The 280,706-nt window shown below is 55.1% G+C and overlaps 5 protein-coding genes, 1 non-coding gene and 1 pseudogene across 21 annotated transcripts in view; 3 read left to right on the top strand and 4 right to left on the bottom strand.

The window, feature by feature from the left end:
- The window catches only part of SLC29A4 (solute carrier family 29 member 4), a 21,112-nt gene extending 347 nt beyond the window's left edge, over positions 1–20,765 (top strand). Inside the window, exons 1-11 of one of the 5 annotated variants that reach the window (XM_034963588.3) lie at positions 184–2,653; positions 4,504–4,678; positions 7,427–7,558; positions 7,819–7,932; positions 8,388–8,516; positions 11,543–11,617; positions 13,599–13,861; positions 15,711–15,849; positions 15,965–16,152; positions 17,142–17,382; positions 19,502–20,765. In XM_034963588.3, coding sequence (XP_034819479.1) covers positions 4,510–4,678; positions 7,427–7,558; positions 7,819–7,932; positions 8,388–8,516; positions 11,543–11,617; positions 13,599–13,861; positions 15,711–15,849; positions 15,965–16,152; positions 17,142–17,382; positions 19,502–19,644 — 1,593 coding nt within the window. In that variant the 5' untranslated portion in view covers positions 184–2,653; positions 4,504–4,509 and the 3' untranslated portion in view covers positions 19,645–20,765. Of the gene's footprint in view, positions 1–183; positions 2,654–4,498; positions 4,679–7,426; positions 7,559–7,818; positions 7,933–8,387; positions 8,517–11,542; positions 11,618–13,598; positions 13,862–15,710; positions 15,850–15,964; positions 16,153–17,141; positions 17,383–19,501 lie in introns of those variants that run through there. The other 4 variants (XM_034963586.3, XM_063605610.1, XM_063605609.1 and 1 more) reach the window with 4 other exon arrangements.
- A 2,722-nt stretch (positions 20,766–23,487) lies between these two features.
- On the bottom strand, positions 23,488–141,473 carry TNRC18 (trinucleotide repeat containing 18). 9 transcript variants are annotated; one of them, XM_034963591.4, is made up of 31 exons: positions 139,146–139,899; positions 136,756–137,185; positions 110,010–110,165; positions 106,059–106,202; positions 103,237–104,892; positions 93,976–94,078; positions 93,425–93,630; positions 92,901–93,047; positions 92,087–92,277; positions 90,110–90,536; positions 86,416–87,405; positions 78,728–78,903; positions 77,977–78,113; positions 77,674–77,802; positions 75,494–75,665; positions 73,019–73,379; positions 67,924–68,199; positions 61,641–61,889; positions 48,674–49,101; positions 45,992–46,024; positions 41,195–41,347; positions 40,322–40,463; positions 37,811–37,928; positions 37,256–37,331; positions 37,041–37,149; positions 32,643–32,759; positions 31,675–31,839; positions 29,226–30,577; positions 25,876–26,112; positions 25,604–25,678; positions 23,488–25,048 (listed from the first exon to the last, which is right to left on the bottom strand). In XM_034963591.4, the coding sequence occupies exons 2-31, from the start codon at positions 136,940–136,942 to the stop codon at positions 24,842–24,844; spliced, it is 8,919 nt and encodes a 2,972-aa protein (XP_034819482.2). In that variant the 5' UTR covers positions 136,943–137,185; positions 139,146–139,899; the 3' UTR covers positions 23,488–24,841. The 9 variants fall into 9 exon arrangements, with proteins under 9 accessions (XP_034819482.2, XP_034819481.2, XP_054970863.1 ...); XM_034963590.4 differs by having other exon boundaries at positions 90,110–90,539; XM_055114888.3 differs by lacking the exons at positions 136,756–137,185; positions 139,146–139,899 and adding an exon at positions 140,997–141,473 and having other exon boundaries at positions 90,110–90,539.
- Positions 141,474–141,982: 509 nt separating this feature from the next.
- LOC130541645 (uncharacterized) lies at positions 141,983–162,851 on the bottom strand. Its single transcript, XM_063605611.1, has one exon. It carries the CDS (start codon positions 143,944–143,946, stop codon positions 143,281–143,283), a length of 666 nt encoding a protein of 221 aa, XP_063461681.1. The 5' UTR covers positions 143,947–162,851; the 3' UTR covers positions 141,983–143,280.
- Positions 162,852–195,955: 33,104 nt separating this feature from the next.
- On the bottom strand, positions 195,956–233,271 carry FBXL18 (F-box and leucine rich repeat protein 18). 4 transcript variants are annotated; one of them, XM_008973176.4, is made up of 5 exons: positions 232,232–233,203; positions 219,845–220,063; positions 214,936–216,479; positions 205,922–206,140; positions 195,956–197,333 (listed from the first exon to the last, which is right to left on the bottom strand). In XM_008973176.4, exons 1-5 carry the CDS (start codon positions 232,607–232,609, stop codon positions 197,177–197,179), a joined length of 2,517 nt encoding a protein of 838 aa, XP_008971424.2. In that variant the 5' UTR covers positions 232,610–233,203; the 3' UTR covers positions 195,956–197,176. The 4 variants fall into 4 exon arrangements, with proteins under 4 accessions (XP_008971424.2, XP_054970865.1, XP_014201030.2 ...); XM_055114890.3 differs by lacking the exon at positions 195,956–197,333 and adding an exon at positions 203,795–204,633 and having other exon boundaries at positions 232,232–233,271; XM_014345544.5 differs by lacking the exon at positions 195,956–197,333 and adding an exon at positions 203,795–204,905 and having other exon boundaries at positions 232,232–233,269.
- Positions 200,082–200,188, top strand: LOC112440616 (small nucleolar RNA U13). Its single transcript, XR_003028637.1, has one exon. It is a non-coding gene; the product is annotated as a small nucleolar RNA U13 (small nucleolar RNA).
- Positions 233,272–245,678: 12,407 nt separating the features above from the next.
- On the bottom strand, positions 245,679–249,213 carry ACTB (actin beta). Its single transcript, XM_055114891.2, has 6 exons — positions 249,056–249,213; positions 248,070–248,198; positions 247,696–247,935; positions 246,812–247,250; positions 246,535–246,716; positions 245,679–246,422 (listed from the first exon to the last, which is right to left on the bottom strand). The coding sequence occupies exons 2-6, from the start codon at positions 248,190–248,192 to the stop codon at positions 246,279–246,281; spliced, it is 1,128 nt and encodes a 375-aa protein (XP_054970866.1). The 5' UTR covers positions 248,193–248,198; positions 249,056–249,213; the 3' UTR covers positions 245,679–246,278.
- Positions 248,951–279,414, top strand: LOC100969650 (protein S100-A11-like; annotated as a pseudogene).
- Positions 279,415–280,706: the final 1,292 nt, after the last annotated feature.

Here is a 280,706-nt window from a genome sequence, read left to right on the forward strand (position 1 = left end):
CGGACCCCTGGGCCCTCGCCATGGAGGGGGTCGGCGCCATCGCCTCCCTGAGCACCGCGCGGGGGTCCTCCCGCACGAAGTTCCTCCCCGGACCCCCCCGCGCCACCCCATCGCTCCCCTGCCCCCGCCGGCCCCTTTCTCGTTCTCGGAAAAAGCGGCTGGGAGAGGCGGGGCCTGGGATCCGGGGTCACCTCGGGGCGGCCCAGGGGGTCTGTCCTTTGCCTCGGGACGCAGGTCCGCGAGCCAACTTTGCGGCTGATGAGGCCGGACAGGCGGCAGAAAGGCGCGGCGACCCGGGCCGGGGAGGGCGGTGGGCCCGGGGGCCAGCCTGTGGCTCCTGCATGCATCGGTCCCCGGGGGGCTGCAGAAAGGGGGTGGCCGGAGGGGCTTGAAACCCACCCCCACAGGAGTTGGAGCAGCTTAGACCGCTGGGCTGCGGAAAGGGCAGCAGAGACATCGTTAGTCCCGGTTAACGGGGACCAGGGGTGTACCAGGCATCAACTAACCAGGGCTGGTGACTGAGCCAGGAGTGCGAGCCCAGGCCCGCTTCCCAAGTGGAATTCGGTTCCCCTGGTCCTTCCTGGCTGGCCGGAGGAGCGCGGCCCCCGAGTGAGGCCAGACTGGCTTTGGGGTCCCGACGCCCAGCGCTTCCAGCTGCCCTGGGTCACTGTGCACTTCCGGCCCCGTGGAAATGGGAGGAGCCGGAGGGGATCACTGGGCCAGGCTCCAGTCTGAGCTGCACGACCCCCCCCCCAACCCCCGACTTGGCCTCTCTGTGCCTCAGTCGCCCTCCCTGCAAAGTGGTGAGGGGCCTTGGCCAGAAGCAGTGGCTCACTCCTGTAATCTTGGTTCTGGGAGGCCGGGGCTGAGGGATCACCTGAGGCCAGGAGTTCAAGGCCAGCTTGGGTAACAGAGCAAGACCCCACCTCTACAAAAATAGAAATTAAAAAAATTAATAAATGGGGGAGAGGGGTGGGAGCCCTGCCTTGCCCGTAGCAGTGTTAAGTGGCAGCTTGTGCAACTGTTGAATGCCTACTGTGTGCAGCTGAGCCTACCCCACAAGCCACCCACCCAGTCCCTGTTTGTGACGTACTCTCACCCTCTTCTTCCTCTACTGAGTTGTGAGGTGGGGAAACTGAGGCCTGAGGGGTGGCCTCAAGGCCAAAGAAATGACCTGTGTCTTCTCAAGGGCCTCCTGGGTCAGGCATCAAGGGTTCACGGCAGCGCAGAGTGGAGGAGCAGGGCCAAGCCCTATAAACACTGGAGTTATTAAGCCAATGTGCATGTCGTTAAATTTTAACTAAGGGGGGACAGGGCAGGAGGCCCTGGGTTGCCTTCCCTGGGGCGCAGTAGGCTTGGATGTGGGGGGCTGGGAAGGACAGAGTTGGAGGCCTGTGGCCCAGGAAAGATGGGGGAGAGCAGCTGCAGCAGGGTCCCCACCCCCTCTGCCATGGGGACAGTGGCTGGCCAAGCCAGGCAGTGTGGGTGGCAGCTGCCCACTTTGCCGACTAAGCCAGAGGGGACAGTAGCCACCTCCTGGCTGGATACCAAGCACATCCGCCTTCCTGGGTGGCGTGGCCTCCGGGCAAGGCAGAAACCTCGGCTTTCTGGCCAGGAGTGTTTGGGGCACTGCACGTCCAGGGGAGCATCTCGGGGGCTCTTGCTGAACACAGACCAGGCCTTTCTGGGTTCAGATGTCCTCCTGGGCTGGGCTGGCATCCTGAGCAGGTGGCAGGAGGAGCATTTGATTGTTGTAGACTGTCACCCTGACACCATCCCCTTTCCTGGCTCTGCAGGCTGAAGAAGGGCCCCGGGGTCTCTAAGCCTTTGCTGACTCTCTGGCGCCTCCCAACGACTCTTGAACTCAGGCTCCTGTGTCCACTTCACAGGGGAGACAGGTGTGCGGAGCCCGCCCAGAGCCACCCTCGTTCAAGCCCAGCCCAGCTCTGCTCTAAGCCCTGCTCGGCCCCCACCCCACCCCCAACCCCCCAGCTCCAGATGTGGCAGGACGGCCAGGGCTGACGAGGGGCAGTCAGGAGAGCCTTGAGCCTAGAAGGGGAGATACGCCGGGCTTCTCAGCCCCCAGAAGTCCGGGACCGCCTCTCCCCTGGTAGTGGGTACCAATTACCTGGGTTGGCCCCCAGCTGTCAGGGGCTGAATCTCCCCAGCCCCCAAGACCTGGAAATGGGAAGGCTCTGGCTTCAAAGCCCCAGTGAGGCCCCAGGCCCCCTTTTAGGCCCCAGTTAAAATTCTGTAGTGAGCTAGAAGAGGGGGACATGGGGTCACAGGGAGGTGCTTGGTAACTGATCATCAAAACCTGCCTAGAGGCTGGGAAGGGAGTAAACTGAAGCAGGGGAGCTGGAGGAAATGAGACCCAGGAGATGGGACAAGAGCAGGCAGAGGTGACATGGGTCAGCCCCAGAGAAAATCAGGATGGGCTGAGCGCAGTGGCTCATGCCTATAATCCCAGCACTTTGGGAGGCCAAGGCGAGAAGATCACTTGAGCCCAGGAGTTCAAGACCACTATGGGCAACACAGACCACATCTCTACAAAAAAGAAAAAAATTAGCCGGGCCTGGTGGCACACACCTGTTCCAGCTACTTAAGAGGCTGAGGTGGGAGGATCACTTCAGCCTGAGAGGCAGAGGCTCCGGTGAGTTGTGATCGCGCCACTGCACTCCAGCCTTGGCAACAAAGCGAGACTCTGTCTCAAAAAAAAAAAAAACACAAAATCAAGGTTCCTCTGGGCCTGTGGGACCCCATGGGGTGGGCTTCTTCCAGCCTTTACCACGGCTCTCCCACATACTGGGGAAACTGAGGCACTACATTCAGCGCTCAGTGCTGTGCTGTCCTCTCTGTTAGCCTCAAACTCCCTACGGCGAGCACAGATCCTTTCTGCATTCAGATAAATGAATACACTTTATTAGAAAAAAATCACAGGCTGGATGTGGTGACTCAGGCCTGTAATCCTAGCACTTTGGGAGGCCTAGGCGGGCAGATCACAAGGTCAAGAGATCGAGACCATCCTGGCCAACATGGTGAAACCCCATCTCTACTAAAAATACAAAAATTAGCCGGGTGTGGTGGTGGGCACCTGTAGTCCCAGCTACTCGGGAGGCTGAGGCAGGAGAATCGCTGGAACCCAGGAGACGGAGGTTGCAGCGAGCCAAGATTGTGCCACTGCACTCCAGCCTGGGCGACAGAGCAAGACTCCATCTCAAAAAAAAAAAAAGAAAAGAAAAGAAAAATCATTTTAGGGGAAAAAGCTAGCCTGCCCCAGGCACACACAGGGCTGCCCACACAGTGCAAGCGTCTCCATCACAGATGACTTAGCTCTTTCCTTTCCTTCCGAAGGTCAGGGCTGGCAAGTCCAAATTGAAGCAAGAAGCACTGAGGCAAGACCACAGGAAGAACTTCCCGCCATAAGGGTGGTTGGCCCCAGGACCAAGGGCCGTCGTGGCTCAGAGTGCCACACAGACCTGGGTTGAGGTCTGGGTTCTCCCACTTTCTGCCTGTGAGACCAAGGGGGTTCTCACTTTCCTCAGCTGAAAAATGAGTGATAAAGGCAGCTTCCTCCCAGAGGACACTGCAGCGCGGTGCAGGCACGCATGAAGCTCACTCATGTCACCTGTTATTTCCAACTGCTCCCCAAGTCCTGGCATCGCACCGCCAAAGTATTCCTCCACTCCATCTATTTCTCACCGTGCCCTCTGCCACCATGCAGGCCACCTTGGTTGCTCCCTGGGACAGCAGTCTCTGAGCCATTCTCCTCCCCTCTGACCCCTTCTCCCTAGATAGCAATGAGGATGAGCACCTTGAGACACACCAGGTGAGGGCTGGGCGCAGTGGCTCAGTGGCTTACGCCTGTAACCCCCGCACTTTGGGAGGCCGAGGCAGGAATTGGAGTTGGAGACCAGCCTGGGCAATGTAGTGAGACCCCCAACTCTACAAAAGAAATTTTTTAAAAATTAGTCAGGCATGGTGGTTCGAACCTGTGGTCCCAGCTACTTGGGAGGCTGAATCAGGAGGATCCCTTGAGCCCAGGAGGTCGTGGCTGAAATGAGTGATGGTTGCACCACCATACTCCAACCTGGGTGACAGAGTGAGACCCTGTCTGAAAAAGAAAAAAAAAAAAAGACATAGCAGGTGACATTGCTTATCTGCTTAAATTAATGTCCTCTGGATGGATAGAAAGGACGGTCCCCCCAGGGGATACAGTCCCGGCCGCATGGCATCAATGTGGTGAAACTGAGGCTCAGAGAGGTTTAGGCCCTTGCCTAAGGTCACACAGCTGGGCTGAAAACCCAGGTCTTTGAACCTCACATCCAGTCCTGTTCAGGCACTTTCCTGGCTCCCTTGCAGTGAGGCATAGCTTGCTTTGGCCAATGAGTGTGACCAAAGTGATGTGTCACTCCAGGTAGCAGCTTTATGGGTCAGTGCATGAGCCATGGATCCCTCACCCTTCTTCCATCACCTGCTCTCTCTGCTTTCTCCAAAGCACAGGCTGCCATGGGCTCTGTCGGGAGCCAGCGCCTTGAGGAGCCCAGCGTGGCAGGCACACCAGACCCGGGCGTAGTGATGAGCTTCACCTTCGACAGTCACCAGCTGGAGGAGGCGGCGGAGGCGGCTCAGGGCCAGGGCCTTAGGGCCAGGGGCGTCTCAGCTTTCACGGATACCAGTAAGTAGGCGTGCGGGCAAGGTGCGGGTCTTGCCCCAAAGCAGGCTGGGCTGTGTGACCCCTGGTGAAGCCTTGCGGTATCGGGGAGCCATGGGTGGTCATGGAGGACTGGAGGCAGTGCCTGTCAGTGTGGATTAGATCTGCTGCATAACAAACACGCCCACCGTCTCAATGTCTCCGCCCTGATGCTGCATGTCCCTGCTGGGGGCCCTGCCAACGGCCCCAGGCGGAGGCTCTGTCTTAACATGGGCTTTTGTGCTCACTGGGTGGGTGAAGGAAACATGGCTCATGCGCTGACCCATACAGCTGCTTCTTTTTTTTTTTTTTTTTTTTTTGAGACGGAGTCTCGCTCTGTCACCCGGCTGGAGTGCAGTGGTGCAATCTCGGCTCACTGCAAACTCCGCCTCCTGGGTTCACGCCATTCTCCTGCCTCAGCCTCCCGAGTAGCTAGGACGACAGGTGCCCGCCACCGCGCCCAGCTAATTCTTTGTATTTTTAGTAGAGACGGGGTTTCACCGTGGTCTCGATCTCCTGACCTCGTGATCCGCCCGCCTCGGCCTCCCAAAGTGCTAGGATTACAGGCTTGAGCCACTGCGCCCGGCCACTGACCCATAAAGCTTCTATCTGGAGTGACACATGTCACTTTGGTCACACTCGTTGGCCAAAGCAAGCTATGCCTCACTGCAAAGGAGCCAGGAAAGTGCCTCAACAGGACTGGATGTGAGGTTCAAAGACCTGGGTTTTCAGCCCAGCTGTGTGGCCTTAGGCAAGGGCCTAAACCTCTCTGAGCCTTAGTTTCACCACATTGAGGAATTGGGCCAACTGACTTTGAGATCAGACATGCAGAGTGGACAGCCCACAGGCTTGGAGTCTGACAGGCTCGGGTTCAAGCCTACCTCCCATCCTTTACCCACCAGGAGCCCCGGTCAAGTCAGTGTTCTTCTGTGACCCTCGGTATCTTCTTCTGGAAAAGGGAGATGATACTGTGTCAATGTGGTTGCATCAGAATCCACAGAATGTTGCTTGGGCCTGTCCCTGGCACTCAGGAGGCACCCTGTAAGCTATAGTTCTTTTCTGGAGAGCTGCTGTTTATGCTAGTACTTTAGGCTCAGAAACCTGGGCTAAGGCCCGGCACGGTGGCTCATGCCTATAATCCCAGCACTTTGGGAGGCTGAGGCCGGAGGATCACTTGAGCCCAGGAGTTTGAGGCCAGCCTGAACAACCTGGCAAAATCTCGTCTCTACAAAAAATACAAAAATTAGCTGGGTGTGGTGGCACACACCTGTAATCCCAGCTACTTCAGAGGCTGAGGCAGGAGAATCACTTGAGCCCAGGAGGGGGTGGTTGTAGTGAGCCAAGGTCATGCCACTGCACTCCAGCCTGGGCAACAGCGAGACTCTGAAAAAAAAAAAAGAAAAAAGCAATTGGCTAACTAAAGTGGGAGCTAGTTAAGCCAGGCAGGCAGTCAGGAAGGTCATGGACAGTCTGGAACCCACAGGCAGGAGCTTCTTGGAGTCTCTGAGCTCCAGCAAGTCCCCAAGCTCTCACCTGATTAGGTCAGACCCACCCAGGGTCATTTCCCTTTTGATGAACTTAAAGTTAATGGAGAAGGGACTTTAATCGCAAAACACCTTCACAGCAGCACCAGGGCTAGGGTTGGAACTGGGGACTGTACTTCAGCTTGTCAAGGTGACCATAAACAGACCATCACGGTCCCCTCCTTGCCGGTGTGGCTCCCATAGACAGCTCCCTAAACCATGCCTCCTCTCCAGATAAAGGCAGTGACAAGGTCATACGGCCACCGAGCATGATACAAGAACCCGGTACAACCCCAGACATGCTGACCCCTTCCCCAGAAGGACAGGCAAAGGGTGTTCACTCTTCTCCTTCCATATCCTATAATTTTATTTTTTATTTTTTTGAAAACAGAGTCTCGTGCTCTTGCCCAGGCTGGAGTGCAGTGGCGCAACCTTGGCTCACTGCAACCTCCACCTCCTGGGGTCAAATGATTCTCCTGCCTCAGCCTCCTGAGTAGCTGGGAATATAGGCGTGCACCACCATGCCCAGCTAATTTTTTTTTTTTTTTTTTTTGAGACGGAGTCTCGCTCTGTCGCCCAGGTTGGAGTGCAGTGGTGCGATCTCGGCTCACTGCAAGCTCCGCTTCCTGGGTTCACGCCATTCTCCTGCCTCAGCCTCCCGAGTAGCTGGGACTACAGGCGCCCACTACCACGCCTGGCTAATTTTTTGTTTTTTTGTATTTTTAGTAGAGATGGGGTTTCACCGTGTTAGCCAGGATAGTCTCGATCTCCTGACCTCGTGATCCGCCCGTCTTGGCCTCCCAAAGTGCTGGGATTACAGGTGTGAGCCACGGCGCCTGGCCATTTTTTGTATTTTAGTAGAGATGGGGTTTCACCATGTTGGCCAGGCTGGTCTCGAACTCCTGAGTTCAGGTGATCTGCCCGCCTTGGCCTCCCAGAGTGCTGGGATTACAGACGTGAGCTGGTTTCCTGTCCATCAAGCTGGCAGCTTCAGTGGCTGTGAGGGCGTAGGTGTGGTGGCCGTAGCCACAGTATTTGGTGGCTTTTGATAATGGCCAGATGACAGAGGTATCTGGAACAGAGGGGAGCAGGGGTCACGGCGATGGACAGTGGCTATGTGATGGCGGCCGGGGTGGTGGCCATCGCCCTGTGCGGTGACCGTAGCCATGCGTGGAGCGTGCCCCGTCTCACCTGGCGTCTCTGGCTTTAGCATTGGACGAGCCGGTGCCCGATGACCGTTATCACGCCATCTACTTTGCGATGCTGCTGGCTGGCGTGGGCTTCCTGCTGCCATACAACAGCTTCATCACGGACGTGGACTACCTGCATCACAAGTACCCAGGTGGGTCCCTCTACGGTCACGCCCAGCCACTCAGCATCCTCCATCATGGCCTGGGGCCTCCCAGAAACCCCCAGCGGGGAGGGTCCTACACAGGGACCTGTTTTATTCAGATCTCGGCTCCACTGTGAGCTGCTGAGTGACCTCAGGGCAGCCACTCACCCTCTGTGGGCAGCGAGCCCCTTCTGGGAGGTCGCACCCGGCAGGAGTCAGTGCAGAGGGTGGGGCCTCCCTGAGCACCTGCTGTCTCTGGCCCTCTGCAGGGACCTCCATCGTGTTTGACATGAGCCTCACCTACATCTTGGTGGCGCTGGCAGCCGTGCTCCTGAACAACGTCCTGGTGGAGAGACTGACCCTGCACACCAGGATCACCGCAGGTGCGCTGGGCCCCGCCACGGGACACCTGCCTGTCATGGCTTCCACCTGCCTGGCCGGTCACCCACTCACCCAGTTTCCCTGAGCTTCACTCCCCTTGTCTGTAAAATGGGCACACTTCCTAGGGCTGCCCTGAGGTCTAGTGTAAGACACCGTGGTGGGGCCTCTGTACCCCAAGTCATGTCCCTGGGCCTTGCCCAAGCTCTTCCCCACGCCCAGTGTGTTCTTCCTTTCCCATTCCTCTGCACGGCAACATCCAGCTTCAAGGCCCGGCTCAAATGGTGCCTCCTATAGGAAGCCCTCCAGGTGCCGCTGTTAGACTCATAAAGCATCCCTGGTCCTCCTTAAAGGGGAAGGGCAGAGAAAGCCTCAGACCGACTCTGCAGGAGGGGCGAGGAGGAGGGGGACCCCACCCAGTTGGCTCCACCACTCCCCTCACTGGCCTCTCCCCCAACAGGCTACCTCTTAGCCTTGGGCCCTCTCCTTTTTATCAGCATCTGCGACGTGTGGCTGCAGCTCTTCTCTCGGGACCAGGCCTACGCCATCAACCTGGCCGCTGTGGGCACCGTGGCCTTCGGCTGCACAGGTAGGAACCGGGGCCCAAGGGGGAGGCCCTGAGTGCCCACTTCCGACCCCATCCCACCCCAGCCCTGGTCTCCTGCTGGTGGCATGTGACATGATGGGAACCGGGCTGGCTGGGTGCCAGGTGTGTGTCCACCTGCATGCCAGCGTGCACACCGGTTCACACCCACACGAGCCTGTGTACTGTGTATGCAGTGTGTGCACAGTGTGTAGCCACAGAGACTCTGAGGCAGCCCCTGGTTTCCCTGGTATAAATAGGGCTTCAAAGACTGTTCTGTCTTTGTCACCATGTCACTGTTTATCTTGGGCAATGGCTTTCATCTGACTTTGTCAGCCAGGCTAGAGTGCAGTGGTATGATCATAGCTCACTGCAGCCTCAACCTCCTGGACTCAAGCCATCCTCCCACCTCAGCCTCCTGAGTAGCTAGGACCTCAGGCACATGCCACCAAGCCTGGCTAATTTTTAAAAATTGTTTGTAGAGACGGGGATCTCTCTATATTGCCCAGGCTAGTCTTGAACTCTTAGCCCCAAGCAGTCCTCCCACCTCGGTCTTCCAAAGTGCTGGTATTACAGGCATGAGCCATCGTGCCTGGCCTTTCAAACTTTTTTTGAAAACTACTTTTTATTTTGCAAAAATTTCAAACCTACAGAAAGCTTGCAAGAATGGTACAGTGAAGTCCTACACAAGCACTCTCTCCCCCTCTCCCTCCACCCCGTCTCTCTGTACTTAAATTTCTCCCTAAGTATATATAAATATAAAATACATATTTTCCCTTGCACCGTTTGAGAGTTAGTTGTAGATGTCATCACCTTTCTTGCCTAATTACTAATACTTCAGAGTGTATTTTCTACCAGCCAAGACATTTCTTTCCTTTTTTTTTTAAATTTTTTGAGACAGTCTCACTCTGTTGCCCAGGCTGGAGTGCAGTGGCGCCATCTCAACTCACTGCAACCTCCGCCTCCCGGGTTCAAGCGATTCTCCTGTCTCAGCCTCCCAAGTAACTGGGATTACAGGTGCCCGCCACCATGCCAGGCTAATTTTTGTATTTTTATTAGAGACGGGGTTTCACCATGTTCCTCAGGCTGATTACGAACTCCTGACCTCAGGTGATCCGCCCGCCTCAGCCTCCCAAAGTGCTGGGATTACAGGCGTGAGCCACCACGCCCCGACCCAATAATGTTCTTTATAGCATTTTTTTTTTCCTGACCCAACATCCTCTCTAGATTCATACCTTTCCTTTAATCCAGGACGGTCCTTCACCCACCCCTGTGTTTCATGGTAGTGACATTTTGCAAGGGTCCAGGCCAGGCTTTGTAGACTTTCTTTTTTTTTGTCTTTTTTTTTTTTTTTTTTTTGAGATGGCGTCTTTCTCTGTCACCAAGGCTGGAGTGCAGTGGCACGATCTCGGCTCACTGCAACCTCCGTCTCCCAGGTTCAAGGGATTCTCCTGCCTCAGCCTCCCGAGTAGCTGGGACTACAGGCGCCCGCCACCACACCTGGCTAATTTGTGTATTTTTAGTAGAGATGGGGTTTCACCATATTGGCCAGGCTGGTCTCGAACTCCTTACCTTGTGATTTGCCTGCCTCAGCCTCCCAAAGTGCTAGGATTACAGGCGTGAGCCACTATGCCTAGCCAGCTTGGTAGACTTTCAAACTCTTTTTGACCATGACTTCCAGGAAGAAAGCAATACATTTTATATTACTGCCCTGTAAACACGTGTGTGTATTTATAAATGACGTCAAGCCTTCGTGAACTAATACTCCCAATACTACTGTTCTGTTTTGTTAAAAAACAAAAAAAATGTTGTGACTAGATTTTATTTTTTTAGAGGCAGGGTCTCACTCTGTCGCCCAGGCTGGAGTGCAGTGGTGGGATCATGGTTCACTGCATCCTCAACCTCATGGGCTCAAGGGAGAGGCCAGGCCCCCCACGTAGCTGGGATTACAGGCACAGGCCACTGCACCCAGCTAATTTTTAAAAAATTTTTGTCTCCATGCATGGTGGCTCATGCTTGTAATCCCAGCATTTTGGGAGGCTGAGGCAGACAGATCACGAGGTCAGGAGTTCGAGACCAGTCTGGCCAACATAGTGAAACCCCGTCTCTACTAAAAATACAAAAAATTAGCCGGGTGTGGTGGTGTGTGCCTGTAATCCCAGTTACCCGGGAGGCTGAGGCAGGAGAATCACGTGAACCCAGGAGGCAGAGGTTGCAGTGAGCTGAGATCGCACCACTGCACTCCAGCCCAGACGACAGTGCGAGGCTCTATCTGGAAAAAAAAAAAAAAAATTGTAAAGACAAGATCTCACTTTGTAGTCCAGGATGGTCTTGAACTGCTAGACTCAAGTGATCCTCCCTTCTTAGCCTCCCAAAGCACTGGGATTACAGGTGTGAGCCACCATGCCCAGCCTTGACCAGAAGATTTTAGTTAGACAAAGACTGCCCCTGAGGCTACTTCAGGGCTGGATTTGCTAGACTCCAAGGTAGGGGCCTGTGCAGTTCTATTTTCCCTAGATCCTGATGGATTTCTGGCTGTATTAGTTAGGATGAGAGGGGTTATTGCTGTATAACAAATTAGCCCAGAAATCTCAGTGGTTCCATAGAACAAGCCTGACTTCTCGCTTTTGCTGCCTGTCTTCTCTGGAGGGTGAAGGGTGTTATGCTCCATACGGTCTCTCAGGGCCTCAGGCAGACAGTCCTCTCCCCACTCCATAACACATGGCCTCTCCTGTCCCTGCCCATGGGAAAAAGAAAGGTTGAAAGTCCATGCAGACTTTTCACTGCCTTGCCCAGAAGTGACGTGTCATTTCTGCAGACGTTTCATCTGCCAGAGCTTGTCAATGACCCTGGCTGACCCCAAGGGTACACTGGCTGGTGTTCCTACTGCTGCGTGTCAAATCTCTCTGCCATTAGTGGTGTTAACGGCTGTTTACGCACCCTCGTCCACCAACACAGTTCTCTAGTGCATTTCTCCCAAGTTGACAGGTGATAATGGTGCCTCTGGGTTTTTCCTCTCTCTCTCTCTTAAGTGCAGCAATCCAGCTTCTACGGGTACACGGGGATGCTGCCCAAGCGGTACACACAGGGGGTGATGACCGGGGAGAGTGAGTATCTGCAGACCCCCCGGGGAGGGGGTGCTGGGCTGCCCTGGGCTCTGGAAGCTTCTTCCCAGGGACTCCCCATGATGCTCCCCGGTCTGGGAGGGAGGCTCACAATCCCTGGGCAGACTGAGCTAGGGACAGTGATCACCATCTTTCCTGGCCTGGCTGGGGGTAGAAAAGGGGTGCACTCCCACATGGGAGGGACATGTGGGCCCACACATGTGTGTGCTGTGTTTCTGGGGTGTGTGATCCTTTGTGATCGGGGAAGCTTATGTCTCTGAGCATGTGGCTGGGTGTGCGTTTGGTAAGTCTGCGTGTGCGCGTGTGTTAGGTGGGCCCCATCCATGGCCGTGATGTCATGCTCATCACACCATGCCTACAGCACCACGCTCTCCTTGCAGCCACGGACACACAAGCCACCCCCTGGTCAGCACCCCATGTGGGTGTCTCACGGGCTTCTCAAACTCACGTCTCCTCCACCCACCCTGCCACTCACACCCACCCCTTCTCAGCAAATGGCACCCCTTTGCTCACGCCTGAACCTTACATGACATCCGGCCCTTCTCCAAGTCCTAGGTCTGTCCCCTGGCCTCCAGCCCCTGCAGAGGGGCAGCACTGGCCCCGGGTACCGGCACTGTGTGCGTGGAAGCCCCTCCCTCTCAGGGTTCCCAATCTTCCTTCTGTGCCTGGACCGGCCCGGGGTCAGTGCTGCCCAGGCAGGAAGCGGAAGCCCAGGTCAAGACCCACGTGGGCCTGGCTCCTTTCTCCCCCTGGGGGCGTTCTGCAACCCTCTGCCTGGTGCTGAGGTCGACCAGATGCCCCGGAGCTTCCAGACTCCCACATGGGAGGTCCTGGTTCCTGTTGCTGGCAGGTAGATTTTGTGGTGTAGCTGAGCGAGAGTGGGTGCAGAATTGTGCTGGCACACTGATGTCGCGTGGTTTATGGAGTCAAGGGCCCCGCAGAAAAGACATGCTCAGAGCCCTGTCCACCGTCACGGGGTGGCCCACCATGGCCCTGACCCACCCTGCCTCACACTGGGCCGTGGCGCATGGCCACACGAAGAAAAAACCCACAGCCTGCCCACCCCAAGGCCCTCCCTCCCGGCCTCGTGACCCTAATCGCGGCTTCCAGCGCCTCAAACATGAGCACTGAGCTCACAGCAGCCCCTGGCCAGGAACACCCGTCCCCAGGCTGCACTCCTGGCCCTGTCCTGCAGACCTCCGCGTCAAAGGTCCCCATCGGGACAGGGGTCCTCTGACTGCCCCCCACCTCTGCGCGCCCTCTGTTCCATTGCTTTCTGCCCCCTGCCTGAATCACGCACAATCTTGTTGCATCCATCCTCTTCCCACCCTGCGCCCGTGTGTCATCGTGGCCCTACTGCGTCCTCAGAGCAGGAGGGTGCAGCGACACGGCAGGCACTGGGTAAATGCCCCATGGTGGGGGTGTGTGAGCGGCGTCGGGGTGGGGCTGCTGTGAGGGGCAGCTCCTGTGGGCAGCTCCTCTTGTGGCTGGGGCGGAGCTGGGGGCGCCCGGAGTTGGGGCGGGAGAGACGGGACTCAGGACTTAGAGGGAGCGGCAGGGGGTGGGGCTGGGAAGGGAGGTGGGGTGAGGAGCTGGGGGAGCGGGTGGGACGGGGCTGTGTGGGGCCAAGCTGAGTCGGGGAGGGGGGTGGTATGCAGCTGGGCGTGGCTGAGTGGGGGCGGAGCTGAGTGGGGGCGGGATGCAGCTGGGCCACTCATTGTAGGAATTGCTGGAAGGGGCTGGTGGAGCAACTCTGGTTGCGGGAGTGGGGTGGTGGCAGTGGGCGGGGCCGGCGGTGATGGGCGGGGCCTGTGGGTGGGGGCAGGGCCTGTGGTGGAGGGCGGGGCCGGTGGGGAGGGGTCTGTGTGTGGACGGGGCTGGGGCGGGACGGGGCGGTGCAGGGAGCTGGGCGGTGCAGGGAGCTGGGCGGATCAGGCCCCGGCCCACTGTGCACGCCCCCCAGGCACGGCGGGCGTGATGATCTCTCTGAGCCGCATTCTCACGAAGCTGCTGCTACCCGACGAGCGCGCCAGCACGCTCATCTTCTTCCTGGTGTCGGTGGCGCTGGAGCTGCTGTGTTTCCTGCTGCACCTGTTAGTGCGGCGCAGCCGCTTCGTGCTCTTCTATACCACACGGCCGCGTGACAGCCACCGGGGCAGGCCAGGCCTGGGCAGGGGCTATGGCTACCGCGTGCACCACGACGTTGTCGCCGGGGACGTCCACTTCGTAAGTGCGCACCGCCCACCTCTGTTCCCTTCTCTGTCCCCATCTCTGTTCCCTTCTCTGTCCCCACCTCTGTTCCCTTCTCTGTCCCCACCTCTGTCCCCACCTCTGTCCCCACCGCTTCGTCGGGAAGTACCTGGGGCCCAGCCTCTCACCTGCATCCCAGACTGTGGCCTCCTCCTGTGGTGGAGACTCCTTCCTGCCAGCCTCCTTTATTCTGTGTACTCTTACTGATGTGGCTTCTTACTGGCACCCCACGTCTCGTGGCCTAAGGCCCCACTCCCCCCGCATCTGTGATCCGGGGATCTGCCCAGCTGCTGTGCCCCACGGCGTGGGGCGTGCATGGCCCCTGTCCGCAGTGACACTCCACATGATGTACACTAAAGTTTCCATCCCTGGGACAGCCCACGTTCGTTCTGAGGGTCTCAGCCCTCCTGGCTGCGCCAACCCACGTTGGAGAGTCCTCCTGCAGGTTCAGCCTGGCAGCAAACTCTCTAGGAAGCTCACACCCTTCCTCCCTAGAGACGGGACGCCAGGAGGGAAGTCAGGGCTCAGGGATAACCCTGGTTTCCCTGAGGGAATGTGGCGGGGCCCCCAGAATTTCCCACAGAAGTCGCCAGCCAGGAAAGGGAGTGGTCTCCCAGGTGGGGATAGGCGGAGAGGGAGGGCCAGGGGCTTGGTTCTGTGGCCCCTGGCTCAGCTGGGCTTCCCTGTCACAGCACAGAGGCACTGCCCCTACGGGGTCCCCAGCACAGACAGCCCCTGCCAGGAGGTGCCCTATCCCACCATCCCTGGGCAGGCAGCCGTCCTTGGGGGGCTGGGGTGCCTTCTGGTGGCAGCAGCCCTGCACAGCCCCCCAGGCTCAGGGCCGGCAGCTGTACAGGCTTGGGGACACCTGCAGGGTGAGGTCAGGAGTGCCAGGCTATGCAGAGGCGGGGCGAGGGAGCCATTGGTCCTCGTTCCTGAGGGTCTGGAACCAGAATGGTCATGCAGGCTTTGATCCAGTGAGTCACCTGGGCTCTTGGCTGGGGACGCTGAAGTGAGCCAGAAACACCATCCCCAGGGGAGTCCCCAGACCCAGAGAGGGGCCCAGGATGGAAGGGGACAAGCCAGGGCAGGGGTGCGTCCCTCTCATGGTCAGGGAAGTTCCCTGAGGGGCTTTTGGGCTAAGACCTGACCCACAGGAAGGGTGTTGGGGCAGAGGGAAAAGCGTGTGCGGTGGGTCAGAGGCTGGGAGGAGCTCCGTGTGTTTGGAGGAGGGGAAAAGCAGAGAGGTCATAGGGGACCAGATGCTCTGGTTGGTTTGGTCAGAGGCTGGTAGAGGGTTCACGGGAATGATGAGATGGAATTTGCTGCATCAGAAGTGTGAGAGAGAGCCAGGCGCAGTGGCTCACACCTGCAATCCCAACTATACAGGAGGCCAAGGTGGGAGGATCGCTTGAGCCGAAGAGTTTGAGATCAGCCTGGGCAACATAGCAAGACCCTGTGTCTACAAAAAAGAAAACGGCAAAAAAGATTGGCCTGGGTGATGGCACATGGCTGTAGTCCCTGTTACTTGGGAGGCTGAGGTGGGAGGATTGCCTGAGCCCAGGAAGTTGAGGCTGCAGTGAGCTGTGACTGCACCACTGCACTCCAGCCTCAGCAACAGAGCAAGACCTTCTCTCTAAAACAAAAAAGAAATGTGAAGTGAGAGACCTTGATAAAGTGGGGGAGGGGTGTCTGCACACAGTAGGTACCACCTGAATGTCAGCGCCAGCCCCAGTGCGGCTCTTCTGATTGGGCCTGGATTCCTGGCCCGTGTCTCCTGTCCTCCCCTCCGCTCCAACCCCATCCCACTCCGTCCTCCCTCCAGGAGCACCCAGCCCCGGCCCTGGCCCCCAACGAGTCCCCAAAGGACAGCCCAGCCCACGAGGTGACCGGCAGCGGCGGGGCCTACATGCGCTTTGACGTGCCGCGGCCAAGGGTCCAGCGCAGCTGGCCCACCTTCAGAGGTGAGTGCGGGGGGGGTCCTCTGCTGCCCTGGCTCTGGCACCCAGGCAGGGGGTGGGGGAGGCAGGCAGGGGTCCCCGTGGGCGCTGCCTCTGACCCCCGCCCGCCACCCTCCAGCCCTGTTACTGCACCGCTACGTGGTGGCGCGGGTGATCTGGGCCGACATGCTCTCCATCGCCGTGACCTACTTCATCACGCTGTGCCTGTTCCCCGGCCTCGAGTCTGAGATCCGCCACTGCATCCTGGGCGAGTGGCTGCCCATCCTCATCATGGCTGTGTTCAACCTGTCAGACTTCGTGGGCAAGGTGGGCTGCCTGCCCTGCCCGGTGTCGGGGGACGCCATGGGGTGGGGGTGACAGGGAGGCCCTGGCCTATCCGGGAAGGGTTCTGAGTGAAGGATGCATGTGGCTCCCAGGTGGAAAGGGCAAGAGCCGTGCAGTGGCGCCATCCCGGACAGTGTCCTCTGGAGGGCGGCCCTGGCCTGATCCCACTGGGGCGCTCCGGAGTGTCAGCTGCATCTGGGAGGACAGGCGTGGCCCTCACCCTCTTGCCTCACGGTCACGGGTCCCTCGGGGATGAGCACAGGAGGATGCCCCAGAGGGGACTCAGAGAGGGCAGGGACACTCAGAAACGGCTCCAAGAAATGGCCAGGTGCAGTGGCTTATGCCTGTAATCCTAGCACTTCGGGAGGCCAGAGATGGGTAGATCACTTGAGGCCAGGAGTTCTAGACCAACCTTGCCAACATGGTGAAACCCCGTGTCTACTGAAAATACAAAAATTAAATGGACGTGGTGGAGCGTGCCTATAATCTCAGCTACTTGGGAAGCTGAGGCAGGAGAATCGCTTGAACCCAGGAGGTGGAGGGTGCAGTGAGCCGAGATCGTGCCACTGCACTCCAGCCTGGGTGACAGCACGAGACTCTGTCTCAAAAAAACAAGCAAACAAAAAAATCACTCAGCCAGCCGTGGTGGTGCATGCCTATGGTCCCAGCTAGTCGGGAGGCTGAGGTGGGAGGATGGCTTGAGCCCGGGAGTTTGAGGCTGCAGTGAGCCACCATCGTGTCACTGCACTCCAGCTTGGGGGATAGACCGATACACTGACTCTAAGGGAAAAAAATGTAAGTGGAATTTAGGGGGGTTTTAGAGGGGTGATCCGGAGAAGGGCAGGGGTGCAGACTGAGCTGGACGGGCCCAGGAGTGTTTAGGGATGGGGATGTGGCTGGAGGCTGTCGGGGGTGTGAGGGGAGTGGGGCTGTGGCCGGGACAGGGCGCCCACTTGCCTGGCTCTTTGCAGATCCTGGCAGCCCTGCCTGTGGACTGGCGGGGCACCCACCTGCTGGCCTGCTCCTGCCTGCGTGTGGTCTTCATCCCCCTCTTCATCCTGTGCGTCTACCCCAGCGGCATGCCCGCCCTCCGTCACCCCGCCTGGCCCTGCATCTTCTCACTGCTCATGGGCATCAGCAACGGCTACTTCGGCAGCGTGCCCATGATCCTGGCGGCAGGCAAAGTGAGCCCCAAGCAGCGGGAGCTGGCAGGTGAGGCCCGCGGGACGTGGGGGTGGGGGCATCCTCCCAGCAGCGCAACGCCCCCCTCGCGAGGAAACCCAGGCCAGACCGCAGGAAGGTGCATTTGGGTTCCAGGGGTTCAGAACAGTCAATGTCTGGGAGGCCATAGGTGTGGGGACATTTTCAGCCACTTCATTCACTCATTTATTCATTCGTTCATCCCACCACTACTTGGTGAGTCCCTCCTGTGGACCAAGTGTTTTTCAAGGCACTGGGGACACAGTGGCGACAAAACGGCGCTCCCCGTGCTGTGGGACTGACTGTCCAGATGTGGAGGCAGCCCAGGCCGGGCACAGTGGCTCGTACCTGCAATCCCAGCACTTTGGAAGGGCAAAGCGGGCGGATCACTTGAGCCCAGGAGTTAAAGACCAGCCTGGGCAACACAGTGAGAGCCTCTCCTCTCTACAAAAATGTTTTAAAAATTAGCGGGGTATGGTAGTGTGTGCCTATGGTCCCAGCTACTCGGGAGGCTGAGATGGGAGGATCACTTGAGCCCAGGAGTTGGAGGTTACAGCTGTGATCACGCCACTGCACTCCAGCCTGGGTGACAGAGCAAGATCCTGTCTGGGAAAAAAAAAAAAAAAAATCCCAGATCGGCGTGACTGGTTGAATGGCAGTAAGTCCTATGGGGAACAATAAAGCAGAGAAACAGGAGTGATGGGATGGGAGAGTCAGGCTTGGGAGCCAGCAGTGTAAATGGAGCAATCTGGGAAGACCTCACTGAGGAGGTGACTTTTGAGCAAAGACCTGGAGGAGGTAGCAAGGGAGATAGCCATGTGAGGATGCAAGGGAAAGGCATCCAGGAAGAGGGAACAGCATGTGCAAAGATCCTGCGGCACTGAGGCCAGGGGATGGAGCAGAAGAGGAACGGGGTTTGATGGTTGATAAAGCATCCCTCCAGCTGCTGTGGGCATGGAGGTGAGTGAGGAGCTACTTCACCAGTCCAGGCCCTTGAGAATGGGGCTCAGACCTGGAGGAGGTCAACGTGGCACTGGGAGGTGCCGGATTCCAGGTCTTGTTTGGACGGCAGCCCACAGGACTGGCTGATGTGTTGAGAGGTAGGGTGTGGGAGAGAAGGGGGCTCCAGGTTTGGGGTCCACTGCTCAAGGCAAGAAGGCTGGCACTGGCACAGACTGAGATGGGAAGAGGCCTCGTGGGGAGGGGTTGGGGTTGGGTTTGGGACTTGGTACGTTCCAGGTGCCCATGGGACATCCCAAATTGTCCCTGATAGGGAGGAAGCTGTAGGTCGGAGAGTGGAGATTTTTTTTTTCTTTTTAGATGGAGTCTTGCTCTGTTCCCCAGGCTGGAGTGCAGTGGCACGATCTCAGCTCGCTGCAACCTCTGCCTCGCAGGTTCAAGCAATTCTCATGCCTCAGCCTCCTGAGTAGCTGGGATTATGGATGCCCCCCACCATACCTGGCGAATGTTTGTATTTTTAGTAGAGGTGAGATTTCACCATCTTGGCCAGGCTGGTCTCGAACTCCTAACCTCAGGTGATCTGCCTGCCTCAGCCTCCCAAAGTGCTGGGATTATAGGTGTCAGCCACCATACCTGGCTGAGACTGGAGATGAAAACGGGGAGGGTTAGGGCCAGGCGCACTGGCTCAGGACGGTGTTTTGGGAGGCCAAGGTAGGACTATCGCTTGGGACCAGCCTGGGCAGTATAGCAAGACGGAGTCTCTACAAAAATTTTTTTTACGTTAGCCAGGCATGGTGGTGCATGCCTGTGGTCCCAGGTACTCGGGAGGCTGAAGTGGGAGGATCGCGTGAGCCCAGGAGGTCAAGGCTGCAGGAAGCTATGGTTGTACTACTGCACTCCAGTCTGGGCAACAGAGCAAGACCTTGTCTTTAAATTTTAAAAATGGGGGCTTGGGGGACTCAGAGAAGGCAGGCAAGGCCTGGAGTGCATAGCAGATGGCCGCGGGAAGAAGGAACGAGGAAGGACAGGATCCGGAGAGGGTGCTCCCAGGAGAAGCGTCCTGGAGGGGCGGCACGGTTCATGCGGGTGTCACCGCACCTCACACCCGAGCAGCCGTGGCCACCAGGTGGCTGCCCTGGCCCTGCTCCCCTCAGGCCAGTGTTGTCCACAGGGAACACCATGACCGTGTCCTACATGTCAGGGCTGACGCTGGGGTCCGCCGTGGCCTACTGCACCTACAGCCTCACCCGCGACGCTCACGGCAGCTGCGTGCACGCCTCCACCGCCAATGGTTCCATCCTCGCAGGCCTCTGAGCCAGCCCCGCCCACTGCCAGGGACGCCGAGGGCCTGACCAGGGGCCCCGAGGCCTGAGGGCCCCTCCCCTGTCCCCACCTCAGTGCCTGCGGGGCCCTGAGCCTCCCCCTGTGCCAGCAGCCCCACTCCCTCAGGGTCCAGCCATACCCCACCCTGGAGTGAAGTTCTGGAAAGTCCTTCGAGGACCGGAACACGTTTCTGCGACCCGGGGCTCTGGCCAGCACTGTGTTCTGCGTTTGGTCTCATACCGGCGTCTACCTTCCATCTGTGTCCAGCGGCCCCGGCTCCAGCCCAGCCAGCACTCTGCAGGGTCACACGCACCGTGTCCCCACCCAGGACAGCAGACACCCGCCAGAGTGTGCGCGCCCAGTGACTGCACCCCGGCCCTCATCACCCACCGGCACTGATCGGGGCACCGCCTGGCCCAGCCTCCACCAGGGACCCCTCCTCATGAACTCTGGAGCCCTGAGAGGAGAGGGGCAGCCCCCTACCTTGTCACCCTCAGGGCTTCCCCTTCTGTCCTCATTCTTAGAGACTGCCTCTCCCAAACATAACGCGTTAGCCATGAAGGAGTCGGAGCCCTGGGTCCGAATGGACCCGCCTGCGGTCTGCGTCAGCCTCTGGGAAACCACAGCGGTGATGCCAGCTGGGCACGTCAGGACCTCCCCACACACCCACACGATGCCACAGGTCAGGGGGCTGTGCCTGACTAGGGAGCCCTCCCATTGCCTTCCTGGCCCAGGATAGAAGAGGGGAGGTAAGTCTGGGGGCTACGAAGCCGGGCCCCCACACCCTGGCTGAAGTCAGCTTGACCTAGGTCTTGACCCTCATCCAGCAAGGGACTCGACAGACCCAAGGGTCCCTAGAACGTAGGAAGGGGCTGGGGGTCACTCCAGCTCGGGCCTCCCAGAACACCAGGCCCGTGTGGGTGGCACCCTGAGGTCAGGGGATCCTAAGGGTGTCCTTCCAGAGACGGTGTTTCCAGGGGGAGGACCGCCCCCCCTTCCAGATCCCCGGCCCCGGCTGTGACTGCCCTGTTTCACCCCTGCTGTGTCCCGTCACCCGTCTGTCCACTAACTGTACCGCACTGGCCATTAAAAGATGAAGGCAGACCGCTGCACCGCCGCCTGCAAGCAGAGTTTGTGCATGGACGGGAGCTGGGACTGCCATCTCGGGATACCGGTGGAACTCGGGCTGCCCCGAATAAGCCGGTCCTCAGCCTTCCCATCTGTGAGGTGGGCCGGGTGGATCAGGGAGCAGGAGGGTGTCCTCACACTGGGTAGGCTTGGTTTGTGGGCAGGGCTGGGTGGTGGGGTGAGAGCTGGGAGCACTTGGGGTTTGTCGCTCACCTTGACCGCCCGCCCCCCCCACCCCTTTGTGAGGATCAAGGAGGATGGCCACATGCAGCCCATTTGAAGGGGAAACGAAGTGGGCGGGGCTTGGCCCCTGCCCCTCGGGGACTGCAGTGCATCCTAGGAGTCAGAGCCTCCTGGCCTCGAGCCTCATCCCTTTTGCTGATTTGTGCAATTTGGACAAAATCCTGCACTGTTCTGTGCCTCATTTCTTTCTTTTTTTGTTTTTTTTTTTTGAGACTGAGTCTTGCTCTTGTCACCCAGGCTGGAGTGCAGTGGCACGATCTTGGCTCACTGCAACCTCTGCCTCCCAGGTTCAAGTGATTCTCCTGCCTCAGCCTCTCAAGTAGCTGGGATTACAGGTATGCACCACCACACCTGGCTAATTTTTCTTGTAGAGACTGGGTTTCACCATGTTGGCCATGCTGGTCTCGAACTCCTGATCTCAAGTGATCCATCTGTCTCATCCTCCCAAAGTGCTGGGATTACAGGTGTGAGCCACTGCACCCATCCTGTGCCTCATTTTTGTTTTTTCTTTCTTTACGAGACAGGCTCTCGCTCTGTCACTGAGGCTGGAGTGCAGTGGTGCCATCATAGCTCACTGCAGCCTCCACCTCCTGGGCTCCAGTGATCCTCCCACCTCAGCCTCCCAAATAGCTGTGTATACAGGCGCGTGTCACCACGTCTGGCCAGATTCTTTTATTTTGTGTAGAGATGGGGTCTTGCTGTTGCCCAGACTGGTCTCAAAGTCTGGGCCTCAAGTGTTCCCCCTGCCTTGGCCTCCCAAAGTGCCAGGATTACAGGTATGAGTCACTGCGCCCGGCCTGTTCTGTCCTTAGCTTCCCCAAGGAATGGGGCTGGTCCACGTATTGATGTGGGTCCCGTAAAGGAGGGCACGAGGGCCACCGATGCTCTGGCAGGCATCCTCCCTGGGGCCCAGGTGGGCGGCCACTTGGGCCAAGACTGCGCCAGGTGACACCAGAGTGTTTCCCAGAGCCCACGCCGGGCCCTTCCCTTGCCCGAGGCCGGCTGGCTGCCCTCCATGGGTTACCCTCTTTGCAAAGCCCCGAATGTCCTCTGCAGGCCACCCACACTAACCAGGTCAGTCACTGGGCAGCCAGACCCCCACCTATAGCTTCCCTAGGCCCCATTGCAGAGATGCCGTCCACCCCCACCTAGGTGAGGGCTTGGGGCCACTCTTAGCGTTAGTATCATTTTCTTCTAGTATCATTTTGTGGTAGGCATGGCTGGAAATGTGCAGCTTTGCTTTTTTTTTTTTTTTTTTTTTTTTTTGGAGGAGTTTCGCTTCTGTTGCCCAGGCTGGAGTGCAATGGCTCGATTTCAGCTCACTGCAACCTCTGCCTGCCGGGTTCAAGCGATTCTCCTGCCTCAGCCTCCCGAGTAGCTGGGATTACAGGCATGTGCCACCATGCCCGGCTAATTTTGTGCTTTTAGTAGAGACGAGGTTTCTCCATGTTGGTCAGGCTGGTCTTGAACTCCCGACCTCAGGTGATCCACCTGCCTCAGCCTCCCAAAGTGCTGGGGTTACAGGCATGAGCCACCATGCCTGGCACTGGTTTTTGGAGATGGAATCTCATTATGTCACCCCAGCTGGAGGGCAGTGGCACAATCTCAGCTCACTGTAACCTTTGCCGTGGGTTCAAGCGATTCTCCTGCCTCAGCCTCCCGAGTAGCTGGGATTACAGGCATGCTCCACCACACCCGGCTAATTTTTTTGTATTTTTAGTAGAGATGGGGTTTCACCATATTGGCCAGGCTGGTCTTGAACTCCTGACCTCAAGTGATCCGCCTGCCTTGGCCTCCCAAAGTGCTGGGATTACAGGCATGAGCCACCATGCCCAGCCAACTTAACTTTTAATTTTTTCTCATGTAAATTTGTTCAATTTTTTTTTTTTTTGAGACAATCTCTGTCACCCCCAGGCCAGAGTGCAGTGGTGCAATCTCAACTCACTGCAACCTCCACCTGCCGGGTCCCTGTGATTTTCCCACCTCAGCCTCCCGAGTAGCTGGGATTACAGGTGTGGGCCACCACACCCGGCTAATTTTTGTATTTTTAGTAGAGACGGGGTTTCACCACATTGCTCAGGCTGGTCTCAAATTCCTGGCCTGAAGTGATCCTCCCGCCTCGGCCTCCTAAAGTGCTGGGATTACAGGCACGCTCCACCACACCTGGCTAATTTTTTTGTATTTTTAGTAGAGATGGGGTTTCACCATATTGGCCAGGCTGGTCTCGAACTCCTGACCTCAAGTGATCCGCCTGCCTTGGCCTCCCAAAGTGCTGGCATTACAGGCGTGAGCCACTGTGCCCAGCCGATGAGCTCATTTAGATGGCTGCATGTGGTCACTGCCCCTGCACGCGTGGCACCCAACTTCTTCCAGTCGAATCCTGCTTCTTGGTGCCCTGATATGGCAGAATGCCCCCCAGACACCACCCCTACTCCAGCCCCTGAAATAAACCACTCCAGACAATTTTATTTTTCCAATTAAATCTTTTCTTTTTTTTTATGAAAAAAGATCACACAGAATTTGCCAACAAACAAAATTCCAAAAGAAACATAAAAAAAAAAAACCAATAATTCCCCCAAAAAACAAACCCAAAGTCTGGCTTTTCCTTCCCTCAAGATTGTCTGGTTGAGGCCTTGGTTTCCCTTGAAGGCTTGGGGCCTGGTTAAGTGCTTTCTGGGGCCCAAGCAGGGACCCTGGGCTTGGGCCGGCTCCTGCCTCTCCCTCTTCTCTCCCTAACACTTCTCTATCCTGGGGGGTGAGTACAGTACACTTGGCGGGGTGGGCGGGGGGGTGTGCTGGGGACTGGGAGGCCGGTGAAGCCGGTGCTAGACACTATAATCTAACAGGAAATAAAAAATAATATTCTGCACGTCAGAATGTTTTTTTTTTATAATTTCATAGCTATTTTTCACAGTTTTAAAAAGTTTATATATATATTTATATATATTTATCTTTATATATATAATTAAAAAGTTGACTCCATTTAAAGGCTTATGATACAGGGGCAGGACGAGTCTCTTGGTACAATAAAACTGTACAGGTTAAGAAGTGCCACCTCCCTCCTGGGTGGGGAGGGGCCAGGCGTGGCCGGGCGAGGGTTTCAGCACCATTGGGGTTTTCTGTAGTGTGAGGGTTTGGACCAGGGTGGGCCTGTGCCGGGCCCTCTCCACCTGGTGCCTTTGACAGACACTCCGGGCTGCAACCCCACCCGGCTCTGTTCCCCAAGTCTAGGCCATCCTGAGAGGGTGGGGGCAGGGCCCCTGGCACAGTCAGGTAGGCCAGCTGGCATCGGGCCGCCCTCTCCCATGCACGGTGGGAGGCCTTGGGGTGGGCTCCGTGCTAAGGGTGCTCGGGAAGCCCAGAGTGAACGTCAGTTTGGTTCCTTAGAAGCGCCCCTCCCCACCGAATCCCCAGTCTGCATGGACCTGGGGGCACCCGGGCCCCCACGCAGCAGCAGCCTGGAGGGCCGGCCTGGCCAAGTGCTTGCAACGTGCTGGGCAGGAAGGGCCGGTCCCGGCCGAGGCTGCCCTGAGGGGGACGGCAGGGCCATACCCTGATAGCTAAGAGGGGCCCCTGTCCTGGGGGCACTGAGGGGTTGGAAGGTGGGGCTGGAGGCATGTGCACATGCATGCACACACGTGCATGCACACACACACTCACCCGGGCATCCACGTGCACACCTGGCCCCATGCACACGCCTGCAGGAGCGCTCGCATGCACACAACGCACGTGGTCTCCGCGCCATGGCAGTGATGGAGAGGGGTCCCTGGCCGCCCTCGGGGCACAGGTGGCCGGTGGCCCGCAGGGCCCGGCGGGCTCAGCAGAGCACGGGCACGCCGTCCGTGGAGAAGATCATGCCCGTGGTGGGCTCGTAGGTGCCCGCGAGGTAGTACAGGCCCTCGCTGTCCTGGTACTTCTTGGTCTTCAGCATCTGCTCATACTGCTCCAGGCCCACCACCAGGCACTTGTGCGACACCGTCTGCACGTCATTTTCGTCCACATGCGAGGACTGGTATAGCGCGCGCTGCGGGCACGCGGGGATATCAGGATGGCAGGTGGGGGGCACAGAGGCCAAGGGAGCCCCAGGGAGCCACAGGGACAGAGACAGAAGCAGAGGGAGCCCCAGGGACTGAGACAGAGACCAAGTCAGAGACAGAGGCTGAGGAAGAGACAGAGAGACAGAGACCGAGAGATGGAGAGCAAATGAGAGACAAGGATAGACAGACCAAGAGATCCAAAGACGCAGAGAGACAGAGACCGAGATCGAGAGAGACCCAGAGAGACACAGAGACTGAAAGATAGAGGTTGGGAGAGACCCAGAGAGAGTCAGAGGGCAAGAATGGCCGGAGACTCAGAGACAGACACTGGGAGAGCAGAGAAGACCCAGAGACAGACGCACAGACCAGGAGAGACAGAGAACAGGAGCCAGGCACTGAGAGTGGCAGGGGGGACAGGAGGTCAGAGGCTGAGGGAGACCATGGGGGACAGAGCAGCAGATGCTGAGCCGGGCCCTGTCTGAGCTGCCCGGAAGGAGGCAGCCATCCCCAACCCGCCCACCACCACCACCACCACCACCTACCTCCATGAAGTCCTTCCTCTGGCTGGAGACCCGCAGGGCCGCCGGGAGGCTGCGGCTGGACTTCTGGTCCCAGTGCTGTGTGGGGGAGAGAGGAGGGGCTTGGGTGAGCCCCGGGGCTGCTGCACCCGACCCCAGGCCCCAGGACAGGGCTGACCCACTGGGCAGGGCTGCTGATGCTCCAGCACCCAGAACGCCTCGCCCTCAGGTCTGCCCTACACCGCCTAGGACTGGGGGCCCCAGCCGGGGGGGCCGCAGCCGGGCCGCAGGCTCACCTGGCCCTGGTGGAACTGCTTGCCCGGGCTGGTCTCCTCGGGGTGGTAGAACCACTTGACGCGGACCACCATGTTGTTGCCCCACGACTCCCACATGCTCTGGATGCGGCCGATGTAGGGCAGGTTGGGGCGGCCGGCAGAGAGGAACACGGCACAGTCCCCGATACGGATCATCTCCTTGCCGCGCACGATGGCCTTGTAGAAGAGCTTGCGGGCCTTGCCCTTCATGCCACGCCGCTGCAAGGACACGTGTGTCACGGCACAGGCCCTGGCGCAGCCCCGAGGAGCCCACCGCCTGTCAGGCTCTGCCGCTTGGGACTCTGGGCCCTCGGCCTCTAAGTCAACCCCTGTCCAACTGTGGGGAGAGGAGGAAGCGCCTTGTCTCGCTTCAAGTGGGGAAGCCCCTCTTCCATCTCTTTGACATGCTGGGTCTCCAAGAGGCGCTTCCCTTGATCTAAGCATTCTGCTGCTACGAGACTTTTTATTTTTGAGACAGGGTCTCCCTCTGTTGCCCAGGCTGGAGCGCAGTGGCGCCATCATGACTCACTGCAGCCACGAACTCCTAGACTCAAGAAATCCTCTCCCACCTCAGCCTCTGAGGAGCTGAGAATACAGGCGCACACCACGCCCGGCTAATTTTGATTATTTTTGTAGAGAACAAGATCTCACTATGTTGCCCAGGATGGTCTCAGACTTTTGGCCTCAAACCACCCTCCCACCTTTGCCTCCCAAAGCACTAGGATTGCAGTGTCAGCCACTGCACCTGGCCTTATTTTTCTTTTGAAAATTACTTTTTTCAGAGAAAGGGTCTTGCTGTGTCACCCAGGCAGGACTGCAGTGGTAATATCATAGCTCACTGCAGCCTCAATCTCCTGGGCTCAAGCCATCCTCCTCCCTCGGCCGCCTGAGTTGATGGGATTACAGGAATGCACGGCTAATATTTTTATTTTTGTAGAGATGGGGGTCTCACTATGTTGCCCAAGATGGTCTTGAACTTTTGGCCTCAAGTGATCCTCCCACATAAGCCACCCAAAGAGCTGGGATTACAGGCGTGAGCTACCACACCTGGCCTTTTTTATCTTTTAAAAATTGTTATTATTATTATTATTCTTTTTGAGATGAAGTCTCACTCTATCGCCCAGGCTGGAGTGCGGTGGCACGATCTTGGCTCACTGTAGCCTCTGCCTCCCAGGTTCAAGCAGTTCTCCTGCCTCAGCCTCCCAAGTAGATGGGATTACAGGCGTGCACCACCACGCCCGGCTAATTTTTGTGTGTGTAGAGACGGGGTTTGACCATGCTGTCAGGCTGGTCTCGAACTCCTGACCTCAAGTGATCCTCCTGCCTGGGCCTCCCAGAGTGCTGGGATTACAGGTGTGAGCCACTGCGCCCGGCTAAAACTATTATTTTTTTCAAGACAAGGTCTCACACTATTGCCCAGGTTGGAGTGTAGTGGCACAATCATAGCTCACTGCAGCCTTGACCTCCCAAGCTTAAGTGATCCTCCCGCCTGGGCCTCCCAAAGTGCTGGGATTACAGACTTAAGCCACTGCACCTGGGCAAGAGAGACTTGAAACTCCATTCTAGAGCAGCTTTGGAAATGCTGCCTGAGACACCATTGACCCCTTCTGGAACATGCAGGTGCTCCTGCCCCACACCTATAGCACGTTGGGGGCTCCCTGCCAGCCTGTCTGAACCACCACTTCTCACACTGGGTCCTGCCATGTATATGTGCCTGTGTGTGCACATGTTCATCTGTGCATTTGTGCACGTGTTCATGTGTGTGCACGTGTGTTCGTGTGTGTGCATGTGTGTTCGTGTGCACATGTACTCGTGTGCGTGCACATGTGCATGGATGCATGTGCACGCATGTATGTGCCTACATTTGTGTACGTGTGCAAGTGTGCATTTGCGTGGGTGTAGTGTATTTGTGTGCGTGTGTGCATGTTCATGTTTACATGGTTCATGTACGTGCCTGCATTCACATGTACATCTGCGTGTGTGTGTACTTGCTTTTGTGTGTGGCTGTATGTGCATTCGTGTATATGTGCACACATATGTGTGCGTGTGTGCGTGTGTGTGTGCATGTGCCTGTGCTTTTGAGTGCACTGTGTGCAAGTGTGTGTGCGTGTGTGTAGACAGCCACAGGCAGGCTGGAAGGGCTCCTTCTGAACAGCTAACCCACTGCTGCAGGCAGGGCACACGGGACCCCGACCTGGCCAGCCAGGACTTTGTCTTCCAGGCCATATTGATTCACTCGGGGTGGGCACATGATCCTGGCCAGGCCAAGGAGATTCAATCTGGACTTTTGCTAGCAAACCCGGGAAGGAGGTACCTTCTGCTGGGACTGCCACACTACTGGCCAGAAGCCCGGGGTGTGGCTGGGAACACTCAAATGCCACACACAACAGGCTGTCAGGCCCCGCACCTGGAATTCCAGCACTCTGGGAGGCCGAGGCGGGAGGATCACTTGAGCCCAGGGGTTCAAGAGCAGCCCAAGCAACACAGTGAGACCCTGTCTCTACAAAAATATTTAAAAATCAGCTGGGTAGCATGGTGGCACATGTCTGTAGTCCCAGCTACTCAGGAGGCTGAGGCGGGAAAACTGCTTGGGCCCAGAAGTTCAAAGCTGCAGTGAGCCACGATGGCACCGCTGCACTCCAGCCTGGGTGACGGAGCAAGATCCTCTCTCTTAAAAAAAAAGAAAGAAAGAAAGAAAAGAAAAAGCCAGGCGTGGTGGCTCACACCTATAATCCCAGCACTTTGGGAGTCCGAGGCAGGCAGATCACTTGAGGCCAGGAGAGTTTGAGATCATCCTGACCCACATGGGGAAACCCCCATCTCTACTAAAAATACAAAAATTAGCCAGGCGTGGTGGCGTGCGCCTGTAATCCCAGCTAATTGGGAGGCTGACGCAGGAGAATTGCTTGAACCCGGGAGGCAGAGGGTGCCCTCCAGCCTGGGCAACAGAGAGAGACTCAGTCTCAAAAAAAGAAAAAGAAAAAAATCCCAGAGGCCTGGAAAGCCCCTTCCACGTGGCGCTGACGCCTGTGGGTCTGTGCTGATCTTTGCACGTTTCCTTCCTCTGGGCTCCACGAGGGTGGCTCTGCGTCCCGGGACCAGAGGGCAGGACCGCTCTGCTCTGAAGGACTCAGGCATCGGAGTCCGACAGACCCAGGTGCCTGAGGACACTCTGAGACTCAGTGTACCCATCCATAAAGTGGGACGCCAGCCCTCCACCCTGGGGTTCTGGGAGGTTACCACACACGGAGACACAGCATGAAGCCGTGGGCCCAGCAGAGAGACACAAGGCCCCCGGCCCTTCAGCCGTGCCCGGGCGCGAGCTTGCTCACCTGGGTGGGCTTGCCGAACCACTTCCAGAGCTGCCGGGCTGGCAGGAAGGCGGCGATCTTGGGCCGGTTCTCCACGGACGGCAGGCGCTGCCGCTTGGCCAGCTCCTTGGTGGTGGGGAGGTGGACGCCCTCTCTCTTCTTGGGTCGGCTCTTGGCCCCGGCCTGAGCCTTGGGCTGCAGAGGCTGTGTGGGCTGCGGAGGAGGCGCCTGGGGCTGGGGCGCGGGCGTCTTCTTGCCTGGGGAGTGGGCCGAGGGCCGCGCCTTGCCGGCCTGCTTGGTGGCCTTGGTGGAGAGCGCCGCCTGCGCGGAAGGGCCAGCCGTGGGGGCGGGGGCTGCCTCATCGTCCGAGCTGCAGGAAGAGTCCTCGTCTGTGGTGGAGGAAGAAGAGGAGGAAGAGGAGGAGGAGGAGGAGGAGGACGAGGAAGAGGAGGAGGAAGAGGAGGAAGACGAAGAGGAAGAGGAGGAGGAGGAGGAGGAAGAGGAGGAAGAGGAGGAGGAGGATGAGGAGGAGGAGGAGGAGGATGAGGAGGAGGAGGAGGAGGCCGGTGAGGCGGCCCTGGAGCTGGCAGCGCTGCAGTTACGGCCCCCGGTGCCGCAGCCCCCGTCCCCGTTCTTGTCGCCTTCCTCCTCCCCTTCTGTCTCCGAGCCGCTGCTGCTGCTGCTGCTGCTGCTGCTACTGCTGCCACTACTGCTGCTGCTGCTGCTCTCGGACTCTTCGGCCCCGTCCTGCTCAGCCTGGGCCTTTTCTGGGCTCTTGGGGTTCCCAGAGTCCTCGAACGTGAGCCCCGGCCCGGGCTCCTGGGCGAGGTCCCCGTCGGTGGCCTTGGGCCAGGGTGCCTTGGGCTCGCTGCTGCCGGCTGCGGGGGGATAGCTGCCCAGGCTCAGGAGGCTCTTGGGCTCCTGCCAGCCCCCCGCCCCCGGATCCTCCCGGAGCAGCAGGGCCTCTTTAGCCTTCTTGCTTTTGGGTGACGTGACACCCTCGTGGTCCAGTTTGACAAGCAGCTCGGCCTCCTCCCCCGGCCTCCGAGGGCCCTTGGCACCCGACTCCTCGGCTGCCCGCGCCTTCTTGGGCTTGGGGCGTGTGGCAGGCATGGTGATGAGGGGTGCTGGGGCCAGGGTGGTGGCAGGAGCTGGCAGCTCTGCAAATGGCTCGGGTGCTGGGCAGCTGGTGAAGGCGGGTGGTGCGGGACTGGGCTGCGGCAGTGCCGGGCGCGCCTTGGGGGCCTTGGCTCGCTTGTCCACAGGCTCTGGGGGGCTCTTCTTGGAACCTGGGGTGCTGCTCGGCTCCAGGGCTAAGGGGGTACTGGGGACCTCATCTGTTGGGTTCCCCTCCTCCAGGGTAGCGGCTCTGTCTGCAAAACAAAACAGATGAGAAGCTGGGGCGGGGGCTTCCTGGCAGAGATGAGCTGTGGCTTTTATCAGAAAGGCCTGCTTCTGTGAGTTTTGTTTTTGTTTTTGTTTTGAGATGGGGTCTCAGTCACCCAAGCTGGAATGCAGTGGCGTAATCAGGGCTCATTGCAGCCCTAACCTGCCTGGGCTCATGTGAGCCTCCAGCCTCAGTCTCCCAAGTAACCTGAGGCCACAAGCATGCGCCACTATGCCTGGGGAATTTTTTGTATTATTATTTTTTTTTTTGTAGAGATACAGTTTTGCTCTGTTGCCCAGGCTGGTCTTAAACTCCTGGGCTCAAGCGATCCCTGTGCCTGGGCCTCCTAGAGTGCTGAGAATAGGCGTGGACCACTGCGCCCAGCAGAAAGGCCTGGTTTCAATCCTGGCCCTGCTATTTCTTGAGCGGAACCTGGCTGCAGCCTTCTTAGGCCTCCTTCGGCGGTTCCCCTATAACAACCTTAAGTTGTGTTGGCCCCAAAGCGGGTCCTCCTCTGCTTTCAGCCTGCACGAAGTATTTTCTCTGGATTCTGGAAAGAAACACAGGCCAGCTGCAGCTCAGCTGTGCCTCTGACAAACCAACCTGCCTCCCTCAGCCTCAGTTTCCTCATCTGTCACCTGGTCAGAACAGCCCTGCAGTGCAGGTGCAGAGTTCTCTTCTTTTTTTTTGAGATGGAATTTCGCTCTTGTCGCCCAGGCTGGAGTGTAATGGTGCGATCTTGGCTCACTGCAACCTTCAGCTCCCAGGTTGAAGTGATTCTCCTGCCTCAGCCTCCCACATAGTTGGGATTACAGGCACTCACCACCATGCCCAGCTAATTTTTGTATTTTTAGTAGAGACGGGGTTTCACCATGTTGGCCAGACTGGTCTTGAACTCCTGACATCAGGCGATCTGCTCGCCTTGGCCTCCCAAAGCGCTGGGATTACAGGTGTGAGGCACTGCACCCGGCTCAGAGTTCTTACAGACAGCAGGCAGGCACTTCGGCAGGTTCCCAAGCCCTGAGTTTGAATGCACGAAGGAGATCCGCCCACCACCCTGCCCTGGGGACCGGGCCAACCTACCACCCTTGGCCTTGGCGCTGGGTTTCCGCCCACGCCCACGGGCCTTGGCTCCTGGCTCCTCCGACCCAGCCGTGCCACCGTCTTTGCCCTCCCCAGTGTCTTTGCTGGTCTTCCGGCTCCGGCGCTTGGCACTTGGCACCAGGAGGGCCGGGGACGGCTCAGCACCTGTGGGGCAGAGGACAGAGTGGCTCATCAGGCCTGGGGTCCCCAGCTTGGAGCTTCCAAGACCCTGGTCTGTCCCGGGGATCAGGGATGGGGGCGGAAGCAACCGACACCAGGTGGCTGACCCCGGGTGGGCTCCCATGACAGGCTGTGAGGTCCAGCAGGAGAAACCCCTGGTCTGCAGGGAGCAGCCAGAGGCTCCCGAATAATGAAGTAAAACAAAGCACTTTGTGGAACCGGGACAGGTGGATAAAGATGCTGACTTTTGTTGGGTTTTTTTTTTTTTTTTTTTTGAGACAGAGTCTCGCTCTGTCGCCAGGATGGAGTGCAGTGGCAGGATCTCAGCTCACTGCAACCTCTGCCTCTCAGGTTCAAGGGATTCTCCTGCCTCAGCCTCCCGAGTAGCTGGGACTACAGGCGCATGTCACCACGCCCGGCTAATTTTTGTATTTTTAATAGAGACAGGGTTTCACCATATTGGCTGGGATGGTCTCGATCTCTTGACCTCGTGATCCGCCCATCTTGGCCTCCCAAAGTGCTAGGATTACAGGCGTGAGCCACCGCACCCAGCCATTAACAATTTTTGATCAGCTTCCCATGGCCTGGGCCACTGGGCTTGTGCTGTCCTCATGGACCCAGGACCTAGGAGCCCTGAGATCTCACGGGAGCCCACCCATGGATTCTGCTGCTTCCATCACCTGTGGCTCCAAATGAGTTCAGACAGAGCCCAGAGCCGGGCTTGGAGGGCGAGAGCCTGGGTGGGCGGCCCCTGGCAGGAGACCGGGTGTCATGAGCTTGTCACTTACACTGTATCTTATAGTCAGGGGGCAGGAGGCGGATATGTGAGAGGGGGATCCTGCCCGTGTCTCCGTCGTCAAACTCCACGGTGATCAAGTCCCCATCGTCCTCCAGGTCCAGTAACCCTGTGGGAAGAGGGCAGGCTCAGGGGAGGCCCTCGGACCTCCAGCTCCCTAGTGAGGCACAGGGGTCAGGACGGCAGAAACCGGCCCCTGTGCAGCCCTGGTCTCTATGGTACAGCAGTGGGGACATGGGTGGAGGGTATACAGTGGCTCAGAATGTGGGTGTTAGAGCCAGGCCACCCGGGCAGGAGAAATGGGTCTTTTTTTTTTTTTTTTTTTTTTTGAGACAGAGTTTCGCTGTCGATGCCCAGGCTGGAGTGCAATGGCGTGATCTTGGCTCGCCGCAACCTCCGCCTCCCGGGTTCAAGTGATTCTCCTGCCTCGGCCTCCCAAGTAGCTGGGATTACAGACATGCGCCACCATGCCCGGCTAATTCTGTATTTTCAGTAGAGATGGGGTTTCTCCATGTTGGTCAGGCTGGTCTCGAACTCCCGACCTCAGATGATCCGCCCACCTCAGCCTCCCAAAGTGCTGGGATTACAGGCGTGAGCCACTGTCTCTGGCCTGGGTCTCCCATTTCTAGCTGACTTTGGGTGACACAAGACATCTGAGCACATGCACCTGCGCCCGCTCATGCACAAGACCCTCCTGCAACCACAGCAAAGGAGGGATGCAGGTGTCAACCCTGAAGGACACAAAGAATGGGAAAGGGGAGGGCGGCAGTGGGAGACCGTGGCATTTCCAGAGAGATGCTGGGATGAACGTGCAGGAACGGGCTTTGATCTCCTAGGAGGAGGTGATACCCACGAGGAGGAGGTGGTTTTCCCAAGAGAATCCTGCCAAGGCTCGTGCTGGAGAGGCCCCAAGCACCTCCGGAGGCAGGACTGAGGGAGACCTCAACACTGAACAGGCTGAGGGTGGCCCAGCTGGCAGGAGCTGGGAGGTTCACCCTAGAGAGAGGCTCCAGACTGAAGGACACTGAGCGCAGGGAGGAGGCTGGACAGGCCCCCCAAAGGGTGATAGCCCAGCCCTCTTCCCAAACGCCAGATGCTGGTACTACATCCCCAAGGATGTGAGTCTTGCAGAATCTGGGCAGCCCCCTAACAAAACCTTCCTGCCCACCCACTATGACAAACACTCATGAGTGCACAGAGCTCCCATCGGCTTGATAAGGTTCCCTTCATTCAGGGTCCCCAGACGCCTAAGGAGTTCTAACCAGAGGAAGGGCACAGCACCAGCAAGCAGAAGGAGGGGGGACCGAGAAGAGAGAGGGAGCTGCAGAAAGCTAAAATGAGGCCAGGCGCAGTGGCTCACGCCTGTAATCCCAGCACTTTGGGAGGCTGAGAGAAGCAGATCACCTGAGGTCACGAGTTCGAGGCCAGTCAGGCCAACATGGTGAAATCCTGTCTCTACTAAAAATACAAAAAATTAGCTGGGCATGGTGGTGCATGCTTGTAATCCCAGCTACTCCAGAAGCTGAGGCAGGAGAATCACTTGAACCTGGGAGGTGGAGGCTGCAGTCAGCTGAAATCACTGCACCGCACTCTGGCCTGGGTGACAGAGCAAGACTCTGTCTCAAAAAAAATACAGAAAGTTAAAATGAAAAACAATCCTCTGAGAAAGTTTAAAAAGAAATGTGTTGATAAAACAAAAAAAAAAAATTTAAGGAATATTCAGAGAATAAGAAAGAACTCTTAAGGTTTTTTTTTTTTTTTTGAGATGGTGTCATTCTGTCACCCAGGCTGGAATGCAATGGCGCAATCATAGCTCACTGCAGCCTCGACCACCCAGGCTCAGGTGATCCTCCCACTTCGGTCTCCCAAGTAGCTAGGACAACAGGTGCACACCACCAAGCCTGGATAATAATTTTTTTTTTTTTTTGAGACAGAGTCTCACTATGTTACCCAGGCTAGAGTGCAGCGGTGTGATCTCGGCTCACTGCAACCTCTACTTCCCGGGTTCAGGTGATTCCTTCCTGCCTCAGCCTCCCGAGTAGCTGGGATTACAGGCACCCACCACCACGCCCAGCTTATTTTTGTATTTTTAATAGAGACGGGGTTTCACCATGCTGCCCAGGCTGGTCTCAAACTCCTGACCTCAGGTGATCTGCCCACCTTGGCCTCCCAAAGTGTTGAGATTACAGGTGTGAGCCACCATGCCTGGCCCAAGCCTGGCTAATTTTTGTATCTTTTTGTAGAGACAGGGTCTTGCTATGTTGCCCAGGCTGGTTTTGAACTCCTGGGTTCAAGTGATCTACCCGCATCAGGCTCCCAAATTGCTGGGACTACAGACGTGAGCCACCGCAGCTGGTGGAGAATTTTTTTAAATGACAGCAGAAAATTTTAAAATTCAAGAAAACAGAAGGGGTTAGAAGATAAAAGTAGAGAAAATCTCTCCGTAAGTTGAACAAAATAAGCAAATATTAACAGAAAAAAAGACACACACACCAGGGGCCATGGGACTAGCCCAAGTTCCAGGGAAAACATGAAATTCACAAGAGAAGTTATCCAAGTTGTGCTACAAGTAGAGCTTCCAAGAATGAAGGAAATTTGCTTCAAAATCAAAGCCTCCCTCTGCAGATACCCAGCATGATGAGAACACACACACACACACACACACACACACACACACACACACACACACACACACAGAATTCCAGATCTAGGGATAATGAGAAGATCCTAAAAGTTTCCAGAGATAAAAAAGCAGGTCTCCTACAATGATTTTGGAATCACAATTTTGAATGTCTTCAACATGGGAAGCAAGATAAAAATAGAAAAATGTCTTTGAAATGGTGAGGGGAACTATTTCCAGTCGCGAATTTATACCCAGCTCAACTATCTCTAAAGAATAAGGGTACCCAGCTCAGCTATCTCTAAAAAATCAGGGTAGAATGAAGCGATTACAAACATACAAGGATGTGAGAAATTTAACTCCCACAGACTCTTCCTCAGAAAGCTACTGAAAGATCCACTGCTTAAAACAAGGAACTGAACCAAAAAAGAGAAAAACATGCAACGCAACAAAAGCGGTTCCCAGGATGAGGGACAGGGAAGGCCCAAGAATCCAGAATGATACCCATGAGACAGGCCTAGAACACAGCCAGCACCTCCCAGTACAGGGGGACAGCATGTGCCAGGAAATCCGAATCTAAAGCCAACTTCTGCCTTATTAACAGCACTTTCAGAATTTGGATGATAAATGAGTGACTAATATGATGGAAAAAACTAAGTCTTCCTGGCCTGAGATCCTCTACTCAGGCTGGACCACTCATCTGTTGTTTTGCTGAGCTGGCACTGGCTTCCATCTTCTGGGTATGAATGGATGGTAGGCCAAGCAGTGGACTGTATTTGGCATATGAGTGGGCTTTTTTTTTGCACGGGCGGGGTATGTCTAATCCACATCCATACCCCCTCTCTAGGATACATTGCTTTTGCAAAAGCTAAGGGTTGGACCATTTGACTGTCTTTCTTGCCTGTCTGATATCCACACCTACATTTCCTAGGGTACCTGTTGCTTTTCTCCATCCAGCCTCCATTCTTTTTTCTTTTTTTGAGACGCAGTCTCACTCTGTCACCCAGGCTAGAGTGCAGTGGTGCAATCCTGGCTCACTGCAACCTCCACTTCCCAGGTTTGAGTGATTCTCCTGCCTCAGCCTCCCAAGTAGCTGGGATTACAGGCACCTGCCACCACGCCCAGCTAATTTTTGTATTTTTAGTAGAGACGGGGTTTTACCACGTTGCCCAATCTGGTCTTGAACTCCTGACCTCAAGTGATCCACCCACCTCGGCCTCCCAAAGTGCTGGGATTACAGGCGTGAGCCACCACATCCAGCCTCATTCTCTCTTATTCTAACAACATGTCCACTCTGCAGGGGAAGCCACCCTCCCATCTTTCTCAGCCCACGAATAAAAGGGAGGTGACCTCACTCCTTAGCCCCAGGGATGAGAATCTGACCCAGGCCCGGTCAATCAGACTCACAGCGGTAGGATCAATGAAAACCATGTGGCCCAAGTCAGTTCACAGTAGAACTTGTGTGGGAAAACCGAGACTGAGAAATCCTCCAATGATAAGATTTCTTAAGATGGTAAAATACAGTCTCCAAGGAGCTAGTGTGAAGCCAGCACAGATGACAGCACTGCTGACAGATACTCAGAGCTGGAGTCCTGATGACATCGTTTAAATGGTGCCTGGATCCAATCATGCCTGAAGGCCATACAGTTTTCAGTTATGTGAGCCCACAAGTCTTTATTCTTAAGCCAGTTAGAGTTGAGTTTTAGTAGCCAAACAAGTCCATACTGAGATGTTAGGCGGCAGGGGAGAGCTGGGGAGGAGGCATCTCACCTCGGACCACAGTGCCTGGGTAGAGACAGCGGTACTGCTGGCTCCAGTAGGCTGCAATCCTGGTCCCTTGTGGCAAGAAGCGAGTGGAGGCTGGCCTCACATCAATGATCTAGAAGGGCATGGGATGAGTGCAAGGTGTGGACACAGTTATGGCCATGGCCTTGGACACCCAGCCCACCCCGAGCCTCCCGAGGCCCCGCCCCTCCCCCTCTCACCGCCTCCTGCAGCAACTGCTCCAGACAGTAGATGTGGGGCCGGTTGCCCCGCTCACCCTCCACCACCACGCGGTATCTGTAGGAGCAAACGAGGCGTGAGGTGGCAGAGGCCGAGACCTCCCCAGAGGGCCTCAATCCCACCAGCACCAGCACTGCCTCCTAGACCACTGGGAGGTGACACCAGGACTTAGAGGTTTGCTGACTTGCTGAATTTGGGAATTCTCCCCCTTTTCTGGGTTCATTTTCCTCATCTGTAGGACTAGGGGTTGCAGAGCACGCAAGGCTGGCGCAGTCCAGATCCTGAGAGAGGCCAGCACGCTCTCTCACCCCTTCCCGCTGCGGAGCAGCCGCGCCCAGCCCCTGGGAGGGTTCACCCAGTACTCCCTCAAAGTGCCCAGGGCCTCCACGTCAGCTCTGAGCCCACTCATGCCCCTGCCCTGTGCCATCGGGGGAAACCACAGCCCAGAAAGGAGAAGCAGCCAGGCACAGAGGCGGCCGGGACACGGGGCGGGTATGGGACATGGGGCTCTGTGCCGGACCTCCCACCCCACTCACATGTCTGGCGAGTGCACGGTCTGCACGTGCCCGGCGTACAGCAGCTTGTCGTCCATGGGGATGAGCACACGCAGGCCGTCCTTCAGCTCATCCTTGTCGATGATGCAGGAGCGAGGGGCTGCAGGGGTTGGATCGTGAGGCGAGGCTGGAGCCAGGGGCGTCTGCGACACCTCTCCCTCCTCCCGTTACCCCCAAGTCATCCCCTTGGAATGGAGGCCCTGGTGCCGGGTGGGCCTGTGGGGCTGAGACGTGTGCACTTCTTCGTCTGCCTGTGTGTGTACCCGTGCAGACCTGCGTGTACCAGTGGGCATGTACAGGGTGCCGTGGCCAGCCCCTCTCCTCCCAGCCCCCTCCCCTGCCTGGCCCCAGATGTCTGCAAAGACCCCAGGTGGGTGTGAACCCAGAGATGAAAGCCTGCACCTGCTGCCTCTTCCCACCTCAAGACCAGCAGCCTCTGGGCCTGGCATGAAGCTCTGGGTGCCAGCCATCACCGGACACTCACAGCGACGATCCTCCATCATGATGTCTGCCCCCTCTTACTGCTGCCCACAGCCAAACTTCTAGGACTTTATTTATTTATTTATTTATTTATTTTTGAGATGGAGTTTCAATCTTGTTGCCCAGGCTGGAGTGCAATGGCATGATCTCGGCTCACTGCAACCTCTGCCTCCCAGTTTCAAGCGATTCTCCTGCCTCAGCCTCCCAAGCAGCTGGAATTACAGGCGCCTGCCACCACGCCTGGCTACTTTTTGTATTTTTAGTAGAGACGGGGTTCCACCATGTTGGCCAGGCTGATCCCGAGCCCCTGACCTCCGGTGATCCACCCGCCTCAGCCTCCCAAGTACTGGGATTACCGGTGTGAGCCACCGTGCCCGGCCTCTTTCTTTTTTTTAATAATTTTTTCAAGCCAGGCGCGGTGGCTCACGCCTGTAATCCCAGCACTTTGGGAGGTCACCTCTCATTGCCCCAACCCTCTGCTCCCTCCCTCTCCCTGCCCCTGCCAAGACACTTGCGCCTGCCCTTCCTCCTCAGTGGGACCTTTCACCTGGTCTGTCCCCGACATTCTCATTACCCAGATGGCTCGCTGGGAGAGGGATGGTTGGGACGGCCGTATCCCTGCTGTGCCTGCCTGTGGCCTTGTCACTGGCAGAGTCGACTTCCCACACCTTGACGCTGGGCTTGGCCATGTGGCTCTCAGAAGTGGCCGGGGCCCAATGCTGAGCCTAGGCCTCGAGAGAGCTCTTAAGCCCAACTTTTCCTCTTAAGCCACGGGTCTGGCAGGATAAACAACACACGCAGAGAGGACCACAGACCTGGAGCAGCTGACCCCTGGCCAGCCCATCACCGTAGGAGCAAGGCCACTGGGGGTCTGCATGGCCACCCAGCAGCCCTACATGCCCCTGAGACGCACACAGGCGGCGGCTGGTTGTCACATAGCGGCAGGTGACCAATGCAGCCTTGGGGCGGCCGACTCCTTCTCACTCGCTCCCCCATCCATACCCACGATTTCGCCTCTGGGCTACAGACCCCTGGGTCCCAGCCTGGGCGTGACTTCCCAATTGAGTCATCAAAGCCCAGCATATGACGCTCCCTGACCCGGGTCTCAGGGACAGGGCCTCCCCCCACCCCCACACCTGTCCTCACCCTTCCCTTCCCCTCTCCTCTGCCTGCACCCCCGACCCCACCTCCCATCCACACTCCCTCCTAATGTGTGCACCCTGCCCCGCCTTCTTCCCTGCTGCCCCCATGGCAGCCCCAGGCTACAACCCACTCTCGCCTGGACAGCACAGCCTCCTAACTGGACTCCCTGCCTTCCCTGGGGCCCCCACTCGTTCTCTGTGCAGCACCAGACAGCTTTTTTTTTTTTTTTTTTTTTTTTTTTTTGAGACACAGTTTTGCTTTTTGCCCAGGCTGGAGTGCAATGGCATGATCTTGGCTCACCGCAACCTCCGCCTCCTGGTTTCAAGTGATTCTCCTGCCCCAGCCTCCCGGGTAGCTGGGATTACAGGCGCCCGCCACCACACCCAGCTAATTTTTGTATTTTCAGTAGAATCAGGGTTTCACCATGTTGGCCAGGCTGGTCTGGAACTCCTGACCTCAGGTGATCTGCCCAACTCGGTCTCCTAAAGTGCTGGGATTACAGGCATGGGCCACCACGCTCGGCCCAGACAGCTCATTTTAAAGCCAATCTGACCATATCACATCCCCACATCTAACCTCAGAGAGCTTCGCATTTTCCTTAGGGCCAACACGGAACTCCTTCCCAAGCCCCGCAGGACCTGCCTCCTCCCTGGTCCCAAGGCCGCTCTCTTGCCTCATCTGCAGTTGACTAAGCTGCAGCCAGTCCAGCCTTCTCATCGACCCGGATAACTCAGCCTCAGGATTTCTGCTCCTGTGGTTCCCTGCCCCCAGCTAGCCCAGCCCTTCCGTCTCAAGCCTTGCTCAGATCTGCCTCCCCCAAGGGAGGCTCCAGCAGCCCCGCCCGGCACATGTGGCATCATGGCCACTCACCCGGGGTCAGCGGCCGCTCCACAGCCCCGCCACGCGGCAGGTGCTCGTCCTCAGAGAAGCTCGAGTCTTGGTTGGGTTCAAAGTCCTCCTCGGCTGCCATGCTCTCCATCAGCTTGCTCACGGCACCCCCCTTGCCGCGGTTCTGGGGACAGAACATGGCCGACAAATGACTTAGGACCTGAACAGGGGTCCTGCCGGGTTGGGGACCCTCTCTGGAAACCTGGAGCCACAGTCAGGCCGCAGGGGGAATCTGTCATGTGCATGGCAGGGATCCCAGTTAGGGACACCCCAGAGGCCAGGGGGAAGGTGAAATGGGCCCAAAACCCAGCTGGCCCATGCTCAGTACTCAGTGCTCAATACTCAGTACTCTGTGCTCAGTATCAGCACTCAGCACTCAGTACTCACTACCATACCTCTGTCCATCACTATGGCAGGTGCCTCCGTTCCCTTCTTAGAGAAACTTCAGCAGCATCTCCACCCAATGGGCTTGAGGAAAAACCACTCAGGCAGGGGCTAGCAGGTGTGGGGAGTGGACATGCCATCATCTGCCACTCGGGCAGATTCACCCAAGCCTGAGGGCCCTGTGAGGACCTGGTGCTGGGCTGGGGGCCTGTCACCCAGGTCTCCTCGTGTCTGTTCCAGTGTCCCTCGCCCCCGCTAGAGCAGACATTTCCTGAGGACAGGAGCAGAGTCCCCAGTATCTCCTTATCCCTGGAGTGTGGGGACGGCCACATCACCCTCGTCACCCGCAACCTCTCTGAGCCACAGCTATAGGGAGGGTGAATACAGAGCAGCAGGTGGAGCCCCCTGCCCTGACCACAGGAGCATGGCTGAGCCCCCCACAGCCCCCAACCAGGGCACGGTGAGCCTCACCTCCTTCTTCACCTCCTTCCCTTTGGCCTTGGCTTTGCTCCTTTTGGCAGCGGTCAGGGAGCTGGCGTGAGGAGCCCTGGCCTCAGAGGGCAAGGCAGGAGCTCGGGGCGGCGGCAGCCCAGCTCCTGGCCCAGACTCTTTCCCTTTCTTCTTCTGGAGGAGGAAGCAGCAGAGAGGAGCCATCAAACGGCAGGGAAAGCGCAGGCAGCACCCCTGTCCCCCTCACTCACTCACCCCCAAGTTCTGTGCCACCCCAAGTGTGCCCTCCCGGGAGGAACAAAACACCCCTTCTCTCTCTCCCTGCAAGCGTTTTTGGTTTCGGTTTTTTTTTTTTGAGACGGAGTCTCGCTCTGTCACCGAGGCTGGAGTGCAGTGGCGCGATCTTGGCTCACTGCAAGCTCTGCCTCCCGGGTTCACGCCATTCTCCTGCCTCAGCCTCCCGAGTAGCTGGGACTACAGGCACCCGCCACCACACCCAGCTAATGTTTTTGTATTTTCAGTAGAGACGGGGTTTTACCGTGTTTGCGAGGATGGTCGCGATCTCCTGACCTTGTGATCTGCCCGCCTCGGCCTCCCAAAGTGCTGGGATTACAGGCGTGAGCAACCGCGCCCTGCAATTTTTTTTTTTTTTTTTTTTTTTTTTTTTAGAGACAAGGTCTCTCTCTGTTGCCCAGGCCAGAGGACTGTGGCACCATCACCACTAAATGCAGCCTCGACCTCCTGGGCTCACGTTATCCTCCTACCTCAGCCTCCTGAGTAGCTGGACTACAGGTGCACACCACCACACCCAGCTAAGTTTTTATTTTTTATTTTTTTAGAGACAGGGTCTTGCTATGTTGCCCAGGCTGGTCTCAAACTCCAGGTCTCAAGCAATCCTCCCGGCTTGGCCTTCCAAAGTGCTGGGATTACAAGCTGTTTTTAACGTGTATTATCTTATTACTAGTATATATTACTTGTTGCCCCGTCTGCCCAAAAAAGACACCACTGAAGTGTATATATGTTGCAAGTTCCTCTCCAGTGACCCTCCTACCAACTCCACAGAGTCAGCTACTAGTAACAGCATGGTGTATCCTTCTAGAACTTTCCACAAGCACACACAACCCTGTAAATATGAAGGCTACGCAGACACAACCATGCACACACAGTATTTAAAAAAAAAAAAAAAGTGGGAATTTACCAATAGTCCTGCTTTGCAACGTTTCCCCTCAACATGACTGATACATATGAAAGGAGCTTCACTTTAACAGCAGCCTATTGAGCCAAGGTATGGAGAAACCGTAATGCACTTACTTTAACCACCCCCGTGATGAGAAGGGCCTGTAGGCTGCCTCCGTTTTTTCACTCTCTGTTTTGTTGTTGTTTTTGAGACAGGGTCTCACTGTGTTGCCCAGGCTGGAGTGCCATGGCACAATGACAGCTGACTGATAGCCTCAACCTCCTGGGCTCAAGCAATCCTCCTGCCTCAGCCTCCCAAGTAGCTTGGACTACAGACATGTACCGCCATGCCCAGCTAAAAAATCTACACTTTCTAAAAGGGACACATCTAAAACAAACGGCCATTAGCTGGGCATGGTGGCAGGTGCCTGTAATCTCAGCTACTCGGGTGGCTGAGGCAGAAGCATCACTTGCACCCAGTAGGCGGAGGTTGCAGTGAGCCGAGATCGCGCCACTGCACTCCAGCCTGGGCAAAAAAGAGCAAAACTCCGTCTCAAAAATAAAATAAAATTAAGGAAAAAAAAAAAAAAAAAGGCCAGGTGCAGTGGCTCCTGCCTGTAATCCCAGCACTTTGGGAGGCCGAGGCGGGCGGATCACGAGGTCAGGAGATCGAGACCATCCTGGCTAACACGGTGAAACCCCATCTCTACTAAAAATATAAAAAAGTAGCTGGGCATGGTGGCACACGCCTGTAGTCCCAGCTACTCGGGAGGCTGAGGCAGGAGAATCGCTTGAACCAGGAGACGGACGTTACAGTGAGCCGAGATCGTGCCACTGCACTCCAGCCTGGGCGACAGAGTGACACTCTGTGTCAAAAAACAAACAAACAACAACAACAACCAAAACAAATGGCCAAGGCCAGGAGAGGTAGAAAAGTAATAAATAAAGATAACAATGGTCAAATGTTACCAAGACAACAACAGAAGTCACAGCGTCCATATCCAAAATGAAAGTCAAAGCAGAGAGCACTAAAAGAAACAAAAAATGGTATGTTCTAGGGAAAAAGAATATACAGTTTAATCCCCATTTTGGGGGGGAAAAATATATGTGTGTGTGTGTGTGTGTGTGTGTGTGTTTTATTTTCTTGTTGCTGCTGAACTCTTTAATGCAAGTCATCCTTCTGGAATCAGAGGCATCTTAGGCGCTGAAAGAATGTTAGTGGCGCTGTCCCCTTATCTCTGGGATCCGTCATTAAGCAGATAGCTGCAGCTCCTGGTACATGTCCCTGCAGCTGTACCCACGGGGGAACAAAAGGAAATGACAGCAGAAAAAAAAGGCCTGAATGGATTTTTCTTTTCTTTATCTTCCAAATTACTGTTATAATCAGATAAAGCCAGTAACTGTTTCTTTCCCTTTGATCAGAAAACCCACGGCTGGGAGCCTTCCCCTACTTTTTTGTAAAAAAAAAAAAGTAAATAAGAAAATAACTTCCGACGTGATAGAAGTTCTGTACGCAAAACAGAGACGCTGCCTGCTTTGGTAATTACGACAGCAAAACACCATCACCAACCAAACCACCAACCGCCAGCAGGGTCAGTGGCAGGAGACAGGCAGGCAGTGGGATGGCATTCAACCATTTACAAATACTGACACAGCCAGGCACGGTGGCTCACGCCTGTAATCCCAGCACTTCGGGAAGCCAAGGCAGGCGGATCACTTGAGGCCAGGAGTTCGAGACCAGCCCAGCCAACATGGTGAAACCCCGTCTCTACTAAAAATACAAAAATTAGGCGTGAGGGCACGAGCCTGTAATCCCAGCTACTCGGGAGGCTGAGACAAGAGAATCACTTGAAGCCGGGAGGCAGAGGTTGCAGTGAGCTGAGGTTGCACCACTGTACTCCAGCCTGGGCCACAAGAGTGAGACTCTGTCGCAAAAAACAAAAAAAATACTGATGTCCAGGTGTGGTGGCTCACGCCTGTAATCCCAACGCTTCGGGAGGCCAAGGCAGGAGGACTGCTTGAGCCCAGGAGTTCAAGACCATCCTGGGCAACATAAGGAGACCCCACCCCATCTGCACGAAAATAATTTTTTTTTCAATTAGTCAGACGTGGTGGTATACACCTGTAATCCCAGCACTTTGGGAGGTCGAGGCAGGAGGATCACTTGAGCCCAAAAGTTTGAAACCAGCCTGGGCAACACAGTGAGACCACCTTCCCCGCCGCCGCCTTTTTTTTTTTTTTGAAACGGAGTCTCGCTCTGCCACCCAGGCTGGAGTGCAGTGGCACAATCTCGGCTCACTGCAACCTCCGCCTCCTGGGTTCGAGCAATTCTTCTGCCTCGGCCTCCCGAGTAGCTAGGACTACAGGCGACCGCCACCACACCCGGCTACTTTTTTGTATTTTTTTAGTAGAGGCGGGGTTTCACCATATTGGCTAGGCTGGTCTCGAACTCCTGACCTCGTGATCCACCCGCCTCGGCCTCCCAAAGTGCTGGGATTACAGGTATGAGCCATTGCGCCCGGCTGAGACCACCGTCTCTTATTAAAAGAAAAATTAGCAAGGTGTGTTGGTGTGCCCCTGTGGTCCCACCTACACAGAGGAGACTGAGGCAGGAAAACTGCTCGAACTTGGAAATTTGAGGCTGCAGTCAGCTACAATCACCACTGCACTCCAGACTGGGAAACAGAGCAAGACTCTGTCTCTTATAAATAAATACAATAAAAATATTGATAGAAGGCCAGGCGCGGTGGCTCATGCCTATAATCGCAACACATTGGGAGGCTGAGGTGGGCCGATCACCTGAGGTCAGGAGTTCGAGATGAGACTGGCCAACATGGCGAAACCTTGTCTCTACTAAAAACACAAAAATGAGCCGAGCATGGTGGTGAGCGCCTGTGATCCCAGCTACTCGGGAGGCTGAGGCAAGAGAATCGCTTGAATCTGGGAGGCAGAGGTTTCAGCGAGCCAAGATCTCACCACTGTACTCCAGTCTGGGCAGTAGGACAGATTCTGTCTTTAAAAAAAAAAAAAAGATAGAAAATAAAAGTAAAAGCCCATCCCATGTGGCAGTGCACATGATATAACACAGACTGAACTAAGTCTGAAAAGCAGAATACAGCCAGGCGCGGTGGCCCACAACTGTAATCCCAGCACTTTGGGAGGCTGAGGCGGGCAGATCATTTGAGGTCACGAGTTCAAGATCAGCCTGACCAACATGGTGAAACCATGTTTCTACTAAAATACAAAAATTAGCTGGGCATGGTGGTGGGCACCTGTAATCTCAGCTACTCGGGAGGCTGAGGCAGGAGAACTGCTTGAACCTGGGAGGCGGAGGTTGCAGTGAGCCGAGTTTGTGCCACTGCACTTCAGCCTGGGCGACACAGTGAGACTCCGTCTCAAAAAAAAAAAAAAAAAAAAAAGGATAGCTATCTGTCCAAGGTTACAGCAGTGAATGATCAATAGAGTTGGGTTTTGAACACTGGGGACGTAGCTTCAGTTCTGGCTCCTTAACCACTGGGCTACATTGCCTCTTTGGGCCTTTCCCAAGAGTTCCTTCTGTTGGAGGCCCAGGGTTTCCAATTCCTGGCATCTGAACAGCTGAATACCCAGCTATTATATCCAGCTATAATACCAGAGGCTCACCCAGTGTCTGCCTTTTGATACTGTAGCAGGAACCTGGAACAGAACAGATTCATTGTTGACAAACGGAGGCTCAGACACCCAAGGAAAATCACCCCACATCTCAGCATCCCAAGAACAGACACTGTTAATGTGTGGTAGGTGCCCCCCAACACACCCAGCTAATTTTTTTATTTTTAGTAGAAACGGAGTTTCACCATGTTGACCAGGCTGGTCTTGAACTCCTGACCTCAGGTGATCTGCCCACCTCGGCCTCCCGAAGTGCTAGGATTACAGGAATGAGCCACTGCAAACAGCCTTTTTCTTTATTTTGAGACAGAGTTGTGGGTTCTGTTGCCTAGGCTGGAGTGAGGCAGTATGATCATAGCTCACTGCAGCCTTCACCTCCTGGGCTCAAGCAATCCCCCTGCCCCAGCTTCCAGAGTAGGTGGGACTATAGGCACTGATCACCACCACTCCCAGCTAATTGTTTTTTTGGTTTTTTTTTTTTTGGTAGAGGCAGGGTCTTGCTATGTTGCCCAGGCCAGTCTCAAAACTCCTGGCCTCAAGGGATCCTCCCAACTCAAAGTGCTGGGATTGCAGGCGTGAGCCACCGCAGCCAGTCTGGTGCCTGTCCATATGTGAGCCACCTATAGAGAGCGGTTCATAGGAGAAACCCACTTCACACAGTCCTGCATGGTAAGTGTGTGAGGTGAAGGGGTTAGAACATGTCTGGGCCTACTATGTGCTACCTGGTAGCATTATTATTTTATTTTTGGAGACAGAGTCTCACTCTGTCGCCCAGGCTGGAGTGCAGTGGCACAATCTCAGCTCACTGCAACCTCCGCCTTCCGGGCTCAAGAGATTCTCCTGCCTCAGCCTCCTGAGTAGCTGGGATTACAGGCACCCGCCACCAAGCCTGGCTAATTTTTGTATTTTTTAGTAGAGACAGGATTTCGTCATGTTGGCCAGACTGGTCTCAAACTCCTGACCTCAAGTGATCCACCCACCTTGGCCTCCCAAAGTGCTGGGATTACAGGTGTGTGCCACCGTGCCCGGCTGAATCATTATTATTATTGTGACTAATTGTGACACCTGTCCTGCAAGGCCTTCAAAAACCTGAGATGGCCTCTGCCACCAGGAGACAAGAGCACAAATCCAAGGTGCCTATGGATGGTGCTTACACTGGCCCCTTCCTCACTACTACCCCTTTGTCAGGAAATCAGTGTGACTCTCACCTTTTTTGTGATCCTCTCTAGAATGTCACCGTTATTTGAGGGTTCCTCCTATATCAAGGGCTCAGGGTGGAGAGGTATTTTGACAGAATACCGTCAAAACCTAGCTGTTAAGTCTGAACGCATCCAAATAGGAGGAAGAAGCAACTGGCCATCAGCTTCCTAGTGGCCAGTGCAAAAAGGGTAACAGGCCCGATTATAAAGTTGTCTAAAAGCAAGTTTTCTTAATCTGGGGTGTTCATAGAGAGAATTTAGGAAATCTGTAAATGGGTAGGAAAGAAAATCCCACCTGCATTTTCACATTTTAACCTCTAAAAAAAAAAATGGGGTTTTCCTTCAGGTGAGAGTGGAGGCCACAAACCACAAAAGTACCAGCAGCGCCGGTGAAACCACAGAGTCTTGCAGCAACGGAAACCACAGAGACTTGCAGCACACAATAGTTACTCCAGGGACCTTAAAACATCCTTTACACTGCTTCAGAAGTACAGCACTAGCCGGGTGCAGTGGCTCACGCCTGGAATCTCAACACTTTGAGAGGCTAAGGCAGGAGAATAGAGTTTGAGACCAGCCTGGGCAATGCAGCAAGACCTTGTCTATACTTAAAATTTAAAAATTAGCTGGGCACAGTGGTATGCACCTGTAGTCCCAGCTACTCAGGAGGCTGAGGTGGGAGGGCTGCTTGAGCCCAAGAGTTCAAGGTTGCAGTGAGCCATGATCACAGCACTGCACTCCAGCCTGGGTGACAGAGTGAGACTCTGTCTCTAAAATATAAAATAATAAAATTTTAAGTACGGTATTTACTAGACCCATTGGCAGATGTGTTTATTAATTAAATACATCCCTAAAGGAACGTATAGGTACCATATCACAGAAGGGTCTTTTCAATATTTTGATAACTATGATCACTATCACTGTCTTCCTTTGGGGTCCCAGGTATCTTATTCACTTTTTAAAGTCGTCTTCTGAGACAGGAGAAAAGAGAGTAAGGACCTCTGTAAGATACGGGTGGTCAAGCATGGTGGCTCATGCCTGTAATCTCAGCATTTTGGGAGGTTGGGGCAGAAGAATCACTAAAGGTCAGGAGTTCAAGATCAGCCTGGGCAACATAGCGAGATCCCGTCTCTACAAACAATAAATTAGCCAGGTGCAGTGACATGTGTCTGAAGATCCAGCTATTTGGGAGGCTGAGGCAGGAGGACTGCTAGAGGCCAGGAGGTAAAGGCTGCAGTGAGCCATGATCAGGCCACTGCCCTCCAGCCTGGTGACAGAGCAAGACTTGACTCTTAAGAAACAAAGGAACAGGTGCCCAGCTCCTGCTGGGGCTAAGTCCTAGCAGGGGCTCCGGGCGGGCCTGGAGCCGAGTACATGGTTAACAGTGAAGCCGCTTCCCTAGGCTGGGAGTGGAGAGGGCCCCTCCCTCACGGAACCCCAGGGACCCTTCTGCGGCCCCCCCTCCCAGCGCGGCCCCTACCTTCCTGGGGTCCTTCCTGTCCTTTGCACGCCCGGCGTCCTTGCGCGGGCTCAGGGGGCCGCCCTTGGCGCAGCGGCTGGTCTTGGTGGCGGGCGCGGTGCTGACGGGCGCAGGTGCAGCAGCCGAGGCGTCGTGCAGGAAGATGCGCTCGCTGCGGCGCCGCGTCCACAGGTCGTCGTCGCTGGCCTCGGGCCCCGCCTCGAAGCCAGGCTCCTTGGGGCCCCGCAGCTTCCGGGCCTTGCGCCCCTTCTCCACCGCCAGCTTGGCCTTGTCTGGGCTGCTGGGGCCGGGACCGCGGGCGCCAGGCGTGGGTGCGGCCAGGGAGGGTCCCGGCTCCCCCAGCCCCTTCTTGGGCCGCAGCAGCCCCGCAGGCGACCGCTTGCGCACCTTGACCTCGCTCTCTGAGTCGGTGTACTCGAACTCTGTGCCTGAACGCGGGAGGAGGGCGCGCTGGTCACAGCCTCGTGGGGACCCCGTCCCTCCCACCCAGCCACATGGACACCATTCCTCCCCCGCGGGACCTCCCTGCCAATGGCAGCGCTTCTGCCCGTTTCCAGGAGAGGAAACTGAGGCCCAGAGGAGAAAGACTCACCGGGACCACGCCTGTCCCTACGCCTGTCCCTACGCCGCCTCGGCTGCCCGGACGCTGCTCCCAGCCCCTTGCCCCATGGGAAGATCCTGGGCCCCTTGAGCTCCTCCAAAACCCCATGTGACTTGTGGAAATCCCAGAAGCCAGGGCAGCTGGGCAGGACGGGCCCCACACCTGCAGGGCAGCAGCCCTCTAAGGCAGGCAGGCGGGGAAACCCGCAGAGAATCCCCAAGCCCCGCTCGCCTTCTCTCCCCCGTTCTTGGTGCTGCCTGTCGGAACTGGGTGGTCCCAGGAATCGTCCACTCCCACTGCCCTCTCTACACGACATGGCCATCCCCAGCAGCCCTCCTCCCACCCCAGGCCCCACCCATTGCACAGCCAAGGCCCTGCTTCCCTCTGTCCTGGATCCTGGGTCCCAGCTCCCGGGCTGCTTGAATGCACAGCCTCTGAGCACAGCCACCCAGCAGTCACCCAGCACCCACCATCCCCACTCATTCCCAGCTGCAAGCTTTGCTCTCTGCCATCCCCTCTGCACAAAGCACCAGCTCCCCCGACCTCTCCTTGGAACGGCGCTAAGTCCTTCAGAAGGAGACCCACCCCACAACCCGGGAAGTCCTCTCTGGCCGCACCTCTGTTGTCACAGGCAATGCCACACCTTCGCATTTCTGTCCATGCCCAGGTCCCAGCTTATCCCAGCCTGCCCTGACCCTGGGAAGCAGATCCGAGTTCTCTGGGATCTCCAGCTCAAGCCCCAGGTCAGAGCTGGTGTCCAGGAAAAGAGTGTGAGTGAGGCGTAGATGGCACTGCTCCCCAGGACAGGGGCTCCAAGGTGCCTTCACTCAGGGATGCAATCTATGACAGTCCCTTGCGTTAACGACCTCAGGGAGAGCCAGTGATCTGCCTTAAATCCTCCAGCACATGAGCCGAAAAGCCAAGGCCCAATCCCAGGCCTACTGATACCTGGGGGGCAGCCGTGAGAGGCTTGCCCTGCACTGCCCCGGTAGATGAAGCCACAGCAACAGGGGCTGGCGGGGGCTGCCCAGTGGGAAAAAGTCACCAGCAAAGTGTAATAATCCTATTAATTAACTTTTTTTTTTTTTCTTGAGACGGAGTCTCGCTTTGTCGCCCAGGCTGGAGTGCAGTGGCGTGATCTCGGCTCACTGCAAGCTCCGCTTCCCGGGTTCATGCCATTCTCCTGCCTCAGCCTCCTGAGTAGCTGGGACTACAGGTGCCCGCCACCACGCCTGGCATTTTTTTTTTTTTTTTTTAGTAGAGACGGGGTTTCACCGTGTTAGGCAGGCTGGTCTTGAACTCCTGACCTTGTGATCTGCCTGCCTCGGCCTCCCAAAGTGCTGGGATTACAGGTGTGATCATTAATCTTTTGCTAACAAGACTTTCCAACTTTCCACTGTGCAAGGAGGCAGCAAGGGGCTTTTGAGGCTGATGTGGGTGCAGGCCACAGGCATGAGCACTCTGCTCTGGGTATGACAGAATGAGGTACCACCCCGTAACAGTCCCCCCAGAGATCCATTGGAACACCTGGCGTACGTAATCCTTCACAGGCCCATTGTGTATGGTGCAGGGAGGGACAGTAGACAGAGAGGAGGCTCACGTGGAGGGCAGAGAGTGAAGTCACAGGAGGCAGATCTCCCTGCACCCTCTACCCTGGCACTAGACACGGTCTTCTTGGCACACACAGCAGGGAAGGTGGGGCCCACATAGAAAAGAAATAGAGTCCCGCTGACCTCAGCACCAGGAAAGAGAAGTCTAGAAACTGGCAACACAGAAGAGAATAGAAAGCGAGCCAGTGGCCAGGCACAGTGGCTCACACCTGTAATCCCAGCCCTTTGGGAGGTCAAGGCGGGCGGATCACCTGAGGTCAGGAGTTCAAGACCATCCTGGCTAACATGGTGAGAAACCTGTCTCTGCTAAAAATACAAAAATTAGCCGGGCATGGTGGCGGGTGCCTATAGTCCCAGCTACTCGGGAGGCTTAGGCAGGACAATCACTTGGACCCGGAGGTGGAGGTTGCAGTGAGCAGATATTGCACCACTGCACTACAGCCTGGGCCACAGAGTGAGAATCTGTCTCAAAAAAAAAAAAAAAAAAAAAAAATTTGGCCAGGCACAGTGGCTCACACCTGTAATCTCAGCACTTTGGGAGGCCAATTTGGGCAGATCACAAGGTCAGGAGTTCAAGACCAGCCTGGCCAACATGGTGAAACCCCATCTCTGATAAAAATACAAAAATTAGCCAGGCATGGTGGTGGGCACTGTAGTCCCAGCTACTCAAGAGGCTGAGGCAGGAAATTGCCTGAACCAGGAGGCAGAGGTTGCAGTGAGCCGAGATCGCGCCACTGCACTCCAGTCTGGGTGACAGAGTGAGACTCCGTCTAGAAAAAAAAAAAAAAATTAGAAAGGGAGCCAGAGAGAGGTCCCCATGCTCTCTCTCTCCCCAGTGTCTCTAAATGGCCCTGAAACTACCTATACACAGAATAGACTCCAAGCAGCCCAGGGCTCAGCAAAAAGTGATCTGAACAGAGGCCAGAGATACCACCTAAGAAATTGGACTTCAAGTCCCACCAAGGAAATATCTGCTAAAACAAAGGAGATCATATTCACTGGAAAAAAAAAAAAAAAAAAAAAAAAAAAAAGGCATTCTGACTCTCCACAACCTCAGCCCCACAATGTCCAAGATACAGTCCGAAATTACTAGACAAGGCCAGTCACAGTGGCTCACACCTATAATCCCAGCACTTTGGGAGGCCAAGGCGGGCAGATCACTTGAGGTGAGGAGTTTGAGACCAGCCTGGCCAACATGGCAAAACCCCATTTCTACAAAAAATACAAAAATTATCTGGGCATGGTGGCATGCATCTGTAATTCCAGCTACTTGGGATACTGAGGCACAAGAATTACTTGAGCCCAGGAGGCGGAGGTTGCCATGAGCAGAGATCACACCACTGCACTCCAGCCTGGGCAACAGAGCGAGACTCTGTCTCAAAAAAAAAAAAAAAAAAATTACTAGACAAATGAAGAACCAAGAAAATGCATCACATTCCAGAGAGGAAAGAAAACCAACTAAACCTGACCCTGAGATGAACCACATGTTGGAACGAACAGCCAACGATTCTGAAATCCTCAAAGAGGTGAAATAAAACTTGTTTTCAATGCAACTTGTTTTCAATGCATGAAAATTTCACCAGAGAAATAGGAAGGACAAAAAGAAACAACAGAAAAGAACCAAATGAAACAATTGTAAGTATAGAACTGGCTAGGCACAGTGGCTCACACCTGTAATCCCGGAATTTGGGAGGCTGAGGCAGGAGGATCCCTGAGGTCAGGAGTTCAAGACCAGCCTGGGCAACATAGCAAGACTCTGTCTCTACAAAAAATACAATAATTAGCCAGTCATGGTGGCATGCACCTGTGGTCCCAGCTACTCAGGAGGCAGAGGTGGGAGGATCACCTGAGCCCAGGAGGTTGAGGCTTCAGTGAGCCATGATTGTGCTACTGCATTCCAGCCTGGGTGACAGAGCAAGACCCTGTCTCAAACAACACAAAGAAATTATAAAACTGAGATGTACAATTTCAGAAATAAAAAATCCATGGAGGGGATCTAAGAGCTGAATGGATATGATTAAGAGAAAAGTAAGCGAGTGAGTTTATGAGTTTGGGTGTGGGGGAACCAGCCTCAGAGACCTGTCAGATAACAAATGGTCAAATGTATGTTAAACAGGAAAAGAAAGAACAAGAAAAAATGCTTGAATATTTGCTTTTCCTCAATAGCTGAAATCTTCCCAAATTTGATGACAAACAGAAACTTGCAGATGTTGGGTGTCAGATAAACACCAAGCAAAATAAACATTAACAAATCCGCCACGAGGCATGCCACAGTCAAACGGCTGACAAAGATAAACACGAACCCCCAGGAACAACAAGAAAAATGTAACCTATCACTTCCAAAACAATCGTCTGATTAATGGCGAACTTCTCATCAGAAACCAGAGGCCAGAAGAGAGCAGGACATCTTCTAAGGACTCAAAGAAAAAAAAAAAAATAACTGTCAACCCAAAATTCTATATCCAGTAAAAACATCACTGAAGAATGAAGGTGAAATAGAAACATTTTCAGGTAAGAGAACACTAAGAGGCCGGGCATGATGGCTCACACCTGTAATCCCAACTACTCGGGAGGTTGAGGCAGCAGAATCACTTGAACCCAGAAGGTGGAGGTTGCAGTAAGTCAAGATCGCGCCATTGCACTCCAGCCTGGGTGACAGAGTGAGACTGTTTCAAAAAAAAAAAAAGGAACACCAAGAAAATTCCTCACCAGCAGCTCTACAAGGCAAAACTGCTAAATGAAGTTCTTTGGGCTGAAACTGCAGGAAAACTGGAATCCTCAGACAAGAATGAAAAGCAACAGAAATAATAAATATCTGAATAAATACAAAAGACTTTGTTCACTTTTCCTCTTAATTTCCTTATAAGCCATTTAAATGATTAAAACTAAGTTTGTGGTCGGGTCCGGGGGCTCATGCCTGTAATCCCAGCACTTTAGGAGGCTGAGGCGGGTGGATCATGAGCTCAGGAGTTCAAGACCAGCCTGGCCAAGATGGTGAAACCCCATCTCTACTAAAAATACAAAAATTAGCCAGGCGAGGTGGGAGGTGCCTGTAATCCTAGCTACTTGGGAGACTGAGGCAGGAGAATCGCTTGAACCCTGGAGACGGAGATTGCAGTGAGCCAAGATCACGCCACTGCACTCCAGCCTGGGCGACAGAGTGAGACTCCATCTCAAAAAACAAAACAAAACAAAACAAACAAAACAAAAAAAACTAAGTTTGTAACATTGTCTTTAGGGGTTGATACCATGTGAAAAAGTATTACATATAATATAAAATATGAGGTATGATATGGACTTACAAAGTTGCAAGATTTCTGTATTTTATGTGAAAAAAACATGGTAAGTGGATGTAAAAAGGAATGTATATTGTTATCTCTATTTTCTATTTTTAAAAATGACAAAATGATACTGAGAAAGCTAACAGGAAAATTAAAATGGAATTCTTAAACATATTCAAATAAATTTGTTTAAAAGGCAAGGAGAACCAAAAATTAGACAAAAAACTAAAGACTAAGACACTAATAAACTGAAAGGCAAAGCATGAAAAAGGTATACCACGCCAACTGTAACCAAGAGAGCTGGCGTGGCTATACTAATAACAAACAAAATAGACTTTTTAAGACAAAAATTGTTACTAGCAACAAAGAAGAACATTCTAAAATGATAAAAGGGGCCGGGCGTGGTGGCTCAGGCCTGTAATCCCAGCACTTTGGGAGGCCAAAGTGGGCAGATCATCTGAGGTCAGGACCAGTCTGGGCAACAGGCAGAGGTTGCAGTGAGCTTAGATTGTGTCACTGCACTCCAGCCTGGGCAACGCTGCACATATAAAAAAAAAAAAAAAAAAAAAGAGCTCGGCACAGTGGCTCACGCCTGTAATCCCAGCATTTTGGGAGGCCAAGGCAGGCAGATCACGTGAGGACGGGAGTTTGAGACCAGCCTGACCAACATGGAGAAACCCTGTCTATACTAAAAATACAAAATTAGCCAGGCATGGTGGCGCATGCCTGCAATCCCAGCTACTTGGGAGGCTGAGGCAGAAGAATCACTTGAACCCGGGAGGCGGAGGTTGTGGTGAGCCGAGATCATGCCGTTGCACTCCAGCCTGGGCAACGAGAGTGAAACTCCATCTCAAAAGGAAAAAAAAAAAAAAAAGGCATTCTGGCTCTCCACAACCTCAGCCCCACAACGTCCAAGACACACAATCCAAAATTACTAGACAAGGCCAGGCACAATGGCTCACACCTGTAGTCCCAGCACTTTGGGAGGCCAGTGAGGGCAGATCATTTGAGATCAGGAGTTCGAGACCAGCCTGGGCAACAGAGCGAGGCCTCTTCTCTACAAAAAATTGCAATTGTTTTGGGGCTCCGTGAACAGTGCCCATATGAGATGGGAAACTTCACCAACACATGTGTTTTTTTGTTTCTTTTTTTTTCTTTTTTTTTGTGTGTGTTTTCTTGTTTTTTGAGATGGAGTCTCACTCTATTGCCCAGGCTGAAGTACGGTGGTGCAGTCTCGGCTCACTGCAATCTCCGCCTCCCAGGCTCAAGCGATTCTCATGCCACAACCTCCCAAGTAGCTGGGATTACGGGTGCCCACAACCACACCTGGCTAGTTTTTATCTTTTTAGTACAGATGGGCTTTCACCATGTTGGCCAGGCTGGTCTCAAACTCCTGACCTCTGATGGTCCATCTGCCTTGGCCTCCCAAAGTGCTGGGATTACAGGCGCGAGCTATCGTGCCTGGCCAGTGTGTGTGTGTGTGTGTGTTTTTTTTTTTTTTTTTTTGACAGAGTGTCACTCTTGTCACCCAGGATGGAGTGCAGTGCAATGGCCCGATCTCTGCTCACTGCAAACTCTGCCTCCCAGGTTCAAGCGATTCTCCTGTCTCAGCCTCCAGAGTAGTTGGGATTACAGGCACCCGCCACCACATCTGGATAATTTTTGTATTTTTAGTAGAGATGGGGTTTCATCGTGTTGGTCAGGCTGGTCTCGAACTCCTGACCTCAAGTGATCCACCCACCTCGGCCTCCCAAAGTGCTGGGATTACAGGCATGAGCCACCACACCCGGCTGTATGTTCTTTATATAGCAAGGAAGAAAAAAAAAAAAGTGTGTGTTGACTGCTCCGCCAACCGGCCGTCCTCATCTCTCTCCCTCTCCTTGGGCCTCCCTATTCCCTAAAGCACAACAATACTGAAATTAGGCCAATTAATAATCCTACAATGGCCTCTAAATGTTCAAGTGAATTGAAGAGTCATATGTCTCTCACTTTAAATCGAAAGCTAGAAATGATGAAACTTAGTGAGGAAGGCTTAAGCCAGTCAAAAGCCAAGATAGCCTAGAAGCAAGGCCTCTTGTGCCAAACTGCCAGGCTGTGAATGCAAAGAAAAAGTTCTTGAAGGAAATTTAAAGAGCTCTGGTGAACACACAAATAAGAAAGTGAAAAAGGTTCATTGCTGACATAGAGAAAGTTTGAGTGATCTGGAGAGAAGATCAAACCACCCTCAATATTCCTTGAAGCCAAGCCAAATCCTCATCCACAGCAAGGCCCCAACTCTCTTCAGTTCTGTGAAGGTTGAGAGAAGTGAGGAAGCTGCAAAAGAAAAGTTTGAAGCCAGCAGAGATTGTCTCATGAGGTGTAAGGAAAGAAGCTATCAGTTGGGCACGGTGGCTCACGCCTGTCATCCCAGCACTTTGGGAGGCCGAGGCGAGAGGATCATTTGAAGTCAGGAGTTCGAGACCAGCCTGGCCAACATGGTGAAATCCCATCTCTACTAAAAAAAACACCAAAATTAGCCAGGCGTGGTGGCGGGTGCCTGTAATCCCAGCTACTTGGGAGGCTGAGGCAGGAGAATCACTTGAACCCGGGAGGCAGAGGTTGCAGTGAGCTGAGATTGCACCACTACATTCCAGCCTAGGCAACAGAGTGAGACTCCATCTCAGAGAAAAAAAAAAAAAAGAAAAGGAAAGAAGCCGTCTCCATAACATAAAAATGCAAGGATAAGGAGCCAGTGTTGATGGAGAAGCTGCAGCGAGTTCTCCAGAAGATCCAGCTAGGGTCACTGATTAAAGTGGCTACACCAACCAATGGATTTGCAATGTGGACAAAACAGCCTTCTAAGAAGATGCCATCTAAGGCTATCATAGCTAGAGAGGAGAAGTCAGTGCCTGGTTTCAAAGCTTCAAAGGACAGCCCGACTCTTGCTGGGGGCTAATGCAGCTGGGGACTTTTAAGTTGAAGCCAATGCTCATTTACCATTCTGAAAACCCAGGGGTCCTTAAGAATGATGCTAAATCTCCTCTGCCAGGGGTCTACCAGTGGAACAACAGGCCGGGTGCAGTGGCTCACACCTGTAATCCCAGCACTTTGGGAGGCTGAGGCAGGCGGATCACGAGGTCAGGAGATGGAGACCATCCTGGCTAACACAGTGAAACCCTGTCTCTACTAAAAAAAAAGCACAACAAAATTAGCCGGGCATGGTGGCGGGCGCCTGTAGTCCCAGCTACTCGGGAGGCTGAGGCAGGAGAATGGCATGAACCCAGGAGGCAGAGCTTGCAGTGAGCAGAGATCACGCCACTGCACTCCAGCCTGGGTGACAAAGCGAGACTCTATCTCAAAAAAAAAAAAAAAAAAATGATGCTGAATCACCTCTGCCACTACTCTATCAATGGAACAGCAGACCAGGTGTGGTGGCTCACACCTGTAATCCCAGCACTTTGGGAGGCCAAGGCAGGAGGATCATTTGAGGTCAGGAGTTCAAGACCAGTTGGGCCAACATGGGGAAACACCATTTCTACTAAAAATACAAAAATCAGCCACATGTGGTGGTGCACGCCTGTAATCCCAGCTACTCGGGAGGCTGAGGCAGAAAAATCGCTTGAACCTGGGAGGCGGAGGTTGCAGTGAGCCAAGATCGCACCACCACACTCCAGCCTGGCAACAGAGTGAGACTCCATCTCAAAAAAAAAAAAAAAAAAAAAAAAAAGGGAATAACAAAGCCTTGGTAACAGCATCTCAGTTCACAGCATGATTTACTGAATATTTTAAGCCTGCTGTTGAGACCTATTGTTCACGAAAAAAAATTCCTTTCAAAATACTACTGCTCATTGACAATGTACCTTGTCACCCAAGAGCTCTGAGGCAGACGTACAAGGAGATGAATGTTGGTTCCATGCCTGCTAGCACGGCACCCATTCTGCAGCCCATAGATCAAGGAGTAATTTTGAATTTCAAGTCCCGTTATTTAAGGAATATAATTTGTAAGGCTACAGCTGCCACGGATGATGATTCCTCTGATGGATCTGGGCAAAGTAAATGGAAAACCTTCTGGAAAAAATTCACTATTCTAGGCTGGGTGCAGTGGCTCACACCTGTAACCCCAGCACTTTAGGAGGCCGAGGCAAGTGGATCATTTGAGGCCAGGAGTTCCAGACCAGTCTGGTCGACATGGCGAAACCCTGTCTCTACTAAAAATACAAAAATTAGCCAGGTGTGGTGGTGGGCGCTTGTAATTCCAGCTACTCGGGAGGCTAAGGCACAAGAACCGCTTGAACTGGGGAGGCGGAGGTTGCAGTGAGCCGAGATCGCACCGCTGCATTCCAGCCTGGGCGACACAGCGAGACTCAGTCTCAAAAAAAAAAAAAAAAAAAAAAGAAGTTGATTCCAACCCTCGCGGACAACTATGAAAGGCTCAAGACTTCACTGGAGGAAGTTACTGCAGACATGGTGGAAACAGCAATAGAACTCAAGTTAGAGTGGAGCCTGGAGATGGGACTGAATTGTTGCAATGTCATGAGACATTTGAAAAGATGAGGAGCTGCTTTTTATGGAGGAGCAAAGAAAGTGGTTTCTTGAGATGGCATCTACTCCTGGTGAAGATGCTGTGAACACTGTTGAAATGACAAAGGATTTAGAATATTGCATAAGCTTAGCCGATAAAGCAGCAGCAGGGTTTGAGAGGACTGCTTCCAATGTTGAAAGAAGTTCCATAGGTAAAACGCTATCACAGTATTGCATGTTACAGAGAAATCTTTCTTGAAAGAGTCAATCGATGCGGCAAACTTCACTGTTGTCTTATTTTAAGAAATTGCCACAGCCACCCCAACTGTCAGCAACCACCACCCTAATCAGTCAGCAGCCATCAACATCGAGGCAAGACCCACCATCAGCAAAAAGATTACAACTCACTAAAGGTTCAGATGATCGTTAGCGTTTTTGGCAATACACTATTTTTAAGATATGTACAATGTTTTCTTAGACATAATGCTATTACGGCCAGGCGCAGTGGCTCACACCTGGAATCCCAGCACTTTGGGAGGCCGAGGCGGACAGATCACCTGAGGTCAGGAGTTCGAGACCAGCCTGGCCAAGATGGGGAAACCCTGTCTCTATTAAAAATACAAAAATTAGCCAGGCGTGGTGGTGTGTGCTTGTAATCCCAGCTACTCGGGAGGCTGAGGCAGGAGAATCACTTGAATCCAGGAGGTGGAGATTGCAGTGAGCAGAGATCACGCCACTACACTTCAGCCTGGGTGACAAAGCGAGACCGTATCTCAAAAAAAAAAAAGACATAATACTATTGCACACTTAAGAGACTACAGGATAGTGTAAACATATGCTTTTGGTTTGGTCTTTTATTTTTGAGACAGGGTCTCATTCTCTTGCCTGGGCTTCAGTGCAGTGGCGCATTCTCGGCTCACTGCAGCCTCGACCTCCCGAGCTCCAGTGATCCTATTACATCAGCCTCCCAAGTAGCTGGGACCAGAGGCGCGTGCTACCGTGCCTGGCTAATTTTTCTGTTTATTTTTTGTAGAGATGGGGTCTCGCTCTGTTGCCCAGGCCGGTCTTGAACTACTGAGCTCAACCAATCCTCCTGCCTTGGCCTCCCAAAGTGCCGGGATTGTAGGTGTGAGCCACCATGCATGGCCAATAATCTATTTTTTAATTAAGGTATGTACATTGTTTTCTCAGACATAATGCTACTGCACACTTAATAGGCAACAGTATAGTTTAAACGTAATTTTATATGCACTGGGAAACCAAAACATTCATGTGACTTGCTTTACTGTGATATTCGCTTTATGGTTTGGAAGCAATCCTGCAGTATCTCCAAGACATGCTTGTGTACCCAAAGGAATGAGAAGGAAGAAAATAACAAAGAGTAGAAACCAATGAAACTAATCACGTCTAGCCAGACTGGCCAAGAAACAGAGTAAGAACAAACAATCTGTATCAGCAATGAAAAAGGAGACATCACTACAGACCCTTCAGACAGTCAACGCAGAATAAAGGAATAATTTGGACCATATGCCAATACCTTGGGCGGTCTGGGTGAAATGGATGTTTGGGGCTGTATGAATAGCAAGTGTAAATGTCTGAGGGTACTAGCCTGGCTGGTGCATTTAGGGGCTGTGGACAGGATAATGTTGTCCAAGCAGTCAGAGTCTGATGGTGGTGGGTCAGACAGGTAGCACTGATCAGCGGGCAGCAGGAAGCCATTTGGAGGTTCTGGGCAGAAGAGTGGCCTGGCCAAGTGTGCACTCTGAAGACACCCTCCAGCTACTTCTGTATGAAGAATACCTAAGCATAGGTAGCCTTGTAGGGGGCCCTGGTGCCTCTTTCCAGGACTGCCAGGCCTGGAGCCCAGCAAACAATGGCAGGGCATGAGAGGGAGGAGGGAGAAGGCAGTGTCTGGAGTCTGGCGTGGGTGCCACAAATGGGGTTCCAAGACACTGGAGGTCAGGGGTGGGGCTTTGCTCCACGAACCTGCAGAGGGCATGAAGCCAGGGGCAGCTGGGGGGCCTTCAGGGGCAGCGATACCTGTTTTCCTGTCCTAGCCCCTGCCAGGAGAGCCTCATACCTACCCCTACTGTGGCTCAGAAAAGGATGCCGGTGGGGTCAGAAGGACCCTCCCCTGCTGGGGCCAGGGGAACTCAGAGCCTGAACACATGCATGACCATCTCCATCTCCGGCAATGACCCCAGCTGCAGGTGAGCTGCGTCCGTGTGAGGGCACTCAGCCCGGTGAGAACAGGGAGGGCCCATGAGAGGGTCCCAAGAAGGCAGGGCCCTGATGCAGGGAAACAGTCAGAGATGGAGAGACAGGAAAGACATGGACCGGGGTAAGCGCCAGCTGCCTGCCCAAGTGTGAGTGCCTGCTGCCTTGGTTTACCTATCTGGATTGTGGGCAAGTCAAAGAGAGCTTGGTGCCTGCCCACCCCACCTGACTCCTCCAGGCTCAAGCCCAGGCCACATGAGGCCTGTCCCACCCGTTCCATGGCACAGACCGCACCCCCACCATCCCACAAAGTCTGAATGAGATGCGCTCTCTCTTCTTTCTACTGTGACGTGGCTGTTCCTTCCCCTGCACCTGTGTCTCAGCTAGCCCCACGTCTCTCTCACAGGCCAGACTGGGTGTCACCAACCTGGAGTGGCCCCCGCAAACCCCAGGCTGGGTCAGGGACCTCCATGGAGCTCCCGCAGCCCCTCAAGTGCCCAAAACAGGGCTGTGTTTGCTGGCAGTGTGAGACTGAAGGAGGTCGCCCTTTGCAAGGCAAAGAATCCCCTTCTTGGAGATGGCAGGCCAGGGCCCCTGTCGCCAGCATCCCTGATCAGCACGGGGCTGGCCCACGAGGCTGGGGTTCTGCCCATTCCCAGCTCTGCATCTCTGAGCCTCAGTTTCCTCACCTGTGGGATGGGGCAATGGCGTCCGCCCCTCCCACCCACCCCCACCGCAGCCCGCCTGCTGCCACTTACCCAGCAGGCTCTGCCGCTCCTCTTTCTTCCGGGCCTTCTGCTTGGCCTCCAGCTGTACCACAGACAGGGATGGACCCACCGTGGGGCTGGGGAGGGCGCTGGCGGCGAAGCGTGCCAGCAGGCCCAGCCCACTCTCCTCCAGGCCCGGCGACAGGGCCCGCTCCCGGGTACCCAGCCTGTAGCCGCCACCGCTGGCCTCGTCCTCCTCCTCAAGCTCCTCCTCCTCGTCCTCCTCCTCCGAGCTCTCATCTGGCGTGCAGAAAACAGGGACCGAGTCAGAGCCTTGGCCTTGGCGAGGGCCACCCCCCACCGCCCCCTGGCCCAGAGTGGCCTCTGGGCTCCAGCCTAGTCCCTCAGTCCTCAGCAGGGGGCCGCTGGGGGTGGATGCAGACCCCGCCCACGGGCTCCCCCCATCCGATGGCCCAATGCCCCCGGCCAGCTGAGCCCAACGCGGGCATCCCAGAAAGCCCGGAGGTGGGCAGCGGCCTTGTGTGTCAGGGTGGGCTTCTGTGAGGGGCACCAACATGCACCTGTGCTGTGGCAGGGGCCAGACACACGGACAAGGACTGGAGACAGCGTTCTCCACGGTCACACGCGCACACGCCCCAACACACAACACAGAGGCAGGAGGAGAAGGAAAGAGGAAGCGGAGGGAGGTGAGCAGGGAAGAGGGCCCTGGGGACTCAGGCTAGGGGTTCTGGGCACAGGTGCCCACGGCAGCTTCGCCAGCTGAGTCCTGGGGGCTGGCGGCAGGAGAAGGTGGAGTTTGGACTCTTCCTGGGGGCCAGGGGACCCCCATGGTTTCAGCCCCGAGAAGGGATCTGGAGTCTAGAGTTGACTCCTGGTATCGCTTGAGCCCGGGAGGCAGAGGTTGCAGTGAGCTGAGATCGCATCACTGCACTCCAGCCTGGGTGACAAGAGTGAGACTCAGTCTCAAAAAAATAAAATAAAATAAAGTTGACCCCGGCCGAGCACAGTGGCTCACGCCTGTAATCCCAACACTTTGGGAGGCCGAGGCAGGAGGATCACTTGAGCCCAGGAGTTCCAGACCAGCCTGGGCAACGCAGAGTCCCCGCGACTAATTTTTTAGAAAAATTAATTTAAAAAAATTAAGTTGACTCCTAGCAACTCCCCCATTCTGGGGAGGCTGGGCAAGTCCTCGGCCCTCTCTGAGCCTCTATTTTCTCACCTGCAGCAAGGGGTGACCCTCCCAGCCCACTGGCTCAGCCAAGGCCGGGGTCCAGAGAGAATCATTTGCATGGAGGAGAAAGCGATTTGCAAGCTTAAAGACAATCAAACAGAAACAGGGCCACCCCCGTGACTTGCAGGCAGGAACTGTGCTGTCCCCATGCCCAGGGAGCTAAAGTCAGCTGTGACTCTTCACTCATGGGATGCCCAGGAAGGGCAGGGGTAGACTGAGGCCCAATGGGGTTAAGCACTCGGGCAGTAGAAGAGCAGGCTCGAACCCAGAGCTGGCAGACTGTCTAAAGAAGCCCCAGGGCCGGGCAAGGTGGCTCACTCCTGTAATCCCAGCCCTCTGAGAGGCTGAGGCGGGAAGATCTCTTAAGGCTAGGAGTTCAAGACCAGCCTGGGCGACAGAGCAAACCTTGTCTCTACAAAAAAAAAATTTTTTTTTTTTTTTTTTTTGAGATAGAGTCTCACTCTGTCACCCAGGCTGGAGTGCAGTGGCACGATTTCGGCGCACTGCAAGCTCCACCTCCTGGGTTCACGCCATTCTCCTGCCTCAGCCTCTTGAGTAGTGGGACTACAGGCGCCCACCACCACACCAGGCTAATTTTTTTTTTTTTTTTTTGTATTTTTAGTAGAGACAGGGTTTCACCGTGTTAGCCAGGATGGTCTCCATCTCCTGACCTCATGATCTGCCCGCCTCAGCCTCCCAAAGTGCTGGGATTACAGGCATGAGCCACCACACCCGGCCCCCCCGCAAAAATTTTAAAATTAGCCAGGCGTGGTGGCTTACACCTGCAGTCCTGGCAACTCCGGAGGCAGAAGCGGGAGGATCGCTTGAGCTCAGGAATCCAAGGCTGCAGTGAGTTATGGTGGCACCACTGCAGTCCAGCCTGGGTGACAGAGCGAGACCCTGTCTCAAAAATAAATAGGCCAGTGCAGTGGCTCACGCCTGTAATCCCAGCACTTTGGGAGGCCGAGGCATGTGGATCATGATGTCAGGAGTTCGAGACCAGCCTGACCAACCTGGTGAAACCCCATCTCTACTAAAAATACAAAAATTAACCGGGTGCAGTGGCGGGCACCTGTAATCCCGGCTACTCAGGAGGCTGAGGCAGAAGAATCACTTGAACCCCGGAGGCGGAGGTTACAGTGAGCCGCGATCGCACCACTGCACTCCAGCCTCGGTGACAGAGCGAGACTCCGTCTCAGAAAATAATAATAAGTAATAAAAACTTTAAAAACATAAAGAAGCCCCAGCCTGCCTCTCTGGTCGGTGACTTAAGATGAGCTTCATCCAGTAACCTTCCCTGCCTGCCTGAGAGTCTGCAGTCCCCGGAGCCCAGCCCAGGCTCTCAGGACAAAGGCAGCTGGCAGACAGGAGGCTCCCTGCACACAAACCAAAACCCCCCACCAAAAAGAGAGACCGTCTTGAGGCAGACACTTGCTTCCAAGGACGGGCAGGCGGAAGGCCTGAGAGAGCAAACTCTGCCCTGAGATGCAACATCCAAAGTGCCACCCATGAGCAGGTGACAGGGGTGCCCATCTGCCTCACGGACCAGAGTGCTGGGAGCGGGAAAGTGACTCTAGGGGCCGCAGGGCTGGAAGGTGGCCCCTTCCAGCAAGAAGAGGTGGACATATGACCCTTTCTCTCCAGGGCGGGGAGCAGTCTAGGCTCGGATAGACAGACGGGGAAGACGGACAGCCAACTCCACAGTCTCCTGCCAACGCCCCAAGCCGCCTGCTTGCTTAAGCAACTTGTGGCCAAAAGTGGTGGCCCCAGAGGTGCCAATGAGGGCAGAGGTTCTGTCTACTCATGTATTGGAGAGAGCCCGGATTTCTGCTGGGCCACCTCAGAGAGGAAGGCGGTGAAGGTGATGAGTCTGAGGAGTCCGCAGAGGAATAGAGGGAGGGAGGGAGGGAGGGAGGGAGGGAGGCAGGAGCCAGAGGGAGAGGGAGGAGGTTTGTTAAGGGGGTGAGAGGGGAGACTGGCCCCCGGAGCAATGGATGAAGCAGGCTGGAGAGGCCAGCCAGGCAGGCGGGGGCAGGCAGGCAGGCAGTGCACACTTGCGATCATTCACATTGCAGGCGTCACATGGCTCTGTCTCCGCCCCAGTGGGCCACAGCGGCAAAGCAGGCTAAGTGTAGGCAGACTTTTCAACAGCGCCTGGGTCCCCCACATCAGGTCTCCCTGGGGTGGGCCAATTTGAGCAGGGTGGTGGGCAGGGGGCTGGTTGTGGGGTGGGGGCAGGGGGTTGGACGTGAGGCCAGGGATCTTCCCTTCTAGCCACTCAGGTGCGCAGACTCCAGAAATCTTTCCCATCCAGAGGAATTCTCAAGCAGCTGGGGCTGCGGGGGGAGGGCGAGCTCTGGGTTTCTGGATGCCCGCAACGTCCACGCCAGAGCCCAGAAAGCCGAGAGCAGCCCAATGCCAGCACCTCGGCATGGGAGACCCTCCCGCCTCCCTGCGTGCTTGACAAGGCCACACCCGCTGCTCCTGCGGGGTCTGGTGCACACTCCGCTAGCGTCCGCAGCAGGCTGGGGAGCAGAGGGGCTCTGAGGACCAAGAAAACCTTTCTGGAGTTGTCCACACCTGAGGCAATGCAGCTTGCCGAGGGCTGGGGACAGGGAGGGGGAAAAAAAGTCCCATCAAAGTAACCCAAGGAAATGCAGAAAAACTTTTATTATTATTATTTAAAGAAAAAAACAACAACAAAAAAAAGATCTTGGCTCAGGACATGGGGTTGGCGGTGACAGGTTGGTGGTAAATGTCAGAGCGATCTGCTGCTGCCAGACCCGGTGGGGGCGAACCCCGAGGAGGGAGGTGCACGGAGGACAGAAACAAAAGCGTTTTGCCTACCTACGGAGCAACGAGCCAGGCTCGCACCCAAGCTCAGTGACCCGCTGCGCCGTCTGCCCTACTCCCAGCCTTCGCTTTGCGTCCAGAGTGCAGCGTGAGAGCAAATGCAAGAGACCAAAACAGACATTCAAAGCATCATGGGGAGGGGTCAAGGGTGGAGGGATGGTCGGGCTGCTGGAAGAAGCAGACATACTAGAAAAGCCAAGCCAGTTACGGAGTTTAGTACCAGGTCAGCGAGGCCCTATTACCCAAATATCCCTTTCAAGACCTGCTCAGTGGTGGACTGGCGGGGGTGGAGGGGGGCACTGAGGAGCCTGGGCCTCCCCCGCCTCCCCTCACACCCCGCACTGCCCTATCTGGGTCCTGTCCACTTGGCACTGCAGCGTCCAGCCCGGAGCCCCTTCCTAAGAGGCCTAGGGGGCTGCCTGCTTCTCTGTGGGGTCTCAGCTGGGGCAGGAGGGCTCAAAAACTTGGAAGCAGAAACCGTGGCTTTAAGGGGGCATGGGGTGGGGGCGTGGGGTCCAGCCCATGGGGGAGATGGGGGAAAGGGAGGAGGCCGGGGAGGGAGAAGGGGATCGTAAACTAACCCAGCTCATCCACGGACAGCCCGGGCAGGGGGAGGCCTCGGAAAACGAGGCTGGCCAGTGGGTCGGGGGCCTCTCTTCTTGGTCCGGGGTGGTGTTCGCTCAGAGGGGTAGTAGCAGCCCAGGGGAACATGGGCCCCGGGGCATCGTACTCCTCGCCATACCACCTCCTGGTCACCCAAATGGATCTCTGCCAATTTGGAGGGGAGGTCTGGGAGGGGAGGCAGTAGACCAGGAATTCAAGAGCAGGGCTGGAAAAACAGGGCGGGCGGGGGGCGGGGGCAGCATTCAGGTCCCGGGGTGCCCGAGCCAGGTCAGACCCAGGGACACGATGACACCTCCAGACCTTCCTCAGGGAGTAGCTGACATCCAGGTGTGGCTACCCAGGGCCTGGGGGATCCCCTCGGCTGGCCCTAGGGGGAGTTCGCCCTGAAGCAAATCCTAAAACCAGGGCTAGGAAAAAATGTCAGAGATTCACTTGCTTCCCTTTCTTGGGGCATTTCTGGTTGAAGGGCCCGAAAGGCTCACACACATCTAACCCCAGAAGCACAATTCTGACACTGGAAAGGGCAAGGCCAGTGGGTTCTCAGGGGCCTGGCAGCTCTCTCTTGAGAACCGAGGTGGCTGAGGACCCCAGGCTGGGACCAGGCCAGCCTCTCTCCAAACAGAGCACGATGCTCCGTCCCTTGATGCGACAATGGAGCCGCTTTCGTATTGAATGACAGAGACCAGGGGTGTCAAAGGCTCTGGGCCCTGCGCTGCCTACGCACCCTTCAAAACAGAAATACACGTGAGAAGACAAGTGTTTATAAATAATAGTTTTTAACCACTGGCAAGTAAGAATAGAGCTTTAAGAAAATAAAAGACAAAACAAGCAACTAAAAAAACATGATGATGCTGGAGGTGAAGGCGCTTGATTTTAAACCTGAAAAATGAAATGAATGCCAATCGCTACCAGGGATATTTGAATAACACAGGCAAGCGGCAGGCGGCACGGTCCCGTCCCTACTCCTTCTGGGTGGGGAGGAGGGAGGGGAGGAGGTGGGGGAGAAACAAAATGAGAGGGAAGCGTCAACCTAATGTCTAGTAAGGACACAGCAAGAGAGACAAGGCACACAGGTTTAGTTAAAAATGAACTCGATATGTTTAATAAAGCTTGGTATTACCAAAATCGCGGTACAAACATCAAGTCACACGCCCACACGACAGAATTCCATTTACAAAATGTTCCTCGGGAAGCCTCCACCGAACCCGCGCCCAAAGAGAGCCCGAACCAAGCCTGGGGTCTCTGGGTGGGCAGAAAACGTGAGTGCGGCGGTGGGGGGAACTCGGGGGAGGGGGAGGAGGGCAGGGAGGAGGGAAAGTGGAGAAAAACGCAGACTCAAAAGCAGTCCATATAACAGCTCAAAAAGAGCCAGCCGGTGATATTATCACAATGATACAGTACAAATCAAAGCAAAAATCAAAATCATTCGGCTGATAACAGCAGGCTACGCTGCCAAGAACCCAGATGGCAGCCTTCTTGCGGCCATCCGCACGGGCCTCCTCACCCACCATCTCTCCCGTGCGCCCACTCGCTTCCCTCTCGCTCACTCGCACGCACTCTCTCGCTAGGAAACACGGAAGGTATTTTGTGTTTGGAGCTAGTAACCTTGGTCAAACGATTCCTCCGAAGAGTCGCTGAAGGAGGAACGCGCCTCCGCCTCTCGAAGCAGCAAACAAAACGGCTGCTTCCTGCTGGTGGCCGGCTTGGGTTTCAGAGTCCGGGGGGCCGCCAGGCCCCTCTTGGTCAGCTTGGGGCCACCAGCTGCCTTGCTGTTCTTTGCCACCATGCTACACAGGAGGGAAGGCGTCAGTTTGGAGCTGGAGGGGCCTTGGGCGGGCCACTCGTCCTTCAGGAATTCTTCGTCTTCCTCTGAGTCCGTATCTGCAGTCAAAGTAGTTTTTAATAGAGATAAGTCACAGGGCAGCAGGAGCTGGTGTCATTTTATTGGTTTTAATGGTTCTGAGAACGTACTGGAAGGTGCCAGAACAAACAGGGCCGAATACCTAGTAGGCGGCCGTGCAAAGGCCTTGCCCCATGTCACCAGCTCCCCTCCCAGTCCAGGCTTCTCCCTTGCCCCGGGTGCCTCGGTCATTGCACAGCATCTTCCGAGTGCTGGACCCAGGCCCTTCCTAGACTGGATGCTGCCAGCCTCACCCACCAGTCACTCCAGCCTTTCCGGGCACCGGAGGATGAGAGAAGCCCTATGCTCAGGAAGGACTGTCCCCCGGTCACGGTAGTCACTGCCTGTCCTATGGGATTACGATGGCCCAAGGGCGACAACCGCAGAGGACCTGACTCAGGAGGGAAAGGGCTCATGACAGCCAATCATGCATTCTCTTCCCAGTGCCCCTCCCAGCAGCCTCCCAGTGGCAGCACGAAACAGGCCACAGTAAGGGTGTTTACACCATGGGAATGGGCAAACGCTGTTACCGCTAGCAGATCCCTTGCCCTTCTTTCTACGAGCCGGTGCGCCGGCCCACCACTGCGCCGGCCCACCACTGCTGGCTTCCCCAAAGTCTCCAGCCTAACTATACAACAGAGGACAAGAGTCTTCAAATCTTCCGGGGAGACAACCAGCCAGCTTTGGGAGGGGAGCCTGCCAGGCAGGCAACGCTCCGGCCCCCGCCATGCTCACGCCATTTTGATCTGCTTTTCTTACTGGGCAAGATGGGAAGACAGGGGTTCCAGAGACAGAGAATAATCCCCTGATCTGCTGAAATCCACTCCAGACGGGGGGAACGTGAACCAATACAGCTACAGCTCTGGCAGCACCTGCCACCTCCGAGTCCAAGAGAAACCACATGCACGCATCCATGGCGGGCATTCCTCTGACTGCTCCCACCAACACCTAAGCTTTCACTCCAGCAAGACCCCAACCTCAGGATGGTCCGGCAACTCTCGGGTGGGACAAGGGTCCAGCCCCGCCAGGCTACCAGCCCCTGCCCATCTAACCAGTCAAAGTGCGCTCTCTCTTGTATGCTCCAATCTGTCCCTCCCAAGGCTGTGTCCCAGGCTGGAGAGGCTAAGTGGGTGACAACCAACTTGGCCTCCTACAAGAACCCACAGGGAGGTCGGGTGCAATGGCTTGCATCTGTAATCCTACCACTTTGGCAGGCTAAGGTGGGCAGCTCACGTGAGGCCAGGAGTTCGAGACCAGCCTGGCCAACATGGCGAAACCCCGTCTGTATTTTTTAAAAATACACAAACTGTTGTATTTTCTATTTGTATTGTATTGTGGTGGACAGGGCCTGTTATCCCAGCTACTCCGGAGGCTGAGGTGGGAGGATCACTTGAACCCAGGAGGTGGAGGTTGCAGTGCGGCCGAGATCACACCACTGCACTCCAGCCTGGGCAACAGAGCAAGACATCATCTAAAGAAAAAAAAAAAAAAAAACCCACAAGGCGTGCCAGCGACCCCTACAATCGAAACTGAAAAAGCAAGAGGACACCGTTCTCGCTTCGACCTCCGTCCAGCTCAGCAACTCCCTGCTGGACACACCCCTACCTCCTTGTGAACCCTGCACTCTCTCTGACCCAGAATTGCAGAAAAGCAGATTATAAAAAATAAACAGAGGAGCGCTCTGCAGAGCCAGGTGAATCCCACAGCCACCGTCCTGCTGGAGCCAGGCCCACTGAATTCCTCACTGCTCCCTGAGTCCGTTTCTCTCATCCAGGACAGTGGAGTTTTCGACACAGGCACGATGGAGTGAGGTTGCCCATTTGACCATTCCCAGACCAGGCACGGCGGCTCATGCCTCTAATCCCAGCACTTTGGGAGGCCGAGGCAGGCGGATCACCTGAGGTCAGGAGCTCAAGACCAGCCTGGCCAATGTGGTGAAACCCCGTCTCTACTAAAAATAACAGCATTAGCTGGGCGTGGTGGTGCGTGCCTGTAACCCCAGCTACTCAGGAGGCTGAGGCAGGACAATCACTTGAACCCGGGAGGCGGAGGTCACAGTGAGCCAAGATCATGCCACTGTACTCCAGCCTGGGCAAAAAGAGCAAAACTCCATCTCGAAATAATAATAGTAGTAGTAATAATAAATAAATAAAACGGACATTCCCTCACACGTGCCAAGAGTGAACACACCAGCTCGGAGCACCCCAGAGACATCAGAGACAGAGCACATCTCTGACCTCCAGCTCCACCCCATCCACGTCCACCTGAAAGTGGGGAATTCTTTCAGCTACCACCCAAACTGCATCCACAGACCCCAATCCCTCAGAAGATCAAAAGAACAGCAATCTCCCCCGACTTCCCTGAACCCCCTTCACTTTTCCAAAATGAGCAGAGATTGAGAGAGCAAAAGAAAGCCCCTCCCTTCCCCCTCAGAGTGATGAGTCTCTGGCACTGTCTCTTCCTGCTTGTGCCCACACACTGGCCAAGAGCCTGGGCTACACTGCTCTGATCACACCCGTCCCAATCAAAGAAGCACGGAAACCATGACACTCTCATATGTCCTCAGCACAGAAGGCATGAGCCAGCTGCTTAACTTACACCCATAAGGAGCATCAGTCCTGGTGACCTGCTAGCCTAGGACAGACAAAACACATGCACCCTGAAAAAACTAGCAGCTTAATTCCGTGCCAGGTGCCACGTTCAGCTCTCTGCCCACGTAAGCTCACTTAAGGCCCCCAACGACCCCGTAAAGCAGGTGACGATATCTTAACTCTGAGTCCATAAACACTTTTTATTTTCTTAAGAAAACATGCTTTACGGTATCAATAAACATGTCGACTTTTTGCCCTTGACATTCAAACTCCCCCTTCTCCGCCCATGAACCGGCCAGAGCCAATCAAAAGCCCCAGACACACAGAACCAGGCAGCTGCCAATGCAAAAGCTCTCCACCCGCCCCAGGGCCTGGGGATTCCCAGAACAAACACCACTGACACTGACATGGGCCAGAACCCAGGAAGCTCCCTCCTTCTGGCCTCCCTGCAGCTAGCCACAAACTTAGCACCTGTCCACCCTGGGCATGAGGTGCTCTGTCCACAAATACTGAGCAAGCACCCACTACCTGCCAGGCAGCAGGTTCTGGGCCACAAGAGGCCATAACTATGAGGACGCTCCAATCTGACAGTCTCTTGTTAAATGAGATAAAACTCCATTCTTCAGTCCCATCAGGACTGCTCCATTTCAAGAGCTCAATAGCAGCTAGGCAAGGCAGCTCACGCCTGTAATCCCAGCACTTTGGGAGGCGGAGGCAGGAGGATCTCTTGATCCCAGGAGTTTAAGACCAGCATGGGCAACACAGCAACACTCAGCCTCTATAAAAATAAAAATAGTAGTAGTGTGCGCCTATGGTCCCAGCTATTCGGGAGGCTAAAGTGGGATGCTTGCTTAAGGCCAGGAGTTCCAGACTAGCCTGGAAAACAGGGAGACCCCATCTCTACGAAAATAAAAATAAATTAGCTGCACGTGGTGGTACACAGCTGTAGTCCCAGATACTCAGGAGGTTCAGAGGGGAGGATTGCTTGAGCCCAGGCACCAGCCTGGGAAACACTTCAAGACCCTGTCTCTACAAAAAATTTTAAAAATTAGCCGGGTGTGGTGGTGCTCACCTAGTCCCAGCTACTCGGGGGGCTAAGGCAGGAAGATCACTTGAGCCCAGGAGCTCGAGGCTGCAGTGAGTTATGATGGCCCCACTGCACTCCAGCCTAAGCAATAAGAAGAGACCCTGTCTCAAAAAACGCAAGGCACAGTAGCTCACGCCCATAATCCCAGCACTTTGCAGGCCGAGGCAGGTGGATCACCTGAGGTCAGGAGTTCAGGACCAGCCTGGCCAACATGGCAAAACCCCGTCTCTACTAAAAATACAAAATTAGCTGGGTGTGGTGGCACAAGCCTGTAGTCCCAGTTACTCGGGAGGGAGAGCCAAGGGAATCGCTTGAACCCAGGAGCTAGAAGTTGCAGTGAGCCAAGATCGCACCACTGCACTCCAGCCTGGACGACAGAGTGAGACTCCGTCTCAAATTAAAAAAAAAAAAAAAATAGTGGGACACAGCCATGATGGCAGCAGGTTCCAGTGGGTAGGTGGGTCGGGCCGAACCAGGTTTAACCCCGAGTCGCCTCTCCGCACCCGAGCGCACACACTCCCCTCTGGCTCTCGGGCCACATCATCCCCAGTAACAACATGGGGGTACCACTGTCAGAGCTGCCACAGACACAGTAACGCCAATGAACCCCTGCATCCATAGCCGAGCACGGTGGGCGCTCCATAAACACTGCTTCCGCCAACACTTCGCGACAAAGCCGTGGTCCGCAACAGACGGCATGCTTCCTGTGGGTAGGGGAGTCCGGTCACCTCTAGGACCCTCAAGAGCAGTCGCGCTCCAGGCCTCTCTAGGCCAAACAGCCGCAAACTCTATGACGCGCAAGGCCTCCTCGCCTATGACATCCGGTAGGCAAGCGGGGGCGGGCAAGACAAGGCCGAGGGAGGTCGGCTCCCAACCGCCAATCACGGGCGCCCACCAATCACAGGCACCTGCCTGGCATCACACCCGCCAGTCACAGGCATATCCGCTTCAGGCGGCCTCCCCCCCACTTCCGGCTTGGAGGCCATGCCAAGCTCAGGCACTGTAGTGCGCCCCAGAGAGAGAGCGAGAGCGAGGTGGGGGGGGGGAGGAGGACGGTGGAGAGAAGAGGGGAGAAAAGGAGAGAAGCAGCGGACCAGAGGTGGCGCGGCATACGCTACTTACTGTAAGAGTAGCTGCTCACTTCCGAGGCAAACGGGGAATGGGCCGACTTGGGCTGGCCTCTGGCCTTGAACCCCACCTCCATCTTCCTGGTTTTGGCTGCCCTTTTGTGTTTACCTTCTCTGGAGGATTTCAGAGACAGGCCGAGGCCCTTGGCCAGCGCCTTCCTGTCCTTCCCCAGCAGGCTGTCGTAAGGAGTCAAGTACCTGCCGCAGCCCCCGCTAGTTTTCGATTTCCCCCCAGCACTGTCCGAAAACTTGAAGGGCGACTTCAACTTGTCCTGCTTGGTGAGGGAGAGGGCCTTGTCGAGCTTGCTTGCCAACTGCTCCTGGTCGCTGGCCATCTTCTTCTTCTTAATCTTTAGCTGGAGAGGGAAGGTGGGTCATGGGTTAAAAGATTTGACAAAACAGTTTAGTGGGTTTCAGTGCACATGCTCTGCCCAGCCTGGGCTCCAATCCTTCCCCTGCCTCTGATTTAACTCCTCTTAGCATGCATATATATTTATTATTTTTTTTTAGAGACGGAGTCTCGCTCTGTCGCCCAGCCTGGGGTTCAGTGGCGCGATCTCGGCTCACTGCAACCTCCACCTCCCAGGTCCAAGCATTTCTCCTGCCTCAGGCTCCCGACTAGCTGGCAGTCGCAAGTCACTGCAGCCTCGACCTCTGGGCTCTGTGACCCTCCCGCCTCAGCTTTTCTGGTAGCTGGGAATACAGGCGTGCGCCACCACTCCTGGCTAATTTTTATTATTTTTATTTTTGTAGAGCTGGGGTTTCATCATGTTGCCCAGGCTGGTCTCAAACTTTGAGGCTCAAGCCATTCTCCCACCTCAGCCTCCCAAACTGTTGGGATTCCAGGCTGACCACGACTGGCCAGCTTCAATGTGTAACTCTGTAAAATGGGGGTACTTGTGTCTGGGTATCGCAAGGTGCCTTTGAAGATGAACTCAGATAAGGTATGCAGTGACCACAACGTCTGGTACAAGGTAACCACTTATTAAATAGCTGGTGCTGTGGTTACACTGATCGCTGGCCCTGGCTTTCCGTGGCACTGCTTGGTGCCTCCTAAGGAAGTACTTCTACCAAGTGCTGCTGCCCATGGCCTGGAGAAGGCAGCCGGATTAAGGGAGGAGGAAAGGAATCAAGATCAAAAACCCAGATTGAAGCGCAGCTGATATGCCTATCTCAGCCACCTACAGCAGCTGACAAAGTACTAGTGCACACTCCAAACCAGTTCATCCAACTAAAGGGGCCGAAGCTGCCAAAAAAAATGCCTCAAGTGTTCCTTGGATGCCTGAAGCAGAAAGAACGATTAGAGATTTCACAGATTAAATTCCTGCCTGCATGTCTATCGTCAGCTGTAGTCATTTGTTGAAGCGAAACACGCAGTTTCAAAGCCATTAATGCCCCAGGTTTGAACATTTTATCTCGATTTTCTTTAATCAGGTGACATTTCTTAAGGAAGAAAAAAGCTGGGATGGTGTCAATTAAAACAAAAGCATCCCTCACCACAATCTGAAAGTCACAACGATCTGGTGTAACGCCGGCAATCTTTCTTCTCTTAGACCCCGTCTCCCTCCATGAGCCTGCCCCTCTCAGCCCAGTCAACCAAAATACCCCTCAGCTGGGTGCAGTGGCTCACACCTGCAATTCCAGCACTTTGGGAGGCTGAGGTAGGCAGATCACCTGAGGTCAGAAGTTCGAGGCCAGCCTGGCCAAGATGGTGAAACCCCATCTCTACTAAAAATACAAAAATTAGCTGGACATAGTGGTGGGCACCTGTAATCCCAGCTACTTGGGAGGCTGAGGCAGGAGAATCGCTTGAACCTGGGAGGCGGATGTTGCAGTGAGCCGAGATCGTGCCACGGCACTCCAACCTGGGTGACTGAGTGACTCTGTCTCAAAAAAACAAAACAAAAAAAACTACCCCTTTGCACTGGACTTTATGGGGAGGGATGGCAAGGTACATTAGTATTTACAAAAAGGCACCTTAAGTGGATGATTTCAATGTTCTGAAGAAATAAGAAGAATCAAGGAGTTGGCTCTCAGCCCATTACCCCTGGAGAGTTCAGAGAGGAAATTACCATGGCACCAAGCCCTTGTTTCTTAGAACTACGGAATGGCAAAGCTGCTCATTAAACAATTACACCATTAAACAACAGAGCAATTGTATTACTTGGTTAAGAACTCGTGTCTCTCCTTGGCTTTAGCAAAGGGTCATGCAGCACACAGAGGGAGATAGCTTTTAGGCCTCCTGTCTCTGAGGCTGTGTTACGTCGGTAGGTCTCTGACCTCCTCTGGGCCTTAATCTCCCCCTCTGTACAATAAGGAAGATTGGAGAAGAGTCATTCCGGCATTAAAGACAACCACTTCTAAGGTTTCTGTACAGGAACAAGGGGCCTGCGAAGGGAGCGTGAACTCTTAACACACCCTCGACACCTCCCTGAAAGATCTCACACACCTGGAAGACTGGGTTACTCACCTGACTGATGAAGTCGGACGAGGCCTCATGTTCATCCCAAGTCTGGTTCCTCCCCCTGGCTTTCCCCATTCCGATGAGGGCATCGTGTTCCTCCTCAGACCCCTTGTGTCTCTTTCTTATCCCTGCTCCGAGCTCGTAATCATCTGATGTCAGTAGAGACTTGCTGCTTAGCCTGAAACGCAGACACACTGCCGGTCAGCACCCTGGCCAGACAAGACTCGCAGGCTGAGGTCCACCCTCATGGCCCTGAAGGGTTGGGCTCTGGACCCTGAGCGTGGACAGTGATGGCAGAGTGATGGGCGCGGGGAGATGGATCTTGTAAAACAACAGTGCTGGAATTCTGGGATATTTGTGAATGAGGCAGAATGAGAGTTTAAGGTGAAAGAAGGAAAAAAGCATTTTCTTTCTTGTGCGCTTTTACGCGTACACTCACACACACACACATCTCTGTGCGGTCAGATACCTATTTACCAAATCGTGCCAAGAACAAAGATCAGAAACGCCAAGGAAATCCACCAGGATGGCAGGGGGAGTTTAGAACACAAGTTTACACGAAGGAGGATTCCAGTCTCTCTTTTCCAGTAAGGGAAAAAAAAAAACGAAGAAGGAGCCACTTGCTGGTCTCTGGAATCCCGTGCGCAGTGGGGACACAGACATGGCTTAGAAGCCCCACTTGCTTGCTTTAAGCTGAAACTTCACAGGTGATCGAAACAGCCGATCTGTACTTGGCACTCACTCACTGTGTGTCTTGCACTGTGTTAGTGGCTTTATATTTTGGCCACAAACGTTTGCTGCTGCTGTATTTTATTTATTTATTTATTTATTTATTTATTTTTAGATGGAGTCTCACTCTGTTGCCAGGATGCAGTGCAATGGCTCGATTTCAGCTCACTGCAACCTCTGCCTCCCAGGTTCAAGCAATTCTCCCACCTCAGCCTCCCGAATAGCTGGGATTACAGGCACACACCACCACACCTGGCTAATTTTTGTATTTTTAGTAAAGAAGGGGTTTCTCCATGTTGCCCAGGCTGGTCTCAAACTCCTGGCCTCAAGTGATCCGCCTGCCTTGGCCTCCTAAAGTGCTGGGATTACAGGCGTGAGCCACCGTGGCCAACCTGTGTACTTATTTTTTTATAGATGAGAAAACAGGCTCGGAAAAGCTAACACCTGGCCCGAGATCGGTCACACTAAGGGGTGGTGCTGGGACTCAATAACAGGAAATTTAACCAGTGCAGGCCACACCCCTGACCACCACGCTGCTGGTGGCCACAGCCTCCTGCCCTCTTCTCCGGGAAACTCTCCCTGTCCCTGCTGCGGCTGGTGAGGGAGATTTCTACCTCTCTCCATCCTCTCTTCGGTCAGAAACATCCAAGAATGTTAAATGCAAGACATGGGGGCCTTGGGACTGTTTTATCCTGAGAAGAACTGTGGCCTTCCCACTGCCTCTCCTGTGCCCTCCGAAGGTCCCCCCACGCTCCTTCTGCTTCCTCAGGGCAGGTCTTGAGCCGCCTAGCGTCTACCCGACCCTCCTGCCCCAGGCTCCGAACACTCCGACCCCTTTCCTTGACGGGCCCCTTTCCGATCGTGCTACAGACACCGAGGGAAGGACGAAGCATCTTTTCTGTGCACGCCTAGCCCTGCGGGAAAAGCTCTCATTCCAGCTGGCGTTCAGAAAGACCCACACAGGCGCCCCACAAGGCTGCGACCGCCGCCCGAGGAGGAGAAGCTTGTCCCCAAGTGCCAGAAGGGGCCAGCCCTGGTCTCGGGGCAAGCCAGCAGGTCCGGCACGGCGGAGACCGAGCGACAGCCGGGTCATAGCCCGTCCCAACAAGCAAGGCTGGCAGCCCAGCGGGTCCTTCCGCAGGGAGGAGGCGCATGGAGAAGAGGAGGAATTAGGCCCTAGGCGTGAGGAGGCAGGCGTGGCAGGAAGACAGGTGAAGCGCTGGGTTAGGACACGGGAAAAATCTGTCGCAGGAGCCATCCTCCCGGCTCAGCACCGGCCTCGCTCCCTCCTGGCCCGGGCAGCACAGGCCGTGCTCCCCGAGGGCCACTGCTGCGGGTAGGTCAGAGCCCGAGGGACGCGAGGTCCCCCAGCACCCCGAGGCAGGCCCTGCGTGGGGCCCGGGCTCCTCCCCTCAAGCTGTGTGCCAGTCCCCGACCCACCGAGGGGCCAGCCTTACTTTCCGCTACTGTGGCCGCTCTTCCCTCTCTTGCGGGGGGGCGACAGGGCGCTCGGGGCGTGGGTCCGTTTCCGCGGCCTGCCAGGGCCTCTGCGTGCCAAGCTTCTATGGGGTTCCTCGCGCCTGTCCCTTAAAAAGAATCACACGCTTGGCTGTGACGCTGGGGGGCGGGCGGGGCGCGGAGAACGGGCACACGATGCACACACGGCGCCGGGTCCACGCACACCTCGACGGCTGCTGCGCGCCTGGGGGCCTGGTGGGCCGGGGCAGGGGCCCCACGGGGCGGGCGGGGGACACACTCACTCGGAGTCCCGGCGGCGCTGCAGCTTCACCAGCTCCCGCTGCTTCTCCTTGTACTGGCGCTGCACCTCGGCCAACCGCATCCGGAAGTCCAGCTCCAGGGCATCCATGTCCTCCAGGGAGGACTTCATGGCGTACATCTGGGGGAAGAACCGGGAGAGGAGGAGGGGGTGAGGATGCCACTGCCTAACGACGCCCACCGCCCACCCAGATGCCCCTGAGGAAGGGGAGACTGCACTGGGAGCTGGGGCTCGAGTCCCACCGCTGCCACCTCCTGACTGTGGCCATGGCCTCATCGTATGCAAGGGACCCTGTGCTGGCTCTGCGGGGCTGTGGCAGTGCTCAATTAGATGTCATGCCTGAAGCACAGTGCTTGCGTGTGACACCTGCTCCATCAGTGAGGGCCACTGTGTCGTTTATAAACGGAAGGCTCAGCAAGGGGATGCTGCAGCCCCAGTCCCCGCGGGCACCTAAGGCCAGAGCTACATGTGACCCTGGGCTACTCTGTTTCCAGTGGATCACACCGCGACCTGTGTGATGAGCCTGACATGCTAGCAGACAGGTAAACTGAGTCCCCGAGAAGGGCAACCACTTGACTGGGACCACACAGCACATCAGCACAAGGAGCTGAATGTAGCTCAGGCCTCTCTGGCGCCAAAGCCAGCCACGCCCCAGGCAGTAGGGCACCTCCACAGAGGGGCCTCCCACCCAGCCTCCCCCTCGGACCCCAGGGAGGAAGCAGCCAGCCGCTCACCCGCTCCTCCTTCTTCCGCATCCAGCTGTACTTCTTGTTGGGCTTCAGCTCCCGCGGGAGCCGCAGGTTCTTGAGTGGGTCCACCACGGGCCCATCCAGCACCTCCCTCAGCATGTGGCTGCCAGCTGCCAGCAGACTCTCCAGGGAGGGCCGCGCCACCAGGGCCCGCTCCACACCTGTGGACAGGAGGTAGGTAACAGGGCGCTGCCGCCACCCCTTCCCCAACCCCAAACGGGGATGCCGAGGCCCAAAGTAAGCGCAGGCCCCAGGCCACACGTGCCCATCCCCCAAGGTGCTGAGTAGACAGAGGCCTTTGTGACATGCCGGAAGTCCTGAGCATCTCTAAACAAGAACGGGGAGAAGGCCAGGCATGGTGGCTCATGCCTGTAATCCCAGCACTTTGGGTGGCTGAGGCGGGCAGATCACCTTAGGTCGGGAGTTCAAGACCAGCCTGGCCAACATGGTGAAACAGTGAAACCCCACCTCTACTAAAAATAACAAAAACTAGCCGGGTGTAGTGGCACACGCCTGGAATCCCAGCTACTCGGGAGACTAAGGCGGGAGAACCACTTGAACCCGGGAGGCAGAGGTTGCAGTGAGCTGAGTTTGCACCACCGCATGCCAGCCTGAGCAACAGAGCAAGACTCCATCTCAAAAAAAATAAATAAATAGGCCAGGCACGGTGGCTCACGCCTGTAATCCCAGCACTTTGGGAGGCCGAGGCGGGCGGATCATGAGGTCAGGAGATGGAGACCATCCTGGCTAACATGGTGAAATCCCATCTCTACTAAAAAATATAAAAAATTAGCCGGGTGTGGTGGCAGGCGCCTGTAGCCCCAGCTACTCGGGAGGCTGAAGCAGGAGAATGGCGAGAACCTGGGAGGCGGAGCTTGCAGTAAGCCGAGATGGCGCCACTGCACTCCAGCCTGGGCGACAGAGGGAGACTCCATCTCAATCAATCAATCAATCAATCAATCGAACAGGAGAGAAGGAAGCACGCCTGGCACAGGGTCCTGTGCTCTATTCACAGAGTACAGGCTAGGCACAGCATAAGCCTCCAGAGGGAGGGCCTCCAAAGACCGAAGGGTTCTTTCCAGCAGTACGGCTCTCCTTCCACTTATTTGTACGTGCATTTTTCCATAGTGAATATGCATGGCTCTTATAATCAGAAAAAAGCCCAGGATGAAAAACACAAACCAAGCAGAAAGGTGTAAAAAAAAAGACAGCCTGCTTCCTTCCTCCTCCAACACACAGGTCCCTCCCTCGGGAGGCTACTGTGGGTGCAGTTTCCAGTAGACAGTTCCAGAAATGATTATGCATATTCAAATGCACACGACATCCACGGGCATCCTTTAAAATGTAAAAATAAGCCGGGTGCAGTGGCTCACGCCTGTAATCCCAACACTTTGGGTTGCCAAGGCAGGTGGATAATTTGAGGTGAGCAGTTTTGAGACCAGTCTGGCCAACATGGTGAAACCCTGTCTCTACTAAAAATTCAAAAATTAGCTGGGCATGGTGACAAGCACCTGTAGTCCCAGCTATTCAGGGGTTGAGGCATAAGAACTGCTTAAACTCAGGAGGCAGAAGTTGCAGTGAGCTGAGATTGAGCCACTCCAACCTGGGCAACACAGCGAGACTCCAGCTCAAAAACAAAATTAAATAAAATATAAATGTAAACTGGGTGCCTGTAGTCCCAGCTACTCGGGAGGCTGAGGCAAGAAGATCACTTGAACCCAGGAAGTTGAGACTGCATGATCACACCACTGCACTCCAGCCTGGGCAACAGAGCGAGCCTGTCTCAAAGAAAACACACACACACACACACACACACACACACGATCTCAGGCTGGGCACGGTGGCTCATGCCTGTAATCCCAGCACTTTGGGAGGCCGAGGCGGGTGGATGGCTTGAGGCCAGGAGTTTGAAACCAGCCTAGCCAACATGGTAAAACCCCCTCTCTACTAAAAATACAAAAATTAGCTGGGCATGGTGGTGACCACCTGTAATCCCAGCTACTTGGGAGGCTGAGGCACCAGAATCGCTTGAACCCAGGAGGCAGAGGTTGCGGGGAGGCATGATAGCCCCACTGCACCCCAGCCTGGGCAACAGAGGGAGGCTGTCTCAGGAAAAAAAAAAAAAAAAAAAAGATCTCAATCAATACATACTGTATCACATTTTGCTTTTTTTCTGCTTAATGCCTTTTCTCATATTAGCACAAAGCAAACATCTACCTCCTCATTATCAGCTTGGACCTTATAAAAACTGCCATCTCTAAAGGTCAAAAACACTAGAATGCCAGCAATTTTAAATGGCCAAACGTGCAAAGGAGCCTACGCAGAATCATGCGGGGGGGCGGGGCGGAAGGGCAGCCTAGAACACTCTTGAATTGATGAGTTTTGAGTCATCTAAGTCATCTCCCATTGATGGCATTTAGATTGTTTCCTATCTTTTCAAGATAGGGTCTCACTCTGTCCCCCACCCAGGCTGGAGTTCACCATCACACGTCACCACAGCCTTAAGCTGCCAGGCTCAAGCAATCACCCTGCCTCAGCCTCCTGAGTAGCTGGGACCACAGGCATATGCCGTCACACCCGGCTAGTTTTTGTATTTTTTTGTAGAGATGGGGTCTTGCTATGTTTCCCAGGCTGGTCTTGAACTCCTGGGCTCAAGTGATCCTCCCGCCTCAGCCTCCCGAAGTGCTGAGATTACAGGCGTGAGCCACCGTGTCCGGCCTCCTATCTTTTTGTAATAGGAGCACATGGGCACATAGCTGGGACACGTGTGACAGGAAGAACCTCACCAGTGTGATGAATATGACCAGGTGTGTGCAGTTCTCTCTCTGATAAATACTCCCCCTACCCTCCAGGAAGGGTGCTCCAACCACAGAGATCTTGCTTTAGTCTCTACCAAATTTAAATGAGTTCTATTATAATTTTTCAATTGACATTTCATTTTTTTAATGCACACGGGGTCTCGCCATGTTGCCCGGGCGGGTCTTAAACTCCTGGGCACAAGCAGTCCTTCTGCCGCGGCCTCCCAAAGTACTGGGATTGCAGACGTGAGCCACCATGCCCGGCTGACATTTTCTTTGTGATCTAAAATACCAATTTTTGGCTGGGTGTGGTGGCTCACGTCTGTAATCCCAGCATTTTGGGAGGCCGAGGCGGGCGGATCATCTGAGGTCAGGAGTTCGAGACCAGCCTGACCAACATGGAGAAACCCTATATCTCTACTAAAAATACAAAAAACTAGCTGGGCCTGGTGGCGCATGCCTATAATGCCAGCTACTCAGAAGGCTGAGGCAGGAGAGTCGCTTGAACCTGGGAGGCGGAGACTGCGGTGAGCCGAAAACCATATTCTCTATTGGCAGTGTGCAAAGTTCCAGAGACAGACATGACTAATGATGCTGCTGAGGGGGAGCTTCTCTTCCTTGGCACTATTCACATTTCACTATTCATTCGCATCTCTGCTGGGGGCTTGTCCTCTGCCTTCACTGTAGGGTGTCTTGCTGAGTCCCTGCCTTTACCCACTAGATGGCAGTAGTGCTCCCCCCAAGCTGTGACAACCAAAAATGTGGTTGCCAATGTCCCCTGGAGGAACAAAATCATCCCTAGTTGAGAATGCTTGTTTTGCTCTTCTTATATCTTTTTTTTTTTTTTTTGTGAGACAGAATCTCACTCTGTCGCCCAGGCTGGAGTGCAGTGACCAATCTTGGCTCATGCAACCTTCGCCTCCTGGATTCAAGCAATTCTGCCTCAGTCTCCGGAGTAGCTGGGACTACAGGTATGTGTCACCACACCCAGCTAATTTTTTTATTTTTAGTAGAGATGGGGTTTCCCCATGTTGGCCAGGCTGGTCTCAAATTCCTGACCTCAAGTGATCCGCCTGCCTTGGCCTCCCAAAGTGCTGGGATTGCAGGCGTGAGCCACCGCGGCTGGCCGCTCTTCTTATATCTTTAGGGAAACTGAGGCCACAAAGCCGCAAACCTGATCAGCTCCCAAAAGTTGATGTTAGATTGAAACCATCTCACCCACCCCATACCCCCGCCTCGAGGTCCTGCGGGACATAAGAGTCTACAATGTCAGGTAAGGATGGAGGGCTGTTCTGTTCTCCAAGAGGGGACCAAGGTACAACTCTGTCACCTCCTTCACCCTCCCACAAACCTATTATCCCTAAGCTCTTAACTGATCAGGCAAGGGACGCCCAAGTGACCTCTAGGCCAGTGGTGATGGGTTCAGTCGTGTCCCCACTAATTTAATATGCAAGAGTCCTAACCCCTAGTAACCTCATTAGGTAACCTCTGTGGGAGACAGGGCGTTTGCAGAGGTGGTCAAGTTCAAGTCATGACAGTGGGCCTTCATTCCGTAAGGCTGGTGTCCTAATAGGGTGGAGAATTCTGGGCTGGGTGCAGTGACTTACACTTGTAATCCCAGCACTTTGGGAGGCTGAGGCGGGCGGATCACTTGAGGCCAGGAGTTCAAGACCAGCATGGCCAACATGGGGAAACCCCGTCTCTACTAAAAATACAAAAATTAGCTGGATGTGGTAGCATGTGCCTGTAATCCCAGCTACTTGGGAAGCTGAGGCAGAAGAATCACCTGAACCCAGGAGGCAGAGCTTGCAGTGAGCGGAGATCACACCACTGCACTCCAGCCTGGGCAACAGAGGGAGATTCTGTCCCAAAAATAATTAAAAACAAAAACAAAAACCAGTACCAGGTGGGAAGACCAAGGGAATGTTTTTTGTTTTTTGTTTTTTTTTTGAGATGGAGTTCCACTCTTGTTGCCCAGGCTGGACGGCAGTGGTACCATCTCGGCTCACTGCAACCTCCGCCTCTTGGGTTCAAGTGATTTTCCTGCCTCAGCCTCCCGAGTAGCTGGGATTACAGGTGCCCGCCACCACGCCCAGCTAACTTTTGTATTTTTAGTAGAGATGGGGTTTCACCATCTTGGCCAGGCTGGTCTCGAACTCCTGACCTCAGATGATCTGCCCGCCTCGGCCTCCCAAAATGCTGGGATTACAGGCGTGTGCCACCGTGCCTGGCCAACCAAGGGAATTTTGATTTTCTTCTGCCCAAAAAGAAAAAAAAAGTTTCTATTGAACTATTTTCGTGAGAGAAAAGCAGCAATGAACTTTAGGACAAGCGCCTCCCAGTGGGGAGGGGGGCGTTGCTCACACAGGCCAATGGCAGCGTGGCTTCTCCAGGCTTCCTTGAGGGCCATCTGACCATGACAGTCACAAAGCCTTGAAAAATGTGGCCTTGTTTGGACCCAACAGTTCTACGTCTGGGCATACAATCCCAGGCAAATCAGAGATATGGACAAAGTTTTTTTTTCTTCAAGGATAACCATCATGTTATTTGCAACGGAGGGAAAAAAAAAACAACTTTGTTTTAAAGCAGACGAAAATGCCTGACCATCTAAGACTGGGTCATCAAGGGCCAGGGCCAACCACCAGGCAGAAAGTTGGGCAGTCCCTAAAACAATGATTTTTTAAAAACCACAGCTTTAAGCCGGGTGCTCACGCTTGTAATCCCAGCAATTTGGGAGTCCAAGGTGGGAAAATCACTTGAGTTCAAGAGTTCGCGACCAGCCTGGCCAACATGGCGAAACCCCATCTCTACTTTTTGTAAAAAAAAATAAAAAAAAAAAAATTAAAAAACCCACAGCTTTGAAAAATGTTTAATAAAGAACATTTTAAGTAAAATGTCCGGGCGCAGTGGCTCACGCCTGTAATCCCAGCACTTTGGGTGGCCAAGGCGGGTGGATCACTTGAGGTCAGGAGTACGAGACCAGCCTGGCCAACATGGTGAAACCCCATCTCCACTAAAAATACAAAAAGACAGCCAGGCATGGTGGTGCGTGCCTGTAATCCCAGGTACTCAGGAGGCAGAGGCAGGAAAAATCGCTTGAACCTGGGAGGCGGAAGTTGCAGTGAGCCGAGATGGCACCACTGCACTCCAGCCTGGGTGACAGAGTGAGACTGTATCTCAAAAAAAAAAAAAAAAAAAATTTAAGTGAAAAGGGCAGGGCAGGTTACAGAACACTATTTACAAAAAGATCTTAATTTGAGAAGTAAATATGTGTATGTGTGTTCTAGAGGAAATATACTAGAACACTGGCAGGGATATCATCTCTTCAACGGGTGTTGCCCCGGCCCTTCCTCCAAACCAGTTCTAGGCCCAGTTTTCCATGCTGAACATCAGTCATTCTGTGTCTGGCCCAGCATTCAGTGCCCTTTCTGCTGAAGGCATCCCATTCTCTTTGAGAACTACCCTCCCTTCCCTACACCCCAGAGGCAACACATCCCAGATCAAAGGACAGGTAATGATCAGCGCAGCCCATGTCCCAGAACTCAGTTTGATGCCCGCAAAAAGCATGAACCGAGGCTGGGAGCGGTGGCTCACACCTGTAATCCCAGCACTTTGGGAGGCCAAGGCAGGCGGGTCACTTGAGGTCAGGAGTTCGAGACCAGCCTGGCCAACATGGCAAAACCCCATCTCTACTAAAAATACAACAATTAGCCAGGCATGGTGGCACATGCCTGTAATCCCAGCTACCTGGGAGGCTGAAGTAGGAGAATCACTTGAACCCGGGAGGGCGGAGGCTGCAGCGAGCCGAGATGACGCCACTGCACACCAGCCTGGGTGATAGAGGGAGACTATGGCTCAAAAAAAAAAAAAACAACAACAACAAAGCATGAACCGCAGTCAGCCCTTGAGAATGAATCTCAGTGTTTTTGCCAAAGCTAGCAAGAAAGAGGTGGCCTCTTTCGGAAGGCTGCTGAGCAGGCCCAGGGACCTGGGAGGAACTGACAGACCACCCCCCACCCCAGTGAGGACAGTAAGTCGGCCTTGAATGAGGCCAACAGAGAGAAAAGTCGAACAGCAAGAGGGAAGGAAGGAAGGAGACAGGGACACAGAGAGAGAGAGACTAGGGAAGGGCCTGTGTAGGAAAAGAAAAACTTGGTTTCTTGGCTTGAACACCTAGATCCAGCCATACCTGAAATTACCTAATTACTGCCGGACTTCAGTTCCAAGAGCCAATTAATTCTCTCCTGCCTAAACCAATTTAAATGAGAGTTTCTGTTCCTTGCAACCCAAGAAATCCTGCTAAAACACACCATCAATAGAATGAGAAATTTCACCACCAGGAAACCCACAGACTGGCTGCACAGTGCAAACACACTTAACATGCCACTCACTCAACAGGACGCTTAAAAATGCTCGAGATGGAACATTTTGTTATGTGTATCTTACCACAATTTTTAAAAAAATTAATATGAATAAACCATATTCCGGGTTTTTCATAATTTAAAAATCTTATTAAAAAATGTTTAAGAGGCCGGGCACAGCGAGCGACTCACACCTATAATCCCAGCACTTTGGGAGGTCGAGGTGGGCAAAATCACTTGAGTCCAGGAGTTTGAGACCAGACTGGGCAACAGAGCAAGACCCCATCTCTAAAAAAAAGAACTTTTTAAAAAGTTAGTTGGGCATGGTGGTGGACGCCTGTAGCCCAAGCTACTGGGGAGGCTGGGGAGGGAAGATCACTTGAGCCCAGGAGTTTGAGGCTGCAGTGAGCTAAGATTGTGCCACTGCACTCCAGCCTGGGCAACATAGCAAGACCCCATCACCACAAAACTAAAATTCACGAATCTGCAGAACTCAGAGGTCGCGCACTCTCACCTCCCATCTCTTGGCTCCTCCTCTCCAGCTCCAGCTCTGCGATCTCACTTAGCAGGGTGATGCCATGCAGGAAGCTCTGCTCCAAGACAAGGCTCTCGGCTGCTTCCAGCTTCTCCAAGGCCTGGGCTCCAGCAGCACCCGGGGAGGGCAGAGGCCTGGCCTGGGGCAGCTCCGCAGCTGCCGCCAGGGCATTCATGCCAGCCAGTGGGTCCTCCAGACTGGGCAGGAACTGGTCAGAGCTTGCCTCTTCCAGGAAGCAGGTGCTGCCGGGTACAGGCACGGCCTCTTGGGGCTCCAGGCTCGGGCACTGTCCCTCCCCGGCGGGCACGTCACAGTCTGACATTTCTAGGGTGGGCTGGGACTCGCTCGGTGCCACCTGCGCCAGGCCTTCCTCGGGCACTGCCTCCACCACGGGCACCGCCACAGGCACCTCCACCGGCTCCTCCTTGGCCTCCACCAGCGTCTCGGTTGTCAGCTGCACCCCCAGGTCCAGGGCGGCGGTGCAGGGTTCTGTCCGGCCCGGGGAATCCACCCGTGGTTCAGGCCCCTCCACAAAGTCTGGACACTCAGAGGGCTCTGCGCAGCTCTGCCCGGTGGCACTCAGCGCCTGGGCCTCCAACAGGCCACCTCCACAACCCCCTGCAGGGCTGGGGGTAGCCATGGCTTCCGCGGCGGGCAGTGGCAGCGGCGACTCCAGAGGCGGCAGCTCTGTGGGGCCCTCATCCATGTCCTCCACCTCTGCCTTCACCTCCCGCTCAGCCAGCGGTTCTTCCTCCGGGCCCTCCCGCAGCGGCTCTGTAATCTTGGAGGGGGACAAGCGGATGGGCTTGTCTTCGGGTGAGAGTGCCAGGCGCTCGGGCCCATCAGCCGGGAGCGGCACATCAGGGGCCAAGCCGTCCGCGTCGGCGGCCGCCGTGGGCTGCAGCAGGAAAGGGTAGGGCCTCCCGTAGTGCGGTGGCAGGGCTTGGAACGGGTACCTGGGCGGGATATCTGCCAAGGACACAGGGGTCAGCATGGGAGCCCTAGGATCTGATATCCCATGTCCCCATTGACACCCGCCCACCACCCCAGACAGAGACCCAGGACACAGCCACCCTCTGCTCACCCAGCTACAGGGTGGGAGCTGTTCTAGGTGGGATCTCAGAAACCCCAGGGCCATGCAGTGGCCCCACAGTGAAAAACCAGCCACCTTCTTGTCCCCAAGGTCTTGTGGTCTTGAAGGCAAAGAACCACAGTTGTCTCTCTTGTTCCTTTCCCACTCAGCACCCAGCACAAGGCTAGACCAGAAGCAAACACTTCATGAGGTCTGCAAAGGCCTACAGCTGCCTTTACCCACCTTGTGTGGTCTGGCCTCCACTCCCCAGGAACCTACCGCTCCACCCCATTAAAGCAGTTGTTCAAAATCTAACAGCAGAGCCAGGCGTGGTGGGCCACGCCTGTAATCCCAGCACTTTAGGAGGCCAAAGGGGGACGATCACTTAAATTCAGAAGTTCAAGACCAGCCTGAGCAACAGAGTGAGACCCCATTTCCTTTTTTTTTTTTTTTTTTTTGAGACGGAACTTCACTCTTGTTGCCCAGGCTGGAACGCAACGGCGCCATCTCAGCTCACTGCAACCTGCGCCTCTTGGATTCCAACGAATCTCCTGCCTCAGCCTCGCGAGCAGCTGGGACAAGAAGCATAAGCATGACCCACCGCGCCTGGCTAATTTTTTTTTTTTTGAGACGCAGTCTCGCTCTGTCACCCAGACTGGAGTGCAGTGGCGCAATCGCGGCTCACTGCAAGCTCCACCTCCTGGGTTCACGCCCTTCTCCTACCTCACCCTCCCAAGTAGCTGGGACGACAGGCGCCCGCCACCATGCCTGGCTAATTTTTTTTTTTTTTTTTTTTTTGTATTTTTAGTAGAGATGGGGTTTCACCATGTTAGCCAGGATGGTCTCGATCTCCTGACCTCGTGATCCGCCCGCCTCAGCCTCCCAAAGTGCTGGGATTATAGGCGTGAGCCACTGTGCCCGGCCGTGCCCGGTTAATTTTTTATATTTTTAGTAGAGACGGGGATTCACCATGTTTGTCAGGCCAGTCTCAAACTCCTAACCTCAGATGATCCACCCGCCTCAGCCTCCCAAAGTGCTGGGATTACAGGCGTGAGCCACTGTGCCTGACCTGGAAGACTCCATCTCTACTAAAAAAAAAAAAGAAAAAAAAATTAGCTGGTCATGGTGGCGCACCCCTGTAATCCGAGCTACTTCACAGGCAAAGGTGGAAAGATCACTTGAACCTGGGAGATCAAGGCTGCAGTGAGCTATGATGGCACCACTGCACGGCAGCCTGGGTGACAGAGTGAGACTCTATCTCAAAGCAAAACAAAATGTAACAGCAGGGCTAGCTGCAGTGGTCTCAAGCCTACAATCCCAGCACTTCCGGAGGCCAGGGTGGGAGGACTGCTTGAGCCCAGGAGATCAAGACCAGCCTTGGCAACAAAGCAAGACACATCTGTACGAATATAAAAAATAAATTGGCCAGACATGGTGGCTCACGCCTGTAATCCCAGCACTCTGGGAGGCCGAGGTGGGCAGATCACCTGAGGTTGGGCGTTCGAGACCGGCCTGACCAACATGGAGAAACCCCGTCTCTACTAAAAATTCAAAATTAGCCGGGCATGGTGGCACATGCCTGTAATCCCAGCTACTAGGGAGACTGAGGCAGGAGAATCGTTTGAACCTGGGAATCGGAGGTTGCAGTGAGCCAAGATTGCCCCACTGCACTCCAGCCTGGGCAACAAGAGCAAAACTCCGTCTCAAAAATAAATAAATAAATAGCCAAGTCCAGTGATGCGTGCCTATGGTCCCAGCTGCTTGAGAGGCTGAAGCAGGAGGATCGCTCGAGTCCAGGTGTTCAAGGCTGCAGTGAGCTGTGACTGTACCACTGCAGTACAAGCTTGGGCAACAGAGTGAGGATCCCATCTCAAAAAAAAGAAAAGGAATAGCAACCCAGTTCTGTCCCCCAAGTATAATCTCCCTGAGAGCAGGGCTGTGTGCCCCTGATTCTCTGCACCACTCCCAGCCCAGCAGCTGGAGGCACACAAAAGGAAACTGACAAAGGAGAGACAGGCGCCGGGCCAAGCTCAGTGATCGCCACCACTGGCCCAAGCTCACCCAGCCTTGGTGCCAGAATCTGAAGTTGAACCAAAGTCCTCCCAAGCACATGCTCACACGCCTGATACCCCCCAGGGAGGAAGAACACAGTCCCAGCCCCCAAAGCCACCTGCTGCAGGTCCCCTCTGATGCAGAAGACGGCAAGAGCGGGTGTGTGCATGGGACCCATGGAACGGGGGGAAAGCTGCCCAGAATGGGCGTCCCTGGACCATCATCACCAAGGCAGAACTTAGCGCCGACTGCATGCTGAGCGTGTGACAGGTCTGGCTCGGTGGAAAACTCAGAACAACTCATCCTGAAGCAGTTTCTAATATTACACCCATTTCCCTGACACTGCCGCTGAGGAGGGGCCGGGGAGAGGCTGGATTTGACTGTGAGCTCCTGTGTTTGCCTCAGTGTCTGGCAGCAGGCCTGGGACGCAGGAGGTGCTCCGTGGAGTTGGAATGAACGAACGATCGAACGGGTCAATGAAAAGATGGATGAGCAGTTTTACCGCTCCAGGGGCAGAGTGAGACCCTGAGGGTCTCAGCTGCATCCTACCTGAGAACAGGGCCTGGAAGGGGCTGGGGGCTTCCTTCTCCAACTCCAAGTCTTTCTTCTCGACCACATTCTCGGGAGCCTCCTCCTTGCGGGTGATTCCCGGGGTGGGCGGTGGGGAGGCGGGCGGCGGGCTGGTGGGGTGGGAGCTGGGGGTGGCGGGGTAGGCGTAGGCGGGTGGCTTGGACACGTCCTCCAGCTTCTGGATGACCTTGGCCTTCAGGGCAGCCACAGGGGATGCGCGGGGTGACGGTGGCGGGCTCACAGCCTTGCCATAGGTGCCCGCGGGGCCGGCGGCGAGGCCAGGGGGCTTCCGCGGCAGCAGCCCGGGGCCGGTGGTGGCCAGGCCAGCCTTGCCCGCAGCCTCCAGGCCCCGCTTGCTCCCCTTCTCTTCCATCTCCGCCCGGTGCTCCTGCGCCTTCAACCGCTCCTGCTGGGAAGGGGCCGGCAGGCAGGGTCAGCACAGCACGAGCTCCCCCCTCCCCGACGCCCGCACCTGCCCTGTCCCCCCAAGGGTCCCCGAGTCCGAGGAGAACCTCATGCAGGGTCTGGGGTCCAGGCTGCCCACCCCCTCCCAGGCCAGAGACAGACATTCCATCCCAGCCCATGTGTCATAAGCACAGCGTTCCACGCAGAACCCCAAAAGGCAGCGCTGGGGGTGAGGAGCTCTGGTGAGCCCCTTCGAACCAGGGCTGATGGGGGACCTCCACCAGGACCCCGGCCCTGCACGGACCCTCACAGTCAGGACAAGGGGGGCCAGATGGGGGGCACAAGGCCCCACACCTCGATGGCATTGGGCGCACTCACTACCTGCTAAACCTTCCTGCTTCACTGCGTCATCATTTTAGGGTCTCAAAATGCCCCAAAGAGGGCAGGAGGAAGCCAGGCATGTCTTTTATGAGGAAATGGGAGGGAGTCGGCTCGGCGACCACCAATGCCTACCTGGGCCGGTCAGTCAATACACAAAACACACTAGGGGCCGGGCGCAGTGCTCCCGCCTGGAATCCCAGCACTTTGGGAGGCCAAGGCGGGTGGATCACCTGAGGCCAGGAAGACCAGCCTGGCCAACATGGCGAAACCCCATCTCTACTAAAAATAGAGAAAAAAATTAGCCGTGCATGACAGCATGTGCCTGTAATTCCAGCTACTCGGGAGGCTGAGGCAGGAGAATCGTTTGAACCCAGGAGGCGGAGGTTGCAGTGACCCGAGATAGTACCATTGCACTCCAGCCTGGGCGACAGAGCAAGACTCCACCTCAAAAAAACAACAAAAACAAACAAACAAACAAAAAAACACCAGAACAAAGCGCTCCAAGGACAGGCCGCTCTCCCGATTACTAAACAGTCACATTTAGCAACCCAAGGACTAGGCAACGCTAGCATCTGTTTCTGGGAGAGGAAACTTGAAGCCCAGAGAAGTAAAGGCACTTGCCCATGAGCACACAGCCAGGCCTGGCAGAGCTAAGATTCAGACCCAGGGCTCAGGCTCTGAGAGCCTCTGCACCACCTGGGCCGACTCCTCCAGAGCAGACCCTTTGTGTCCCCTATCTTATGGGACCATGCCGTCAGGAGGCAGCTGGCCAGGCCTCCTTGTGCCTCTCCGAGAGGCCACCTGGAGAGAAGAGGCCAGGCTGGGCTCAGGCAACAGCGGGAGCCCACTGGACTCCTTCAGTGTCCAATCACCCTTCCCCAGTCCCCAAGGCCACCTCTCTGCCTTGGTTTCCTCCTCGTTCCTGCACCCTGCCCTGCCAATCTCCATCTACCTCTGCTCACAGCTCCCTCTGCCTGGAGAACTCTTCCACAGATGGCTCCAGGTCTCGGTTCCAGTGCTGCCTCCTCCAGAAGCCCTCCCTGACCACCTGCCCCCCTCTGCTGTTTTCTCCCTCCCTGTAACTGTCTGGAGATTCTGCTGGCTGACTCGTCTGCCTCGTCACCCATGGGGGCCCCCAGAGGGAGCTGCACCTCATCCTCCCCGACTTACCACGAGCTGGGCGCTCCTCTGCAGTTCCAAGGCCTGGGCCGCCTGCTGCTGCAGGTACAGGAACTCCTGCTGCCGCAGGAAGTGCTGCTGTGAGAAGAGCTGCAGCTGCTGGGCGTGGTGCAGGGGGCTGCGGCCCGGCGGGTACAGGGCGGGCCAGAGGGGCGGTACGGTGGCCCGCTCCATCAGCTCCGCTGCAGGGACAGAGACAGTGCGCTGCACCTGCGGCCTGATGCTACACCACCATGCCCATTACAAGGGGAAGCTGAAGCCAGAGAGGGGCCACACCCACACAGCGGGGAGCTGGGCTCTCTGCGGGCCCCCGGCTGCTCCCCAGGGGCCAGGAAGTTTGTCCTGTCCTCCATGGGCCACGTGTGCACCCCAGGCCCGGGGGACACAGCCCTGTCCACACCCGGGGTGGGATGTCCCCACAGCCTCGCAACCAGAGCAGGTCAGCACGCAGACACGTACGAGGACCACTGTGAGGACCTAGGGAACGCCTTCTCCCACCCCTCCCAGTGGTCTACAAGGTGGATTCCTGGGGAGGCGGTGGCGCCAGGTAAGGGGAATCCCAGCCCCCACCCAGGGCTGCCTGTCTCGCTTCTCTTTATGGAGTTTTTGGGCAGGAGCTCATTGCAACAAGGACCCCAAGGCTTTACAACACTGGCAACAGATGTTCTCTCTGAACCCCGGTCCGCCTCCCCAGCCCCCAGATCTGCCGGCCGCCACCCCTCAGCAGGAAGCCCTTGGCATCAGAGACCATCTCGCTGGGCATGGCCAGTCTGGCCCATGGTGGCCACATAGAAGGTCCACTTACCAAAGTGAGGAAGGTGATCACTGGGAATGACCACCAGCTGGCCCGATTGGGGGTCCCTGACAAACTGGTAGGCTGACGGGAGGGAGCCCCCCAGGCCAGGTGGGAATGCAGGGGCCATGCCCTGGTGCAGAGATGGGGGACCCAAGCCTAGGAGGAGAAGCCCAGGCCGGAGTCAGTGCTGGGAGCCCCCAAGCGGTTTGTCCTCGGGCAGCCCCAGCCCAGCACCACCTCCCAAGTCCTGAACCTCCTGGGGCCTCCAGTGGGGAAGCCAAGGGACAGGGGTGCTGGCTGGCTGCAAAGAGCACCCCAGAGCCACCCGCATTGGGCATCTGCCCCAAACAGGCATGGCAGAGGGGCCCCAGGAGGCAGAGGCCATTATCATTCTTTCTTCGGACGAATGCGGGAGGCAGGCCCAGGCCCCCCAAGAAACGGCAGGCAGGAGCCAGCCCTGAGCTCTTGTCCTGCACCCGCCCCCTCCCACCCCTCCCTCAGAGAAGGGGAGAGACCCTGTGCCCCACACTCACCGTAGGGGTGTCCAGCGAGCCACATGGATGCGTTGCCCGAGCGGGGCAACCAGGGGTGTGTGGCCAGATGGGCTGCGGGGTCGGCAGACCAGCGACCTGAGCCCGCCAGCGCCGGGCCCCCCGTCACCATGAGGTTGGGGTTCAGGCCGTTAGGAGCACAGCTGGTAGGGTGCAGGCGGGCCAGGTCAGCCAGCTCCTTACTCTCTCTGGAAGGAGGATCATAGGTGTCAGCGACAGCTCGGACAGCCCAGGGGACGAGAGGGAGAAGCAGGGTTGCCCCAAGGAACTGTTTGCCACCAGGCCATGAGTCAGGACAACCACCGCTCGGAACTGAAGGGCCTCCCGGGGCCTTCCACACTCACTGTAGGGGCAGTGGGGCCACCTGGCCTGGGCAGGGCTGGCCCGATGCTGAGGACCAGGGCGACTCCCGCTCTCAGTACCATAGCATCCATGGTCAAGGGGCCAAGCCCACCTGGGGTCATCCAGCTGCCCCTCACCCCCAGGGGCTCCCAGATACCCCCTAGACCCTCAGGATCCCCCGACACCCTCACCTGAGCAGCTTCTCCTGATCCCGGTCCAGCCGTGCCCCGAGCAGCCGTTCCTCCCGGTGTCTCGCCCGGTCGTCCACACAGTCCTCATCTGCTCGGCCGTGCCCTGCAGAGGGCCAGGTGGAAGTGAGCCCCCAGCCAGCACCGAGCCCACCCCAGACCCATTGGCCCCACTGCTCTCACCCCTCCCTGGGCCCCCCAGAGCCCCGACGGTCCTGCACAGCCATCCGTGTAGTGCCTTCACCCAACACCTTTCCTTATGACGCATCAAGCTCCCCCAAACCCCAACTGGGGTTCCTCAGGGCCAGAAATCATCCATCCGCTCTGTCATCCCCCATCCAAAAGGCCTGTCTATGTCCCCTAGACAGACAACCGTGGCGATAATTAGACCAACAGCCATGGATATTGTAAGAAAATGTCATAAAACCTGTCACGTAACAAGGAAACGTGAGGCCGGGTGCGCTTACTAATGCTATTTTTATTTTATTTTATTTTTATTTATTTATTTATTTGTTTTTTTTTTGAGATGGAGTCTCGCTCTGTCGCCCAGGCTGGAGTGCAGTGCCACGATCTCGGCTCACTGCAAGCTCTGCCTCCCAGGTTCCCGCCATTCTCCTGCCTCCGCCTCCCAAGTAGCTGGGACTACAGGTGCCCACCACCACGCCCGGCTAGTTTTTTGTATTTTTAGTAGAGACAGGGCTTCACCATGTTAGCCAGGATGGTCTCAATCTCCTGACCCCGTGATCCACCCACCTCAGCCTCCCAGAGTGCTGGGATTACAGGCGTGAGTCACCGAGCCCCGCCACTAATGCTATTTTAATGACGGGAAGGCAGATTCTGAGCTGGGGATTTGGTGAGGACAGGGCAGAGTCCAAATGGAGAAAAAAAACACAACCCAAAAACTAGCCGGACCTGAGCCACATGAAGCCAGACTGTGGTCCCAACCACGCAGGCCTGTGTGTCCCAAGACAGTTTAAATACACATGGCTAGCCAGGCGAGGTGGCTCACACCTGTAATCCCAGCACTTTGGGAGGCCGGGGAGGGGGGGGCGGGGCGGATCACCTGAGGTCAGGAGTTCGAGACCAGCCTGGCCAACGTGGCAAAACACCGTCTCTACTAAAAAAAATACAAAAATCAGCCAGGCCTGGTGGTGCGCACCTGTGATACCAGCTACTCAGGAGGCTGAGGCAGGAGAATCATTTGAACCCAGGAGGCAGAGGTTGCAGTGAGCCGAGATTGCACCACTGCACTCCAGCCTGGACAACAGACAGAATAAGACTCCGTCAAAAAAAAAACCAAAAAAACAAAAAAAACACACACACAAAAATTAGGCGGGCATGGTGGCATGCACCGGTAGTCCCAGCTACTCGTGAGGCTGAGGTGAGAGGATCTCTTGTGCCGGGGAGGTCGAGGCTGCAGTGATTCCCTATTATGATTGCACTATTGCACTCCAGCCTGGGTGACAGAGTGAGACCCAGACTCTAAAGAAAAAAAAAAAATCAAGATAGAAAAGTAAACCCAAAGAACATTATCCACTTGGGTGGAGGGGGTGGCCTTGGCCCCCTGAGTGGGAGATGCTACCGGGCTCACCCATCCCTGTCCCTCCCTATAGCCAGCCCCTGAGTCCCAGGCCTGGCACATGGATGGTCACCAGAGGAGAGGGGACAGGGAACGGTGGAGTGGCAGGAGCCCCGTCTGGCCCTCCCGGTCCCTCCTTGTCCCTGCCACCCTGCCCTGGCCCCTCTTTGAGTGTTCAACACCATGAGCCAGAGATGGGACACACTGGACAGGTGAAGGCCCGGGAATGGGAGGAAGCTGAGCCCCACGGCAGAGGCTACCAGGTGTGCAGCTTGAAAACCTGCCCGTCGGCTCCCAGGTGCCATTCGCACAGGCTGAGGCACGGCTGATACTCCCCTTGGGGCCGGCCTTCCCAGGGCTTCCAGGAAGAGGGGTGGGCTGGGAGCTAGGTCCTCCTACGCAGCGCTACTGTGGGCAGACCCCGGCCATCAGCCAGCCCCAAGGGCCCGGTCCAGCACCGCCAGCTGCAATGTCAGGGGATCAGCCGCCAGCACAGAGAAACTATCCTTCTGCTGGAGACAAGGTCCCCACCCAGCTGCCCTAACTGGGGTCTACAGCGGCCCCACAGCCATGACCCTAATGGGTGAGGAACCTTGGAATCAAGCTTCTCCTCTCATCTCTCCCTTCCCACACCCCCAAATACCAGGAGCTCCTAATGAGCAGCACCCCAGACCCGACAGAATGGCTCACGCCTGTAATCCCAGCACTCTGGGTGGCCAAGGTGGGAGGATCACTGGAGCCCAGGAGTTTGAGACCAATCTGGGCAACACAGTGAGTCCCCATCTCTACAAAAACATAAAAAATTAGCCAGGCATGGTGTCATGCCCCTGTGGTCCCAGCTACTTAGGAGGCTGAGGCAGGAGGATGGCTTGAGCCCAGGAGGTGGAGACTGCAGTGAGCTGTGATTACACCACCATACTCCAGCCTAGGCCACAGAGCATCTCCCTTTCCCTGCAGGAAGGTGGGAACCCACCAGTCCCAGAAGCAGAAGAGAGGAACCCAGAGAGGGGCACAGCCATGCCGGCCCAGACGCCTGCAGGACCGAGTGTACGGAGGGACAGCCGGGCAGCCCGGCACGGGGAGAGGCGTGTTGACGAGGGCGCCTGGACACGGGCCTCCAGGGCTACCTGGACCTCCAACATCAACGTAGCTCCTGTATCAAAGCAGAAGCTGAGCCCACCACGCACCCCTCAGTCAGGACTGCAAGGGGCCCTGCCTGTGGACCTCACGGGGAAACTGAGGCCCAGAAGGGCAGTGACAGGTCTCAGGCAGGACTGGGGCAACGGAGGGCCACTCCAGAGTCCCACAGCTGTGCTGAGAAATCGAGTCATGAGCTCAAGCTTCCTTCTCCCAGGGGAGACAGCCGTCCCAGCTTACAGAATCCCAGAGGCTCAGCCACCTGAGGGGGCCACCCTCACGCCCCCTGGGTCCTCCTGGAGTCTGGGACAAGCTGTGAGCACAGGGCTCTCCCCGTGCCCCCAGAAGAGGCAGGCACTTAGAGTGCAGCCTGAGCTCGACCCCAAGCCCTCTGTCCCCCCGACTGTCCCGGCTGTCACTGTGAATGGTCTCAGGGGCTTCCCATCCCAAGCGCCACCTGCCACAGAAGCCAGTCTGCTGGCCAGCCCCATATCAGAGCACCTGCCACCCTCAGGGCCTCAAGGGCCACAGCCCCAGGTTGCTCCCTGCAAATGTGGTTGGCCTCTGAAGAGAGATAGTGAGCCCTCTGTCCCCTACCCCTGCGCTTGGCCGGGCCCCTCCTCTACCCTCCTCACTCTGTGGCCCTCCATCCGCTCTAATCCTGGTCCTATCTGTCACCCCACAGGCCCAAGTGGGGACCTGGCCGGCCTCTCAAGGATGCCCCACCCTCTCTGCACACGTCACACTTGTCCCCTTCCCCACCTCTGGGCCACACACACACCATTCCCACCACCTGGACCTCCACCATCAGAGCTCAGCTTCAAGTGCCACTTCCTCCAGGAAGCCCTCCCTGACCACCTCTGCTCCATCACGTTCTCTTGACTATACACAGCTATTCTGCTTATTGATCATTCACTGTCTGTGTCCTCGAGGCTGCAGTGAGCCATGACTGCACCACTGAACTCCAACCTGGGCAACGGAGTGAGACCCTGTTTCCAAAAAAAAAAGAAAAAGAAAGAAAGGAAAGAAGGAAAGACTGAAAGAAAGAAAAGTAAACTCAGGTCGGGTGCAGTGACTCACGCCTGTAATCCCAGCACTTTGGGAGGCCAAGGTGGGCAGACCACCCAAGGTCAGGAGTTCAAGACCAGCGTGGCTAACATGGTGAAACCTCGGCTCTACTAAAAATACAAAAATTAGCTGGGCATGGTGGCAGGTGCCTGTAATCCCAGCAACTCAGGAAGCTGAGGCAGGAGAATCACTTGAACCCGGGAGGCGGAGGTTGCAGTGAGCCAAGATCACAGCACTGCACTCCAGCCTGGGCGACAGAGTGAGACTCCATCTCATAAATAAATAAATTAATTAAATAATAAAAATAAAAAATAAAATAAAGTGGATAAATAAACAAAGGCTGTCCCTGTGCCCAGCAGGGCCCCAGGCCACTTTGCAAACATGAACTCATTCAATCACCATCAACCCAGGAGGCAGATCCCAGCCCTCATCCCTATCTTCCAGATGAGGAAACTGAGGCACAGGGAGATAAAGAAACATGCCCAAGTCACAAGACTAACATGGAGGCGTCATGGCTGTGATCAGCGTCCAAGTCGGCCCTGCTGACCACCAACATACACGGCCCCACACAGGGAGTGCCACAGGGCCCTCTCCAGCCACGTCACTGCCGCCCCCTATCTGCAGGCCGCCCAGAGGCCCAGCCCCAGCCCAGGGCCCATGGTGGGGTGAGGGTGTCCTGCAGCAAAAGCCCCCGAGTCTGCAGCGCTAACGACTCCACTCACAGGTCACACGCCCCACATCGCAGCCATTAGGAACCCAAGGCTCACGCAGAGGCCCCGTTCCCATGGCAACCCCTTCCTGGCCTCTCTCTGAGCAGTTCCAGATAGGGTTGCTCTCCAGGGGTCCGGGGAAGCGGATGGGGGGGAGTGACTGGATAGAGGCCCCAGCAGGCTTGTCACCAACACCATGGCGTACACCCGGCTCTGCACCCCCAGCCGCCCCCTGTGATGCTGGAGGTGGGGACATCCCCACAGCCCCTCCCTCCCAAACCTGGCCCCACCCTAGAGGTGATGGGCCAGTGAAGAGGTAGGAAAGACAAAACTCAGCTCAGGGCTCCCCGCTCAGCCTTGCCTCATCCCTGCAGGCCTGTCTCCCCATCTGAATGGGGAGAGTAACAGCCCCTCCTCTGCACAGGTCCACGCCCTCACAGGAGACCTCATGGATCTGTCTGTTCATACGGGCTGCTGGCTCAATGGCAACGATTGCTTTCTATTTTTTTTGGGGGGGGGCAGGATCTTACTCTGCCACCCAGGTTGGGGCGCAGTGGTGCGATCTCACTGCAGCCTCGACCTGCTGGGCTCAAGTGATCCTTCCCTGCTTCAGCCTCCCAGTAAGTAGCTGGGACCATAGATGCCACACCACTATGCTCGGATGATTTATTTTTATTTTTTTTTGTAGAGTCGGGGTTTCACAATGTTGCCTAGGCTAGTCTCCCAACTCCTGAGCTCAAGCGATCTGCCCACCTTGGCCTCCCAAAGAGCTGGGATTACAGGCATGAGCCGCCGCATCTGGCAAGGATGCCCCTTATCGTTCTTAGCTTCTTGGGCATGGGGGCTCTGACTGCGTGGGGCTCACAAATGTAGGTAATGCCTGTCCTTCATCCATCTCAAGGTCTGAGGCCCCCTGAGGCCAGACCTAGCTCCTATGTGAGGACAGGAAGACCCAGGGCTCCCCTGCACAGGCAGGTGCATTCTAAGACCCTAATGCCTGAATATGAGCAGATGAGAGACAGGCGTTTATAACGCACCCACTATGTGCCCGCCAGCCCACCCAGCATCCAGCAGATGAGCCGCCCCCAGAGGCCAGAGGGCTCGAGGCTCTTGTTCAAGGTTACGTAGCTACAAAGGGCAGAGCTTGGACTTAAACCCATTGACAAAGGCAGAGGGCTCGCTCCAAAAAGCAAGAGACTGGGGCGAGACCCCAGGAGACCAGTGTGACAACCCGACTGTCCTCAGCTGGGGGAACTGCCCAGACACAGGCGTCCCAGGGCGTCTCTCTCCTCCCTCCTTTCAAAGTGGCTCAGCACTCAGGCTGGACTGCCCAGAGAGAAATGACCACTTCTTACGGGATTTTTTTTTTAAGGAAAGAAAGAATCCAGCCCCCTACTTTTTTGTTCTTTTAGAGACCGGGTCTCACTCTGTTGCCCAGACTGGAGCGCAGTGGTGCAATCATAGTTCAATGCAGCCTTGACCTCCTGGGCTCAAACTATCCTCCCACTTTAGCCTCCTAAGTAGCTGGGACCACAGGCACACCAGCATACACGGATGATTTTTTTTTTTTTTTTTTTTTTTTGAGATAGAGTTTCACTCTGTTGCCCAGGCTGGAGTGCAATGGCACGATCTCAGCTCACTGCAACCTCCTCCTCCTAGGTTCAAGCCATTCTCCTGCCTCAGCCTCTCAAGTAGCTGGGATTACAGGTATGTGCCACCACGGTTGGCTAATGTTGTATTTTTAGTTAGTAGAGACGGGGTTTTACCACATTAGCCAGTCTGATCTCAAACTCCTGACCTCGGGTGATCCACCCGCCTCGGTCTCCCAAAGTGCTGGGATTACAGGCGTGAGCCACCACGCCCAACCTATTTTTATTTTTTGTAGAGACAAGGTCTTGCTAGGTCGCCCAGGCTGGCCTCAACCTCCTAAGCTCAAGTGATCCTCCTACGTTGGCCTTCCGAAGTGCTGGGATTACAGGCCTAAGCCACCATACCCGGCCCCCAACCAGTCACCTACTTTTCAAACATCAGCACCAACAGAGAAGAGCAGCTTCAGATAAATCCCCAAACATCTCATCCCAAACCTCTGGCACACCCTCCCTCCCTCCCTCACATTCGCATGTCCCCCTCCCCCACACAAACACACTCACAGCCTCTTGAGCACAGACAGGTACTCTGGGATCTCAGATGGAATCCAGTGACCGTGAGCCCCCAACAAAGGTGCCACCCCATGTGACAGGAGGATCCTTCCAGAGAAAGGCTCAAAGAGATCTCCTGCCTCCCAGGGGGGCCCACAGCCCCAAACCTCTGAGCAGGAGACCTTTTTCCATCACCAAGCTGGCCACCTCCAATCCAAGGTCTGTTGGCCCCTCCCTCCTTCTGTCCCAGAATAAGGCAGGTTCTCATGCAAAGCCCCAGGGTAAGAGTGTAGCGGGGCTTGCCTGGCTCCAGGAGCTCCAGACAGAGCAGTGTGTTCATTCAGTCAGTCAACAAACACTCACTGAGCATCGCTCACCATGAGCCAGCCCTGCTGGATGAAGAGAATTCCAAGACAAGCCTGACAGAGCCCCACCTCCCAACTCAAAATCCAAAGACTTCAGGGCCGTCCCCGGAAGGCAGGAGCATCTGGAGCTCGGCCAGAGACAGGCCCGGTCCAAGGTGGCTCCACGGGGAGGTGAAGGCACAGAGGATGGGGAGACATGGCCGTGCAGGAAGTGGGAAGGGCGCTGCAGGCGGGAGGTCCAGCACCAGATACCCAGGACCGGCTGGGGCAGGCATCAGGGTGGCGGGAAAGTGACACAGCTGGCTGGGCGCGGTGGCTCACGCCTGTAATCCCAGGACTTCAGGAGGCCAAGGTGGGCAGATCACTTGAGGTCAGGAGTTCGAGACCAACCTGACCAACATGGTGAAACCCCATCTCTACTAAAAAAAATACAAAATTAGCCGGGCATGGTGGCGGGTGCCTGTGACCCCAGCTCCTCGGCTGAGGCCAGAAAATCACTTGAACCCAGGAGGCGGAGGTTGCAGTGAGCCAAGATCATGCCATTGCACTCCAGCCTGGGCAACAGAGCAAAAGTCTGTCTCAAAAAAAAAAAAAAAAAAAAACAGATGCGGTGGCTCATGCCTGTAATCCCAGCACTTTGGGAGGCCGAGGCGGGTGGATCACTTGAGGTCAGGAGTTTGAGATGAGCCTGGCCAATATGGTGAAACCCTGTCTCTACTAAAAAATAACAAAAGTTAGCCAGGCGTGATGGCGCGCACCTGTAGTCCCAGCTACTCGGGAGGCTGAGGCAGGAGAATCGCTTGAACCCAGGAGGCAGAGGTTGCAGTGAGCAGAGATTGTGCCACTGCACTCCAGCCTGGGTGACAGAGCGAGACTCCATCTCAAAAAACAACAAAAAAAAAAGTGACACAGGTAGGAGATTCAGTACTTTCAGAGGCCAAGGCAGGCGGATCATCTGAGGTCAGAAGTTTGAGACCAGCCTGGCCAACATGGCAAAACCCCATCTCTACTAAAAATACAAAAATTAGCCAGGCATGGTGATGCATACCTCTAATCCCAGCTACTGGGGAGACTGAGGCACAATCGCTTGAACCCAGGAGGCAGAGGTTGCAGTGAGCCAAGATGGCACCACTGTACTCCAGTCTGGGCAACAATGCAAGACTCTGTCTCCAAAAAAAAAAAAGAAAAAGAAAAAATTAGTCGGGCGTGGTGGCGCATACCTGCGGTCCCAGCTACTTGGGAGGCTAAGGTTGGAGGATCGCTTGAGCCCAGGAGGTCAAGGCTACGGTAAGCTATGATCGCACCACTGCACTCCACCCTGGGTGACAGAGCACGACTCAGATCTAAAACAAAATAATAATTTATAAACTAAAAATAAATAAAACAGGCTAGGGGCAGTGACTCACGCCTGTAATGCCCAGCACTTTGGAAGGCTGAGATGGGCGGATCACCTGAGGTCAGGAGTTCAAGACCAGCCTGACCAACTTGGAGAAACCCTGTCTCTACTAAAAACACAAAATTAGCCAAGCATGGTGGCGCATGTCTGTAATCCCAGCTACTCTGGAGGCTGAGCCAGGAGAATCACTTGAACTTGGGAGGCGGAGGTTGCGGTGAGTTGAGATCGTGCCATTGGACTCCAGCCTGGGCAACAAGAGTGAAACTCCGTTTCAAAAATAAATAAATAAATAAAACAATTCTAAAGAATCCAAAATATAACAAGATACTCATAAACCACTTACAGGCACGTAAACTCTCTACCTACCTAAAAAGTCACTCAAGTACTGAGTATCAAGACCGTGAGGATGTTGGAACCCCAGTTTCTGTCTGTTCCTCACTCATTCACTCATCCATCAAACACCTACTACGTGCCAGAGCCCAGGCTGGCTAGGTACCGGGGACACTGGAATCGGTAAGGCACAGTTAGGTCCCTCGATGACTTCAAATTGAAGGTTTGATATTTGTCTATTCCCAAGACCATCTATTCTCAGGAAATGACTAAAAGTATCACGAAGATGCAATGCACACAAAGACTGAAAGCAACGTTCCGAACACAAAACATCGGAGAAGGAACAAACGAAAATGCCCACCAAGGGAGTGGAAAACTGAACCATGGTACATGCTCGCAACAGAACATTCAAGACCATTTAAAAAAATGATACTTATAAAGACTTAGCAATAGCAAAGGGAAAGGGCCCACACTGTAATGTACGGGAAACGGCAGAGAGACCCAAGATCCTACCCGCACCTGGGCTCTGCCCAGAACCTACCTTTGACGTTACTCAGCGACAGAGAGCGCTCCTGGTCTACCAGCCCAGGCCCCAGCCGGCCACTGCCGCCACTGTCCTTCTGCCGGGCCACAGCCACTGCAATGCCCACAGGCGGGTGTCGCACTTCTGCCTCACCCTGGGCACCAGAGCCCTCGCGCCCGAAAGCTTTGGCGCTCTCGGGCCTCTCGGGGTCCCGCTTCAGCTGCCGGCCGCCGCCCGCTGCAGGGCCTCCGGAGTGTGGGAGACGGGCCTGGGCTCGGGAGGCACCCGCAGAGGTGGGCGCAGGCTCGGGTTTCATGGTGCCCAAACCTCCAAAGGGGCTCTTCTTGCCACAGCCACCAGGGCGCACGGCCACGGCCTCCCGGGCAAAGCTGCCACTGTACTTTATAAGGCTCTGCATGGCCGAGGCCTCTCCAGGCCCGTGGGCCGCAGAGTGCATGTCAGCGACCGGCCGGCCACAGGTGGCCGCCGAGCGGGGCAGCACAGCCCCAGGGTCCAGGTAGGCTTTCTTGGAGGAGGAGGCAGCAACCACGGCGGCCTCCTCTTCGGCGCGGCTGTGGTGGTGCTGCGCGGCCAGCACGGCCATCTGCGTGGTGGCGAAGTTGCCCAGCTCGAAGGGTTTCCATTTATGCTCAGGGCCGGTGGGCGGGGGGCGCCCGGGTTCCAGGCCGAAGAGCTTGGCGGCCTGTTGGGCTGCAGGACCGGCTGGGCCGCGGGGGGCACGTTCGCAGGGCCTCGGGTCCGCCTCGGGCTTGAGCAGCTCCTTGGCAGGCAGGTAGGCGCGGGGGTCCGGGGAGGCGCGTGCGGCCCGCACCGTGGGGGCATCCGCGGGGGGCGGCCGCTTGAGCGAGCGGATGACCGAGTTCTTCTCGCGCAGGCCCTCGGGCCGGTCCAGAGGCCGCGGGGAGCCAGGGGGCGCCTGCAGGACCCCTGGCCTGCCAGCCTCGCGCTCGCGGGCCCGGGCATCGCGCGCCTGGGATGCGATCTGGATGGGCCCCGGGCGCTCGTCGAAGGCCTCCACGGAAGGCACGAAGGTGGGCGCCACCACGCGGTGCTCGCGGCCCTGCTCGCGGAAGACGGTGTAGACGCCGGCGGGGGTGGCCGCGGGGGGTGCAGGAGGCCCTTTGGGGGGCGCGGGCAGCGGTGAGGGGCAGGGGCGCGGCCCAGGGAGCAGGGTCTCCGTGCGCCGCAGCAGCCGCGCGCCCTCGTCCTGCCGGGCAGCCTCCTTGGCACCCCCGCGCCCCGCTTCGGCCACCAGCGCGGGCAGCCCCACGTCCCCGGCGCCGCCGTTGCACATGGTCAGTACCGACGGCTGCAGCGCCGCATTCTTGGTCTTGGACTCAGCCAGGAAGGGCGACAGGCGCTCAGCCAGGCGCGGGGGCCCCCGGTCCTGCCGGCCCTCGGCGCGCGCCTCCTGGGTCAGGTCCACCACGCCCCGTGGCCCCGAGGCCTCCTCGCCCCGGGCGCGCGGGTCCTTCTTGCCGAAAAGCGGAGGCGGCTCCCCGCCGCGGCCCGCCCGCTCCTTGGCTGTACCGTCCCGCGACGACGAGCCTTTGGCCGGGGCGCCCGAGGAGTGGCCGCCGCCAGGGGTCCGGACCGAGGGCGCGTGAGAGTGCAGGGAGCCCGGAGCCCCCGCGGTGGGCAGGTAGAAACCGTCTGCGGAGAAGGGAACAGCAGGCAGTGAGCGAGCGCCACCTCCCCTCCCACCCCTGCCTGGGCGGAGGCGGACCCCTGAGAGGGGGATGGACCAACCCATGCCTCCCCCAGTGTTTTGGTTTTGGTTTTTTTTTTTTTTTTTTTTTTTTTGAGAAAGAGTCTCGCTCTCCTCACCCAGGCTGGAGTACAGTGGCGCAATCTTGGCTCACTGCAACCTCCACCTCCTGGGTTCAAGCGATTCTCCTGCCTCAGCCTCCCGAGTAGCTGGGATTACAGGCGCACCCCACCACGCACGGCCAATTATTGTATTTTTAATACAGGTGGGGTTTCACCATGTTCGTCAGGCTGGTCTTGAACTCTTGACCTCAGGTGATCCACCCGTCTTGGCCACCCAAAGTGCTGGGATTACAGGCTTGAGCCGCACTCAACCCAGTGTTTTTTCTTGGAAATTAAACGGTTTTGGTGCAGGGAGCCCCGAGGTTTCACACCAAGGCAAGGCACCCCCCAGGGCAAGAAGAAATGGGCGTCCCAGCCCTAGAGAGCGCAGGCTCTGGAAATACCTAGAACCAAGTTTAAATCTACCCTTCCCAAGCCTCAGTTTCCTCATCTGTAAAAGGAGAGACCAGGGGTTGTTTTCGAAGTTGCCCGGAAGGCCTAGCAGGGCCCCTAAGAGGACAGTGTGACCAGAAGGCACCCAGGGCTGTGGGTGGGCCCAAGGAGCCTGTGGGGGGTCTTAGGGACTCAGGTCTCAAAAAAGCATCTTAGGCCACAATGGCTCACATCTGTAATCCCAGCACTTTGGGAAGCCGAGGTAGGAGGATTGCTTGAGGCCAGGAGTTTGAAACCATCCTGGGCAACACAGCAAGACTCCACCTCTACAGGGAAGTTAAAAAGTCAGCTGGCTGTGGTGGGGGGTGTCTGCAGTCCCAGCTACTTGGGGGGCTGAGTCAGGTGCATCATGTGGGAGTTTGAGGCAGCAGTGACCTGATCGCACCACTGCACTCCAGCCTGGGCAACAGAGTGAGACCCTGTCTCAAAAAAAAAAAAAAAAAAAAAAAAGCCAGCATCCTGGACAGAGCTGGGGGCTACCTGGATGCTGCCAAAGGCCCCAGAAGCCTCTCAGAAGGCCCCTGTGCCACCCCCAACCCCGGACTCCACAGTCTTACCTCCTCCTGGCCCCTGACCTTTCTGGGTATCGAAAATGCTGGGCTGACCCAGCTGGCTGAGGAGGGGGCTCCCACTGCTGGGGGGCTCCAGGTGGTTCAGGTGGAGGTAGGATGGGTACAGCCCACTGGGCAGGTGGGAGAAGCCTGTAACAGAAAAGAGAAAAGCTGGGCTGGGCCAATTTGTGCTGCTCACCAGGAGCTTCCTTCCAGCTCCTGGAAATTAACTATTTTGGCAGCCGACCGCTGGTGCAGGGCGCCTCGAGGTTTAACAGCAGCTCCTCAGGGCAATGCATTCTCCTGCTCCCCAACCCTGGGTCTCTCTCCAGGCCCAGGCAGCCCTCACGGGGGATTGGGGTCTCCAGTCCCCCCCAGAAAGAGGATCAGAATGGATCCAACTAGCAGGGCCCGATAACAGCCTACCAAACATGACCAAGAGCTTTGCCACTGTCATCCTCATTTAAACCTCAAAAACAACCTATAAGGAAGAGACTTAATGTCCTCACTTTAAAGACGAGAAAACTCAGAGCAGGCCACTTGCCCAAGACGATACATCAGAGCTGCCTGGCTTTGGATCGAGGCCATCGAACTCTGCAGCCAGGACTCTTAACCTCAGCCTAACACAGGCCCTTTCTCTGCTGTGTGACCCCAAGCTGGTCACCTGCCTTCTCTGAACCTCAGCGGACCCAGCATCTTCAGCTGCTGGGTCTCCCAGGCAGGAGCTGCCAGGAAGGAATTCCTCCCACCAAGGATCCTGCCCGCCTCCCCAAAGGCCACCCCCTCACCAGCAATGCCCAGCACCAGCATCAGGACGTGCTGACTTCAACTATTCAGATTTTTTTTTTTTTTTTTTTTGAGACAGAGTCTTACTCTGTGGCCCAGGCTGGAGTGCAGTGGCAGGATCTCGGTTCACTGCAACCTCCACCTCCTGAGTTCAAGAGATTCTCCTGCCACAGCCTCCTGAGGAGCTGGGACTACAGGCGCCTGCTACCACACCCGGCTAATTTTGTATTTTTAGTAGAGATGGGGTTTCACCATGTTGATCAGGCTGGTCTCGAACTCCCGGCTTCAAGTGATCCACCCACCTCAGCCTCCCAAAGTGCTGGGATTACAGGTGTGAGCCACCACATCCGGCTCAGAATTTTTTAAAAATAAAAATAAACAGAATTGGGACCTTGCAGGACAAAGAAGGAAGGGGTAGCCATGGAGAGAGGAGAAGTCACCTAAGAGAGCACACAGAGGCCAGGCATGGTGGCTCACACCTTTAATCCCAGCACTCTGGGAGGCCGATGGGGGAGGATTGCTTGAGCCCAGGAGTTTGAGACCAGCCTGGGAAACATAGTGAGACCCCATCTCTATTTTTAAAAAAAAAAAAAAAAAAAAATTTAAATAGTTTTTTTTTTTTAAAGGGCACACAGAATGACAGCCCTAAGAGGCAGGCAGGTGCTAGGGTGCTGGGTAAGGGTCCTGATTCTCTGCCTGAGCCCAGAGTCCTATGGGATCCCAGGCCAATTAGAGATCTCTCAGGGACTCAGGTACCCCATACCCAGCTGCCCCTGCTAAGGCCAGGGATGCAGGACCTGTCCCTGGCCCACTGGGCCGATGTCTTCTCTCCAGCACCGCCTTGTCAATCATGCCATTGACAACACCCACAAACAAAAGGGCTACCCGATACCTGTTCTCTCATCCAGTCATTCAAACAGCACTCCCAGCCGGAGCAGTGGCTCATGCCTGTAATCCCAGCATTTTGGGAGGCCGAGTTGGGTGGATCACGAGGTCAGGAGTTCGAGACCAGCCTGATCAACATGGTGAAACCCCATCTCTACTAAAAATACAAAAAATTAGCCGGGTGTGGTAGCAGGCGCCTGTAGTCCCAGCTCCTCAGGAGGCTGTGGCAGGAGAATCTCTTGAACTCAGGAGGCGGAGGTTGCAGTGAACCGAGATCAGCCTGACCAACATGGTAAAGCCCTGTCTGTACTAAAAATACAAAAATTAGCCAGGCGTGGTGGCGCACGCCTGTAATCCCAGCTACTCAGGAGGCTGAGGCAGGAGAATTGCTTGAACCCGGGAGGTAGAGGTTGCAGTGAGCCAAGATTGTGCCACTATATACTCCAGCCTGGGCGACAGAGCAAGACTCCATTTCAAAAAATAAATAAATAAATAAAATACAACCAACAATAAAAAAACAGCACTCCCACACAGGCATCAGGTCTCTGCTCTCCCGTCTGTAAAATGGACCTAATGGGCTTAATAGGCCGGGCACAGTGGCTCATGCCTGTAATCCCAGCACTTTGGGAGGTCAAGGTGGGACGATCGCTTGAGCCTAGCAGTTCAAGACCAGCCTGGGACACATGGTGAAACCCCGACTCCACCAAAAACGAATACAGTAGTTAACCGGGCGTGATGGTGTGCACCTGTAGTCGCAGCTACTCAGGAGGCTGAGGTGGGAGAATGGCTTGAGCCTGGGAGGCGGAGGTTGCAGTGACCTGAGATTGCACCACTGCACTCCAGCCTGGGCGACAGAGCAAGACCCTGTCTCAAAAAAAAAAGGGCCTAACAGTCCCTTCCCCAGGCAGGGCTGGCTCTGAGGCTGAAGTGAGCTGAGTGTGCACTGGGCTGTGGTAAGCACCCTGTGTGTTTGTGGTCATCACTAGGATTTGTTGGCCAAAGAGAAAAGTCTCAGGGACAGAGAGGTAGTGAGCTGGTGGCAGACAGTCCCGAGAGGCAGGCTCTCCTCATCCAGACCCTCTGGCATCTGCCTTGGCTGGTTAAAGTGGGAGGCTCAGGTGCGACCCCAGCCTAGAAGGCCCACTCTGTGCAGGCTGGGCACCCTCGTGCCTGGATTCAGATGCCTTTCCCAGAGTGTCCAGGAAGAGCAGACTCGCTGACCTCATCTGTACAATGGGCAAAGTACTGTAAGGACTGGATGGTGTCCTGTGACTAGAGACGCCTCTGGCTGAACCTGTCTCCTCCTGGGCTGAACACAGCAGCCGCAGGATTCGGGATGACGGTCAGACCTGGCCCCGCAGGAGGAAGTGGAGGGAGAGTGGCTGGGGAGGGCCGGAAGAGCCCTAAGCCTGCAGCAGGAGCTCCAGGGCTGCAACCTTCCAGGAACTACGAGCACCTACAGGACACCTGGGAGGAGGAAGGAGGAAGGAGGGAGGAGGGAGAAGGAAGTACCTAGCGCCCAACATCCACAACCTGTCAAAGCCAGAGAAGACAGAGGAGCTTGGAGGTCTGCAGGCAGAAAATGAAAGTGAGGCTCTAGAGAAATCCAGAATCTGCTCACGACCCCGGGGAAGCCAGGCCTGCAGAGCCCCTACATTGAGGGGCATGGCTGCAGAAATGCAGAAGAAAAGGCCCCAACAGCCCCAGGTCCCCCCGCTCTGGGAAATTTTTTTTTGTGGAGATGGGGTCTTGCTATGTTGCCCAGGCTGGTCTCGAACTCCTGCCCTCAGGTGATCTTCCCACCTCAACCTCCCAAACTGTTGGGATTACAGCTGTGAGCCACCATGCCCGGCCTGCTCCTGTAATTATTAATGAGCCTACTGTGTACCAGGGATACAGTGCTGAGTAGATCACACTAGGCACTGAACTCAGGGCTCACTCCGGTGGGAAAGCAGGTAGTTCATGAATGATGAGATAATCTGTCGTCACAAGCAAGTGATGGAAGTGGGTGGGGAAGAGGGGGTCTCTGAGCTGAGCCGGAGGAGGACTGGAAGGTGGTCTGTGGCATGGGGTGTCAGGCTGAAAGGAGAGGAAACAGCTCATACAAATGCCCTGTGACAGTGACAAGAAGAAGCCCTGAGCGTTTGAGAAACAACAGGGAAGCCAGGTGACCTGGGACCCACCAGCCCCAGCTCAGCGATGACAACAGAGGGGCACATGAAGTGGCCAGAGTGGCTGGGACGTCAGCCCAGCAGCCCTCAGCCCCGACCCCGGCATGTTCCTTACCTTCATGGGCGTGGGCAGCCCACAGCTGCACCATGGGCAGGTTGCTAGGGGTTGGGGAGCGGAAGGAGAGGTCAGAGGGCAGTGGCACCGGGCTCCCATGGGACGAGGCCGAGGGCCCCATCCCGCTGGCCACAAAGCTGCCCAAGAAGGCCTCGCCTGCAGAGAGAAGTTGGGAGGACCGTCAGGCAGACAACCAGGGGGGCGCCGCCGCCCCGGCCCACCGCCCCGACCCACCGCCCCGAGACCGCCGCCTCTCCCCAGCTGTGTGGAACTGATGCTGGCCAGGAGACCAAAGAGGGTTCCCCTGCTCCGGCCCCACCCCTGGGCTGCAAGATGGTCCTGGATCAACCCAACCAGACCCAGGGTTTGAGAAAGCACAATACGGCAGGAAGCCCCCCACAGCAGACCCTCAGCCCTGGGCACCCCGCACCCTCGGAGGAGGGCCTTCCACCCCTGCCGCCCAACCAGCCCAGATCCGGCCCGGCACCATTCTCCCCATCTGCAGGTGGAATCCTGAAGTCGGTGGTGCACTGGGACTTCCAGAGGCCACAGGGCAAGGCGGTGGGGGACTTACAGGCGGGGGGCTCATATGCTGAGCTCTGCAGGCCCAGAGATGACACCCACTCTCCAGCCAGAGAATCACCTCCCACAGCAGCCCTAGCCAGCCCCGTGTGCCCATTTCACAGAAAAAGAAGGTGAGGCTCAGAGATGGGAAGTGCCAGGTCACACAGCCAGAAAGCAGGGACTCAGAATGCAGCCCTGCAGGGTGTCCCCCAGCCCATGGCTGGCACCACCGAGCCACAGTGGCTTAGGGAATGAATCCGTGATGAATGGAGCGGCAGGCATGGGGGCCGCTAAGGGAGCCCCGTGGAGGGCAACCCCTCCAGACAGCAGGCCCCACCCCGGGGTCACTGCCAATAGGGGCCACGGGGCCGACTGCTGCTCAGAAAGATGATGGAAATCAGCAGGGCCTGGGTGGAAGCCACAGCCAGCCCCGCCATGCCCCACGTGGCCAGGCCCACATCGGACAGGGTGCCTCCCAGCTGCCACCCAGAGGCTCTGTCCCACAAGCCCCAAACGCCATCCCCTCTAAGGGAAGACCCTGGCAGGCCTCTGGGTCACAGGTCAGAGAGAAGCATGCAGGCCCTGGCGCACGGGGCTTCCCTTACCAGGTCTCGGTTTGCACATCAACAAAATGGAGATAAACATGCCTCCCTTCGGGAACGATAGGGAAGGAAGCATGTGTTTAACCACAAAAACAATATAATGAGGCCGAGCACGGTGGCTCAAGCCTATAATCCCAGCACTCTGGGAGGCCAAGGCAGGCGAATCACAAGGTCAGGAGTTAGAGACCAGCCTCACCAACATGGTGAAACCCCGCCCCTACTAAAAAGACAAATACAAAAAATTAGCTGGATGTGGTGGCGGGCACCTGTAGTCCCAGCTACACGGGACGCTGAGGCAGGAGAATCGCTTGAAGCTGGGAGGCGGAGGTTGCAGTGAGCTGAGATCGCTCCACTGCACTCCAGCCTGGGCAACAGAGAGAGACTCCATCTCAAACAAAAAAAAACAAAAAACAAAAAGAAATGCTAAAAATTAGCTGGGTGTGGTGGCGGGCACCTGTAATTTTAGCTACTCGGGAGGCTGAGGCAGGAGAATCACTTGAAGCCCGGAGGCGGAGGTTGCAGTGAGCTGAGATCGCTCCACTGCACTCCAGCCTGGGCGACAGAGAGAGACTCTGTCTCGAAAAAAAAAAAAAAAAATGCAAAAAATTAGCTGGGCGTGGTGGCAGGCACCTGTAATTTTAGCTACTCGGGAGGCTGAGGCAGGAGAATCGCTTGAACCCAGGAGGTGGAGGTTGCAGTGAGCTGAGATCGTGCCACTGCACTCCCGCCTGGGCAACAGAGTGAGACTCCGTCTCAAAAAAAAACAATATAATGATAAATAATGACAACAGGCCGGGCAAGGTGGCTCTCGCCTATAGTCTCTGGAGGCTGAGGCGAGAGGATGGGTTGAGCCCAAGAGCTAGGAGACTGCAGTGAGCTGTGACTGCAATTACAACACTGCACTCCAATCCAGGCGACAGAACAAGACCTGGACTCAAAATATAAATAATAACAATAACCAGCCATGGCACCCATTCACTAAAAGCTGGCATGCACCAGGCACCGTGCAGCTGATTTCAAATCCTCCCAGCAACACCCTCAGGAGGTGGCAGCAAAGCACCTCCAGCTGGGTGCTACCACTGGCCAGCCCCCAGCGGAGAGATTCCGTGTGTACCCTAGAGCCACCTCCTTTAAGGCCCTGTGTTGTGAGCACTGTTTACAGGGGGCATGGATAAGTTATGTGGCTTTGCAGGAGATGTGGGCTCCTAGATGGCCCCGGTCCAGCCTGTGGGAGCTCACAGATCCCAGTCCAGCCTCTGAGTCCCCAGTGCCCCCCTTCTCCCCAATAAAGGGCCTGTATACAAGTGCTCACTGACCGCCTCCCAGGGGCACAGGATCCCAGAATATCCAACCCATCTTCTTTGGGGTACATGTGGGGAAACTGAGGCAAAGAAGGGCAGGGCCTCCACCTTGGGCCCCAAAAACAGGAGTGGGCAGAGCAGCAAGGGGTGCCCTCTGGCCACACGCCATCACCACCGCCCCGTGTCCGGCCCCCAACACTCCAGTCCAGCCAGGCCCAGCCCCCTCACCGGACTCCAGCGCCAAGCCCTCGGGCCCCGGGGCCTCGGTGGCCAGTCAGTCCATCCATGCGGCCCAAGCCGGGGCAGCAGGGCCTCCAAGCCCTGCTGAGCCCCGGGCTTCCGCCTTGCTGTGGCAGGCGGGTGGGTAGAAGGCTCCGGAAGCCAGCAGCCAGGGTTTGCGCAAGAGCTTACATCAGCCGCCAGCTCTTCCTGCCCCAGGCTGCACGGAAGCCTAGTGGCCCAGGCCGGCCCCTGCCCGGGCTTGTGAAACCCGCCCAGCAGCACCCAGGCCCGGATGCCAGCCAACGGCTCCTGCCCACCACAGGGCTCAACGGCACCCAAAGCCCCTCCTCCCAGGCTGGGCGGAGCAGCCGGGAACCCCCAGCATCCCCAGCAAGGCAGTGCCGTTCTCAGTGCCTCAGTCTGCAACTCTGTAAAATGGACACACAATGCCTACTCAGCTACGGCGATGAGGCCAGTGTGCCACCCCCCCTCACCTCACTCTCCAGAACAAACAAACTTCTCCCTGGTCACGTCACGAGCCTGCCCCTTTCCCACCTGGCCCCTCAGGCACGAACTCCCAGGCCTCCTAGAATGCTCCTCCTTCACTCCCACCTCGGGTCTCCCTGGGCCCCAGAGAAGCCTCCAACAGCCACACGACCCAAGCAGGCCCCAAGTGACCTGTGACCACCCACAACCCCTCGGAAACAGAACTGCCAGCCTCCTTGTGGATTTCACGCCTCTGTCTTCCCCGAGAGACAGTTCCCTCCTTGAGGGCGGGGACTATCTTCCTTACTTCCTGCCATATCACAGTGGCTGGAACCTGCCACCTGTGACCTGCCACCCAGGACATACTTCTATTTGGGATTACCCGATTGCACAAGTGTTGTTTCTTTTTTTAGAGACAGGGTCTCACTCTGTTCAATTCACCCAGGCTGCGGTGCAGTGGCTGGATCATAGCTCGCTGCAGCCTCCAACTCCTGAGCTCAATCAATCCTCCAGCCTCAGCCTCTTGGGTAGCTGGGACCACAGGCACACATCATCAGGCCCAGCAAAATTTTTTTTTTTTTTTTTTTTTTGAGATGGGAGTTTCACTCTTGTTGCCCAGGGTGGAGTGCAATGGCGCGATCTCGGCTCACCGCACCCTCCGCCACCCGGGTTCAAGCGTTTCTCCTGCCTCAGCCTCCCAAGTAGCTGGGATTACAGGTATACCCCACGACGCCTGGCTAATTTTGTATTTTTAGTAAAGATGAGGTTTCTCAATGTTGGTCAGGCTGGTCTCGAACTCCCAACCTCAGGTGATCCACCCGCCTCATCCTCCCAAAGTGCTGGGATTACAGGCGTGAGCCACCGTGCCTGGCCACCCAGCTAATTTTTTTCTTTTTCTTTTTTGCAGAGATGAGGTCTTGCGATGTTGCCCAGGCTGGTCTCAAACTGCAGGCCTCAAGCAATCCTCCTGCCTTGGCCTCCCAAAGTGCTGGGATTACAGGCATGAGCCACCGTGCCCGGCCTCTTTTCTTTTTTTTAAAGACAGGGTCTCTCTCTGTTCACCCAGGCTGTAGTGCAGTGGCTCAATCATAGCTCACTACAGCCTCCAACTCCTGAGCTCAATCAATCCTCCAGCCTCAGCCTCCTGGGTAGCAGGGACCACAGGCACACACCATCACGCCCCACTAATTTTTTTCTTTTTCTTTTTTGTAGAGATGGGGCCTTACTATGTTGCCCAGGCTGGTCTCAAACTCCTGGCCTCATGCGATCCTCCTGCCTTGGCCTCCCAAAGTGCTGGGATTACAGGCATGAGCCACCCTGTCCAGCCATAAATGTGATTTCCAATGTTCCCAGGGCCAAAGCAAAGAGATACACATTAGGGTGAGGAGAGGATCAAGGCATCCCGCAACTCACAAAAGAGGCTCTAAAATAAACCCCGAGGAAGCACAGCCCATGCCAGGCCATCCTGCCTGGTCTCCTTCCATCTCTAGACTATACTCCAAGCCCCCACAGTGCCCCCCTGCCCCACCCACTGCTCACACCCACACCCAAGGACCGAGCAGTTGCCATCCCCCCGTTTCACCAAGAAGGATGCAGGCCTCAGGGTGCCAGGGGGCACTCAGAGTTAGGCCCAGAGCTCACTGGCCTCTCCAAAGACTTGACTGGAATCCCTCATACCAACCTGCGGTATGGGGGTCTCCCTGCCTCTCGCCCTAGGCTGAGCTCAAGACCTGGCTCCCCAAATCAAGTAACTGGCTGCCGCCTACTCACCCCAGTTATTATCTCACCCGACACCTTAGAAGCTAAGACCAATGACCATCAAAACCTAAAACACACACCTGGGCACAGTGGCTCACACCTATAATCCCAGCACTTTGGGAGGCAGAGGCGGGCAGATCACTTGAGGCCAGGAGTTCAGCCTGGCAGACATGGTAAAACCCCATCTCTACTAATAATACAAAATTAGCCGGGCGTGGTGGCACACACCTGTAATCCCAGCTACTCAGGAGGCTGAGGCAGGGGAATTGCTTGAACCCAGGAGGCAGAGGCTGCAGTGAGCCAAGATCGCGCCACTGCACTCCAGCCTGGGCAACAGTGCGACACTGTGTCTCAAAAACAAAAACAAAAAAACCTAAAACACACAGCCGGCACGATGGCTCACACCTATAATACCAGCACTTTGGGAGGCCGAGGCGGGTGGATCGTGGATCACTTGAGGTCAGGAGTTCGAGACCAGCCTGGCCAACATGGCGAAACCCCCCCCCCCACCCCCCGCCCCGTCTCTACTATAAATACAAAAATTAGCTGGGCGTGGTGGTAGGCGCCTATAGTCCCAGCTACCTGGGGAGCTGAGGTGGTGCGATCATGACTCACTGCAGCCTCAACCTCCCGGGCTCAAGCAATCGCCCCACCTTTGCCTGCTGAGTAGCTGGGACTGCAGGTGTGCACCACCATGTACAGCTAATTTTTATTTTTTCTTTTTTGTAGAGTCAGGATCTCACTACGTTGCGAAGTCTGGGGTCTAGAACTCCTGGGCTCAAGCGATCCTCCCACCTCAGCCTCCCAAAGTGCTGGGATGACAGACCTGAGCCATTGAGCCTGGTCTATGATTATTGTTATTATTTATGGTTACAAACCCTGGAGCTCAGAGAAGCTAAAAGCACCTACTACAAGGTCAGAGTCCATGTCTGCTTCTAGCCAAATGCCATTTGTCCTTGCTTAAAACAAAAATTCAGGGCTGGGAGTGGCGGCTCATGCCTGTAATCACAGCACTTTGGGAGGCAGAGGCGGGCGGATCACCTGAGGTCAGGAGTTATAGACCAGCCTGACCAACATGGTGAAACTCCGTCTCTATTTAAAATACAAAAATTAGCCGGGCATGGTGGCGTGTCCCTATAGTCCCAGCTACTCGGGAGGTTTTTAGGAAGGAGAATCACTTGAACCTAGGAGGTGGAAGGTGCAGTGAGCCGAGATCACGCCACTGCACTCCAGCCTGGGTGACAGAGTGAGACTCTCTCTCAAATAAATAAATATTCAATTTTGAAACCATGGATAGCTGGTGATTACACAGGATGAATACACCAAATACCACTAAAGTATACACATTTCAAATGGTTAATTGTATGCCACATGAATTTCACCTCCATGAAAAAAATGCAAGCTGTAGCCTGGCGTGGTGGCTCACACCTTTAATCTCAGCACTACCAGAGGTCAAGGTGGGCAGCAGATCACTTCAGCCCAGGAGTTCAAGACCAGCCTGGGCTGATAGAGACTCTTATCTCTACAAAAAAATACAAAAAAATTAACCGGGTGTGGTGGTGCACGCCTGTAACCCAGCTACCCTGGAAGCTGAGGTGGGAGGATCGCTCGAGCACAGGAGGCTGAGGCTGCAGTGAGCTGAGATTTCGTGCAGCCTGGGAGACAGAGCAAGACCCTGTCTCAAAAAAAATTTATTAAAAATTAAAACTAAGGCCAGGTGCGGTGGCTCACGCCTGTAATCCCAATGCTTTGGGAGGCCGAGTGACTCACCCACCATGTCTGGCCCACCAATGCAATCTTCCCTCTGCAACAGTAGTTGCTGGGGACCCTTCTAGAAACTGTATGGTGGGCACCTGAAGTCCTCCCTGGTTCGAGTCGGGGGGGGGGGGCGGGGGGGCTGCATGTGATCATGATAGGGATATAAGTTCCTTAAACAGCAAAGAACCAGAAGGCTTTGTCACTGCCAATGGGCTAGTCCAGAGTAGCTCCAGCCCACCTCTGCCCCTGGCCCTGAATCAGGCCCTCCCTCCAGATATACAGGGAAGACCCTGCACACTCCCGCCTGTCTATACCCTAACTCCTTCACTCCCTTCTCTTACAGCTCAGCCTTCCCTAACTGTCCTTTTTAACATTGCAACTTACCCTGCCACGCCCTTTCCTGAAATGTTTTTCTCCACTGCTTATCACCTGTTATCACAGGTGTTAGTTCCTTATTGTCTCTGCCCACTGAAGACAGCAAGCTTTTCTTTGAAAGGGCGTCTGCTGCCTGTTGCCAGGAAAGCACCCAGACAGTAAACGATTGGGCGTTGCTCTGTACCAATAAAACTTTATTTACAAAAACAAGACGTGGGCCACATTCGGCCAGACTGCTCACGCCAGCATTACTAGGTATGCTACAAGTTATTTTTTATTCCTAGTCCTATGCTGCACATAGGAGGTACTCAAGTAGTATTTACGGTAGGAACTGGGCACAGTGGCTCATGCCTGTAATCTCAACACTTTGGAAGGCCAAAGTGGGAGGACCGCCGGGAGCTTAAGAACGGCCTGGTTGGCCAGGCGCGGTGGCTCACACCTGTAATCCCAGCACTTTGGGAGGCCGAGGCGGGCAGATCACAAGGTCAGCAGATCGAGACCATCCTGGCTAACACGGTCAAACCCCATCTCTACTAAAAACAAAAAGAAAAAATTAGCCGGGCGTGGTGGCGGGCCCCTGTAGTCCCAGCTACTCGGGAGGCTGAGGCAGGAAAACGGCATGAACCCGGGAGGCGGAGCGTGCCGTGAGCTGAGATCGTGCCACTGTACTCCAGCCTGGGCAACACAGCGAGACTCTGTCTCAAAAAAAAAAAAAAAAGAACAGCCTGGGCAACACAGCAAGACCCCATCCCAAAAAAAATTTTTTTAGGCCAGGCACAGTGACTCATGCCTGTAATCCCAGCACTTTGGGAGGCCAAGGCAGGCAGATCACTTGAGGTCAGGAGTTTGAGACCAGCCTGGGCAACACGGTGAAACTCCATCTCTACAAAAATTAAAAACAATTAGCCATGCATGGCGGTGTGGGCCTGTAATCCCAGCTACTCAGGAGGCTGAGGTGGGAGGATGACTTGAGCCCAGGAGGCGGAGGTCGCAGTGAGCCGAGATCGCGCCGCCACACTCCAGCCTGTGACAGAGCGAGACCCTGTCTCAAAAAGATTTAAAAAAAATTAGAAAATAATATTTAAGCGGCTGGGCGCAGTGGCTCACGCCTGTAATCCCAGCACTTTGGGAGGCCGAGGCAGGCAGATCACCTGAGGTCAAGAGTTCAAGACCAGCCTGGTCAACATGGTGAAACTGCATCTCTACTAAAAATATAAAAACTAGCCGGGCGTGGTGGTGGACGCCTATAATCCCAACTACTCGGGAGGCTGAGGCAGGAGAACTGCTTGAACCCAGGAGACAGAAGTTGCAGTGAGGCGACACAGTGCCACTGCACTCGAGCCTCGGCGACAGAGTGAGACTCTGTCTCAAAAAAAAAAAAAAAATTTATGGTGTGGAATGGGGGGGCAAGGTCCTGATTAGCTGGAGGAAGGGTGCCCAGGCCTTCCCTGCAGCATTCTCTGGGACCTGCTTCTCTACCCTGTGCTCCCCACTCCTGTCAATGGGGAGAGGGATTGGTGTCCCTTTTACAGATAAAGAGACTGAGGCTCTCACTCCCAAACCTACACTTCCCCACTCAGCCGCACCACCCAGACAAAGCAGAAGCGTCTGTTAGACAGAGGTTGCACATTTTCAATCCCAGACAGCCCTTCATAACCAAACACATTACATTTTATCTTCACTTTTTTTTTTTGAGACAGAGTTTCACTTGTTGCCCAGGCTGGAGTGCAATGGCGTGATCTCAGCTCACCGCAACCTCTACCTCCCGGGTTCAAGCAATTCTCCTGCCTCAGCCTCCCGAGTAGCTGGGATTACAGGCATGCACCACCACGCCCAGCTAAATTTGTATTTTTAGTAGAGACGAGGTTTCTCCATGTTGGTCAGGCTGGTCTCGAACTCTCAACCTCAGGTGATCCGCCCGCCTCGGTCTCCCAAAGTGTTGGGATTACAGGCGTGAGCCACCATGCCCGGTTTATCTTCACGTTTTAAAACATCTTGACCTCTCACAACAACTGCATCCCAGACTGCGGTGTGGTGGCTCACACCTGTCAATCGTAGGACTTTGGGAGGCTGAGGCAGGAGTCGTTTGAGGCCAGGAGTTCAACACCAGCCTGGGCAACCTAGCAAGACCCCATCTATACAAAAAAATTTAAAAATTAGCCAGGCTTAGTGGTGTACACCTGTAGTCCCAGCTACGTGGGAGGTTGAAGGCGCAAGGATCATTTGAGCCCAGGAATTAGAGGCATTGAGCTATGGTAGCACCAATGCACACCAGCCTGGGCAACAGAGTGAGACCCTGTCTGTTTAAAAAAAAAAAAAAAACTGCATCCCTTAAAATGTCAACAGACTATCAGAGCATCTCATAGACTCAGTCAAACCAGAATTGTCACCCAGGAAAGGCATTATTCTGGCCCTAAACACTGATAGGTAACATAGGTGTTTCCGAGATAGCAGCTAAAAATCCTGCAAGGACCCTCTGGATAGAATGACCTTCAAACTCCCATAGATCACAAGATCCAGAGAGTTCTGTAATATCTAAGCCAAAGAACGGGTTAACACTCTGGTTATATAAAGATTCTCAGAATGCCATAAGAATCCCAGGCAGGGCCAGGAGCGGTGGACCATGCCTGTAATCCCAGCACTTTGGGAGGCCAAGGCGGTTCGATCACAAGGTCAAGAGTTCAAGGCCAGCCTGGCCAATGTGGCGAGACCCCGTCTCTACTAAGAATACAAAACTTAGGTGGGTGTGGTGGCACATGCCTGTAATCCCAGCTACTCAGGAGGCTGAGGCCGGAGAACTGCTTGAACCTGGGAGGCGGAGGTTGCAGTGAGCCGAGATCACGCCACTGCACTCCAGCCTGGGCGACAGAGCAAGACTCCGTCTTGAGAAAAAAAAAGAATCCCAGGCAATTTGAAAAAGAGAACCTGTAAATGGCTAAACTCCATTGAAATTTCAAGGCCATTAGCATTACAAAGAAGTATTGAAACAGTGATGTCATTTTCATTCCATCAAATCAGCAAATTTTTGCTTCTAGTTGTGGAGGGCGCTGGGTGGTTAGCTGCCCGGGAAGGATGAGAACTGAGCCAATTATCTCCAGCTTTTGGAAAACAAATCCGCAAGGCTTACCGAGGACTGCAGGCGCCCAGACCCACTTCTGGGGATCCCTCCCAAGGAAACAGGCAGACCTAGTTACTGGGATGCCCGCTGCAGCCAAAATGATCTGCAGATTCCATATGCAATCCCCATCAAAACCCCAGCAGCGCAGGCACACTTTCAGTGTGTGTGTGTGTGTGTGTGTGTGTGTGTGTGTGTGTGTGTATAAAATGAAAAGGTGTCTCTAAAAAGTATACAGAAATGGCGGAGCACGGTAGCTCATGCCTGTAATCCTGGCACTTTGGGAGGCCGAGGCGGGCAGATTGCCTGAGCTCAGGAGTTCACGACCAGCCTGGACAACACGGTGAAACCCAGTCTCTACTAAAATACAAAAAACAAAAAACAAAAAAATTAGCTGGGTGTGGCTACATGCGCCTGTAGTCCCAGCTATTGGGAGGCTGAGGCAGGAGAACTGCTTGAACCTGGGAGACAGAGGTTGCACTGAGCCGAGATTCTGCCACTGCACTCCAGCCTGGGCAACAGAGTGAGACTTCGTCTCAAAAAAAAAAAAAAAAAGTATACAGAAATTAGGCTGGGCACAGTGGCTCACACCCATAATCCCAGAACTTTGGGAAGGTGAGGCAGGAGGATCACTTGGGCTCAGGATTTCAAGACCAGACTGGCCAACAAGGCAAAACCCTGTGTCTACTAAAAATACAAAAGTTAGCCAAGGCTAGGCACTGCGGCTCACACATGTAATACCAACACTTTGGGAGGCTGAGGCGAGTGGATCACTTGAGGTCAGGAGTTTGAGACAAGCCTGGCCAACATGGTAAAACCCTGTCTCTACTAAACATACAAAAATTAGCCAAGTGTGGTGGTGCGCGCCTGTAATCCCAGCTATTAAGGAGGCTAAGGCAGGAGAATCCCTTGAACCCGGGAGGCGGAGGTTGCAGTGAGCCGACATTGTGCCACGGCACTCCAGCCTGGGTGACAGAGCGAGACTCCGTCTCAAAAAAACAAAACAAAACAAAAAGCCAGACATGGTAGCTTGTGCCTGTAGTCCCAGCTACGCGGGAGGTTGAGACGGGAGAATCACGTGAACCCAGGAGGGGGAGGTTGCAATGAGCCGAGATCATACCACTGCACTCCAGCCTGGGCAACAGAGCAAGACTCTGTCTCAAAAACAAAAAATAAAAATAAAAAGTATACAGAAATTAGCCCAGGCACAGTGGCTCATGCCCATAATCCCAACATTTTGAGAAGCCAAGGCAGGAGGATCACTTGAGCTCAGGAGTTTGAGACCAGTCTCGGCAACATCAAGAGACCCGTTTCTATTTTAAAAAATAAAAATAGAAAAGTATGCAGACATTGAAATCCAGAACTCGAACACATATTGGCACACTCATGTTCATAGCAGCACTATTCACAACAGTCAAAGGGTAGAAAGAACCCAGCTGTCCATCTACAAATCGATAAACAAAATGGGGTCCATCCAGCCAGTGGAATATTATTCAGCCCTGAAAAGGAAGGACAATCCGATACATTCCACAACAACGTGGACGTACCTTGAGGACATGAAGCTGAGTGAAATAAGCCAGACATAAACAACAAATACTAGGGCCAGGTGCAGTGGCTCACGCCTGTAATCCCAGCACTTTGGGAGGCCGACGGGCAAATCATTCGAAGTCAGGAGTTGGAGACCAGCCTGACCAACATGGTGAAATCCCATCTCTACAAAAAATACAAAAAATAGCCCATTGTGGTGGCGGCACCTGTAATCCCAGCTACTCGGGAGGCTGAGGTGGGAGGACTGCTTGAACCCAAAAGGCAGAGGTTGCAGTGAGCCGAGATTGCACCACTGCACTGCAGCCTGGGTAATAGAGCGAGACTCTGTCTCAAAAAAAATTTTTTTTAATGTTTTTAAAGACAAATACTGTGTGTGATTCCACTTTTGAGGTACCTACAGTACTCACATTCACAGAGACAGAAAGCAGTAAGTAGAGGCCGGGCCCAGTGGCTCAAGCCTGTAATCCCAGCACTTTGGAAGGCAGAAGCGGGCGGATCACCTGAAGTCAGGAGTTCGAGACCAGCCTGGCCAACAGGGTGAAACCCCGTCTCTACTAAAAATACAAAAATTAGCTGGGCATGGTGGCAGATGCCTGTAATTGAAGCTACTCAGGAGACTGAGGCAGGAGAGTCACTTGAACCCAGGAGGCAGAGGTTGCAGTGAGCCGAGATTGTACACTGCACTCCAGCCTGGGCGACAGAGCGAGACTCTGTCTCAAAAAAAAAAAAGAAAGAAAAGAAAAAAGAAAAGAAAAGAAGAGCCAAGAAGTGAAAAAGGAAAACAGACAAATTCCTATCAACACCCCCACCTCCCTGCCAGCCCCCAGCGTTCCTGCAGGGAGCTAGGGCCTTGAACCCCTCACCTCCCGCTGTGGGACCTGGGGGTGGGCGTCTCACACTCTCTGAGCCTAAAATGGCAAGATTCTGTGCCCCGGCCTCGCAGGGACGTCTGGGGCACCCCCACACTCCGGTGATAGAGCTCGACGCTAGGGTGGTGGGACAGGGGGCTCACCCTGCACGTCCTTGGCACTGCGGCTGGGCTATCAGACCTGTGGCCACCACCGCCGTTCTGGAACTCCCATTGGCGCAGAAAAGAGGCAGGTGAGAGTCCGAGGCTGCAGTCTCCTCCAAGCTATGCTGGGACCAGAACCAGGACCAAGACTGCAGTAGCCACCAGCCCAGATCAACCCGCTTCAGCCCTGCCCCACCTGGGGCAGGAGAGCCTGGGGGCTGGCCCCAGGGAGGAGGGAGGCCCACCCCAACCTCTTCACCCCATCCTGCCCCTCCTACACCTCCAGCCTCCACTCCAGCGGAAAGCCATCCCTGACTTCCCCACCAGGTGAGCAGAGTCCCAAAGATCCATCAAGCTGGGCTCCCAGTTACTCCCCACCTGGGATCACAGCACCAGCCGGCAATTCTGGCTTAATTCCAGTCCCTCTCCCATCCTCAAATATGGGCAGGGACTTTGTCTTGCTCCAATCAGGTACCCAGCCCACAAAGTAAGTGTTCGAATTTAAATAAAGGGAATCCCAAAGGCGGCCAAGGAGAGGTCAAGGCCTCAGGCCAGCCAATGATATGCAAATACGTCCATCTCAGCCTTGCCCCTAGGGCTCCAGACTTTGTCAATTCTCATGCAATCACAAAGGATTTCCCCAGTGACTGGTTTCCCCCCTATGGAGACTCCACCTCCCAGGGTGGAAAAAGAGGTAGGGGTGGAGGGCCTTCTAGGAACTGCTCCAGAAAAAGCTAGAAGACATCAGATGCCTCTTAGCAGAGACAAAAGAACCAGATCTCCCAGGCAAAGTAGCAAGAGAAGGAGTGTGAGCCTACAAGAGACTGCACAGTATTTGATCTTTACAAATCCTTTCCCAAACACCAGAACCTCACAAAAATGACAGTAATACAAAAAGGAACAAAAGTGGCCGGGCGCAGTAGGGGTGGATCACGAGGTTAGGAGATCGAGACCATCCTGGCCAACATGGTGAAACGCCGTCTCTGCTAAAATACAAAAATTAGCTGGGCGTGGTGGCGCGCGCCTCTAGTCCCCACTACTCAGGAGGCTGAGGCAGGGGAATCTCTTGAACCCGGGAGGCGGAGGTTGCAGTGAGCTGAGATCGTGCCTGCACTCCAGCCTGGCGACAGAACAAGACTTCCGTGTCAAAAAAAAAAAAAAAAAAAAAAATGGAACGAAAGCAAAATAGGAGAGAAGTGGAAAGGAGGAAACATCCCCCTGGCCAGGCGCATAGCTCACGCCTGTAATCCCAGCACTTACGGAGCCCACGGCGGGTAGATCACCTGAGGTCAGGAGTTTGAGACCAGCCTGGCCAACATGATGAAACCCTGTCTCTACTAAAAACATAAAAATTAGCCGGGTGTGGCAGCGCGTGCAGCTACTCGGGAGGCTGAGGCAGGAGAATCGCTTGAACCTAGGAGGTGGAGGTTGCAGTGAGCCAAGATCACGCCACTGCACTCCAGCCTGAGTGACAGAATGAGACTCCGTCTCAAAAAACAGAAAGAAAAAAAAACCATTTGGAAGCAAGAAAGCAGACAGACAAGAGATGTGCAGCCTGGCACAGTGGAGAGTGGGGAAAAGAAACACTTAAGCTTGGAGCAGACAATGAGGAAACCAGCAATTCTGGAGACTGAATCCAGAGACCCTAGTACCTGTAAAGCCAGGGATCACGGAAAAGCTGACGACAAGAGAGTTGGTTTCACCACAGAAGCACTGACCCCTCTGTTTACTAGGGAAAGATGGAACCACTGAGGGTATGCATTCTCAGGACTAGGGTGTGGACCAAAGGGAAAACAGGAATCAGAGTGCGAATCATCAACCTTAACATGCACACTCAGCTCTTGGGACAGGAACAGCCTGGCTTCAACGTCAACAGACAAGAAACCGCTGAATTCTTGCCTGTGAGATATACAAGGTCAACAAGGAAAGATCTTTTTACAGAGGACATTCAAGAAGCTCCTCAATGGCCCCACCCTTACATCTGAATCCCATCTGCTTTTTCTTAAAGAAGGGGCACCTGAGAATGATTATCAGCAGGTGCCCACGGGAAGTCTCCAAGGTGAAAGAGAAAAGAGAAAAAAGACTCAGAGAAAACAAAGACAATGCGTGAAAGAAGAAAACGCCAGGGGGAAAAAAATACAATTAATATCCTAGTAATGGGAATTAATGTATGCATGAAACAAGAACAGGATGCTATTAAAAAAAAAAGCAAACTCAGGTTATAAGAGCTCTTGGGACATAAAAATATGATAGCTCAAATTTAAAAATTAAATTCGACAAAAACTAGCCAGGCATGGTGGCGCACCCCAGAAGTCCGAGGAGGCTGAGGCAGGAGGATCGTTTGAGCCCCAGTCGTTTGAGTTCAAGGTTGCAGTGAGCAGTGATTGTACCACTGAACTCCAGCCCCGGTAACACAGGGAGACCCTGTCTCAAAAAAATAATAATAATTAAATCGAAAGGTTAGAAGATACCATTAAGAAAATATTAAGAAAATCTCCTAGAAAGAAGAAACTGCAAGATATAGAAAATACAAAAGAAGGCCAGGCACAGTGGCTCACGCTTGTAATCCCAGACTTTGGGAGGCCGAGGCGGGTGGATCACGAGGTCAGGAGATCGAGACCATCGTGGCTAACATGGTGAAACCCCGTCTCTACTAAAAAAAAAAAAAAAAAAAAAATACAAAAAATTAGCTAGGCGTGGTGGCCGGTGCCTGTAGTCCCAGCTACTCGGGAGGCTGAGGCAGGAGAATGACATGAACCCGGGAGGTGGAGCTTGCAGTGAGCCGAGATCGCACCACTGCACTCCAGGCTGGGTGAAAGAGCAAGACTACGTCTCAAAAAAAAAAAAAAAATTTTTTTTTAATTCAATGATCAGATCAGACGCAGTGGCTCACACCTGTAATCCCAGCATTTTGGAAGGCTGAAGCGGGCGGATCACTTGAGGCTAGGAGTTTGAGACCAGCCTGGCCACCCTGGTGAAACCCCATCTCTACTAAAAATACAAAAATTAGCCAGGCATGGTGGCACACGCCTGAAATCCCAGCTACTCGGGAGGCTGAGGAATGAGAATCATTTGAACCCAAGAGGCAGAGGTTGCAATGAGCCAAGATCATGCCACTGCCCTCCACCCTGGGCAACAGAGCAAGACTCTGTCTCAAAAAAAAAAAAAAAAAAAGAAAAGAAAAAATTCAATGATTAGCCCAGGAGACCCAGGATATCTAACTAATAGGAATACTAGAGAGAATAGCAAAAATACTGGGAAGGAAATTAAAAAATAAAAATAATACAAAAAATTTCAGAATGAAAGACTTGAGTTTCCAGTTTGCTATAGTCTATGCAGCACCCAAGACAGTAAATGCAAAAAGACCCCATAACAAAACATATCAACATGAAATTTCAGAACAGTGATGAAGAATAACAATAACCGTGGCCAGGCGGAGTGGCTCACGCCTGTAATCTCAGCACTCTGGGAGACCGAGGTGGGGCAATCACCTGAGGCCAGAAGTTCGAAACCAGCCTGGCCAACATGGTAAAACCCCATCTCTACTAAAAATACAAAAATTAGTCGGGTGTGGTGGCATAAGCCTATAATCCCAGCTACTTGGAAGGCTGAGGCTTCAGCGCTTTGAACCCGTGGTGGAGGTTGCAGTGAACTGAGATCTCGCCACTGCAATCCAGTCTGGACAACAGAGTGAGACTCCATCTCAAAAAAAAAAAAAAAGGGAAGAGAAAAGAGAAGAGGAGAGAAAAGAAAGGAGAAGGCTGGGCGTGGTGGCTCACACCTGTAATCCCAGCACTTTGGGAGGCCGAGGCAGGTGGATCACTTGAGGTCAGGAGTTTGAGACCAGCCTGGCCAACATGGTGAAACTCCGTCTCCATTTTAAAAAATACAGAATTACCCGGGCGTGGTGGCACATGCCTGTTAATCCCAGCTACTTGCTACTTGGGAGGCTGAGGCAGAAGAATCGCTTGAACCCAGGAGGTGGAGGTTGCAATGAGCTGAGATGGTGCCACTGCACTCCCGCTTGGGCTACAGAGTGAGACTCCATCTCAAAAAAAAAAAAAAGAAAAAAGAAAAGGAAGGGGGAGGTGGGGAAAGGTTCATACACAAAGATCAGGAATCAAAAATGGCATCATATTCCTGAAAAGTAGCAGTCGAATATGGAAGGTAATGTTGCAATTCTTTCAAAATCCTAGAGGGAAGGCCGTGTGTGGTGACTCACACCTGTAATCCCAGCTACTCAGGAGGCTGAGGCAGGAGAATCACTTGAACCCGGGAGGCAGAGGTTGCAGTGAGCCAAGATGACACCATCACACTCCAGCCTGGGTGACAGAGAAAGACTCTGTCAAAAAAAAAAAAAAAAAAATTCCTAGAGGGAAAGTATTTCCCAAATAGCACTCAAGTGTGAAGGTAGAACAAAAGCATTTTCCAGGCATACTAGGCCCCAAAAACGTTGCCTTCCTCTCACCCTTTCACAGAAAGCCACCGCAGGATGTGCTCTACAGAAAGAAGGGAGTAAAACAGGAAACGGGAAGGCAAGGGAATCAGACACACAGGAGAGAGGCAAAGGGAGTCTGAAGAACAATGGCTCTCTAGCACACCCAAGAACCGGGCCAACCAGACTAGAGAAGGAAGATGGAAAATTCCAGGAAGGAAATCTCCAAAAAAACAAAGCAGCTCATCCAATAGATATGACAAATGAAAAAAATGCATGAAGGGACCAGAAGGCTGGCTGGGCATGGTAACTCACACCTATAATCTCAGCACTTAGGGAAGTCCAGGCAAGAGGATTATTTGAGCTCAGGAGTTCAAGACCAGCCTGGGCAACATAGCGAGAGACCCCATGTCTAAAAAAAATTTAACAGTTAGCCAGGTGTGGTGGAACGCACCTGTAGTCCTAGCTACTTAGGAGGCACTGAAGTGGGAGGCTCATTTGAGCCCAGGAGGTTGAGGCTGTAGTGAGCCACGAGAATGCCACCACACTCCAGCCTGGGTAACAGAGCGAGACCCAGCGTCTTAATAAAAAAGAGAGAGAGAAACTGGAAGCCAGATATTCTAAGAAATTCCAAATGAAAAAAAAAAAAAAAAGACATTAATTCCAGAAAATGAATTTTCGGCTGGGCATGGTGGCTTACGCCTGTAATCCCAGCACTTTGGGAGGCCGAGGTGGGTGGATCACCTGAAGTCATGAGTTTGAGACCAGTCTGGCCAACGTGGTTAAACCCCATCTCTACTAAAAATACAAAATTTAGCCGGGAGTGGTGGCAGGCGTGTGTAATCTCAGCTACTTGGGAGGCTGAGGCAGGAGAATCGCTTGAACCCGGGAGGTGGAGGTTGCAGTGGGCTGAGATCGCGCCACTGCACCCCAGCCTGGGAGACAGAGCGAGACACTGTCTCAAAAAAATAAAATAAAATAAAAATAAAAAAATAAAAACAAACCTCACAACCACCAAATGAACTCATTCACTCTAATGAACCCATTTTATAGATGAAAAAATTGAGGTTTAGAAAGTCATCACATGCCCTTTAACTGGAGAAACAACATCCACACCTCAGCTTGGAGGCCATCCTGCCTCTAGATGGAGCAGTGTTTTATCTGGGGATTACAAGGAGCTTCCAGGGACCCCCAAAATGCTCAGAAATGTGTCAAATGGTTGGTGAAGATGTGGGAAGTCAGGGTTTCCCCCCAGGCTGAGGGTCCACCATTTTGCTTATCCCCTGAAAAAAACCTCACATGCAATGCTGAGTACACTGGTGGCCTAGGAGAGGTGACACTTGAGTGGCTCCCACCTAGTGGCCTAGACTTCCTCCCAAGTCACATGCCAGGCCTCTGTGGGCAGCAGATGTGGTAAGGACCCTGGCCCTGACTGACCACTAACCAGGGCTCCCAGCAGGCCCTGGGGAGGCCCGAGACCTGTGCTGAGAACAGCTCCAGCCCATCCCCTAAAAAGCTGAGCTGGGATGCCTGAAAAGCCGGGGCAAGGGTCTGGCTGGAGGACAAGGCTACAGTACATGAGAGGGTGGGAGGAGTTGGGCCAGACCACAGACTGGTTCATGCCGGGGAGCCAAGAGCAGCCCCCGCCAGCCACATCCAAAACAAGAATGCCCAGTCCCCAGCCTCTCCTCAAACCTGCCCCTCCCCATACCTCCACAAGTGGCTCGGACCCGAGCCATTGAGTTCTCCTCCCTCCTTCCCTCCTCTCCCCATCCGTCTTACCTGCCCAACCTCCAAAGGACACATAACCCTGGACACCTCCAGCCTCCCTCCCTGGTAACCAACACCTCCTAATTACCTCCTGCTTCTCTACTCGTCTACCAGACTGTCTCTGGCTAGCAACCCAGCCTCGTTTATGTTTTGAGACAGGGTCTCACTCTGTTGCCCAGACCACTGCGAGTGCAGTGGTGCAACCACAACTCACTGCAGCCTGGATCTCTGGGGCTCAAGCAATCCTCCCATCTCAGACTCCCAAGTAGCTGGGACTTACAGGCATTCGCCACCATGCCTAACTAGTTTTTTAAACATTTTGTAAAGACAAGGTCTTGCTATGTTGCCCAGACTTCTCTCCTAACTCCTGGCCTCAAGCGATCCACCCGCCTAGGCCTCCCAAAGTGGTGGGATTACAGGCATGAGCCACCATGCCCAGCCCCTAGTTTTTCTTTAAATGCTTATTTTGAAATCATTTCCAATTCAGAGAAAAGTTTGAAATAGTACAATGAATTGTCCTATGACCTTCGCCAGATCCAACAACTGTGAACTGCTCTCACTGTCTTATTTATTTTTTTTGAGATGGAGTCTCATTCTGTCTCCCAGGCTGGAGTACAGTGGCACGATCTCGGCTCACTGCAACCTCCCAGGTTCAAGCGATTCTCCTGCCTCAGCCTCCCAAGTAGCTGGGATTACAGGTGCCCTCCACCACACCCAGCTAATTTCTGTATTTTTAGTAGAGATGGGATTTCACCATGTTGGCCAGGCTGGTCTCGAACTCCTGACCTCAGGTGATCCGCCCACCTCAGACTCCCAAAGTGCCGGGATTACAGGCATGAACCCCGTGCCCAGCCTCACTGTCTTTTTTGATGTAATACTTGATGTACCATCGTCTCCCATAAATATATATATTTATATATATTTTATATATATATTTATTTATATATATATTTATATATATTTTATATATATTTATATATATTTTATATATTATATATTTATATATATTATATATATTATATATTATATATTTATATATATTATATATTATATATATTATATATATATTTATATATATACTTTATATATATAAAATAGATATTTTTTCTTTTCCTGAACCATTCCGAGGACAAGTTGTAGACTCTATGTCCCTTGCCCGTAAACATGTCAGTATTCTTTTTTTTGTTTTTTTTTTTTGAGACGGAGTCTCACTCTGTTGCCCAGGCTGGAGTGCAACGGCGCGATCTCAGCTCACTGCAAACTCCGCCTCCCAGGTTCACGCCATTCTCCTGCCTCAGCCTCCCGAGTAGCCGGGACTGCAGGCGCCAGCCACCACGCCCGGCTATTATTTTGTATTTTTAGTAGAGACGGGGCTTCACCATGTTATCCAGGATGGTCTCGATCTCCTGACCTCGTGATCCACCCGCCTCAGCCTCCCAAAGTACTGGGATTACAGGCGTGAGCCACTGCGCCCGGCCCACATTTCAGTATTCTTATTTCCTAAGAACAAGGACATTCTCTTACAGAACCACACACAGTTATCCACTTCATAAAACCTAACAGTGATCTGATACTATCAACTAATCTACAGTCCATATTCCAGTTTTGTCAATTGTCCCAATGATGTTCTTTGTAGCAATTTCTTCCCTGATCCCAAGATCCAATAGAGAGCCATACACTGCCTTTAGCAGTTGCATTTTTCCAGTGTCTTTTAATCAGGAAGAGTTCTCCGCCTTCCTCTGCCTTGCATGCCATTGACATTTTTTTAAGAGTCCAGACCAGTTCTGTGAAATGTCCCTCAATTTCAATTACTCCTTCCACTTAAAACCCTCCACTGCCTCCTCATTCCTCAGTTTAAAATTCCAAGACCTCATGACTGGCTTTCAGGGATCTGAAGGATCCCACCTCCCCCACATCCCCTCCCACCAGCTCCAGCCATTCTGCCAGCTCAGATACGCCAGGCTCTGACTTTTGTGTTCCATCCACCTTCACCACACTTTTCTGCCCTTTGCATGCAGGAAAAAGGTCACCCCTCCAGATCAGTCGGGTGGGGGTGGGCTGTGCTGATACAGCCCCTCACCTCTCAGACCAGACCAGACCTTTACCATTTTGTTTACTGCGTGGTCTGTGTCTTTTTTTTTTTTTTTTTTTGAGATGGAGTCTGTCTCTGTCGCCCAGGCTGGAGTGCAGTGGCATGATCTTGGCTCACTGCAACCTCCGCCTCCCGTGTTCAAGTGATTCTCCTGCTTCAGCCTCCCCGAGTAGCTGGGATTACAGGCACCCGCCACCACACCACACCCAGCCAATTTTTTTTATATTTTCAGTAGAGATGCTGTTTCGCCATGTTGGCCAGGCTGGTCTCGAACTCCTGACCTCAGGTGATCAGCCTGCCTAGGCCTCCCAAAGTGCTAGGATCACAGAAGTGAGCCACCGTGCCCAGCCTGCATAAGACTCCACGGTGTAGTGTTACATTTTTAAACATCAGATTACAAAACAATATGAGAAGCCTATCTCCAGGTGGCTGTCCAGGGAAAGTTGGCAACTTTCACTGTTGGGAAATTTTCACTTAAAAATAGGTCGAAGTTAAGCTGGGAGTGGTGGCTCACGCCTGTAATCCCAGCACTTTGGGAGGCCTAGGTGGGTGGATCACCTGAGGCCAGGAGTTCGAGACCAGCCTGGCCAACATGGCGAAACCCCATCTCTATTAAAAATACAAAAAAAAATTTGGCTGGGCATGGTGGCAGGCGCCTGTAATCCCAGCTACTCGGGGAGGCTGAAGCAGGAGAATTGCTTGAACCCAGGAGGTGGAGGTTGTGGTGAGCCTAGATCGTGCCACTGCACTCCAGCCTGGGCGACAGAGTGAGACTCCCTCGCAAAAAAAAAAAAAAAATCGGCCAAGCGCGGTGGCTCAAGCCTGTAATCTCAGCACTTTGGGAGGCCGAGGCGGGTGGATCAAGAGGTCAGGAGATCGAGATCATCCCGGCTAACACGGTGAAACCCCGTCTGTACTAAAAGTACAAAAAAATTAGCCGGACATGGGGGCGGGCACCTGTAGTCCCAGCTACTCAGGAGGCTGAGGCAGGAGAATGGTGTGAACCCGGGAGGCAGAGCTTGCAGTGAGCCCAGATGGAGCCACTGCACTCCAGCATGGGCGACAGAGCGAGACTCTGTCTCAAAAAAAGAAAAAAAATTTGCTTAACCAAGCACAGTGGTGCTGGACTGTAGTCCTCGCTACTCGGGAGGCTGAGGCAGGATGATCTCTTGAGCCCAGGAGTTTGAGACCAGCTGGACAACATAGGGAGACCCTGTCTCTACAGAAAATTTTAAAATTAGGCCAGGCATGGTGGCTCATGCCTGTAATCCCAGGACTTTGGGAGGCCAAGGCAGGCGGATCACTTGAGGACAGGAGTTTAAGACCAGCCTGGCCAACATGGTAAAACTCCGTCTCTACTAAAAATAAAAAAATTAGCTGGGTGTCACGGCACACACCTGTAATCCCAGCTACTCAGGAGGCTGAGGCAGGAGGATCTCTTGAGCCCAGGAGTTCGAGACCAGCTGGACAACATAGCAAGACCCCGTCTCTACAGAAAAATTTAAAATTAGCCAGGCATGGTGGTACATACCTGTAGTCCTAGCTACTCAAGATGCCAAGGCAGGAGGAGCCCAGGAGTTTGAGGCTGCAATGAGCTATAAACGCAACACTGCACTCATCCTGGTTGACAGAGTAAAACCCTCTTTAAAAAAAATGTTTTTTAAGTAACAAAATCAGCTGGGTGCAGTGGTGCACACCTGAAATCCCAGCACTTTGGGAGGCCAAGGCAGGAGGAGGCCAGGAGTTTGAGGCTGCAATGAGCTATAATTGCACCACTGCACTCCAGCCTGGGTGACAGAGTAAAACCCTGTCTCTAAAAAAAAAAAAATTTTAAGTAACAAAATCAGCTGGGCGCAGTGGTACACACCTGAAATCCCAGCACTTTGGGAGGCCAAGGCAGGAGGATTACTTGAGCCCAGGAGTTCAACACCAGCCGGGGCAACATAGCAAGACCCTACCTCTACTAAAAAATACAAAAACTTAGCAGGGCATGGTGACACATGCCTGTAGCTCTAGCTACTCGGGAGGCTGAGGTAGGAGGATGGACTCAGCCTGGGAGGTGGAGGTTGCAATGGGCTGAGATCACGCTATTGCATTCCAGCCTGGGTGACAGAGTAAAACCCTATCTCAAAAACAAAACAAACAAACAAACAAAAAAATTTCCTTCTCGGATTTGTGTGTTCACTCCCTGAATCCCCGGAAGAACATGAGCTCCAATGAGGGCAGAGACTTCTGTCTGTTGGGTTCACTGCCGCATTCCTGGGACCCGAGCGGTGCCTGGCACGCAGGAAGCACTTGGAAATTATTTGCTTAGTAAATGAGCAAGTGAGGAAAGAAGGAAAGCGCTGGGGTTAGGAGCTGAAGAACCAAGAGAGACAGCCCCCTCCCCACCAAGTGGCCCTTCCAGATTCCAGAACCCTCCCAGGGCCTCCCTTGTCGCCTCTAACCAGAGAAAGAAGCCCCTTGCAAATCGTCGTTATCTCTCCATCACTCTGCCAGCGGTCTTCACTGATTAATCTTTCTAAATCAATCCCAGTAGGCTGACAGACTGGATTCCAGAGATGGATCTGATCAGACCCTGGAGAAGGCCCGAGGCCCCCTGTTGCCGGTTAGCCAAGCCAGAGTGCAGGGCCTCCCCACCCAGAACCCTGGGTCCCACCTCTATTCATGTACCCCTCCAGGGCCAGCCTAGGGTGTGGGGGCAGGGAGAATAAACATCCAAGTACAAAATCCTACTAATAGCTCTTTAATTGCAGCCTGTGAGGACAACTGAGTCCAGGCCTCCCAAGCCCAGAGCACAGAGCCAAGCCCCAGGTGCTTGTCAGTTACATGCCCATCTCCCAGATCAGGCTGTGAATATTTTGTTCACAATGTAGCAAGGCTCAAGGTAATAGGAAACTTAAAAACCACCCTTTCCTGATCCCAAACCCCATTCATTCTTAAATTCACCTCCTCTTCTGCAGAGAAAGAGGCCAAACCCCTCCATCTTGACCCACAAGGCAGAAACCAGCTCTTCCAGAGGACCTTCCACAGCAGATGGCTGTCAATACTAGCTTGGATGGGATTCCTCCCCGGGGATCTTTCTCCGAGGGCCCCTCCAGCTCTGAGCTCTCTCCAGGGAACCTCCCTCGGCCTAGGAGGGGCTTTATAAGCCCCGACAGCGCTCATCCACGTCCGCAGAGCCCAACCTTAATGTGCCTCTCCCTAGCTGGGTGACCCCAAGCAAGTGGCTCAACCGCTCAGGACTTCCCGGTACAAAAATAAACAAATAAAGATGGGACTGATAACGCTGGCAAGACCTAAGGCGCCGACAGCCAAGGAAGAGAGGGAGGTGCGTCAGAAGGGAAAATTTAGCACCTGCACCCCACAAAGAAAACGCGGGAGGAGGAGGGTGTGCTGGGTTGAGGAATGTGTAATCCGGCCCAGCCCCAAGCAGAGAGTGAATGGGAGCTGCTCCCACCTCGTGGCTAATGGGATTAGCACGGGCTTGGCTCTGGGCGTTGGCCTGGGGTCCGAGGTCTCCTTGCGGCCACTCAAAGTGGGGGAGGGGGACAGCCAGAACCAGCACCGGCCCCCACCTTTCCCTCCCGGGTGAGCATGGGGTTCAGGGGGCGACAGCTGTCCTCCTGCTGTTTCCTCCCCGACCTCAGCCTCGGCGTGCAGAAGTCAGGCAGCTCCCAGCGAGCGCAGAAGGTGCGCAGAGGCAGGGCTCCGAGGCTACCTCCCGCTGGGCTTCCGAGGCTACCTCCCGCTGGGCTTCCGAGGCTGGTGGCTTGGCCTTCCCTCCACCTCAGCCTCACCATCCAGCAAATGGGCATTAGGCCGTCTGACTGCTGCGTCAGATTAGGCGCGGCCCTGGCACTGTGCACGCATGCATGAGTAGTAGCTGTTTTCACCGCTTCGCATTAGGGCACTTTGCCTTGCCAGGCCGGAGCCAGATCGCAGGCGGGGAGTGCGCGACGCCCCTTCCCAGCCTCGAAAAAGCCAAGCGCAGGCCCAGCCAGCCAGAGAGACCCGGATACCGATTCCCCGGCTTGGGGGGGGGCCCCCTGCCACCACTCCAGGCCGGACCAAATGACCCAAAAGACACACGCATGCACACACACACACATCACGGTGGACTTGTGGGGAGCGCAAAAGGGGACAGCTCAGATGGTCTCTGTACCCCAGGGCCGCCCCCCAAGTTCTTCCTCGGGGGTCCCCCGCGCCCCTCCCTCGCCACAATACGCCACTAGAGAACAAACCCTTGCCCCGGTCACAGACCCCGGGCGGAATACGCCCCCAGCTTCGGAGGGACACAAGCAGGTCCGGGGGCCAAGACCTGGTTCTTGCGCCCCAGCTGGCGGGGATCTCCGAGCTCCCGGCCCCCGGGCGCGCGCCCCTCCCCCGCCCGGCGCCTCACAAAGGCCCTTTGTCCCGCCGAGCCCCCGGGACTCCAGTTCCTGAAAAGTTCCAGGAGAAAAATCAAAGAGAGAGCAAAATCGGCGAGCTCCGCCGAGCGGGCGGGGCAAGGCCGAGGTGGCAGCTCCTGCGAGACCCCAAGGAAGAGGGGAGCATCGGGGGCTACTCTGGAAATTGCAAAAATCCGAAACTGCAATTCGAACAGGAAGTGGATTTTTTTTTTTTTTAAGTCGAGACTTGGGACGCCAAGCACAAAACCCAGGGACAGCCCGGGAAGGAGGGACCAGGTGTCCTGGGGCGGCCGCCGGGCACGTCTGGAGGTCCCCGAGTCTCCTTCCCACCCCTCTGGCTGCAGCGGCCACGGACTGACTGGAGGGAGAGTTTCCCGCCCCGGCGCAGCGCCCGCCCGGGTACCATCCCCACCGCGCCTGGGCAGCCCCTCTCGGGAAATGGTGGAGTCCGCGGGACCTTCTCGGCCACCTCCTCCAGCAGCTCGATGTGAGACCCAGGGTTTTCTCCTCCGCCGCCTGGGCCCTGCCCGACCCGCTCTCTTCTTTCCCCCTAGGTTCGGGACCGCGATGGCCCGGTTTCGGTGTCCCTGCCGCACCTCCGCACCCTCTTTCGCGCTGGAAAACAAGGGGTCCCCGAGGGCCGGGGTCGCCGCCCTCCTACCGGGGTGCAGGTTCCCAGGGCCGCCGTTCTCCCGGGGAAGAAAGGGGCATCCCGCCCGCCCCGAGGCCAGGGTCCCAAGGCTGGGGTCACCGTACTCCCGCATCCCCCGGCGCACTCCCGCATCCCCCGGCGCTCGGTAACTGCCAGGGACCCGGCTCGGCGCAGGTGGTGGAGCTGGGAACAGAACCCAGGAGGGCCCACGAGCGCCAAAAAGAGCGTTTGCCAAGAAAAAGATTCGAGCTCGGGGAGCGGGTGTCTCGCGGGGTGCGGGGGCCGGTTTGTTCTTTTCTCGCCCAGATTTTGAAAACTCCAGCCCAGGCTCGTGCCGCCGGGGCCCCGGGGATTGGAATCGCCCCCGGTGGCTCGAGCTACGACACCCGCTTTCGGCTCACGAGGGCCAAGCACGCTACGGAAAAGGTAGCCGAGCCGCGCGACACTCTCCACCGCCGGGGCCGCCGGACTGGCCTTGGCTCCGGGGCCAGGAGTTTCCCAGCCCTGGGAGCCGAATCTGCCCGCACCCCCGTGGCCGACCGAAGGAGAGTCGCCGAGCCCCGGCCGCGAGTGCACAGGAGGACCCGGCCGAGTGGATCTCCCTGGGAAGACAGGAGGGGACGGGCACGGCGCGGGGCACTTACCCGGGTGCGGATGGAGATTCAGGCCAGCCATGTACTTCCCGGGCGGCAGCGGGCCGGGCAAGCCCGAGGCGGGCAAGCGTCCGGCAGTGGCCGCGCCCACGCGGTGGCTGTCCATGGCCAGGCCGGACAGCAGCGGCGGCGGGGGACCGTGCACGGACCGCTGGGGCCCGAAGTCTCGGCCATCCATCCTCCGCGGGAGTGCCGCGATCAGCCCCCCACCCGGCCCGCAGGCCTAGCTCAGTGGGACCTAAAAGTTCGGCCTCGGCGTAGTCCCAGAGTCCTCGGGCGGCGGGGGCTCCGCGGCGTGCATGGCGGCGGCCAGCGGGGCTTGCGCTCGGCGGCGGGCCCGCGGCCCGGGGCGCACAGGCGGCCGGCGGTGGGGCCCCTCTGGGCGGCCGGGCGGAGCTGCGCGAGGCGGCGCACACGGCGTCTTGGCGGGGAGGAGACAGGCCGCGGAAGAAATAGAAAGGGGGAAAGAAAAAAAGGAAAAAAAAATAAAGTAACAAGTTTCAGAAAGTCGCCTCGCCCTTCAGGATCGGGGGGTGCCGACCTAGTGGCCAGAAATGAAATCGGGAGTAGCCCCTTTCCACTGAAAAATGAAATCCAAACTCCTTCCGCCGGCGGCTTCAGGCTCCCGGGACCTGGCTCGGAAAAGTGACCGGCGGCGGTGGCGCGCTGCGCCCCAGCCCGGACTCTGCCTCGGCGGCTGCCGGGTCCTCCCGAAACCGGGGAGGGCTCCTCGGCTGCGCCCAGACAGCGTAAATACAAACCTCCTAAGTGTATTTTATTCCTAGGCGTCAAATGCTCCGGGGTTTAAAACCGTGAAGCCTTGCCACAAACGGTCCGAAGTGTCTCCCAAAACACTCTGGCAATATCTGATCCGCAAAGTTTAATATTTAACCTTTTGGAGACCTCGCCTCCCTTTTCCGAGTTTGGTTTTTCCTGAGCTCGCCTTGAACCGCCGACGGAATGGTGTTTTTCTGGGGGTGGGAGGAGGGAGGGTCCAAAGCGGGTTTATTATTTTTAAAGAGGCTCGTGGTCCCCCCCCTTTCTCCCCCCGGGGGGCACTGTGAATCCCAGAGCTCGAGTCCGAGGACCCGAGACGTGGCATTCTCGCCTAAGGACTGGAAAGAATCCTACAAAACAAGCTTTGGTTTCATTTTCCAACGCCCTGGCCTGAGCTCCTGCAGCCCGAGGACGTGGCCTGGCGTGGGGGATTTGGGGAATGTCAAGAGGGGGAAGGAAAGGGATCAAGGGTCTCGCTCCTACTCTAGCTTCCCCCCCCCCCACAACCACCCCCCAAAATAACCTACAAAGAAAGCCTTTGCAACGCGGGCCGGCCAAGGGGCGCCTCCCCCACCTTTGGGTAAATCCCCCTGTAGTTCCAGTTTAAAGCTGTTTGTTTAAAAGATTTGTCCTTTGCCGATTCTCGTGAGGATGGGAGGGGGTCTTGGAGCCCACCCTTCCCTCGATCTCTGTCTGCAGCAGCTCACATTCCTGATTCCGGGAGGCCTGGGCGCTCTTAAGAGAAGCCGATCATGCCAAAGCCACCGGCTCCCGGGTGCCCGCCCGGCGCCCTGCACTCCGCGCCCAGCCCCCCGAGCAGGAGACCCCCTCGGCTGCAAAACCCCTAGCCAAACCCGCCGGCCTTCTTCTCCAGCCTCCCTCCCCAACTTTGCTAAGGGTGCCTATTTTAACCCGGTTTTGGTTACAAACACCCCCTCCCTCCCTCTCTCCCATCAGGCTCTGGTTACCAGATCCGCGTTTACTTTGGAAAAATCTAAGATCGCCACATCCGAGGATACATGTCTTAAGGAGGCGATGAGCTTCCCGTGATTTTTTTTTGTAAGAGATTCTTTGGGTAGCTTTCTTTAAAAGCCAGCGCCTCGTAGTATGCCCAGGCGCCCCAGTTTGGGGAAGTCGGGGTGAAGCCCCCTGGAACACCCTCACACTGGCAAAGAAGCTGCCTCGGCTATCTGCGGGCTCCGCTGCGTTCTCCTTACTTTTCTCCCCCTCTTAAATGGAGTTAAAATGGCTGAATTCCGGCTTTTAATTAAAAACAGCCCATAATCGAAAACGTCTCGGCGTCCCGGGCTCCCCCGCCGCCTGCTGGGAACCGAGAGAGGAACCGCCGCCCCTCGGCCGGGCCAGGAGGGCCGGAGCGGGGCTGGGGGCTCGCGTGGGTGCCCGGGGCCCAGCAGCCCACCCCCACCCCTCCCGGGGCGCCCCCTCCCCGCCGGCCCTGGTCCCCGATTCTGCAATCCGGAGCCAGACAGTAGCGGGGATCCCCCCCGCGCACCCCGAGGGGCAGGCGTGGTTGGGGGGCGAGCTGGAGAAGTTTGGAGACCATCGCGCCCGGCCGGGGGCCGGCAGGCTGACCGGCGGCGTACCTGGCGCGGCTGGGTTCACGGCTCCAGGCTCCGGCGACAACGACTCCGGCGGCGGCCCCGGCTCCCGGCGCAGCTAGGCGCCCCTGCTGCCCGCCATCCCGCGGCCGCCGCTCCCCTCCGCCACCCGCAGCCGCCTCACACTTTTTGCCCGCCTTTCCTTTTTTTGGTAGAAAACCGCTCCCCGGGCCGAGCGCTCGGCGCGCCAACTCCTCCGCCCTCCCGCGGCCCGGCTCCCGCAGCCCCCGGAAAAGCCAGCTTTCCTCCCGCCGAGCTCCCCGCTTTTTAATAAAATCCAGGTAGCGCCGGTTTAAAGAATCCCAAATCTCCATATACAGCCCGGGATTGGAAAAGGTACATTACACAACCCCCCTTTCAAGTTCCTCTCGCAGGATCTAAAAAAAAAAAAAAGGCAGCGGGGGGGGGGTGGTTGGAGGGGGTTGGGGGAGGGGGAGCCCTCTCCGGCAAAGAAACACGCATTGTTCCCGGGTGCCCGCCCCCACCCCAGCCCGGCCCCCGGCCGCCGCGCATTGGCCGCGCGCGCCGCCAATCACGCGCATGTAAACACCTTGGCCCACAGCCATTCCTATAAAACCAATTACGGACCTAGGGGCTCCAGCAGTTTCCAGGCTCCCCTCGGCGGGGCTGAATGATCAAAACTAGTGGTGAGAATTTTTCCGGGCCGTTTCTAGGCAGCCCTCCCCCTCCACCAGCTCGGACCCCCCCTCCCTCCTTTCTCCTTCTCCTCCCTTTTCCTTCTCCCCTCCCCCAGCGTCTGGGCTGAGTGATCAAAATAGAGGAAGATGGTTGTCGCCGCAATCCAGGGCTTTGCAAGGCGCGGTTTAATGGGCCGCCTGTCAGCTTCCTGCTCGCAGGAGGAGGTGACAAGCCAAGCGAGCCGGAGAGGGCCTGGGGCCCGGCTGGCTGCACCCCGCACCCCGGGCCCCGGCCCCCGGCCTCCCCTGGGGTGCGCTTCTAGTACGCGCGGTGGAGACGCCGAAACAGACAAGGGCTGCTTTTTCCCTTGTTTTTTTTTTCTTCCTTTTAAAACAAAGCAGCGATTCATTCCCTCTCCCCCAGCAGCGCGGTCGGGTGGGATGGGCAGGCGAGAAGGCCGTTTTCCTAGCACTGACCTACGGGTCCCTCCCTGAAACGCGGTGTCAGATGGTTACTGATTAATATTTTGGAGAGGCCGCGGCGGCAGGCAGCGGGTGAGTCTCTAATCTTCTAAAAGGGGTTCCTATAGAAACGCGGAGCGGGGCGCGCCCCCCGCTCGGCCCAGGCCCGGGCTGCGGCGCTTCGCACAGCGCGCCCCTCCCCAAAGCCCCTCTTTGCGTGGGCGCTCCCCTCTCCTTCCCCCGCCGCCAACAAAAAATCAGAGCAGAAAAAAGGATTAGATCGGCTGAGCGCGAACTGAATCCCTCTCGATTCTGACATTTCAGCCTATTAGCATTTCTCCACGGAGCCTTCTGAAACCTATTAAAGTGTAATATTAAAAACCTCTTGGCTGGGGGCCTCTCTCGTCTTCCATCCGCCGCGCCCCCTCCAGGGAGGGCGAGACCGGGAAAAAAATAAAATAAAATCTGTTGAGCTCAGAGGAAGTAGCCGCCAAGCCCAAAAAGTGCTTGGCTGGCCACGGCGGCCGTAGGGGGAAGGGAGCCCCAATCCCCCAGACTTTGTACTTTTATTTTGCGCTTTCAGCAAAATCCTTTCTGGGTTGAGTAGCCGTGAGCTGCCCGCGGCCGACCTACCTGACCGAGGGCGCAGGGAGTGCGGACCACGCCAGCAGGACTGTCCTGGGGGCCCCCGCACCCTCTCTCTGCAGCCCCCCGAGCCCGGCTAGGCATTACGTACCCTGGAAAGGAAGCTTGGAGGGGCAGAAATCCTTCCAATCCTGCCTCGAAGAGCAACTGCAGTGATAAGATTTTAATTAAAACAAGAGAAGCCCGCTCTTTCGCCCCGCGCTGCGGACTCAGCGTTTTCGCATTGCCCGTTCTGTTTTTTTTAAATCAATTTTTAAGGCAACTTTTTGGGAGGGGGGAAAAATGAGCGAGTTAGTGCCCATTCGTTCTATTTTCTTTTCTCCACTTTTAGAAAAAAGTGGGGGGAGGCTTCGAGAACGAACTGGGGGGTGTCTAATTTAATTCCAGGATAAATTTGAGGAAAAAAGTTCAGCCTCTTGAGGGCAGTTTCAAGTTGCCCTTCCTGGAGCTTCCTGCGTTGGTTTCTAGGCTGCCCTCTTTTGGAAGCTGTAGCTCCGCTGGGGAGGAGGGAGGAGTGAGAAGGAAAGAAAGGAACGAAAATAGCCGGAGCCGAGGGGAACAAGCCACGGTGTCCGCGTTTGGAGCTGGGCGTGCGGGTCTCAGTGGCGGCCTCGGCATTCGGGGCGGCGGGAGGCGCCCGGTGCATCCCCGGGACGGCCAGGAGCAAAGACGGAGAGGAGAGGGGGGTTAGAGAAAGGAGGTATTGTGTCTGTGTGCCTTAGGGGAGGAGGGGACTGCAGGAATCGAATAAACGCAGTCGAGCTGCGCGGGGCTGCTGGAAGCCCAGGCGGGGGAAGGGGGCCGTGTGTGGGGGCGCAGAGCGCCCTTGAGCCTTACGCAGAGGTCTTGTGTGTTCCTAGTTAAGCCCTCCCACGCCCGAGGCCCCATCGCTTCCTCTCCACCCTCTTTACCCACCAATATTCCAAGCCCAGATCCTAATTCCCCACCGCATTACCCCGCCCTGGATTTGGGGAATGTTTTTCTTTATTTTAATATAGCTCAAGGAAAAAATATGTATATCCTGAGAGATTTGGGGTGGGGAAAACAAAAGCTTTGCGGAGTAGAAAAAACAAAGGCTTATTTTTATAAATGTTTAATGTTTTCACCCCCTGGATGCTCCGAGACGCCGTAATTGTGACGGCGGGGTACGTGTGCCATAAATCATTTAGTTGCTAATAAAAATTCTGCCTGTTTGCCCTGGATTTGCCAATGGCGTTTGCATTTTTCAAGTGTGCGCCTCGGCGGTGTGACGAACCCAGCCGGTATTTCATTAGGGCCGCGGTTCGGGGCAGAGAAGGTCCCCTCCCCGCCTGGGCTTTGTGCGCCCAGCCCCCTTGCACCGGCCCTTCCCTACCTGCCCCTGGCACCCACTCCATATTTGCGCGGCCCTGCAGCCACCGGAGTCCGGCCGGGGAGCAGGGCCTGGGGACGCGGTGGTGGTGGTGGCTCCCAGTTCCTGGCCACCAGGCGGGGCGGCCAGGACGCATCCTGCCCACGCGGTTTTCCAGGGCTGCCGCGTGCTTGGGGGCGCGGGCGGGCCACGCGGAGAGGCCACCTGCCCGGGCCAGTCTGTACGCTCCGTGATCTTCGCCCGCTCCCCGGCCCCGCGCCCTGGTGTCCCTGCAGTCGCTGAGTAAACAGCGACTGGGAGCCATCTTGGGGCGGAGGACCGATCCCAAGCGAAGTAGTAGTGGCTGCAGCCCGGGTGCCCCCATTCGTAAAGGGGAGCCTCTAGGACATCCCTAACTAGGCTTCAGGGTCCAGGGAAACGCCCTCCCCAGTATGGCTGGCCACATTGAAATGTAAAAACCAGGCCTGGGCGCTGTGGCCATAGGGCACAGGCCATAGACCACCAGGTCCAGCCGCCATCTTCCGCGCCCCACCCCCATTCCATCCCCTCCCCACCCCCTCATACTTTTGTTTACCCAGCGGGATAGGTGGCCAAAAACTGTGGACGCAATTGAGTGAAAGTGCGTGTGTGTGTGTGTGTGCGCGCGCGCGCGCGCGTGTCTGTGTGTGTGTGTGTGTGTGTGTTTGACTGGGTAGAAAATCGGCTGGGGGTTGGGGGGGTCTTCCTTGTAGCCCCAAGCCGCAGCTGCGGGAGAATCTGCCCTGGCTAGCCGAGGCCCGGCCCAGCGTGCTTCTCCGCGGCCAGCCTGGGCCACCGGAGCCGAGGCCTTTCCTGTGTTCCTAGGCCGCTGGCTCCGGCCTCCGCTCCCTGGACGCCTCCCGACTGACAAAATTCTCCGTCTTTGTTTTAAAACCAAAGGACAGGCCAACCTTGAGCCCGGCCGTCACCCCTGTCGCGCTTTTGTTGGCGCAGGCTCGGCCCCCTACACCGGGCTGGTGCAGCTCCCGCGATCAGACGGTCTCTCTCAATTCGGCGTTGAACCCGGTTCTTCCCAAATTCTGGTATTGCTGGCCGCTTGGACACGTTCTCCCCTTATCCCTCCCCCAGCGGGGAAAGAAAAAGCCAGGATCCTTTCCTTGGCGCGGCCACCCGAGCCACTCCACCCGTCGCGCCAACCGCCTTTCCAGGTGGGGACCAAAGCCCCCACTCTCCGCTGGCATCTCACTGAAGGGCACCCCCCTGAGGGATTGCCAGCTTTTGCTGCCAGCTGAGAGGCCGTGTGGCTGGGTGTCTTAAGCGCCGGTTTCCGCAGGTCCCGTGTCTGGCGGGCGCGGCTAAAACCCGGAGAGGCTGTGCCCGGGAAAGCCACGTTCGCCGTCCCCTCGCTGCGACAGGCCCAGCCGCGATACAGCGCCAAGTCTAGGTCGGGCCAACCCAGCCAGGAGCTGCCCGGACCTGCCTGAAAGACCAGGGACGCGGCGCCAGCGCCCCACACCCCACCGAGACCAGGGCGCAAGGCGGGCAGAATTCGGACTGATGCGCCAGGCCCAGCCCCGATGGATTCTAGCTCCTCTCGGCCCCGCCTCCGGCCCTGGCCTCTTCCTCCAGCCGGGGTCGGGTCCTCCACTCCACTGTTTGGCTGGGAAAGGACCAAGACGCCCTCAGTGCGCAGGGGGCCGGCTGCGGCCATAAATCTCCGGGCGGGCCCTCCTTCCCGCTGCTCACGCCGGGGTGCTCCGGGCCGGTCTCGTGTCCCGGGCCACGCCGCGCACCCTGCTCACCCCATCACGGCCTGGGGACCCGGAGACTGCGCAGGGAACCACGCCAGGAGCTTCTCCGTTCACCAAAGAGAGGGAACGGCCTCGTTCCTCGGTGTCAACACCATCCATCTCTGAGGGCGCTGGACCCTGAGGTGGCCCGAGCTTCACAGGATCACCGCCTTGGGGTAGGGGCGCCCGGGCCTGGCATTTCCTCCTAGGAAGGCTCGGTGAGACTGGGATGGGCATGCGGCTCTCCGCTCGAGCCCAACTCCGGTGCCACCTGCACCACGGAGGGGCGACGCCAGGGTCAGGGTCAGAGCGGCTTCTCAGAATTCAGCTTGCCACCTCTCCGCGGACCCTGCCTTCATCTCGTGCCTCCTCAGAGCCCTCTGCGGGCGCATGAAGGGCCTTTTTTTTTTTTTTTTTTTTTTTTTTTTGGCACAGGTGGACCAACGGGGGGTGTGACTGTGGGCACCGTGCGCAGAGGCGGAGGCTCATCTGGTTCCCACCCTCCGTGCCGCTGGATGCCCCAGGATTTTCTCCAACCGGGGTCCCGGCTTGGAGCCCTCCTTGGCTGCGAGCTTTGGCTCAGCAATGGGGAAAGCGGGAATGGGTCTCGCCCTTGTGGCTGCCTGGTGGAAGCGGCGGTTTTGACACACGAATAGTCGTGGGGAGCAGATCCAGAGAGGGTGCATTTGCAATAATAACGCTTAGTTTATCTCTGCCAGAGGGGCGGGAACAGGCCTTCGCGCTGGTGTCTTACATCAGCCAAGCAAACCATGGGCGCGATTGGAGCCAACCACCTCCAGCGGGGTTTTGCTCCAGACTTAAGGTGCACGGAAACCGGAGCATTCAGCCCTTCATGGGTGCCTCCCGAAAACCTCACCATGCCAGTGACACGACTGCAAACGGCGGGTGGCACATGCCGGGGGCTTGGGATGGGAGGGTTTGGAAACCTCGCTCCAAGGACGCCCTCACCCAAGGAGCTTCGGCTCCTTCCTAAAATTTCTAGAAGCACTTTTGGAGGGACCGAGGGCTTCCGGCCGGGCCCAGAGGAATTTGAGCGCTTGCCCGGGCAGGCAGAAGCGCAGCCTGGGAGTGGAGAGGCTGCTGGGCCACATTCCGGCCCAGCTTCCCCCGCTAGGCCCCAGCCCTGCCGCGGCGCCCCAGGAAGCACCTCCGAAAACAAAGCGCTGTGGTTTCAGCCCAAGGTTAAAGTCCACCGCGAGCGTGTTTTTCCCCCCTCCAGAATCTAAGAGCGATAGCGTTTCTCCAAATAAACCGCCAATAAATCAGCTCCCGGGGGCGCCTGCTGAAGAGCTCTGGTGACCTTGGGGGATGGTTTTTCTGCCTGACCCGTCCGAGCACAGGCTTTGGGGAGGAGGGCGCAGTGTCAGCCCTACCCCCTCCAGAGAGACGCGGAAGAGGGAATGGCCAAGGGAATTCGTGGGTGATTACAGCAGTACGTGTGTACCCAGAGGAGATGGGAGAGGCTTGGAATGGGGGAAAGGGGCGACTGTGGTTATCCGGGGGCCTGCAGTGCGCGGGTCAGGAGGCGTTTGTGATTGCGAGGAGGGCTGCTTGCTGTCGGTTCAGCGATTGCTGGAGCGCCGGCGGTGTCGGCACAGGTCTAGGCATGGGGAAAGCACCACTGGGGACAGACACGGCCGCTTTGGGGCCCCGAGTCTTTGTCTGCCTGGGACTGGATGTGTTTGTGTCGGTGTGACTAATGGGATTTATGGATGTCAGTGCCAGGGTGACTGATGAAGGGCTTGGCAGCACGTGTGTTTGGGGAGAGGCGCTGCACCTAGGTGGGGAGTGGGTGCCCCGGGAGAGGACTGTCCCTTCTCTTAGAGGTTCCTTCCCCCACCCCCTCCCTGCCGGCTCCCAGCTTTGTTTAGGCCTCTGAACCCCTCCGGGGCAGGCCTGTGCACGCCGAGTTCTGCAGCAAATTCCACGCCCAGCCTGTCCCTCAGAGGCACCTCTGCACGCCCCACCTCTCCTAGCCCCACCTCCCCAGCACACGCCACGCGTCCCAAATCCAGGCTGTCCCACCCCCTTCCCAGGCAGAGCCTTCCCAGTTTGCTCTTTTCCCATCTGAACTCCTTATGGTGTGCTCTGAGCCCTGCTTCAGGCAGGCTTTGACGACCCTATGGTTTGGGTACCGGCATACCCATTTAACAGATGAGAAAGTTGAGATGCAGAAAGGAGATGTGACAAGCCCACGCAGCCAGGAAGTAGCAGGCACCCTGAACTAAACCAGGCAGCTTGCTGGGGACCCCACTGTGGAGGCCCTGTGCCTCTGGGAGCCCCCAGCCTGGCTGAGACTCACTTAGAGAAGGTAGAGGCAAAGGCCACTCCCATGACACAGGACACAACCTGCCACCCTTGTACTGTGCGTTATAACCATCAGTCCTCCCTGCCACTCGATAAGGGCTGTCTCCTTTCCTGACCTGGCATGAGGAAGGAGGGGGGCAGTGAAGGTCACAGGACTAGTAGGAGAGCCTGGTTTGGCCTGGGGCAGGGTGGGGTGCTGAGGTCAAGGTAACCCAGGGGTCACTTTGGAGATCAGGAGAGCCGTGGCTGGAAAGCAGGAGCTCCTGTGTGATTCCACAGAACCTAGCGCAGACTCAGGTTCAGGACAAACCTGGAGAATCCATATCCCCTCTCCCTTGGGATCATCTTTTTTTTTTTTTTTTTTTTTTTTTTTTTTTTTTTTTTTTTTTGGAGAGACGGGGGTCTCACTATGTTACCCAGGCTGGTCTTGAACTCCTGGCCTCAAGCAATCCTCCCACCTCAGCCTCCCAAAGTGCTGGGATTACAGGCCCAAACCACCAAGCTTGGCCTCCCTTGGGGTCTCTTCTTTTTTTCTTTTTGAGACAGGGACTCGTTCTGTCGCCCAGGCTGGAGTGCAGCGGCACAACCGCAGCTCGCTGCAGCCTCAGCCTCTCGGGCTCAAAAAATCCTTCCGCCTCAGCCTCCCAAGTAGCTGGGACTGCAGATGCATGCCACCACGCCAGGCTAGCTTTTTATTTATTTTTTAATGTTTTATAGAGCTTGGTGGGGAGGGCGGGTCTCGTGATGTGCAGGCTGGTCTTGAACTCCTGGCTTCAAGCAGTCCTCCCTCCTCGGCCTCTCAGAGTGCTGGGAGCCACTCACAGGTGTGAGCCACCACGCCCAGCAGAGCTTCGTTTCCCAATCTAGGAGTCTGTCATACAAAAAGGCATCCCGGTTTTCTCTCTCTCTCTCTCTCTCTCACACAGACACACAGACACACACACACACACACACACACACACACACACACACAGAGTCACCTCCCCCCGCCTTTTTTTCCTTTTTATCCTTCTTTGGCATTTTCTTTCAAGCAGAAAATAAAAACATTTCCCATGGCTACAGCTTTGAAAGCTTCCCTCTCCTATCAGCCTCCATCCCACACCCACCCCAATGTCAATCCATTTCTAGAGCCAGCGTCAAGTCAAAAACAAACCCACAAAGATCAAGCCTGACAGGCCCCTCCCGGCTGCCCTCCACTCTCTCTTCATGTATTGGTCTGCCTTCACCCCAGAGAGGAGCACGAGGTAGGAATCCTATCATACACACACACACACACACACACACACAGAGGCACACACACATACAGGCACACACACACAGGCGCTCACACACCAGCTTCTATGGCCATGGAGACTCTAAAGAACCTTCTAAGCCAGGCGCAGTGGCTCACACCTGTAATCCCAGCATTTTGGGAGGCCGAGGCGGGCGGATCACCTGAGGTCGGGAGTTTGAGACCAGCCTGGCCAACATGGTGAAACCCACGTCTCTACTAAAAATACAAGAATTAGCCGGGCTTGGTGGCGGGTGCCTGTAGTCCCAGCTACTCAGGAGGCTGAGGCAGGAGAATTGCTTGAACTCGAGAGGTGGAGGCTGCAGTGAGGCGAGATCATGCCATTGCACTACAGCCTGGGCAACAGAGCAAGACTCCATTCCAAAAAAACAAAACAAGAATCTTCTAGAGCCGCTCCTGCCAGAAAGACCTGTTCACTTGGTTCCATCTGCTGGAGGGGTCCGGTTGTCCCCCACCTGCCCCTGCCTTCCTCACCTGGCCCCATTCCCGCAGATCCTCCTCTGTTGTAGATTGAAGAAAGTCCCCCCCAAATTCATGTATTTGATTCCTAACCCCCAATACCTTGAAATGTGACCTTATTTGGAGTGACGGTCATTGCAGATGTAATTAAGATCAGGTCACACTGGAGTCCGGTGGGCCCTAATTCCTTATGATGTCCTTATAAAAAGAAGACATTTGGGCTGGGTGCAGTGGCCCATGCCTGTAATCCCGGCATTTTGGGAGGCTGAGGCAGGAGGATTGCTTAAGCCCAGGAGTTCGAGACCAGCCTGGGTAAGACCCTGCCTCTACAGATTTTTTTTTTCAATTAGCCAGGCATGGTGGCACATGCCTGTAGTCCCAGCAACTTAGGAGGCTGAGGTGGGAAGATGGCTTGAGCCCAGGAGGTCGAGGCTGCAGTGAGCTGTGATCATGCCACAGCACTTCAGCCTGGGCAATAGAGCAAGATCCTATCACCAATAAAAGGAGGTGTTTGGAATCAAACTATGGAGGGAAGACAAAGTAGAAAGATGTAGAGGGGGGTGGACACACCAGAGAGGCCTGGGACAGACACCTCAAGCCCTGCCAACACCTGCCACCTTGGACTAGAGGCTTGATCTTGGACTTCAAGCCTCTAGAATGGTAAGAGAATAAATTTCTGTTGTTTAAACCACCAGTTAGTGACACCTCACTGTAGCAGCTTAAAGAGACTCAGACACCATCCCAAATCTAAGAGCCTACAAGGGTCAAGTGGGAACCATTGACTCTTGTAGCTCCTGGCAGTTCCAGCCAGCTATCTCCAGGGTGCCAGATCTGCTGTTGTTCCTGGGAAGCTGGTGTATCAGTCAGAATAGGCCAGGTTATGCTGCAGTGACAAACATCCCCTACATCTCAATGGCTTGATGCAACACAGAAAAACGTATTCTCCTCTTCACATTGTCAACACAGCCCGGGCGCTGCTCCCAGGCTGCTGACCTCCTTGTGGTGTCTGGCCAGCCTGAGCCAGTTAGAGTTCACGAGTTGTCCACCTCCATGTGAGGTCACCACGGGGCATGCACAGACTCCCATGTCCCTGGTGCTCACAGCCCACACGATCACACTTAGCTGAGGGGTGCTGGAGAGGAGAGTCTTGCTGTGCCCGGGAAGCGGAGAAAAAACAGGTATTGGTGAGTTTAGACAATGTTGGCCACACTTGCAAAGCCACATCTCCTGAGTTGCTAACTTTGGCACTTCTTTTAAAATTGTGGTAAAATACACATCACATTTACCCATCTTAATTGTCCTCCCGATCCTTTTTTTTTTTTTTTTTTTGAGACAGAGTCTCACTCTTGTCGCCCAGGCTGGAGTGCAGTGGCACTATCTCGGCTCACTGCGAGCTCCACATCCCAGGTTCACGCCATTCTCCTGCCTCAGCCTCCCGAGTAGCTGGGACTACAGGCGCCCGCCACCATGCCCGGCTAATTTTTTTGTATTTTTAGTAGAGACAGGGTTTCACCGTGTTAGCCAGGATGGTCTCGATCTCCTGACCTCATGATCCGCCCGCCTCGGCCTCCCAAAGTGCTGGGATTACAGGTGTGAGCCACCGTGCTCGGCCCCCGCCCCCTTTTTTTTTAGATGGAGTCTTCGGTGGCGAAATCTCGGCTCACTGCAACCTCTGCCTCCCAGGTTCAAGTGATTCTCCTGCCTCAGCCTCCCAAGTAGTTGGGATTACAGGCACCCGCCACCACGCCCGGCTAATTTTTTGTATTTTCAGTAGAGATGGGATTTCGCTATGTTGGCCAGGCTGGTCTCAAACTCCTGACCTCAGGTGATCCACCCACCTCGGCCTCCCAAAGTGCTGGGATTCCAGGTGTGCGCCACCGCACCCGGCCACCGTCTTAACCCTTTTTAAGTGCACAGGTCAGTGGTTCAAGCACATTCGCCTTGTTATGCAGCCATCACCACCATCCATCTCCAGAGCTGTTTTCTGTCTTCCCAAACTGAAACCCTGTCCCCTTTAAACACTCCCGATTCCCCTCTCCCAGCCCCTGGCTATTGTACTTTCTGTCTCTATGAATTTAATAACCCTAGAAACCCCGTATGAGTGGAATCATACAATATCTGTCCTTTAGTCTGGCTTATTCACTCAGCATAATGTCCTCAGGGTTTGTCCATATCACAGCGGGTGGCAGAATTTCCTTCCTCTTCGGGGCTGAATAATATTCTGATATTCCCAACATGCTTGTCACCTCTACAAGCCTGTGAGGCTGTGTGAGCTTCCCAGGGTCCCCAGAATAAAAACTGGGTGGTTTACACAACTGAAACTTAATTGCCTTACAGTTCTGGAGACTGGAGTTCGAGATCAAGGAGTGGGAAGGGCTGGTTCCTCCTGAGGCCTCTCTCCTTAGCTTGTAGACGCCGTCTTCTCCCTACGTCCTCACATGGTCGTCCCTCTGTGCGTGTCTGTGTCCTAATCTCCTCTTCTTATAAGGACATCAGGCATATTGGATTAGGGCCCAACCTAATAACTTCATTTTAATTTAATCGTCTCTTTTAAAGACCGTATTTCCAAATACAGTCACACTCAGAGGAATTAGGGGTTAGGACTTCAACATATGAATTTGCGAGGGACATAATTCAGCCTATATCAGAGGCTCTTCATTTTATTGTTTTATTTTACTTTTTGAGACAGGGTCTCACTTGTCACCCAGGCTGGGGTGCAGTGGTACAATCATAGCTCACTGCAGCCCCAATCTCCTGGGCTCAAGCGATCCTCCCACCTCAGCCTCCTGGGTAGCTGGGACTACAGGCGTGTGCCACTACAGCCAGCTAATTTTTTATTTTTTGGAGAGACAGGGTCTTACTATGTTGCCCAGGCTGGTCTCAAACTCCTGGCCTCAAGCGATCTTCCTGCCTTGGCCTTCAAAAGTGCAGTGATGACAGGCGTGTCCCTCACTTTATTCTATCACTCTCTCCCCCATGCCTGGCCCATCAGACCTCAGTGAATGTCCATTCAATGAATGAATGAAGTGATGTCATCTCGGTAGGGTTTTCAAGGATGAATAGGCGTTTGCTAGGCAGAGAAGGCACAGAGGGCATTCCAGCCTTAAAGAACAGCCTAGGCCAAGGCCTGGAAGCCTCCCAGCGGGGCTCTCTGTCTCGCAGGTCACATGCCAGACCTGGGGCAGGGAAGAGAGCTGTGGTCCCTCTCAGTCCGCAGAGGCCAGCCAACCTGCTCCCCATGAGCTGGAGCCCAGCCAGCCTCCACAAGGACCAGGACCCCAGTGCCTCTGCTCACAGGAGCTGGCTCAGATGATTTTCGCTATGTCTTTTACCCTTCACGCCTGGGTGGCTTGAGCGTATTTATTTAACTTTCATTGTATTGGTGTTTTTGTTGAAAGCGTAGGAATTATTCATGGCCGGTTTCGGTTCTCTTCTGGCAATGACCGCATCTTCCTATGCAAGGTACAAATTACCTGTCAGGCCAGTTCACCATCAGTCAGGAGCTGTGACCCAGCCCCAAGCCACCGAGGCTCAGCTGCTCTGGAAGATGGGTCTGGCTGGAGGTGGTGGGGCCTGAATAGGTCTTTGTCCCCCAAGTTGCCAAGGATAGGGAACATGGATGGGAAACAAGGGGATTGGCCCAGGAACAAATCCTCCCTCTGCGATCCTGCTCAGTCTACCTGGCCACTCAGTACTCAGTCTTCTCATCTGTAAAATGGGCATTGGAGTGAGTGTCTGGCATGGCGGGCCATCCACATTGTCACCCACTGGTGTCACCCACTGCCTGGGTGAGCCTGGGCACATGGGTGCCCTCTGTCACCTCCAAGGAAAGGAGACAGAGATACTCATAGAGAAGAGAAACTGAAAACAGAAGGGACACAGAAGGGCTTAGAGGATACGTCCTCAGCTAATCTGGCCCCCTGGGTTGGGGTGGCATGAGAACACAGCCCTAAAAAGTTCCTCCTATTGAAAGATGGGGTCATCTGGGCACAGTGGTTCATGCCTGTAATCCCAGCGCTTTGCCAGGCCAAGGCAGAGGGATCCTTTCAGCCCAGGAATTTGAGATCAGCCTGGGCAACATAGCAAGATCCCATCTATACAAAAAAAAAATTAGCCAGGTATGGTGGTGCACTCCTGTAGTCCCAGCTACTCAGGAGGCTCTCTTGTGCCCAGAGTTCGAGGCTGCAGTGAGCCATGATCATGCCACTGCACTCCAGCCTAGGTGACAGAGCAAGACATTATCTTTAAAAAAAAAAGAAAAAGAAAAAGGTGTGGTCAGCTGGGCACAGTGGTTCACACCTGTAAACCCAGCATTCTTTGAGGCCAAGGTAGGAGGATAGCTTGAGGCTAGAAGTTTGAGACCAGCCAGGACAACATAGCAAGACCTTGTCTCCACAAAAACAAACAAAAAGAATCAGCTGGGTGTGGCAGCTCACACCTGTAGTCCAGCTACTTGGGAGGCTAAGGCAGGAGGACCACTTGAGCCCAAGCATTGGAGGCTGCAGCAAGCTATGATTGCACCACTATACTCTGGCCTGGGCAACAAAGTGAGACTCTCTAAAAAATAAAAAAAAATAGCTAAAACACAGGGTTTGGCAGAAAAGGATATCTGAGGCTATGCTTCATAAAACTCCAACAGGTGCAGGCCGGGCGTGGTGGCTCACGCCTGTAATCCCAGCACTTTGGGAGGCTGAGGCAGGTGGATCACCTGAGGTCAGGAATTCGAGACCAGCTTGACCAACATGGTGAAACTCTGTCTCTACTAAAAATACAAAAATTAGCTAGGCCTGGTGGCATGTGCCTGTAGTCCCAGCTACTTGGGAGGTTGAGACAGGGGAATTGCTTGAACCCAGGAGTTGGAGGTTGCAGTGCAGTGAGCCAAGATCATGCCACTGCACTCCAGCCTGGGCCACAGAGTGAGACTGTCAAAAAACAAAAAAAACTCCAACAGGTGCAGAACCCGGTTTCACACATTTTCCAGACCTGCCCATGTGGGGACCACAGCAATGAGACACTGATCAATGTTTAACAAGTTCTCAGGTGGCTTCAGCCTGAGGTGGGGGTGGGGGATAAGGAGAGAACCTGATGTGTAGCCTCTGCGAATGTCTGTGGTGTAAATTCTCCCAGCTTCAAGCTACCAACGTGATGTCACTGAACTGAGACTTGGGAAGAGATGTGTAGTCCCTCACTTATGTAGCATTTCCACCACAGATAACTGTAGCATCCGGCGGTGCTGGCTTTCACTGCATGAGTAACCCCCAGGAGAAAACCACCCAGCTGAGCCCATCCTGACTTTCTGACCTGCAAAATTGTGAGCAAAATAAGGGGATGGTTCTAAACTGCTACATTTTGTAGCAATTTGAAGCACAGTACGAGTCACTAGTGGGGCCACTGAGTCCAGTGTGGGATGATGCTTAAAGGGGTGGAGGGGCCGAACCAGGCCAGAGCACCTTTCACCTACGCCTGACTGGGAGAATCCATGCCAGTCTGACGTGCTCCAGCCCTGCCAACATCGTGAGAAAAAGCCAGTGACAAGGCTGACAGCCCTCTGGAAGGGTCTCTCATGGGCCTCAGTGGCCGCTGCTCCTGGGACAGAAAGCCCCCACAGGGCTTTAGCAGGAGCCAGGGGGATTTGTGGGCAAGTTGCCCACCTCCGTGCCATGCTGACTCCTGCCACACTAAATACCCGCCCAGCCCCACACCGCCTCAGACACAGGGTGAAGAGGCCAGGACAGGGCTGGCCAGGGGCCCTGGTTTAAAATAGCAGCCGCCAGTCCTTTGTTTTGTCTGCAATGCAGCTCTGCCGGTCTAGCTCCTGCTTTGATGTTGGTATTTAAGCCTCTTCTGGGAACCTGAACCTTCCCCAAGCACATCAGAAACCCACACTCGGGCACATACATACATGCACGCACACACATGCATGCTCACCTGCTCCCCTGAGAAGCCAGAGGAGGTAGCCTCAGGCTCCAGAGCTGTCGCCCACCTCTGCCCAGGTCCCCCTCCAGATCTGTATTAGTGTCCCGTGGCTGCCGTAACAAACCTGCACTCACTGGGGGCTTCAAACAACAGAAACTGGCTGGACACGGTGGCTTACAACTGCAGTCCCAGCTACTCAGGAGGCTGAGGCAGGAGGATGTCTTGAGCCCAGGAGGTCAAGGCTGCAGTGAGCTGTGATCACGCTACTGTACTCCAGCCTGGGTGACAGGAAGACCCTATCTCAAAAAAAAGAAAAAAAATCAGAAATTTACTGTCTCCTGGAAGTCAGAATTCTGAGATCAGCGTGTTGGCAGGGCCGTGGCCTTCCAAGTCTCTGGGTGGACTCTCTCCTTGTCTCTTCCCGGCTTCTCGTGGTGCCAGTCATCCTTAGCATTCCTCTGTTGTTTTTCTTCTTTTTTAAAAATAAAGGCCAGGGCCAGTGGCTCACACCTGGAATCCCAGCACTTTGGGAGGCCGAGGCGGGCGGATCACTTAAGGACAGGAGTTCGAGACCAGCCTGGCCAACATGGCAAAACCCTGTCTCTACCAAAGTGAGCTATGTTTGCACTACTATACTCCAGCCTGGGTGACAGAGCAAGACCCTATCCCAAAAAATAAAAATAAAAGCTATGATTGCAGTGGTGCAATCACAGCTCTCTGCAGCCTCAACTTCCCAGGCTCAAGCCATCCTCCCGCCTCAGTCTCTCAAGTATCTGGGACTGCAGGCACCCATGACCACGCCCAGCTAATTTTTTTTTTAATTTTTTTTGTAGAGATGGGGGTCTCACTATGTTCGTCTCAAACTCCAGGCTTCAAGCAATCCTCCCACCTCAGCCTCCCAAAGTGCTGGGATTACAGGCATGAGCCATCATGCCTGGCCTCTTGAGACCTTGTCTCTAGGGAAAAAAAAAAAAAAAAAACCCACACACACAAAAAACAACTCCATCTGGCAGAGTAAGAGGGTGAGAGGCCAGGAATGGGATGTGCCCACCTCTGACCCCCAGAGCCCCAGCCCTTAGTGTCTTGGGAGGACAAGGCATGTCTGGTACAAGGGGCAACAATAAGCAGGAACTGGGGTGGGCACTGCTGGTTCCGCTCTCATCCCTCTGATAGTGCCCTGGGCCCTGTACCCACACCCCAGGTTGCAGAGAGCCCCCCCGCCCCACCCCCACCTGGCCGCCGGGAAGTCTAGCTGGGCCAGGCGGGTTCTGCCGGGAACTGCCCTCCCTGAGCCTGAGGCCCCCCTGCCCCCCCTCCCCGCCATGGATCCAGCAGGTGTTTGCCTGTCTGACCCCCGTGCTGGGAACATGGCTTCCCCTGCTTGGAAAGTCTTCACTGTCTCCAGCCCCTCAGCCCCTCCTGGGGCTCCTGGGGTCCACTTCCTCAGCTGTCTTCCTCCCCCCAGACTGAGACCCCTTTGGGGTAGGACCTGGGTGCTGGGTGAGCTGGGCTGGCGCAGAGCTGGGAACGGGCAGGCCTTCACTGACCCACTTATGACCCCACGGTCATCAGAGCCATCGGGGCCCTAGGGCTCAAGGGCAGGGCTGGGGCCCTGGAATTCCCACAGGTGCAGGGGATGATGGCTCGGGGGTGGGGAACAGAGGGGCCCAAGGAGTCAACAGCACCTGAAGGGCCAGAGTGAGGACGTGACAGGCGTCCAGCAGCGCGCCCCACCCATGGCCCTGGACTTAGCCTCAAACCAGAAAGGAGTGTGGGCTGTGGGTGCATGGTCCTGAGAAGGTGGCACCGTCATGCTTGCTTCACGAGAAGCCCCGCTCACCCACCTATGCGGGCACTGCCATCCTCACCCTGCATGGGTTCCACCCCTGACTGGCACACAGTGGGTGCTATGCCCAGTAGGTGCACCCCAACATGGTGGCAGAAGTGGCATTGGGCTTAAAGGCTAAGATCTGATCGGGAGAGAACCCCATTCACCTCTCAAAACCCTAGACACCACCCCAGTCACAGGAACAGATAGGGAGGTGTCGGAGGGAGGCTGGGCTGCCCTCTACGACAAAAGAACGTCCTGGCAATAAGAACTGCTCAATAGTGGCACATGGGGCAGCCCAACGTCCAGCAACAGAGGGATGGACCAGTTGTGGTTTATTAATTTTTTTTTTTGAGATGGAGTCTCTCTGTCACCCAAGCCGGAGTGTCGTGGCTCGATCTCGGCTCACTGCAACCTCCACCTCCCGGGTTCAAGCAATTCTCCTGCCTCAGCCTCCCAAGTAGCTGGGATTACAGGTGTGCACCACCACACCCAGCTAATTTTTGTATTTTTAGTAGAGACGGGATTTCACCATGTTGGCCAAGCTGGTCTCAAACTCCTGACCTCAGGTGATCCACCTGCCTTGGCCTCTCAAAGTGCTGGGATTACAGGTGTGAGCCACCACGCCCGGCCCAGTTGTGGTATTTTCATACTTGGGAATATGATTCAGCCTTAAAAAGGAGCAAAGTCCTGATCTGTGCTATGCCATGGGTGTGCCTCGAAAACATTCCAGCCGGACACAAAAGGTCACCTATAAAATGATCCCATTTATATGAAATGTCCAGAATAGGCAAATAACAGAAGCTGACTGGGGGTTGCCAGGGGCCTGTGGGAGTGAGTGTTTAACAGATACGGGGTTCCTTTGGGGGCAATGGAAACGTCTTAGAACTAGATAGAGGTGGTGCGTGCACAGCACTGTGAATGTGCTACCTGCCACTGATTTGTTCGCTTTGAAATGGGGAATTTTATTTTTTGAGGTCTTGCTCTGTCACCCAGGCTGGAGTGCGGTAGTGGTGTGATCTTGGCTCACTGCAACCTCAAACTCCTGGGCTCAAGAGATCCTCCCACCTCAGCCTCCCGCGTAGCTGGGACTACAGGCATGCGCCACCATGCCTGGCTAATTTTGTGTATTTTTTTTAATAGAGACAGGGTTTTGCCATGTTACTCAAGCTGGTCTCAAAACTCCTGGGCTCAAGCGATTTTCCCTCCTTGGCCTCCCAAAGTGCTTGGATGACAGGCCTGAGCCACCTCACCAGCCTGTGAATTTTATGTCATGGGAATTTTACACCAATTACGAAAAAAAAAAGGCACAGCCCTCAGCAGTGGTGAGCCCTCACTGTTGGGAACAGAAAACCAAGGCCTGGCTGCTGGAAATGGGGCTAAGAGGGTCTCAGAGGCCTTCCTCGTACACACCTGCCCTATCTTCCAGACCCTCCCAGAGTGGGTGGTGGTCCCCACAGCTCCATAGCGGCCCCTCTTTCCCCCAGGGTTGCTGCCAAGGCTGGCCGACCCTCCACCAGGTCTCCCTACCCCAGCCCAGCCTCTCCTTCCTCTGCCACCCCCCTCCCTGCCCCCACAGCCAAAGCTTGGGCAGCACTGGTCCCCGGCACATCCCACGTCCCGGCCTCCTGGAACTCCCTTCCTGCCATTCCCTCTTCCTGGAAAACCCTTTCCGTCGCCCACCCTGACTTCTCTTGTCATCCCGAAAGGCCCAGCATGAGGGACACCTCCCCAGAGAAGCCCTCCCTGGGTTGGGCAGGTAAGACCCTCTCCCACGGGCTCTGGGTCCCCAGTCCCTGCTGCAGCCCTGGGCAGCTGTGCCCTGCTGTGTGATCTGTCAGGCAGCAGCTGTCATAGGCGACTGCCTGCAAGTGGCCTGGGGCCAACATCTGCCTAAGGGTTTCCCATCCCAGCTCAGCCCCCAGCTTGCAGTGTGACCCAGAGTGGACCCCCAGCTCCTCTGAACCCCATTTCCTCCCCACAGACAGAGCACCTCCCAGCCTGCCAGGGAAATTTGGGAAGACAGGAAAACATGTTCAGCACAGGGTCTGGCTTGGAAAACAGCAGCCACCATGACTCGGCTGATGCTAAAGGCTTGCTTCCTTTTTTTTCTTTCTTTTCTTCCTTTTTATTATTACTGTTTTTAGAGACAGGGTCTCCCTCTGTCACCCAGGCTGGAGTATAGTGGTGCAATCATAGCTCACTGCAGCCTCAACCTCCCGGGCTCAAGCGATCCTCCTGTCTCATCCTCCTGAGTAGATGGGACTACAGGCATGCACCGCCACGCCCAGCTAATTTTTGATCTTTTTATAGAGACAAGGTCTCGATACTCCTGGCCTCAAACAATCCTCCGGCCCAAGCCTCCCAAGCAGCTGGGACTACAGACACCTGCTATCACACCGAGCTAATTTTTGTATTTTTAGTAGAGATGGATTTTCACCATGTTGACCAAACTGGTCTCAAACTCCTGGGCTCAAGATCTGCCAGCTTCAGCCTCCCAAAGTGCTGGATTACAGGCTTGAGCCACTGCACCCGGCCTATTTTACCATCATTTTTTAAATGAAAAATAAAAGGGAGGGGGATCTTTGGGGATCTGCGTGGGTACTTTGCTCCGCGGCCACAGTGATGTCCCCACGGCCCTGCAGTCCAACTGCATCCCATGCAAAGTATCACTGACAACCATAGCCTGGTACCTGAGCTACATCTGTTCCAGGGACACGTTCTGGAGCTGACACCCCTCCTCACCACCCCCCCTCAAGTCATGCTGCACCACTGCCTCTGCCCCCCAGGATGCCCCGAGAGGGCACCTTCGACCTTCACTCCTGGGTGGGCCACATGGGTGTGGAGGCCAGAGAGGCTTCACCCCTGCAGCGATCCGTCCACCTGGAGAGGGCACCTTGTGCGGTTTAATTTGGTTGCCATCATCCTGGAACCAGGCTGTCCCTGGAGACCTAATCCCTTCTGGGGATTTAAAAGAATCAAACTTGCCAAGGAAGACGTGAGCTTCTGGCCCCAGGCTCTGCCAGCTTCCCATTTTAATTGGGACCATTTTTAGCCCTCACCGGGAGGCTTCCAAAAACCCCCCAGGCATCTCCCTCAGGGCCCACAGGGGTGACGTGTGCCCACCCTATACCAGGAGCTCCCTACCCTCATCTCGGAGCCCCCAGCACCCACACCAGCTGCCCCTTCTATGGGTGGGGCTTTCAGCTCTAGAAGTAAAAGGGAGTTGCCCAAGGCAGACCTGAGCTCAGAGCCTGTGTCCTTGAGGGGCCCTCGGTGGGCAGCAGGTCCCCCTCCTCCCACCCAGAGCCCCCCCTTCCATCCGGAAGTGTTGCCTACCACCGAGGCTACAAAACCCACATCCCAGTCCCTACTCAATGCCCCTGGGACCGACCGACCCGGCGTGCCCGGGAATGCCCCAGTTTTCTCACTGAACACCTTCCATCCAGGCACCCTCTCATCCCTGGGACGGTGGGTCACCCAGCCACCCACAGATAAGCACGGTAGGGGGTTGGAGGGTGTCCCCCGAAAAGACATGTCCACTGGAACCTCAGATAGGCTCTCACTGGGAATAACGGACTCTGCAGATGGAATTAAGGTAAGGCTCTCGAGATAAGCGTGCCTGATTAGAGTGAGCCCTAAATCCAATGACTCCCGTCCTTAAGAGACACAGAGCGCACTCCCACGTAACGAGTGCCTGACGGCCAGGACAGAGACTGCAGAGAGGCAGCGACGGGCCCAGGAGCGCCAAGCGTGGCCCACAGCCACCAGAGGCTGGAGAGAGGCCTGGAAAGGATTCTCCGTGAGAGACTAGAGAAGGAGCCAACCCTGCCTGCACCTTGATCTGAGACTTCTGGCCTCCAGAGCTGTAAGACAATAGGTTTCTGCTGCTGAAGCCACCCAGCGTGTGGGCATTTGTAACCGCGGCACTAGGGAATGAACACAGTAGGTGGGCCAGGCACAGTGACTCACACCTGTAACCCCAGCACTTTGGGAGGCCAAGACAGGAGGATCACTTGAAGCCAGGAGTTCAAGACCAGCCTAGGCAACACGGCGAGACCCCATTTCTACATAATATTGAAAAATTAGCCAGGTGTGGTGATGCACACCTGTAGTCCCAGCTACTCTGGAGGATGAGGTGGGAGGAGCACTGGAGCTCAGGAGTTGGAGACCAGCCTGGGCAACATAGCAAGACCCCTTCTCTACAAAAAATTTAAAAACTAGCTGGGTGTGGTGGCATGCACCTGCAATCCCAGCTACTGAGGAGGCTCAGGCAGGAGGATCTCTTGAGCCTGGGAGTTCAAGGCTGCAGTGAGCCTTGATTGTGCCACTGTACTCCAGCCTGGGAGACACAGTGAGACCCTGTCTTTAAAAAAAAAAAAAAGGCCAGGCACGGTAGCTCACGCCTGTAATCCCAGCACTTTGGGAGGCCGAGGCAGGCAGATCACAAGGTCAGGAGATCGAGACCATCCTGGCTAACATGGTGAAACCCCATCTCTACTAAAAATACAAAAAAATTAGCTGGGCGTGGTGGCGGGCACCTATAGTCCCGCTACTCGGGAGGCTGAGGCAGGAGAATGGCGTGAACCCAGGAGGCAGACCTTGCAATGAGCCGAGATCGCGCCACTGCACTCCAGGCTGGGCGACAGAGCAAGACTCAGTCTCAAAAAAAAAAAAATGCTGGGCACAGTGGCTCACGCCTGTAATTCCAGCACTTCGGGAGGCTGAGGCAGGTGCATCACTTGAGGTCAGGAGTTTGAGACAGCTTGGCCAACATGGTGAAACCCTGTCTCTATTAAAAATACAAAAATTTGGCTAGGCACGGTGGCTCATGCTGGTAATCCCAGCACTATAGAAGGCCGAGGCAGGCAGATCATTTGTGGTCAGTAGCTCAAGACCAGCCTGGCCAACATGGTGAAACCCCATCTCTACTAAAAGTAAAAAAATTAGCTGGGCATGGTGGTGGACGCCTATAATCCCAGCTACTTGGGAGGCTGAGGCAGAAGAATCGCTTAAACTCGGGAGGCAGCGGCTGCAGTGAGCCAAGATCACACCATTGCACTCCACCCTGGGTGACAGAGCGAGGTTCCATCTCAAAAAACAAAAACAAAAATTACCCAGGCGTGATGGCAGACACCTTTAGTCCCAGCTACTCGGGAGGCTGAGGCAGGAGAATCTCTTGAACCCGGGAGGTGGAGGCTTCAGTGAGCCGAGATTGTGCCATTGCACTCCAGCCTGGGCGACAGAGCAACAGAGGGAGACTCCTTCTCAAAACAACAACAACAACAACAAAAAAAATAGTTGCATGTCAATTTTCCCATTGCAGGGGGTTGGATGATGTTCCCCCAAAACTTCCTGTCCACCTGTGACCTCAGAATGTGACCTTATTTGGAAACAGGATCTTTGCAGGTGTCATTGGTTAAGTATCTCAAGAGGAGATCATCCTGGGCTTAGGATGGGCCCTAAATCCAGTGACCCGTGTCCTTCCAAGAAAAGGAGGGGGGCCGGGCGGGCTGGCTCACACCTGTAATCCCACCGCTTTGGGAGGCCAAGGCGGGCGGATCATGAGTTCAGGAGATCGAGACCATCCTGGCTAACACGGTGAAACCCCGTCTCTGCTAAAAACACAAAAAATTAGCCAGGCGTGGTGGCGGGCGCCTGTAGTCCCAGCTACTCAGGAGGCTGAGGCAGAAGAATCACTTGAACCTGGGAGGTGGAGGTTGCAGTGAGCTGAGATCATTCCATTGCACTCCAGCCTAGGTGACAGAGAGAAACTCCATCTCAAAAAGAAAAAAGAAAAGAAAAGGAGGGGACACAGGCACAGAGAAGGCCACGTGACGACGGAGACAGATGGGAGCGATGCAGCTACAGGCCTGGGAACACCGAGGATTTCTGGAGCCTCGGGAAGCTGCAGGGAGGGCTGGAACGGAGCCTCCCCGATGGCCTCCAGAAGGAGCCAGCCCTGCCCACACCTTGAGTTCGGACTGCTGGCCTCCAGCACTGTGCAAGAGCAAACTCCTGTCATTAGAAGCAACCCAGGCTGTGGCCACCTGCCCATCTCCCTAGGAGGTCTGGCTGCTCTCGGATACCTGGAGCCTCCTACCTCAGCTTGCTGGGCACTGACCTTGAGCGTTGCTCCCTCGACCTGCAGTGCTCCCTGCAGTGCCCAACCCCATGGGGGACACAGGAGGTGACTCTCAGAGCCGTCCCCCCGACAGGCCGAGGCTCCTCCCAGGAGAGGACCCCACTGCCCCGCCAGCACTGGACACTGGACACTGTTTTCCGTAAACATTTCTTTGAACTGAATTTCATTCTTCTCACCCAAGAAATCTTTGGAAAACAATGCTGAGGCCAGGGTGGAGTGCCGGGGAGAGGGGATGTTTTAATGGTTTGTGGAGGTTTTTCTGTTTTGTTTTGTTTTGTTTTATTTTTTTCTGGCATTGTCTCTCTCTTCTGATTTCCCTGTAATTGACAGGGAGGAAATGGATCCTGAAAATGGGTTCCTTCCCCACCCCTGGGGGCTCTGAGATCGAAGTGTGGTGGGGCCGGGTGGACAGGACTTGGTGCTCCGAGGTGGGGTCCTTCCTGATTCCCTCCCACCTTCTCCGCCATGCCCCCCTTTACCCAACGGGGCCTGGCCAGGAAGGGGCATACCAGGCGGCTATTCTGGGGGACAGGTCTCCAGGGCACCTGCCCTGCGTGCCCACCCAATGAGGGGTTCCTGGCCTAGAGTTGCCCCCTCAGCATATCCCAGGGGGCTGGTGACCCTGTAGGCCCCTCCACTTTGCTAAAGAGGATACAGGGAGGGTTGGTGGCCCAGAACTCACGAACCACTGCTGACCAGGAATGGCCAAGGGAGGCCCACACAGAACACCCAATCCCACAGCCACCTGCTCTAGTACCACTTGGGGCCCCTCCAGCCACTGGCCTGGCTGCATTTGCTCTCCAAAACTGCCACTTTCTTTTAGTTTTTAAGGGACAGGCTCTTGCTCTGTCACTGAGGCTGGAGTCCAGTGGCACAATCATAGCTCACTGCAGCCTCAAACTCCCGGGCTCAAGCGATTCTCCCACCTCAGCCTCCTGAGTAGCTGGGACCACAGGCACACGCTACCACATTGGGTGTTTGGATGGATGAGTAGATGGGTGGATGGGTGGGTGGGTGGGTAGGTGGATGGGTGGGTGAATGAGTAGATGGGTGAGTGGATGGATGGATGGATGGATGAGTGTGTGGATGGATAGATGGATGGATGGATGGAGAAGTGGATAGATGAGTGAATGGATAGGTGGATGGGTGGGTAGATGGATGGACAGATGGGTGGGTGGGTGGGTAGGTGAACGGAAGAGTGGGTTGATGGGTGAACGGATGGATAGATGGATAGATAGATAGATAGATAAACAGACAGACAGATAGGCTAATGGATGGATGAATTAGTGCTTTCTGTCCCTTGACCTGGTCTACAAGCCACTTCCCCAGCTAGACAAAGAGAGCTTAGAACCCCATCCCTGCCAGGAAACAGAAAAAAGCTGTCAGGGTCTTTTTTCTCTCTCTCAGCCTTACCTGGGACACACAGAGCTTTACGGTGGGGCCTTGTTCCAGTTGCTGCAGGTTGCCATTCCTGAAGGTGGGGGACAAGCTGCCTCTTCAACCCCAGCTCTGCCGGGGGCTCCTCAGCAGCTGGGGGAGTTGTGGGTGGGGCAGGAGACCTGGCAAGAAGCTCACAGGTACCCTCACCCACCTCATCCCGCCCTGTGCCCAGCCCTGACCCCAGCCCTCCCTCTTTGTACCTCACCCCGTGGAAGGGAACACACTGAAGGTGGGGAGGGGTGGGCCAGAGCCTCAGACTCCTAAGACAAAGGGAGAAAAATGGACCGAAGAGAGGCAGGGGGTAGACGCAGGCACTGCCTTTTTTCTTTTATAGACAGGGTCTCACTCTCGTTCAGGCTGGAGTGCAGGGCGCCATCATAGCTCACCACAGCCTCCAACTACTGGGCTCAAGTGATCCTGCCTCAGCCTCCAAAGTAGCTGGGACGACAGGCATGCACCACCATGCTTGGCCAATTTTTGTATTTTTTGTACAGATGGGGTCTCACTCTGTTGCCCAGGCTGATCTTGAACTCCTGGCCTCAAGTGACCCTCCTCAGCCTCCCAAATCTTGGGGATTACAGGCATGAGCCACCACCCCCAGCCTTATTTCCTGACATTTCTATGGTAAAATTGATTGCTTTTATAATCACAAAAAATATATAGTGAGACTTAAAGACACGGTCTGTGACCTTGAGAGGCCAAAACAGCCCGCAGAGGGACAGGCGACTGGCCATTTTGATGCTAGGGCCCCAGGCACAAAGCAGGCAAGTCCCCCCTCCCCACTTTGGCCGGCGAGACTTTGAAAAGAAAGCTGGACGTGCAGGAGCAGGGGTTGGGAAAGGGAATTCCAGGAAGGGGCCTGGGACTGGGCCCCTGGAACCATGGTGGCCCCCCAGGCCAGATCCACCCCTGGACAGGTGCAAAGACTCTGGGAGCGGCCCCAAGGATCCAAATACCTTCCTCAGCAGCCCCTTTAATTTGCTTTCTGCAGAAAATAAGCTAATGCCGGCAGCGGAGACTTCATTTAGGAGAAGAGCAGGCCTCGGCATATCCCTAGCATTGGCAGCATTCCTGGGAGGAGAGCAGGGGAAGGCTGGGGAGGGGAGGGAGACTGGGCTAGAGGGAGCCCGCAGATTCACCTAATTTCAGGGTGGAATTGCTCGCCAGCCACCATGCCCTCCATCATTCTCCAGAGGCCCCACCTAGTTTCCGCATTCATCAGTCACCAGGCCTTGTCCTATGGCCCAGCCGGGGGGAGATGTCAAGGCCAGGGACCCCTCTGAGGCTCAGAGAGGGGTGCACAGCAGGAGCAGTAAAGCCAGGACTGGGCACAGTGGCTCACACCTGTGATCCCAGCACTTAGAGAGACAGAGGCAGGAGGATCGCTTGAAGCCAGGAGTTCAAGACCAACATGGTGAGACCTCTGTCTCTGCCAAAAAAAAAAAAAAGTATATATATATATATATAAATTTTTTAAAAGCTAGGACCTGCCTGGCCCAAGCTTCCTCCCTGGGGCCTCAGTAGATGGTTCTAGACAGTGGAATTCATGTTCTACGCCTGGGGCTCTGACCTCAGAGGCCCTGTCAGGAGATTCAAACCAAGAAGTGAAATGCAGTGAAATTCAGACTTGTGCCTCTGTATACGCCGTGGACATGCGTGTGCAAAGGCCTGTGCATGTGCGTGTGCCTTGCTTCCTGGGTCAAAGTGGCTTCTGATCCAGAGATACTTTGAAGTTTCTTTTTTTTTTTTTAGAGAGAGGGTCTTGCTCTGTCACCCAGGCTGGAGTGCAGTGGCATGATCACAGCTCACTGCAGCCTCAAACTCCTAGATTCAGGCAATCCTCCTGCCTCAGCCTCTCAAGTAGCTGGGATCGAAAGCGTGCGTCACCACACCTGGCTAATTTTAAAATTTTTTCTAGAGACAGAGTCTGGCTATGTTGCCCAGGCTGGTCTTGAACTCCTGGCCTGAAGCAACCCTTCTGCCTCAGCCTCCCAGGTATCTGGGACTGCAGATGTGCACCACCATCCCCAGCTAATTTTTAAATTTTTTCTAGAGATAGAGTCTGGCTATGTTGCACAGGCTAGTCCTGAACTCCTGGCCTCAAGCAGTCTTCCCACCTTGGCCTCCCAAAAAGCTGGGTTTAGGCGAGGCACGGTGGCTCACGCCTGTAATCCCAGCACTTTGGGAGGTCAAGGCAGGCAGATCACTTGAGGTCAGGAGTTTGGGGCCAACCTGGCCAACATGGTGAAACCCTGTCTCTACTAAAAATACAAAAAATAGCCAGGCATGGTGGTGTGCGCCTGTAATCTCAGCTACTCTGGAGGCTGAGGTAGGAGAATTGCTTGAACCTGGGAGGCGGAGGTTGCAGTGAGCCAAGATCGTGCCACTGCACTCTAGCCTGGGTGACAGAGCGAGCCTCTGTCTTAAAAAAATAAAACAAAATAAAAGGTTGGGTTTATAGGCGTGAGCCACTGCACCTGGCCACTTCTAAGTCTTACTGGTTCCCTGCTCTGGGCAAGGCCTGGGCACGATTTTACAGATGGGGAAAATGAGGCCCAGGATCCCACGGTGGTAGAGCCCGCTTCTCACAGGCCTGCCGACTGGAAACTCCTCGCAGGGTTCCCCCTGAGCCAACATCCCCCTCCCGTGATCCCACCCAGAGCTCCTTGCTGTCCTGGGCTGTGTCCCCAATGGCGGGGCTGTGTCTCCGGCTCCTGGCCTAGGTGGCTCTGAGGGCACCTCTCTGGGCCTAGTCTGGCTGGAGGGGGCCCCAGGAGAGGGTCCCACAGGCGCCCCCACCAGTCCACGCCTGCTCCTTCCAGATTCTGCAGGCTCTGGTGACACCTGCTGGCCACGCATCCCATCACCATAGCAACCCAGGCTGGGCCTCTCAGCCCCCAGCAAGGCTGGGATGGGTGGGTTCACCCAGGCTGGAGGGTGGGGGGTGTGGAGGCACTGGGGGTGGAGCACACCTGCCTGACCCGCCATCTTCTTTCCTCATGGGAAACTCTCAGCCCCAGGAGACTCCTGTGCCCGGCTTAGGTCCCCTCCTACTCTCTCCCCTTCTCCTGTCCAACGGCTCCGAGAGCTTGGAGTTCTCACCCAGCCCCCAGTCAGTGACTCCAGCTGAGACATCACCTCCCCGCAGGCCTTCAAGGTTCCCATCTCAGACACAACAACTCCACCCCCACTGTGTGGGGCTCCAGGCCTCAGCTCAGAGGGGCCCCACCTCCCGCCGGCCCCCTCCGGCTCCTCTGGGTCCCTCTGCTCAGTCCCCCTGGCCTGTGTCCACTTCACCCCAAGTCCTTCACCATGCCCTGAACGGAGCCCATCTCCCGTCACCCGGACAGTCACCTGTCACCTTGGCGCTGTCACAGCTCAGCCCCATCCCCAGCTTCTCTGTGGCCCCCACAGACTCAGCAGGCTTTCGCAGACACACACACACCTGTCCTGCCCGCGCTGTGCCTCAGGGAGAGGCGCAGGTCCCACCAAGCTGCACCGCCAGCCCCATAAACGGCCCTGCGGTTCCCACCCGGGGGCTCTGCACCTGCGGCCCCCTCCCCAGAATGCTTTTCCCAGCTTCCTCAGTCTTGCTAACAGTGATTCAGCCAAGCCTTCCAGAACATTCCGCCGGCTGTGACCTCCCCAAACCCTGCTCTGTGTTCCTCACACTGTCATGGCCTGGGGACTGTCCCATCCCAGCCAGGCCTCCTCCGTGGTGCTGCCATGATTTCAGGATCCCCGTGTGTCCAGGGCTGAGCCCAGGGCCGACCTATGAGGTGTCTGCTGCCCTGATTCTCTTGACCCTCCCACTCCAGGCCCCAGTCCCACCCCCGGAGGGTCCTCCCCATCCCCACTCTCCCCTCCTCCCGGGGTCTGCAGGGAGCAGCTGGGCCACCACTTTGCCCAGAGGCAGTCCTGGGGCACAACCTGAGCCCAAGTACTCAGTGTGGCACAGCCAGGGACACAGTGCACAGAAGGAGAGGGCTTAAGGGACCTCCCTGGAGACCCCCAAGTGGCTCCTTGAGTAACGGGGGCTGGTCATGGACGTTGAAACACCTGGAGGGAGGCTGTGTGGAGAGGCTGAGCTCAGGAGACAGAGCCTTGGTCCTCCCGCCTGCCCCAGGGTGGCCTGTGGTCCTGGGCTGGCCACCACCTCTCGGGGCCTCAGTCTCCCCATCTGCACTGGAGCGGGTGGGCACACTTGACCCCATGGCTTGGCAATGCCTGGCCACACTGCAGGGGCCGAGGGGGTGGCCAGCCCTGCCCCTGATGCCCACCACACCCTGGGGACGGCTCAGAGCCCAGCCGCTCCTGGGGGCCTGGTCTATGCCTGTCCCTGGCCCCACACCCCGCAGTCTGGTGGCAGCTGCTGCACCCGCACCTGGAATGTCCCTGAAATCCCCAAACCTCAGCTGACCCCATGGGGGAAAGAGGGCTGGAACCTGCCCCCCTCTCCTCCCCTCCAAGGTGCAGACCCACCCTGTCCCCACACAGAGGGCACACTGAGTGCCCTGCCCCGCCCCGCTCTGCCCAGAGAGGCCGGAACATCAGGGGAGCTTGGGCCAGTCTGGCCACGCCTTGGAAATAGTGGCCACGCATCAGCCCGGGGAGGCCCCAGGCCTGGTCAGCCTCCAGGTCCTGCCCGCCAGGCTCAGCTTCCCAGCCCTCCCGCCTCCTCTCTTCGCTCCGGTTAATCTGTCAGTTCCATCTGTCTCTGTCTTGTTTGTCTCTCTATCTCTGTCTCAGTCTGTCTCGATCTCTGTCTCTGCCTTGCTATCTCTGTCTCCATCTGCCTCTCTCTCTGTCTCTGCCTATTTGTCTGTCTCTGTCTCTCCATCTCTCTCTCTCTCTATTTTTAAAATTTTCTTTTATATAGAGACAGAGTCTTGCTGTGTTGCCCAGGCTGGTCTTCAACTCCTGGGCTCCAGTGATCCTCCAGCCTTGGGCTCCCTAAGTGTTGGGATTACAGGCGTGAACCACCGTGCCCAGCCAAGAAACATCTCTAAACCCTCTTTTCCTCCCAGCAGTGACTGTGAAGGGCACTGGGGACAAATCCCTTTTTGAAAGGATCTTCTGGATGATGTCATGGATTTGGGCCTCTTCCTGCTGGGGGTCACTGGGTGGTACTTCTTGGCCATCCAGCCAATAGCAACAGGCCAGCATGTGATGACGTCACTGTCACCCCCACTGTCTCCTCGGGTTCCAAGGAGCAAGAGGCTTGCACCATTCCTCTCTAATCTGAGATGGATTTCGTGGGTTTGCGTGGGGGGAAGGTTTTTTTTTTTTTTTTTTTTAGCAAGAATCTTCTTAAGCCATACACCCATCTCATTAGGATTAGTTTTGTTAATCTATAGATCCACTTATTCGGCCGCACGCCAGCCTCCGAGTGTCCCAAACACGAAGTCAAAGGGTGCGGAGCACCTCGGGCCGGCCCTCCTCCCCGGGAGGATCCACCTCTCCCATGGGACAGGGACAGCTACGACTTTCGGCGGCTCCCTTCTAGGCACGGTTCCAAGCATCTCATGGACTGTTCTGTGTCTCCTCCCAAAGGAGGAGGGGGAAACTGAGGCCTCAGGAAAGGGGCAGCTTGCACAGAGCCATACAGCCAGGGCCTCAGATAAATGTGATTGCTCCAGATCCCTACCAGCACAAGTCAGGCAAATCTGTACATTCAATGTTAGCAAAGTTTGGTTGGCTGGTTGGTTGGTTTTTAGAGAGAGGGTCTCACTGTGTTGCCCAGGCTAGTCTTGAACTCGAGCTCAAGTGATCCTCCTGCCTCAGCCTCCAAAGTGCTGGGATTACAGGCATGAGCCACTGCTACTGGCCTGCAAAGTTTTTGTTTGTTTGGTTTGAGAGTCTTGCTTTGTCACCCAGGCTGGAGAACAGTGGCACAATCATGATTCACTGCAGCCTCCACTTCCTGGGCTCAAGCGATCCTTCTGCCTCAGCTTCCCAAGTAGCTGGGACTGCAGGCATGCACCACTACACCCGGCTAATTTATTTATTTATTTATTTTTTGAGACGGAGTTTTGCTGTTTTGCCCAGGCTGGAGTGCAGTGGCACAATCTCGGCTCACTGCAACCTCTGCCTTCCAGGTTCAAGCGATTCTCCTGCCTCAGCCTCATGAGTAGCTGGGATTACAGGTGCCTGCCACCACGCCTGGCTAATTTTTGTATTACTATTAAAGATGGGGTTTCACCGTGTTGGCCAGGCTGGTCTCGAACTCCTGACCTCATGATCCACCTGCCTCCGCCTCCCAAAGTGCTGGGATTACTGGTGTGAGCCACGGTGCCCAGCCACATCCGGCTAATTTTTTTAAATTTCTGATTATTGTAGAGATGGGGTCTCACTATGTTGCCCTGGCTGGTCTTGAACTCCTCCTGGCCACAAGTGATCCTCCTGCCTTGGCTGTTTTATTCTTATTTTATAGAAAAGAATAACTTAAAAAGAAAGTGTTATTTTTTTTTTCTCATGTAAGTAAATGATCTTGTGCATCCACTCCAGAGGCCACTGTATTAGTACCAGTTTGCTGTCTTGTTACCCATCCAGACTGATTTCTGAGAAGCAGGAGGAAAGAAATGAGTTCCTCAATGAGTGAAAAGAAAGAACCTCATTTTACAGATGGGGCCCTGAGTGAGGCTCAGAGAGGTTCAGGAAGCTGCCCCAGGGCACACAGTGAGGGAGTAACAGAGCCTGGGGGCCGAGGACACGGCCACCCTCCAGCCTGCAGGGCCCCATCAGCACCCAGGTTGCAGAGTGGGGACTCACGGAGGAGAAGGCGTCCCCAGGGCATAAGACGCCTCCCCCACTGCCCATCAGTGCAGATGGCCACCCGAGCCGCCAGTGAGAGAGGACGCACTGCTTGGCTAAGCCGCTGTTGTTTGGGATTTTCTATCTCTCGAATCCTAAAGGGTAGAGTTTGCTTACCAATGCCGCCCTCACCCCTACAGTTGGGGAAACCAGAGCCTGGAGGGCGGTGCTCTAAGAGTGATCCCAGTCACACTGGCACTCCGAGGGCCACCTTCCACGCCGTCACTTTAGGAGTTTGCTGTGAGGTTAGCCTCATCAGCAAACTCGAGGCTGGCTTCCTGTCCTCTTGCTCAGGGAGCAACCCTGGCACTACTGGGGAGGACTCTTGGGGATTATCTTGAGAGCACTCTCAGAGGAGCACTCCAAGGAGTACTCTTTGGGAGCATATCTGGGGAGCACTCTTCGGGGGGAACATATCTGGGGAGCAGTATCGGGAGCACCTGCAGGGAGTATTCTCGGGCATATGCTTGGGGAGCACTCTCAAGGAGCACTCAGGGCACATACTTGAACATTCTCAGGCCACATACTTGGGGAGCACCCTCAGGGAAGTACTCTAGGGAGTACTCTTGGGGAGCCTATCTGGGGAGTAGCATCAAGGAGCACTCTCGTGGGAGCACTACCTTAGTCTCCTTGCTCGCCACTGGCTTCACTGGCGTCAGAAGGAATTCCACAAGCCCAGCCCCTCCTGTCCTCCCTGGTTCCCCACAGGACAGTGCCATCCCCTCGGTGGGAATGGGCTCCTATTACGGGTTTGCATTCCCATGGCGCCAAGTCTGTCCTGAGAAGATCCTCCGGGATTGCTGACCATCCACTTCCCCGCAGCGGGGGCCTCAAACCCAGGCTGTGAATTCGGGGAAGTGGGAAACAGAACTTTTTGGATGTCCCTAGATGGTGCCTCCCCCCCACCCCCACTACACACACACAAACACACACACACACACACCACTTCCATGGCGCCAGGAGAGAGTTTGGTCCTTCAGCAAGATCACACTCTTCTCCATATGGCCCCAGCCAATGAGCGGGCGAGACCTGGCCATCTCTGCCCCATGCGGGACTCTCTCATGGGCCGTGCTGGCTCCAGCATCGCAGTCTAACAGCTCCCTGCCGCATTTCGTTCCCCCTGTGCTCCTTCCCCAGTGTCACTCCTCCCTCAAACCCCAAGAACCCGTTTGCCCTCCGCAGTCCTTCTCAGCATCTGCTTCCTGAACAACCCAACCTCCGTTCTGCACTGGCCCGGTCACCCCACCGAAACTGGCAACTCCTGCTCCCACCTAACGTCATCATGGGACCTAAAAGCAGACCAGTCCCCACTGCTGTCCTCCCCGAGGCTCAGCTCTGCCCAGGAACCCGCTGCCTGCTCCCATCTCTGGTCCTTTAGGCCCACGGCATCTGCTCTCTCGGGACAGTGCTCCACCTGCACCAGTCAGCCCGCCCTGGGCTCTCAGGAGGCAAAGCCAGCCATCCCTCAGTTTCCACTTCACCCCTTCCCAAGGCAGTGAGCTTGGGGGCAGCTCGAATCAGTGGGAGGACAAACCAAGGGGGATCTCAAACTCATCACGATGTGCTCGCACAGAAACCCCTCATCTCACGCGGTCAATTACAAACCCTGGGAAGTGGGGACAGGCGAGGCCCAAGAGGCCCTGAGAGCAGGGAGGCAGAGCCTGAGGGCAGATTCTCTGAATCCTGAAGAATAAGCAGAAGCAGCAAACTCAGCAAGGTGGGGGGGCTCCAGGCAGAGGGAACAGCTTGTGCAAAGGCCCTGGGGCAAGCCAAGGGCAGAGCACTTAAGGTATGGGAAAAAAAAAGAAGGCATGGAAAGGAGGCCAGCATTGCTAGGAGCAGAGAACAGAGAAGGGAGGTTGGGAGGTGAGAAGGGATGGCCCTGGGTGCTGAGACTCAGAACAGAATGGGCCAGTCCCCTTTTTTTGTTTGTTTGAGACAGAGTCTTGTTCTGTCATCCAGGTTGGAGTGCAGTGGTGCAATCTCAGCTCACTGCAACCTCCATCTCCTTGGTTCAAGTGATTCTCCCACCTCAGCCTCCCAAGTAGCTGGGATTACAGGTGCACGCCACCATGCCTAGCTAATTTTTGTGTTTTTAGTAGAGATTGAAATTCACCATGTTGGCCAGGCTGGTCTCAAACTCCTGTCCTCAAGTGATCCACCTGCCTTGGCATCCCAAAGTGCTGGGATTACAGACGTGAGCCACTGCACCTGGCCTAGGGCTGTCCCCTCTAAGAACACACAGACTTGTGGGTGATGGTCAGAGGACAGCTCAGATGAGCTCAGCTCAGGTCAGTTCCACAGGAGTCACTATACTACATTTTACAAAGGGATTGGGGGGACTCTGTGAGCACCACAAAATTCGATCTGTCCCATTCTGTGGCAGCTGTGTGGTGTGGGTGCCACAGAATGGGTGACTACTCTAAGCAAATCAAGGTGCTCTCATTCCCCTGGTCAGAGCAATTGGTTCAGTAGTAGGAATAAACAAGGAATCCCACAGCCCAGCTGGCTGGCAGCTATCCTAAACTGAGTCCTTAGAGATGTAAGCTGCTGGATCAAGCTCGACCTGAAGCCTACCCTACCACTGCACATTTTCCATCACACCAAATTCCCTTCATTGTGAAGCGGTTTCGAGCTAGGTTTTTTATTATTTGCTACCAAACACATCCTGCAACAGGTGGTGGGAGTGAGTTCCTGCAGAAACTCAATGGAGCATTAAGGCCACCTCGGAAGCCATACACAGCAGTCTCCAGAGGGCAGCAAGCTAGAGAATGACTCTGCAGTGTCAGGGAGGGTCAAGCTGTATTTTAAAAAGCAACGGAAGGCCTGGGAAATGCAGCTTTTAGATAGCAAAGGTCTGTGGTGCCCCAAGTGGCCCCCATCAGCCAGGAGTGGGTGTTTTGGAGGGAGGAGGTGGCTGGCCTGGGGAATGGGTCCAGGCCTCCCAGTTCACCAGATCTCCAGGCCACGTTGTGGCGGAAGGCCATCCCTATCGCTGTGCCTGGCTGGCCTGGGCCCACAGCCTGCCTCGCCGGGGAAAGGAACCCCTGCCACGACGGAGCAACTATTCAATTCTCTCAGCGAGAGCGCTGCCAGCTTCCTCACTCACACAGCCCAGCTGGAGAACTGCCCACAAGTTAAAAAATATTTCTTTCCAGCAGACATCGCTCCGGCGGATTCAAGCCTTATCTTTCTCTTCCAGAGGAGAATTGTTCATTTCACTTCCTTAAAAGAAAAAAAAACAACCCCAAAACCTTAAACCACAAACTGAAAAGCAGGTGGGACCGTTTCAGGATTTGGCTGAAGTTTGTCTCAGAGCTGATAAGGGACAGTCAGTTGTTTCTGGGCAACACAGCAGCGAACGGGTAGGGAGACAGGGGTCCACACTGTCCACCAATAAAACCACCCCCCAAGGCCTTGCCCTGTATAGAGAGGTTTCTGGCCACCCATAGTGGCTCACGCCTGTAATCCCAGCATTTTGGGAGGCCAAGGCGAGTGGATCGCTTGAGGTCAGGAGTTCGAGACCAGCCTGGCCAACATGGTGAAACCCCATCTCTACTAAAAATACAAAAATTGGCCGGGCGTGGTGGCTGATGCCTGTAATCCCAGCACTTTGGGAGGCTGCGGCGGGCGGATCACAAGGTCAGGAGTTCGAGACCAGCCTGACCTACGTGATGAAACTCCGTCTCTACTAAAAATACAAAAATTAGCCAGGCATTGTGGCGTCCACCTGTAATCCGAGCTACTCAAGAGGCTGAGGCAGGAGTGTCGCTTAACTCGGGAGGCAGAGGTTGCAGTGAGCCAAGATTGCGCCACTGCACTCCAGCCTGGGCAACACAGCGAGACTCCGTCCCCCCCAAAAAATAAAATTAGCTGGGCGTGGTGGCACATGCCTATAGTCCCAGCTACTTTGGAGGCTGAGGCATGAGAATCACTTGAACCCGGAGGCAAACAATGTCTTAACAGAGCAGAAATGTCAACGCTGGCTGCTGGGTTGGCAGGGCATTTTGAAAGCAAGTGTGGGCTGGATGTGGTGGCTGACAGCTGTAATCCCAGCACTTTGGGAAGCCAAGTTGGGAGGATTGGTTGAGCCCAGGAGTTTGAGACCAGCCTGGGCAACATAGTAAGACCCCTCCACCCACAGCCCATCTCTACAAAAAATTAACTGGGCATGGTGGTATGTACCTATAGTCACAGCTACTGAGGAGGCTGAGGGTAGAGGACTGCCTGAGGCCAGGAAGTCGAGGCTGCAGTGAGACATGATCATGCCGTTGCACTCCAGTCTGGATGATAGAGCAAGACACTGTCTCAAGAAAGAAAAAAACAGAAAGAGAAGAAAAGGAAACAAACGTGTGACCTACTCCAGAACTCAGGCCGGCGGTAGGATTTTATCAGACACAGGTCTGCAGAGATGGACCACAGGGCCCTGGCCTTGGCTCAGCCCCAGTACAGTAAGTAATCAATAAATAGCACAAGGGGGCCGGGCGTGGTGGTTCATGCCTGCAAGCCCAGCACTTTGGGAGGCCAAGGCGGGTGGATCACCTGAGGTCAGGAGTTTGAGATCAGCCTGACCAACATGGTGAAACTCCATCTCTATTAAAAACACAAAAAATGCTGGCTGGGCACGGTGGCTCACACCTGTAATCCCAGCACACTGGGAGGCCGAGGCGGGTGGATCACGAGGTCAGGAGATCAAGACCATCCTGGCTAACACGGTGAAACCCCGTCTCTACTAAAAATACAAAAAATTAGCCAGGCGTGGTAGCAGGCACCTGTAGTCCCAGCTACTCAGGAGGCTGAGGCAGGAGAATGGCGTGAACCTGGGAGGCAGAGCTTGCAGTGAGCAGAGATTGTGCCACTGCACTCCAGCCTGGGCAACAGAGTGAGACTCCGTCCCCCAAAAAAAAAATACAAAAAATTAGCTGGGCATGGTGGTGTGCACCTGTAATCCCAGCTACTCGGGAGGATGAGGCAGGAGAATCACTTGGGCCCAGGAGGCAGAGGCTGCCGTGAGCTGAGATCACGCTGTCGTACTCCAGCCTGGGCAGCAGAGTGAGACTCTGTCTCTAAATAAATAAATAAATGGCACAAGGGCATAGCAGTCACCTGATGAGTCACGCAGCCTTTTGGCCAGGCACAGTGGCTCGTGCCTGTAATCCCAACACTTTGGGAGGCTGAGGTGGAAGGCTTGCTTGAGGCCAGGAGTTCAAGAGCAGCCTAGGCAACATAGTGAGACCCCATCTCTACAAAAAAAATAAGCCAAGTGTGGTGGTGCATGCCTGTAATATCACCTACTTGGGAGGCTGAGGCAGGAGAATCACTTGAACCTGGGAGGTGGAGGTTGCAGTGAGCCAAGATCGCACTTCAGCCTGGGCGACAGAGTGAGTGAGACTCAGTCTCCAAAAAAACAAACAAACAAAAAGACAGTGCCTGACACATAGTGAAATAGGGCTACTATTAATTGTTAGACATTGTGAAATTTAATATAATCATGAAACACTCTGCAAATACAAAGGCCAATAGTTGAAGACACAGAGATACCATGAGTCTGTCATTCCCACGCCCCTTCCTTCCCCTCCCTCAAATAATGCCTCAATTCATAACTTTGTTTTTTTGTTTTTTGAGACAGGTTCTCGCTCTGTCACCCAGGCTGGAGTGCAATGGCGCGATCTCCGCTCACCGCAACCTCTGCCTTCTGGGTTCAAGTGATTCTCATGCCTCAGCCTCCCGAGCAGCTGGGGTTACCGGTGTGTGCCACGACACCAGCTAATTTTTGTATTTTTAGTAGAGATGGGGTTTCACCATGTTTGCCAGGCTGGTCTTGAACTCCTGACCCCAAGCGATCTGCCCACCTCGGCCTCCCAAAGCCCTGGGATTACAGGCGTGAGCCACCATGCCCAGCCTCAGGCCTAATCTGATGGCAGAGGCTTGGGACGTGCACCCGGGCCTCCATCCCAAGCCCGGCCTCGCTATCTGCACATTGCCGCCCCTCTGCAGCCCCGAAACATTTGTTCCACCAGCTGCAAGGGCGTTCTCACCTCCCTTCATCCCTCACCATATTTTTTTGTTTTGTGGAAGCTGCACAGTTCTGAAGTAATTGTGCTACTGGGAAACAGGGCTGAGAGTCTCGTTTGTTCAAAGAAAATCTTTTCCTTCCATGCACAAGTGCTGTGTTTGCACCATAAATTGCCTTCTGCATTAGGTCCCTGCCAGCCTTTCTCCTGGTGTCCTGGTGCCCAACCCTCCCCGAAGGGCTCCAGTCCTGCACTCTCGGGGTGGCAGGTGGCTGCAGACACAGCCGGACCTGAGCCCAGCTCAGCAGCTCAGGGATAGTTCAGGGAATAACAAGGGCAGGAGTTCACATTTATTGAGCACCTACTATGTGCTGGGCACTGCACTGGGCACTTCCTTAATCGGCTGCATTTTCTTCCTTCCAGCCAGGCACGGTGGCTTCTACCTGTAATCCCAGCACTTTGGCAGGCTGAGGCCAGAGGATCGCTTGAGCCCAGGAGTTCCAGACCAGCCTGGGCAACATACTCGGTTGATACAAAAGTAATTGTGATTTTTGCCATTAAAAGTAATGGCAAGAACCACCTTTACTTTTGCACCAACCTAATTACAAGACGCCATCCCTACAAATTTAAATTACCAGGTGTGGTGGTGAGTGCCTGTAGTCCAAGCTACTTGGGAGGCTGAAGTGGGAGGATTGCTTACACCCAGGAGGTCAAGGCTGCAGTGAGTTATGATCGTGCCACTACACTCTGGCCTGGGCAACAGAGCAAAACTCTGTCTCTAAAAGAAACAAAATTGGCCAGGCGCAGTGGCTCATGCCTGTAATCCCAGCGCTTTGGGAGGCCAAGGCGGGCAGATCACCTGAGGTCAGGAGTTTGAGACCAGCCTGGCCAATATGGTGAAACCCTGTCTCTACTAAAAATACAAAAATTGGCCAGGCATGATAGCGGGCGCCTGTAGTCCCAGCTACTCGAGAGGCTGAGGCAGGACAATCACTTGAGCTTGGGAGGCAGAGGTTGCAGTGAGCCGAGATCATGCCACTGCACTCCAGCCTGGGAGACAGTGCAAGACTCCGTCTCAAAAGAAAGAAAAAAAAGAAACAAAATCAGCTGGGCACAGTGGTTCACTCCTGTAATCCCAGCACTATGAGGGACTGAATCACCTGAGGTCGAGTTCGAGACTAGCCTGGCCAACACGGTGAAGCCCCGTCTACTAAAATTAGCTGGCATGGTAGCACACACCTGTTACTACCTGTTAATCCCAGCTACTCAGGAGGCTGAGGCAGGAGAATGGCTTGAACCCAGGAGGTGGAGGCTGCAGTGAGCCAAGATCGCACCACTGCACTCCAGCCTGGGCAACAGAGTGAGACTCTGTCTCCAAAAAAGATAAAAGAAAAGAAACAAAATCCTCACAGAACGCCGTGAGGTGGGCCCATCCATCATTATCTCATTTTACAGAGAAAAAATGAAAGTATTCACTTGCCCGAGGCCGGTACAGGAAGCCAGGCATCACCTACCCCACTGTGGGTACCCACTGGTACGTTGGGAGATGAATTCATCTCCTGTTGGCACGCATTTCCTTTTTACATAAAATTACATAAAACAGAATCAGTCACTATGTCACAAGCCATGGCAGAGGGAGGCCCCGGGCTGGGTCAGGCGTTGCAGGCAGTACCCAGCTCGCCATGGATTGTGGCCAAATGAGGTTGAGAGACGATGTTTTCACCTGCAGCTCTCAAATGCTTGCTCTCAGGAATCTCCACTCTCTTACTGGGGACCCAGCCGCAAATGACATCTTAATAACAATATGAAAATAATTTTGCCAGGTGCGGTGGCTCACGCCTGTAATCCCAGCACTTTGGGAGGCCAAGGCGGATGGATCACGAGGTCAGGAGATTCAGACCACCCCGGCTAACATGGTGAAACCCTATCTCTACTAAAAATACAAAAAATTGCCTGTAATCCCAGCACTTTGGGAGGCCGAGGCGGGCGGATCACGAGGTCAGGAGATCGAGACCATCCTGGCTAACACGGTGAAACCCCATCTCTACTAAAAATACAAAAAATTAGCCGGGCATGGTAGCGGGCGCCTGTAGTCCCAGCTACTCGGGAGGCTGAGGCAGGAGAATGGCGTGAACCCGGGAGGCGGAGCTTGCAGTGAGCCGAGATCGCGCCACTGCACTCCAGCCTGGGCGACAGAGCGAGACTCCGTCTCAAAAAAAAAAAAAAAAAAAAAAATACAAAAAATTAGCCAGGTGTGGTGGCGGGCGCCTATAGTCCCACCTACTCAGGAGGCTGAGGCAGGAGAATGGTGTGAACCCAGGAGGCGGAGCTTTCAGTGAGCCAAGATCGCGCCACTGCACCCCAGCCTGGGCGACAGAGTGAGACTTGGTCTCAAAAAAAATATATATATATATATATACACACACACACACACACACACACGCATAAATGACCAGTGAGCACATGCAAAGAAGCCCAACCTTATTAACCATCAGGGAAATACAAATCAGAAGTATCAAGAGATACCACCTCACATCTACTAGGATGCCTGTAATCAAACAGACAGAAAACAGCAAGTGTTGGCAAGCACATGAAGATATTGGAACCCTCAAATATTGCTGGTGGGAATATAAAATGGTGCAGCTGCTGAGGAGAACAGGTTGGCATTTCCTGAAAATGTTGCCGTATGACTTAGCAATTTTACTTCCAGTATATATCCAAGAGAATTGAAAACACGTCCACCTAAGAATTTGGCCATGAGGGCTGGGGCGGTGGCTCAGGCCTATAATTCCAGCGCCTTGGGAGGTCAAGGCAGGAGGATCACTTGAGGCCAGAAGCTCCACATCAGCCTGGGCAACATAACAAGACCTCATCTCCACAAAATATTTAAAATTAGATGGGCGTGGTGGTGCATGCTTGCAGTCCCAGCTACTTGGGAGGCTGAGGCAGGAGGACTGCTTGAGCCCAGGAGGTCAAGGCTGTAGTGAACCACGATTGTGCCACGGCACTCCCTCCTGGGTGACAGGGTGAGACCCTGTGTCAAAACAGAAAAAAAAAAGTTTTGGAATGGATGGTGGTGATGATTGCACAACATAAATGTGCTTCATGCCCCTGAACTATATATATATATATATTTTTTTTTTTTTTTTTTTTTTTTTTTGAGACAGAGTCTCGCTCTGTCACCCAGGCTTGAGTGCAGTAGTGCAGTCTCGGCTCACTGCAACCTCCGCCTCCCAGGTTCAAGCGATTGTCCTGCCTCAGCTTCCTGAGTAGCTGGGATTACAGGCGTGCGCCACCACACCCAGCTAATTTTCATATTTTTAGTAGAGACGGGGTTTCGCCATGTTGGTCAGTCTGGTCTCGAACTACTGACCTCATGATCCACCCACCTCAGCCTCCCAACGTGCTGGGATTAAGGTGTGAGCCACCGCGCACCTGGCCTGAACTATACATTTTTAAATAACTGGCCAGGCGCGGTGACTCAGGCCTGTAATCGGAGCACTTTGGGAGGCCAAGGTGGGCGGATCACGAGGCCAGGAGTTCAAGACCAGCCTGGCCAACATGGTGAAACCCTGTATCTACTAAAAATACAAATATTAACTGGGCATGGTGGCTCATGCCTGTAATCCCAGCACTTTGGGAGGCCGAGGCAGGCGGATCACCTGAGGTCAGGAGTTCAAGACCAGCCTGGTCAACATGACAAAACCCTGTCTCTACTAAAAATACAAAAATTAGCCAGGCATGGTGGCACACACCTGTAATCCCAGCTATTCGGGAGGCTGAGGCAGGGAGAATTGCTTGAACCCAGGAGGCAGAGGTTGCAGTGAGCCGAGATCACGCCACTGGACTCCAGCCCAGGCGACAGAGCAAGACTCCATCTCGAAAATAAAATAAAATAAAATAAAATAAGAATACAAAAATCAGCTGGGCGTTGTGGCAGGTGCCTGTGGTTCCAGCTACTTGGGAGGCTGGGGCAGAAGAATTGCTTCAACCCAGGAGACGAATGTTGCAGTGACCCGAGATGACACCACTGAACTCTAGCCTGGGCCACTGAGCAAAACTCTTATCTCAAAAAAAAAAAAAAAAAAAAACACTAAGATGGTTAATTAAAAAAAAAAAAAGTGGGTGGGAGCATGGAACATATATTCACATTTGTTTGGATATTAAAAAAAAAAAAACTACCAGTGGCTGGGCGTGGTGGCTCACGCCTGTAATCCCAGCACTTTGGGAGGCCGAGGTGGGCAAATCACCAGAGGTTAGGAGTTTGAGACCAGCCTGGACAACACGGTGAAACCCCGTCCTACTAAAAATATAAAAATTAGCCGGTTGTGGTGGTGCGCGCCTGTAATCTCAGCTACTCGGGAGGCTGAGGCAGGAGAGTCACTTGAACCCAGGAGATGGAGGTTGCAGTGAGCCGAGACTGTGCCATTGCACTCCAGCCTGGGCGACAGAACGAAGCTCCATCTCAACAAACAATACTAATAAAATAAACAACTTTCTTACAATCAAAATAAAAGATCATATCGTATCTAGTTTCTGCAACTTCTCTCTGGGATCAATAGACTGTGAACTATTTTTTGTTTACCAGATCTATGATAGGTATGATTTTATTGATTATTTTTTTTGAGACGGTCGTGCTCTGTCGCCCAGGCTGCAGTGCAGTGGCATGATCTCAGCTCACTGCAACCTCCGCCTCCCTGGTTTGAGTGATTCTCCTGCCCCAGCCTCCCAAGTAACTGGGACTACAGGCGCACACCACCACATACAGGTAATTTTTGTATGTTTAGTCGAGACGGGGTTTCACCATGTTGGTCAGGCTCTTCTGGAACACCTGACCTCAAGTGATCCACTCACCTCAGCCTCCCAAAGTGGACTGATTGATTGATTGATTGATTGAGACAGTCTCACTCTGTTGCCCAGGCTGGAGTGCAGTGGCGCGATCATAGCTCACGGCAGCTTTGAACTCCTGGACTCAAACAGTCCTCCCACCTCACACCACTGCACTCCAGCTCGGGTGACAGAGCAAGACTGTGTCTCAAAAATAAAAATAAACAAAAATAAAATCTGGAAAAAGGGGGAGAGAGGGAGGGAGGGGAGAAATGGTGGAAAAACTACCTATTGGGTACTATGTTCGCTATTTGGGTGATGAGTTCACTGGAAGCCCAAACCCCAGATTACACAATACACCCATGTACAAAAGCTGCACAGGTACCTCCTAAATTTTTTTTTTTTTTTGGAAATGGAGTCTTAGTCTGTCGCCCAGTCTGGAGTGCAGGGGCACAATCTCAGCTCACTGCAACCTCTGCCTCCCAGGTTCAAGCGATTCTCCTGCCTCAGCCTCCCGAGTAGCTGGGATTACAGGCGCCAGCCACTATGCCCAGCTAATTTTTGTATTTTTAGTAGAGACAAGGTTTCACCATGTTGGGCAGGCTGGTCTCGAACTCCTAACCTCAGGTGATCTGCCTGCCTCGGCCTCCCAAAATGCTGGGATTATAGGCGTGAGCTACCGCACCTGGCCCTCCTGAATCTATTTTTAAAAAACAAGTCTGGTAAAAGACATCAGAGAATTAAAAAAAAAAAAAGAAAAAGAAAAAAAAAGAGGTCACCAGAAACCCTTCCACCTGGAAGAAACGGTGTTAATTACCACACAGTGCCTTAAAGAAATGCAGGTTAAATCTCTTACAGTCTTGGAGGTCAGAAGTCTGAGACAGGTCTCCCTGGGCTCAGGTCAAGTGCAGGCCGCGCTCCTCCTGGAGGTGCTGGGGGATGATCCCCTTTCCTGGCCTTTGCCAGCTTCTAGAATCTGCCTGCACTCCTTGGCTGGAGGGAGGACCTCACACACAGAGTGCGGCCTCTCCAGCACACAGAGTTGCTAGAGGTCCTCCCTCCAGCAACTGCCCGTGTTTCTCCCCCGCCAGCCCTCGGCTCTTCCTCTCCTGCCTGCACGGCCCTGGTGATTGGACTGGGCCACCAGGATAATCCCAGAGCCTCTCCACATCTCAAGGTCCGCTGATCGGCAACTTCCGTTCCCCTCTGCCACAGAACCCGCAATCATGGGATCTGGGGACTGGGGCATGGACATCTCTGGGGCTCATTATTCTGCCTCCACAGCCGGTCACAGCACCGCCGTGCCACGACCCAGCCAAGGCCTGTGCAGGAGGCAGGAGGGAGGCAGGAGCCCGGGACTCCTGGGGGTGACAAAGGTTGCAGCTATCACCCTGATCCTCAATCCCGGAGGCAGCCAGCTGGAGGTCGCCCCATCTCTGGACACAAAAGCAAACTCAGTGGGCTTGTGGGGAACGAATGCGCAACAGAATTTACATCAATTTAAATGTACAGGCAGTAGCTCACTCCTGTAATCCCAGCACTTTGGGAGGCCGAGGCAGGCGGATCACCTGACGTCAGGAGTTCAAGACCAGCCTGGCCATCATGGCGAAAACCTGTCTCGATTAAAAATTTAAAAATTGGCCGGGCACAGTGGCTCACGCCTGTAATCCCAGCACTTTGGGAGGCGAAGGCGGGCGGATCAAGAGTTCAGGAGATCGAGACCACCCTGGCTTACACAGTGAAACCCCGTCTCTACTAAAAATACAAAAAATTAGCCGGGCGCGGTGGCGGGCGCCTGTAGTCTCAGCTACTCGGGAGGCTGAGGCAGGAGAATGGCCTGAACCCGGGAGGCGGAGCTTGCAGTGAGCCGAGATTGCGCCACTGCACTCCAGCCTGGGTGACAAAGCGAGACTCTGTCTTAAAAAATAATAATAATAAATAATAAATAAAAATAAAAATAAAAAAATTAGCTGGGTGTGGTGGCGGGCACCTATAATCCCAGTGACTCGGGAGGCTGAGGCAGGAGAATCACTTGAACCTGGGAGGCGGAGGTTGCAGTGAGCCGAGATCACACCACCGCACCCCAGCCTGGGAGGCAGAGTGAGACTCCGTCTCCAAAAAAAAAAAAGAAATCAGGGAACTTTGCAAATAAAAATACCCTTTTGGGCAGCAGCTGAGAGCTGTCCTTCCCGTTTCGAGGGCCAGATCACGCCAGGGAAAGACACTAAGGGCACACCTGATACACAGCTCCGCCTCTGGGGTCCTCAAAGCTCCTCCCCGTCAAAAAATATTAATCCTCCGCTCCAGCCGTTTCACTAACGAGAGTCTCTTCTAAAGAAACAATCCTAAAGATAGAGAAACAGCAGCCTAAGGAGATGGGAGCTGCTTTCCTTAGGAGACTGACTCATTGGATACAACCTAATTGTCTGACAGCAGAAAGAGCTTGTGACAGCAAAGCCCTGTCATTAAAATGATGGAGGAACCCAAGAGGCTGCACTGCGTGTGTGAGCAGAAAAGCAGGACCCGAAATCCAATGATTGCAGCCTCAAACTTTTTTTTTTTTTTTTTTGGAGATGGAATCTCGCTCTGTCGCCCAGGCTGGAGTGCAGTGGCACGATCTCGGCTCACTGCAAGCTCTGCCTCCCGGGTTCAATCAATTCTCCTGCCTCAGTCTCCCGAGTAGCTGGGACTACAGGCGCCCGCCACCACACCCGGCTAATTTTTCTGTATTTTTAGTAGAGACGGGGTTTCACCGTGTTAGCCAGGATGGTCTCGATCTCCTGACCTCGTGATCCGCCCGCCTCGGCCTCCCAAAGTGCTGGGATTACAGGCATGACCCACTGCGCCCAGCCCTGTTTTTGTATTTTTAGTAGAAACGGGATTTCACTGTGTCAGCCAGGATGGCCTCGATCTCCTGACCTCATGATCTGCCCACCTCGGCCTCCCAAAGTGCTGGGATTACAGGCGTGAGCCACTGCACCCAGCCACCTCAGACATTTTTTAAGAGCCTAGAACAAAGACTGGAAAGACGTTAACTGAAATATTAATGGATGCACTGCCAGGCGGGTGAGAACGTGGGTGTGAACTATCTTTTCCCCCTGTTCTACTTTTCTGAAATTTTCACATTTTCTAGAAAAGGAACATAATAGAACTAAGTTTACCTCTTTTTATATTTATTTAGTTAGTTAGTTATTGAGACAGCGTCTTACTCTGTTGCCCAGGCTGGAGTGCAGTGGTGATCTCGGCTCTCTGCAGACAACAACTGCTGGGCTCAAGTGATCCTCCCACCTCAGCCTCTCAAGTAGCTGAGACTACAGACGCGCACCACCATGACGGGCTAACTTTTTAGTTTTTGTAGAGACAAGGGTCTCACTATGTTGCCCAGGCTGATCTCAAATTCCTGGCCTCAAGTGATCCTCCCATCTCAGCCTCCCAAAGTACTGGGATTACAGGCATGAGCCAACATACCAAGGCCTAAGTTCACCTTTAATCAAACTGGTTGTGTTCACTACTGGGTGTATAAAATTAATCCAGTCCCTTTGTTTTGGTGTGTGAATGTGTGTGTGAATTTAGTGAGAGTGTGTGGTGTGCGGGTGTGATGAGACATAGGAGACTGTGCGTGAGCAGTGGGACTTGTGTGTGTGTCTGCATCTGTGTGGACATGTCTGAGTGACTATGTATGAAGAATGTGTGTAAGAATGAGTTATGAGTGGACCCTGTGGCTCACACCTGTAATCCCAGCACTTTGGGAGGCCGAGGTGGGTGGATCACCTGAGGTCAGGAGGAGTTCGAGACCAGCCTGGCCAACATGGTGAAACCCCATCTCTACTAAAAATACAAAAATTAGCCAGGCATGGTGGCGTGCACCTGTAATCCCAGCTACTTGGGAGGCTGAGGCAGGAGAATCGCTTGAACTCCGGAGGCGGAGGTTGCAGTGAGCTGAGATCATGCCACTGCACTCCAGCCTGGGTAACAGGGCAAGACGGTCTCAAAAAAATTTTTTTAAAAAGAATGTGAGTTATGTGAGCATGTGTGTGCTACATGAGTGAACACGGGCATGTGTGTGTAAATGAGCACATCTGTACTTGTGCACGTGAGTGTGAATGTGTGAGCTATCAGTGTGTGGGTGAGTGTGTGTGGGGTGTACGTGCAAATCCACACAGGTGCTGTGTGGAGATGAGAACGTGTGTGGTGTGGGTGTGAGTGTGAGCGTGCAAGGGTGTGTATATAGGAAGCTCCGTGTGTGGATGTGAGCGTGGGAGCGTGCCGTGGAAAGCATGGGGTATCTGTGTAAGTAGAGTGCGTGTGGGGTGAGCAGAGGTGTGTCTGTGTGGCGGGGGTGGAGGTGTGGACTCAGGCGGTGTTTGTGGACATGTGGAAGTGTGAGCACTGGTGGAATTGTGTGTGTGTGATATGGGTGTGACACGGGAGAGGGTTTGTGAGCCTGAGTGTGAGTGTGCAGGTGTGTGTGCGAGGGCATGTGTGTGGGTGTGGTGTGTGTGAATGCGGAGTGTGCGAGTAAACGTCCGTGTGTGAATGTCAGAATGTGGGATGTGGCATGTGATTGTCAGAGTGTCTGAAGTGTACGGGTATGAACGGGCGTGGGCGTGTGGCCGTTGGAGGAGTGAGTGCACATGCGTGTGCGTGTGCCAGTCTGTGCGGGCGTGGGTGAGGGACTGATGGAGCGTGTGCCTTCCCAGCAGGGGCTAGAGATCAGCCTCGGGCAGTGACGCTGGGGCACCTCCCCTGCCAGCCATCATCTTCCCCAGGCTCTGCAAGGCTCAGCTGCATGCTGGCCGAGGGGGCCTGGCACACAGAGGCCGATCCCCAGAGGGACAGCAGGGGTCTGGCATCATGGCAGGGGACACAGCGCCACCCTCAGGGGCCCCGTGACCAAGGCGTGCCCCTCCCTGCCCCTCACACATCCACCCCTCCACCCTGCCCCCAAGGCGGGTACCCAGAGCAGGCCCGGGCAGCTGCCCCAGCTCCTGGACCCTCCACATCAGAGTTCCCAAGACACCCGTGCCCGCGGGAGCCTGAGCTGCCACGAAACCCGAGAGCCAGGAACTCTGGGAAACCCGCAGTTCTGAGCTGCCCAGAGAAACCGCAGGAAGGGCCTGGCCAGCAAGTCACCATTCCCGGCTCCTGAGTGTCACCACGGCCAGCCTTCCACAGGGCAGGCAGACACAAGACACAACACACAAAAGGAAGGGGAGACCCCCAGGCCCCTTCCGCAGAGGCTTCTCCAACCCCCGGCCCAGAGGCTGCCCCCTCCCCTTCCCGGGGGGGAGATGTCCACTTCCTGAGCTTGGAACACAGCAGAGTGGCCCCCGGCACCTGTGAAGGGACACAGGTGACATCCTTTGCTCTCCCAGCGCGGCCGGCTGGGAGCTCTCCTCCTTCACCCAAGGCCTGGAGATGGCGGTGGCTGAGAAAGGCTGGCGGGGTTCCCAGGCTGCTCCAGCCACGCAGAGGCGTCCCTGTGTCCTTGCCAATGGTATCTGAGTAGGGCCTCCCCTCCCTCATCCGTGCAGAGCAGAGGCCCAGCGTACAGCATCTCACCCGGGCTCTGTGACCGTGCGACACGCTAACCACCACTAGCTGCGTGGCCTTAAGCAGCCAGCTGACCGCCGGGCGTCCCGACTTCATCTGCAAAGCAAGGGTCATGGCAAACCATGGCTCCGAAGCTAGGATTCCGTCACGCCATCTCCACTATCCTGCAAGTTCAACGCCCGCAATAAATCAACCGCTGTGCAGGGCTCCTCGGGGCAGCCAAAGCCTCTCGAGCTGGCTGTTCTGCCCTCCTCCAGCCACAACTCCCGAGGCTTCCAGTGCAAACCCTCGGAACACACGGGCCTGGGCTTTTTCGTTCTGTCGCCCAGGCTGGAGTGCAGTGGCGCGATCTCGGCTCACTACAACCTCCGCCTCCTGGGTTCACGCCATTCTCCTGCCTCAGCCTCCCAAGTAGCTGGGACTACAGGCGCCCGCCACCACACCCAGTTAATTTTTCGTATTTTTAGTAGAGACGGGGCTTCACCGTGTTAGCCAGGATGGTCTCAATCTCCTGACCTCGTGATCCGCCTGCCTCGGCCTCCCAAAGTGCTGGGACTACAGGCGCCCGCCACCACGCCCGGCTAATTTTTTGTATTTTTAGTAGAGACGGGGCTTCACCATGTTAGCCAGGATGGTCTCGATCTCCTGACCTCATGATCTGCCCTCCTCGGCCTCCCAAAGTGCTTTTCATTTTTACTTTAAAGGCTCGCCACATGGACAAAGGCCAGGGGCTTCACACACTCAGTCGACTCCAGGTACAGACCCCTGACCTTTTCAGGGGTTTTCGCATGTTCTGGCCTCCCTGGCGTAGTGCCCCCCACAAAACAGGGGCATCATGGCCAGGCGCGGTGGCTCACGCCTGTAATCCCAGCATTTTGGGAGGCTGAGGCGGGAGGATTTCTTGAGCCCAGGAGTTTGAGACCAGCCTGGGCAACACAGTAAGACCCTGTGTGGTGTGGTGGGGCGTACCTACAGTCCCACCTTCTCGGGAGGCTGGGGCAGGAAGATCACTCAAGCCCAGGAGGTCGAGGCTGCAGTGAAGTAGGATGACGCCACTGCACTCCAGCCTGGGTGACAGAGCAAGACCCTATCTCAAAACAAACATGAAGCAGGAGCATCAGCTCAGGAGGTGTGTGGGAAAACACAAGTTCCCCCAGACCTGGGCTGAAGCCGCTGCCCCCACTACACCCCCAGCACGCTCCTCAGCAAGGCCAAGGCCAACACCAACAGGCCCAGTGCACTATGATGCACTTTCTAAAAATGGCCACAACATGACCTCCCACCCCAAGAGGTCTTCTGCAATGACAGCTCATCACTCATCCTGGCAAGTGGGGGGTCTGTGCCCCGTCTCTTGAATGTGGCAGCTTCTGGGACTGCCTTGGTCAACAGGGTGTGGAAGTGATGCCATGTGACAGCCAAAGCCAGGGCCCGTCCTTCTGGTTTTCTGGAGACGCTTGCTCTTGGGACCCAGCTGCCATGCTGTGAGGAAGCCCAACTAGCCTATGTAGAGAGACCACATGGAGAGGCCACTTAGACCACATGGAGAGACCACATGGAGGGGCCACATGGAGAGGCCGCATGACAAGGCCACATGGAGAGGTCTCATGGAGAGGCCACACGAGGCCACATGGAGGTGTTCTGGCCACGGGCCCCACTGAGGTCCAGGTCAACACCAGCATTGACCACCAGACCTGCGAGTGAAGATGCTTCCAGGAGACTTCAGTCCCCAACTGCTGAGTCACTGTGGTGGAGGCTCCAGACACCATGGAACAGATAACTCGTAGTGCCATCCCCTGTGCAAATACCTGCCCTGGAGAAGCCGTGAGCACCCCACAGTGGCTGTTCTGGACCCTGAACTTGGGAGTGCCTTGTTATGTACAAGACAGAATGTTTCTGGCTATTGCTCAGCCTTGGCGCTCCTCTCCCCACCTTGCCTGTCACTGTAATGACAGCCTCACATGTTCCTCTGAAGGAAGGGCTCCTGGGCTTCCTCGCTGCACACATTCCCATCCTCTCTCCCCTGCTGCAGCCATTGGCGTCGGCAGCACAGAGGATCAGCCCCCACCCACTGCCCAATTCCCCAGCACCGACCCCTGATTTCCCTCCAGCCAGACACAAGACATCACCAGGTGACGGTGTGTACATGTCAAGCTGCAGGCAACGGCTCAGACAACGTTGGGCAGGATGGGAGGCTCCTGGCCCTATGTCGCCATTTCTGCCAGAGAAACACCATCACCTCAAGAACCAAGCCAGAAGGAGGCATTGCTGAGTCCCTGGCTCATGTGAGGGTCCCCACCCTGGCTGCTCCGTTCTGCAGCAGCCCTGGAGCCCACCCTCTGCCGGCAGCCCTGTCCCCATCTGGATCCTGGTGCCTCCTCCCACCTCCTGCCACACTTGGGCCGAGCCTCTTCCCAGAGCCCAGGACAGGTAAAGGAGGTCTCTGCCCCAAACTGACACTGCAAATACACCAGCCTCAAGAGCACACGTGCCGGGTGCGGTGGTTCATGCCTGTAATCCCAACACTTTGGGAGGCCAAGGTGGGTGGATCACCTGAGGTCAGGAGTTCGAGACCAGCCTGGCCAACATGGTGAAACCCCGTCTCTACTAAAAATACAAAAAACAGCTGGGCATGGTGGCACATGCCTCTTATCCCAGCTACTCAGGAGGCTGAGGCAGGAGAATTGCTTGAACTCGGGAGGCAGAGGTTGCAGTGAGCCGAGATTGTGCCACTGCACTCCAGCCTGGGCGACAGAATGGGACTCCATCTCAAAAAAAAAAAAAAGCACATGCACTGCAGATTTCACTCTTTTTTTAGGTGGAGTCTCACTCTGTTGCCCAGGCTGCTGGAGGGTAATAGTGCAGCCTTGGCTCACTGCAGCCTCCACCTCCCAGGTTCAAGTGATTCTCCTCCCTCAGCCTCCTAAGTAGCTGGGACTACAGGCGTGCGCCACACCATGCCCGGCTAATTTTTGTACTTTTTGTAGAGATGGGGTTTCACCATGTTGGTCAGGTTGGTCTCAAACTCCTGACCTCAGGTGATCCACCAGCCTTGGCCTCTCCAACTGCTAGGATTACAGGCGTGAGCCACTGTGCCTGGCCCAGATTCCACTTCTATGGGGCAGCCAGAGGAGTCAAACTCATAGGGACAGGAAGTAGAATGGTTGGTGCCTGGGGCTGAGGGAGGGGGCTGGGGAGTGAATGTTTAATGGGGACAGAGTTTCAGTTGGGGAAGATGAGAAAGTTCTAGAAGCGGATGGTGATGATGGCTGCATAACACTGTGATGTGCTTAATGCCACCGAACTGTGCAGTTTGTTTGTTTTTTTTTTCTGAGACAGGGTCTCGCTCTGTCACCCAGGCTGGAGTGCAGTGGTGCAATCACGGCTCACTGCAACAGTGACCTCCCAGGCTCTAGTGATCCTTCGCCTCAGCCTCCCCCTAAGTAGCTGGGACCACAGACAGGCGTGTGCCACCATGCCCGGCTAATATTTGTACTTTTTGTAGAGACAAGGTCTGACTACGTTGCCCAGGCTGCTCTCAAACTCCTGGGCACAAGTGTTGTTTCTGCCTCGATCTCCCAAAGTGCTGGGATTACAAGCATGAGCCACCGCCCCCAGTTTGAACTATGCACTTTATTTTACTTTATTTTCTTCAAAAAAATCCTCCTCTGGCAAATTATGCACTTTATTTTTTATTTATTTATTTATTTATTTCAGACAGAGTCTCGCTCTGTCACCCAGGCTGGAGTGCAGTGGCGTGATCTCGGCTCACTGCAAGCTCCGCCTCCCGGGTTCAGGCCTGGCCAAATTATGCACTTTAAAATGGTTAAGATGGGCCAGGCCTGGTGGCTCACGCCTGTCATCCCAGCACTTTGGGAGGCCGAGGCGGGTGGATCACTTGAGGTCAGGAGTTCGAGACCAGCCTGGTCAACATGGCGAAACCCCGTCTCTACTGAAAATATTTTAAAAATTAGCTGGGCGTGGTGGTGGGTGCCTGTAATCCCAGCTACTCGGGAGGCTGAGGCAGGAGAATCGCTTGAACCCAGGAGGCGGAGGTTGCAGTGAGCTGAGATCACACTACTGCCCTCCAGCCTGGGCGACAGAGCAAGATTCTATCTCAAAAAATAATAATAAAATAAAATGAACAATGCTGAGGCTGTTTCCACAGCCCTGAGGGAAAGCCTAAGCTGACTCGGCCCTGCCTGCCTTCAGCCAGCCACCACTTTTGCTGTCTGAGCTGCCACCAGACCACAGGGAGGCTTTTGCAGTGTGTAGCCTGCACAACCGTGCCAGTGTACCTGCACTGCTCCCTGCCAGGCCCATCCTGACCTACGCAGCCTCCTCTTTCACCTTTGGCCTCCCCAGCCCAAGGCTGTCTCAGCTGTCACCTCCTGATGCCCCCTGGGGAGTGTCTGCCCCCCGCTTTGGGTCTTGTGTCTCCATCCACACACCTCTGTTTCAGACAACCCGCCTCCCCAAGCACGGCACCCGCCCCCAACCATCTGAAGTGAACAAAGCTACCAGCCTCGGACCCAAGGAAGGGGTTGTAGGCAAGAGGTCAAAGTATCCCTGCTGGAAGGACCACACAGCCGCCTGGCTTTCTAAATCAAGTCCATTTTATTTGAAATTTTCCACATGCCACACATGTACATGAAAATTCCCATCCAGAATGTAGTTTGCTACAGTGAACACCAATGTCAGGAGCAGGCATCACCGTGAGACGCCACGGGGGCAGGTCAGCGGGACGGGGACAGGGAGGTTGGTCATCGAAAGGCAGGTGATGCATGTCGGGTCATTTAGCACCTGGTCATGAGATACGGCGAGACCCCCAGGGCCAGGGAAAGGTCTCCCCTTAAAACCACGTGGAGCTCTGCTGTCTCTGGGCAGTCTCACGTGGACGGACAATGCTCAGAAGGTGGTGAAGGGGCTGGAGGGAGATACCACCGACGGCTGCAGGGGAGGGGCACGCACACACACAGGCACGCACATGCTTGCCCATGAACACCCCCCGGGCACACACACACCCTTGCACACTCCCCACCCTCCCTCCACCCCAGACACATCAGCACGGCAGTCCAGGCTCTGGCTCACTCCCCGGGAGGCTTCTGTGGCCAGGGTTCCCATGGCGGGTCTGGTGGCAACAGCTTGGAGAAAAGCCTCCCGGGACCAACCCTCATTCCCAGGTCCACTGATCTGGGGTAGGAGTAGCCAGGTGTTCTGACAGGCGGTTTTCCCGTAAACCGACCCCTTCAGCGTTTCTGCTTTTTGTTGTTTGTTTTCTGAGACAGGGTATTGCTCCGTGGCCCAGAGTGGAGGGCAATGGTGCGATCTTGGCTCACTGCAACATCCAACTCCTGGGCTCAAGCAATCCTCCTGCCTCAGCCTCCTGAGTAGCTGGGACCACAGGCACATGTACAATGCCCAGCTAACTTTTTTTTATTATTTTATGTAGAGATAGAGTCTCACTATGTTGCCCAGGCTGGTCTCGAACTCCTGGGCTCAAGCGATCCTCCTGCCCCAGCCTCCCAAAGTGCTGGGATGACAGGCGTGAGCCACCACGCCCGGCCCCTCCCATGTTTCTCAAAGGAGCTTTAGAGAGCAGAGGAGCCCCAATGACAGCCCGAGTCACTGCCACCACTGGGTTCCTCAGTGTCTGTGGGGTTTGTGTTCATCATGCCCAGTAGATCTAGAAACTTCTTTTGTTTTGTTTTGTTTTGTTTTTTGAGACGGAGTCTCACTCTGTCGCCCAGGCTGGAGTGCAGTGGCGCGATCTCAGCTCACTGCAAGCTCCGCCTCCCAGGTTCATGCCATTCTCCTGCCTCAGCCTCCTGAGTGGCTGGGACCACAGGCGCCCGCCACCACACCCGGCTACTTTTTTGTATTTTTAGTAGAGACGGGGTTTCACTGTGTTAGCCAGGATGGTCTCGATCTCCTGACCTCGTGATCCGCCTGCCTCAGCCTCCTAAAGTGCTGGGATTACAGGCGTGAGCCACTGCGCCCAGCCAGATCTAGAAACTTCTAACTTGAATCCCACACCCCCAAGTGCAAATGAGACCCATGACCATCACAAAGACCCCCCAGCGTCGTGGTCAAGGCTACCAGGAACCGGCAGCAGCGCTCTGCCCACGTCCACAGGAAGTGGCCGGCGCCTCCTCTGCCTTTGGTTTAGTGGCCCCACACTTCATCCCCTCACTTTGTCCATGAATTTCACATGTTTTCTTACAAGAGCTCTGTAATGGGCCAGGCACGGTGGCTCACACCTGTTATCCTAGCACTTTGGGAGGCCGAGGCAGGAGAATCACTTGAGGTCAGGAGTTCAAGGCCAGCCTGACCAACATGGTGCAACCCCATCTCTGCAAAAATACAAAAATTAGCCGGTCATGAAGGCGGGTGCCTGTAATCCCAGCTACTCGGGAGGCTGATGTGGGAGAATCGCTTGAACCTGTGAGGTGGAGGTTGTAGCGAGTGAGCTGAGATTGTGCCATTGCACTCCAGCCTGGGGGACAAAGCAAGACTCCCTCTCAAAAAAAAAAAAAAAAGGCTCTGTAATTTTCAGATCCTAAAAGGAGCAGATAACAGGGGAAGAGGAGGTGGGAGGCTGCCACAGCGGGAATCAAGGTCCCCGCATCCAGGCCTCCAGCACCCTCCATCCCTGCAGGAGCACTGCTGGCACCGCCAAGGCCGGGGCACTGGTCTGGAGCTTCATTGGCCGGCAGGAGCCCAGCCTTCAGCGGTTGCAGCCCTACTGCTCTAGGTCTGGCCCCTCCACAAGCCCTCCAGGCCCACGCCTGAGCCCAGCCCCGGTCCCCTGGGTCCAACGGCCTGTGGCTCTGGGTCCGGACCCAGGGTGTGGTTGAGGGAGGGCGCTGCTGAGCTGGCAGGCACCCCTTGTGTGTTCGCAGCGCAAGAGGAGCTCAGCCCGTCCTGGCTGCAGTCCTGGGTCGAAGCAGCAAGTGTCTTCCCGCCCTGTGCACACACAGGTCCCGGGAGGGCCTCTTGGAGAAGAAACCGCTCAGGCCCGTGTCCTGGCAGGGCCTCTGGGGGCAGCAGATGGCAGGGATAGAGCCCGCCCCCTCTGCTGCAGAAGGAAGCGGCCCTCACCCAGCCCCCCTGGGCTGGACGGGTCGTTAAAAACAAGAAAAGCCTTCCATAGCAGAAAGGAGTACTCAAGGCCCAGAAAGGCAGCTTTGCTCTGGGCCACCTTCGGAAGCCTGGTGGGGCCGAGTGTTGCCTGGTGACGTGGAGCAGGAGGCGGGGCGGAGGCTGTGGGACACGGGGCTGCAGGGCCGGGAGGGGGTCAGGAGAATAAATAGCAGCTAGGTGTGGGGTGAGCTGGGAGCACAGGCAGGAGGGGGCAGCCAGAGAGGTTGGGGCTCTCCCTTTTAAAGAACAAAGGGATACATACCCTTTCCCCTCCACCCTCCCTCCAACCCCGCAGTCTCTCCCTCACATACACACACGGAAGACGTGACTCACACACGCATGCACACACAGGGCACAGGTACACGCAGGCACACGTGCACACACAGGGCACAGGTACACGCAGGCACATGTATACGCAGGCACACGTGCACGCAGGCACATGCATGCAGGCACATGTGCACACACAGGGCACAGGTACCCGCAGGCACACGTGCACGCAGGCACACGCACGCAGGCACGGGGACAAGTGCTGACCACGCTCCTCCAGCAGGCAGCATACGGTCCGCTGCTTAACAGCCGAGCTCTGCCAATTGGGGACCATTAGGGTGGGTTCTTTTCCCAGCATCAAATGCTGCAGAATATAAATTGCAACTAACACTGGTGCCAAAATAGCACTTAGAGAAAATAAGCACGTTATTAACATCTGGTGAAGCCCATCTCGGGGGTAGCAGCAGCGGAAATTCTTGCTCTAAGTCAAAGGATGGTTGCAGGGGACACTAAAAATACAAGGTCCACTGTTTCAGGGGTGCTTTCCAAGGCACTGTACCCCAGCCTCAGGAACGGCCCTTCCCCCAGTCCTGTCTATGAGTATAAATTATGCTGCTGGTTAAAACCGCTTGCTCATGAGAACAGGACACCCAGGCGCGATCGTACACACGCTAGGATGCATTCCTGGAGCAGACGCAATTCTCTAGCCCGAGTGGGGAATGTTCTGGAGGAAGGAGTGGGGCGGAGCTGCGGTGCCCAGAGACACAGGCCCCCTGAGGGTCTGGGAACCTCCCAGGCCACTCACCCCTGCCTGCCACACCTCGGTTGGAGAGCAAGAAGTGGTCAGTCCCGGGAGGCACCACACCACCCGATCTGATCGCCGCGCCTGGTGGTCTCCAGGTGCCATTTTAAAGCTCTAAAGAAATGCCCAGGAACTGTGGGTGGGGGGGGTGCTCCCACCACCTCTGAGACCCTCATCTACAGCCCCTGCCCCCTGGGGCCGTGGGCAGCTGGTCCTGCGGCCTGCAGACTAGGAGACGGGGCCTAGGGGTGTGGCTCTCACAGGCCATGACAGGAGGGCCAGGAGGCCTCTGGGAGGCGAAGGCTTGGTCTGGTGTGGGTCCCACCATCGGGCACTGCTGGAATCAGCCTGCAGAAGGGTCCCTCCGGCCAGGAGGCAAAGGTTCTGCACTGGGTGCAGCCTGGGGCTGGGAGAGGACCCGTGGGCTTCAGAGAGGAGGCGTTGACCCCATACATACAAGAAAGTCAGGGTGAAGTGGGAGGAGACCTCGAACCCCAGATCCACCTGTGCCAGTGAGCAGAGGCGCCAGGGTGGGGTCAAGACTGCCAGGTGGAGAGCTGGGAGGCAGCCTGCACAGGAGGGCTGTACCTCCCCACAGCTCTGACCCCAGTTCTCCAAAGGCCTCCTGGACAAGGAGCTTGGCCCCCAGAGCAAGGAGCTGCGGAAAACCATCCCCACTCAGGCAGGGCCAGTGATTGGAGGCCTGGGGATGGTGTACCCCATTTTTTAACAGCAAAGCAAATGTGAGACACCACCCCACAGGACGGGGCACCTGTCACACGGAAAACCAGGAGGAGGAAGGCGGGCTGGACAAGGGGCCCTTCACCAAGAGCGGCCAGGGCGGCGGTCCAGGCGAGCAGGACCCAACTACAGCCCCCTTTGGAAGCCACCGGCCCAGGGACAGCTCTAGGAGCGCCTGGAGGTGGAGGACGGCAGAAGCGGCCAGCGTGGCACATGGAGTGAGGACTCAGATGCCAGGAGGGTGTCCTCATTTTTGGAATAGCTTTGTTTTTTTCTCTTTCTTTTTAAGAGATGGGGTATCCCTGTGTTGCCCAGGCTGATCTCAAACTCCTGGGCTCAAGTGATCCTCCCAAAGTGTGTTGAATATATACATATATATATTTTTTTTTTTTTTTTTGAGGCGGAGTCTCGCCCTGTTGTCCAGGCTGGAGTGCAATGGTGTGATCTCGGCTCACTGCAACCTCCGCCTCCCAGGTTCAAACGATTCTCCTGCCTCAGCCTCCTGAGTAGCTAGGATTATAGGCGCCCGCCACCACGCCCAGCTAATTTTTGTATTTTTAGTAGAGATGGGGTTTCACCATGTTGGTCAGGCTGGTCTTGAACTCCTGACCTCGTGATCCACCCACCTCAGCCTCCCAAAGTGCCGGATTACAGGCATGAGCCATCGCGCCCAGCTGAGTATTTTTAAAGTCTTAAATGAAGTCATTTGAAATGGGGTCATGTGATTGCTACTCCAGCCTTAAGAATCCTTTCTGGGTTTTAATGTTTCGCGTTATTCTAACAAAGCCGAATGTGTATCGATTTCCCCAGGAACGCGCATGGACCTTCCCAGGGAAGCTGAAGGCTGTGGGGTGGGTGGGAGGGGGAGGAGGCCTCTCTCGTGAGAAATGGGCCCTGCTGGTTGGGCTGAAAAGTCACAGGAGAGGCTCCAACCAGCAGTCCCAACCTCAGGGGACCTCTCTGGGGCCACAGGCATCATCTGGCTAGAAAAGCCCCAGAGACATGAGTGGGCTCAAGTGTGTCCTAATGGGATGGAGAGTCCCAAGTCTGCAGCCACTAAACTGGCAGGCCCTTCCCCATGTCACACTCGACCATGCAAGGGGACACTCAGACACACGGTGACCAGCCCGGCCGACTGGACTTCAGGGGTACAGCATGTGGCCGCCCATCCACGGGGCCCCGGTGGCAGGTGACCACAAACACAACAGCCAAGGGACACACTTCCCGGTCGGAAGTGGCAGGGGGTTCGGGCCCTCCAGGCCCGTGGACAGGGCCCCCAGGGATTGCGGCTCAGTATACAAACCCCCCAGCCAGGCCCCAAGGGTCAGCCTGGTTCAGCCAGCCCCCCACATCGACCGTCCCGAGCCCCCTCATGTCACCCAGAACGCATCCCCTCGACCCAAACTTCACAGAGCAACAGTCCCCATGAGAGAGCCGTGGAGACGCCGGGAGCCCCAGGAGCCAGGTGGGGCGTGGCTGGCCGGGAGAGAGGCCCCCTTCCTCTTGTGACAAACCAAGGGTCCCTGGCGTCCCAGGCTCCTGCAGCGTCTCAAGGTGACTGAGACCGATGGGCGGCGGCTCCGCCTCTCACCACCACAGGTTCGGCGGTTCCTCGGCCACTCTGCTCTTAAATAAGGTGATCTCATCCAGGTGCACCAGGGGGACGTCCCGGATGACGTCGGTCAGGCCCTCGTGGAGCAGAGGGAAGACGACGACGTTTAACGCGGGCCGCTCGGCCTGGAAGCTGAACCAGAGACAGGCGGTCAGCGGATTACATGGGTGGCCACGGAGGGGGCGGAGCCTGCTGGAGGAGCCCCAGGAGGCACTCACACCTGCCTCCCCGTCCCGGGCTCACCTGGGGCTCCCAGACAGACCAGGCCTGCGAGAGTCACCCTCTAAGTGCCTCAAGGGCCCTGTACGTGGCAGACAGAGCTGAGGAGGAGCACGGCAGCCGTGAACAGGCCACACGCTTCTCTCCAGACTCAGGGGGCACCCGCTCCATGCCAGCCACGAGGATCAGAGGCCGCAGAGGCCAACCCTGCTCTGCAGACGTGCTGCTGGGCCCCAGGGCAGCAAAGGGACCCCACTGCAGGAGTGGCAGATCTGAGGCCCCTGGCCCACGGAAGCCCCATGGCCAGGACAGAGAGAAGGGACAGGTGCCCACACCCCACAGCCGCAGGTGGGCCACCTCAAGGGGGTGCGACTGCCAAGTCAGTGAGGCAGCAGCAGTCGCTGGGAGGAGCAGATACCAAGGCGGCCACTCAGGAAAAGCACACGTTTGACCGCATGACAAATGGCAGGTAGGCGACCCCCCACAATGCTCCCACCCCCCAGGCGACCAGCCCCCGCCACGCTGTGCATGAAAACTCATGCACAATTGCCACGGGGTGCCCACCGAGTGCCAGACGCTGCATTGAGCTCGACAGACATGACCTCATTTTGCCTTCCCCACAACCCTACAACCAACCACAGTCCCCCAGCAGGCCATGAAGCAGAACAGGGACCCCTCCACAGTCAGAGCAGGCCACCAGCACAGCCCTACTGGCCCTACTAGGCCAAAATGCAATGCAAGTGCATTTGTGGCTTGCCCCTGTAATCCCAACACCTGGGAGGCTGAGGTGGGAGGATTGTTTGAAGCCAGGAGTCCCAGAACAGCCTGGGCAACATAGGGAGACTTTGTCTCTATAAAAAATTTTAAAAAATGAGTCAGGCATGGTGGTGCATGCCTGTCACCTCAGCTATTTGGGAGGCTGAGGCAGGAGGACCACTTGAGCCCAGGAGGTAGAGGCGGCAGTGAGCTAAGATCACACCACTGTACTCCAGCCTGGGCAACACAGTAAGACCCTGTCTCTAAAAAAAAAAAAAGAAGAAAAGAAAATGCAAAGAAGACCCAACTGCCAGCCCGGGAGCTCCAGGCAGAAGGAAAAACACAGCAGTGCCCCAGAGAGCAAGACAAAAACATCCAGGACGGGCGCAGTGACTCACGCCTATAACCCCAGCACTTTGGGAGGCAGAGGCAGATGGATCACCTGAGGTCAGGGGTTTGAGACCAGCCTGGCCAACATGGTGAAACCCCGTCTCTACTAAAAATACAAAAATTAGCAAGGCATGATGGCGGGTGCCTGTAGTCCCAGCTACTCAGGAGGCTGAGGCAGGAGAATCCCTTGAACCCAGGAGGTGGAGTTTCCAGTGAGCCGAGATCGTGCCACTGCACTCCAGCCTGGGCAACAGAGCGAGACTCCGTCTCAAAAAAGAAAAAAAAAATCGAGGCTGAGCGCAGTGGCTCACGCCTGTAATCCCAGCACTTTGGGAGGCCAAGGCGGGTGGATCACGAGGTCAGGAGATCAAGACCATCCTGGCTAACACGGTGAAACCCCGTCTCTACTAAAAATACAAAAAAAAAAATTAGCCGGGCGTGGTGGCGGGCGCCTGTAGTCCCAGCTACTCGGAAGGCTGAGGCAGGAGAATGGCATGAACCTGGAAGGCGAGCTTGCAGTGAGCAGAGATTGCGCCACTGCACTCCAGCCTGGGCGACAGAGCGAGACTCCGTCTCAAAAAAAAAAAAAAAAAGAGCTGCTGTCGGGACATGGAAGGTGATTTTTCTTTTTTTTTTCTTTTTTTTTTTTTGAGACAGGGTCTTGCTCTATCTCCCAGACTGGAGTGCAGTGGCACAATCATAGTTCACTGAAGCCAGTAGCTGGGACCACAGGCACACATCACCACACTGCCCAGCTAATTTTTTTTTTTTTTTTTTGAGACGGAGTCTTACTCTGTCGCCCAGGCTGGAGTGCAATCGCGTGATCTTGGCTCAATGCAACCTCTGCCTCCCGAGCTGAAACGCTTTACCTGTCTCAGCCTCCCAAGCAGCCGGGATTACAGGTGCCCGCCACCATGCCTGGCTAATTTTTGTATCTTTAGTAGAGACAGGGTGTCACCATGTTGACCAGGCTGGTCTCGAACTCCTGACCTCAAGTGATCCACCCGCCTCAGCCTCCCAAAGTGCTGGGATTACAGGTGTGAGCCACCATGCCCGGCCATTATTTTTTATTTTTTATTTTTTGTAGACACAGGATCTCACCATGTTGCCCAGCCTGGTCTCAAACTCCTGGGCTCAAACAATCCTCCCCGCTTGGCCTCCCAAAGCACTGCGATGACAGGTGTGAGCCATGGCACCCAGCCAGGATTCGTTTCTCGCCACAAGCAAGGAATGAAGCAGGAGGGCCTGCTCTTCCACACACCCTGAGGGGGTCACAGGCTGCAGCTGTCTCTGCGGCCAGGAAGGAGCAGCCTGCTTTGGAGGTCCCTGGGTGATGTGAGAAGGTGCCACTCTAGAGTAGTGTGTGGAGGGGACACCTGGGGCAGAGGGGGAGTCTCTGTGGATTGGGACAGAAAGGCCAGCCCTTCTTGGCAGTCAGAGGGCACTCCCGTGCAGCTTCATAGTCTGCTACGTACATAATGAGGCTCAAAAAGACTGAGTTTGGGGAAAGTTAAGATCCTCCTATAGCTCCTCAATGTGATGACTGGGTGTTCACACTCATTGGCGAGATGTGCCTCTCTCAAACCTTGTTCAGATGCTGCAGACACATTACCCATCAGATGTGCAAAAAAAAAAAAAAGGGAGGCCAGGCGCAGTGGCTCACGCCTGTAATCCCAGCACTCTGGGAAGCTGAGGTGGGAAGATCACTTGAGTCCAGGAGTTCAAGACCACCCCGGGGGCTAGGCATGGTGGCTCACACCTATAATCCCAGTATTTTGGGAGGCCGAGGTGGGCAGATCATCTGAGGTCAGGAGTTCGAGACCAGCCTGACCAACATGGAGAAACCCTGTCTCTACTAAAAATTCAAAATTAGCCGGGTGTGGCCAGGCGCGGTGGCTCACGCCTGTAATCCCAGAACTTTGGGAGGCTGAGGTGGGCGGATTACCTGAGAGGTCAGGAGTTCGAGAACAGCCTGGTCAACATGGTGAAACCCCATCTCTACTAAAAAAAACACAAAAAAATTAGCCGGGCGTGGTGGCACACGCCTGTAATCCCAGCTACTCAGGAGGCTGAGGCAGGAGAATTGCTTGAGCCCGGAAAGCGGAGGTTGCAGCGAGCCGAGATTGTGCCACTGCACTCCAGCCTGGCCAACAGAGCGAGACTCTGTCTCAAAAAAAAAAATAAATAAATAAATAAATAAAAATTTAGCTGGGTGTGCTGGCGCATGCCTGTAATCCCAGCTACTCGGGAGGCTGAGGCAGAATTGCTTGAACCTGGAAGGCAGAGGTTGCAGTGAACCGAGATGGCACCATTGCACTCCAGCCTGGGCAACAAGAGCAAAACTCCATCTCAAAAAAAAAAAAAAAAATGAGCTGGTTGTGGTGGCACATGCCTCTAATCCCAGCTACTCCAGAGGCAGAGGCAGGAGAATCTATTGAACCTGGGAGGTGGAGGCTGCAGTGAGCCAAGATTGTGCCACTGCACTCCAGCCTGGGAAACAAGAGCGAAACTCTGTTTCAAAAAAAAACAAAAAACAACAACAAAAAAAACAAAACCAGCCTGGGCAACATAGGGAGACTCCATCTCTATTTAAAAATGTAAAAATTAGCCGGGAGTGGTGGCGTGCACCTGTAGTCCCAGGTACTGAGGAGGCTGAAGCAGGAGGATCACTTGAGTCTGGGAGGTCAAGGCTGCAGTGAGCTGTGATTGCACCATTGCACTCCAGCCTGGGCAACAGAGAGAGACCCTGTCTCTAAAAAAAGAAAAAGAAAGAAAAAGAAGAGACGGCAGCCGATACCCAGTCGTGTGTGAAGACAGGAGGGTGATGGCCATCAAAAAAGGCAGCGCGGTCACCAGCAACAGGTCACCGGCGACAGGTCAGCAGCCACGACACCGGCCGGCCCTGCAGGCTGAGACACAGAGAGACGGTTGAGACCCCAGGCCACCCAGGGAGAGGACGGGTGAGCCGCAAAACAGCCCGGGGCCAGGTCCTCCCTCTGGCTCCATAAATCCTCCAGGCAGCAAAAAAGATGAGAAAGAGAAAAGCGTCAGGAAAAGCGACAGCAAACCGCTGCTCCTCCTCCTCCTTCCGAGCCCAGGGCGCAAAGCAGGGGGCGGGGCCTGCGGCCGGTTCCCGGGAGCCCCAGCGCCACCTGCTGGGCCTTGGGCGCAGCTGCAAAGGCCAGAGCTGCAGGGCTGACACTGACCCCTAGGCCCACACAGGTGCCCTGGGCTGGAAAGCCCGGGGAAGGCCGGTCAGACCCTGTCTGCAGGTCAGCTGGAACCTGCGGCTCGGGCCACACTGCCATGACTGGGGCCGGCGTGGAGCCAGGCACAGGCACTGAGGCCACGAGGAAGCTGTGGCACAGGTGTCCGTGGACGGGGCCTCTCCCACCTGGCTTTGGGGTGGTATCTGACTGCCAGCAGGGTGGGAAGAGAAAGGCTTTCAGCAGCCCTGGGGGAATCCAGCTTATGTGAGCACAGAGGTCCCTGCAATGCTGTGACCCTGTCATCTGCAGAAGATCCTGACACAGCCTGCCCAGCACAGAGCCTGCAGGTCCCCACGGAGGTCCCCTCAGCCCTGGATGGCCCTGCACAGCCCCCGACACGGCCCCTCTCCTCTTCTAGGTGTGAACTCCCATCCCTCCAGCACTCACTCCCTGCCTCATTGCTCAGGGCAGCTCTCGAAGACTGTTTCTCCATCTGTAAGCTGGGGCTGATAGCACTGACCTCACAGGGCTTCTGTGAGGCTTGAACAAGAGGCAAGACACAGTACCTGGAGCAGACAGAGGCACCATGGGGGCCCCAGGCAGGCGCCCTGGAGGGGCACACACGGGAGGCACACTGCGAACACGGACGCCTCAACACCCGCATCCCACTCGGTTGGCAGCAAGTGCGCCGTGGGTCCCACCACAGGCCTGGGTGCTGCACCAGGTGCGGGACATCGGAGGGGGAGGGGTGGGTGGGGTCACAGAGGGACTGGCACAGAGGGATGGGCACGGCTTCTGCCGAGGAAGTCCTGACGCTGCTCTCCAACACCACGCAGCAAGCGTGGGTGATCAAGGGCTCTCCCAGGCACCTGTGTGTAACCAGCGCCCTCTGGGGCCACCTGCGAGCTCAGCGCCGGGCTCAGCTTGTGCCTGAGGACACAAAACACCAAAGAGCTGTGGAGCACCAGCCTTCAAAAAACGCACCGTCCAACCAGGGAACGCAAAGAGCTTACTGCATCCACCTTAGATCATCAGACTTGCCGAAAAACCACGAAGGTGCAGGTCACCCCAGGAGGCCAGAGGGGAAGCTCCCGGCCTGCAAGGGGCGGCATGGAGCCGGCCACAGGCAGCAGTAGGTGAATGGAGGAGAGCAGCTCAGAGTAGGGGCTGGCATCCGGTGCCACGTCCAACCAACCCGCCTGCAGCGCCATGCAGAGAGGATTCTGAGGACCAGAAGGAAAAGCAGGCTCATCGGAGCAGGAGGCCTTCGAGGGTGGGGCGGGGGGCTGCCCCGTCATGAGCACAGCCGTCCTGAACTGCTTGGGGATCGTGGACGTTCTCCGCTGCAGCAAGGAAACAGACAACTCCAGAGCCGGCCCCCATCGCCACAGGAAGTCACCCCAGCCCTGCGGAGCTGAGACCATCCCGCGTGGGCTGGGGCCCTGCGGAGCTGAGACCATCCCGCATGGGCTGGGTCTGAGGGCCCCAGACTCACAGGCAACAGAAGAGAGGCAACGCCCACTCCCAAGTCCCTTCAACAAAACACCCACGCAGGAGGTGGCAGCTGTAGGTGCACAGTCGCAGCCTCCCACTGGCTGGAGGGCCTGTGAGTGGAGCCCAGCCGCAAGCGTATGGGGGGCGAAGGCCCGAGGCTCTTCCCGCATCTGACAGGACAGAGCTAGGGCGGAGCTGTCTGCATCCGCCACACCTGAGAAAACCCAGCTTTGGCCTCTCGGTACCACAGCCTCACAGAGCACAGTGCACCCCTTCCCCCAACAGCTACCGCCTGTTCCCAAGCCCACTCGACTAAGCCCTTTGGAGCCTGTGACCCACTCAGCCCTCCTAAAATGGGGTACATCAGCAGGTGTCACATCCAGCTCACAGCACAAGGATGCTAAGATGTGCGGAAGCAGAGCCAAGGGGCTGGGCTGGAACATTCCAGCTGCCACCCAGGCTGCCCCCCTGGTTCCACCGCAGGCGAAGTCAAGATCCAAAGCAAAGTCGAGGACACAGTGACCGTGTTTTTAAAACCGCCATGAACCAGGGCTGATCACGACACCCAGATGAGAGCCGTGAGGACAGCACTGAGAATAATCACTTAGGGCTTTATTTACTGACACAAGAGGACTCCACAGTGTAGTGTTACATTTTTAAAAATCAGATTACAAAACAATATGAGAACCCTATCTCCAGTTCATTCTCCAGGGAAAGTTGGCAGCATTCACTGTTGGGAAACCTTCACTTAAAAATAGGTTGATGTTGGCCAGGCGTTGTGGCTCACGCCTGTAATCCCAGCACTTTGGGAGGCCGAGGTAAGCAGATCACCTGAGGTCAGGAGTTAGAGACCAGCCTGGGCAACATGGTGAAACCCCGTCTCTACTAAAAATACAAAAATTAGGCCGGTCACGGTGGCTCACGCCTGTAATCCCAGCACTTTGGGAGGCCGAGGCGGGCAGATCATGAGGTCAGGAGATCGAGACCATCCTGGCCAACACAGTGAAACCCTGTCTCTACTAAAAAAAAAAAAAAACACAAAAAATTAGCCGGGTGTGGTGGCGGGCGCCTGTAGTCCCAGCTACTTGGGAGGTTGAGGCAGGAGAATGTCGTGAACCTGGGAGGCGGAGCTTGCAGTGAGCCGAGATCGCGCCACTGCACTCCAGCCTGGGCGACAGAGCGAGACTCTGTCTCAAAAAAGAAAAAAAGAAAAATACAAAAATTAGCCAGGTATAGTGGTGCACACTTGTAATCCCAGCTGCTCAGGAGGCTGAGGCAGGAGAATCGCTTGAACCCAGAAAGCAGAGGTTGCAGTGAGCTGAGATCCCACCACTGCACTCCAGCCTGGACGACAGAGTGAGACTCTGTCTCAAAAAAAAAAAAAAAAAAGATTGATGCATAGTCTAAATTTTTAAAAACTACTCTATAAACACAAGTTGTTTTTACAACCAGAGTGGGGGAAACCCCAACCAGGATTATTCCTGAGACAGCCAGCGGCAGACCGCAAGGGCAACAGACTACCCCAGAGTCTGGCAAGCAGGGTTGTCGGGGCCCAGTGGCTCAAGACGTCCTGGCTGATGGCTCTTCCTGCAACTCTGTGAACAGCTGGGGCCTCCTTCCTGTCACCTCTCCCCACCTGCAGGGACACGAACACTCAGGGCGTTCATGTCCTGCTGCCCCCTTGGCCGGGCGCACGCCTCTCTCAGGAGCCCTGCTCACTCCAGCAGTCAGACCGTCCTCCTGAGAGGTCTTGAAATGCGTCACTCCCCACATCGCCTACCAAGCTCCAGCTCTCTCCAGGAATCGCCTCCTCCTAATTTGTGTTCAATTCTAGGTGCTCACCTGACTTCCTGCGCAGCAGCGGAGCATCAAACTCCAGGATGCCCTGTCACGAGGGGAAGCGGAGATGCTAGCTAGCTAAGGGAAGAGGCGCCAGACTATGTGGGCCTTCCAGAAAGGGCCTGACAGCAGGTGGCGAGGGAGAGGGAGAGGGAAGGGTTCCCTGTTCAATCTACCGCCTTTACCCACAACTGCCCAAGTAAGCACTGCTTCTAGATCTAAACAACGGGCAGAGATGTGAAAAATCCAGAGTTAAAAGATGGTTGCAGGCTGGGTGCGGTGGCTCATGCCTGTAATCCCAGCACTTTGGGAGGCCGAGGCAGGCGGATCACCTGAGGTCGGGAGTTCGAGACCAGCCTGACCAACATGGTGAAACCCTATCTTTACTAAAATACAAAATACACGCTGGTGGCGCAGGCCTGTAATCCCAGCTACTCAGGAAGCCAAGGCAGGAGAATCGCTTGAACCCGGAAGGCGAAGGTTGTAGTGAGCCGAGATTTCGCCACTACACTCCAGCCTGGGCAACACAGTGAGACTCCGTCTCAAAAGTAATAATAATAAGAAGAAGACTTTTGTACTTGTGGGAGAGGAGAGCTTGAACTATCTAGAAAATTTACCATATGGCTAGGGAGTGCTCAAGGAGCAGAGGCTGGGCCGTGGGAGACCAAACCCCTTGCTTTCACCCTGTCACTGCCTGGTGCTCGTCAATTCCAAGAAATCACTGGTAGGCACTCGGTGAAGGCTGGGGACCAGGTCACGGGATGCTGGTGATGTCTGCGGCCCCTGAAGCTGTACGCAACCCACATCACTCACCTGCGGAGAAGCGACTGCTGCAGGCTCTTGCAGGTGGCGAGGGACTCCCCGGTGAACAGGTGGCACATGACGACCTGCAGGCAGCGAGCCATGAAAGCCAGCACGGCATCGGGCTGGAGGGTGCCGCTGCGAGAGACCAGGCACAGGCGCTGCAGCGAGGGGCACTGGCTCAGCGCCTGGAAGAACTGGGCGTTGGCGCTGAAGTAGGGCTGCTCCAGCCTGCGGGGAGAGAGGGCAGCTGTGAGGTCCGAGGGAGGGGCTCGCAGGCCAGGCCAGCTGGGCGTCTGGAGGTGCTGCCAGTGGAAGCTTCCTGGCCTGGGGCCCAGCCCAGCTGTTCCCGCCACCTCCCACCAATACCACTATCCCTTGGAGTACTGGGTGCTGACTCAGGCCCCCAGGGTCCCCCTTGGAGATCTGATTTGGAGGGGACTCGGCGGGGCTGATGCAAGCAGCCAGCCAGTGTCTACAGAGCCCGGCTTCGAGTCACCAGCCGAGGCCATCAGCATCTGTGTCCGCAGCCTGCCTGGTGCACCCCAATGACCCCCAGGCACCCTATCTTCCTCAAACGCTGGTGTGCTGGGCAGCGGATGCAAAGAGGACCCCACGCATGGCCCCTGCCCTTGGGAAGCTCAGCTGGACAGGGAGGCAGATGAGGACTGAACACCATGAGAGAGGGCGGTAATCCGGGAGGCTGGTGCGGGGGAGGGAGAGGGCGAGAATCTGGGAGGCGGGGGGTAGGGTGGGCAGGAACTTCAGCCAGATGGGGGCCACTTCAGCCACGACAGATGGGAGGACAGCGCCGGACGGCTGCAGGGCCAAAGGGGGAGGCCGAGGGGAGTGGGGCCAAGCTAAGAGGTTGGCAGCCAGGGCAGGGCCAGGCCGGGCCACAGGGCAGGGAGGAGGCCCAAGTCCGCACCAAGGCTACAGTGACAGAGACCAAGACGGGAGAACCCAGGGGGAAGGGGAGGACTTGGGAAAGGGAAGTAGGGGACGACATTCTAGATCCTTCCTGGGGAGTCTGTCCATGCAGACAGAAAGCAGAAGGACAGGCCATGTCTCGAGGTACAGTGGCAGATGTGGGGGTGTGGCGCTGCTGAGGACAGGCCCGGGGGCCCTTGGAGAACCAGGCTGTGGGACTGGGCAAGACCTGGACTGTGGCAGGTTGTGGGGTGCAGCGAGCCCCTGAGATAAGAATCAAGAGGGAGCAGAGAGGCTGGAGGGGAACTCACGTGACTTCAGGGGCTGCCAGGAACTCCCGGGGTGGAGGGAGGAGCCGCTGGAGGGACGTGCTGAGGCGAATGGGGAGGGGCTAGTGTGGACTGAGCTGCGACGCCCCCCCACACACACACTATGCAGGAATCCTCACCTTGGGACCTGAGGGTGTGGCCTTATTTGGAGGCAGGTTTGTTGCGGATGCAAGGGAGTTAAGAGGAGGATGCATCCTGCATGATGGGGACTCTAAATCTAATGACTGGTTCTTTATACGGCCAGATGAAGGCACAGAGATACCCAGACACAGACAGAAGGCGGCCAGGTCACAACAGAGGCAGAGACTGGGGCCACGTGTCCACCAGCCAAGCAGTGCCAGGCGTGGCTGGCAGGCGCCCGAGTTCCTCCTCACCATCCTCAGAAGGAACCATCCCTGCCCATAGCCTGATTTCGGGCCTCTGGGCTCCAGAATCGTGAGACAATAAATGCCTGTTGCATGAAGCCACTCAGTTTGTGATCAATTGTCCTGGCAGCCCCAGGATCCTAGCACAGATGCTGAGGGCAGCCACAGCAGAAGGCGCCACAGGCATGGAGATTCTTCCCTGGTAGGTGACACAAAAAGACCAAGGCACGGCGGGCATGGTGGCTCACTTATAATCCCAGCCCTTCAGGAGGCCAAGGCAGGAGGATCACTTGAGCCCAGGAGTTTGAGAACAGCCTGGGCAACATAGTGAGAGCCCAGCTCTACAAAAAATACAAAAATTATCCAGCCATGGTGGCACGCACCTGTACTCCCAGCTACTCGGGAAGCTGAGGTGGGAGGATCGCTTGAGCCCAGGACGTCGAGGCTGCAGTGAGCTAGGATCGTGCCACTGCACTCCAAGCTGGATGACAGAGCAAGACAGTCTCGATCTGTTGCCCAGGCTGGAGTGCAGTGGCGTGACCTCGGCTCATTGCAAGCTCCGCCTCCCGGGTTCACGCCATTCTCCTGCCTCAGCCTCCTGAGTAGCTGGGACTACAGGCACCTGCCACCACACCCGGCTAATTTTTTGTATTTTTAGTAGAGATGGGGTTTCACCGTGTTAGCCAGGATGGTCTCAATCTCCTGACCACTTGCTCCGCCCGCCTCAGCCTCCCAAAGTGCTGGGATTACAGGTGTGGGCCACTACACCTGGCCAAAAGTTTTTTTTTAAAGAATAAAGGAAGTGTGGCTCATGAGAGACTGGTTATTTACTTTTGTGTGTGTGTGTGTGTGTGTGCGTGCGTGTGTGTGTGTGGAGACAGGGGTCTCACTATGTTGCCCAGGCTGGTCTCCAACTCCTGAGCTCAAGCAATCCTCCTGCCTCAGCCTCCCAAAGTGCTAGGATTATAGGCGTGAGCCACCATGCCTGGCAGTTAATTTTCTTTTAATTGATTTAAGCAGAAATTCTCAGCCAGGTGCGGTGGCTCACACCTATAATCCCAGCACCTTGGGAGGCTGAGGCAGGCGGATCACCTGAGGTCAGGAGTTCGAGACTGGCCAACATGGCAAAACCCTGTCTCTACTAAAAAGACAAAAATTAGCCAGGCAGGCCAGGCGCGGTGGCTCATGCCTGTAATCCCAGCACTTTGGGAGGCTGAAGAGGGCAGATCACCTGAAGTCGGGAGTTTGAGACCAGCCTGACCAACATGGAAAAACCCCATCTCTACTAAAAATACAAAATTAGCTGGTCATGGTGGCACACACCTGTAATCCCAGCTACTCGGGAGGCTGAGGCAGGAAAATCGTTTCTACCCGGGAGGCAGAGGTTGCGGTGAGCCAAGATGGCACCATTGCACTCCAGCCTGGGCAACAAGAGTGAAACTCCATCTCAAAAAAAAAAAAAAAATTAGCTGGGCATGGCGGGGCATGCCCATTATCCCAGCTACTGGGGAGGCGAAGGCAGGAGAATTGCTTGGAGGCAGAGGTTGCAGTGAGCTGAGATCGCACCACTGCACTCCAGCCTAGGTGACAGAGCGAGACTCTGTCTCACACAAAAAATAAATAAATAAAATTAAATAAATAATAAAATAAAACATCCAAATTGTCTTTATTTTTCTATATTTGTTTTGTTAAGCTATTCAAATTGTTTTTATTTAAAGATAGTAATAAAATGTTTTCATTAAGTATATTTTAAATACCACCTCTCCCTAAAAAAATCCTAAAGTAAACAACCCTTTGCAGACCGGAAGGTGGGAAACGGGAAGGGGTAAAAAAGCTGCAAAGTCACCTCTGGATTTCTCTCCAAAGCAAAAGCAGGAGGCTCCAGGCAGCAGGAGATGGAAACGGAGCGTTGGGCAAGGACGGTGCCGTCGTGTGATCACTAGGTGGCGATGCGGGTCCGTGCTACCCGCCCCAGATCGCCCCGAGCCTCTGGGGTTAAAAACCAAGTCCACAGAGGGTGGAAAAAAAACCTTTTTTCCACTAGATAACCACATCCACATTCTTCCGCCCCGGAGGAAGTCACCTGTCACAGGTGTTCAGGATGTGGCAGGCCCACGGGAGTGACTGGTCAGGCAGGGGGCCTGGCACGTCTAAAGCTTCCTAGGCTCCCACGGCACGCCGCCTAGGGCACGGCACCCAGGACGGTGGCAGAGCTGACCTGACTCGAGTGACCGGCAGCGTCTGCAGGGAGGATGGGGACGAAGAAAAGGCTCCCACTGCGCCGGGCCTCACCTTTGAGTGAGGATCCAGCCTTCCCATCTTGCTCCCTGAGGGGGCACCTGGGTCTCCTGGTGACTCTGTGGGCATGAAAGGTGCTGAGCTCACAGTGCGGGGGCTCCCATCTGGCCACCCACTGCACGGGCCATGAGAGCAGCGCCCAGGCCTCCGAGGTGTCCCTAGGGTGGCTCCAGGGCCTGGCTCTGAAAAGGATGGCCTGCTTCTGCCCAGACGCTGCCCTGGTCACGCTCACAGCAGCCCGGGTGACTCAGGGTGACACGCTCCCCCGCCCTCCACCGCAAGCAGGGCTTAGCTAGTCTAGGGAAAGAAGGTGTCTTTTCTGCCCAATTTGTAATCCCCTTACTACTGAGGTGTGTCCAAGTCCCAGCCAGAGCGACTCCTTCCTGCACCACCCCCTCCCTGCCAGGAGCCCCAGCAGGCACAAAGCTGGGGGTCACGGTGTGGGGGCTGCCAGTGGCAGCAGACGGCTGGCCTGGGATTCCAAGCTCTGCCACCAAAGAGACTCCGGCCGCCCCAGGATGCGGCCTCGGAGCATCGTGCCAGCCTCCAGGGATCCCAGCGCCGTTTCCTCTGCACAGCTCCTGCCCACGGGCAAGCGAGTGCCACCTGCTCCTTCCACTGCAGCGTCCCAGGCTCCCTTGCCGCAGAAGGCAGGAATCCAGAGGAACGGGGCCAGCTGGCAGCGTCTGGGAACCGGCGTTTGTTCTGAACAGGCAGTACCCAGCTCAGAGCAGACGTGGTTCTCAGGGGCTGCTGGGCACAGGCTGGAGTTTGTCCACAGAGACAGCATTATGAGCAGGGTCAGGCTCTCAGGCTGGCCCACAAAACCCACAAAACCCACAGAACCCGCAGGCCTCTCAGCGCTTTCTCCGTGGCCCTGCTCCTGAGGAAGGCCCTTGGCCACGGGGATTCCGTCCCAGACTCCGGAGGCCATCGGGGACCATGAAATCACGCTGACCTCGGGAGGCCGGAGACAAGCAGCCATGTGACCTAGGCAAGTTCATGCACTCTCTAGGCCTTACTTTCTTCATCCATTAAGTGGGTACAACTGTGTCGACACTCAGAGGTTGTTGAGAATATCAAAGGGGTCAAGACCTGTACAACCATGAAAAGCACCTGGCAGAGGTCACATGAGCGCAAAGATCCCCTCCACCCGCGGTGGCTGCCGTCACCTCTGCCTCTTGCTTCCGGAACACCCCCTCCCTCCGGCCAGTGCCTCCCTTGCTGACAGCCTCTGCTGGGTCTCCCTTCCACATTCTTCTTCCTCTTCCTGGCCAATCCTTGTCACGTGTGCCCCAGCCCAATCCGTGGGCTCACCTGGATCCATAGGTGGCTAAAGGCCACCTATGAGCTGAGGACGCCAAAGCAACTCTCCCAGGCCAGACCTCAGCCTGGACTCAGGGCTTGGCTTAGGCCCATCGACTAGGAGGCCACACTTAACAGACCCTCCGGACCGGGCACAGTGGCTCACACCTGTGATCCCAGCCCTTTGGGCGGCCCAGGCAAGAGGATCACTTGTGCCCAGGAGTTCAAGACCAGCCCGGGCAACATAGCAACACCCCGTCTCTACAAAAAATACAAAAAACTAGCCGGGCGGCCGGGCACAGTGCCTTACGCCTGTAATCCCAGCACTTTGGGAGGCCGAGGTGGGCGGATCACCTGAGGTCAGGAGTTCGAGACCAGCCTGGCCAACATGGTGAAACCCCGTCTCTACTAAAAATACAAAAAAAAATTAGCCGAGTATGGTGGTGGGCGCCTGTAATGCCAGCTACTCTGGAGGCTTAGACAGGAGAATCGCTTGAACCCAGGAGGCAGAGGTTGCAGTGAGCTGAGATCATGCCATTGTACTCAAGCCTGGGTGACAGAGTGAGACTCTGTCTCAAAAAAATAAAAAATAAAAACTAGCCGGGCATGGTCGCATGTGCCTGTAGTCCCAGCTACTCGGGAGGCTGAGGTGGGAGGATCACCTGAGCCAGAGGAGGTTGAGGCTGCAGTGAGCTGTGATCATGCCACTGCACTCCAGCCTGGGAGACAGAATGAGACCATTAAAAAAAAAAAAAAAGTGGGGAAATCCCAAATTTTACATGCATTTTGCATCAAATTTCTAAAGCAGGGAGATTCTGAAAAGTCGCCCGTCTGGTTCTCAAAGCAACGGTCTCCAGGATGCCTGGGTCAGAGCATGAATAACCACCCCGCTCCCCACGCACGGAGCCCCGCAGTGGCTCGAGCTGAGAATCAAAGCGGCCGATCCAGGGCCTGGTGACTCCACCAGACAGGAAATACAGAGGCTTCTAGCAATCTGCTCTGCCATTTGAAAGTCCTGGATTTGATCCTGGGCTTCTCAACCCAACACTAACAGGTCTGCAGTGGGAGGAGGTCGAGAGGGAGGGTGGCGCCAAGCTGGCTGCATGGCCAGGGGGACTCCAGGGTGTAAGCCTCCAGCTCGGCTGCTCCCGAGCAGACCCGGCCACTTCCTGCCATGCCTTCTGCGGGAGAGTGGAGATTTACAAGGGGCGCCAGGGCCAAGGTCAAGCACCGGTGTTTGCAAGAGACTCAGCTCCCCCTGAGCTCCCACAGCCTCATCTGGGAAATGGGAATGATCAAGGCTGCAATCTCAGCAGATTATGGCAGGGATGATGGGCTCAGTGCATGGCTCTCAGCAAAGGCACAAGGTGAATGCTAACTATTCTGGGGACAATGACACGTGCCCATGTGCCCCTTAGGCTGGAGCATGACTTCATGTACCTGCAACCCACCCCACCAGCTAAGGACTCACAGAGACACCAGCTCACTCATCTAAGCCCTGCCTCCACTTTCTCCCCCACCCAGTCCCTGGTAGTACTGAGGCTCAAGGCCTTTACTACCTTTCGGGTAATTTTTTTTCTTTTTTCTTTTTTCTTTTTTTTTTTGAGACCGAGTCTCGCTCTGTCACCCATGCTGGAGTGCAGTGGCCAGTGGCGCGATCTCGGCTCACTGCAAGCTCCGCCTCCCAGGTTCACGCCATTCTCCTGCCTCAGCCTCCCAAGCAGCTGGGACTACAGGCGCCCACCACCACGCCCAGCTAATTTTTTGTATTTTTAGTAGAGACGGGTTTCACCGTGTTAGCCAGGATGGTCTCGATCTCCTGACCTCGTGATCCACCCGCCTCGGCCTCCCAAAGTGCTGGGATTACAGGCGTGAGCCACCGCGCCCGGCCCATTTGGGGTAATTTTTCTTTTCTTTTCTTTTCTTTTTGAGAGTCTCACTCTGTCACCCAGGCTGGAGTGCAGTGGTGTGATCTGGCTCACTGCAACCTCTGCCTCCCGGGTAAAGAGCAATTCTCCTGCCTCAGCCTCCTGAGTAGCTGGGACTACAGGTGCCTGCTGCCACGCCCCGCTAATTTCTGTATGTTTTTGGTAGAAACAGAGTTTTACCATGTTGGCCAGGCTGGTTTCCAACTCCTGACCTTAGGTGATCCGCCCACCTTGGCCTCCCAAATTGCTGGGATTACAGGAGTGAGCCACCATGCCCAAACCCGTTTTGGGTAATTTTTCAAGATCAGATTTATTGGCCAAGATTTTCAAATTCATCTCAAGTTAACGAATTCTTATTCCTTAAATACTAGGAACTGACAAGAACACCGTTCACTCCACAGCACAATTCAGCATAAATTCATGTTGTGCTTGGCTCTGGAAATGCCATGGGCCCTGGACACTGTCTGGTGTGGAGCTCTCCCAGGCCTGTTGTTCCACCTCCTCCCCGCTCTGGGATGGGTCCTGCTAGTCCCAAGGACCATCACCTCCCAGGAGTCTGTGGTCCCCCTCCTGAGCCGACCTCTCCTGTCTCCTCCATCCTGTGCCCTGCAGTCCATCTGGGATGCCCAGGGAGGCTGCTCCCTCTCCCGGGTGAAACCCCTCGGCACTGTTGCCCACCTTCCTTGTCTGCCCCATCTTCCCTACTCCCTCCCACCTCCCATTGTGCCCTGGACCCTCTGAACCGACTGCTCTCTGAAACGACTGCTCTCTGACATACTTCCAAGTCTCTGGGGTTTCTTCACATGGTACTTACTGACCCAGAAAGCATCTGCCTTGCCAGGCGTGGTGACTTATGCCTCGTAATCCCAGAACTTCGGGAGGCTGAGGCAGGTGGATCACCTGAGGTCAAGAGTTCAAGACCAGCCTGACCAATACGGCGAAACCCCGTCTCTACTAAAAATACAAAAAAATTAGCCAGGTGTGGTGGTGCACACCTGTAGTCCCAGCTGCTCGGGAGGCTGAGGTGGGAGAATCCCTTGAACCCAGGAGGCAGGGGTTGCAATGAACCAAGATCGCGCCACTGCACTCCAGCCTGGGTGTGTAGAATGAGACTCTGTCTCAAAAAAAAAAAAAAAAAAAAAAGCAAAGATGGAGGCCAAGGGCGGTGGCTCACACCTGTAATCCCAGCACCAGCACTTTGGGAGGCCGAGATGGAGGATCACTTAAGCCCAGGAGTTCAAGACCAGTCTGGGCAACATAGTGAGACCTTGTCTCTACACAATTTTAAAAATATATATATAGCCAGGCATGATGGCATATGCCTGTAGTCCCAGCTACTTGATAGGCTGAGGTAGGAGGATTAATTGAGCCCAGGAGATTGAGGATGAAGTGAGCTATGATGGCACCACTGCACTCCAGCTTGGATGACAGAGCGAGACCCTGTCTCAAAAATAAATAAATAAATAAAATTTAAATTAAAAAAAAAAAAAGGAATTGCATTGCAAAGTCAGGTCAGAAAGGCCTGGGTTCGAATCCTGCCTCTCCCACCTACTGGCTCTGCTGAGTGGCAACAATGATGCACCTGGCGGGGTCCTGAGACGATTACACAGGATGACTCATAGTAGGGCCAGGCAATCACTCAAACACTATCAGGAATAACAACACTAAGCTCAGACATCCGCCTCCTGCACCCCCAGCTCCTCTAGATGCCGCTCTCCCCAGAGCCCCGAGACCGACGTGGCACGCTGCGAAGCCCCGCCCCAGCCTCTGCGCCCCTGGAGGGCAGGCCAGCCTCCGAACTCCACGCGAACGCCCCAGTTCCCTCCGCCAGCCTCCAGCAGAGGCCCGAGAGGTCCCCGCGGCCCCCTCACCTGAGGTCCCTCAGCCGCTTGCAGTGCTTCAACATGTCTGAGAGCGCGGGCATGTACACCACCTTCCCCATCATGCCCAGGTTGGCCAGCGACAGGGACCGTAACTGCTGGCACTGCAGGCCGATATTGACCAGCCCGGAGCCCGTAAGGACGCTGGGCAGCTGTGCGAGCGTCAGGTGCCGCAGGAAGGCCAGCTGGCCGATGGCGGCCACCTCCGAGTCCCCGACGCTCTGTGCGCGGCTGCAGGGTGGGAGCGAGTTGCGGATGGCGGGCTCGTTGCGGGGCATGGCGGAGGAGAAGTTGGACCCGATCAGCTCGAGGTGTTCCAGGAAGGGCAGGTTCTTCAGCAGAGACCAGAACACGGAGGAGGGCTGGGGGCCCGCCTGGCCCGAGAAGGGGCTGGGACAGGACTGCACGCCCACACGCACTTTCTTGCCAAAGCCGCGCGGCACTGCGTGCATGGCCGGCTGGGCGGGCGCGCGGTCGGCGCGCGGGGCGGAGTCAGCGACAGAGCAGACAGGCAGGGAGAGGGAGCGCAGGTGACGCAGCCGGGCCAGGAGCTGGCAGAGGTGCCGGCCCAGGCCCTCCGAGCTGTGGTGGTGGGCGGCCGAGAGGTTCAGGTGGCGCAGGTTGCAGCAGGACGCCACCAGCGTCTCCAGGATGCTGCTGTCGATGTCGTCCTCCGCCTTGCGGAGCAGCGAGTCTGGGGACAGGCAGTGGACGCAGCCGCTGAGGTTCAAGCTGGCCAGGCTCCGCAGGTCCTTCCCGCCGTTGATGACCTGCTGGATCAGATGGCCGCCTGACAGGGTACAGCGGCTGAAACTGAAGTAGAACGGGTTGTTGAATTTCATGTGCTGCAGGAGGGAAGAGCCGTTCAGCCAGGACTTGGGCAGCTGCAGGGCATCCAGCACGACATTGCGCGCCATGGAGTCCAGGAGGTTCTTGGTGGCGCCGCTCTCCGCGAAGCTGCCAGGGACGGAGATGAGGAAGGCGTGGAGGTTCTGAGGAGTGCGGTCGCTAAGCACAGCCAGGTAGAGCCGCACCACCTCCTGGTTGATGTAGCCGGGGGCCAGGCGCGCATAGAAGACCCGCAGGTTCTGGTAGTGCGGCACGTTGCTCTGGCCCACCATAAGCTGGCCCGAGAGGATGGCGCCCTCGCGCGTGCGGTCCAGAATCTCGAAGTAGAGCAGCAGCTTCTCTAGGCTGGTGCAGCAGGGCACCACGCCGTAGGAGGGAGTGAACAGCGTCTGCTTGAGCTCCCGCACGCGGCTCAGGGTGGCCTTGCACTCGCTGCTCAGCTGGCTGGCGTCGAAGCCGGGGCTCACGTCGATGGCCAGCGAGCGCAGGTGCTGCAGGGCCGAGAGCATCTTGGAGAGGCGCAGGGAGGTGAGGTGGCAGCCCGAGAGGTTCACCTTCACCAGGCTGCGGCAGCGGGCCACGTGTTCCACGGTGGAGCCAGGCAGCCAGTAGCAGCCAGCCATGCTCAGCTGCTGGATCTCCCGGCCGATCTCCTTCACCAGCTGCCTCACTTTGTCCTCGCTCGCCTGCGGGACAGAGGCAGGGCGGGGAGAGGAAGGAAAGGGCTGAAGGCACCTACGGGTCTCCAACCCTCAGTGCGCACACTCCCCCTTGCAGCAGCTGCTCCACCGGGAGGGAAGCTCCCCACCTCTCCCTACCTGCCTGCCCGCACTCTGACCTGGAGCCAAGAGTCAAGAGTCCCCAGCTAAGTGGGACTGGTAGAGGGGTGCAGCCACGGTAGAAAACGGTTTGGTAGGCGGGCACGGTGGCTTATGCCTGTCATCCCAGCACTTGGGGAGGCCAAGGCAGATGGATCACCTGAGGTCAGGAGTTCGAGACCAGCCTGGCCAACATGGTGAAGCCCCATCTCAACTGAAAATATAAAAACTAGTCAGGCATGGTGGTGCGCGCCTTTTATCCCAGCTACTCCAGAGGCGAAGGCAGGAGAATCGCTTGAACCTGGGAGGTGGAAGTTGCAATTAGCCAAGATCTTGCCACTACACTCCAGCCTGGGCAACAGAAAGAGACTTTGTCTCAAAAAGAAAAAAAAGGCCGGGCCTGGTGGCTCACGCCTGGAATCCCAGCCCTTTGGGAGGCCAACGAAGGCAGATCACCTGAGGTCAGGAGGTCAAGACCATCCTGGCCAACATGGTGAAACCTCATCTCTACTAAAAATACAAAAATTAGCTGGGTGTGGTGGCAGGCACCTGTAAGCCAAGCTACTGGGGAGGAGGCAGGAGAATCGCTTGAACCTGGGAGGCAGAGGTTGCAGTGAGCCAAGATGGCACCATTGCACTCCAGCCTGGTGACAGAGCAAGACTCCATCTCAAAAAAGAAAAAAAAACAAACAAACGGTTTGGTGGTGGTTCCTCAAAAAGCTAAACACAGGGCTACCACATGACCCAGCAACTTCACTCCTAGGGACAGACCCAAAGGAACTGAAAACTGAGACTCAGCCTCCCTACTCTGTGCCTGTTCACTGCGACAGATTCACAAGAAGCCACAGGTACAAACAGCCCCAGTGTCCATCAACAGGTGGACGGACGAACCAAATGCCAACTGTCCACATGGGGAAATGTGATCCAGCCACAAAGGGGAAGGAAGGCCGGGCGCTTCAGCGCATGCCTGTAATCCCACACTTTGGAAGGCCAAGGCAGACAGATCAGTTAATCTCAAGGGATGGAAACCAGCTTGGGAAACATAGCGAGACCCCATATCTACCAAAAAGAAAAAATATATTAGCCAGGCGTAGTGGCGCACACCTGTGGTCCCATCTACTTGGGAGGTTGAGGCAGGAGGATGGCTTGAGCCTGGGAGGTGGACGTTGCAGTGAGCTATCATCGAGCCACCACGCCCAGCCTGTTTGTTTTTTGCGACAAGGTCTCATTCTGTTGTCCAGGCTGGAGCACAGTGGTACAACAATAGCTTACTGCAGCCTTGATGTCCCGGGGTTCAAGAGATCCTCCCACCTCAGCCTCCTGAGTAGCTGGAACTACAGACATGTGCCACCATGCCAGGCTCATTTTTCTCTTTTTTTTTGTACAGATGGAGTTTCACCAAGTTGTCCAGGCGGGTCTTGAAATCCTGAGTTCATGCGATCCACCTGCCTCAGCCTCCCAAAATGCTGGCATTATAGGCATGAGCCACCAGACCCGGCCAAAAAATTAAATTAAAAAAATGCTCCAGGCCAGGCACGTTGGCTCATGCCTGTAATCCCAGCACTTTGGGAGGCCGAAATGGGCGGATCACGAGGTCAGGAGTTTGAGACCAGCCTGATCAACATGGTGAAACCTCGTCTCTACTAGAAATACAAAAATTAGCCAGACGTGGTGGCAGGCGCCTGTAATCCCAGCTACTCAGAAGGCTGGGGCAGGAAAATCGCTTGAACCCAGGAGGTGGAGGTTGCAGTGAGCTGAGATAGTACCACTGCACTCTAGCCTGGGCAACAGAGTGAGACCTCGTCTCAAAAAAAAAAAAAAAAAAAAAATGCTCTGGATGTACACCGAGAGGCACTGGCTAGAGGCGCCCGGCCCTTCCTCTGCAGAGAACAAAGCTTCATGGACAGGAGGCCTGGAGGCCTGATACCAGCGTTGCAGGGAGCACACTCAGCTCCCTCATCCACTGAAGACCCTCCAGCAGAAAGATCTAAAGCTTGCCAGGCACAATGGGTCACACCTGTAATCCCAGCACTTTGTGAGGCCGAGTTGGGTGGATCACTTGAGGTCAGGAGTTCAAGACCAGCCTGGCCAACATGATGAAATCCTGCCTCTGCTAAAAATACAAAAATTAGCTGGGCATGGTGGTGGGCACCTGTAATCCCAGCTACTTAGGAGGCTGACCCAGGAGAATCATTTAAATCTGGGAGACAAAAGTTGCAGTGAGCCGGGATCGTGCCACTGCACTCCAGCCTGGGGATTCTCGTGCCTTAGCCTCCTAAGTAGCTGGGATTACAGGTGCCCACCACCACGCCCAGCGAATTTTTTGCATTTTTTGTAGAGACAGGGTTTCACCATGTTGGCCAGGCTGGTCTCGAACTACTGACCTCAGGTGATCCACCCACCTCAGCCTCCCAAAGTGCTGGGATTACAGGCGTGAACCACTGCACCTGGCCTTATTTTTATCTGTAAGATACATTACCAGGCCGGGCGTGGTGGTTCACGCCTGTAATCCCAGCACTTTGGGAGGTCGAGGCGGGCAGATCACGAGGTCAGGAGATCGAGACCATCCTGGCTAACACAGTGAAACCCCGTCTCTACTAAAAATACAAAAAAATTAGCCCGGCGTGGTGGCGGGCGCCTGTAGTCCCAGGTACTCGGGAGGCTGAGGCAGGAGAATGGCGTGAACCCGGGAGGCAGAGCTTGCAGTGAGCCGAGATCATGCCACTGCACTCTAGCCTGGGCAAAAGAACGAGACTCCGTCTCAAAAAAAAAAAAAGAATGGCTAAAACTTAAAAAACTGACAGTACCAAGTGTTGGCAAGGCTGCAGAGCAATTGGAACTCCCGCACCCTGCTGGGGGGTGCAAAATGGTGCCCTCCCACTGCACCACTGGAGAGCCGCATATTTAACTTTACAACAAGACCCAGCAATTCCACTCCTACGGATCCACCAGAAAGCACATCTCCAACCCCTCTCCCCCACTCCCAAGGCCCTAGGTTCCCTCCCAGAACCATGTCCACATACATCTGCACCCTCCTCCCCAGGCGGCACACCACCCATGCTTTTCTGCCCCTTGCTTCTGTCCCTCAATGTATCCTGCAGACGGCGCCAGTCAGGACTTGGAGTTCCTGCCGCCTTTCTATCAGCACACAGGGTTCCACTGCAGGGCTGTGCCCAGTCCTCAAAGACTGAGATCTAGCTTGTTTCTCATCTCCTGCCCCCACGCCTGCTCACCTGATAGTCCTTTTGCAGCAACACGGTGTGGATGAGGCTCTTGTCAAGGCACAGGGCTGCAAGCTTCCGACAGGTACGCCGGACGTTCAGAATCAGATCTGTGCTGGGGACGTGACTCAGGATGTGAAGGAGGATCTCATCAGAGAACCCTAGGAGGTGGACCCCGTCCGCCATCCCGGCTGCTGCAGGGTGCATGTCATCATCATCATTGGATATGTCCTGAAAATAAGGGGGACACCAAATTCCCACAGGATCCCCAAGGATGGCTGTCAGCCTAGCCTGCAGCTAGGCAGAGAAGCAAAGAGAAGCCCTTATCCATGGGAAAGAAGGTGCTTTTACTAAAACTCTCAACTGAATGACAAAGAATTCACGAAATCCTTCAAAACCCCATTATAGAGCTGTAAGCCAGGGTCTCCCTTTAAAAATGAAAGATTACAAAAAAAGATCATCATGTGTTTATTTTTTTTGTGAGACAGAAGTTTCACTATTGTTGTCCAGGCTGGAGTCAATGGCGCGATCTTGGCTCACTGCAACCTCTGCTTCCCAGGCTCAAGAGATTCTCCTGCCTCAGCCTCCCAAGCAGCTGGGACTACAGATGCATGCCACTTTGTCCAGCTAATTTTTTTGGTTTTTTGTAGAGACGGGGTTTCCCTATGTTGCTCAGGCTGATTTCAAACTCCTGGGCAAGTGATCCTCCTGCCTTGGCCTCCCAAAGGGTGTTTTGTTATAATAGAGACAGGGTCTTGCTATGCTGCCCAGGCTGGTCTTGAACTCCTGGGCTCCAGCCTCCCAAAGGGCTGGGATTGCAGGTGTGAGCCACCATGCCCGGCCTCTTTTTTTTTTCTTTTCTTTTTTTTTTTAGACAAGGTCTTGCTTTGTCACCCAGGGTGGAGTGCAGTGGCGCAATCTCAGTTCACTGCAACCTCCACCTCCCGGGTTGAAGCAATTCTCCTGCCTCAGCCTCCCAAGTACGTGGGATTACAGGCGACTGCCACCACGTCCACACCCGGCTAATTTTTGTATTTTTAGTAGAGACGGGGTTTCACCATGTTGGCCAATCAGGTTGCAAATTCCTGACCTCAAGTGATTCATCCGCCTCAGTCTCCCAAAGTGTTGGGATTGCAGGTGTGAGCCACCATGCCCGGCCTTTTTTTTTTTTTTTCTTTTGGAGAAAGAGTCTCACTCTGTGGCCCAGGCTGGAGTGCAATGGTGCGATCTTGGTTCACTGCAACCTCCACCTCGCAGGTTCAAGAGATTTTCCTGCCTCAGCCTCCTGAGTACCTGGGATTAAAGGCACGTGCCACCGTGCCCAGTTAATTTTTGTGTTTTTAGTAAAGACGGGGTTTTGCCCTGTTGGTCAGGCTGGTCTTGAACTCCTGGCTTCGAGTGATCTGCCCTCCACAACGCTAGCCTTTCAGGCAAGAGCCCTGCACCTGGCCATGCACACTTCCTTTTCCATTGCTGTAGTTCATATCTGGCAAATTACAAGGTGTTCTTCCCTAATGTGGGCCTGAGTCAAAATGCCTGATGCCTTTTTGGTTTATACGATGAAGAGGGAGAAGAGCTGGACCTAATGAGACATGAAGTCCCCAGATCGGGGACAAAGGAAGGCAGAAGGCTTTACCAAGGGGAGCCTCTCAGAGCAGCTGATCTCTGTAAAGACCACGCCGAGGAGAGAGTGCCCGGAATCATCTCTACTGCATCATCTTTCCGGGGACTGTGTCTACACGACCCTCTGGCTCCAGCCTGCTCCTGCTTCCTGTACATATTTGCCTGGATGGAAGCTCTGAGTTTTGCAAAGCCAGGCTGCTACCATGGCAACCGTGAAGGCCATGGAGGAAGAGCCTATCTGCACACCCCACACGGGTATCGGAGGTTTCCTGGGAACTCTGACTGCGACAGTCCTTTCACCCTCTCCAGACAGGATTCCCATCCTGCTAAGCCCTCGTCAGGCCCTAGACAGGTGTGCTGGAATGTGTCCCACCTTTCTTCCCTGGGAACAAAGAAGTACCCTCCATCCTCCAAAAGAGAAAGCCACACGGAAACCAAAGGACATGGCCCGTAAGGACCCATGAGGCTCATGAGGGTCAGAGGTTCGACACTTACTTCTACCTTCCCTCCTAATATTTTAATAATTAGCAGAACAAGGCCGGGCACGGTGACCCACACCTGTAATCCCAGCAGTTTGGGAGGCCGAGGCGGGGAAATCACAAGGTCAAGAGATCGAGACCAGCCTGGCCAACATGGTGAAACCCCGTCTCTACTAAAAATACAAAAATTACCGGGGCATGGTGGCAGGCGCTTGTAGTCCCAGCTACTCAGGAGGCTGAGGCAGGAGAATCGCTTGAACCCCGGAGGCAGAGATTGCAGGGAGCCAAGATCACACCACTGCACTCCAGCCTGGGCAACAGAGCAAGACTCTGTCTCAAAAGAAAATTAGCAAGACAGGCTGGGCACAGTGGCTCACACCTGTAATCCCAGCATTTTGGGAGGCTGAGGAGGGCAGATCACGAGGTCAGTTCTCCAGACCAGCCTGGCCAACATGGTGAAACCCTGTCTCTACTAAAAATACAAATATTAGGCCAGATGTGGTGGCTCACGCCTGTAATCCCAGCACTTTGGGAGGCCAAGGCAGGCGGATCACGAAGTCAGTTCTCGAGACTAGCCTGGCCAACATGGTGAAACCCCATCTCTACTAAAAATACAAAAACTAGCCAGGCGTGGTGGCATATGCCTGTAGTCCCAGCTACTCGGGAGGCGAAGGCAGAAGAATCACTTGAAACCGGGAGGTGGAGGTTGCAGTGAGCTGAGATCGCGCCACTGCACTCCAGCCTGGTGACAGAGCAAGACTCCATCTCAAAAAAAAAAAAAAGAAAGAAAAAAATACAAAAATTATCTGGGCCTGGTGGCGGGCACCTGTAATCCCAGCTACTCAGGAGGCTGAGCAGAATTACTTGAACCCAGGAGGCAGAGGTTGCAGTGAGCCGAGATCACACCATTGCATCCAGCCTGGGCAACAGAGCGAGACTTTGTCTAAAAAAAAAAAAATTAGTGGGACACAGTGGCATGTGCCTGTTGTCCCAGCTACTCAAGAGGCTGAGGTGGGAGGATCGCTTCAGCTCAGGAGGTTGAGGCTGCAGTGAGCTAGGATCTTGCCACTGCACTCCAGCCTGGATGACAGAGAGAGACCTTGTCTCAAAAAAAAAAAAAAAAAAAGATAAATAAATAAAAATCAGATTCCTGGAACCCACCCCAGACTTGTGGGGCCCAATCCCAAAAGACAGACTCCCAAATCAGGGACAACCTTTATCAGAACCAGAGACAAACTTGATCAGAATCAGAGACTATCTTTATCAGAACCAGGGACAGTCCTTATCAAGGAATGAACTGTACCCCTCCCAATTCCCAGTTTGCAGATTTATGAAAGAATGCCATCACAGAGCTCACGTGGTAAGAGTGAGAACTTAGGGCAAAAGGCCTCGGCAACATGATGAAACCCCGTCTCTACTAAAAATACAAAACTTAGCCGGGTGTGGTGGCGCATGCCTGTAGTCCCAGCTACTCAGGAGGCTGAGGCAGAAGAATCGCTTGAATCCGGGAGGTGAAGGTTGCAGTGAGCCGCGATCGCACCACTGCACTCCAGCCTGGGTGACAGAGTGAGACTCTTTCTCAAAAAAAAAAAAAAAAAAAATCCAGCATCATATAGATTCCACAGTTACACGACCACACTGAATTTTTCTTAAAACCTCATAGAAATCACAATAATTTTTTTTAAAAAGAGAGGGAGAGACAGCAGGCCAGGAATTAAGTTCCAGCTCTCTCCATCCAGCCACAGCAAATTCCACAACATCATTTTTTCCACATGCTGTGCTCCAAATAAAAGAGAAATTTTGGCCAGGCACGGTGGCTCACGCCCGTAATCCCCAGCACTTTGGGAGGCCAAAGCGGGTGGATCACGAGGTCAGGAGTTCGAGACAAGCCTGGCCAATATGGTGAAACCCCATGTCTACTAAAAATACAAAAATTAGCCAGGCGTGGTGGTGGGCTACTGTCCACAGCAACTATCCAGCAACTCAGGGGGCTGAGGCAGAAGAATCACTTGAACCCGGGAGGCAGAGTTTGCAGTGAGCTGAGATTGTGCCACTGCACTCCAGCCTGGGTGACAGAGTGAGACTCCATCTCAAAAAAAAAAAAAGAGAAGTTTCATCTCAGGCCAGACCCCTGATGCAATTGTGGGGCCAGCACCCAACCTGGTGGGGCAGGCATCTGAGGGGTGATGCCCAGACAAGACGAGAAACTGGCCCAGGAAGCAGCTCGAATGGGCCCCCACCCCCACTCTCCATCTCCAGCCAGAGGAGCCTAGGAGGCAGCTGCTGGGCAGGCGAGTTGAGTCATTTCCCTGGAACTTAGCTTCCGGAGACAACTTTGTTAAGTTAAGGCACCTTGCACCAAAAAAGGTGGCAAGCTCTGGAGAGGAAACAAAAACCAGGGTGCAGGAAGGGCGCGGTGGCTCATGCGTGTAATTCCAGCACTTTGGGAGGCTGAGGCAGGCAGATCACTTGAGGTCAGGAGTTCGAGACTAGCCTGGCCAACATGGTGAAACCCCATCTCGACTAAAAATACAAAAATTAGCTGGGCATGGTGGCAGGCGCCTGTAATCCCATCTACTTGGGAGGCTGAGGCAAGGAGAATTGCTTGAACCCAGGAGGTGGAGGTTGCAGTGAGCCAAGATCGCACCACTGCACTCCAGCCTGGGCGAAAGAGTAAGACTCTGTCTCAAAAAAAGAAAAAAGAAAAAAAACCCCAAGTTGCAGCCTGGGCAATGTGGCAAAACCTCGTCTCTATAAAAAAATTAAAAAATTAGTTGAGCCGGGCACGGTGGCTCACACCTGTAATCCCAGCACTTTGGGAGGCCAAAGCAGGCAGATCACGAGGCCAGGAGTTCAAGACCAGCCTGACATGGTGAAACCCCGTTTCCACTAAAAATACAAAAATTAGCCAGGCATGGTGGCACGTGCCTATAGTCAGTCCCAGCTATTCAGGAGGCAGAGGTGGGAGGATCACCTGAACCCAGGAAGTGGTGGCTGCAGTGAGCCGTGATCACGCCACTGCACTCCAGCCTGGGCAACAGAGTGAGATCCTGTCTCCAAAAAAAAAAAAAAAACTAGGTAACTGGCCGGAGGTCAAAGGCCAAGTAATGCCTCCCACAGGGCCTGGGCTCCTAAGCCCAGAACCTCCCTTCCCTCCACCACCAGGAAAGGGCAGCTGAGGCTTCCAGACAGGTCCCAACCAGGCACCTCATTCCTGGGGTCTCCTGAAATTCCAATTCTGGTGTGAGTGGCAGGCCCTGGAATGTGCTTACCAGGCAGACTAGGAACCACCGGCTATAATGACAACTTGAAAGTGGTTTAAAGAGTTTAGTTATTCGCTAAACTCTGTGTTTTATGTACTTTTCAGAATATGTAACATTTCACAGTTTTTTCAAAACCCTTTCTTTGTAGAGATGGAGTTTTGCCACATTGCCCAGGCTGGTCTCAAACTCCTGAGCTCAAGTGATCTGTGCCCAGCCTAGTTTTTTCAAAAGTTAAGCAAAATTAAGATCTGAAATCTTGGCCGGGCATGGTGGCTCACGCCTGTAATCCCAGCACTCTGGGAGGCCAAGGCAGGTGGATCATGAGGTCAGGAGATCGAGACCATCCTGGCTAACACGGTGAAACCCCGTTTCTACTAAAAAAACAAAAAAATTAGCCAGGGGCCGGGCACGGTGGCTCACGCCTGTAATCTCAGCACTATGGGAGGCCGAGGTGGGTGGATCACCTGAGGTCGGTAGTTCAAGACGGGCCTGACCAACATGGAGAAACCCCGTCTCTAGTAAAAATACAAAAAAAAAATTGTATTTTTTTAACAAAAATACAAATGCGGATGTAGTGGCACGTGCCTGTAATCCCAGCTACTTGGGAGGCTGAGGCAGGAGAATCGCTTGAACCTGGGAAGCGGAGGTTGCAGTGAGCCGAGATCATGCCATGGCACTCCAGCCTGGGCAAAAAGAGTGAAACTCCGTCTCGAAAAAAAAAAAAATTAGCCAGATGTGGTGGCGGGAGCCTGTAGTCCCAGCTACTTGGGAGGCTGAGGCAGGAGAATGGTGTGAACCCAAGAGGTGGAGCTTGCAGTGAGCTGAGATCGTGCCACTGCACTCCAGCCTGGGCGACAGAGCAAGACTCCGTCTCAAAAAAGAAAAGGATCTGAAATCTTATTACCTGCCAAAAAACATCTCCTACCTAGAACCCTAACCTGGGCTGGGCGCAGGGGTTCACACCTGTAATCCCAGCAATTTGGGAGGCCAAGGTGGGAGGATCACTTGAGGTCGGGAGTTTGAGACCAGCCTGAGCAACACAGTCACACCCCATCTCTAAAAAAATTTTAAAAAGAAAAAGAGAAATAAAAATAAAGAATGGGCCGGGCACAGTGGCTCACGCCTGTAATCTCAGCACTTTGGGAGGCTGAAGCGGGTGGATCACGAGGTCAGGAGTTCAAGACCAGCCTGACCAAGATGGTGAAACCCCGTCTCTACTAAAAATACAAAAATTAGCCAGGCATGGTGGTGCACGCCTGTAGTCTCAGCTACTTGGGAGGCTGAGGCAGGAGAATCGCTTGAACCCGGGAGACAGAGGTTGTGATGAGCTGAGATCGTGCCATTGCACTCCAGCCTGGGTGACAAGAGTGAAACTTCGTCTTAATAATAAAAGGCCGGGCGCAGTGGCTCAAGTCTGTAATCCCAGCACTTTGGGAGGCCGAGGCAGGTGGATCACAAGGTCAGGAGATCGAGACCATCCTGGCTAACATGGTGAAACCCCATCTCTACTAAAAATACAAAAAAAGTTAGCCAGGCGTGGTGGCAGTCGCCTGTAGTCCCAGCTACTCCAGAGGCTGAGACAGGAGAATGGCGTGAACCTGGGAGGTGGAGCTTGCAGTGAGCTGAGATCGTACCACTGCACTCCAGCCTGGGTCACAGAGTGGGACTCCGTCTCAAAAAATAATAATAAAAAAAATAATAATAATAATAAATAAAGAATGGGCCCTAACCTATTTATGACTCAGGTACCCAGTGAAATCACAGGATTCACAAATCAACTGGTAAGACGTCTGGGATGTACTTTAACTAATCCATGGGGGACAGGAGAGGTGGGGAAGAGCGGGGGGAGAGGCGGGGAAGAGCGGGGGGAGAGGCGGGGAAGAGCGGGGGGAGAGGCGGGGAAGAGCGGGGGGAGAGGCGGGGAAGAGCGGGGGGAGAGGCGGGGAAGAGCGGGGGGAGAGGCGGGGAAGAGCGGGGGGAGAGGCGGGGAAGAGCGGGGGGAGAGGCGGGGAAGAGCGGGGGGAGAGGCGGGGAAGAGCGGGGGGAGAGGCGGGGAAGAGCGGGGGGAGAGGCGGGGAAGAGCGGGGGGAGAGGCGGGGAAGAGCGGGGGGAGAGGCGGGGAAGAGCGGGGGGAGAGGCGGGGAAGAGCGGGGGGAGAGGCGGGGAAGAGCGGGGGGAGAGGCGGGGAAGAGCGGGGGGAGAGGCGGGGAAGAGCGGGGGGAGAGGCGGGGAAGAGCGGGGGGAGAGGCGGGGAAGAGCGGGGGGAGAGGCGGGGAAGAGCGGGGGGAGAGGCGGGGAAGAGCGGGGGGAGAGGCGGGGAAGAGCGGGGGGAGAGGCGGGGAAGAGCGGGGGGAGAGGGGGGGAAGAATAGGGGGAGAGGGGGAGACAGAGATGAACCCAGATGGGTCATATGTTGACAACTACTGAAACTAGACAACGAGTGTGTAGAAACAAGTTCATTGGCCGGGCGCGGTGGCTCACCCCAGTAATCTCAGCACTTTGGGAGGCCGAGGTGGGCAGATTACAAGGTCAAGAGAGCAAGACCATCCTGGCCAACATGGTGAAACCCCGTCTCTACTAAAAATACAAAAACTAGCCGGGCGTGGAGGCGCGCGCTTGTAGTCCCAGCTACTCGGGAGGCTGAGGCAGGAGAATCACTTGAACCCGGGAGGCGGAGGTTGCAGTGAGCCAAGATTGCACCACTGCACTCCAGCCTTCCAGCCTGGTGACAGAGTGAGACTCCATCTTAAAAAAAAAAAAAAAAGAAAGAAGTTCATTATGCCATTCTTCTACCAATGGGTTAAGTTTTACATTATAAAATAGTGTTGGCTGGGCATGGTGGCTCACACCTGTAATTCCAGCACTTTGGGAAGCCAGGGGCAGGCAGATTACCTGAGGTCAGGAGTTCGAGACCAGCCTGGCCAACGTGGTGAAACCTCTTCTCTACTAAAAATACAAAAATTAGCCAGGCATGGTGGCAGGTGCCTGTAATCCCAGCTACTCGGGAGGCTGAGGCAGGAGAATCGCTTGAACCCGGGAGGCGGAGATTGCAGTGAGCTGAGATCATGCCACTACACTCTAGCCTGGGTGACAAGAGTGAAACTCCATCTCAAAAAAAAAAAAAAAAGGCCGGGCACAGTGGCTCACGCCTGTAATCCCAGCACTTTGGGAGGCCTAGACGGGCAGATCACGAGGTCAGGAGTTTGAGACCAGCCTGACTAACATGGTGAAACCCCGTCTCTACTAAAAACACAAAAATTAGCCAGATGTGGTGGCAGGCGCCTGTAATCCCAGCTACTCAGGAGGCTGAGGCAAGAGAATCACTTGAACCCAGGAGGCGGAGGCTGCAGTGAGCTGGGATTGCCCCACTGCACTCCAGCCTGGGCGACAAAGCGAGACTCCGTCTCAAAAAAAAAAAACAAAAGTGTTTAGGGGCCAGGCACAGCGGCTCACACTTGTAATCCCAGCACTTTGGGAGCCCACAGCAGAAGGATCTCTTGAGCCTAGGAGTTCAAGGTTGTAGCGAGCCATGGTTGTGCCTCTTCACTCCAGCCTAGATGACAGAATGAGTGCCTGTCTCAGAAAAGTAACAAAAACAGACCGTCGTACTGGCTCACGCTTGTAATCCCAGAGCTTTGGGAGGTGGAGGACGGCCTCACTTGAGTCCTGGAGTTCCAGACCAGCCTGGCCAATATAGTAAAACCCCGTCTCTGCAAAAATACAAAAATTAGGCAGGCGTGGTGGCAGGCACCTGTCATCCCAGCTACTTGGGAGGCTGAGGCAGGAGCATCTCTTGAATCCAGGGGGTAGAGGCTGCAATGAGCCAAGATCGTGCCACTGCACTGCAGCCTGGGTGACAGAGCAAGACGCTGTCTCAACAACAACAACAAAAAACTGACCAGGTACGGTGGCTCACACCTATAACCCCAGCACTTTGGAAGGACAAGGTGGGAGGACAGCTTGAGCCCAGGAGTTGGAGACCAACCTAAGCAATATAGCAAGAAATTTGAAAAGTCTTCAATCGCAGGCGTGATCTAAAGGGATAAACGATGTTAAAGTCTTTACTGTTTCTCCAATGCCCCTCTTCTTAGGACTTTGCTTATCTGCTTGACATTTTCTAGGCCGTCCCTTAAGATACAGCACTGCTGCTACCCAGCCTATGCACAAGCTGTCCCCTTGACCAGACATGCCACCAAGCAAGGGAAACTGCTACACTCTCAAACTTCAGCTCAAAAGCTCCTTCCTCAGGGAAGCCCTCCCAGTACTCTCCAGGCACACCTAACTCACTGCCTCCCACAGCTGACCAGGTCTCCCCTTCCAGCCTCATCAGACAAACTAATGATTTCCCCACCACTCCAGGAATGCCTTCTGAACAGGGAGCATTTTTTATTTACTTTGTTTGAGACAGGATTTCACTCCGTCTCCCAAGCGGGAGTGCAGTAGCACAATCATAGCTCACTGCAGCGATGGCCTCCTGGGCTTAAGTGATCCTCCTGCCTCAGCCTCCCGAATAGATGGGACTACAGCCGCATGCCCCCACACCAGGCTAATTTTGTAATTTTTGTAGAAATGGGATCTTGTTATGTTGCCCAGGCTGGTCTCGAACTCCTGGCTTCAAGCAATCTTCCTATCTTGGCCTCCCAAAGCACTGGGATTATAGGCAAGAGCCACCACGCCTAGCCAGGGAGTTTTTATGGGGTTTTAATGGTTTTTTATTTTTAGGGAGAACACGGTTTTACTCTGTTGCCCAGGATGCAGTGCAGTGCTATGATCTCAGCTCAGTACAACCTCCACCTCCCAGGCTCAAGCAATCCTCCCACCTCAGCCTCCCCAGTAGCTGGGACTACAGGTGCACACCACCATACCTGGCTAATTTTTGTTTTGTTTTGTTTTGATACAGAGTCTCGCTCTGTCGCCAAGGCTGGAGTGCACTGGCATGATCTCAGCTTACTGCAACCTCCACTGCCCGGATTCAAGGGATTCTCCTGCCTCAGCCTCTCGGATAGCTGGGACTGCAGGCGTGTGCCACCATGCCTGGCTAATTTTTTTGTATTTTTGGTAGAGATGGGGGTTTCACCATGTTGGCCAGGCTGGTCTCGAACTCCTGACCTCTTGACCTGCCCGCTCAGCCTCCCAAAGTGCTGGGATTACAGGCGTGAGCTACCACAGCCAGCTAATTTTTGTAGAGACAGGGCTTCCATGTTCCCCTGGCTGGTCTCGAACTCCTGGGCTCAAGCAATCTACCCACCTTGGCCTCCCAAAGTGCTGGGATTACAGGCAAGAGCCACCATGCCCTGCCAGGATCATTTTTAATACTCGAGAAAAAGAGGCACTGAGACCGAGCGTGGTGGCTCACGCCTGTAATCCCAGCACTTTGGGAGGCCGAGGCGGGTGGATCACGAGGTCAAGAGATTGAGACCATCCTGGCTAACACGGTGAAACCCCGTCTCTAGTAAAAAAAAAATACAAAAAATTAGCTGGGCGTGGTGGCGGGCGCCTGTAGTCCCAGCTACTCGGGAGGCTGAGGCAGAAGAATGGCATGAACCCGGGAGGCGGAGCTTGCAATGAGCCGAGATCACGCCACTGCACTCCAGCCTGGGCAACAGAGCGAGACTCCGTCTCGAAAAAAAAAGAAAGAAAAAGAAAAAGAGGCACTGAACCATGTGAAGTGCTATTTAAAAAAAAAAAAAAAAAAAAAAGCAGAGTCCAGCTGAGTGCTGTGGCTCACGCCTGTAATCCCAACACTTTGGGAAGCCAAGGCGGGTGGATCACCTGAGGTCAGGAGTTCGAGACCAGCCTGGCCAACATGGCGAAACCCCGTCTCTACTGAAAATACAAAAATTAGCCAGGTGTGGTGATGCACACCTGTAACCCCAGCTACTTGGAAGGCTGAGACAGGGGAATCGCTTGAGCAGGGGAGGCGGAGGTTGCAGATCACACCGCTGCACTCCAGCCTGGGCGACAGAGCGAGACTCTGTCTCAAAAACAAAGAACAAACAAACAAGGAACAGAGGGGGCTTTGAGCTGTAATTCTGTAAGACCAAGGTACCAGGACCCCCCTTCTTCCCTGACCCCAAGCACACACAGATAACTGGAATCTTCATTTCAATCTTATAAATCTGCAGTTGAGCCACACACCGTTCCTTGTCAATCAAGAAGCCACTGAGGTCATTTCTAGGCCAAATTCACTTCAAATGTAGAAGGGCGGTGAGCACAGCGACCCCCAGCCATCTCGAGAGACCCCTGCCCCATCACTCTGAGGAAGACACTTGAGCCTCTCACTCTTGCTCCCTAGAACCCAGGCAAGCTCCTAAATCTGCGAAGTGCACCCAACGATCTGAGACCTGAAAGGTGACAGATACCAACCCAGGTGCCCATACAGATAGGCAGGAAGCATCAACGGGAAGCCACTAGTCAGAGTCTAGAGTCCCCGCTGCACCCCTGTCTGCAGAGAAAATACTTTGCACCACGTTACAGGGACGCGGCGGGCTTCTCCATCGGACCCAGATTTGGGGAGTGTTGGGAAAGAATTCCAGGGTACGTCGTAAGTCCCTCAGGTGAAATGGCTTTTCCTCCATCACCCACCCCCCACGTCATTCAGCAAGCAGGCTCCAGGGAGAAGTGGGCTGGGGCTGAAACTGAGCATCCAGAGATAGAAGATGGAGTGGGACGTGGGCACGGAGGGGGAATGTCCCAGGGCTGCAGGGGCCCAGCCAAGGAACCGGGGCACTGAGAAAGGGGTCTCGGAGGAGCCTGGACCCTCAGGGGACGGAGAGACGGGGACAACTCTGGCGATCAGGAATGCACGAGCGAAGGGGGAGACAGCTTGTGCCTTCCGAGACAGGGTAGGAGTCTTGGGGACAGGATGCGGGAAGGACGGGAGCAGGGGCAAGGCCAGGGTCAGGATGGGAAGGACGGGGCGGGGTAGGGGTCGGGATAGAAAGGATGCAAGGGAACCCGGGTCGGGATGGAAGAACCCAGGGAGACCGAGGCCGCCGAGGCAGAAGCAGAGCGGAGACAGTCGCGGACAGTACCTCTCCGGAGCTGGCCATGTCGCCGGCGGGTCCGAACCGCGGCCGCGGGATCCGCAACCCCGGGCCTCCCACCTGCCCGGCTAGGGATGCTCGAAGCCGGCGCGTCCACGGCTCAACCGAGACCCCGGCAAGGAGCGAGCTCTCGTCACTTCCGGCGCCCGCCGACACGCACTTCCGTTCGTCCGCAGGCGGGCCGCCATGTTGAATGTGGCTCCGTCCGGGGAGGTGCTGGAGCACGAGGGAGCCAAGAAGGGCTCCAAGGACCTCTGCCTCTTCTCTGAGCTCGTTCTTAGGCCCCTCTGCCGTCTGCACGCTCCTTTCCAGCCACCCGGACTCCCGATGCCGGCCTAGCACGTTCCTCGCGCTAGGCTTTTGCATCTGCCCTTCCCACTGTCTTTCGTGTGCAAATGCCACAGGTCGTGAGCACCGCACTCCTCATGGAATAGCGTCGCCTCCTCTTTACCTTCACACACGCCCCGAAACTTGCCTCTCATCCTGTGTCTCTATAGATTTTTGCACCATCTGACCGACGGTATCTTTTTTTTTTTTTTTTTTTTGATCCTCCTCTAATAAACTGTAAGCAGGGACAGGATTTCCCAATACCTGAAACTATCCCTGGAATGTGATAGACACTGACTGAATACATATTTGCTAAGTAAACATGAATGTATGCACCCTCATACTTAAGCGTTTGCGTTTTAAAATAATTAGACCCGGCCGGGCTTGGTGGCTCATGCCAGTAACCCCAGCACTTTGGGAGGCCGAGGCGGGCGGATCGCCTGAGGTCAGGAGTTTGAGACTAGCCCGGCCAACATGGTAAAACCCTGTCTCTACTAAAAATACAAAAATTAGCTGGGCGTGGTGGCGCACGCCTGTAGTCCCAGCTATTCGGGAGGCTGAGGCAGGAGAATTGCTTGAACCCGGGAGACGGAGGTTGCAGTAGCTGAGATCTGGCCACTGCACTCCAGATGGAGCAACAGAGTGAGACTCCGTCTCAAAATAAATACATACATACATACATACATACATACTTAGAGCCGAGAGGATGGCTCACGCCTGTAATTCCAGCATTTCAGGAGGCCCAAGTGGGAGGATCCCTTGAGGCCAGTCGTTCAGACCAGCCTGGGCAACACAGCAAGAACCCCCACGCCCTCTACAAAAAATAAACATTTCCTGGAGACTGAGGGGGAGGATCGCTTGAGCCCAGGAGTTCCAGGCTGCAGTGAGCTGAGATTGCGCCACTCCACTCCAGCCTGGATGACAGAGCAAGACTCTTGTCTCCTCAACAAATAAATACATAAAAATATTTTACTAATAAAAATCCCTGGGGAAAGTTCATTCTCTGGAATCAAAAGAACTGGGTTTGAGGCCAAGCACAGTGGCTCATGCCTGTAATCCCAGCACTTTGGGAGGCTGAGGCAGGAGGATCGCTTGAGCCCAGGAGTTTGAGACCAGCCTGGGCAACACAGCAAGACTTCTTTCTACAAAAAAATAAGACGAAGAAAGAAAAAAAAAAAAAAGAAAGGCCAGGCACGGTGGCTCATGCCTGTAATCCCAGCACTTTGGGAGGCCGAGGCAGGTGAATCACCTGAGGTCAGGAGTTCGAGACTAGCCTGACCCCGTCTCTACTAAAAAAATAAATACAAAAATTAGCCAGGCGTGGTGGTGTGCACCTGTAATCCCAGCTACTTGGGAGGCTCAGGCAGCAGAATTGCTTGAACCCAGGAGATGGAGGTTGCAGTGAGCCAAGATGGGACCTCCAACCTGAGCAACAGAGCGAGACTCCATTTCAAAAAAATAAAATAAAATCTTAAAATCATGAAAAAAAAAAAAGAAGAAAGAAAGAAAAAAGAACTGGGTTTGAATACTAGAACTAATTCTGGGTGACCCTAAGCAAGTGTATTCATTTTCTAGGGTTGGCCTAACAAAGTTTCACAAACGGGGTAGCGTAAACAGCAGAAATGTCTTCTCTCACAGTTCCAGAGGCCAGAAATTGTAAATAAAGATGATAGTGGATCATGCTCCCTTCAAAGGCTCTAGAGGATCCTCCCTTGCTTTTTCCTTTTAATTTTATATATATATACACATATATAAATATACATATATTCATATTTTTTTGTTGAGATGGAGTCTCGCTCTGTCGCCCAGGCTGGAGTACAGTGGCGTGATCTCAGCTCACTGCAAGCTCCACCTCCCGGATTCACGCCATTCTCCTGCCTCAGCCTCCCAAGTAGCTGGGACTACAGGCGCCTGCCACCACGCCCAGCTAATTTTTTGTATTTTTAGTAGAGACGGGGTTTCACTGTGTTAGCCAGGATGGTCTCGATCTCCTGACCTCGTGATCTGCCCACCTCGGCCTCCTAAAGTGCTGGGATTACAGGCGTGAGCCACCACGCCCAGCCAATTTCATATATTTTTTAATAGAGACAGGGTCTTGTTGTGTTACCCAGTCTGATCTTGAACTCCTGGGTTCAAGTGATCCTCCTGCCTCAGCCTCCCAAAGTGCTGGGATTACAGGTGTGAACCACCATGCCAACATTTTTCGTAGCTTGGGTGGTTCCCTGAAATCCTTGGAGTCCCTCGGCCTGCAGCTCATTACTGCAATGTCTTCCTCGGTCTTCAGGTGGCCGTCTCCCCACTGTCTCTCTATGTGTCCTCTCTTCGTCTTCTAAGGACACCAGTCATGTTGGATTTAAGGGCTCGTCTTTTTTTTTTTTTTTTTTTTTTGAGACGGAGTCTGGCTCTGTCACCCAGGCTGGAGTGCAATGGCACGAACTTGGCTCACTGCAACCTCCGCCTCCCGGGTTCAAGCGATTCTCCTGCCTCAGCCTCCCGAGTAGCTGGGATTACAGGCACGTGCCACCACACCCAGCTCATTTTTGTATTTTTAGTAGAAACGGGGTCTCACCACTTTGGCCAGGATGGTTTCGGTCTCTTGACCTTGTGATCCGCCCGCCTCGGCCTCCCAAAGTGCTAGGATTACAGGCGTGAGCCACCGCAACCGGCCAGGGCTCATCTTAATCCAGCATGATTTCACCTTAACTAATTGCAATCCAACATGATTTCACCTTAACTAATTACATCTGCAAAGACCCCATTACAAATAAGGCCATATTCTAGGCCGGGGGCCATGGCTCATGCCTGTAATCCCAGCACTTTGGGACGCCGAGGCAGGCAGATCACGAGGTCAGGAGATGGAGACCATCCTGGCTAACACGGTGAAACCCATCTCTACTAAAAATACAAAAAATTAGCTGGGCATGGTGGCAGGCGCCTGTAGTCCCAGCTACTCACGAGGCTGAGGCAGGAGAATGGCATGAACCTACGAGGCGGAGCTTGCAATCAGCGGAGATCGCGCCACTGCACTCCAGCCTGGGCGACGAGCAAGACTCCGTCTCAATAAATAAATAAATAAATAAGGCCGTATTCTGAGGTTCCAGGTGGACATGAATATCTGGCGGACACTGTTTACCCTAGCACATTGAGTTTCATCTCATAACCCCCAGGCCTCTTTCCCCCTCCAACTTCATAGGCTTGATCCACTTATTAGTATGAAGAGGTCTCTGGTGAGCTCCAATTGTGGATCACGGGGGTGGCTGGGGAACAGAGGGACAGTCCTTGCCCCCAAAGAGCTCATGGTTTCGTCCACAGTAAAGTACAACTTTAGGTATCACAAAAATGAGTGTTGGGGCGGGTGTAGTGGCTCACACCTGTAATCCCAGAACTTTGGGAGGCCGAGGAGGACAGATCACCTGAGGTCAGGAGTTCAAGACCAGCCTGGCCAACATTCAAAACCTCGTCACTACTAAATATACAAAAATTAGCCAGGCATGGTGGCGGGCGCCTGTAATCCCAGGTACTTGGGAGGCTGAGACAGGAGACTCTCTTGAACCTGGGAGGCAGAGGTTGCAGTGAGCCAAGATCACGCCACCGCACTCCAGCCTGGGCAATAAGAGCGAAACTCTGCCTCAAAAAAAAAAAAATAGTGTTAATGATAGTTCCCATTGTTTGCTATTGGGGCCTAATTCTGGCCCAGGCAAGCATCTGGGAGAGTTTCACAGAACCCTGAAGTTTCTCTCCTCCAGGCCTCCTGCCACCTGCCTGTCCTCCTCCTTTCTCCTCTGCCCAGCCACTCTGGTCCATGATGTGTGAAACACTCAAGGTCTCATCTACGCACTTCAAGGGTCCCTTCTCTGGGGAAAATACTTTCCCCCTGGTCTTGCTGGTTCTGGCCATATCTCAAATGTTGCATCTTCCTAGCACGTCTTCCCTGGAATTCTCTTTCCCAGCCTCTCTGACCCATTCCTCCTTTTTTCCCTATAATCTGTCACAAGATGTGCTTTTCTTTTTTTTTGTTTTGTCTTTTCTTTTTTGAGATGGAGTTTCGCTCTCGTTGCCCAGGCTGGGGTGCAACGGCACGATCTTGGCTCACCACAACCTCTGCCTCCCAGGTTCAAGCAATTCTCCTGCCTCAGCCTCCCGAGTAACTGGGATTACAGGCATGCCTGGCTAATTTTGTTTTTTTGTTTTTTTTTTTGAGACGGAGTCTCGCTCTGTCGCCCAGGCTGGAGTGCAGTGGCAGGATCTCGGCTCACTGCAAGCTCCGCCTTCCGGGTTCACGCCATTCTCCTGCCTTAGCCTCCCGAGTAGCTGGGACTACAGGTGCCCGCCACTGCGCCCAGCTAATTTTTTGTATTTTTAGTAGAGACGGGGTTTCACTGTGGTCTCGATCTCCTGACCTCGTGATCCGCCCACCTCTGCCTCCCAAAGTGCTGGGATTACAGGCGTGAGCCACCGCGCCCGGCGAATTTTGTATTTTTAGTAGAGACGGGGTTTCTCCATGTTGAGGCTGGTCTCCAGTTCCTGACCTCAGGTGATCTGCCCACCTCGGCCTCCCAAAGTGCTGGGATTACAGGCATGAGCCACCGCTCCTGGCCACAAGATATGTTTTTCATTGCAGCAGTCCTTCCCTTCCCCTTTCCCTCCCTTTCCCCTTCTCCTCCCCCCCTTCCCTTTTTTTCCTTTCCTAGACAGGATCTTGCTCTGTTATCCAGGCTGGAGCGCAATGGCACAATCACAGCTGTCTGCAGCCTCAACTCCTGGACTGAAGCAGTCCTCCCACCTCAGCCTCCCAAGGGAGAGCTGGGACCACAGGCATGCACCACAATGTCCAGCTAATTTTGTTTATTTTTTGTACTGACAGGGTCTCACTTTGTTGCCCAGGCTGATCTCAAACTCCTGGGCTGAAGCGATCCTCCCACCTCCCAAAGTGCTGGGATTACAGGCATGAGCCACTCTGCCCAGCCTGACCTGTTTATTTTCTGTCCTCCACTAGAACAGTGCTTGGCAGTAGCAGGCCCTTGATCGATGTTTGCCAAATAAATGGTGAATTGAATGAGATGATGCATCTCATGTCCAGTGCAGAGGAGTGATTCAATCAACAGAAACTATAACCACTAATACTGTTATGAATTCTAGTAAGGAAGGACTCCCACATTGCATGGGTGTCCCCAAGTTTCAGGAACATTCAACATGAAAACCAATGAGGCTGGGTGCAGTGGCTCACACCTGTAATCTCAGCACTTTAGTCTCTACTAAAAATACAAAAATTCGCCTGGTGTGATGGCGGGCACCTGTAATCCCAGCTACTCGAGAGGATGAGACGTAAGAATCACTTGAACCCAGGAGGCGGAGGTTGCAGTGAGCCGAGATTGCGCCACTGCACTCCAGCCTGGGTGACAGAGAGAGACTCCATCTTGAAAAAAAAGAAAGATGGAAACCAGTGAGTGTTGGGTGCAAAGACCCCAGGGGCAGAGCCGGTGCCAGCACCTGGCTGCTCTTATTCTCACACAGGCCTTTCTGGGATTGGAGAGGCCGGAATTGGGTGACAGTTCCTCACAGTGTCCCCACAGCTCATGGTGTGAGAGCCCCCTGGAGCACCTGGCTGACTGTGGTGGGCAGTGGGACCCTGAGGCCAGGACAGAGCACTAGGCCCTGTGAGTTCACTGAGACCCTGGCACAGGACCCGGAAATGAGGCAGGCTATGGTAGTGGTCTGTGACCGCCCCACTCTCCACTCCTTTTCAATTCATCCACAGTGGGGTCCGAAGCCAGGCGCAGTGGCTGTAATCCCAGCACTTTGGGAGGCAGAGGTGGGAAGATTCCTTGAGTCCAGGAGTTCGAGACCAGTCTGGGCCAAGTGGCGAAACCCCATTACGACAAAAATTAGCCAGGATGGTTGCAATGCTACCATCTATCTTTCTTTTCTTCCTTTTTTTTTTTTTGAGATGGAGTTTCATTCTTGTCTCCCAAGCTGGAGTGCAATGGCATGATCTTAGCTCACTGCAACTTTTGCCCCCTGGGTTCAAGTGGTTCTCCTGCCTCAGCCTCCCAAGTAGCTGGGATTACAGGCACCTGCCACCATACCCAGCTCATTTTTTTGTATTTTTAGTAGAGACGGGGTTTCGCCACATTGGCCAGGCTGGTCCCCAACTCCTGACCTCAGGTGATCCAACCGCCTCGGCCTCCCAAAGTGCTGGGATTACAGGTGTGAGCCACCGCGCCTGGTCGCCATCATCTATCTTTCTTTCCTTTTCTTTTTCTTTCTCTCTTTCTTAAATAGAGAAAGAGTCCCACTGTGTTGCCCAGGCTAGTCTCTAAACTCAAGAATGAATTCTAGGCTGGGCGCTGTGGCTCACGCCTGTAATCCCAGCACTCTGGGAGGCCGAGGCAGGTGGGTCATGAGGTCAGGAGTTCGAGACCAGCCTGGTCAACATGGTGAAACCCTGTCTGTACTAAAAATACAAAAATTAGCCTGGTGTGGTGGCACACCCCTATAATCCCAGCTACTCGGCAAGCTGAGGCAGGAGAATTGCTTGAACTCAGGGGGCGGAGGTTGCAGTGAGCCGAGATGGTGACATTGCACTCCAGCCTGGGTGACAGGGCGAGACTCTGTCTCAAAAAAAAAAAAAAGTATGAATTCTAGTGTAAACCGTGGACTCTGGGTGATACCGTGTCAACGCAGTTTCATCAACTGTAACATGTAGCCCTCTGGTGGGCGTGTGGATAGAGGGGGAGTCTGTGGGTGTCTGGGGACAGCGGGTACCTGGGAACTCTGCACTCACCGTTCAGTTTTGTTGGGAACCTAAAACTGCTCTAAAAAATAAAGTCTATTAACTTTTTTGGAACTGCGTTTTTGTTTTTTTTTTTGAGACGGAGTTTTGCTCATGTCGCCCAGGCTGGAGTGCAATGATGCAATCTCAGCTCACTGCAACCTCTGCCTCCCAGGTTCAAGCAATTCTCCAGCCTTGCCTCCCGAGTAGCTGGGATTATAGGCATGTGCTACCACACCCAGCTAATTTTTTTTTTTCCCCAAGACAGAGTCTAACTCTGTCACCCAGGCCGGAGTGCAATGGCGCGATTTTAGCTCACTGAAACCTTCACCTCCCGGGTTCAAGTGATTCTCCTGCCTCAGCCTCCTGACTAGCTGGGATTATAGGCACGTGTCACCATGCCCAGCTAATTTTTGTATTTGTAGTAGGGACGGGGTTTCGCCATTTGGCCAAGCTGCTCTTGAACTCCTGACCTCAAGTGATCCACCCGTCTCAGCCTCCCAAAGTGCTGGGATTACAGGTGTGAGCCACTGGGCCAGGCTTGAACTGCATATCTGGCCTTCTCACTCCTGGGGATCCTCCCACTCATACCTAATGGCCTCAGGGCCGTTGCATGAGCTACTCGCCTTGGTGAGTGGCCCTCACCCCAACTACGGCTAATTTCTCTTCATCTTCCTCACATCCCTTCTGCAGAAGCCCTACCCTTCCCTAGACCATGTCACGATTCCGTCGCATCCTCTGCCATTGTCCCTCAGAATATTCCTAGATGGCATTTATCACTGTGGATAGTTACCACTACTCAGCGTTTTGGCTAAGATCAAGTGTTCCATCATCGTGGGTAATTAAATATGCATTTTTAATTAATTAAATATTTAAGTAATTAGTCATATTTGATTAATTAAATATTTGCATTTAATTACAGGTGGCTCATACGTGTAATCCCAGTACTTTGGAAGGTGGAGGCAAGAGGACTGCTTGAGGCCAGGAGTTTCAGATCAGCCCAAGCAATACAGCGAGACCTCCATCTCTACAAAAGATTTTTAAAAATTAGCCAGGTGAGGCCGGGTGCGGCGGCTCACACCTGTAATCCCAGCACTTTGGGAGGCTGAGGTGGGCGGATCATTTGAGGTCAGGAGTTTGAGACCAGCCTGACCAACATGGTGAAACTCCATCTCTAGGCCGGGCATGGTGGCTTACGCCTGTAATCCCAACACTTTGGGAGGCCGAGGCGGGCGGATCACGAGGACAGGAGATAGGGACCATCCTGGCTAACATGGTGAAACCCCATCTCTACTAAAAATACAAAAAATTAGCCGAGCGTGGTGGCAGGTGCCTGTACTCCCAGCTACTTGGGAGGCTGAGGCAGGAGAATGGCGTGAACCCGGGAGGCAGAGGCTGCAGTGAGCCGAGATCGCCCCACTGCACTCCAGCCTGGGCGACAGAGCAAGACTCTGTCTCAAAAAAAAAAAAAAAGGAAAGTCTTGGCCAGGCGCAGTGGCTCATGCTGGTAATCCCAGCCCTCTAGGAGACCAACAGATAGAAGGATCACTTGAGGCCAGGAGTTTGAGGCTGCAGTGAGCGACGATTACACCACTGCACTAAGCCTGGGCAACAGAACAAGATCACATCTCTAAAAATAAAAATAAAATAGCCAGGCGTAGTGGCTCACACCTGTAATCCCAGAACTTCAGGAGGCCGAGACAGGTGGATTACCTGAGGTTAGTAGTTCGAGACCAGCCTGGCCAGCATAGTGAAACCCCATCTCTACTAAAAATACAAAAAAAATTAGCCTGATGTGATGGCGTGTGCCTGAAATCCCGGCTACTCAAGAGGCTGAGACAGGAGAATCGCTTGAACCCAAGAGGCAGAGGTTGCAGCGAGCCGAGAACACGCCATTGCACTCTAGCCTGGGTGACAAGAGTGAAACTCCATCTAAAAAAATAAATAAATAAAATAAAAGGGCCTCATGCCTGTAATCCCAGCACTTCGGGAGGCCAAGGCGGGCGGATCACCTGAGGTCAGGAGTTTGAGACCAGCCTGTACAATATAACGAAACCCTGTGTCTACTAAAAACACAAAAATTAGCCAGGCATGGTGGCACGTGCCTGTAGTCCCAGCTACAAGGGAGGATGAGACAAGAGAATGGCTTAAACCCGAGAGGCAGAGGTTGCAGTGAGCCGAGATCGCACCACTGCACTCCAGCCTGGGTGACAGAGTGAGACTCTGTCTCAAAAAAATAACAAGAATAAAATAAAATGAAAGTACTGATGGAGTGCACCCGCTACTGTCACCCTCCAGTTGTCACTGATATGCCCAATTCTCAAATGGGGACATGGGCAGTGATGTGACTTCCCAAAGCCACATAGACAACGTGTCTGACAATCAACCCATGCTCCGTTCTGTCTTGGAGGTTGTATCTCCTCTTTGGGCCTGTGTCCCCAGTCAGTCCATGCCTCGGAGACACACCACCTCCCCAGGGGACTCCTCTGGCCTCCGGAGCCAGCTCAAGCATTCTTCCTCCAGGAAGCCCTCTGGGGAAGCCTACTCAAGAGTGACGGCCCAATTAGCCAGGCATGGTGGTCCACACCTGTAGTCCCAGCTACATGTGAGGTCGAGGCGGGAGGATTGTGTGAGTCCAGGAGTTGGAGGTTACAGTAAACTATGATCACAGTGCTGCACTCCAGCCTGGGTGACAGAGTGAGACTCTGATTGTAAAAAATGAAATAGGCTGGACGTGATGGCTCACACCTGCAAACCCAGCACTTTGGGGAGCCAAGACGAGTGGATGGCTTGAGGCCAGAAGTTCAAGACCAGCCTGGGCAATATAGCAAGACCCCATCTCTACAAAAAATAAAACAACAGAAAAAGAGTGACAGCTCCTCTCTCCCTACCCCCATGTCTACCCATGTTCAATGATCCTTTGCTTTTTTTTTTTTGAAATGGAGTCTCACTGTGTTGCCCAGGCTAGAGTGCAGTGGTGCAATCTCAGCTCACTGCAACCTCCACCTCCCAAGTTCAAGCGATTCTCCCGCCTCAGCCTCCTGAGCAGCTGGGATTACAGGTGTGCACCACTATGCCCAGATAATTTTTTGTATTTTCAGTAGAGATGGGGTTTCACCACGATGGCCAGGCTGGTCTCGAACTCCTGACCTCATGTGATCCAACTGCCTCGGTCTCCCAAAGTGCTGGGATGAACTCTTGACTTCACGTGATCCGACTGCCTCAGTCTCCCAAAGTGCTAGGATTACAGGCGTGAGACACTGCACCTGGCTCCTTTGTTTTTTTGGGGGAGGGGACAGAGTCTCACTCTGTCTCCCAGGCTGGAGTGCAGTGACGCAATCTTGGCTCACTGCAACCTCTGCCTCCTAGATTCAAGTGATTCTTCTGCCTCAGCCTCCCGAGTAGCTAGGATTACAGGTGCACGCCACCCTGCCTGGCTAATTTTTGTGTTTTTAATAGACATGAGGTCTCACCATGTTGGTCAGGCTGGTCTCCCTTTGCTTTTTAAAATCTGTGTTTCTGGCCCTCTTCCTCTTTCTCTTGGAGTAGGTGGTGGCAGCAGACGCTTGTGCAGCTATACGCAAGATTAAGGCTGGGACTTCCTTGGCAAGAAGCAGGAGCTGCTGAAGTTGCTGGTCAACCTATGGGTGAAGCTGTCCCAGCTGTGCATCACCAATGTCAGCAGTCCCGTCTTTTTGACACCAGGGACCAGTTTCATGGAAGATAATTTTCCCATGAATGGGGGCAGGGGGATGGTTTTGGGATGATTCAAGCACATTACACTTATTGGGTACACCATCTCTATTATTACATTCTAATATATGATAAAATAATTCTACAACTCATCATGATATAGGATCAATGAGAGCCCTGAGCTTCTTTCCCTGCAACTAGATAGTCTCATCTGGGGGTGATGGGAGACAGTGACAGATCATCAGTCATTAGATGCTCATAAGGAGTGCACAACCGCCGGGCGTGGTGGCTCACGCCTGTAATCCCAGCATTTTGGGAGGCCAAGGCGGGTGGATCACCTGAGGTCAGGAGTTTAAGACCAGCCTGGCCAACATGGCAAAACCCTGTATCTGTGAAAAATACAAAAACTAACCAGGCGTGGTGACACATGCCTGTAATCCCAGCTACTCAGGAGACTGAGACAGGAGAATCGCTTGAACCCAGGAGGCAAAAGTTGCAGTAAGCCAAGATCACACCACACCACTGCACTCCAGCCTGGGTGACAGAACAAGACTCCATCTCAAAAAAAAGAAAAAAATTGAGACAGGATCTCACTATGCTGCCTAGGCTGCATTTGGGATCAAATGACCCACCTGCCTCAGCCTCCCAAAGTGCTGCGATTACAGGCGCAAGCCACCACGCCTGCCTGGCCTATTTTAATTTTTAAGAGTCAGGGTCTTGTTCTGTCACCCAGGCTGGAGTGCAGTGGTGCAATCATAGCTCACTGCAGCCTTGAGCTCCTGGGCTCAAGTGATCCTCCCACCTCAGCTTCCCAAAGTGCTGGGATTACAGGCATGCGTCACCACAGCAGGCCCAATTAGATAAGGTTTGAAGTATGTCTACACCTGCAAGACCACCACCACAATCGACATAATGAACATCACCCGATGCTCGTGTTCATCAAAGTCTCTGCTCTCTCTTCCTATGATCACAGCATGTCACTGTACACTCATTTGTTTGCCTTCGTGCTTGTGATGTCTTCCCCATTAAACTGGGTGCCTGGTGAGGACACGGAACACAACTGGTTGGTTCTCCTCTATACCCGCACTATCTGGCACAAATAGTGATTGGATGGATGGATGGATGGATGAATGAATGAGCAAATGAATGAATGAATGAGCAAATGAATTAAGTCCTCAATGAATGAATGAATGAATGAATGGGCAAATGAATTAAGTCCTCACTTCCAGACTGACAGCTCCTCCAGGGCAGGGTCCTTGTCCAGGTCATCTCAGTAGCCTCCCCCACCGTAGAGTGGTCACTCAATGAATGGGGGTTGAATGATTAAGTGGCCCAAGGTGGCCCAGGGCTCACCACTGCAGAAATCAGACCAAAAAAGCTAGAACCACCCCAGAGAGCCCTTCAGGGGACCTCCAAGATAACACAGGAGGAAGGGTACCACCTTCCTCTCTGCCAGTAGGCCACTGTGCACAGTTGAGAGTCCAGGCTTCCTGGGGGGACCGGATCATTTCCAGAACAACTGCTATGCACCAGGTGGTGTTTGGGGTAAACGGCATCCCTGCAAGGGATCCTCACCCCCTTTTCTTCCTTCATTCTCTGCTGGTGTCAATCACAGCTTCTAGCAGAGGGAAGGCAGGCCAGGCTTGGTTTCTTCTTGCGAGAGTATTTAACTCAGGGCCCTGGAGAACAATGAGAATCTGACCTGCAACTAGCTGGGCGTGCTGGGGCATGCCTGTGTAGTTTCAGCTACTTGGGAGGCTGAGGCAGGAGAATTGCTTGAGCCCAAAGTTGAGGCTGCAGTGAGCCATGGTTGTGCCATTACACTCCAGCCTGGGCAACACAAGACCCCGTCTCAAAAGTAAAAAAAGAACCTGGCCTGCAGTGCCAGGCAGGCCCTGAGGTCCAGGAGCCTGGGTATCTCCCTCTGCAGCATGGGTCACGAACAAACTGGGCCCTGAGAGGCCACGGGATGGCGCCCAGTCTCCAGTCACAAGGCAGAATCCAGACCTCAGCCCATAGCTAACCAGAGCTGTCTGCAGGCCAGATATGGCCCCATGGACCCCCCACCCCAACTTGACTTTGATTCCAGGTCCCCCTCTGTCTGGGTGAACAGGCAGGAGTTGCGGCCTCTCCTAAGCCTATGGGAGCCTGGGTCAGGCTGACCCTCAAGGCTGACAGCCACGATCCCATAGGTGAAGGCAAAGGTGTGGCAGCTAGGAACACCCCCACTCAAGGGAACGCCATGCCCAGCTACCCTGAGACAGCCCCACTCCCAGGAAATGCAGGTGCCAACCAGCCCCAGTGAGGAATGGCACCTGAGCCAGACACCCCCAAATAGTCCCTTCCCACCTCCTCAAGCATCTGCACTCTGGGTGAACCCAGAAAAACTGGGGTACCTGGGGAGACGTAGAAGGGCCAGGCCAGAACTCCCCAATAAGCAGGAACAGAGACCTGACCCCTGAGCCTCCCCCACCCTCTAAGGCTGCTCAATGTCAAGGCAGGAGGGATCTCCACACACCTGCACTCTGGGTAAGGACAAGTTGGCCCCCACTGCCCCACCCTTTTGCAGGGTTCACCCTCCTGCAGGGTTCACCCTCTGCTGCCCACAACCCAGCCAACACCACAAAGTCACACTTGGCCTCATTTTTAAGGTGTGCACTTTTATTCAACTGGTCTCAAGTCAGTGTACAGGTAAGCCCTGGCTGCCTCCACCCACTCCCAGGGAGACCAAAAGCCTTCATACATCTCAAGTTGGGGGACAAAAAAGGGGGAAGGGGGGGCACGAAGGCTCATCATTCAAAATAAAACAAAATAAAAAAGTATTAAGGCGAAGATTAAAAAAATTTTGCATTACATAATTTACACAAAAGCAATGCTATCACCTCCCCTGTGTGGACTCGGGAGAGGACTGGGCCATTCTCCTTAGAGAGAAGTGGGGTGGCTTTTAGGATGGCAAGGGACTTCCTGTAACAATGCATCTCATATTTGGAATGACTATTAAAAAAAGAACAATGTGCAATCAAAGTCCTCGGCCACATTGTGAACTTTGGGGGATGCTCGCTCCAACCGACTGCTGTCACCTTCACCGTTCCAGTTTTTAAATCCTGAGTCAAGCCAAAAAAAAAAAAAAAAAAACCAAAACAAAACAAAAAAAACAAATAAAGCCATGCCAATCTCATCTTGTTTTCTGCGCAAGTTAGGTTTTGTCAAGAAAGGGTGTAACGCAACTAAGTCACAGTCCGCCTAGAAGCATTTGCGGTGGACGATGGAGGGGCCGGACTCGTCATACTCCTGCTTGCTGATCCACATCTGCTGGAAGGTGGACAGCGAGGCCAGGATGGAGCCGCCGATCCACACGGAGTACTTGCGCTCAGGAGGAGCAATGATCTGAGGAGGGAAGGGGACAGGCAGTGAGGACCCTGGATGTGACAGCTCCCCACACACCACAGGACCCAACAGCCGACCTGCCCAGGTCAGCTCAGGCAGGAAAGACACCCACCTTGATCTTCATTGTGCTGGGTGCCAGGGCAGTGATCTCCTTCTGCATCCTGTCGGCAATGCCAGGGTACATGGTGGTGCCGCCAGACAGCACTGTGTTGGCGTACAGGTCTTTGCGGATGTCCACGTCACACTTCATGATGGAGTTGAAGGTAGTTTCGTGGATGCCACAGGACTCCATGCCTGAGAGGGAAATGAGGGCAGGACTTAGCTTCCACAGCACAGCCCCGAGGGGTGACCCTCATGTCAGGCAAAGCCAGGAGGCAGTCTCCACTCACCCAGGAAGGAAGGCTGGAAGAGTGCCTCAGGGCAGCGGAACCGCTCATTGCCAATGGTGATGACCTGGCCGTCAGGCAGCTCGTAGCTCTTCTCCAGGGAGGAGCTGGAAGCAGCCGTGGCCATCTCCTGCTCGAAGTCCAGGGCGACATAGCACAGCTTCTCCTTAATGTCACGCACGATTTCCCGCTCGGCCGTGGTGGTGAAGCTGTAGCCGCGCTCGGTGAGGATCTTCATGAGGTAGTCAGTCAGGTCCCGGCCAGCCAGGTCCAGACGCAGGATGGCATGGGGGAGGGCATACCCCTCGTAGATGGGCACAGTGTGGGTGACCCCGTCACCGGAGTCCATCACGATGCCAGTGGTACGGCCAGAGGCGTACAGGGATAGCACAGCCTGGATAGCAACGTACATGGCTGGGGTGTTGAAGGTCTCAAACATGATCTGTAAGGCAGAGATGCACCATGTCACACTGGGGAAGCCACTGGGGACAGCCAGGCCAGACGGGGGACATGCAGAAAGTGCAAAGAACACGGCTAAGTGTGCTGGGGTCTTGGGATGGGGAGTCTGTTCAGACCTACTGTGCGCCTACTTAATACACACTCCAAGGCCGCTTTACACCAGCCTCATGGCCTTGTCACACGAGCCAGTGTTAGTACCTACACCCACAACACTGTCTGTTTTAGACACCTAATCAGAGAGACAAACACCAGAAAAACAGCTCATCTGGGAAAAAGCAAATAGAACCTGCAGAGTTCCAAAGGAGACTCAGGTCAGAGAAGAGAGTCCTACGGAAAACGGCAGAAGAGAGAACCAGTGAGAAAGGGCGCAGCTCCGGGAGGCCAGGAAGGAGGGAGGCGGCCACCAGAAGAGGTAGCGGGCCACTCACCTGGGTCATCTTCTCGCGGTTGGCCTTGGGGTTCAGGGGGGCCTCGGTGAGCAGCACGGGGTGCTCCTCGGGAGCCACACGCAGCTCATTGTAGAAGGTGTGGTGCCAGATCTTCTCCATGTCGTCCCAGTTGGTGACGATGCCGTGCTCGATGGGGTACTTCAGGGTGAGGATGCCTCTCTTGCTCTGGGCCTCGTCGCCCACATAGGAATCCTTCTGACCCATGCCCACCATCACGCCCTGGGAAGGAAAGGACAAGAAGCCCTGAGCACGGGCGCGGGCCCCACCCCGGAAACCGGGAGGCTCCTGTGCAGAGAAAGCGCCCTTGCCTCCCGCCCGCTCCCGGGGCTGCCCCACCCAGCCAGCTCCCCTACCTGGTGCCTGGGGCGCCCCACGATGGAGGGGAAGACGGCCCGGGGGGCATCGTCGCCCGCGAAGCCGGCCTTGCACATGCCGGAGCCGTTGTCGACAACGAGCGCGGCGATATCATCATCCATGGTGAGCTGCGAGAAAAGCCGGGCGCGCTGTGAGCCGAGGTCGCCCCCGCCCTGCCCACTTCCGGCGCGCCGAGTCCTTAGGCCGCCAGGGGGCGCCGGCGCGCGCCCAGATTGGGGACAAAGGAAGCCGGGCCGGCCGCGTTATTACCATAAAAGGCAAACACTGGTCGGAGGCGTCCCCGCGGCGCGCGGCAGGAAGCCAGGCCCCAACCCCCTCCCAACCGGGCGCCAGCCCCGCCTCCGCCCGGTTCAAACAGCGCCGGGTCGGCGCGCGCGCACGCGGCGGCCACACCCTCAGGCGGCCAGCGGCTCGGGCAGGAAGTGCGCGCAAGCGCCCGGGAGCCGCGGCGACCCCACCCCTTCCGGCCGAGCCCGCCTTCGCCCCAGCCCAGGCCGCGGCACCCCGGGACCCAGAACGCACGCGCAGTTAGCGCCTTGAGTCCCAGCGCGCACGCGCAATTAGCGCCAATTCCCAGCGCGCACGGTTAGCGCCCAAAGCACCAGTGCGCACGCGCAATGGCGCCCCAGCCCCCACCGGGCCTGGCGGGGTCTCCGCCGCGCCCACCCTGCGATCCCCATTGGCAAGAGCCCGGCCCAGACAAAGACCCCGCCGGTTGCCCCCGCCCCGAGAGCGGCACCCCCGGAGCGCGCCTCCCGAGCGCGGTCTCGCGCCTCCGAACTGGCGTGGGGTGTCCCCCATCTCCGGAGGCCCAGAGGCTTCTCCCGCGCCCCCCACGGCGGTCCGGTTCCCCCCGCCCATGCGCCCCCCGCTGCGGCCCAGACGGCTCTGCACGGGCGAAGGGGCCGCGGCCGCCTGCGGCCGGGCCGTGAGCCGCCTGCCCCGGTCGGCTGGTCGGGCTTACCTGGCGGCGGGTGTGGACGGGCGGCGGATCGGCAAAGGCGAGGCTCTGTGCTCGCGGGGCGGACGCGGTCTCGGCGGTGGTGGCGCGTCGCGCCGCCGGGTTTTATAGGGCGCCGCCGCGGCCGCTCGAGCCATAAAAGGCAACTTTCGGAACGGCGCACGCTGATTGGCCCCGCGCCGCTCACTCACCGGCTTCGCCGCACAGTGCAGCATTTTTTTACCCCCTCTCCCCTCCTTTTGCGAAAAAAAAAAAAGAGCGAGAGCGAGATTGAGGAAGAGGAGGAGGGAGAGTTTTGGCGTTGGCCGCCTTGGGGTGCTGGGCCCGGGGGCTGGGGGCGCGCGCCGTGGCCCCCGCGCCCCACGCTGGGCAGTGCCCGGTTCGGCCCCGCATGGCCAGGCCTGCCCCCGGCCTGCCCGTCTCTCGGGCCCCCCACCCACCGCGGGACATCCTAGGTGTGGACATCTCTTGGGCACTGAGCGCCCAGGTGGGGTGGGCCAGGGTCTGCACGGGTGCCAGGTCCCTGGGTTCTGTATGCTCCTGCAGAAGGAGCTCTTGGAGGGCATGGAGTGGCCAGGCAGTCACTCCCCCTTGCCGACTTCAGAGCAACTGCCCTGAAAGCAGGGTCTGAGGACCTCTGGCTGTGGGGCTCAGCTAGCTAAACGTGCTGGGTGGGTCACTAGGGAGAGACCTGGGCTTGAGAGGTAGAGTGTGGTGTTGGGGGAGTCAGGTGGCTTGCGGCCACTTAGAAGTCGCAGGACCACACTCCCCAGGACAGGGCAGGGGCCAGCGGTCCAGTGGCTGGAGGTGGCCTGTGATGAAGGCTACAAACCTACCCAGCCGCAGCCCTGGGAAGGTGGGCGCTACAGGGCAGGGCACCTTTTACCCTGGAGCTGCCTGCTTTTGAGGGTAACAGTCACGCCCAGCCAAGACCAGGCCTGGGGCGTTAGTGGGTGACCTAGGCACTGCGGGGCGGGGGGCTGGGTCTACACAGCCTGGGTCTGGGCCCACCGTCCGTTGTATGTCTGCTATGCGCAGCCACAGCTGAACTGCCCTCCCAGACCATCTGGAGGCCGCTGGGGGACTCTGGGGACCAAAACTCCATGTGCCACAGAGGATTGGGGGCGGGGCGGTGCTAGGAACTCAAAGCCAGCCTGGGAAGACCTTGTCCTTGTCACCCTTTCTTGCCTTGGGTCTGTCCACTGAGTAGCACACAAGACCGGGTGGGCAGGGTCCGTTCTGCTCCGGGAATCAGAGACTGTGTGTACCCAGGTGGTGGGCATGCAGCGATCAGTGGCGTGGGACCACAGAGGGGCATTCGGCTCAGCCTAGAGGAACCTGCCCTCCTCCTCCTCCCCCTCCTTGGAGGTGGTGACAAGAAACTGGATTTTTACACAAAAATAGGAAGAGTGGTGAGGTGGGGGCACCTCAGGCCTGCGGGGCTCTTTGCGGCGCGTAGTAGGTGTTCATTGAGTGTGTGTCGCAACAGGCAAAGATGAGTCCATATAAGGACGTGGAACCTGTGGCCAGGAAGGAGTCTGCTTGTTCCAGTTCACGGTACAAGGCTGCGCTCAGCCAATGGGACCTGCTCCTCCCTTGAAGGTTGCAGAGGCCACAGCCTGGTGGGAAGGATGACCACCACCCAGCCCACAGTGGCAGACACAGGTTCACAGTCCAGAAGACTTGCTGAGCCTCCTCCATCACCACCCCACGCAAGGGCAAACTTCCCCAGCCTGTATACTCCCTGCCTCCTGGGGATGGGACTGTCCTGTCCCTGGCCTTGTATCTTTCAGCTGCAGGCATCTTGCCAGCTGCCTCAGGACCTGCCAACGCTACAGTTCACCGGGCTGGTGTTGTGGGGCGATGGGCGGGGGGCCCTTCTTGCTGCCTGTTGATGAGGGCTGGTTCTGGGGGTTCCTGGAACGTTGAACTGGGTGGAGTGCTGGGGGGGTGGGGTGGGCAGTGGGGATGGGACCGGATCTGCAGAGCAGGGATGAGAGGTTGTCAGGTGGGCGGCTCCAGGCAGCAAGGTGGGGTGCAGAGCAGACCTGATCCCCAGGCAGGACCTGTGTTGCCACTGGGCCTCCATTCAGCTGGCCAAGAGACAGGAGCTCCAGCCCCACCCCGCCCCGGGCTGCAGCATTCCTGGCCTGTCCTCCTGGCTTCTGGTTCCCTCTGTCTGCAGCAGCCACTTCCTAGTGCTCTCCTATGCACCCTTCAAGTCCCATCCCAGAAAGCCCCTCTTTGGGGAAGCCTTTTAGCCTCTGCAGCCACGCCTTCCTCCCTACCTCAGACCAAGGCTTGCAGCTGGCATTTAGAACTGGGCCTCAGCCACCAGGCTGGAGCCCTCCCAGGGTCTCCGTCACCCCCACTCCTTCCCACTACACCCACCCCAGGGCTCCTCGCTGTTGAATGAGTGACGGCCTGGGTGTCCTCAGGTGGCAGGTTGGAGGTGGCCGAGCAGCCTGGGGTGAGGGGCAGCGAGGAGCTGAAGAGAGAAAGCAAGCAGCGGAGCAGGAAAAGAGGAAGTAGAGCTGGCTGGCCAGGGGGCGGGCCGAGCAGGGGAGAAGTGAACAGGTTCTCTTCTGTGCTTGGGAACTTTACCCTGTAAGGGAGCTTTCGGAGCTGTCACTGGGGCACGCACGCAGCCCCCGGAGAACCCTCGGTTGAACTCAGCCAACGGGACTCCACCTGCCTGGCTGGGACTTTTGTTTTTTCCCCTCCAAGCCTTTGCTTTGGTGACGCCCCCACCCTGCAAGTCCTCCAGGCAACCAACTCTTACAGCGCAGACCCAGGGACCACTCCTTGGCCCTCCCGCAAAACAACCACCCAGCCACCTTGCCCTGGGCACTGCAGCGCCCTCCCTATCCTGCCAGGAGGGAATCCAACCTCCTTTTTATTATTATTACTATTTTTGATACAAGGTCTTGCTCTGATGCCCAGGCTGGAGTGCGATCACAGCTCACTGCAGCCTCGACCTCCTGGGCTCAAAGCCTTCACGAGTAGCTGGGACTATAGGCACACACTTCCAAGCCTGGCTAATTTTAAAATTATCTGTAGAGGTATGGCTTCTCACCATGTTGCCCAGGCTGGTCTCCAGCTCCGGGGGGCTCAAGCGATCCTCCCGCCTCAGCCTCCCGAAGTCCTGGGATTACAGGCATGAGCCACCGTGCCCGTCCTCAAGCTCCATTTTGTAGAGGAAGGAACTGAGACAGAGCTTCTCTCCAAGACTTGAGTTAGCTCCAGGAGGACAGGGACCCTGAACACAGTAGGTGCTCAGTGAGAGGAGAATGAATGAATGAGGGGGGGCAACATTCCAGGAGACACACCCCCATTCACAGACTAGGAAACTGAGTCAGGACTGGTGAAGTGCTCAAGTCCCCAAATGCGGTGGGAAGGACTCTAGGCTCAGGGCCCCTGAGGCGGCAGCCCCGCCTCCTGCCTCACACTGCCCCTCCCTGGTAAAGGGTCCCCTGGAATGTCCCCAGGGCCTGAGTCCAAAGGCTGTTTGAAAGTCTGAATTCCTGGGCCCTACCTCCCTCCTCAGCATTTGTCACCTGAGGCCCAGAGAGGACACCATCAGCCCATGGTCACATGGCAGCAAGTGGGGTCTCTCCCACTGGGGTGTGATGGCTTGTATCTGTAATCCCAGCATTTTGGGAGGCCGAGGAGGGAGGATCGCTTGAGCCCAGGAGTTGGAGACAAGCTTGGGCAACACGGGAGATCCTATCTCTACAAAATCAGCTGGGTGTTGTGGCACGTGCCTGTACTCCCAGCTAATTGGGAGGCTGGGGCGGGAGCATTGCTTCAGCGTGGAAAGTCAAGGTTATAGTGAGCTATGATCAAGTCACTGCATTCCAGCTTGGATGACAGAGGAAGACCCTGTCTCAAAAAAAAAAAAAAAAAGAAAAATTAAATTTAAAAATTAGGTGCTCCAGGCTGGGCATGGTGGCTCACGCCTGTAATCCCTACACTTTGGGAGGTCGAGGCGGGTGGATCACCTGAGGTCAAAAATTCAAGATCAGGCTGGCAAACATGATGAAACCTTGTCTCTACTAAAAATACAAAATATTAGTTGGGCATAGTGGTGCGTGCCTGTAATCCCAGCTACTCAGGAGGCTGAGGCAGGAGAATCGCTTGAACCCGGGAGGCAGAGGTTGCAGTGAGCCGAGATTGCGCCACTGCACTCCAGCCTGGGTGACGAGCAAAACTCTGTCTCAAAAAAACAACAACAAAAAAGTTGGGTGCTCCAGCTTTTATTCATTTAAAAATAAAATAGCCGGGCACAGTGGCTCACACCGTAATCCCAGCATTTTGGGAGGCTGAGGCAGGAGGATCTCTTGAGTCCAGGAGTTTTGAGCAGCATAGTGAGACCCTGTTTCTACGAAAAAAAAAAAAAAAAAAAAAAAAGACAAAATTAGCTGGGCATGGTGGCATGTGCCTGTAGTCCCAGCTACTGGGGAGGCTAAGGTGGGAGAACTGCCTGAGCCTGAGGGGTGGAGGCTGCAGTGAACCAAGATCATGCCACTGCACTCCAGCCTGGGTGATAGAGACCCTGTCTCCAAAAAAAAAAAAAAAAAAAAAGTAAAAGAAAAAGAAAAATTAGGTGCTCCAGGTTGATTTATTTAATTTATTTTTAGAGATAAGGTCTCTAAAAATTTGAGAGACAGGGTCTAGCTCTGTGGCCCAGGCTGGAGTGCAGTGGCATGATCACAGCTCACTGCAGCCTTGACCTCCTGGGCTCAAGCGATCCTCCTGTCTCAGCCTCCTGAGTAGCTGGGACGGCAGGGATGCCACCACATCTGACTAACATTTTTATATTTTGTGGAGATGGGGTCTCTCTGCAATATAACAGGGTCTGTCTCCCTGTGTTGCCTGGGCTGGTCTCGAACTGCTGAGCTGAAGTGATCCTCTCACCTTAGCCTCCCAAATTGCTGGGATTAGAGGTGTGAGCCACTGCACCTGGCCTCAGTTTTTTTTTGTTGTTGTTGTTCGTTTTTAGTTGTTGTTGTTTTGAGATGGAGTCTTGCTCTGTCGCCCAGGCTGGACTGCAGTGGCACAATCTCAGCTCACTGCAACCTCTGCCTCCCGGGTTCAGGGTTCAAGCGATTCTCCTGCCTCAGCCTCCTGAGTAGCTGGGACTACTGGCTCGCACCACCACGCCCAGCTAGTTTTTTTTTTTTTTTTTGTATTTTTAGTAGAGATGGAGTTTCACCATGTTGGCCAGGCTGGTCTCAAACTCCTAACTTCAGCTGATCTGCCCACCTTAGCCTCCCAAAGTGCTGGGATTACAGGTGTGAGCCACCATGCCTGGATAGTTCATTTTATTTTTATTTTTATTTTCCTTTTTTTTTTTTTTTTTTGAGCTGGAGTCTTGCTCTGTCACCCAGGCTGGAGTGCAGTGGCACGATCTCCGCTCACTGCAAGCTCCACCCCCCTGGGTTCGCGCCATTCTCCTGCCTCAGCCTCCCCAGTAGCTGGGACTACAGGCGCCCGCCACCACGCCCGGCTAATTTTTTGTATTTTCAGTAGAGACAGGGTTTCACCGTGTTAGCCAGGATGGTCTCGATCTCCTGACCTTGTGATCCGACCGCCTCGGCCTCCCAAAGTGCTGGGATTACAGGCGTGAGCCACCGCGCCCGGCCTATTTTTTCCTTTTTTGAGACAGAGTCTTGCTCTGTCGCCCAGGCTGGAGTGCAATGGCGCCATCTTGGCTCACTGCAACCTCTGCCTCCCAGGTTCAAGCAATTCTCTTGCCTCAGCCTCCTGAGTAGCTGGGATTACAGGCACCCACCACCCCACCCAGGTAATTTTGTATTTTTAGTAGAGATGGGGTTTCACCATGTTGGCCAGGCTGGTCTCAAACTCCCGACCTCAGGTGATCCGTCTGCCTTGGCCTCCCAAAGTGGTGGGATTACAGGTGTAAGCCACCACACCCGGCCTTTATTTATTTATTTATTTATTTTGAGATGGCGTCTCGCCCTCTGTCACCAGGCTGGAGTACAATGGTGCCATCTCAGCTCACTGCAACCTCCACCTCCCGAGTTCAAGCGATTCCCTTGCCTCAGCCTACTGAGTAGCTGGGACTACAGGCCCGTGCCACCACGCCCAGCTAATTTTGTTTGTATTTTAGTAGAGACGGGGTTTCACCATGTTGGCCAGGATGGTCTCCGTCTCCATCTCCTGACCTTGTGATCCGCCCGCCTCAGCCTCCCAAAGTGCTGGGATTACAGGCATGAGCCACCGTACCCAGCCTATTTTACTTTTTAAAATAAAACAGAGTGGGGTCTCTCTGCCTCCTGGCCACCTTCTCAGCCTTAAGGGCCAGCTTCAGGCTGCCTTCTCCAGGAAGCCTGCCATGACTTCCTCCCTCTTCTACTCTAACAGCAGAAGGTTTCCTACTCAGAAAGGGGCAGTGACCCAGCCAGGATCACCCAGTAAGGGCACAGCCAGGAGCTGAAGGGCCTTTTGCCTGGAGCAGCTCCTGGATCACACCGCTCCTGCATGCAGCACACCGTCACTGACCAACCAGACATGCTTCCAGAGTTAACTGGCACTATTTTGAGAAATGAGAAAAGCACCCTGAAGAAAGCAAGCACAATTCCTAAGACAGATCTTAAATGAGAGAGAGAGCAAGAGAACAACAAGTTTAATGGCATCAGGAGGAAAAGCAACAGGTTTCCTTCAGAATGAGGTATTAGGGGGTGCTGGGTGTAGTGGCTCACGCCTGTAATCCCAGCACTTTGGGAGGCTGAGGCAGGCAGATCACGAGGTCAGGAGTTTAAGACCAGCCTGGCCAACATAATGAAACCCCACCTCTACTAAAAGTACAAAAATTAACCGAGTATGGTGGTGCACACCTGTAGTCCCAGCTACTCGGGAGGCTGGGGCAGGAGAATCGCTTGAACCTGGGAGGCGGAGGTTTCAGTGAGCCAAGATCGTGCCACTGCACTCCAGCCTGGGCTATAGAGTGAGACTCTGTCTCAAAAAAAAAAAAAAAGGAGGGTGTTGGGCCGAATGTGGTGGCTCACGCCCATAATCCCAACACTTTGGGAAGACAAGGTAGGAGGATCACTTGAGTCCAGGAGTTCAAGACCAGCCTGGGCAACATAGCAAGACCTTGTCTCTATATTTAAAAAAAAAAAAAAAAAAAAAAAGGAAGGTGCTTTTTAAAATTTTTCGAGTCAGGGTCTCACTCTGTCGCCAGGCTGGAGTGCAGTGGTGGAATCTTGGCTCACTCCAGGCTCAACCTTTTGGCCTCCATTGATCCTCCTACCTCAGCCTCCTGACTTACTGGTATTACAGGTGTGTACCACCATGCCCAGTTAATGTTTTGTAGAGACAAAGTTTTGCCATTTGCCCAGGCTGGCCTCCAACTCCTGGGTTAAAGCAATCCACCTGCCTCAGCCTCCCAAAGTGCTGGGATTACAGGCATGAGCCACTGCACGCAGCAGAGAGTGCTGCTTAGAAAGCAGTCAGGGGGCCAGGCGTGGTGGCTCACGCCTGTAATCTCAGCAGTTTGGGAGGCTGAGGCGGGTGGATCACGAGGTCAGGAGATCCAGACCATCCTGGCTAACACAGTGAAACCCCATCTCTACTAAAAATATAAAAAATTAGCCAGGCATGGTGGCGGGCACCTGTAGTCCCAGCTACTTGGGAGGCTGAGGCAGGAGAATGGCATGAACCTGGGAGGTGGAGGTTGCGGTGAGACGAGATCGTGCCACTGCACTCCAGCCTGGGCGACAGAGCAAGACTCCGTCTAAAAAAAAAAAAGAAAAGCAGTCAGGGAGGGCTTCTCAGAGGAGGTGACCAGCAGAGCCTTGGTCCCCACATACACCTGGCCTCCAGACCTAGCCTGGGGTGGTCACCTGGCTGCCTCCAGTAGCTCTGCCCTGGGCCTCTGCAGCTCCTTGGCAGAGGCACCAGGCTAAGGGGAATCCCTGCCCCAGAGGAAGTGGGAACTTCTAACACTTCTTGGGAGAGTTTTAAAAAATCCTTAAAAACTACCCTCTGTCTCCAGCCCGCAGGGTACCCGGAGAAACCCTTCCAGCCTTCCTAGGAAGTTCCTGGACTTGCTTATTTGATTGAATTATTCAGAAAAAGAAAATGCGGTTTCCTGGGCTTCCCCCTTACACACACACACACACACACACACACCACACCACACACACACACTGAACCCTTTTTGCTTTCTCTGGACCCATCTGCTATAGGGCCAGCTCTCCCCCTTCTCCAGATGAGAAAGAGACCACATGTGCCGAGAGGAACTGGATCCTTTGGGGCCTGCAGGCCTAGGCTGTGGGCAGTTGGAGGGGGAGGCTGCGGGCACCCTCATCCTCCCCGGGACTCACAACCACTCTCCTAGAGGCCAAGGTAGCCCTTGGGACTCAGGACCCTTCTGGTTGTCCTGAGTGGGGCCTCAGAAGCTGGGTGACAAGTTGGGCCAGGAGAGATGGGGGTCAGTAGCAAGTTCAAGTTCAGGTCAAGTGGGGTTCCCGAGGCCCTGGCTCTGACACCCTCTTGGGGTGCTGCACAGGCCAAGGGTGGGTCCTTCCCATGCTAAGGACTGTCCCAGGCAGTGGCTTCCCTGCCCTGGGCCTCTTGCCCTCAGCTGTGAAAAGGGGCAGGGGGTTACCTAGCTCCCAGGTGGCCCCTGAGAGGGGCCAGTGAGGCGGGGTCTGCAGTCCAGGCCCAGGGTCAGTGCGAGGGACTCGCCCCTTCCTGGCTGGCTGGGCTTATCCCTGACGCTCTCCTGCCTGGCCTGGGACCTCAGAAATGCCCCTTGGAGCTGGGCATAGTGGCTCACGCCTATAATCCCAGCACTTTGGAAGGCTGAGGCGGGCAGATCACCTGAGGTCAGGAGTTCAAGACCAGTCTGGGCAACATGGTGAAACCCCATCTCTACCAAAAATACAAAAAATTAGCTGGGTGTGGTGGCGGGCACATGTATTCCCAGCTACTCGGGAGGCTGAGGCAGGAGAATCAGTTGAACCCAGGAGGTGGAGGTTGCAGTGAGCCGAGATCGAGATCACGCCATTGCACTCCAGCCTGGGCGAGAAGAGCAAAACTCAGGCTCAAAGAAAAAGAAAGAAAGAGACAAAGAGAGAAAGAGAGGCTGGGCACGGTGGCTCACACCTGTAATCCCAGCACTGTGGGAGGCTGAGGCGGGCAGGATCGCCTGAGGTCAGGAGTTCGAGACCAGCCTGGCCAACATGGTGAAACCCCATCTCTACTAAAAATACAAAAATTAGCTGGGTGTGGTGGCGGGCACCTGTAATCCCAGCTACTCGGGAAGCTGAGGCAGGAGAATCCCTTGAACCCGGGAGGTGGAGGTTGCAGTGAGCCGAGATCGCGCCATTGCACTCCAGCCTGGGCGACAAAGAGCGAAATTCCATCTCAAAAAAAAAAGAGAGAGAGAGAAGGAAGGAAGGAAGGAAGGCAGGCAAGCAGGCCCCTTGGGAGGCCAGGCACCTCTCAGCCTCAGTCTCCCTTGTTCTGAGGTGGGGTGAAGATTCCCACCCGTGGTTCTGATGTGGGGGACACGTGATTGGGCTGGGATGGAGCTCACATCCTTCAGCCCCTCGGGGTGCCTGAAGAACTAAGAACGGAGGCTGAAGCACAGTGGCTCATGCCTGTAATCCCAGCAAGCAGGTAGGTGGCTAAATACAAAAATTAGCTGGACCTGTCGGCACATGCCTGTAATCCCAGCTACTCAGGAGGCTAAGGTGGGAGAATTGCTTGGACCCAGGAGGCAGAGGTTGCAGTGAGCCGACATAGCGCCATTGCACTCCAGCCTGGGCAACAAGAGCAAAACTCCATCTCAAAAAAAAAAAAGAAAAGAAAAGAAAAAAAGGGAGGATTGCCTGAGCCCAGCAGTTTGAGGCTGCAGTGAGCCATGATCGTACCTCTGCACATCAGCCTGGGAGACAAAGCGAGACCCTTTCTCTAAAAAATAAGTTTTAAAATAAATAAAATAGTCTGGGGCAGTGGCTCCTACCTGTAATCCCAGCACTTTGGGAGGCCATGGTGGGTGGATCACTTGTGGTCACGAGTTCAAGACCAGCCTGGACAACATGTTGAAACTCCATCTCTACTAAAAAAATACAAAAATTACCCAGGCATGGTGGCAGGTGCCTGTAATCCCAGCTACTCGGGAGGCTGAGGCAGGAGAATCGCTTGAACCCAGGAGGTGGAGGTTGCAGTGAGCTGAGATCACACCACTGCACTCCAGCCTCGGCAACAGAGCAAGACTCCACCACACACACACACACACACACACACACACACACACACACACACACACTTTTTTAATTTAAAAATTTAAAAAAATGTCCCTTGGAGGTGGGGCAGTGGCGGTATGGGTGAGGCCCCCTTGGAGGGGTGGAGAAGGAGAGAAAAGGGAGGTGTTGGGAGGTGCAGGCGGATGGGGCAGCTGTTGACTCAGGAGGCCACTGGCTCACCTGCCTTGGGGCTTAGCCTGTCCTCCTGGCCGCCCCCAGTCCAGAGAGGAGAAGGGAAGACAGAGGCCCCAAGGGCCTACTGTGTGCTGGGCACGTGTCAGGGTGGTGCCCACGTCACCTCATCGAAAGCACCCCACAGCCCTGTCGGCCAAGTGGGACTCTCCCATTTCTCAGATGAGTAAACCGAGGCCAGGGAAAGTGACAGACTTGGCCCTATAGTTAACACGGTTTGGCTATTACCGGGATGTTCTGGAACATGATTATCCAGGTCCTGGCCCAGGGCCACCATTCATGGCGAGCTTCCAAGGGCCCACCAAGTCTTTCAGCCTCTATATGGTTGCTGTTCTCAGCCCCATGTTTCAGATGGGTAAACTGAGGTTTGGAGTGGCCAGTGGGAAGAGGCAGGGCCAGGCTCGGTGGCTGCAGTTGGCCACGCTGCCCTGCCATGGGGCGCATTCAGGGCTCACTTGGTGCTCCTGAGCTGGCATGGGCTCCTGCAGTCCCGGGGCCCGCCTGCCCAAGGGGAAATCCGATCACAGCCACCGCGCAGCATCACCAGGCCCTCCTCAGCCAGAAATCTCTGCCACTGCTGGGCTTGCCAGGAACCTGAGCCGGCCCGTGGGGGACAGGCCCAGCTGTCTGGGCTTCCTGACGTGTCTCCCATGCGCTGCCCCGTGCCAGGTGCTGGGGACAGGAGGGGACCTCCCTGGCATGCACTGTCCACTGGGGACAGGGGCACAGAGCTGGCCAGCCCTGATCCCATGAGACTGGTCCTGTGCAATCCCAGGGAAAGCCCCACACCCAGCCTCAGCGCAGGGAGAGTCCCAGAGGCCTCCCGGTCTTCGATTTTGCCGGCTCAGGCAAGAAGGGGTTTGGGGTTTCTCTTGGGACTTCGGCTTCCGCTGGGGACAAGGCACAGGCAGGGCTCCCTGACCTCCCTGAGGAAGCCCCGCCGCTCCGTTTCCCAGGTCTCTAGGGGGTAATTTTTTTTTTTAGACGGAGTCTCGCTCTGTCACCCAGGCTGGAGTGCAGTGGCGCGATCTAGGCTCACTGTAAGCTCCGCCTCCTGGGTTCACGCCATTCTCCTGCCTCAGCCTTCTGAGTAGCCTATAGGTGCCTGCCACCACGCCCGGCTAACTTTTTTTTGTATTTTTAGTAGAGATGGGGTTTCACCGTGTTAACCAGGATGGTCTCGATCTCCTGACCTCGTGATCCGCCCGCCTCGGCCTCCCAAAGTGCTGGGATTACAGGCTTGAGCCACCGCGCCTGGCCTCTAGGGGTAATTTTTGCTACTTAAGTCACCTTGTCTGGCGCAGTGGCTCATGCCTGTAATCCTAGCACTTTGGAAGGCCTAGGCGGGCAGTTCACATAAGGCCAGAAGTTCAAGACCAGCCTGGCCAACATGGCGAAATCCCATCTCTACTAAAAATATAAAAATTAGCAGGGCGTGGTGGCACATGTCTATAATCCCAACTACTCAGGAGGCTGTGGCATGAGAATTGCTTGAAATGGGGAGGTGGAGGTTGCAGTGAGCTGAGATCACACCACTGCCCTCCAGCCTGGGCAACAGTAGAGACACCGTCTCAAATAATAATAATAATAATGTCACGCGGGCTCTCCGATAGCCAAGGGCCATCAAGGCCAGAGATGACCAAGGCCCAATGTTGGGACCTCCATACCTTTGTCCCTGGGGCCACCTGGGCTGCACAGACATGTAGCATTGGGGGTGACAGTGGAGAAAGGCACACAGATGTCCCTGAGGCTGTGACCCGGGACATGTAAGGCTGGAGGGCTGGTCCAGGCTCAGGTGGGACTTAGCAGTGAGCCAGCTGTGCACAGGCCAGGGTGCTAAGCGTTGGGCCCTCTTAGCTCAGCAAAGCCGGAATGAAGCCGGGCGCGGTGGCTCACATCTGTAATCCCAGCACTTTGGGAGGCGGAGGCAGGCAGATCACCCGAGATTGGGAGTTCAAGACCAGCCTGACCAACATGGAGAAACCTCGTCTCTACTAAAAATACAAAAAAATTAGCCGGGCTTGGTGGCACATGCCTGTAATCCCAGCTATTCCAGAGGCTGAGGCAGAAGAATTGCTTGAACCCAGGAGGCGGAGGTTTCGGTGAGCCAAGATTGCACCATTGCACTCCAGCCTGGGCAACAAGAGCAAAACTGTGTCTCAAAAAAAAAAAAAAAAAAAGCCAGAGTGAAGAGCGCCCCAGATCCGGTGGAGCTCTACAGAAATAGGCATAGCATCCTTCCCACGCTGCGAGACCCCCAGAATAGTCTTTTGAGGACCCTGATCTTTCCTTCTTGGAGCCACTTTCAGGCTTTATATTAAGTAGGGTTCAGCCATGCCACTCACACACTGGATGTCCTTGGAAAGTGACTCAGCCTCTTCAAGCCCACAAGCCTCAGCAAGGCCCTGTGTGGGTCAGGTGCAGCGGCTCATGCCTCTAATCCCAATCCTTTGGGAGGCTGAGTTGGGAGGTTCGCTTGAGGCCAGGAATTTGAGACTAGCCTGGGCAACATAGTGAGACCCCATCTCTACAGAAAAAATTTTAAAAGTTAGCTGTGTGTGATAACATGTGCCTATGGCCCCAGCTACTCAGGAGGCTGAGGCAGGAGGATCGCTTGAGGCCAGGAGTTTGAGACTAGCTTGGTAAACATGGCAAGACCCCTGTCTCTACAAAAACAAAAAAAGACAAAAAAAAATGACCCTATGTGTATGACACTGACTGGGGAGGGGGGGGCTTCCAGGCCTTTCAGGGACTTGTCACAGACCCTCTAGAAGCTGGACACAAAATGAGGAAACCAGGCCAGGCTTGGTGGCTCTTGCCTGTAACCCCAACACTTTGGGGGGCCAAGGCAGGTGGATCACTTAAGGTCAGGAGTTCAAGACCATCCTGGCCAACATGGTGAAACTCCATCTCTACTGAAAATGCAAAAAGTAGCTGGGCACAGTGGCGCATGCCTGTAATCCCAGCTACTCGGGAGGCTGAGGCAGGAGAATCGCTTGAACCCAGGAGGCGGAGGTTGCAGTGAGCCAAGATCACGCCACTGCACTCCAGCCTGGGCGACAGAGCAAGACTGTCTCAAATTTAAAAAAGGGGAGGGCCGGGCGCGGTGGCTCACGCCTGTAATCCCAGCACTTTGGAGGCCGAGGCGGGCGGATCACGAGGTCAGGAGATCGAGACCATCCTGGCTAACACAGTGAAACCCCGTCTCTACTAAAATACAAAAAATTAGCCGGGCGTGGTGGCAGGCGCCTATAGTCCCAGCTACTCGGGAGGCTGAGGCAGGAGAATGGTGTGAACCCGGGAGGTGGAGCTTGCAGTGAGCTGAGATTGCACCACTGCACTCCAGCCTGGGCGACAGAGTGAGACTCCGTCTCAAAAAAAAAAAAAAAAAGGTGGGGGAAACCAGGCTCAGAGATGATCGAAGTCTCAGCCAGAATCACACAGCACACATGGCAATCCAGAGCCCAGGCCTGGAGGGCCGGGTAGGGGGGCTGCACCTTGCATGCCGCTGGGATATTGAGGACAATTTGAGTCTTCTTTTTTTATTTTTATTTATTTATTTATTGATACAGAGTCGCTCTGTCGCCCAGGCTGGAGTGCAGTGGCACCATCTCAGCTCACTGCAACCTCTACCTCCCGGGTTCAACTGATTCTCCTGCCTCAGCCTCCCGAGTAGCTGGGACTACAGACGCCTGCCACCATGCCCAGCTAATTTTTGTATTTTTAGTAGAGATGGGGTTTCACCATGTTGGCCACGCTGCTCTTGAACTCCTGACCTCAGGAGATCTGCCCACCTCGGCCTCCCAAAGGGCTGGGATTACAGGCGTGAGCCACCAAGCCCGGCCACAGTTTGAATCTTCTGCTGGGCCAGGCTGGTCTGTCCAGGGGGGATGCAGGACCCCGAAGCCGGGTGTGGTGGTGCATGCCTGTGGTCCCAGCTACTTGGGAGGCTGAGGTGGGAGGATTGCTTGAGCCCAGGAGGTCAAGGCTGCTGTGAGCTATGATTGTGACACTGCACTCCAGCCTGGGCAACAAAGGGAGACCCCTTAACTAACTAAATGAATGAATGAATGAATGAATGAATGAATGAAGGCAACCTGAGCTGCATTCCTTGGCCTGCCAACCTGCCCAGCCCCATCCCTCAGCCCTCCCTGAGTCTGAGGGCCCTGCAGGTCCCACACAGGGCCAGGCTCCATCTTGTTTCTGCAAATTTGCACCTTCCGTTCCATTCCCTGCCACACTGCTCACGGATCACCATGGATGCTGGATAACTGCCACCGTCTCCTTGGAGAAGCCCTCCATCATCTCAGCCCCTGATGTCAGGTATTCAACCTGCAAATCCTCCCTGCAGGTGCTGGGCTCTCCAGAGCCCTGGGCTGTGTGCAGGGGACTCAGGGGAGAACAGGCCCCACCCAGCTCCTTCCTCACAGAGCTTACAGAGGCTGGGGGCCTCCCTGATCCCCTCCCAGCTCCCAAGGCCCTTGCTGCCCCCACCCTGCAGACTGGGACTCCATGAGGCTGGGCTCTGACTTGGATATTGTGGTTCCAGCACACAGCAGGCACCGTGGCTGTAGTAGGTGTGCATGGGAAGTCAGGAGGAGCAGACCTGTCATCTCCCCTGCTGAGGACACAGCCCGGCCAGCGTGTCTTGGCGGCCTGGGGCCAGTGACTGAGCCTCTTGGCCCAGTTCCTTGCCCACCTTGAAGATCTGTAGGGAGGGATAAAGAGATCAGGTCCAAGGCCAGGTGCGGTGGTTCACGCCTGTAATCCCAGCACTTTGGGAGGCTGAGCCAGGCAGATCGCGAGGTCAGGAGTTCGAGACGAGCCTGGCCATCATGGTGAAACCCCGTCTCTACTAAAAATACAAAAATTGGCCAGGCATGGTGGCAGGCGCCTGCAATCCCAGCTGATGCAGGAGAATCGCTTGAACCCGGGAGGTGGAGGTTGCAGTGAGCCGAGATCGAGCCACTGCACTCCTGCCTGGGTAACAAAGCAAGACTCCATCTCAAAAAAAAAAAAAAAAATCAAGTCTGGCGCAGCCCCAGGAAGCAATCTTGGGCTGGGCACACCGCATTTCTGTGACATGAAGGCAGCGACACCTCGTCGCCGTCACAGGGTTGCTGGGGTTGGGGGCTAGAGGAGAGGAGGAGCCTCTGTTGAGGGCTCCAAGAAGGGACAGAAGGGTGGTGCTCATGGGTCCTGGAGACACCTTTTGGGTGGTTGGTGCTCTCCATCCTGGGCCACTTTGGGGAGGTGAAGGAGGGAAGTGTTAAGGGACAAGACCCCCCGTTCCCAATTTCTCTCCGGAGCCAGGGTTTCTCTAATTCGAAGAAACAGGTGTCACAACCCAGGAAGTCCACTGATGGCATCTGCCCTGGGGCATCAGCATTTAGGGCTGATCACTGAGGTCTGCACCTTCCAAGGCTGCTGTGCCCATTCCTGGGCGCCACAAAGGGGAAGAAACACTCCTGAATGTGCACCGGGACAGGACCCATCCCATGCGGTGACAGAACCTCATGATAGCGCCCGGCGCTCTGGATATTCAAACTGTGGAGCCCAGCAAGGGAGAGCCGGTGGTCGGGCAGGGTCAGAGGGGTTTTGAGGGTGTGTGATGGCTGCTGTGATGAGCCACTGGCATGCCTAATACATGCAAGACCTGTTGCCAGGCCCTGAGCTGCAGAGCCACCTGGACCAAGGTCACTGTGGTGGCAGGGTGACAACATCCATCAGCTGCTGGCCACAGGATTGCGAGCCCTGGCCATCTCTGCCCAATGCCAGGCACCTCTGAAGGGCCTTCCGGCTACAGAGCTCCTGCGGGATGGGCCGGGGTGTCCCTGGCCATCATGGTGTCCCTGGGCCTGCATTGAAGCTCAACTTCTGTTGACCCCAAGGGCACTTCTTAATATATGTCCTACTCTTTTTTTTTTTTGAAACAGAATCTCACTCTGTCACCCAGGCTGGAGTGCAGTGGTATGATCTTGGCTCACTGCAACCTCTGCCTCCTGGGTTCAAGCGATTCTCCTGCCTCAGCCTCCCGAGTAGCTGGGATTACAGCCTCATGACACCATGCCCGGCTAATTTTTTGTATTTTTAGTAGAGACGGATCGGGGGTCTGTTGCCCAGGCTAGTGTGGCACTCCTGGGCTCAAGCAGTCCACCTGCCTTGGCCTCTCAAAGTGCTGAGATTACAGGCATGAGTCACCACACCCAGCCTACATCCATCCATCCATCGATCCATTCATCCATCCATCCATCCATCCATTTAGACAAAGTCTGGCTCTCTGGCTGTGTTGCCCAGGCTGGAGCGCAGTGGTATGACCTCTGCTCACTGACCTCCTGGGTTTGACCTCAGCCTTGACCTCCTGGGTTCAAGCAGTCTCCCTGCCTCAGCATCCCAAGTCGCTGAGACTACAGGTACACGCCACTATGTCTGACTAACTGTTTTATTTTTTGTAAAGATGGGATCTTGCTGTGTTGTCCAGGCTGGTCTCAAGTGATACTCCAGCCTGGGCCTCTCAAAGTGCTGGGATTACAGGCGTGAGCCACTGTGCCTGGTTGTCTCTAGTCCTTGGAGCACCAAACTCCTTCCTGCCACAGGGCCTTTGCACTTGCTGTGCCCCCGACATACCCTCCTGTCAGGCTCTCCCTAAATTGTCTCCTTGGTGGACTCCTATTCAGACTTCAAGGCCCAGCCCAAAAGACCCCTCCCTCTCTGGAAAGCCTTGCCAGTTCCACCACACAGAGCTTTTTTAGCTCTTTCTTACTTATCCTTCAGGGCTCAGCGTCAGCATCACCTCCTACAGGAAGTCCTCCCTCATCCCTAGACTGGGTCGGGACTCTTGTAGTATTTTTTGTCATACTGGTCACAGTGGATAACTAAGTGTATCTGTGTGATGATGGGTTTATGCTCTGCCTCACTGCTCCACAGGCAGGAATGACATCTGTTTGTTTCTTTTTTGAGACAGGGTCTCACTCTTGGCCCAGGCTGGAGTGCAGTGGTTCAATCATAGCTCACTGCAGCCTCAAACTCCGGGGCTCAGGTGATCCTCCCACCTCAGCCTCCGGAGTAGCTTTTCTTTTCTTTTCTTTTTTTGAGATGGAGTCTTGCCCTGTCGTCCAGGCTGGAGTGCAGTGGTGTAATCTTCGGCTCACTGCAACCTCCACCTCCGAGGTTCAGGGCAATTCTCCTGCCTCAGCCTCCTGAATAGCTGGGACTACAGGCGTGCATCACTAGGCCCGGCTAATTTTTGTCTCAACTGTGAGACAGGGTTTCACAATGTTGGCCAGGCTGGTCTCCAACTCCTGATCTTGTGATCCACCCGCCTCAGCCTCCCAAAGTGCTGGGATTACAGGCGTTAACCACCATGCCCGGCCAAATTTCTTGTACTTTTTGTAGAGATGGGGCTTTCCCTTGTTGTCCAGGCTGGTCTCAAACTCCTGGGCTCAAGCAATCCCCCTGCCTCAGCCTCCCAAAGTCTGGAATTACAGGTACAAGCCACCACATCTGGCCTTGATACCTGTTTTGATCACTTTGGGATCATGGCATGTAGTTAGGACTCAGTAAACTCAGCTCCTACTTGCAGATAGGAAGAAAGGAAGGAAGGAAGGACGAAGGGAAGGAAGGAAGGGAAGGAGGGAGGAGGGAAGGAATAAAGGAAGGAAGGAGGGAGGGAGGAAGGAAGGAAGGAAAGAAGGAGGGAGGGAGGAAGGAAGGAATAAAGGAAGGAAGGAGAGAGGGGAGGAAGGGAGGGAGGGAAGGAGGGAGGGAAGGAAGGGAAGAAGGGAGGGAGAGAGGGAAGAAGGAGAGGGAAGGAGAGGAAAGGAAAGGAGAGGAGAGAGGGAGAGAGGGCAGACCCCGTTCTATGTCAGAAGGGACAGAAGTAACATCCGGAAGGGATGTGTTATCTGTCAAGTGAGTGAGCGTCCTGTCCCAGGAGTGTGTCCCAGGAGGGTGTGGGCACACCCTTGGCAGGAATGGTGTCCCGGGACTGCCAGAGCTGTTGAGGAATAGCGCTAGGGAGGAAAGGGCTGGGCCGGCTTGGGGCTCACACCTTCCAAGGATGTCAGAGAGGAGGGTGTGTCACAGGAAGTGCCTGGGTCTCTGGGCTGTAACTGACTCACCGGGACTCTGATAATATTAATACTCAGACGCCAGACTGCAGCCTGTTCTCCAGAGGCCCCCAGGGGAATGAATCAATGACTGTCTGATATCCTGAATGTGTGTTAGAGGCTGACCTGGAGGAGGCCGCTAACCCAGCTTGAGGAACTGGCAAGGCTTTCCTGAGGAAGGGTCTTTTGGGCTGGGCCTTGAAGTCTGAATAGGAGTCCACCAAAGAGACAATTTAGGGAGGGCTTGACACACACGGGGGGATGTTGGGGAAACTGCAAGTATCTGATGTGCCTGGGCTCTTTGGGAAGCGTCTGGAGAGACTTTGGTGGGGAGGTCTGGACTGGACACCATTTCTTTCCTGGCCAGCACCCAGTAAAGTAAGTGAAGAGGCCGGGCACGGTGGCTCATGCCTGTAATCCCAGCACTTTGGGAGGCCAAGGCAGGCGGATCACCTGAGGTCGGAAGTTCAAGACCAGCCTGGCCAACACAGTGAAACCCCATCTCTACTAAAAAACAGAAAAAAAAAAAAAAAAGCTGGGCGTGGTGGCTCACGCCTGTAATCCCAGCTATTTGGGAGGCTGAGGCAGGAGAATTGCTCCAACCCGGGAGGCCGAGGTTGCAGTGAGCCAAGTTCACACTACTGCACTCCAGCACTCCAGCCTGGGCAGCAGAGCAAGACTCTGTCTCAAAAAAAAAAAAAAAAAAAAAAGGCTGGGTGCAGTGGCTCACACCTGTAATCCCACCACTTTGGGAGGCCGAGACGGGCGGATCACGAGGTCAGGAGATCGAGACCATCCTGGCTAACACAGTGAAACCCCGTCTCTACTAAAAATCCAAAAAATTAGCCGGGCGTGGTGGCGGGCGCCTGTAGTCCCAGCTACTCGGCAGGCTGAGGCAGGAGAATGGTGTGAACCCAGGAGGCGGAGCTTGCAGTGAGCCGAGATCGCGCCTCTGCACTCCAGCCTGGGTGACAGAGCGAGACTCCGACTCAAAAAAAAAAAAAAAAGGTGTTGGGGAGATCTGGAGTGAGAAAGTCTAGTTGGACAAACTCCATTGAGAAAGTCTAGTTGGATGAGGAGGCTTGTGGGGGCATGGGCGCTGGGTGAGCCCTCTTAGCACTGCCTACCCCTTTCTCTCTGCCCTGATCCATCCCAAGACACAGCGTGGGACAAGAAGTCAGAGGGGACCCTGGGTGCTCGAAGCAATGGGCCGGACCCATTGTACAGATGGGAAGACTGAGGTGGGCAGGGACAGAGCCCACGCTTACACACCTGAGCTCAGCTTGGGTTCTGGAGCCCATGAAGGCAAGAGACAGGCTCCCCTGGAGTTAGGCTCCACATAGAGGCAAGTTGACTGGGCCAGCTTCTGGGCCCAGCGCTGGGGCACTGGAAGACCTGCCAAAAAACGTAGCAGAAAGTAGGCACTAGAACTCTGGATCAGGCCTCCCAGCTAACAGCCGCGGGACCTCTGGGCTTCCTTCCCCCAAAGCTGGGGGAAGGTGAGCTTTTCCTCCCCCTCAGCCCTGGCCCAGAGAAGAAAACAGAGCTTGCAAGGTCACACAGCAAGAATGTGGCACTGGAACTCAGCTAAGAGGTGGGAGAGGGCCTTGGAATCTAGAGATTAGCCGGTGTCTGGAATGCGTGGGGCAGGAGTGTCCTCAGAGGAGGACTGCAGGGCTGGGCATGGGCTCAGGAGCTTCGGCTTTGTTCCCTAAGGGCAATGGGGAGCCATGGAGGGTATGAGAGCAGGAGAGAAGCAAAAGGTGTTTCAGGAGGTGGCTCTCCATTATAAAGGACCCAAGAGGAGTCCAACAAAGACCCTGTGACCTTGGGTTTCAGATTTCTCTCCGCCTCTGGCCAAGTAAAAGTTTGTGTTAGAAGTTGTAATAATGGGCTGGGCGTGGTGGCTCACGCCTGTAATCCCAGTACTTTGGGAGGCCAAGGCATGTGGATCACGAGGTCAAGAGATAGAGACCATCCTGGCCAACTTGGTGAAACCCCGTCTCTACTAAAAATACAAAAATTAGCCAGGCATGGTGGCGCATACCTCTAGTCCCAGTTACTCAGGAGGCTGAGGCAGGAGAATTGTTTGAATCCGGGAGGTGGAGGTTGCAATGAGCTGAGATTGCGGCACTGCACTTCAGCCTGCCAATAGAGCAAGACTCCGTCTCAAATTTAAAAAAAAAAAAAAAAAAAAGAAGTTGTAATAATAGGTTGGGTGCAGTGGCTCACGCCTGTAATCCCGGCATTTTGGGATGCCGAGGAGGACAGATCACTTGAGGTCAAGAGTTCAAGACCAGCCTGGCCAACATGGCAAAACCCCATCTCTACTAAAAATACAAAATTAGCCAGGGGTGATGGCACATGCCTATAATCCTAGCTACTCCGGAGGCTGAGGCAGGAGAATCGCTTGAACCCGGGAGGCAGAGGTTGTGGTGAGCCAAGATGGCGCCATTGCACTCCAGCCTGGGCAACACAGTGAAACTCCATCTCAAAAAAAAAAAAAAAGTAACAACCTGTGTGTCTGTGTTGCTTTTTCCGTTTTTTGATGCTTTATAATTTGATTTTGCCCCCATGGCAACTCCGAGATGTAGGCAGGGCAGCTGTCATCACACCAGTTTATTTTATATTTTATTTTATTCTATTTTTATAGAGATGGCTAGGGGGAGTCTCACTATGTTGGCCACGCTGGTCTTGAACTCCTGGCCCCAAGCAATCCTCCCACCTCAGCCTCCCAAAGTCATCACGTCATTTTATAGCTGCGGGTCCCTGGGCCAGTAGTTGCAGTCGGTGTGTGCAGCTCCCACACCTTCCATCAGGGTGTTGCCCACCTGGATGAGGGGAGGTGGTGAGCCCCTGGCTAAGACCCCCTGTCCCCTCTGGCCCAGACATCCTTCAAAGGTCATCAGGAGCCAGGCCCTGTCCTGCTCTGTCCCTGTCAATTCCCAACAGAGGCACAGGCCCCTGTTTTCTCATCTGTAAAATGGGGTGGGCCGAGCGCAGTGGCTCATGCCTGTAATCCCAGCTCTTTGGGAGGCTGAGGTGGGTGGATCACTAGAGTTCAGGAGTTCAAGACCAGCTTGGTCAACATGGCGAAATCCTGTCTCTACTAAAAATACAAAAAAATTAGCCAGGCATGGTGGCACGTGCCTGTAATCCCAGCTACTTGGGAGGCTGAGACAGGAGAATCGCTTGAACCCAGGAGGCGGAGGTTGCAGTGAGCCGAGATCACGCCACTGGACTGCAGCCTGGGTGACAGAATGAGACTCTGTCTCAAAAAATAAAATAAAATAAAATAAAATAAAATAAAATAAAATAAAATAAAATAAAATAAAATGGGGTGGAAACCTGCTGTATGGAGTTCCTGGGAGGACAACGCCAGCGTGTCCAGGAATCAGACCAGCGCTGCCCGCAGCTCCCGTGTTAGTAAAACGTTAGCTGTCATTACTGCTTACGTGCCCGGGGAGGGAGGAATCAGGAGCCACTGGCCTCTCTGTGGGTTCCAGGGAAGGAGGGCAGGGGAGGTACAGAGAGAAGGAGCAGAGTGTTCAAGGATCGGATGGAGGCTGAGCTTCCTGGCCATGCCTTAGCTCTTAGCTCACACCCAGCGACCTGAGTTCAGCACAGAGGACAAAGGGCAAAAGGCAGGGTCTGGAGTCTGGCCTCTCCCTGTCATCCAGGGGCCACTCCGGGCATTATCTAGGTTTTTTTTTGAGACGGAGTCTCGCTCTGGCGCCCAGGCTGGAGTACAGTGGCACGATCTCGGGTCACTGCAAGCTCTACCTCCCAGGTTCATGCCATTCTCCTGCCTCAGCCTCCGGAGTGGCTGGGACTACAGGCGCCTGCCACCATGCCCGGCTACTTTTTTGTATTTTTAGTAGAGACGGGGTTTCATCGTGTTAGCCAGGATGGTCTTGATCTCCTGACCTTGTGATCCGCCCGTCTCGGCCTCCCAAAGTGGTGGGATTACAGCCACTGTGCCTCGCCTATCTAGGCTTAATCATGACAGCCATCCTTCCCTAAGGGTGCACCGGGTGGGGTGCGGGCCCTCTATCTCTGAGCTTTTGCAAGCAGGCCCCCTCTGCCCCCACCTGCCCACTGAACCATCACCCTCAGCCTGGGGGCAGGGAGCAGATATGTTACTGTCCAGAAATGGAGGCCCGGAGGCTCCCAGAAGAGGGAGGTGTCAAAATGCCACAGTGCATTCCTTCCTTGGGGAGCTGAACCAGAGGCCACGCCCAGCCACAGCCCTGACACCCTGACACTGGACATTTCTGGGTGGGTCGTAAGAAGTCACAGCCTGAGGCCGGGCACGGTGGCTCAGGCCTGTAATCCCAGCACTTCGGGAAGGTGAGGCAGGAGGGTCGCTTGAGCCTGTACTCCCAGCAATTTGGGAAGCTGAGGCAGGAGGATCACTTGAACCCAGGAGTTTGAGACCAGCCTGGGCAACATGGTGAGACCCCATCTCTACAAAAAAAATACAATAATTAGCTGGGTGTGGTGGCACGTGCCTGTAGTCCCAGCTACTCGGGAGGCTGAGGTGGGAGAAACACCTGAGCCCGCGAAGTTGAGGCTGCAGTGAGCCATGATCACACCACTGCACTCTAGCCTGGGTGACAGAGCAAGATCCTGTCTCCAAAAAAACCAAACCAAAACAAAAAACAAAAACAAACAAACAAAAATTAGCCTGACGTGGTGTCAGACGCCTGTAGTCCCAGCTACTCAGGAGGCTAAGGTGGGAAGATCACTTGAACCCAGTAGTTTAAGACAAGCCTAGGCAATATAGCGAGACCCCATCTCTACCAAAAAAAAATAAAAATTACATGCACGTGGTGGCTCACACCTGTAATCCCAGCACTTTGGGAGGTCAAGGTAGGAGGATCACTTGAGCCCAAGAGTTTGAAACCAGCCTTGGCCACAAAGCGAGACCCTCTCTCTACAGAAAATCTAAAAATCTAAAAATCAGCTGGGTGTGGTGGCACTCGCCTGTGGTCCCAGCTACTAGGGAGGCTGAGGTGGGAGGATCATTTGAGCCTGGGAGGTGAAGGCTACATGAGCCATGATCAGACCACTGCACTCCAGCCTGGGTGAGAGAGTGAGACCCTGTCTCAAAAGAAAAAAAAAGCAAGAAAAGAAAACCAATAAATCACAGCCTGTCAGGCAGCTCATGGGGACCCTCCTTGGGAATATCTAGAACAACATTCCTGGTGTCTGGAGCTGTCTAGTCAGTCCTTACGGCCCAGCAGCAGAAGATCAGAACCTTTGCCTCATCCAGGGTTAGCCCTGCCGTGTCTGGCCTCAAAGTGCCCATCTGTATAATGGAGCCAATGGCCTCCTAGGGCCCTAGGTGGACGCTGGACAACCCGGGTGGGGCGGAGCGGGTGGCATTTGGAGCAAGATTTCCCTACTGGGAGTCCCTGGCCCCAGACAAGGGTCCTTCTGGAGTCCCAGAGCTCTGTGTGTGTGTGTGAGTGTGTGTGTGTGTACACACAAGTGCACTGGGGGGGGTGCTCGTTCAGAGCTAATTAGAGGTGTTGGCCCCATCTGCCCCCAAGTCGGTGATCCCTCAGATCTCTCTGCTGCCCGAGAAGAGACTGTTCCGCCCCCTTCCCCAGACGGGCCTTCTGGCATGGTTGGGGTTCGAACCCGGGGCCAGGGGAACCCGGGGCCAGGGCTAGAGTTTCAGCTTGGGGTGCGGGGGCCGCCTCTGCCCGGGCTGGGTGGATAGTTGTTATCGGGAGCTCCCAGGCCCGCGCGGCTCACGTGGGCCGCAGCTCGCAGCGCCTCCCGCGTCCCAGGGCCGCGAGGCGCTCCGGGAGATAAGCCAGGCCCGGTGCGAGTCCAGCGCGGACCCGGCCGGCCCCCAGCCCGCCCCTCACCGGCCCCCACCCCGCCCCTCGGCCGGCCCGGCCCACTTGGCCCGAGTTCCTCTCCATAAAAGGCGAGGTTTGGGAGCGCCCGGGGAGGGGGCGTTGGGTCCACGGGCCGCCCCCGCCCACCGTGTTCCCCTCCCCCACTGCGAGCCCTCGCCGGCCTGGGGGTGCAGCCCAGCCTCCCTGCCGCGACCCCCACCCCGGGCCCCTAGACCACGACCCTGACCCCAGTCCCCACTCCGGATCGGGCCCACAGCACCCCCCGCCGGTCCCCGCGAGTCCCGCGCTCTGTCCCCATTTTGCGATTGAAGAAATTGAGGCCCGCAGCGTGCGTGGCCCGCCTGGGGCCACGGGGTTGGGGACTGAACGGCCGGAAACGCCACACGTGCCTCCAGGTGGCAAGCCAGCTCCTCATAGACGCACACGAACCCTTCTGCAAGTGGGGTGCATGTGTATATTTACACCTATAGGGATTGGGGGCCTCAGGGATGGGGGGCCCTCCCCCGCACTTAGACTAGAATCCCCCCTCCCCGCAGCGCTGCCACTTAGCTCTTACGTGACCCTGGGCACACGATACTTTTACTCACAGCCTCAGTTTCCCTGTCAAATGGGGGGAGAAGGTTTGCATCTGCCGGGTTTGCACAACGGGTTGTGCAAAGTACAACACCCAGCCAAGGGTCAGTGCAGGGGAACAGGAGGAATGGGGCAAGGGCGGGGCCCCCGCCCTGCCGCATACACCCCTCTCAGAAGAACCTGCATTTAGGGTGAGACAGATCGGACCTAAGCCCGCCCCGGCGAGACTGCAGTGAGACTTCGACATAAGGCACACCATCAAGCAAACACCGGGTGCTCCATAAATGCAGCTGCGCCCTCCCGCCCCACCCCACTGGGGAGCGTGAGTCAGCTCGGTCCAGGCGAGGCTGGGAAGCCGAGCCTTGGCTCTCATCTGGCTCCACCCGCCTGGCTCTGGGGCCGGGGCAGGTCTCGCCTCTCTCTGGGCCTCAGTTTCCCCTCTGCCTGCTGCAGGCCAGGGCCGGGCCTGACCCCCTAGGGGGAGGAGGGCGGCGAGGCGCCGGGCAGCGGGGAGCCCGGGGGGCCCTCGGGGGAGCGCGCCCCCTCCCGCCCCCGGCCCGCGGCCCCTGTGGCTCAGAGGCAGGGTGGGCCCTGAGCCGGCCACGTCCGCGGCCCACGAGTCCGCCATAAAAGGCAAACGGCGCGGGTCGCTCTGCCAAACTTAGTCATCCGGCCCGCCGGCAGCCGCAGCGACTTCCTCCGCGGGCTTCCCGTTTTCGGAGCGGGGCCCGGAGGGGGTCCGAGGTGTGGCCGCGACTTTCGAAATGCCCGGCTGCTTCTCCGAAGGGGCGGCGGAGGGGGCGCCCTCGGAGCCATGGGGGGAAGGGGGTATCGGCCGGGTGGGGGAGGGGATCTCCCCCGCCCTGCCCCGCCCTCCGGAATGAGCCCGCGGCTCCTTAACCCCTGAGCTGCCGGGAGCGGGGGAAGGGGCTGGGCTCCGGCCGGGGTCGGGGCGTCCCTGGGTCCAGCAGGGAGTGGCCTCCCGGAAGACGCCGGCGAGGGAGGCCCAAGTGCCTGCTCCGAGAAATCTCAGCGAGGCCTCCTTGGGAGAAAAGTGCAAGGCGGTGACGTCCAGTCTGTAAAATGTGAAAAACGCCCAGGCCGAAACCACCCAGAACCCGTTCCTGCAGGGAGGAGGGTGGGTGGGACCAACAGGGGATCAGTCACTGCGCCAAGGCAGGGACTAGGGCTATGGTGGACGACGGGGGTCTACCTCAGTGTTCCCCAGACACAGACGGGTTCCTACTGTCTGGCCCCACTTATGTGAAGTTCTAGAACAAGCCCCACATTTTCTGGTGACAGCAAACAGGTGGCATTATTTATAGATGTAGGGGCAGGTATTTATGGGAGGGGGCACAGAGAAGAGCATGAGCTGGGGGTGGAGGGGGGCATCCACTGATTCTGAGATCCTATATTTCTTTGAGAAAACTGAATAAAACATAGCAAAATAATAATTGCTTGATTCGGGGTGTATTATAGTACCTTCTGTACTTTTCTGTATCTTTGAAATATTTCGGCTGGGCGCGGTGGCTCCTGCCTGTAATCCCAGCACTTTGGGAGGCCAAGGTGAGCGGATCACCTGAGGTCGAAAGTTCGAGACCACCCTGACTGACATGGAGAAACCAATTAGCCGGGCGTGGCGGCGCATGCCTGTAATCCCAGCTACTGGGAGGCTGAGGCAGGAGAATCGTTTGAACCTGGGAGGCGGAGGTTGTGGTGAGCCGAGAACAGGCCATTGCACTCCAGCCTGGGCAACAAGAGCAAAACTCCGTCTCAAAAAAAAAAAAAAAGATTTCACACTTTCCAAAAAAGGGAAGAAAGCGAAAGGACAAAGGCTCAGAGTTGGACATGGTGGTCAACCACTGTGACCCTCAGTTTCTTCTTTTATACCATGGGGCAATAATCTCTTTGGGGGTAATTAAAATGATATGCGATAATGCAGGCAAAGTGCTAAGTACGAGGCTTGGGCATAGAGTAGGTGCTCAGCAAAGGGGTCTGGTGAGGGGCTGCCCTTTCTCCCAGGGGGAAGGGGAGGACTTGCTGGGGTGAGGGTCCTGGATGGGAAGGTTCTCTGCCCACAGCTCTCTGCACCCAGCTCTTGCCTGGCCCGACCTGGCCTGGTTGGGAAGGCTTGTGTTTCTGACAAATGGGGCCAGCCAATCCCAGGCCCTGCCTGTGCTGTTCCATCCTGTCCTGTCTTGTCCCCGGGGCCAGGGTCACTCCGGGTGAGACTCAGGGCCAGTGTACCCAACGGGACACAGGCAGGCAGGTCACCAGACCTCCGATTCCAGGCGGCCGGATCTTCAGGCAGCCTGTCTGGGCAGTGAGGACACTGGGGTGGCAGGTGCCAGCCAGTCAGGCCTGGAGCCCTGGCCGGAGCACTGTTGCGGGATCTTAGCCCAGAGAGCCCCAGAAGGCTGTGGGCGGCCAGAGCCGGCCTGGGAGGAGGGCAGGAGGGGGTGGGGTTAGGGGAAGGACGAGAAAAGAGAAAGTAAAAGGAGAACAGCTACTTTTCCTGATGTTATTTTTGAACACCCGTGGGTATTGAGCCCTGCACCCAGGCTCTCTGAGAAAAGTCCCCCATGACCCTGATAGGGGAATTAAGACCCCAAGGCAAGGCACAGTGGCGTGTGCCTGTAATCTCAGCACTTTGGGAGGTCAAGGCAGGAGGATTGCTTGAAGCTGGGAGTTTGAGACCAGCCTTGGTAATGTAGCAAGACCCCATCTCTACAAAAAAATTTAAAAATTAGCCAAGCATGGTGGTGCACATCTGTAGTCCCAGCTACTAGGGAGGCTACAACAGGAGGATCACTTGAGTCCAGGAGGTCAAGGCTACAGTGAGCGGTGATTGTGCCACCGCACTTCCAACCTGGGCAACACAGTGAGACCCCGTCTCCAAAAAAAGAAAAGACTCCCAAATACAGCAAGGTCAAGCAACTTGACCAAGGTGACCAGCTGAGAAGGGCAGTCAGGGGAAGCTGGGACACAGGGAGAGAAAAAGAGAGATTGACAGACACATGGCTGGGGGGACTTGCAAGCCCTCGGGAGGGGGTAGGAAGCAGCTGCCGGGAATGGGTGCCCAAAGAAGCAGGAATGAGGGGTGGAGGGAAGGGCCTCATTTCTGGGGAAGGCCCAGGGAAGGGCCAGGGTGCAGAGAAGCCAATGACAGCTGGAGAGTTGGGACTGCTGCCAGGATAGACTAGACAGAGACTGCTCTTGGGTGCCACCTAGTGGGAACCTTCTTTGCTGTCATCCCTGGAGAGATGGACCTGTGACGTCCCCACCGGATGCCCCGCCCACCATGGGCATCCCCATCCCAATCATCCCTCACCACCCCCAGGCTCGGGTCGCGTCCCCCCAGGCTTTGATGGACAAGTGGCCATGGAAAGCATCCTCAGCTGCCCCAGGGTTCTGCCATCACCCATCCACTAAATGGTCCAGGGACCCTGGGAGGTATTGCTTTCCCCTTTACACAGATGAGGAAACTGGTTGGGCACGGTGGCTCATGCCTGTAATCCCAGCACTTTGGGAGGCTGAAGCGGGTGGATCACCTGAGGTCAGGAGTTCGAGACCAGAATGGCCAACACGGTGAAACTCCATCTCTATTAAAATTACAAAAAGTAGCCCGGCGTGGTGGCAGGAGCCTCTAACCCCAGCTACTCAGGAAGCTGAGGCAGAAGAACTGCTTGAACCCAGGAGATGATGGAGGTTGCAGTGAGCCAAGATGGCACCATTGCACTCCAGCCTGGACGACAGAGCGAGACTCTGTCTCAAACAACAACAACAATAAAACACAGATGAGGAAACTGAGGTCTAGAGGGGCGGCAGCACTTGTCCAGGGTCGTGGCCGACAAGTCGCCAAGCTGGGGAGTTTCCATGGGATCCAAGCCTGTCCCCAAGCAGCCCAGGGGACACAGACAGCATGCAGGCACACAATCGCACACCCCGTCCCGCCACCCCTCAGCCTGCCGCATCGTCATTCCTGTGCAACTAGGCACCCTGAGTCTCCACATCGCGGTGGCTCTGGGGTAGACAGACGAAGCAGAGAGCCGGCACCCCATCCTGCGTCTGAGGAATCCAGCTTTCCCTGGCTGGAAAACCCGGTCATGGTAACGCTCTGTCCTGCAGGTTCCGCCTCTGCTGTGACCTCCACCCCTTACCTAAATGCAGATTTCAGATTTCCGAGGTTAGCCTGGAAGGAAATAGCTTATACTGTACAGCTGAAGCATGGCAAAGGAAGCAATCTCCATCAACAGGAGTGTGTGGGCTGGGTGTGGTGGCTCACGCTTGTAATACCAGTAGCTTGGGAGGTTGATGCAGGACTGCTTGAAGCCAGGAGGCTGAGGCTGCAGTGAGCTATGATTGTACCACTGCACTCTAGCCTGGGAAACAGAGTGAGACTGTGTCCCCCAAAAACACATACATTAATAAAATTAAATTAAAAAAGAGACAGGGTTTTTTTTTTTTTTTTGAGACAGAGTCTCACTCTGTCACCCAGGCTGGAGTGCAGTGGCACGATATCGGCTCACCGCAACCACCACTTCCCGAGTTTAAGCGATTCTCCTGCCTCAGTCTCCCAAGTAGCTGGGACTACAGGTGCCTACCACCACGCCTGGCTAATTTTTTGTATTTTTAGTAGAGACAAGGTTTCGCCATGTTGGCCAGGCTGGTCTCGAACTCTCAAGCTCAGGCAATCCACCCGCCTCGGCCTCCCAAAGTGCTGGGATTACAGGTGTGAGCCACCACGCCCAGCCATGAGACAGAATCTTGTCATGTTGTCCAGACTGGTCTCAGACTCCCGGGCTCAAGCAATCCTTTTACCTCGGCCTCCCAAAGTGCTGAGGTTACAGGTGTGAGGCACTGCACCCAGCCAGGAAACTTTGATTAAGGCTCCCACGCCTTGCTCAGCTCCAACCCTGCAAAAATCTCCAGCCCTACAGAGACTGAGCATTGAGTCCCTGATTTCTCTTTTCCAGAAGTATGTGGAAAAGGGTGGTTATAACTGCACTCTCTCCAAGACGGAGTTCCTAAGCTTCATGAATGCAGAACTGGCTGCCTTCACAAAGAACCAGAAGGACCCCGGGGTCCTTCACCGCATGATGAAGAAACTGGGCACCAACAATGACGGGCAGCTAGATTTCTCAGAATTTCTTAATCTGATTGGCGGCCTAGCTATGGCTTGCCATGACTCCTTCCTCAAGGCTGTCCCTTCCCAGAAGCGGACCTGAGGACCCCTTGGGCCTAGCCTTCAAACCCACCCCCTTTTCTTCCAACCTTTCTGTCATCATCTCCACGGCCCACACATCCCCTGAGCCCAGCACACCAACCACCTCATGCAGGTCCCACCTGCGGATGGTAATACAACAATGTCACTTTTTTAAAACATGAAAAAAAAATTTTTTTTTAAAGACAGGCCAGAACTAGTGGCTCATGCCTGTAATCCCAGCACTTTGGGAGGCCGAGGCGGGCGCATCGCCTGGGGTTAGGAGTTCAAGACCAGCCTGGCCAACATGGTGAAACCCTGTCTCTACTAAAAATACAAAAATTAGCTGAGCGTGGTGGGCACCTGTAATCCCAGCTACTTGGGAGGCTGAGGCAGGAGAATCGCTTGAACACGGGAGGCGGAGGCTGCAGGGAGCCGAGACAGCACCACTGCACTCCAGCCTGGGCAACAGAGCAAGACTCCGTCTCCAAAAAAATAAACAAATAAACAAAATGCCAAGAGTATGCTGATGTAAAGGTTTAAGTAGAAACTCTGGTTGTTTTACTCATGTGTGTAAACCAAGCCCCCAAGATGTGCCACCAAAATACAGAGTTTGTGGCTGGATCAGCCTGTACCTGAGCCTCCTCTGCCACACTGACATGATCCTCATTAAAGAAAGAAAAGAGGGGGCAGGTGGATCACTTGAGGTCAGGAGTTTGAGACCAGAATGGCCAACATAACGAAAACCTCCTCTACTAAAAATACGAAAAACTAGCCGGGTGTGGTGGCCTGCACCTGTAATCCCAGCTACTCGGGAGGCTGAGGCAGGAGAATCACTGGAACCCGGGAGGCAGAGGTCGCAGTGAACCGAGATCACGCCACTGCACTCCAGCCTGGGCGACAGAGGAAGACTCCATCTCAAAAAAAAAAAAAAATGTTACAATGGTAAACTTTATGTTATGTATCTTTTACTACAATTTTTTTTTAACCTTGATACTGAGAAGGGGTCCCTAAGCGTCATCAAATGCTAATCGCGTCCACGCCCCTGAAAGCTTACAGCCCTGATACTTCCTATTGGTCCAGCCTAGCAGGAAGCTGGCAGCCATTAATTCTGGGAAATGTAGTGTGCAGCCCCCACGCCGGAGTCACGCGCCCGCTGTGATGGGTGGGCTCGGAGCTGGCACACAATAGTTCTGTGGCCGACATCCAGGTCAGCAGGGAAATTGTGAAAGGCACACTCGGTGCCCCTATCCCCACGCTGCCCACGAGCAGTCTCGCGCACGGCCACACAGACCTGGGCGCACACCTGTCCCCTAGTACCATCCAGCCTGTGGGTGCTCCAGGTCTGCAGTTTGTACCTGGACACCGTTGCCAATCTAAGTGCCAATCCGAGCCGCCTGCGGATCAGGCTCGCAGACGCTCGCT

This window comes from Pan paniscus, chromosome 6 (genome assembly GCF_029289425.2).
Source record: "Pan paniscus chromosome 6, NHGRI_mPanPan1-v2.0_pri, whole genome shotgun sequence".
NCBI lineage: Eukaryota > Metazoa > Chordata > Mammalia > Primates > Hominidae > Pan > Pan paniscus.

Bases quoted from the DNA above. Each gene is read 5' to 3' on its own strand.
- ACTB (XM_055114891.2), bottom strand. From the start codon at position 248,192: ATGGATGATGATATCGCCGCGCTCGTTGTCGACAACGGCTCCGGCATG. The intron at 247,936-248,069 runs GTAGGGGAGCTG...TTTCCTTCCCAG, and splicing joins TGGGGCGCCCCAGGCACCAG to GGCGTGATGGTGGGCATGGG. The intron at 246,423-246,534 runs GTGGGTGTCTTT...TTCCCTCCTCAG, and splicing joins CCAGCACAATGAAGATCAAG to ATCATTGCTCCTCCTGAGCG.
- TNRC18 (XM_034963590.4), bottom strand. From the start codon at position 136,942: ATGGATGGCCGAGACTTCGGGCCCCAGCGGTCCGTGCACGGTCCCCCG. The intron at 78,904-86,415 runs GTGAGAGTGCGC...TCCTGTCCACAG, and splicing joins GAGGAGCCAAGAGATGGGAG to GTGTGGAGCGGGCCCTGGTG. The intron at 73,380-75,493 runs GTGAGTAACCCA...TTCCCTCTCCAG, and splicing joins CGTCCGACTTCATCAGTCAG to CTAAAGATTAAGAAGAAGAA.
- FBXL18 (XM_008973176.4), bottom strand. From the start codon at position 232,609: ATGCAAAAGCCTAGCGCGAGGAACGTGCTAGGCCGGCATCGGGAGTCC. The intron at 220,064-232,231 runs GTACTGTCCGCG...CCTTATTTTCAG, and splicing joins ACATGGCCAGCTCCGGAGAG to GACATATCCAATGATGATGA. The intron at 197,334-205,921 runs GTGAGTGATGTG...TCTCTGGTTCAG, and splicing joins CAGCAGTCGCTTCTCCGCAG to CTTCCAGGCCGAGCGGCCCG.
- LOC130541645 (XM_063605611.1), bottom strand. From the start codon at position 143,946: ATGGCCGCAGCCGGCCCCCTGCGCACTGAGGGCGTCTTGGTCCTTTCC.